At 45.5% G+C, this 288,358-nt stretch overlaps 1 protein-coding gene across 10 annotated transcripts; it reads left to right on the top strand.

The window, feature by feature from the left end:
* Positions 1–89,873: 89,873 nt before the first annotated feature.
* Positions 89,874–214,904, top strand: FGFR3 (fibroblast growth factor receptor 3). 10 transcript variants are annotated; one of them, XM_078678615.1, is made up of 18 exons: positions 89,875–90,054; positions 92,831–93,029; positions 139,502–139,765; positions 147,166–147,219; positions 164,029–164,198; positions 177,705–177,828; positions 178,114–178,304; positions 180,639–180,786; positions 182,492–182,679; positions 185,485–185,630; positions 188,533–188,654; positions 193,254–193,364; positions 194,545–194,735; positions 198,918–199,040; positions 201,837–201,907; positions 204,106–204,243; positions 209,571–209,676; positions 210,283–214,904. In XM_078678615.1, exons 1-18 carry the CDS (start codon positions 90,007–90,009, stop codon positions 210,442–210,444), a joined length of 2,556 nt encoding a protein of 851 aa, XP_078534741.1. In that variant the 5' UTR covers positions 89,875–90,006; the 3' UTR covers positions 210,445–214,904. The 10 variants fall into 10 exon arrangements, with proteins under 10 accessions (XP_078534744.1, XP_078534741.1, XP_078534740.1 ...); XM_078678614.1 differs by having other exon boundaries at positions 185,482–185,630; XM_078678613.1 differs by lacking the exon at positions 180,639–180,786 and adding an exon at positions 179,355–179,505 and having other exon boundaries at positions 89,876–90,054.
* Positions 214,905–288,358: the final 73,454 nt, after the last annotated feature.

Genomic DNA, 288,358 nt, shown 5'->3' with positions numbered 1-288,358 from the left:
GACATAGGCTATGCAGACGGCCACCATATACATTTAAAAGGTAAAAGAACTGTGCCAGCAAAGTAGTCCCTTGTGGGCGAGTCTGCGTTCTGCTGTGGGCGTGTGCTGGGGGTGTGACAAATGCTGGGGGCGTGTGGTACGTTCCGCCCCTTATGCCATGTGAGTCGTAATTGCGCCGCATCAAGGGGCACGCTGGGGGCGTGACAAGCTGGGGCCGTGACAAACGCTGTCAGCGTGTGTCCGCACTGTGGGCGTGTGTCCGCCCTTCATGCCATGTGAAGCGCCAATTACGCAATTGTGCCACATCAAGGGGTACGCTGGGGGTGTGACAAACGCTGGGGGCGTGTGTTAGGTTCCGCCCCTTATGCCATGTGAGTTGTAATTGCGCCGCATCAAGGGGCACGCTGGGGGCGTGACAAGCTGGGGCTGTGACAAACGCTGTCAGCGTGTGTCCGCGCTGTGGGCGTGTGTCCGCCCTTCATGCCATGTGAAGCGCCAATTACGCAATTGTGCCACATCAAGGGGTACGCTGGGGGTGTGACAAACGCTGGGGGCGTGTGTTACGTTCCGCCCCTTAATGCCATCTGGGTCGTACATTAATCAGATCGTCTGCTGTGGCCGTGTGCTAGGGGCGTCACAAAGGCGTTCACCTCGAAGCGTGGTAAGTAACCATTCGCAAGACTCCCTTGGGAGACTGCCCGTTGTCTCACACATACTGGGGGTGTCGAATGCAGTGTGTGCCTTGGCCTGGAAGCGTCTGAAAGGGCCGAACGCAGTGTGTGGCTTGGCCTGGGTGCGTCTAAAAAGCACTGGGGCCGAAGAGCGTCGGTGTGGGTCATAAAAAAATAAGAACAGCGGGAAACAATCATTCAAGACTCACACAACTCTAATTGTTAGACGGTCGCCGCTGGCCCTCAAGCGGGGGCACACGTGACTGAGCGTGTCTGCGGGGACAATTACTGCAGCCTCTCATGCACGCTGTTACTGAACTATCACATTAAACCAAATTACACGTGCCTGCTAACATCAGCCAGGGCTGTAGCCAGGCTCAGGCGGCGGATCACTACACTAATTACATGCGCCTGCTAACAGGAACCAGGGCTGCAGCTGGGCCTCAAGAGGGGGAACATGCGCCTGCTAACATCAACCAGGGCTGCAGCTGGGCCTCAAGCGGGGGAACACGCGAATGACCGTATCTTAATACACACAATACACACATTCTATTTCATACCCGGACAACGTCGGGACGGGCTGCTAGTTATATATATATGTATTTAATATACATATTAGGGCAAGATATAATCTAAGGTAATCATAAAAATAATATACTTTTACTTTTAATAAACTTATATTAGTTTTAAATGCAATTTCGCGAAGTCGCGTTGGGTGCGTGCTGCCTGTGCGCATGGTGCGGACCCTATGTGACCTGAAAAAAAAAGATTTGATTGGTTCATAACATTTCCTATTGTGACTATCAAAGAACCCCACCCATTTCAATCATTCTTCGTAGACCTTCTTTGGAGGAAGATCTCAGAGCTGAGAAGAACTTTTTTTTGCTGATTTCCACAGCTCCAATTCAATAGATAATAGCTTCTGGACAGCGGGCAACATCAGACTCGGAACACTCTTCGGATGATGGATTTGTTGCAGAACCTCCACGCCCTGAGAGATACACCTCAGTGGTGTGGAAGTTTTTTTCGATACCTGAGGGACAAAAAAAAAGTCATTGCAGTTAATTTCACCTGTAAAATCCGCAAAGGGTTCTGTCTTGAGGTGATCCAACTAAAAAGTACTCATGTGGGACCACCGTATGATGAAGCACCTGAAGACTCTGCACCCTGTGAACCTGGCGAAAGAGGAGTGCAGAAGGCTCCGTGTCAACCCTCCACCAGCAGTGGCAAGCTGAAGTTGACTGTTTTGTTCCTCCTGTATTCTTTTTTTTTTTTTTTAAATAACAAAATCGTTCCAAAAACCACCAAAAAAATATAAAACAAAATTAAGTTATTTTCAGAACTAACTTCTCTGGTTAAAAAAAGAGCTATATTTGTATGATAGTGCGTGCAAGTTTGGTTGAATGTACGCGTAGTGTATAATTGACTGAAAGAATGCATTAGTAGTGTATGGTGAATGTATAAGTGCAGAACTATAAGGAAGTGCTGCAGTATGACACTGGAACGTCTTTAGCTGCAGTGTGCTGTGGTACTTCCGAAACACAGGGATGCAACATATGTTCATAAATATGTTGCAAGTCTATGCTTCCCTCTGCACTGCTGCTTAAACTGCAGCCATGTGGTGACACAGGTACCCTTGCACCATGGTGCAAGGATATCTGTGTCGTGTGGAGTTTGTTTTTGTGCAGGAAGACACACCTTCATGCACAAAAACAATCAGAGAAGGCATTTTTCTCCTTCAATGTATGATGTGCAATGCAGCATATATTGAAAGAGAAAAAATAGGAGAAATGAAAACAATTCTCCTTGTTGAGCCTTGCTACACCAATTGGAGAATGGTGCAGCATTCACACACATGTCCAGATTTATGATGAATCTGGAGATGTGTGTTGTTCTATGAGTGTTCTGTGCAATCACACATAGTAACACCTATACAACGCCCCTTCAACACAAAGTTGTGTGTATGCTGAGGTCGTATTTACATGGAGAAGAAAAGGTACGCAGAGTGCCTTTTCCTTTTCCTCCCTTTGTAAATATGAAAGAGTGTCTTGCACTATCACTATGTTACAAAAAGTGGCATATTGTTGGCACAGGATGCTTCTAAATTTGCCCCATAAGTGCTTAGGTATTGGCAGACTGTTAAAATAAGAACATATTGCTAGTTCATTGTTTGAGAAATTGCATGAGAGTGACAGGAGGTAAGCACAGAGTTATCTCTCCAAAGATGCTCAAAGAAGAATGATTAAAATGATTGCTGTCCTTCATTAGGTACAATGGGAAATATTATGAACCAATCAAATCTTTTTTTTTCAGGTCACATGATATCCTATGACAGGGAGATTCCAAAACTACATAGGTATAAAGTGGGTGTTTTGAAGACTGTATTAATACCTTGTAGCTTCTTGCAGATGTGCTTGCATAGTATATAAACAAATTAACTTGCACTAGGGTTAATGACTAGGCTAATCCTTAACTATATGACTAATAAGTAGAGTCATTTCAGTACTGCAAAGAGAGAACTAGCTACATTTATAAATACTTAGGTTTTTGGCAAAGTGATAGAACATGTTTATAGAGTGGTGAAGAGAAGGGATGGAGCCTGATGTGACATGTGCAAACACACTCTGTGACGTGTTTTAAGTTGAGGAATTTAGTCTCTTTTAATCCTGAAAGTCCCTGGGTCCTACTAGCCCACCATGTCTCTCTATTGAACACCATACAGCTGCGTTGCAGAGAGGTGCTTCAAAGCCATGTCCCATTTTATACCTCTCTGCAATTCAACTCTCTGGCACTTTTTGCACATCTACGGTGGGTTAGTTGGCCCCCAGGGACAATCAGTATTCAAAGTAACTTTATCCCGTAACTTAAAACGCCCAGAGAGCATCTTTCCACACATATTTACTCCGTCCATCCTCCCTTTCTTCACCAATGTTGAAACACAGCCCATTGTGCATATTAATACTTAGTTCATCTTACCTTCACATATAAATAGAAATAAAAAACACTACACATTTTTTCAGTTGTTTTTTCTAATTTAAATTTCTGAAAATTTCATATGTTAGAATTAGGATCTGTGAAAGAGAAGAAAAAATACAGTTATAATATATCATATTATATTTTTTAAAACACAACATAATTTTAACATTTTACAAATTATTTTCTTTGCCTTTTTTGCTGTTCTCAGAATATACTGAATTTCACTACAAACAATGATTTCAATTGTACTCATCACATAACAAAAAAAACAATCAATAAGATTGTTTAAAAAAAACAAAAATACGTGTAACATATTTATAATATACCCAACTATTTCTGAACATTCCACAAAATCTACATCCTCAATAACAAACCATATAATACAAATCACACATATATAAAATGCTTTCTTCTAAGAGAAATGTCTTACTTAATTATGAAAGAACTCAAATAATAATACGATGAACAATTATTTTTAATTTTCATACACTGTAAATAATGTTCTTTAAAAATATATGCTGACAGAATTTGCAAGAAAAAGTCCTTAATTCAAATATATACTTTTCCTCTAGGCCAAATAGTATTCTTGAAATCCTTTATATTGAAATTGTCCCATAGTAATCGAATGAATAGATATTAATAAATTCCTCAGAGGCCAAATTATGTTCCTAAAACTTTGGCTTTAAAAATATTAGGTAGGAATTTGGTAATTCGCTAGGAAAACGTTGTTAAAAAACCAATTGAGCATCATTACAATATGTCCAGTGTAAAGGCAGTGTAAAATCCAGATGATGTAGAAGGACCATCTTGGAAAATTATTGCTACTGCTACAAAAGTTCTTCCTGATATTGATAGTTGACTTGCTACAAAATGTTTTATTAAAGTTTCCAATTTTCTTCCATCAGCTGTACAACATTGCATCAGTAATATTATATATTGTCCATGTTTTTGTAAAAATATTGTTGATAACATTTCTGATTTGCATTGGCTCCACTCCATGTTTTGATTTGCTGCTTTAACTAGTTTGTTGAACGACACTGATTTACAGTCTGGTAATGTCAAATATATAAATCTTTCAGTGTCTATGTTAGTGCTACATGTATACATACAATTTTCACATTGATTATCCCATTCATAACAAAGGCGTAAAAGATTTTCAATTTCTATGCCTTCATTTTCCAATCCGGTAAGCATATACATTAGAAATTCCTGAGCATCTTGTTGGATATTCTGCGTAAATTGTGTAGAATCAGAACATATATCCAAAAGATTACGAATATCAGAATCGGTTTGCATTTTACTTTTATCAGTTCTCAATTTTTCATAAACAGAATGCAACAAGGAACAAAATCTTTTTTCCGATTCTCCATAATTTGCTGTTGCAAACTTTCAAGAAAAAACACAACATTCACCATTACATTAGCATAGCAGTTGATACCTGAACTATTGTCAAACTGATACCCAACAATCTCTTCAACGAACAGTGTCCTTTTTCTTTTTGCTTGCAATCACTACATTATCTTGTTTTTTTCCTTCGCTATAACTTCACTACAGATATTCTCATATCTTCTTTTTCGACCTACCACACGCTTTTCAAATACAGGATATTTACCTAAATTGGGAGCATACACTATTCTTAACCGATTATACTCTTTTACAGAGTTTGCATCTGACCTAATCTTTCCCTCATCAAAATCAATCAAAAACAAACCAGATAAAGTTCTGACTCGGGACAAAGCAACATATGTCATACCCTCTTTAAACACGGTACTACCAATGTTCATCAGAGCACTGTCTACACTTAAACCTTGAGATTTATGAATAGTCATTGCATATGCCAGAGAAAGTGGATACTGTTTTCTACGGACATATAAATCTTTAACAAGCAAAAAACGAACTGAACAATGACCAATTTGTTTGACTTCTTTAATCTGATCAAATAAAATTTTTAAAAATGTAATTCCATCCTTATTCTGATAATTAACAAAATCCACAACTTTACCCATTTCTCCATTAACTAAACCTTTTTCTACATCCAAATTACTCCTTAAAATTACCCGACAGTTTATACATGCATATAGATTCTTTTCTAAACCAGCAGTTTTAGATATCGATTTTTCTAAAGAATCCAATTTTGTTTTCAATTTTTCTGTCAAAATAATAGTGATTCCTTCATGCTCCATTTTATCAATTTATTTATTTATTTATTTGCGGGTTTGTAACTTTGGATCTAGATCTGGTTTCTAAACAGCAGGGTTTTGAGCTGCCTTCTAAATTTTAGATGTTCTGAACATTGTCTGAGAGACAGAGGGAGCTTATTCCACAGTGATGGTCCGGTTACAGATAGAGCTTTACCTCCGTGTCTGGCCTTTCTTGCACGGGGCACCACCAAGAGAAGGTGGTTGCTGGATCTGAGAGATCGGATAGGGACATATGAAATGAGATAGGGACATATGGAATGAATGGCTTCCATTTGTATAATTTCTTCATTGTCTAGCTTCAAAAGTTGTTCATTGAATATAGAACATTCGCGCAGTGTTGGCATTAAGCAGATTATAGATTAATTTTCCGCAATTTTCATATATATTTTCTCAGGAACTATTTTTTTATTTGGAAACAAATTGGAAAGTAATCGACTTTGCAAAGCTTGTTTGCCATTTTCTGTCAGAATTCCAATTCTTATATCTTGAAGAATAGTTCCATAATCAACATTATTTGTCTGTCGCATATTTGTAATGAGTTCTTTGTATTCAAAATATGACCAAATGTTAACGTTTCCAACATTTCCCAAAGAATTTCTGGTGTCTTCATGAGCAAGTGTAATACTGGTTGTCCTTTTATGGGAGTAAGTTGCAGTAGATCTCCAAAAACTATGACATGTTTTCCTCCAAATAAGACATCGTACTCTGTTTTAAGAATTTGCTGCATTCTTAAATGCACAAAAGCAAGCATTAAGTTTGAGACCATGCTTACCGCATCAATAATCAGAAGTTTCATTTTCTTAAGCACTCTTGAAACTTCATAACAAGCTTCTCCAGATAGCTGGTGATATTCCAATTTGTTTTCATGCTCCACAGGTAGCATAAGTAAACAATGCAATTCCTTTAATGTTGTGTGCTGCCAACCCAGTTGGAGCAGTTACAACATAGGACAAATGTGAGTCAGTTGTTTTCTCTAGATAACTGGTGATTACTTTAATTAAGAAACTTTTTCCTGTTCCAGCTTGATCACTCACATACATTCGGATAGGTTAAATGATGTGCATGTGCATTCTTTCTTTTTATAAAGAAAGCCATGGTCAATCTGCTGTCTCACTTGCTGATTTATTTTTTTCTGTTCAACATTTAGTTTTTCTTCCAAATTTCCTAAGTCCATAATATCTTCTTGAGCTTAATGCATTGCTGTTTCCACCTCATTCATGGTGATTGCTGCTTCATTTTCAACAATTGGTTGTCCAAGTGGATCTTGACCCAGTGGAGCAGAACTTTGACTGTCTTGAGAACTGTCTCTAGCAATCTCAGCTGCAATAGTAGCTTCTTGATCAATTTCATCGTTCAACATTTTCACATAATTTGCAAAAACTGTAGATTCTATGGTATCTTTAAAGCATTGAAGGAATCTTCATAGCTCTGAAAATCTTCAAGTAATTCCAATTCTGAACGCCACGGTTTGAACAGTTGTAAAAGTGCTAAATAGTAAAATTCCCTTTTATCAGGAGTGTCGCAAGTCAGTTTTCTGTGATTAATCAAATTTCTTTTCCTTTGTTTCACCAAACATCCTTCGGAACCAATCACTGCATATTTTCCATCATTGATGTTTTCTGTAGTACTCCGTTTAAAAGTGTAGTTTTGCAGCACTTCATAAAGACATATGTGCCCGAAATGTTTGTTTTCACAATGTCTGTACTTTCCAGATCTTTTTCTGCTAAATATTCGATTTCTTGAACAGATTTAAGTACTCGATTTTGCGTTGCAGCAAGACCTAGACTCACCCAAATGATTCTTCTAGATTTTGAGTATAAACTTGCAGACGATAACCAATCTGGGCATTCATACGCTCTAATTTCTCGATGGGATACATCTTCAAACTGAAACTGTATCATTTCTTACTTAGACTCTTCTTGTGAGAAATTTCTTCCCACAATTCCGTCTTTTTTGATTTTGTAATATAGGATGTTACATACCGAGCTACAGCAATGGAATTATCCGCTACGTACTGAATATCCATGTTAGCATTCCACATAGAGAGAATAACCGGATTGTAATCATTTATGTATTTTGATTCTTCACTTCTTCTCAAATTGTAGGTATTTTTTGGAGACTTTCTAGCGATGGTATGTCTCATAGCTGACATAAAACTGTTTACTCTTCCTTTGGATATTCCAGGACGTGGAAATCCAAAACGACATTTGGTATAAAACTTTTCCTTAGACGTGTACTTTCGTCGACAGTATTTTCCACATCGATGGCTTTGGAATCGTAAGACTTGTTGTCTTAAGTTGTTTTCTTCTGTTCTTTTGGGTATAGCACATGTGGCATATTCTTCAATAAAAGACAAAATAGTATCATCGGAATTAGTTCAGAATTTGGGGGCATCCTTGATCCATATCAGCATTTGTATATGAGGAGCACCTCTAGCTTGATACTCCTTTCCCCAAAAGAAATCCACAACTTCTCCAAGAGGAGGATTCTTTTTATTGCAGATAAAACACATCATCGCTTCAAATCTATGATTGAAATACCTGCATACATTAACAGGATCCAAAGAGCACAATTCTCCAGGTGTCTTGTATTCAATATTTTTTATATTCGAATTTGCCTCTCGAAGAAATTCAAGTAAATCATCCCAAGCATATTCAGCACAGCTTAGGGTATGGAACCACGTAGGAGTTCCTAAGTTCCTTAGCATACATTTAAGTTCTCCATGACGACGGTACCAATACTCGTTAGTGCCACGCTGACATGCCATCAGATTAATCAGCTGAGATTCGAAATGATCATCTCTCTGATGTACTTTATCCATAAATTCCTTTGAAGAAACATTTTGAAGATGTACTCCTGTTTTCAATATAAGATTGACTGCATATGAAAGTCCAGACAGGTTACTCTCAAACAAAAGATGAAATATATATGGGATACATTTTCGAAATCTTGGATCTTCTGCATACAATCTTGTTGTCCGATATTCAAATGCAGGAATCTGCACAGGTCGTTCATCATATCGTCCACCTTTTCCTGTTGGAACAACTGCGGAAAACAACAAGCTTCCAAGCTTTTTCCCCCATACACTCATGGGACTTCCCTTTGCTTTTTTCATTTGGAATAACTCAATAGTATTCCCCATCACTTCTTTTGAATGAAGTGGATGTACGCTATAATGTTCATAGATTTCTTCACTTTTAGACATGTCCACCTTTTCAATTTGTCCACTTGATGTTTCAGTATCTTCTGCTAAAAGTATTTCTTCTTCTCCCACATACACATTTTTATAGTACTCATTGTTTTTTATCAGATACAATATTGCCTTTTGCACTTTCCTAACATCCACTAATTCTTGCCAGATTTTCTTACTCTTAGTAAGAACGCCATTAACTAGAATAACTAGTGGTTCATTTTCTACATTCTCTACACCAATAGTTTCAATATTTTTCTTTAAATCTAGAGGTAAATATACAACTCTTCCTTTTAATCCTCTCTGTAAATCTGAAGGAGGCAATTTACCTGTTTTAGGCTCCATACGAACAATAGCTTGAAATGGGTGCACACATTGGATGAGAATAGACTCATAGGTATTTAAATCTATCAGTACTGGAGGAATAGTTACCAACTCTAGATTATTATGGACAGCTCTAGCGGGCATTTTATTCTCATCTAATTTATTATAACAATATTTACAAATACGCTGACCAGAACCCAAATCAAAACAATCTCTACCAACAAATAAGTTGCAAATGCCTTCCACTTATCATTATTTTCTCTTTCACTTTTTAAATACAGATCAACACTCCTAGTCTGATTTTTATAGTGAGTTTGCCGGCAACAAATACAAGAATAATTTGGCCTTTCACCTGAAATCACCTTAAACTTTGTAATTTGTTCCTCAAATTTTTTTGTAGAAGTATGTTGCACATTCTCTTCAACATTTTCTTCTATTAATGTCTCAGTTTCTGCACTCTCTTGTTCAGGACCAAAGTAACAAAACTTAATTTCATCACAAACCTTCTTCACATCTGATACTGACCCACGCAAAAGAGCACTGTTCAACTCCTTTAATTTTAGTGCTGGGCTTTTTTCATAATACAATCTTCTGACTAACTTCCGCATTTGAGAATGATGTACTGCTAACATCCTGAAATGATGAAAAACACCTTGACATACTTTTCTAGAAAGACAAGCCAGAGAATGACCTTGCAAACGAGTATTTTTTCTCACTCTGCAAGGGTCTAGTCCTTGTAACATCTTAATCTTTTGTTTAACACTTTTTTTTACTGTATTGTCATAAGAAATTGCACAAAATATCAATAGACTCTTGTCGTACACTACAAATACTACTGCAATCCCAAGTGTACACTGGGGCTGTAGGACGTCTTCCTAGAACTTCATCAACTAACACTTCTTCTGCATTTCTGGGAACCATCTTCTCTTTCTCAATTGGACAACCATTTCTAACCTCATAAACTCGACCACTGGTATCAACTGCATGCATTAAATTATTGGTGTGAAAATAACTCTCTTCATTAAAGAAAGGCTCTCAACTTGAACTGTGTTTCCATTCTCCGGAAAAAATATCACAAAAATTAGTTCTGTTAATTACTCTTTTCCACTTACTTTTGGCCTTCATAAAATGGATTGGTTTATCTAGTGATCAGATTCTGTTTAAAAGTAAAATAAATAATTTCCTTTTTAATTCAAAAGCTTTTTGAACAATGAATTCAATATGCTTCTTCTTCTTTTTATAAAATAGTGCTCTTTTTAAAAATATTTTTTCACATCTTTGAGCAAGTTAAAAACCACTCTGTTATAAAAAATCTTTTTCCTGATTTCTATATATTAATTTTGCCTTCTTTTACCATTCATTGTGTCTTGTGAATGTAACTTTCCATTTCCTCCTTTCTTTTTACTCATACTCTTTTTGCTGGTCGAAGCATTATTTGTAGTTTGTATAATCTGCACACTATTTCTAGGCTTTGAAAGTTTTTAATGAATTCTTTAGTTGTCTTACCGGAAGACTTTCTCTTTTTACCCACATGATGTTGGCCAATACTTGTTCTGTAATTATATACATAATAATTGTCCTTTTGCTGTTATTTTCTCTTTCTTGATTTTTCAGGCATGATAACTTCATTTTAATGATGATAAACAATCACGATCTCTTTTTTTTTTTACATATTTTTATTATAATTTTTTGACAGCAATTTTACCCCTCCAAATTATTACAGTCATCAGCTTTACAACACAGAGCATGTATATTGTATATCCTAAAATAACTAAATAAGTATAACACAAATCTTGCAACAGTCCTCTTCATAAATTCATGAAAAAGGGTGGAGAGATTACAAAACTAATACAAGGGAAGTACAAAAAATAGTATTCAGAATAAAGGAGAGGGAAGACCTAAAAGTAAATACAAGTGTAAGCCTATTACCCGACTCCCACCCTGTTTTGTTTAGTCTTCCACTTCGTGATAGGTTGCCATATCTCCTCTCCCAGTTCTTTTGTTCTCCTGCCGTTCCTCTTATAAATAGCTTTCTCCAGATTGTATGAGGCTAGCAAACCTGCTAACCAAGTTTGAAATGTTGGTGGTGTCTTATCTAACCATGCCCTTGCTATACTAATTCGATAGACAGCGGTCACCATAAACAAAAACCCTGTGTGGCCATTTTCATACTCACTCTTCACAATAGCAGTTCATTATTTAATATAAACTTGATGTTTAGTGATTTCTCCAGAAAATCTTCTATGGCTCTTTTCAGGGTGTACAATTGGGGGCATTGTGCAAACATATGTACTATATCGGCTTCTATTGCATTACATCTGGGACAGGTTATGCCTTCCGTCCCTCCCCACTGTGCTATTTTTGCTGCCGTGTGGTAGAGACTGTATAATGTTTTATAATGCTGGGACTGCAGTGTTGCCGAACATAAAACTGATCTTCCTAGATCTAAAGACTTCTGAAATCCTTCCGGGGAGGTCTCCACCTTTTCTATCCATTTTTTTGAGAATTTCTCTCTATCATCTATTTTATATGCATACAATTCTGCATGTAGCTGCCGTATCTTACACTGTTTACTCTGTTCTATATAGTCCAGTAACCTGCAGTGTTTAAATCCTAGCCGACCACCCCTTTTGTACCTCAGATAACTCCTCACCTGTAGATATTTGAAAAAGGTGTTAGTGGGTATTTCAAATCTTTTTTGTAGCTCTTCAAATTGTATTATCCCGCCTTTTGTGTCCAGGAGATCTCCTATTTTCCTAATACCCCTATCATTCCATATCCTCATTATTCCAACCCGGAAGGGTTTCATTAGCCATCAATCTAGTATATCTGCTAAATCTACCTATTCCTAATTTTTTACCCACCCCCTTCCAGATTGTATACACAGCTTTTAAAGTTTTAAACATAGTGTTCTTAAAAAGTCCATAATTTATTGTATTCAGAAGTCCAGATGCAAAAATTAGCGCCACAGTCTTGGGATGATGCAAATATAATTGTGATACTAAAAAAAGACAAACCCCCATTAGACCCAGGGTCATATCGACCTATCACTCTCTTAAATGCGGATGCCAAAATGTATGCCAAAGCTCTTGCACAAAGGCTGAGCAGAGTTATTGAGAAATTGGTAAGCAAGACACAACATGGTTTTATTCCCGGGAAAGGGACCACTCAGCATACTAGACAGCTAATTACAATATTAGACGCGGCTGAAGTAGCAGGAGACCCTGTCGCAGCCATATTCCTTGATGCTGAAAAAGCTTTTGACAGGGTCTCCTGGCAATTTTTGTGGAAGGTAATGGAGTGGTTCGACATAGGTAAAGGATTTATTAGAGCTATACAGGTATTGTATATGCAACCAAAGGTCAGGGTGAAAATAAACAAGTCTTATACAAAAACGGTTAGGATTACACGCGGTACCAGACAGGGCTGCCCGGAATCACCCCTACTTTTTGCTTTATATTTGGATCCGCTACTTAGGAGATTGATAGGCAATATTAACATCTCGCCAGTTGTGATACAGGAGGTAGAGCACAAAGTATTCGCCTACGCAGACGACGTGGAGCTGATAACTACGGAACCAGGAAGGGCTTTAAGGGAAATAGAGCAAGAGGCAGCAGCTTTTGGGGAGTTAGCAGGATACTCAATTAATAAGGGGAAAACTCAGATCATTACGAATGAATTTATACTCTATTCAGATCCCAGAGTGGTTAAGGAGGCAGTGTACTTAGGAGTAAGGGTGTCAGCAGATTTAGCGGAGTTAGTGAAGCTAAATATGGAACCACTATTAGCTAAGGTTAAAAGCAACACAGAAAGAATTCACAACCTACACCTGACGTTAATGGGACGCATAAATGTAATTAAAATGGTTACATTGCCGAAACTGCTTTATTTGTTTAGGGCCATACCTCTTCTTTTCGAACAATTTTGGTTTGCTAAGTTAGAAACAATTCTTAATAGGTTAGTGTGGGCACAGGGGAAAACTAGAAGGGCTTACAGATATATGACACTCACACGCGAAAAAGGGGGCTGGGGTGCACCGGATTTTAAATTATACTATTGGGCCGCAGCCCTGCAGTACTCTCAAGGATTACTAGGGGGAGGACATGAATTCACAAATGTGTATAGAACTGTATTGGGGGAAGGCGCGGAGGATGGACTTCCAAACAATCACGATCTCGGTGTAACATGTCTACCCTATTAGCAAGAGCTTGAGTTTCTCTCTGGAGATTCCCTATCATGTTGGCTAGATCCGTAAGATTCAAATCCATGGCACTCAGGTGGCAAATATAATTTTATATTTTGGCTTTGCGTTCTGTCGTGCTCTCACCTGCGTTGCCTCAGGAGTGCCAAGGATACAAAGACAGGTCCGACTTCACCTTATCACCACCAAATGCCAGAGTATAAACTGGTTAACATCTACTGGTGATCAAGGGGAAGAAGGGAAAACAAAACAAGGAAAGGAGAGAAGGAACGGTCTTCTTCTGATAGGTCGTCAGGAGGCCTGTAAAGTCTCAGCATGCGTCAGCTATATAAAGAAAAAACACAGTGTTTAGTCTCTAATCCTGCCTACACTATGTCTCTATAATCTATGTGTATGCACTTACTGATATACCTCTATTCTCTTCCTTTGATCATATGAAGAATGGCAGCAGAGGAAAGAACAAAGGACTTCCTGGAACTATCTATATAAAGGAAAATGCTAGATGTCAGTGTTTATGTGTGTTTGGGGAGAGTATGAAATGATATTCCCTTCTTGTCCTTACGCTCACCGTAAGTGTAGACCAATAACTCATGTAGAGAAAACAAGTATCAAAATCACTGGTTGTAATATGCTTCTCTTCAGCATGGAAACAGCTAACCTATAAAGAACTCTCACGGTTCAGTATTGCTTAATCTTTAGCAAAAGACCATGGTCTAATAAACTATACACTCTCTATCTCTTTGCTTATAGCAAAAACCCTGACGCCCGTCGAGGACAATGTGGAAGGTAAGTATTATCGTAACAAAAATGTAACTGTCAATGTAACACTACATATATAACATTTCTTTCTTTGCTTATCTGATTTTAGGTTCAAAAGACGTCGCCCCGAACAACAAGGAGCCAAGGAGCCGGTTGTAGGACGCCGACTTCACCGGCGCGGTACACACAGGACGCCACCGGATTCACCGACAACGCTGGCAGGACGCCGACTTCCCTGACGCGGTACACAGGACGCCTTGACCCGGAAGTAGGACAGAAAGAAGACCTCGGAACTAGCGCGAACGCATAGCGCTTCCGATATGGAGAGGAGGGCTTAAGAACTGCCTCCTCTCCTCATGCGCATGCGCTAGAGACTGCACATGCAAATAGGTGGGCGGCCGCCATCTTGCCAACCATCCTGTCGTCGTGTTTTTGTCAACCACGACGGCAGTCACGACAAGTACTTGGGTACTGACTGGATGATTAGAGTACTGCAAGGAGAGTGCCTGGGTCAATTTATAAGTGGTTCAGTTTTGGCAAAGTCAATGGATTAGTACATACTGGTGAATGGGTCTCTACAACAGCGCAAAGGCAGTTACAGTATGTTTGCTGGAGTATATGGATACTGCCTGGGGGAAATGAAGGTGTGTAGGATAAGTGTGTAGGTGATCAAAGGACTGCATGCATATTTGATAAAGATTTGTAGCAGTTCATGTGCTGAAGCCTGGATAACTGCATGAGTACTTGCCTACTGATTAAATGATTAGAGTACTCAAACACAAGTGCATAGATGGCTACAGGAGGACATGCATAGTGGATAGGAGTTTGAAGCACTCTATGTGGTAAAGCTCTAAATCACTGAATTAGTATTTGAGTACTAACTGAATGATTAGAGTACTGTAAGGAGAGTGCCTAAGTGAATTTATAAATGTTTGGGTTTTAGCGCAGTAGATGGATTACTACATGCTGCTGAATGGGTCACTAAAGGAGTGCAAAGGGAGTAACGGTGTTTGCAGGAGTGTATGGATACTGACTGGGTAATTGAAGGTGTGCAAGGCAAGTGTGAAGGTGTTTAGAGGATTGCATGCATAGTGGATAGGTGTTTGAAGCAGTCCATGTAGTAAGGCATGAATCTCTCATAATGGTTGCCCAACTTGACAACATGACATCTTTTAAAGCAGTTATCTGTCTGCAAAGACATGAAGTAACCAAATGCTTCTCTCACATTGGTTGCCCAAATGCACACAGACTCACAGTGTGATACTAGACAAACAACACTGTTCCTTGGACTTTACCAAAACACATTCACTAGTCTGGAAGGGGTAAGGTGACTGCACACATTTTACATAATTCACTACTGCAGTCTAGTGTGAATGCCTGTCTCATTCTGCAAATGCATAAGCAGTGACTGGCTTCTAATACTACTAAAGCTTGACAACATGACAGGTTTTAAAGCAGTTGTCTGTCTGCAAAGACATGAAGTAACCAAATGCATCTATCTCTCACAATGGTTGCCCAAATGCACACAGGCTCACAGTGTCATTCTAGACAAGCAACACTGTTCCTTGGACTTTACCAAAACACATTCACTAGTCTGGAAGGGGTAAGGTGACTGCACACATTTTACATAATTCACTACTGCAGTCTAGTGTGAATGCCTGTCTCATTCTGCAAACGCATAAGCAGTGACTAGCTTCTAATACTACTAAAACTTGACAACATGACAGGTTTTAAAGCAGTTATTTGTCTGCAAAGTCATGAAGTACCCAAATGCTTCTCTCACAATGATTGCCCAAATGCACCCAGACCCACAGTGTGATTCTAGACAAACAACAGTGTTCTTTGGAATTTACTAAACCACATTCACTAGTGTGGAAAGGGTAAGGTGACTGCACACATTCTACATATTTCAGAACTACACTCTAGTGTGAAAGCGTGACTCATTTAGCGAATGCATAAGCAGTGACTGGCTTGAATACTACTAAAACTTGACAACATGACAGGTTTTAAAGCAGTTATCTGTCTGCAAAGACATGAAGTTACCAAATGCTTCTCTCACAATGGTTGCCCAAATGCAGACAGACTCACAATGTGATTCTAGACAAGCAACACTACTCCCTGGACTTTAGCAAGAGAAACACATTAGTCTTATTAAAAACAAAGTGTATCAAGGGAGCTAATTAAACAATTGAAACACAATTATTCAAAAGACAAATGTTTTCAGATCCGCACGGTTTAATTCACAGTGGGATATAGTATCATATACAAATAGTAGAATGCAATAAACTGTATTAACGTCATACAGTGCCCCAAGGTGGGAGAAGGAACGTGATCGTGAGGATAACGTGAAGTGAAGGGATTAGGTGACAGTAAAATCAGTTGTTTAAGCATATATACGTGACACCAATGCGGTGGCAACAACTTGTATATCACATAATAATAACTTGTTCAAACACAGGCATCCTACACCAGGTACAGCATATATACAATATTGGTGTGTAGTTGCCACAATAAAAACAAACAGTCGACGTTTCGACCCTCTTGAGGTTGCAGGATCGTTTTAACCTTGCCGTGGGGTCTTCATCAGGACCAGGGGGGTGGGGGCAAAGGACCTAATGGGGGTACAATAATTCCAGATTAGAGGGTAGTAATCAACCTCTGAATTTACACATAGGTAGAGACACAATTATGCTTGGGTCGAGACAAAAAATGACCGAGTTATGTCATTAGTTGAGAAATAATGATTACACATGCAGTTAAACCGGATGCATAAATGGGCCTGGAGATGGGGAACAGTGCGAGCCGCTACACAAGCATTTACCGACAGTAGCACCCCAAATGAGACGATCCAACATGTCTTAAGGACATGTATGTATGTACCCATGCAGTTAAACGGACTTAGTAATTGTGAAACAATGTGCGCCGCTACAAAGGCATTAGCAGACAGCGATGCCACAGGATTGAATGCAAAGGAGTTGGTTTGAGACAGTCAGACATGTCATAAGGACCTGTATGTATGGACGACGGTCGGCGTAAATCACTAACGTTTGGATTCAGCCACAAGGAATATGGCAAGGGGCAATGTGCATTATAGTGGCCTACTGTAGATGCCACGCGTGTTGGAGCTGTCGGGTTAATTTAACTGGGAACATAGTCTATATTTTAAACAGAGGAGAATAGCTAATGGCTGGACACAGCCCTCTCCAAAACGCTTACCGCAAGTCAGCGTGTTACTTGGCTCACAGGCGGCGGATCAAATGGTTTAAAAACAAGTAGATGAATCCCGCATCTGGAAAAAGAGCGAGCAATATAGTAATCATCACTAAACTAAGGTCCGACATCGGCTGGTTGGGAGAGCCAATGCAGCCACATTGCAAATACAGCCAACTGGTGAATAATTACATTAACGGTGGAAAGACCGGGCAGCTTACCAGTTAGCGGCGGTACACAAGTTGTCAATGAACGGAAAAGTACAATCGTCAATTGCAGGCTTAATGCTCTACGGGATGGGTCTGTGGGATATAAAAATATAGTAAACTAAATTAAATAATTAAGGCCGGTACCAGCTATCAGGGAGGAGCAGCGGGGCGGCTAGGCGGAAAGCGTCCCACGCGTAAATTAAATCGGGCGGCTTACCGATTTGGGCGGTAACTGAATATGTCAGTGATCGGTAATATCCAAAGTCGGCGATTTCAGGCTGATTAGTATGCGAGATGAGTCTGTGGGATATAAAAAGGGAAGAATGATAAATCATACTGGTATCAGAGGGGAACGGGAGCGGGCTTTCAGTGAAAAGTGACTTACTCGGTAAATTGTTCTCTGTGGCTCCGTGAGCGAGATGCGGTGCGAATGCCGCGTTTCCTGGTTAGATATGGGAGTCATGGAAACAGGTCATGTGGTGGCAGCTGGGGAGAGTAGAGCTAGTAAGAAGACTAGCCGGTCAGGCACGTTCGCGGTGACATAGGGCTAAAAGGCAGATGTTATCGAATGGTCAACATTGTAACAGATTACAAAATGAGAGGAAGAAAACCAATTGTAATTAATCAATTGCAGAGTATGCATATACACATATAAACGAAAGCTCAACATTTGACGTTATAACAGGAGGGCAACACGTAAATATCTTCAACGTCTAGTGTGAAGTAACCTCGTGACAGTTACTGTAATAAACGGAGCGTACCTCTCAGACATGAGGGTAAAGGCTCTGTTTGTACGTGAACAGATGTTGCATTTGATCAGCAATAAATGTCAATAAAATGGCTAAAGCGTGGACACAACATGGAAGGTAGAGCAAAACAGATAGCTTGTAGGAGGGAATCAGATTAATTAGGGTAATGTGGCCAATTGGGAGAATGAACTATCAGATTCATTAAGGCCAGTTTCAATGGAGTTGAAAAAGTACATCCACTTTATTTCTCGTATGTTGAGAATGTTAGAAATGTTGCCTCCACGTGGTCCCAGTGTAACTTTTTCAATGACCAGCCATCGTAGGCTTTCAGGTGGGTGGTTGCTCAATTTGAAGTGTTCCACCAGTGGTGCCCCTTCGACCTCACAACGAATGCGGCTCATGTGTTGCAGTATGCGTACCTTAATTTTCTGTTGGGTCTGCCCAATGTAGATCTTCTGGCATGGACATAGAATGGCATAAATGACGTTGCTGGAGTTGCAATTGCTGAAGCATTTCAATTTCACAGTTAGATGAAGATAAGTGAAGTCTTTGGTCTGTATCGTCAAATCACAGGCCTTGCAGTGGCCGCATTTGGAGTGACCTATTACAGGTGGTAAGTTCCACAGAGTGTTGATCGTGGGCTGACTTTCAGGGGATAGGAATGAATTTACGACATGATCCCTGATGCATTTGGCTTTCTTGAATGCATGAAGTGGAGTAAGGGGTTGTTTAATGTCATCGGAAACCAAATGCCAGTGTTTGTTGATAATTTTTTTGATGCTGTTGCTCTTGGTGCTGAACGTCGTGACACAGACAATGCGGTTTTCTTGCTGTTCCATTCTGTTTTTGGGTACAAGTAGTTCCTCTCGGGGGTAGAACCAAGCCCGTTTGCGAGCCTTTTTAATCAAACGTCTAGGATAGCCACGGCTTAGTAGACGGTTGGATAGATCCTGAGACTCAGAGAAATAGTCATCCTTGGTGGAGCAGTTGCGGCGTATCCTGAGGAATTGCCCGAAGGGCAGGTTATCCCTAAGGGCACGTGGATGATGGCTGGTGTAGGCCAATAAGGAGTTCCTCTCAGCTTGTTTACGAAACAATTTGGTGCAGAGTCTACCAGATTCATGATATATTGTGACATCCAAAAAGTCGATAGAGTTGCTGTCTGATGAGATGGTGAATTTGACATGCTGGGATTGCTCATTGAGCCATGTGAAGAAAATGTTCAATTGGTCTTGGTTACCATTCCATATCAACAGGATGTCGTCGATATACCTTACCCAAAGGCCGACTTGGTCTCTGAATGGGTTATGTTGGCTGAGAACCGTGTCCGCTTCGAATGCTGCCATATATAGTATAGCTACGTCAGGTGCAAATGGAGCCCCCATCGCCACTCCAGAGGTTTGCAGGTAGAAGTTGGTATCAAATAGAAAAAAGTTCCGGGTCATCGCGATTTTGAGTAGGGCTACAATGAACTCAGATGGCACTTGAACAGGTGCTGGACGTGTCTGAAGGCAGCGGTCAATGACCGTCAAGGCTTCCTCTTGGGGGATGCAGGTATAGAGGGAGACGACGTCACAGGTGGCTAGTATTTGCTGAGATGGATCATATGGTATACTTTCAGTTATATTGATGGTGTGCATCGTATCTCTGAGGTAGGATGGAGTGGCCTCTGCTAGTGGTTTAATGAAAAAGTCAATATACTTTCCCAATGGTTCCAAGATGGATCCGCAACCTGACACGATGGGCCGACCCGGTGGATTAGTCATGCTTTTGTGGAGTTTGGGTAGGGTATAAATGGTTGCCAGGCGTGGGTGTTTATTGTTGAGAAAAAGGAATTCATTCTCCGACAGGAAACCAAGATCCAATCCCTCTTGTGTAATCTCTAGGATCTCAGTAGCAATGGATCTGGTAGGGTCCGATCTTAGTACTTGGTAACAACTGGTGTCTTGTAATTGGCGTAGAATTTCAGTTTTATACGCAGATTGATCCTGGATCACAATCGCCCCGCCCTTGTCGGCCGGCTTGATGACGACTTGGGTATTCTTAGCCAGTGTCTGTAGTGCAGTTCTCTGGGATCTGCTGATGTTGTATCGAACAAAGGTTTTGTCTTGTAGGGCCCGTTGTACATCACGCCAGACCACCGTTTCATAGGCTAGGATTTGGTTGGACGTCGTGCTGGCATAAGGGACAAATGTGGAAGGCGGTCGTAGGCCTGTTACAGATGTTTTTGACTGTGTGTCGGAGTTGCGAAAAAAGTACTTTAATCGGATTTTCCGAAAGAATTTGATTAGTTCCGTTCTTACCAAGAAGTGGTCAGGGTTGTATGTAGGGACATATGATAGTCCCTTACTGAGTACTTGAACTTCTGTGTCACTAAGTTGTTGCTTCGAGATATTGACAATGGGATTCAATATTCCTTCCGGCTCGAATGGGTCTACCAACGGTACGTCTTGTTGCGAGTTGTCCTCTCGCCGTGAGGTTCTGGTTGAAATTGAACTTGTTTGGACGGTTGTCCTTGGCCTCCACTCCAGTTGGTTTGTTGCTGCTGGGAGCCACGTTGGTTCTGACCTCGGGCCATGAATTGCCTCTTCCTCGTGGGGGTCGCCAAGATCCACGGCCTTGTCCTAAAAAAGGAGGGAATAACTGAGGAGGATAATTGTAGTCAAAATACGGGTATTGGTGACTTGGGCCTGCAGAGTCCGGCTCTCCCTCAGAGCTATAAGAGGAATCCGAAAAGGTAGGGTAATTCCGTCTGCCTCTGAAATTGCCCCGACCTCTGGTGGTGAAACGGCCTTGTGTGTCTTGTCGGTAATAGTCGTCTTGCAGGTATGGGTATGTCTTTTTTTTATCGTAGAGACGAATGTCTCGTGCCAATTTTTCAAGTTTTCGGTTTTGGGTTGTTAGATCAAAGTCTTTGAGTGTGGCTTGTAGGTTAGTTAGGGTGTCCTTTGCGTTTGCAAAGTTGGAGTCAGCAGATATTTCTGCTTTCAAGGCAGCGATTTCGGCGGAAAGTTGTACTACCTGGTCTTTGGCAGTTTCAACGCCCAACACCATCCAGTGGCGAGAGCAATTATTGGATATGTGGCTGAAGCCTTCTCTGAATTTCGGAACTTCAATGAAAATAGCCGGTTCTATCTTGATTTGCAATCCAACTGGAATTATGTTCTCTTTAAGGTACTTAGTGAGCAAATGACCATGCCAGCGGGTACGCACCAGTTTCTTCTCCAGGCGTTCAAGACGTGAGATTTTATCTTTTAATGAGAAGTCAATTGTTGGAACATCAGATTGAAAGAAAATATTATCAGGGTTTTCAAGCAATTTGTCAATGTAGTCCTCGGAGTAGGACAGGAGTTCTCTTTCTACCATATTGTGATGCTAAAGTTAGGAATCAAGAGCAATGGGGTGGGGAGAGGAAACCTCGCAGACCAGCGTCTGCTCGAAGTAGAGTATGCACAAGGGGGTATACCCATGTATAGTCACTGGGACCTGGGTTGTAAGTATGCTAGAAGGAAGGGGTCCCAGTGTATCAAGGGAGCTAATTAAACAATTGAAACACAATTATTCAAAAGACAAATGTTTTCAGATCCGCACGGTTTAATTCACAGTGGGATATAGTATCATATACAAATAGTAGAATGCAATAAACTGTATTAACGTCATACAGTGCCCCAAGGTGGGAGAAGGAACGTGATCGTGAGGATAACGTGAAGTGAAGGGATTCCTAACTTTAGCATCACAATATGGTAGAAAGAGAACTCCTGTCCTACTCCGAGGACTACATTGACAAATTGCTTGAAAACCCTGATAATATTTTCTTTCAATCTGATGTTCCAACAATTGACTTCTCATTAAAAGATAAAATCTCACGTCTTGAACGCCTGGAGAAGAAACTGGTGCGTACCCGCTGGCATGGTCATTTGCTCACTAAGTACCTTAAAGAGAACATAATTCCAGTTGGATTGCAAATCAAGATAGAACCGGCTATTTTCATTGAAGTTCCGAAATTCAGAGAAGGCTTCAGCCACATATCCAATAATTGCTCTCGCCACTGGATGGTGTTGGGCGTTGAAACTGCCAAAGACCAGGTAGTACAACTTTCCGCCGAAATCGCTGCCTTGAAAGCAGAAATATCTGCTGACTCCAACTTTGCAAACGCAAAGGACACCCTAACTAACCTACAAGCCACACTCAAAGACTTTGATCTAACAACCCAAAACCGAAAACTTGAAAAATTGGCACGAGACATTCGTCTCTACGATAAAAAAAAGACATACCCATACCTGCAAGACGACTATTACCGACAAGACACACAAGGCCGTTTCACCACCAGAGGTCGGGGCAATTTCAGAGGCAGACGGAATTACCCTACCTTTTCGGATTCCTCTTATAGCTCTGAGGGAGAGCCGGACTCTGCAGGCCCAAGTCACCAATACCCGTATTTTGACTACAATTATCCTCCTCAGTTATTCCCTCCTTTTTTAGGACAAGGCCGTGGATCTTGGCGACCCCCACGAGGAAGAGGCAATTCATGGCCCCGAGGTCAGAACCAACGTGGCTCCCAGCAGCAACAAACCAACTGGAGTGGAGGCCAAGGACAACCGTCCAAACAAGTTCAATTTCAACCAGAACCTCACGGCGAGAGGACAACTCGCAACAAGACGTACCGTTGGTAGACCCATTCGAGCCGGAAGGAATATTGAATCCCATTGTCAATATCTCGAAGCAACAACTTAGTGACACAGAAGTTCAAGTACTCAGTAAGGGACTATCATATGTCCCTACATACAACCCTGACCACTTCTTGGTAAGAACGGAACTAATCAAATTCTTTCGGAAAATCCGATTAAAGTACTTTTTTCGCAACTCCGACACACAGTCAAAAACATCTGTAACAGGCCTACGACCGCCTTCCACATTTGTCCCTTATGCCAGCACGATGTCCAACCAAATCCTAGCCTATGAAACGGTGGTCTGGCGTGATGTACAACGGGCCCTACAAGACAAAACCTTTGTTCGATACAACATCAGCAGATCCCAGAGAACTGCACTACAGACACTGGCTAAGAATACCCAAGTCGTCATCAAGCCGGCCGACAAGGGCGGGGCGATTGTGATCCAGGATCAATCTGCGTATAAAACTGAAATTCTACGCCAATTACAAGACACCAGTTGTTACCAAGTACTAAGATCGGACCCTACCAGATCCATTGCTACTGAGATCCTAGAGATTACACAAGAGGGATTGGATCTTGGTTTCCTGTCGGAGAATGAATTCCTTTTTCTCAACAATAAACACCCACGCCTGGCAACCATTTATACCCTACCCAAACTCCACAAAAGCATGACTAATCCACCGGGTCGGCCCATCGTGTCAGGTTGCGGATCCATCTTGGAACCATTGGGAAAGTATATTGACTTTTTCATTAAACCACTAGCAGAGGCCACTCCATCCTACCTCAGAGATACGATGCACACCATCAATATAACTGAAAGTATACCATATGATCCATCTCAGCAAATACTAGCCACCTGTGACGTCGTCTCCCTCTATACCTGCATCCCCCAAGAGGAAGCCTTGACGGTCATTGACCGCTGCCTTCAGACACGTCCAGCACCTGTTCAAGTGCCATCTGAGTTCATTGTAGCCCTACTCAAAATCGCGATGACCCGGAACTTTTTTCTATTTGATACCAACTTCTACCTGCAAACCTCTGGAGTGGCGATGGGGGCTCCATTTGCACCTGACGTAGCTATACTATATATGGCAGCATTCGAAGCGGACACGGTTCTCAGCCAACATAACCCATTCAGAGACCAAGTCGGCCTTTGGGTAAGGTATATCGACGACATCCTGTTGATATGGAATGGTAACCAAGACCAATTGAACATTTTCTTCACATGGCTCAATGAGCAATCCCAGCATGTCAAATTCACCATCTCATCAGACAGCAACTCTATCGACTTTTTGGATGTCACAATATATCATGAATCTGGTAGACTCTGCACCAAATTGTTTCGTAAACAAGCTGAGAGGAACTCCTTATTGGCCTACACCAGCCATCATCCACGTGCCCTTAGGGATAACCTGCCCTTCGGGCAATTCCTCAGGATACGCCGCAACTGCTCCACCAAGGATGACTATTTCTCTGAGTCTCAGGATCTATCCAACCGTCTACTAAGCCGTGGCTATCCTAGACGTTTGATTAAAAAGGCTCGCAAACGGGCTTGGTTCTACCCCCGAGAGGAACTACTTGTACCCAAAAACAGAATGGAACAGCAAGAAAACCGCATTGTCTGTGTCACGACGTTCAGCACCAAGAGCAACAGCATCAAAAAAATTATCAACAAACACTGGCATTTGGTTTCCGATGACATTAAACAACCCCTTACTCCACTTCATGCATTCAAGAAAGCCAAATGCATCAGGGATCATGTCGTAAATTCATTCCTATCCCCTGAAAGTCAGCCCACGATCAACACTCTGTGGAACTTACCACCTGTAATAGGTCACTCCAAATGCGGCCACTGCAAGGCCTGTGATTTGACGATACAGACCAAAGACTTCACTTATCTTCATCTAACTGTGAAATTGAAATGCTTCAGCAATTGCAACTCCAGCAACGTCATTTATGCCATTCTATGTCCATGCCAGAAGATCTACATTGGGCAGACCCAACAGAAAATTAAGGTACGCATACTGCAACACATGAGCCGCATTCGTTGTGAGGTCGAAGGGGCACCACTGGTGGAACACTTCAAATTGAGCAACCACCCACCTGAAAGCCTACGATGGCTGGTCATTGAAAAAGTTACACTGGGACCACGTGGAGGCAACATTTCTAACATTCTCAACATACGAGAAATAAAGTGGATGTACTTTTTCAACTCCATTGAAACTGGCCTTAATGAATCTGATAGTTCATTCTCCCAATTGGCCACATTACCCTAATTAATCTGATTCCCTCCTACAAGCTATCTGTTTTGCTCTACCTTCCATGTTGTGTCCACGCTTTAGCCATTTTATTGACATTTATTGCTGATCAAATGCAACATCTGTTCACGTACAAACAGAGCCTTTACCCTCATGTCTGAGAGGTACGCTCCGTTTATTACAGTAACTGTCACGAGGTTACTTCACACTAGACGTTGAAGATATTTACGTGTTGCCCTCCTGTTATAACGTCAAATGTTGAGCTTTCGTTTATATGTGTATATGCATACTCTGCAATTGATTAATTACAATTGGTTTTCTTCCTCTCATTTTGTAATCTGTTACAATGTTGACCATTCGATAACATCTGCCTTTTAGCCCTATGTCACCGCGAACGTGCCTGACCGGCTAGTCTTCTTACTAGCTCTACTCTCCCCAGCTGCCACCACATGACCTGTTTCCATGACTCCCATATCTAACCAGGAAACGCGGCATTCGCACCGCATCTCGCTCACGGAGCCACAGAGAACAATTTACCGAGTAAGTCACTTTTCACTGAAAGCCCGCTCCCGTTCCCCTCTGATACCAGTATGATTTATCATTCTTCCCTTTTTATATCCCACAGACTCATCTCGCATACTAATCAGCCTGAAATCGCCGACTTTGGATATTACCGATCACTGACATATTCAGTTACCGCCCAAATCGGTAAGCCGCCCGATTTAATTTACGCGTGGGACGCTTTCCGCCTAGCCGCCCCGCTGCTCCTCCCTGATAGCTGGTACCGGCCTTAATTATTTAATTTAGTTTACTATATTTTTATATCCCACAGACCCATCCCGTAGAGCATTAAGCCTGCAATTGACGATTGTACTTTTCCGTTCATTGACAACTTGTGTACCGCCGCTAACTGGTAAGCTGCCCGGTCTTTCCACCGTTAATGTAATTATTCACCAGTTGGCTGTATTTGCAATGTGGCTGCATTGGCTCTCCCAACCAGCCGATGTCGGACCTTAGTTTAGTGATGATTACTATATTGCTCGCTCTTTTTCCAGATGCGGGATTCATCTACTTGTTTTTAAACCATTTGATCCGCCGCCTGTGAGCCAAGTAACACGCTGACTTGCGGTAAGCGTTTTGGAGAGGGCTGTGTCCAGCCATTAGCTATTCTCCTCTGTTTAAAATATAGACTATGTTCCCAGTTAAATTAACCCGACAGCTCCAACACGCGTGGCATCTACAGTAGGCCACTATAATGCACATTGCCCCTTGCCATATTCCTTGTGGCTGAATCCAAACGTTAGTGATTTACGCCGACCGTCGTCCATACATACAGGTCCTTATGACATGTCTGACTGTCTCAAACCAACTCCTTTGCATTCAATCCTGTGGCATCGCTGTCTGCTAATGCCTTTGTAGCGGCGCACATTGTTTCACAATTACTAAGTCCGTTTAACTGCATGGGTACATACATACATGTCCTTAAGACATGTTGGATCGTCTCATTTGGGGTGCTACTGTCGGTAAATGCTTGTGTAGCGGCTCGCACTGTTCCCCATCTCCAGGCCCATTTATGCATCCGGTTTAACTGCATGTGTAATCATTATTTCTCAACTAATGACATAACTCGGTCATTTTTTGTCTCGACCCAAGCATAATTGTGTCTCTACCTATGTGTAAATTCAGAGGTTGATTACTACCCTCTAATCTGGAATTATTGTACCCCCATTAGGTCCTTTGCCCCCACCCCCCTGGTCCTGATGAAGACCCCACGGCAAGGTTAAAACGATCCTGCAACCTCAAGAGGGTCGAAACGTCGACTGTTTGTTTTTATTGTGGCAACTACACACCAATATTGTATATATGCTGTACCTGGTGTAGGATGCCTGTGTTTGAACAAGTTATTATTATGTGATATACAAGTTGTTGCCACCGCATTGGTGTCACGTATATATGCTTAAACAACTGATTTTACTGTCACCTAATCCCTTCACTTCACGTTATCCTCACGATCACGTTCCTTCTCCCACCTTGGGGCACTGTATGACGTTAATACAGTTTATTGCATTCTACTATTTGTATATGATACTATATCCCACTGTGAATTAAACCGTGCGGATCTGAAAACATTTGTCTTTTGAATAATTGTGTTTCAATTGTTTAATTAGCTCCCTTGATACACTGGGACCCCTTCCTTCTAGCATACTTACAACCCAGGTCCCAGTGACTATACATGGGTATACCCCCTTGTGCATACTTTATTAAAAACAAAGGCACCACATACAACCCCTCACAAATGAATAACTTGTTATGTTATGTTATGTTAATTGGTGATTTATATAGCGCGCGGCTACTCGGGCAGAGTGTCCCGGCGCTGTACAGATCTGTAGAGAGAAGCAGAGCAAAGAACGAGCGCACTAGAGGCTGAAAAGCCAGGTCTTAAGGCTTTTCCTGAAGGACAGGAGATTCTCAGCTTTTCTCAGAGAGAGGGGGAGCTTATTCCAAAGCTGCGGGGCACAGGCTCTGTAGGAGCGACCTCCAATGCGCGAGTGCTTTACAGATGGAACAACAGCAAGAGCTTGAGTGGCTGACCGTAACGATCTGGTAGGATGATAAAACTGAACGTGTTTCCTGAGGTAGACTGCACCAGTACCGTGCAAGGACTTAAAGGTCAAGGTCAAAGTCTTGAAGATGCTACGTTTCCTTATCAGGAGCCAGTGAAGTGCCTCAAGGAGGGACGAGGTGTGAGATCTGCGGCTTAGGCCGAAAATGGCCCTTGCGGCAGAATTTTGGACAGTCTGTAAGCGAGATAGGAGGTACTCTAGGAGACCCAAATAGAGCACATTGGCGTAGTCGAGCCTGGATCCAATCATTGCTTGTACAGTGATTCTCCTATGAACCTGAGACAGTAGAGGTAGGAATCTCCTAAGTGTACGTAGCAAGCCAAAGCATTGGCCGACTAGGGCAAGAATCTGGGGTTTTAAGGTAAGACCATTGTCAAATTTGACACCCAGATTCTTAGCGATCGCAGTGGGGGAGGAAGGAGGATGCATATCTGCCGGCCACCAGGATTTCCATTGGGTGTCAGGAGAGCAGCCAAAAAATATGATTTCAGACTTGTTTGAATTACATTTGAGCTGATTCAACTGAAACCAGGAGAAGACTGCCTCTAAACAGCTTTTGATAGAGTCACCTGCGAAATCAGAGTTCTTATCGCAGGTAAAAAGCAGCTGCGTATCGTCCGCATAGGACACGATACGCGCGCCAAAGGTCTCCACTAGTTCAGCCAAGGGGGAGAGATAGACGTTAAATAAAGTGGGACTAAGAACTGATCCCTGTGGCACTCCCACATCAAGAGATAGAACTGTCGCTGAAAAAGGTGGTGACCAGATAATTTGTTGGCGTTCGGAGAGGAAGGACTTAAGCCAATTGAACATCGTCCCTCTAATTCCGAACTCATGGAGTCTAAAGAGGAGCCGGTTGTGAGGGACGGTGTCAAAGGCAGCTGAGAGATCGAGTAATACCAGCATTGCCTTCCCTCCGCGATCAGTCACTTCCTTTATAGTCTCAGTTACCTCCAATAGTGCTGTTTCTGTACTGAGGTTGGAGCGAAAGCCTGACTGCGTCTGATGTAGAATGTCATGGGCTTCTAAAAATTTTGACAAGATGGAATGTACATGTTTTTCAGCAAGTTTGGCAAGGGCAGGAAGCAGAGATATTGGCCTATAGTTAGAGTGTTCTAAAGGGTTCAGATTAGATTTTTTTATAAGAGGGATGACATGAGCCTTTTTCCAGGCCTTAGGGACCTCGCCCGAAGTGAAGGAGGCATTGAGGAGAGGATTAATCAGAGGATTGAGAACGGGGGCCATTTTTGAGAGGATTTTGGCGGGGCAAGGGTCAGAGGGAGAGCCAGATTACAGTTTTTGCAGCAAATCAAACGAGGCCTCCAACGACAGAGGAGGAAAATAACTCACCTTTCAAATTGATTTGTAGATTAAGAAGTATGTCGGTCACACACCAGATTTTCTCATACAGAATGTCTGCTCTTAGCAAAACCAAAAAAAATGTGGCAAAGTTTCCCTCTCATTCTGCACACATATACATGTAAATATCAAATCACAATGCTTTCCACATTAATTCAAAAATTAACACACAATTCTATTGGTTAAACATTTCAACCCTTTTCAATTGACATAACTTTGAACTCTACCCCCAATCTGCTTACTGCCTGTTACCATAGTAACAGTTCATGGAACACTCAACTGAACTCACAGGTCACAAATTCAAAACACAATGTTGCTAATCCAAACTGCAAGTGTGATTGACTTTTCAAAATATCAGTTTATCCTATGTAATGTTCCTTTCAAACAGTTTTCATTAACCAATAAGAAACATGCTTTTAAAACAGAAACATGTAAACTACTTTTCAGTCAAACGGCCAATCATTTCTTATTTTTTTTCAAAACTGCATCTTATCCACCATTTTAGAAAAACCTTAGTTGTCAAACTGCCATTTCACCTACAGACACCTTCTGAGTGCATCCAGACCTCCTTTCAATATGCTTAGAGTGTGGATTGTGGGACACAGCTATATTTTCTGGAGCCAAAGGTATGCAGAAAACAGTGGCATTGACAAAGACCTAGCTTTGCCAAATGGATTGGACAGAGAGGATTAAAGTGGCACCAATTGATGCCATTGGTTAAATCCTTTTTGCATCTCCAACACCCTGACCTCATAATTGTGCACTCTGGTGGCAATGACCTAGGCACTTTGACTGGGGTAGGTCTGGAAATGCTTATGAAGGACACATTTGGAGAGTTGATGTCACTTTTCCCCCAAACTGCTTTTGTCTATTCTAACATATGCCAAAGACAGAAATGGAACTGGTCCAATCAATTTTGTCCACAGATTGAGAAAGCTAGGAAACACGTCAATAAAGCTGTTTCTGCTTATCTCAGAGATTATAGAATGGGGTCAATTTACAACAACAATCGGTGTTTTAATATGGACCCCATCTCAAGGAGAGATGGTGTACATTTTACAGATAAGGGTAACAGAGTCTTCCTCAACAACTTTAGACTCTGCATCGGTACTCACTTGTAGGTACCAAAATCTCCCAATAAACACAACGGCTCTTTTTAGAGCCACCCAAGATCTGAACACATAAGCTTGATATATATCTGAAAAAGATTACTTTTTTTTGCTTGGAGTCGCGCACCCAACGCGTTAGGAGTCGCACACCCAACGCGATGCGCAACTCCTAATTTTACCGTAAAAAAAAATAGCACCTACCACTAATTTTTATTCTCCTCGAGGACCCCATCCCCAGGGGCCTATATACAACGTTGGGGGCCGTGGCGGGATCCCCAATGCCCCCATGGTCCCAGCCGGTTCGCCTTTTCCTTCGGGAGCCGGCATTGCTTTTCCACATGGTGAGCTGCTAACATGCAGCTCCCCATGTGGAAAAGGAATCTGGTTTGGATTTTGAAAGAGAGAGAAGGTTTCCCTAGTTTGCTATGACAGGGCAGGAACCTCAGCTCCCACCCTGCCATAACAAACAGCAGTGTCCCGGGGGTGGGCACCCCCAGACCTGTTCCCCCTGAAGACAGAATGTGCTCCGTGTATAACTAGATATAGAATAGCCGAAATGCAGCGGCAATGGGGCAGTCCCCAGTAAGTTTGGTGCCATCTGCGGCTAGAAGGGAGTGCACGCCAGATGCTTGTCTTTGTGCCCGTAGTCTATTTTCCATGAGGCGGCCACATTTGTTACCCCCCATATAAAAGGAATGTTGGAGTCTAAGGGCAGTGTATTCTGCCCTAAGTCAAGACTCGCTAGTTGCTAGTGTGCCGCTTCTAATCGCTGCCAAATTCTCAGGGCTCCAGTGCGCTTTTGTAGGCTTTCAAGTTCCCACACCTGTTGGGTCAGTCTCTCACTTTTCCCCTGGCAGTGTTTGTTATCCGCTGCCGAGACAGCGATCAGCTCCCTCCTGACTTCTGCTTTCTGAGTGTCCCAGAGTGTGGAGATAGAAGTGTCAGTTGTATCCTTCAGTGCCAGGAAGTCTACGAGTGCCTTAGTGATCTGCTTTACTACTACAGGCCTATTTAGGAGTCTTTCCCACATCTGCCAAGGTCTGGGGGGGTGTCTTATCATTGGTAGGGTTATGGTGAGAGAGCTAGCCACATGGTTAGATAGGGCATGAGGTTCTATCTCAGACGCAGTAATACTGGAGTTCCCTCGTACCCAGGAAATGATCTATGTGTGTGTATGTTTTGTGTGTGTGTGAATAAAATGTGTAGTCCTGGGTGTGCAGAAGCAGTCCACGTCAGAGGTACTCCAGACCCATCTCCTGTAGTCACAGTGCTCCCTCCCGGGTGAAGGCCCCTGTGTGTCCGTATCGCTGCACGGATCACTCTAGGTCATTGTTAAACACTAAAATGAGATCAGCCCCCAGAAGCACTATTCCGTCCTGTGTGGACATCATTTGCGCCACTGCACGGCATAAGAAGTGCTCCTGGGCCTTGTTAGGGGAGTATATGGGCCCTATGGTGAAGGTGTGAGCACCAAAGGTCACTGAAAGGGCCAACAGTCAGCCTTTGATTTCTGTCAGTTTGGGGCCTCTCTTGCAGCGGAAGGAGTGGGATGCTAGTATAGCCACTCCTGTGGTTTTGGAGGGGGGTAGATTAAAAGAATTGGTGCAGGAAGACACGTGAGTGCATTCTCTTACAGTCGTTGGCGACTAAATGTGTTTACTGAAGGAGACATGCCTGCCCTGGAATGCTTCAAATATGACAATAAGGCACAGTGCTTGAGGGGATTATAAGTCCCTTCACATTGAGGGAGATCATTTTTATGGTGTTATGCATAGCAAGGGTGTAGTGGCCATGCTGTGGAGTGTCCTATGGGCGAGGATCTAGGGCATTCTTCACCGTGGCCAATGCCAGTTGAGGGTGGGCAAGCATAAAGGCAGATGAGATAAACAGTGTAACGCTACCATCTGTGATTTCCCTCCAAAATTCCCAGAAAAAGGAAATAACAAGAACAACATAGTCTGTAAGGGAGTAACCCCCATAAAGGAGAAAGTTCAAAGGGAATAAGGTGATAAGATGTCTGTGGTGGCCCAAGGTATCCGTCCCCCGTCCCACCCATCTCAACCTCCTACCTCAAGCAGCAAAGTCAAGGCCAGGAGTCACAGCTAACTTCACATGTGGTCTGGTCCCCCGGAATCACCGGACACCATCTCCAGCACGCCCTCCTGTCCGTGGTCGTGGTTTCTAGGTCTGGTCGAAGCCCTGTGGGCGAAGCCCTGGCACTATGCCGTCGCAGCATCTGCAAGTCCCTCATTTGTGCTGATCAGCCTGGGACTCAGCAAAAAGAGAACTCGTGGATGTCAAGTAGTTGGGAGGCATCCTTGAACGAACGTGCTGATGAAGTTTGACAATCAGGCGGATGGGTATCCCCAGGAATACAGGATGCCCTTACTCTGAAGGGGAGCAGTGATAGGTGGAAGTCTCTGTGATTCTGTAGCGTAGAGGTTGCTAGATCCTGGTATAGCATCAGTATGTGACCCTTAAACTGCATTGGTTAATGGTCCCTGGCCACACGAAGAATGGGCTCTTTAATTTGAAAGTCATGTACGCACACTATTATGTCTGCTGGGGGCGCAGGGGTTGATCTTGTAGGGCCCACCCACTCTGTGTGCTCTGTCAATCTGAATGTTCTGATCTGGTGGTAATTCTAAGATGGATGTAAAAAGGTCCTTTACGAATGTTCCTATGTTTTAGCCCACTGTGTTTGTGGGCACGCCTTTGATGCATATGTTATTACGCCTGTTTTCCAAATGTTCGGCATGACCCTGCAAGTCAAGCTGTTGATCCCTGAGCTTAATAATCTCCTGTTGGAGCTGCACAATTTCTTCATCCCAGCTTATTTCGTGGTCTACTACAGTGGAGTCCCTGTTGCCCAGAAAATCGAGATCCCAGTGGACCTCTCTTAGGTCATTTGTCAAGTCTGTCTTGGCTGTCGTCTCATAGGGAAGCAAAGTTAGCCTCTAAGAAAGAGCAGGTCACCGGGCTTTCCACATCCTCGTTGTCAGTAGTAAACAAGGGAAACCAAGGATATGCCAGGACACGTTATTATCTATAGAAAACAAAATAATTTCTATAGCAACTTAGTATGGGGTCACATACCTAGTAATTTTAATAAATATTTCGAAAGAAGACAGCTGTAAAAAGAACGCACAGGAAGAACTGTACAAATTATATGCATATAATACTCAGACATTTGTGGGAAGGTGCCCTAATTATTAAATTACCACCAAATAATGTTCGATATTGCCCATGCTATTTATATCTCAATTAAAGATTTGTTATAGTCATGGTGCTTTGCGGTTGACGACGTTTCGATCCCTCATTGAAATATGGGGATCATCATAAGGACTTAGAATATATGCCTGAGGAAAGAAATGCATGTCACAAGGGAGAGAGAGCAACAAGGGAAGTGGGAGAAGGGTAAAGAAAAAAGGAAGATGGAAAAAGAAGAAGAGGAAAGGGAGTAGGAAAAAATGGATGACAGAAAACTGAAAAATAGAGGCAATAAATTGCTGGCTATAACGATTGTCTTGCAAACCATGCAAATGCGTGAATGGCGAACATGCAGCGGATGATAGTAAAAATGAAGTAACTGACAGTATGACGCATGCCCTAGGTGAGTGCTTAACTGTATGCGTAGTAGTCTAGCCGGTAGTGCGAGGGCTATGAGATTGCCCAAATTATTAACACAGTCCAGCTCCTTACTCCATGACTATAACAAATGTTTTATTGAGATACAAATAGCATGGGCATCATTGAGCATTATTTGGTGCTAATTTAATATTTATGGCACCTTCCTGCAAATGTCTGAGTTTTATATGTATATCATTTGTACAGTTCTTCCTGTTCCTATTTTATCAGCTGTCTTCTTACGAAACATTTATTAGAATTACTATGTATGTGACCCCATTCTAGGTTGCTATAGAACTGATTTTGTTTTCTACAGATAATAACGTGCCCATTTCTCTGATAAGGGACCTCTTGTTCCTGTTCTATGGCGACTCAAGGCCTGGGGCCTATTCTAGGGGTAGTATAGCCCTGAAGTCTCTTAATGCACATGGCCTTTTAGCCAGTTATTACCATGCCTTGTGAGACATGGCCCAGATCTTCTTGCCACATGCGCAAGCCGACATGAAAGACTATTTTCAGCAGCTCATTGCAGATGGTCAGAACGCCTCCCACAATATAGCCAAATCAGGACTTGACACAAAAGATTCGGTGGCCAGATCCATGGGTACTTCCATCACCATCCGGAGTCATGCTTAGCTTTGCACTTCCAACTTCTAATTGGATGGTAAGGCTAACCTTATGGACTTTACCTTTGATAGGGGTTGGCTTTTTGGTGACAAGGCTGGCTCAGCCCTAGAGCGATTTAAGACCTGCAAAGCCAATGCACGTTCCCCCAGACTGCAGCTTCCGTCTCTGACCAAGGACTACCATCCGTTTTGTCACTTTTGCGGCCCCAAAAGGGATCTAACTTTCATTCGCGACAATATCAGGGGACACTCCAACAGAAGCCTAATCCCTTAGTCAGGCAATACAGAGGAAAAAGCCAAGGAAAAGACAGAGGATCCACCTTGCAACTCTCCTCCTCATCTGCAATGCCAGAAAAGTTTGCTTCCCCAACCCCACACGGAGCCTGTGCGAAGGCATGTGTCTCGTTTTTTTCTGGCCAAGTAAGCCATTACTTCAGACCAGTGGGTCCTTCAAATCATAGAAAAGGGCTACATCCTTGCCTTCTTTAAAGCTCCCCCCCATCCCACCTGCTCCCTCCTCAACACCCTCAGAATATTTAGTCATTCTTCAGCAGGAGGTGGCAGCTGTTCTCTTCCATGCAGAAGTGGAGTTAGTGCCAGAGCATGAAAGGGTCCAGGGATGTTACGCACATAACTTCCTGGATGGAGGAGGTGGTGTTGGACGTCTGAGGTGCTACCGTGCCATCTACAGTTCACAGCATCCATGTTGGTTGACCTGGGCTTTTCGATCAACGAGCCGAGATCTCACCTGTGACCCTCCCAACGACTACATTTCATAGGGTCGGTACTGAACACCACCCGTCTCCGTGCCTTTCCTTCTATGCAAAGGATTATAGACATCCAGGAAATTGTTCTATCTTTCCAGCAAGGGCTGATGGTCCTAAGATTCATACGTCTTCTGGCTTCCTGCATTCTCCTAGCCATGCACAGACGTTGGCACATGAGGTCCCCGCCGTGGTGTCTCTGCAGGCAGGGGCTCCAATACAGGTGAGACCTTTTGGGTTCCATTATAGTCTCCCCCAAAGATGCGGTGGAAGTGGTTTGGTGGGGGAACAAGGCAACCCTGACTTGCTGGATCGCCTTCACTCCCCCTCCGACCGTGACTACAGTAGTGATGGATGCCTTCACCCTAGGTTGGGAATGTTATATGGAGGATCTGGAGATTAAAGGTCTCTGGTGTCCAGAAGTAAGGGGCATATTACCAAGGGGGGCGATAGGCAATTATCGCCGATTTAGCATCCGTTTTCGGCCGCTACGCGGTGATAATTCTATCACCCCATTAGCAAGCTGTCGCTAACTAATGTTAGCGACAGCTTTTAGGCGATAGCGAGTGGTTTGGGGCCCGCTTTGCATGTCAGCGATGTTTATCACTAATGACATGCAAAGTGGGCGTACCCAACCAGTTAGCAACTGAAAGCAGTCGCTAACGTCGCTATCGCCTAGTAGCAAGGCAGGCGTAGGCCTTGGAAATATTCGCGCTAAGCGCGAATATCTCCAAATACGAACACCTGCCCAGACCAGTTCTTAGCCATGTTATCCAATGGGAGGTGGATAACATGGCTAAGAGCATTTCGTCGCTAATGCGTGAATATCGCTGTATTCTCAGCGATATTCACGCATTTCGCCGCTATCGCTGGATATTTTAGCACAATGGAGAAAAACGTTGCTAATAGCATATTTTCTCCATTAACATATCCAGCGATCCAGCGATAGGCAGCGATAAAAAAATTGTCGCTAAGCCTATTTAGCGATAAATATCGCTACTTGTTGGTAATATGCCCCTTTTTTTATTATTTGCCTGTCGCTTAAGGTCTTCCTCCAATCCATCATAGGTCAATCCGTCCAGATCTTGATGGACAACCCGAATGCAATGTGGTATCTGAACAAGCAAGGGGAGGGTCTCACCTCCGTTGCCTACAAGCATTGAGACTGTGGTCTTGGGCATGCAGCCAAGGGATCTGGCTCACTGCCAATCACATAGCTGGGTTTCTGAATTTCTGAGCTGACAGCCTGAGCTGACGTCACCTTGCCAATCACCAGTGCCGTCCTCTGCTGGAGGTAGTCCAAGACATCTTCACCCAGTGGGGCACTCCTTAGAGGACTTATTAGCCTCCTTGGAAAGAGCTCAATGTTGCAGTTCTGTACCCTACAGTATCCGTTGTTTGGGTGCCTTTTCAGTTGAGTTGGATCTTTCAGCTGCATTACGTGTTTCCCACATACCCATGATTCTTCGAGTTCTGAAGAAGATTCGCCAAGACTGGGCCCAAGTCATTCTAATTGCCCCAGATTAACTGAGAAGGGTATGGTATGTGGACCTTCTGTGTCTCTCCACATGTCGCCTGCTCTGGTCTGACCTTCTCTCTCAGTCGGAGGGCGCAGTTCTGCACGCCAGTCTCTGAAACCTTCATCTTCATACTTGGAGATTAACTAGAGAGAGATAACTGAGATCCTTTCAGATGCCACCGGATATAATCTTGTCAGCACGTAACCCCTTCACTAAGTCAGCGTACTCCAGCAGATGTGGCAACTTTGTTGGATAGTGTGAGGACAATGATGTGGACTCTTTTCAGCCCAGGTTGTTGCAGGTGCTAAAATTAGCAATTTCCCTTGCTCAGAGGGGTTGTGCTATTGGCACTTTGAAGGGGTATTTAGCTGTCTTGTCTGCATTCCTCTATCTGCCAAACCAGTTGTCACTTTTTAAGTCACCTATTGTTATGCGCTTCCTCAAAGGTTTGACAAATGTTTCTTCCAACGCCCTTTGTGTGTACCCAGCGAGATTTGAATCTAGTTCCTACCTTTTTGATGGGGACTTCGTTTGAGCCCCTTCACAATTGTACCCTGTGCTATCACTTCTGTTAGAAGGGTTACTGAGCTTCAGTCCCTTAGCTGTCACCCTCCCTTCACATCTCTTTCCAGATAAATTGGTGTTACAAACCAGGGCTACTTCCCTTCCATCTTGGTGAATCCATCACACTTCCAACTTTCTATCCACCCCCCATCCTACAAAAGAGGAGAAACAGTTGCATTGATTGAATCCTACGGGGGGAAGGTAATTACTACCTGGACCGCTCCGAGTATTTCCGATCAGACACCCAGCTCTTCAGGTCCTCTGGGGCCAAAAAAAAGTAAAGGGGTGCAAAAGAGGACTGTCTGCTTTGGATCATCCTTTACATTAAGATTTGTTAAGGCTTAGTAAAAAAAAACCTCCTGAACGGAGCAGAGCCCATTCCACAAAGGCTACGTCTACACCATCAGCGGTTGCCAGAGGGGCCCCTATTGCAGAAATCTGCAAACGGGCAATGTGAGCTTAGTGGCACACCTTTGCTAAGCACCACTGCTTGGATTCTGAGGTGCACAGGGGTGGACACTTTGCAAGGGCCATTTTGCAAGATTTCCTTATCTAACCATCCATCACCCTCTTCCTGGGCAGCGTATTACTATGAAATTTGTTCTACAGATGAGGATTCTATGGGTAAAATTATCCATCAGAAGAAAATATTTTGCAAGCTTTCAACCGCATTTTGCAGCATTTAAAGGCAATTGTTAACTCAGATGATAGTTATCCGGTAGCCCGTCACTTCAAATTGGTACATAACTAAAATTTAAAGGACTTAAGGTATTTTGTAATTGATTCGGTGCCCAAAAGTGTGAGGGGAAGCAACAGGGAAAAACAACTAAGACAATTAGAAACCAAGTACATTCTATTATTAGACACTCACTATGATTCCTAATGGGCTAAATACAGGGAAAGATCTTCACAATTTCCTATAAACAGCAGTAGGAAACTAAATTAATCCCCTTGTCATAGTTGTATCAAATAATGTATGAGTTCAGTCAGTAATTTGCACAATAATGGATGTATTTCTCTGTAACCTTTGTGATTAGACGTCAGCTTTTTAGCTATCCTACCACCATGATTAATTTCCTCACATTACATTTTAGGTATCTGTAAAAATTTCCCTCAGTCATTTATGCAAATTAATAATGCTATATAAAAGTAGGAGGTTATTTCAGAGCAGTATCTTGAATAATATAAAATATATACTTTTTGTAGTGACCACCTCTGTGATTTAGAAAGAAAAGAGGTTTAAGGTTTTTATGCACTTGCACTTAAATGTTGGGGTTGAGTTATGATTCAAGCACTTTCAGTCTAATATCGCAAAGCTTCCCCTATTTAACGTTTTATTGACTATTTTATCCTGGAATTTTTTATATGAAATTTTAATATCAAGTACTCCGTGATATTTTACACTTTGCACTATTTTGCACATTAGGTTATTTTTTTGCACAAGCACTTTATGATTCTGTTCCGATTACAAGGCGGTTTTGAATGTACTTATGAGAGCTTAGGATCTGTTATATGATGGATAGGCATGGCAGTGGTCCACTTGGCCAACATGTTATCAGAAGTATTTGGTTGATCCTGTATTTTAAACAGTTTTAACAACTCCTATTTTTTCTGCTGCTTTGCAAATCATATATATATTTTTTGCAGTTTTTATGTACTGTATGTATATTTATAAGATTTTTATTTTTATATACAATTTACTGAGTTTTGTATGATCCTTCAAAGTGTACTGACATCTGAAGTATTTTGTTTAGCTCTACATTACACGCCGCGCAATCTGTTCAGCCAGGAAGTCACTATTAAAGCACTAACTTGAATCTGGGGGGTCATGTGATCAAGGCTGCAGTTAAGCAGTCGAAACGCGTTGTGCTGATTGGCGGAGAAATAAAGCACCAATAATTCAAATCATCGCGCTTCTGTGGTCTGTACCTGATTGTCTACCGGATATACTCTGTGGCTCAGGACTGTTGGTGATATATATATATATATATATATATATATATCTATATATATATATATATAGATATATATATATATATATATATATATATATATATATATATATATAGATATGTATGTGTGTGTAAGACCTTTTCCAGGCGCACCCTGCGTGACAGGGAGAAGATTCGGCTCCAAGGGTTGGAGCAGAGAAAAATCTGGGCAAGGAGAGGGACAGTCCTCTACCACAACACATGCTTCGACCTCTGGGGGCTCCCCAGTTGAAAAACGGCAACAAAACGACGCCGGTCCCGATCGACGTAGAGGACGGCGACGACGACGTCGAGAGCAGGTATGACGACTATATGCTCTGTCGACTCAGGGATCTGGGTCGAAGCGGCGCCGACTATCAACATAAAGGAGAAGAATGGCGAGGTCACGGACGAGATCGCCGTCGCAGGTTTCCCCATATTCGAAGTCGACTCAACAAAGATAGCCATCGAGACATCATCATCGTCGTCGATTGGAGTCACACAGGCAACGCTGGTCACTGTGGATGCGTCACTGCTGATTGCCATCGACGTCTACGAGAATGTCGACGTCGATGAGAAGGTCGAAGTCGATGAGAAGGTCGACGTCGAGGGGTGAACACCGACCTTCGATGTCGAGGTACCGTTCTGGGACTCGCTCCATAGTGAGCCTATCGTCGTCGACAGGAAGTTCCCATTCCAGGCGACATTGACGCTCGCTGACGAGCCATGGATCGAAGTCGAGGGGGAGGCCTGATGTTGAGTTCAGGGCCCCTTTTCCGCGGCCAGCCCGAAAACGGAGGTTGGTCTCTTCTTCAGGTTCGGAGTACTCGTGTACCTATTTACCATCCAGGATGCCTCCTGCTCCTCGTCAACCGGTGGCCCTGCCAGTGACACCTCCATCACTGCCAGGTCCTCGTTCTCCTCAGCCTCCTCCTCCACCACCTCCTCCACCGCCGCCTCCTTCTCCGCCTGGGCCCGCAGCTCCTCAGCCCACACGTCCTGTAGTACCTGGAAGATGTAGAACATGGTCTCGCTCGGGATATCGTTCCCATAGACACCACTGGTCTTCCGCATGATCCCGTTGTCACTGATTTGAGAGATCTTGCTCCCGGCATACCAGGGATACATCTTCCATGAGTACGGGGAGGTACTCGCCTACTCTAACGGATTCTCCCCCTCAGAGGGTGTCTCCTGTGGACGATATCTCCACCTTCCAGGAGGTTCTGGTAAGAGGGGCTTCAAAGCTGAACATTTCCCTATCTACTACTCTGCCGTTGACATCGATGATATTTGAAACTTTCCAGCAGGGACAAACATCACGTCCATTGCTCCCATTGGTGCCTAATTTGGAGGAGCCGGCTATGGAGCTGTTCTTGAAGCCATCTTCTATAAAATCTGCGCCTTCCAGGTTACATAGAAATATCGCCCACCTGAGTCGGATCCTGCCTTCCTCCGACTGGACCTTACCCCAGACTCAGTTATACAGCATGCTATGGCTCCGACTTCCACTGTGCCACCGGATAAGGAAAGCCATAAGCTGGATTCGGTGGGGAGAAAAGCTTGCTACACTGAAGCTACATCCATGAAGGCTGCCAGCTCTACTGCTTTGCTGGGCCGTTATGACAGATCCCTATGGGAGTCTCATCAACAATTTGTGGATCTACTACCCAGAGACAAACTGGAAGATTTTCTGGAGATAGTGACTGAGGGCCTGATGGTTTCGAATCAAGTCATCAGCGCTGCAGTGGATACTTCACTCCTGGCAGCCCACAGGTATTGCCACAGAATTGCTCTACGGAGACAGGCTTTCTATTGGAAGGAGGGACAAGAGCTTCCTGTGCCATTGGTTGCTTGGACTTGGGGTGGGACTACTGGTAGGGCTATGGCCTCTATTGTACGTAGAGATTACGGTTTTTGAACTGATTGGGTGCTTGGACTAGGGCTAAGATTGGCTGTATGGTCCTGGTCTCCTATTGGTTCTAGATTTTTAGGGCTAGTGTTGTGATTGGCTGACGGGGTCAGCTGATTACTAGGGCTATAAAAGGCCAGGCTTAGGGCGTCTCAGCCCGGGCGTCGAGGCTAAGGGCTGAGAGGACAAGGGCAGTGGCCTATTTGAGCCTGTTAAGGGCGGAGAGGACAAGGGCAATTGCCTGTTCGAGCCTGTTTGAGACTGACCAGGGCCAGGGCCAGAAATGCTGCCCAATTTACATACCTCCTTTATGCATCTTTATACTTTCAATGTACTTATGGATCTATATATTTATCACTTTCTTCTAATTTAACATTTCCAATGCACTTCCCTATTTCTCAGCCTATACTTCACTCAATATATCCTCTACAACCACTACTTTGATCCCCAAAATAACCATTTCTAGACTCTCTCCTACTCTACCCCTCCTTGCATCATCTTACACCTCTTTTACTATACCGATCCCTTAAAACAAACCTTTCTAAACTCTTCCCTCTTTTCTACCCCTCCCCAACCCTTCTCAATCCAAATAACTGACTAACATATCCACCACTAAAATTACTTTCATGTTTCACCATAGTAATTCACCACTAATCCTTTATATGTTTCCTGAATAGCATGTTTCAACATCCCATCAGGGGTAACAAGCGCTATATAAATACAAACCTTTTTTCCTCTTCTATCCTTCTGCTATCATTCCAAATCCAAATAACTGACTAAACTATCTACCACTTAAAATGTACTTGCATGTTTCACTATACTAATTCAACACTAATCCTCTATGGATCCCGGAGTAGCGTGCTACCCGCCGAAAAAGTGCTTCGACACCTCATCAGGGGTAGTAAGCGCTATATAAATGCAATACAATAATATATATATATATATATATATATATATATATATATATATATATATATATATATACAATAATCTTCTCCCCGAAAGAAGGAAGCAGAGGCCAAGTAGGGGACGTCAGGAGCAGCTTTAATGAAGTCCAAAACTCAAAATTACGGCGGATGCATTTCGGCTATGTAGCCTCGTCAGCGCCTGGAGTTAGATGAAAGGGGTGTGGGCGAAAGGAGGTAAAAACAATGTCCTGCCGCACACCGATTGGGTCGCATCTGGCTCCGCCTCCACAATAGTTCATCAGACACACCTGAAGATTCGGGGAAACTGCAGAGACTGCAGATCCCAGAATGCTGTTCTTCTTGAAGGTGAGTGGTGCGGGGGGAAGAGTCCGATGCAAGTGCGGGATTCAGGGCTGTTTGCAGTCGCTTGCACAGGTGTCCCACTTCAAAGAAGGCGCTCCCTCGGGTCCCCTGGACCGCAAAACCCCCGGAATGCAGGAAGAGAAAATGACGGGGGCTCGTCAGGAAGTCCTGCTTGCCCAGAGTTGTGCGTGAATGCAGCAACACCGCTAACACTGCTTCCCGCTCCGTGGGTGGACCTGGTTCTTTTCAGTAGCCTGAAGAGTAAATGTGCCGGAGCAGTTTCCAGTAATTCCCAGGCCAACTTGGATGCGGAGGCCTCTGTGGCGCGAAACTGGCATTCGCGCTAAAGTTGCAAGAATCTCCTCCCTGAAAGAAGGAAGCAGAGGCCAAGTAGGGGACGTCAGGAGCAGCTTTAATGAAGTCCAAAACTCAAAATTACGGCGGATGCATTTCGGCTATGTAGCCTCGTCAGCGCCTGGAGTTAGATGAAAGGGGTGTGGGCGAAAGGAGGTAAAAACAATGTCCTGCCGCACACCGATTGGGTCGCATCTGGCTCCGCCTCCACAATAGTTCATCAGACACACCTGAAGATTCGGGGAAACTGCAGAGACTGCAGATCCCAGAATGCTGTTCTTCTTGAAGGTGAGTGGTGCGGGGGGAAGAGTCCGATGCAAGTGCGGGATTCAGGGCTGTTTGCAGTCGCTTGCACAGGTGTCCCACTTCAAAGAAGTTGTCCCTCGGGTCCCCTGGACCGCAAAACCCCCAGAATGCAGGAAGCGAAAATGACGGGGGCTCGTCAGGAAGTCCTGCTTGCCCAGAGTTGTGTATATATATATATATATATATATATATATATAATAGCTCCAACAACACCAAAGTGGGGCACTCTCAGACGGGTGCTTCAAATGCGGGGGTGCACCCGCATATCAATTGCCGCTTCGCTCTCTTTAATGTCCAGGATTTCCATCTCACAAAGAAGAAAAAGCACTCGCGGGGGCCGTTCTAGTGTTTTATTGACTGCAAACTCGCACAACAGCAACAACAGACGCGTTTCGGTAGACACCTCCTTCCATAACATGGAAGAAGGTGTCTACAGAAACACTTCTTGATCTTCCTGAGAGTAGAGCGATGTTTTGTTGATAACGGTACCACTCCCAGTCAGGTGGTCTCTCGCCCCTCCTCCACTTAACAATTGTAATATGCCTTGCGCTCGCCCGTCTTGCCGGTGCATGCTGGTTGAGGGAGTCCGTTAAGGAGGCCATATACAGGGATAGGCATTCCTGACACCATGTGATGCCCCAATTTGCACTGGATACAGTTCCCAAAAGCAGCCACCATTGCTTGGAAATTTTCAGCCTTCTCTTTTGTCCCCTTATCAGGAAATCAGTGTTGCCTACTCTCTCCCCATCAGTCCGTAGTTCACGAGAACCGAAGGGGGGGGCGACGCGTTTGCAGTTTAAAGCACAGTCATCAGTGATGTCATTTGAGATGTCATCAGTGATGTCATCAGGGATGTCACTGACCATGTCATGATGTAATATGTGTTTTCATGAAGCCCTCACCCACCAACCTAGTTGGTGGCATGCTTCATCATCGGGCCCACCCAGTGACACCTAATGTGTCCCGGGTGTGCTTCGACGCCTGATTACAGCGGAGCAGGTATTTTACTGAGCGTGCAGTGTGGTGAGTGATAAAGTGAAGGTTAAAACGGCTTCGCGGTGGTCCCAGTACCCGAGGGTAAATTACATTTTAATAACTGGGCCTCGGTGAGCGGTTAAAAACAAGGCAGGTGGATGTTGTGGTGGTAGGGTTAAGACCATCTACATCCGATGGTGGTTGACATGTTTCAGCCAGTGCCTTTCGTAATGCTGGCTTTCCTCAGGACCATAAATAGTGTGGGTGCAAGTTAAAAAACAAATAAGTGAGTGTTTTACAGACTATGTGTCGCACTCACTAAGGTGCTCTAAGTGTGCGAGGGGGATTCCCTCACCAAGCATACGCTAGCGAATTGCTTCGTATGCTCCCTGGAGTGATTCGGCAAGGGGATTGACCAAGAATGTCGGTCAAAGCCTGCTGGGTACCTGTTGTGCCGCCATCAACCTCCGGAGTCCCCCTCGCACACTTAGAGCACCTTAGTGAGTGCGACACATAGTCTGTAAAACACTCACATATTGGTTTTTTAACTTGCACCCACACTATTCATGGTCCTGAGGAAAGCCAGCATTACGAAAGGCACTGGCTGAAACATGTCGACCACCATCAATCAATCAATCAATCACATTTATAAAGCGCGGTCTTGAGGAGCTTCCTGAAGGAGAGATGGTCCTGGGTGAGTTGCAGGTGGGTGGGGAGGGTGTTCCAAGTCGTTTCCGCCAGGTAGGAGAATGATCTTCCTCCGGTGGTGGCTCTGCGGATCCGAGGGACGGTGCCGAGGGCGAGGCTGGCGGATCGGAGCTGGCGGGTTGGCGTGTAGAACGTGAGGCTTTTGTTGAGGTACTCGGGGCCTAAGTCGTGGAGAGCCTTGTGTGCGTGGGTGAGGAGTCTGAACGTGATCCTCTTGCTGACTGGGAGCCAGTGCAGGTCCCTCAGGTTGGCGGAGATGTGGCTGTGTCGGGGGATGTCCAGGACGAGTCGAGCTGAAGCGCTCTGGATGCGCTGGAGTCTTTTCTGAAGTTTGGCCGTGGTTCCCGCATAGAGGGCGTTCCCGTAGTCCAGACGGCTGGTGACGAGGGCCTGGGTGACCGTTTTCCTGGTTCCAGTGGGGATCCAGCGGAAGATCTTACGGAGCATGCGGAGGGTGTTGAAGCAGGAGGAGGTAACAGCGTTGATTTGTCAGGCCATCGTGAGGGAGGAGTCAAGGATGAAGCTCAGGTTGCGTGCGTGGTACGTGGGCTTGGGTGGGGAGCCCAGGGCAGGGGGCCACCAGGAGTCATCCCAGGCGGAGGTGGACGGGCCGAGGATGAGGACTTCCGTCTTGGCTGAGTTCAGTTTCAGACGGTTGAGCTTCATCCAGTTCGCGATGTCTTTCATGCCGTCCTGAAAGCTGGCTTTGGCGGAGGCGGGGTCGTTGGTGAGGGAGAGGATCAGCTGGGTATCATCGGCGTAGGAGATGATGTTAAGGTTGTGCTTGCGTGCGATGGCTGCGAGGGGGCTCATGTAGACATTGAAGAGGGTGGGGCGGAGCGAGGAGCCTTGCGGTACGCCGCAGATGATCTTGATGGCTTCTGCGAGGTAGGGCGGGAGACGGACTCTTTGGGTTCTGTCGGCGAGGAAGGAGGTGATCCATTCCAGGGCCTTTCCTTGGATCCCGGCATGGTGGAGGCGGGTAGATAGGGTGCGGTGGCAGACCGTGTCGAAAGCAGCCGAGAGGTCGAGGAGGATGAGGGCGGCAGTTTCTCCGTTGTCAAGCAGGGTCCTGATGTTGTTGGTGGCTGCGATGAGGGCGGTCTCGGTGCTGTGGTTCTCTCAGAATCCGGATTGCGATGGGTCGAGGGAGCTGGTCGTCTCGAGGAAGGCTGTCAGCTGTGTGTTGACGGTTTTCTCGATTACTTTAGCGGGGAAGGGGAGAAGAGAGATGGGGCGGAAGTTCTTGAGGTCTGTGGGGTCTGCGGTGGGTTTCTTCAGGAGGGCGCGGATCTCTGCATGCTTCCAGCTCTCCGGGAAGGTGGCGGATGCGAAGGAGTTGTTGATGATGTCCCGGAGTTTGGGTGTGATGATGGAGTCGGCCTTGTTGAAGATGTGGTGTGGGCAGTTCATCGTGTGGGTGGTGTCTTCCATGCTGACCTGGGTCCAGGCGCAAAGGGTAGTGGTGGGGGGCGTAGGTTTGGTGGCAGGGTGAGGGTTCTGGGCGCCGAAGCTGTCGTGTATGTCGATGATCTTATGGTGGAAAAACGTGGCGAGAGAGTTGCAGAGGTCTTGTGAATGCGTGATGTCGTTGTTGCTGGCGTTGGGGTTGGAGAGCTCTTTCACGATGTTGAAGAGTTCCTTGCTGTTGTGGGTGTTGTTGTCCAGTCGGTCTCTGAATGCTGTCCTTTTGGTGGTGCGGATCAGCTGGTGGTGTTTGCAGGTGGCGATCTTGAGGGCCTTCATGTTTTCCGATGACTGGTTGTGGCGCCAGGCTTTCTCGAGGGCACAGCAGGATTTCTTGGAGTCTTTGAGATCGTTGGTGAACCATGCGACTTTCTTGCTGTCAGGATTGCTTGGAGGGTTCTTCAGTGGAGCAAGGGCATCCGCGCAGTCGGTGATCCATTGTGTGAGGTTGCGGGCTGCTTCGTTGGGGTCCGTGGTGTTGGAGCGCGGGTTTTGGCTCAAGGAGGTGGTGAGTTGGTTGGTGGTGATCTTGCTCCAGTATCTTCGGGGGGTTTGTTGCGGGCGGTGGTGGGTCGTTGTTTTTCTGAAGTTGAAATATACGCAGCTGTGATCGGTCCAGTGGAGCTCGGTGTTGTGGCTGAAGGAGATGTGGTTGCTGGAGGAGAAGACGGGGTCGAGTGTGTGGCCGGCGTAGTGGGTCGGGGTGTTCACCAGTTGCTTGAGTCCGAGGTTGGCGAGGTTGTCTAGTAGGGTGGTGGTGTTGTTGTCCTTGTCGTTCTCCAGGTGGAAGTTGAGGTCTCTTAGGAGGATGTAGTCGGGGAGGAGAGGGCGAGCGGGCTGATGAAGTCTGCGATGGCTTCGCTGAAATGTGGGCGTGGTCCCGGGGGTCTGTAGATGAGGGTCCCTCTGAGGGTGGTCGATGTGTATCTGGAAGTGAAGGTGCTCTGCGGCGGTGAGGGTGTCGTTGGTGATGGTCGTGATGCGGATGGTGTTTCTGTGGACAATGGCGATGCCGCCTCCGGTTTGGTTGACGCGGTCCCTCCGGGTGATCTTGTAGCTGTCCAGGATAGCTATGGCGATGTCGGGGGCTGAGGTGGCGTTCATCCAGGTTTCTGTGAGGAGGCGACGTCCGGTGCTGTTTTGTCCAGGAGGCCCCAGAGTTCGACGGCGTGTTTGTGGACGGAGCGGGTGTTGAGCAGGATGCATTTGAGGTGGTTGTTGCTGGAGGTTGTTCTGGCTAGCGTGGTGCAGGATCGAGTGCAGGTGAAGTTGCAGGCATGGCAGGTGAAGGCTCCGTGGGTGCGTTTCGGGGTGGCTTGGTAGCAGGCTGGCTGTCGGCCGGTGCTGAGTGCGTGGAGGGTGGCGGCGTCCTATTTTGGTCGGGTTGGCTGGCTCCGGCGAGGTCCAGGGTTTCTGGCGCTGGGCGCGGTCCAGGCGCGGACGTGCTTAGACGGGCTTGCCTTTCGCACGCCTTCGGCGCGCATTTGGCGCACTCGCTGCGCGTATGTGCGGTCCCAGCCATATATGGCGAAGTGGGAAGGGGGCGGGGCCGCAGGGGAGCAGCGGCGGGGAGCGGGGGGGAGACAAGGGCGGGAGAACCAGACGCGGGGGAAGCGGCGAGGGGGCAAGCCTGAGGGCAGGGGCCCAAGCAGCACCTGCAGCCCACAGGGGGGAAAGGCAGCAGGAGAGGCGGCAGAAGGCAGCAGCGGTGACCAGGGCACACGGGGGCCGTGCGGGGAGTGGAGTGACCGGGTCAAGGGTCACAACTCACTGCCGCGCGGTTCCGGCAATATATGGCCAAGTGGGAAGGGGCGGGGCCGCAGGGGAGCAGCGGCAGGGAGCGGGGGGGAGACAAGGGCGGGAAAACCAGACGCGGGGGAAGCGGCGAGGGGGCAAGCCTGAGGGCAGAGGCTCAAGCAGCACCTGCAGCCCATAGGGGGGAAAAGGCAGCAGGAGAGGCGGCAGAAGGCAGCAGCGGTGACCAGGGCACACCGGGGGCGTGCGGTGAGTGGAGTGACCGGGCCATCGGATGTAGGTGGTCTTAACCCTGCCACCACAACATCCACCTGCCTTGTTTTTAACCGCTCACGGAGGCCCAGTTATTCAAATGTAATTTACCCTCGGGTACTGGGACCACCGTGAAGCCGTTTTAACCTTCACTTTATCACTCACCACACTGCACTCTCAGTAAAATACCTGCTCCGCTGTAATCAGGCGTCGAAGCACACCCGGGACACATTAGGTGTCACTGGGTGAGCCCGATGATGAAGCATGCCACCAACTAGGTTGGTGGGTGAGGGCTTCATGAAAACACCTACTAGGTGCCTGCTGATAATACAGTTCAGAGTCCTACTATGGTCACACATGGCGAGTCCCTGTCGATAATATATATAAACCCCTGGGGATTCGGACTAGCTATCTAGTCCTCTCTCTCACTTGATACGGTAATGATGTAATATGTGACATCATCAGCAGTGGATTGCGGCGCGCGAGTTATAGTTTTTTAGAATTTCAATTAGTATTAGTGAAATGTCTAGCTAACTATAACACCCCTGAAACCTATGGTTTTTTCAGTGAATTTCTAACTTTTTTTAAATGCTAATTCCTAACTATAATACGTCTGAAACCTATGTTTTTTTCAGTGAATTTCAAAGGTTTTTTAAATGACAATTTTTAAATGTATTAATTGTTATATTTATTTTTTTAATACTGATTTACTACATTTTTTAAAACTATTTATTTTTAGATATTTTATTTTTTAAATTACATTATAATTACATTATACATTACATTACAAAATATACTTTCTCAGATTGAATTACTTTAGTTTAAATACTTTGGAAATAGGCAATAGACTTTTAAGTACAATAGTTACAGTTGTTGCAATGGGCAACACAATTTCAAACACAATGCAACATTGAGCTAAATAGGAATTTCTAGTTAAATGCAATTAGTTACTTTATGAATTACTTTTCTAACCACAGTACTGGATCCTAGATTCAGTCCTGGGACATCTCCTGTAAACAGTTGAGTAAAAGCGTTTTGGTTACAGTAGTGATTTTTAAGGAAAATTATTGTATTTTAAATATTTTCACATAGAATCATCAATGTTATCCTATGGGACTAAATTCACTTAGCAGGTAAGTAGTGTTATAGTTACTTTTTCTTACTCAGTGGTGGATCCTGACTCCAGTACTGGTGCATCTCCTGTAAACAATTGAAAGAATGTGTTTAAGTCATACAGGCGATTTTTAAGAAATATTTGTAGTTTGTGAAAATAGACACTTTGCTGGTCAAAATCACACAATGGATTCCTATGGAAGGAAATACAAGTTACTAGTAAGTACAGTTAGAATTACTTTTCACGGTCAGTGCTGGGCTAAAAGATGCAGCACTGGGTTCTCTCCTGAAAATAGGTGAGTAAATCGGAATTCGTTGTTCGGATGATTTTAGGTGAATATTTTAAAGTTCCAAAACTCCACACTTTAAAAGAATTTCCAAGTGAAACCAGTCAATGTTAGCCTATGGAAGCAAATTCAAGTTACTGGTAAGTATGTTTATAATTACTTTTCAGGATCAGTACTGGGCTCAAAGATGCAGCACTGAGGTCTCTTCTGATAACAGGTGAGTACATCGGAATTTGTAGTTCGGCTGATTTTAGATGAATATTTTAAAGTTCCAAAACTCCACACTTTAAAAGAATTTCCAAGTGAAACCAGTCAATGTTAGCATATGGAAGCAAATTCAAGTTACTGGTAAGTATGGTTATAACTACTTTTCAGGATCAGTACTGGGCTCAAAGATGCAGCACTGAGGTCTCTTCTGATAACAGGTGAGTACATCGGAATTCGTAGTTCGGCTGATTTTAGATGAATATTTTAAAGTTCCAAAACTCCACACTTAAAAGAATTTCCGAGTGAAACCAGTCATTGTTAGCCTATGGATGTAAATTCAAGTTACTGGTAAGTACGGTTAGAATTACTTTTCAGGGTCAGTACTGGGCTCAAAGATGCAGCACTGAGGTCTCTCCAGATAACAGGTGAGTAAATCAGAATTCGTACTTCGGCTGATTTTACTTCGGTCCAGTATATATAGAGCCACTTTCCTACACCATCCCCTCCCTTCACCACTGTGCAAACACGCCCTGTGGTGCGTTTTAAGTTGTGGAAATAATTCCCCTTCAATCTTGAGGGTCCGTAGAGTCCAACTAGCCCGCTAGGTACATTAAGTAAGCGCCACAGAGCTGCGTAGCAGAAAGATGTAAAAAAGGGCACGGCCTGCACCACCTCTCTGCAACGCAGCACAGTGGCGCTTCCTGGAAGCACCTGGTGGGCTACTTGGCCCCCTGGGTCCTTCAGGATTGAAGAGGAATTTTTTCCCCAACTTAAAACGCGCCACAGGGCGTGTTTGCACATGTCACCTCAGGCCCCGCCCCTTCCCTTCACCTGTGTGTAAACGCGCCCCATGGTGCGTTTTAAGTTGGGAGATTAAGTCCCCTTGAATCCTGTGGGTCCCTAGGGTCAAACTAGCCCACTAGGTACTTTCAGTAAGCGTCACAGATCTGTGTTGCAGACAGGTGTAAAAAGGGGCGTGGCCTCTGAACACCTCTCTGCAACGCAGCTCCCTGGCGCATACTGGAGGTACCTGGTGGGCTAGTTGCCCCCCCCTCCGCACAATTTATAATAAAGCCCTAGGGGTGGCGGTCCCCGGGGCTGGGGGACCCCTTTGGGCCCCCCACCTAAAGTAAGTCATTGCCCCCGAGATTTTGCCCCCCTGGGGGCTAATACCTAATAAAGCACGGGAGCCTGTGTTTCTTTTTTTTTCCCATCGGCAAGATCCGCGCATCCTGCCCGGATTTTGCCGATTTTTAAAAAAATATATATATTTTTGGCTCTGGGGGTCCTTGTGGGACCCCCTGAGCAGACCTAGGGGGTCAGGGTGTTTCTACCCTGCCCCCTTTTTGCGTTTTCAGAGTTTTTTTTATAGGTTTATTTTGCCTCGGTTCTACCGAGGCACAAGATGCCTGCCAACACTTCCTGATTTGGAGTGTTGACAGCCAATTAGAATAGAAGCTTGTGCACGGCAGGGTGCGCTTAGGATGCGCCGATCCTGCGCGGCCATAGATATATATGACCTTTTAAATGTGATTTTCTCAGGAACTACTGAACGGATTTACACCATTTAAGCAAAGGGCACGAGTCTGAACTGAGGACTACCTCTTTGCCAAATTTGGTGTAATTCCGTTCAGCAGTTCGGGCTGTAGCTGCTGCTAAAGGTCCCTATGGAAAATTGCATGGCGAAAACACGTTTTGGGACCCCCTCTTTTCTTGGCCCCCGCTTGACGAATCACCCCGAGACTTTCAGGATAGGAGTGGAACAGAGCGCCCCACCAGTTTTGAAAATTTCGCGAAGATTCGTCAACCTACGCCAAAGTTATTCCAAATAGAATGTTGCGTATTTCCTATATATATATATATATATATATATATATATATATATATATATATATATATATATATATATATATATATTCACTGAAAAAACCATAGGTTATAAACCATATATAGTTGGGAATTAGCATTTAAAAAACCTTACTTTACTCACACAAAACCATTGAAATTCCATATATAGTTAGTTGTACTAACTATATATCGCGCACCCGCAATCCACTGCTGATCATGTCACATATTACATCATTCATGACATGGTCAGTGACATCACTGATGACATCACTGATGACATCTCAAATGACATCACTGATGACATCACTGATGACATCTCAAATGACATCACTGATGACATCACTGATGACATCTCATTTGACATTACTGATCACATCACTGATGACATCATTCATGTGATAATACGATGAACCTCTTCAGACTCTAATATAACCTTAGATACACTCAGTGTAAACACAGACTCACAGATTGTCACTCATCCATGAAGTTACACACACACCTAGTCAGTCATGCAAACAATCAATCACACCTCCATTTCCTTAACTATACAGTTAAACACACCTTACTTATTCAAACATATACTAAAACATATTTACTCACTTATACAATCCTGGATACAAGTTCACAATGATCCATACAGCCACTCACACATTCACTGGCTCTTATGCACAGTTATTTATATATGTCAACTCTCACATGTACTGTATTTTACATATGTACTTACTTTGACATGTAGCACTGAGATATCTATTCACTCACCAATACAGTCATGCACACAGTCAACCGCCCATACAGCTGTTTCCACATGCACTTTTGAACCCATACATCTATGCAGAGAGTCATACACCTCCCAGCCACCCATACACACTCTCAGTCTCCCATACAAATACTTGGGCAACCAATCAATAACCCATATAGTTAATCATATAGCTAATGATCAACACATGCAGCAGTTTACAGAACAACAGACATAATGATGCACAAATTAAGACAGTTTAGTCACTAACCCATGCACTCAGTGAGACACATTTAATCACTCACTCATACAGTCAGTCATGCACCTACTAAATCCTTTGTTCAGACACTTCTACATCCACTCATTCTTCAATATGTAAGACATATTTTAACTTTACAGAAACATACAGTCACTGGATGTTGTCATCAGTGATGTCATTTGAGATGTCATCAGTGATGTCATCAGTGATGTCATTTGAGATGTCATCAGTGATGTCATCAGTGATGTCACTGACCATGTCATGAATGATGTAATATGTGACATGATCAGCAGTGGATTGCGGGTGCGCGATATATAGTTAGTACAACTAACTATATATGGAATTTCAATGGTTTTGTGTGAGTAAAGTAAGGTTTTTTAAATGCTAATTCCTAACTATATATGGTTTATAACCTTTGGTTTTTTCAGTGAATTTTCAAGGTTTTGTAAATGCTAATTCCTAACTATATATGGTCTATAACCTATGGTTTTTTCAGTAATATATATATATATATTATATATATATATATATATAAAGCATTTCTATGGCAAAATGAAACCCCTTATTTTGTTCCTTTTCAAATTAAATGTATTAAGTGTTACCACTTTATTCCAATCAAGATGACTTCAGGTGTGCCATACTTTTGTCATAAGTAAGACTGTTAGCGTTCTAGTTGTTCTTTAAAACACTCTGGGACATTCGGTCACTGGGCTATAGTTGGGCTACATCTGGCTGATATTTGGGCTACATTTGTTTTTTTTTGTCTCTGGCGGCCATCTTTGGGCTACATTGGGCTTCATTGGGCTTCATTGGGCTACATTGGGCTACATTTGGGCTCCAACATATATATAGCCCAATGTAGCCCAATATATATTTTTCAAAGTTAATTTTCGTAAAAACCACTGGAGCATATATCTTGAGACATAGCAAAGGCACATCGGGCTACCAGTCCCTACAATTTTGCCAAGTTTCGTGGAAATCCATTCAGCCGTTCGAGCTAAAAGTGAGTCCAACCGCCCTATGGAAAACTCAATGTTAAAAACACATTTTGGGACCCCCCTTTTTTCTCGGCCCCCGCTTGACGAAACCCCCCCAAATTTTCAGGGGCTGCTCAGAAACAAAATGTTCCATTTTCCAGAAAATTTCAGCCAATTCCGTCCTCAAACGCCAAAGTTATTCAACATAGAATTTTCAAAAATCCCATAGGAAAAAAATCCTAACTATATATACCTACTGGCGACCGCCAGTAGGTAATATATATATATATATATATATATATATATATATATATATATATATAGTCACACACACATACATACATACACATAAACAAAATTACTGAGTGTTTACCAACAAAACACATTACACATTCTTGTGATGGTTTCTTTTGTCATTGTTTATTCATATTCTCTCGAAGTGTCATATTTATACAGCATTACAGACTACAGCCATCATCTGTTTGGCGCACACTCGCACTTCTTCAGGGCTTAAGCTTTGTGGTCCTTATTTTTTATATAAATTTAAATCTCAGTCTCCAATTCCAATAAATCTACCTTTATGTCGTCCTTTTTTCAAGAAGGTGGTTTCCTCTGCCCTTCTCCCCTTTATTCTTCGTATTTTCTTAATCTGCACCTTCCATTTGCTTCTCATGGTATCCATTGTTTAGTTTCCATAGTATAGCAAGCGATTGCCTGTATCAAGTTTCTTTACAGTCAATTTCCAGCGTAGATCTAGTCAGATTACTGTAGAAGATATGCACTTCCATCTTTACTTTTCTTCCGACACGTTTGCTCTCCAGTCCAGTCAATGCACTGACTGGACTGGAGAGCGAACGTGTCGGAAGAAAAGCTGCATATTCCGGATCAAGGGGAGTGCATATCCTAAAACAGCAATCATGATGACACAGTATCTACATTTGGGTGAGTAAACCCTATGAGTGCATGTAAACTTTTTGTTGCCTGTTATTTTTGTCCCTTCTAAATAGAAAGATAGACATAAAACAGAATCTGGAGCATTTTTCTTGTCCTGAACACCAGACTTTCAGTGGTATCTTTAGGGCTGAGGATACTCCTTAATGTGACAGTATGTGAATAGGGAGAGGGTATCCTGTCTCCACGGAAAAGTTCTCTTTTCCCTCCCTTTAGGAGTATCTACTGCTTAGCTTCGGGGCTATTGGACTACAGCCTAATAGAATAACCATGAAAGATGATAAGAGCACAAAATACATTTTGGAAAAAATAATCTTTAGGGTGTGATTCACAAAGATTTTCCCTAACCACAGAAAAAATGTTTGTGAGTCAGGCCCATTATTATTTGAAACCAGACTGTTTTAGAAATCTCTTCATCGTCATCCATAATCCAAGGCTTCAGGTCCATTAGCAAGGAGAAATATTTTTAGCAAAAGCGATGCTCCTAATATATGTTCCTAAATTTAACCTCAAATGTTTGATTCACATGTCAAAATCCTTAGCCGTTGTTTCTGTATGGCTCCAATTTTAAGATATATGCGTCCAAATTTAGGGCCCGATTACGATGACGGTGAGACCGCTACCGACAGCCTGTCAGTGCATCGGAGGCAGCCATAATCCCTGCAATGGTGGCGGCGCCTGCCAGGCACCGCCGCGTGGATTATGATGTCCCTCCCAGCCAACTATTTCTTGGCGGTTTACCTGCCATGAAAAGGCAGGCAGAAAGGGACATTGGGGGGCAGTAGTGGGCCCCTCTCACCCCCTGGACCTTAGTTATGGGTGTTGGGGGCACCTATGGTGCACCCCTACATATCCGTGCACCATGTGGCAGGCACCGCTTTGTACCAGCCAGGTAGTGTAGGGATATATGTTATGTCTATTTTTTGTACTGCGCCATGTACTTCAGCCCACAGCACCCACCTCAATACAAAACATAGACATTGCGACCGCAGCCACATTGTAAGTTCATTGGCGGGACAGCCAACAGCAATTCGGGTGGTCCCGTCTCATATGTGATGGCGTTCAGAAGCAAGTCCAACAGCCATCATAATGAGGACCTTTGTGTGCTTTTGAATTCATGTCTTCATTCTATAATCCTTATAAGGGCAACATTTTTGGAACTTTGACTATCACTCTTAATCACAGCCATTGGAGCAGGAGAGATCTCCCTGGACCACAAGTATTTTTTCAATAGGTGAATAAGTGTTACAACTATTTTCGAAGCAGGTTTATATTTATTTATTTATTTATTTCACTTCTAAAGCGCACTATCACCTAAGAAAGGCATCCTGGCGCTGGCAGACTCATATCGGAGGGGGGCCAAACTGATGGTGAGCTAGGGATTCGGGAAAAGCCATGTTTTTAAACTCCTCCTGAACAAGAGGAGATCGGAGGTGTGTCTAAGCTCAGCCGGAAGGGCATTCCACAGTTTCGCCGCGGCCACGCCGAACGATCTTCCTCCGGCTTTGGATTTCTTGAACCTAGGTATTGTCACCAACCTACCCGAGGAGGATCGTAGGTTACGTGCCGGCGCATGCCACATAAACTTCCTTTGTAAACAAGCAGGGCCCAACCCATGGAGGGCTTTAAAAGCCAAACAGAGAGACTTGAATTGAACCCTCTGTCTCACCGGGAGCCAGTGCAGCTGAGCCAGAGCCCTTGAAGAGGAGGATCTTGTTGGCCACCCCAGGGCTAATTTTGCCGCCGCAGACTGAATTCCCTGGAGTCTATCCATAAGATAATTTGGAGACTCCAACAACAGAGAATTACAGTAGTCTAACCTACTGAGCATGGTGCAACGCACAACCTCTACCCGGGCGAGAGGCGGTAACAGTGGAAGGATTTTCCTCAAGTGTCTAATAATGGCCAGACAGCCAGCAACTATCTTCGAACCCTGCGCCTCCAGGGTAAGATCGCTGTTAAACATGACACCCAGGTTCCGCACTACCTTCACTGGCTGCACCAATGTGGAAAAATCCGCAGGCCAGATATTGCAGGGTATAAGAGATTGCACCCTAGGCCTTGGGCAGTATAGCACCTCCGTTTTTCCTGTGTTGAATTGCAGGGAATTGGCCTTTAACCAACCAGCCTAGTCTCGCAGGCAGTTGTGGAATACTTCCAAAGAAGTTGAATGATCCCTCTCCAAGGAGAGAATCAACTGCGTGTCATCAGCATAGTTAACAATTTCAATGTTGTATTGTTTGATGACCGCGACTAAAAGCTTCATATAGATGTTAAATAATATCGGGCTAACTGCCGAGCCTTGCGGATCGCCATGTGAGATGGTAGAAAAGGCGGATTGGAAGGGAGGGAGGGACACAGCTTGTTCTCTGTCCTGAAGAGAGGACTCAAACCACCCAAGGGCACTACCTGCAACCCCCACCTCTCTCAGCCTGTCCAGAAGAATTCCATGGTTCACCCTATCGAAGGCGGCAGACAGGTCAAGCAGGATCAAAACACCTGCCTGATCCCTGTCTGCCCGCCAACGAAGCTCATCCAGCACGGTCACCAAGGCCGTCTAGGTGCCATGGGATGGCCGAAAGCCATACTGGACTTCCTCCAGGAGCTTATGCTGTTCTAGGTGTCTAGAAAGAGTGCCTGCCACCACCCGCTCTACAATTTTAGCTGGATAAGGTAGAAGCGAGATGGGCCTGAAGTTCTTCAAGCACTCAGGATCAAGGGTGGGCTTTTTCAATAAAGGGGTCACCACCGCTTGTTTCCACCGAGGTGGAACCACTCCAGTAGTGAGCGACTGGTTACAAACCAGCCGAAGCGTGGGAAAGAGCTCAGCCTCGAACTCCTTCCAGATTTTTAGGGGAATCGGATCAAGCGGAGACCCAGATGTAATGCCAAAGGCCACTCCCCTGAACTCGTCTGCAGTCAACTGCGCAAATTCCAAGAGGGACTTATCTCCTCCCTGTTCAGGAACGGCCCCGAAATTCATCGGGACCTGCTTCAGCGGACTGCCACAATCAGCCAATGCTAAAGGGTCGATTCCGGTTTGTTGCTGCTCCACCCCCAAATCATCAATGATCGTTTTTATCCTGAAAGAACCTAGCTAGGTTTTCACAGAGTTCCTGGGAGGGGGGGAACTCATTCTTGGCACAGTCTGGACTAATAAGGCTATTAAAAATATTAAAAATACTGCGGGAGCTATTCGGGGCATCGAGAATCGCCTTAGAAAAGTGCGATGCCTTAACTCTATGGATCTCCTTCTTATAATCCATCCGCTTGGCTTTCCAAGCAAGCCTATCCCTGTCCAGGTATGCGTGTCTCCTCCTCCTCTCCGCTTGTTTGCATTCAAGCCTCAAATTTTTTAGGCTGTCCGTGAACCAGGGAGCTGAGGGTCTCCCCCTACTCCTATGATGTTTTAAAGGAGCAGAGGTATCCAAGAGCGAAGTAATCTTCAAGCAGAGGGAGGCGTAGTTCACCTCCATCTGCATATCAGGGGAGAAACACTCCTCAACCCTGAACACGGGTGACACGCCTTTTTTCCGAGCGAGAGACTTCCAATCCCTGCTAACATACTCCCTCACTTGACTAGATGTCCTTGCAGTATATGTGCCTGACTTCACAAAAAAATGTAATCAAAGAATGGTCAGTCCAGGCCATGGGTAAGACGTCCCCCACAGTGAGAAGGTTGGTCTCAGAGAAAATCAGGTCCAACCGATGACCCCCTGTAAGGGTGCCCTGAGAGACTCGCTGAGAGAGGCCAAGGCCCTCACATGAATAGATCACGTTGAGAAGGCCTGTGTTCATAGTGCCATTCAACCATAGATTGAAGTCTCCAAGGATCACTAATTGGCTGTGAATAGCAGCCATATTGGTGAACAATTCTTATAACGACTGCTGCTGGGCTAAGGTGAAGACCCCAGGGGGTCTATAACAGATAATACCTGTTAAAAGATGCCTCTGTGCATTCTTGATAGAGAACCCAAATAGTTCACAACCATCATATCTCTATGATATTCAGGTCCAGCGTATCTCTAAAGATCACACCCACCCCACCCCCCCTCCCACTAGATCTAGGCCTGTGACGGATTTTAAACCCTGGCGGACAGGCATTCCCAACGCCGACGTCAGGCACAGTCCACGTTTCGGTCATACACAAAATGTCCAGCTCATGAGCCTCCAGCACCAGTTGTTTCTCCACGCTGTGTTTGGGTAGGGATCTCACATTCAGAAGCCCGCCGGCTGTAGTGTCACTCCTCAAAAAGTCTGACACAGGAAAAGCAGTGTCGGACAGCAGAAGAGTCCCCATATCACTACCCCACTCACCAATGTTGTTCAGTTCTTTACTGGTGGAGCATCTAAGACCACACCCAACAACTGGTCCCAGTCCCATCCCAAAAGGGGCAGCGTAACTGGCGCTAGGCACGTCCTTGGCACGGACGGGCGCAGACGGGCTTGCCTTTGGCGCGCCCGCGCCAGTGTCAGCTTTTGTGTCCGCGAGTCCTGGGAGGTCATAGGAGACTAGACCGCCAATCCGCTACTCCCAAGATGGCGGTTCCGCTCGCACGGACGGACCCCCAAGTCGGGAGAGCAGGGGAAGAATAGGCGCGTTAGACCGGTCCCACTATGCCCGCAGGTAAGTGCACAGAGGATTTATAGAATTTAAAAGTGACTTTCTTATAACTTAAGTTAGAAGCAGATGAATGAGGGGGATATGAACAAATTGCCAAACGGGGTCATTCCTTTCACAATTCATAGTTTTTTCTGTTTTGGAACACAGGCTTTATTTGAAACGCAAAATGTTAAAGAAATTAAATTATAGGCCCCAAAATTGTACTTTGCATAGGTCCCAAGCGAATGTTCTGCATATCTTCTGTTGAGATGTTTAACTTGTAGTTTACTGGCTTCTCGCATATCTTTGAAATTAGCTGCCATTAAAACTATAAACATGCAAGTCTGATATTTGTCAATATTGCTTTGGAAAAAACTCATCGGTGCTAAAAACAAGATGCTCATGCATATTCTCCATCTGTATGTTTTATAGTCCACACCTCTGTAACATTTTATGACCGTATGAAACAAGGTGTTGTATTCTCAGTACCTATAACATCAAAATAATTAGATCACATGAAACAACATCTATATTTTCCTGATTTTGTTAGGAAAACGTTAACATTGCTTCAACATTTTTCAGCTGTTGAATAAGTACTTCTGTAAAGCCTTCTAAAACTTTTCTCAGCTACTTTGTTTTATTTTGCAAAAACAGGCAGTACTTTCGGTCTTTAGGGCTAATTCCTTTAACTGCTGGGCCATTCTTCACTGATTGTACGCTGTTTACCAAAGTGACAAAACATTAATCAATTACTAAATACAATATCAGCGTCTGCTGTCTGTTTAGATAGTGGGAACATACCCGCGCCTGATATCTTGGAAGGACACACTATTCAACTCCGACTGGCCCTCGTGTTAACTTAAAGCAAATGGCCAGATTTGAGCGAATTGCCACCCCCTGCACGTCCCTCTTCTCTCCCACATTTGCTGAAACAACACAAGTCATGACACTAGGCAGAAGACATGACTGTAAACAGAACAGAAATTCTTTGAGGTAACAGAAACCAGGTTTTTAAACAGATAATCGAATCGGCCATTTTGAAAACAAAGCCGTTGCATGCTTTACTTTTTTGTCATGTTTGTAACAAGTAAAAGGGAAAGTGAAGAAATAAATAATGTTATCCCTCGTGGGTTTGCATGTTTTAACTGCACACCAAATGTTTTCAAAAAGTACATTGAAGCAGAAGTCTGTAGTCTTCCAGACGGGTCTTGAAGTTATTGTTAATTTATCACGTGCATTGTGCAGCCTCATTATTGTGGCATCACAGCAGCTTGCATTAATGTGGGGCATGACGTTCCTAATGTTTCCATCACAGACCTGGATCTCATTCAGTGTTGTAGATGTGTGAAGCCAGTAGCGTGCGTATCTCGATTAAATAGGTGTTTTTGGTGGTTGAGACCCGAGGGTTGTACCAAGTTGCTGAGTTATTTCCTCTTGGTATAGACGCTCATCGTCCAGCAAAGGTGTATGCCTACTAAGCAGATGATCATAGCAGTCTGAAGCCCTAATAGGCAGTTCATTACGTATTGCGGCTATGGTTGGTGTATGGTCGTAATGTGTAATGTTGTATGGTGCTGCGTAGGGGTCTTACCGCTATATGTATCAACAAACCATTTTGCATTTCCTAAATAGCGAATTTTAAGGAATCGCTATTTAGGAAATGCAAAACGGTATGTATGTACAAAATCGCTTTCCAATAGCGATTCCTTAGCATTCCTAATTTGAGATTAGCAAATTGTCGTTCGCAAATTACCCCTTCATTTCCATGGGCCAGGAGGCCCATAGGAATGAAAGTGCAATTTGCAATTAGCAATTTGCTGATCGCAAATTAGGGATTTTTCCAAGGGTGCAGGGGTGTCTCAAGAACACCCTGCTGCACCCCTGAAAAAGACATTTGGGGGCATATGGCGCACATACATGCCCTAAGGGCATGTATGGGCGTCATATGGCACCTTTGGTTTTTTTCAAAAAAGCTTTTTGATAAGAATTCGCAAATTACCACCAACTAGAAGTTGGTGGTAATTTGCTAATCCTTAATGGCATTTTTTCCATAATATTTGTTTGATACATTGCATTTAAGGAATCGCAAAATTTGCAATTCCTTAAGTGCAATCGCAAAATAAGGATTAGCAAATTTTGCTAATCCTTATTTTGCATCAAACTTGTTTGATACATTCCATTTGTCTATTTAGCATTCGCAAAGGCCGAAATTCGCAGAATTTCGGCCTTTGCGAATGCTAAATAGCTTGATACATATAGCGGATAGTCAATAGTGGTACTTTTTCCTGTTCTGTTGAATGTTACTTTGCCGGGCGTGTCTGTGAGGAATCTTCTGTTGCAGGCTCTGAGGGAGTGTGAGATAGTTCATCTATTTAATTGTAAGACAAGCGGGTCCAACTCTTAGTTGGATACATGGAGCAATCAGGTATGGACCAGGCTGAATCCTCCTCCTGGGTAACAGATGTAGTGCCTCCTAAGGGTTCAAAGTGACAATTAAAGTCACCCCCTATGATTTTGTGAATCGAGGCTGGCAACGATAAAAGGAGTTCTTCCAGCTGGTTTAAGGTTGTTGCGGCCTCTGTTGATGGTGAGGAGTGAAGAAAGACGTTAACCACTGCCACCTTTAAGCCATCTGGGAAATTGAGATGGATGGAAAGGATATCAGAGGAGTAGGTGTCTAACACTTTCACTGTACAACCCAAGTAGGTAGCCACCCAGATGCAAAGTCCACCATAGGGTCTGCCCCTAGTCCCCCGGAGAGAAGTAGTACAAAAAGTTGCGAAACCCACTCTATGGGGAACAGTCAGGGCCCAAGATTCTTGAAATAGACAAAGATCGTACTGGTCTATTAGGTCCCCCCACTCAGGGTGGTCCAGTTTTGAATTGATCTCGGCTAAATTCCAAGAAATTAGCTTGAGGGTAGGGGTCTCCTCTTGTGGTGAAGTGGGAGCAGGAAAGGGACGTCTCACAGGGTTTGTACTCGCCAACTGGGTTTGGTTACTATCTGAAAGTACAGTGGGACTAAGTACAGGGCGAGATGGTGTAATTACTTTCCTCACTGCTTGAACACTATTCCTATTAGGGGAGGGCCGCCTATAGACTCCCGGGTGGTACCTTGACCGGTTATAGTCAGGTCAGTTTCTGGGGTGGATGATGGAGATAGTCAGATATATATATATATATATATATATATATATATATATATATATATATATATATATATATATATATGTGTGTGTGTGTAATGGCTGAGGTGTTTTAGGATTTAGGGTGGGTGCGGATTTATGGCTAGCAAGGGTATTATTAGGGATTATGATGGGTATGTGTAGTAATCGGGTACACAAATGTAGGTTTCTTCAAGGATCTTCTTTATTAATTATGCATCTTCACACCTTCATAACCTCCAGCATAATGAAACACCAACAGCATTTCATAGAACATAGGTAAACCTCCCATGGCATCACAAAGCCCAGCTACCATCCTACTCCACCTCACAATCACACAGAATGGGTTTTTGGGTGGCAAGGGTATTTTAAGGGATTAGGGTGGTTATGGGTTTTTGGGTGTGTTGCAAATGGGAAGGAATTTGAAATTGAAGGCCAAAAATTAAATTAGTGTCCTCCAACTGATTCATGGGAGCAGTGGAAGTGCATCTAACAGAATATAGTAAGGACGATGAGTGACCTCAATTTAATTTAGAAAAGCTCCAAGATTCCTATTAAAATTACTTTTTTTAATTTTTATATTTCTGTTTGCAAACTAAATGAAATGTTTCATAATGTGTTTGATTAATGTTTGTTTTTGTATTTGTTGTGTATTGTTTTACAGTTCAAAAGATCAAAAATGTGTAGGCCGGTATTCCGGCTTCCAGTAAATGACTCAGTGGGGGTCCCCAGGTGCCAGTTATGCTTAAGTTGAGGTCCACAGAGGTTAAAAGATGAATAACCACTGGTCTAGGCCAATCCAGTCAACATGACAAAACAGGTGCTGGTATAGAGTTGAGTTGGGGTCTTATGAGTGTCGTGTGATTTGTGGCCATGAAATGACCAATTAACCCGTTGGGTGCTGGTGACGGAGCCACTCCGTCACCAGCCTCGGACCGGCTGTGCTAATGACGGAGTGGTTCGGTCACGGCCCGACCGCCACGCCTGCGCGGCAGCGATTTCGCGCCTGCGCTGAGCGTTCCATTGAGCGGGCGGGGCCGTGACGGAGTGGTTCCGTCACGAGCATAGCGGCGCAGCGCGGCCTTCCCTCCCCCCTAGCGCTGCCGCGGAATTACCACCGCAGCCAAGGGGTTAAGCACAGTTGGTATACCCCCAGGGAGAAATTAGCACCCCCCCCTCCCCAGTTGGAGTTGTGAATAACATGCCTTTTTCTGCTGTTCTGAGCTGGGAATCGTGCAAATGTTTTTACCTGGCGATGCTAGTGTAGGGGAGGTGGGGAGCGCAGAGTGGTGATGGAGGGCCACAAGGCAATAGGCCGACGAATCGGAAGCGCTGGGGCTCTCACAAAGAGGGGTTGCTTTATGTTCCGCACAATCATAAGCGGATCTCGGAACAGTGGGGCACATGCATCATTGAGACATTTTGCACTTCTTAATTTGCGAAAAATACCGAATTGCAAATTAAGAAATGCAAAATGCTATGCATCATTTTTTTTCGGTATTTATTTGTGATTCGGTAAAAATCGCTATTTTTACCGAATCCCAAATAAATACAGAATTCTTAAGTGCATTTTCGCTATTCCCATTGGTTCCTATGGGCCAAAAGGCCCATAGGATGCAATGGGAAGGCATTAGCAAATTGCGAGTGTCACTTTGAAAATTTCATGGGTGTAGGGGGGTCCAAAGGACCCCCCCATGCACCCATGAAATGTATTTATCGCATCATGTTTCACACACACATGTCCTAAGGACATGTGTGTCCGTAACATGAATGTTGAAAAAAATGCATTTTCAGCGTTTTAAACACTTTTTGCAAATTTACCGAGTGGTTCAATTACTCGGTAAATTTGACCCCCTAATTGCGATTTAGCAACTTTAAAAAGTAATCATGCATTGCTTTTAAGAAATCGCATATTTGCGACTTCTTAAAAGCAAACGCAATTTTAGAAATCCCAAAAATGTTACAATTTCTAAAATATCATGATGCATCCCAAAAAGCACTTTTGGAATCGCAAACGGCCGATTTTAAGGAATCGCACCGTTTGCGACTCCAAAAATGCTTGATGCATGTGGGCCTTAGTGAGCACAGTGGTGCCAGACCACACAGCACCTTTGTGCTGTTTGTACAAAGTTAGCGCTATCTAATGTGTTCTGGAGGATGGTGTGGTATTGTTGTGTACTGTTTTTGTTTAATTTATTTTATTTAATGCAATTTTATATAGTGCGAACATTACCCGAAGGGGGAGAGGTGTGGCGCCGCGGCCAGGGCGACTGACGCTGGAATCTGGGGATCAGGGTTCGATCCCCGGCTCCGGCGGCAGGTTAGCCCAGCACCATGTGACTCTGGGCAATAGCTCGCTTAATCTTCCCGACGGCCCCCAGCGCCTAGAGACCCTTACGGGTGATTGTGCGCTTTACAAATGTGGATTTCAAGGTGTCAGAGCGCTTTACAAAAGAACCAGTTGCATTACATAAGGATTTTGGATAACATGAGTTACAAAAGAGATACAAACAGAAAAAATTGCAAATGTACAAGTTGTAAAGTCACTCAAGGAAGAGAAACAAACAGATAAACTAAAATAACATAGGAATGGCAGTAAGGTCAAAGGTCTACTACATATAGTAGTGGTTAGAGTTATACAAATTGCAAATTCACTCAGGATTACATTTTAACAGCGATTCGGCTTGGACAATTATATATTACATATTTACAGAGCAGGAAATTCTTGCCATCCTTCAGCCAGGTGTTCAAGTGGTGTTGCGCTCAAGAGTGGTGGTTTTGGGTCTGGAGGGATCCCCGACTTGGAGATGTCCATAGGGGTAGAAGGCCGGATGGTGGTGGGGGAAGCAGCATGCTGGATCCCCGGGCTGATCTTGAGATCATGCTGAGCTCCATCTTGTGGATAGAGGAGGGCCCTCAAGGGTAGGCGGAACTGTGCCACGAAGTCAGGTCTCCCACCTGGCTCAAGCACCCGCTGTGAGGCCCCGGCAGGCCCAGCGTGCCAAAACCGTGTATAGGCATAATAAGCAGCGGGCGCAATGTTTAAGTCACGGGTCCTGCACAGGTCTTCAGGCGCAGTGAGGGCTTTTGCGCAGCCACTACTCTGGGCCGTGTCTTTCTGTGTGTCAGGGCCCTTGCTTCATTCCCTCCTGTGCATCCCTAGCAGTGCGACGAGTCTCTGGTCTCCTGTTGTGCTCCCCTCATCCATGCTTATTTCCCATGCACTGCCTGGTCGCGACGGCCGCCATCTTAAGATCAAGCAGCTAGGATCAAGTCGGCCCACGCTGCCTCTCCCATAATCAGGGTATCTCGAGGGGCACACACTCTCAATATCAAGGGGTGGCTCAGCGTCAATGGGGATCCACAATCGCCAACCTCAGCCGTCTCCTACCGGTGCACCCCTCTAGGCGGATAACATAGCTGTCCTCTGGCTCGAAGCTGGGGGCCTTGTCTCGTCCTCAGGTTACCCTCCGGCCTACACTCCTCACATATTGCCGCCGCAGCCTCGAAGTCCCATTAGCGTATGCTGCTGCCCTCCTCCGTCACCTGATTTGGCCCCGTTAGTGCGTGATTTGTATCCGTGCTCAGATTTCGCGGTATGCCGCCATCTTAAGTCCGGGCCGCTATTGATGCACTATGATGCCCATTTAAGGCATATTTGGCATGTATTGGGTGTGTCTGTATGTTCTAGTCTAAGTGTACTGAAAAAAAAATAAGCCATTGAAAATCCATTGAAAATATGGGGAGGGCAGATATCTTAATTCCAGAGCAGTAGTGGGCCAATCATAACATCCACTTTCACACAGACGTGTCCTAGAAAACTAATAATACGTGAGGCTGCAGAAACCATATATATTTGAGGGAAATCTTTCTCTGAATAGTCCAACAACGGTGCTTATATTTGGAGCTTCATTCTCAATTGACACTTATATGTAATTCTATCACCACGTTACGCTACTGGTGGTTAAATGATATCTTCTTTTTTTATTCTTGTATTTGGCCACTTTCTAAGGCCAGTGGGAAAATATGTGAATTACATACAGCACAGTAAATGACATCCAGACCATGCCATGTCCCACGCAGGATCTTAACTTTTAAGCCTGCTCATAGTAATACACAAGGATTACTAAGCAGCATTGTTCACTCTCTGTGTCCTTTGCATTTTGCTGAAACATGATGAATTTACAATTATTTGCAATGATCTGTTGATCCTCAAACCCCTTACCGCATCCTATGTGTTAAAGTTTACTGTTGTGAAATACAGAAATGTTTACCTGGTGGCGAGTAGAAGTACAGAAACACCAGTAAGAGGGCACTTCTTTATCTTTTTCTTTCAGAACACAGAAACCTATAAGAAAGCAAATTACTCACAGTTAATCTTCTTTACTCCAAGCCCTGTTCTATCATGTTACAGTTCTTACAATATGAGGGTTAATCTCTCTCTGGTTGCCACTGGAAGTTATAGTTAGTATAATGTTTCCATAGGAAAAGCAGTGTTTGTTTTGCTTATATTTCTGGTGCAGTTTGCCACCTTGGCTTCTAACTGGAACGTGTTGGGGTGGATCCGTCAAGCATGGCTTGGAAAAAGAGGGGGTCCCAAAACGCTTTTTTTCTATTCATTTTTCCATAAGCTTTAGACACAACTACATCCTAAACCGCTTTATAGATTGAAACCAAATTTGGCAGAAAGCTAGATCTTAGTCCAGAAAGGGTGCTTTTGTTATATGGTGTATACAGTTCAGTAGTTTTTAAGCAATTAATGCTAATAAACTTTATAACTATGGCACCACAGAGGATCCGTGGTGCCAACACATCTCACATCTACCGCCAATTCTTTGTTGATGCTGTGACAGGAGTGAGCCCCCCCTTTAAGTTAAGAGAGACCCTGAGGGATATGGTCCCCAGAACTTATTTAGGCTCAGGAAAGGGGGCTGCGCAGCTCAGCCCTTTTCTAAGGAGTTGGACCCGAAATGGGGTCCTAAGTAGACCTGAGTCTGCCCCTGGGAATGCGCAGTAGGGAGAAAAAGAGAAAAGACCATCACAGTGATACAACTGAACCGTCAGAGTGGGAGTCAACCACAGTTAGGGTGACCACCTCCTTCCAGGTCATGGGACACTGTTTCCAATCCTGCCTGAAGTTTCATGTGATCAGCTAATACATTCTTGGTGTTGTAGTCTTTTTTTGCTTCCACTGAACTAAGTAGACCCCCACACCTCAAAACAATGATTTGTTGGCGAAAAGCTCAGAACTGGAGACAATGTCCGTAATGATGTGGAGTAAGATTGTCATCCTCGCCACATTAACCACAAAGCCAAGAGTGAACTAGAGGGGAGGGACACCCTGAGATAGAGGGGAGGGACAGAAGAAAGCAACACAAAAGATGTTAGTCAAAAATTTGGAGAGCCCTATTTAAATAGGATCATCAGCAAATAGGTATAGTTCTGCCAAATGGACAGTGTTGCAGTACTGGCCCTCAATGAGCACCAAGCGGGCTACCGGATGACGCAATGCACCGAAGACAAGCACCAGTACAAGGAGACACCACCTCTAAGCGAGTAAAGTCAGGTATGGCAGGCAAACTGACATTGGCGACAAGGCAGCACCCTGCAGAATGATACCTACCTGTACCAGGGCCAGTCCATAAGCCACAGGCTCCCAGTGAGACCATCAGAAGGTACCACCCCTATCGACCCCACACATGAAAGGAGAAGCATCAAGCGCTGAAGCAGACAGGATAAGGTTTAGCTAAGAACAACTAGCATCAGGAAGGTCCAAACACAACAGAGCCCCAGCGCCTTCACACCCACTGAAAAACACCGAGGAGGGCAAGCCTACCGGAAGTGAAGTGGTGAGAGAGGGACGTGCCATGTAGACTGGGGGAAGGGTCAGACACGTGTACAGAAAGAGCCTGAATATGTCAGAATGAGAGACAGAGAATAAAATAACTAGGCTACCAGGCACTCTGTGCTTAAAAACCGCCCTGAAGCATACAAATGGAAACCTTCATTTTGTGAACGGAGCCATAGCAGAGGGACACAGCCGGCCTGCCACAAACCAAAAACAGCAGCAGGCGCCCCCGCCAAGGTAAGGATGTACATGCACCAAGGAGAGACAGATGAAGGGACAGAGGCCCAGTCGAGAATCACACACTTGTTTTGGAGAGTTCTGCAGATGGAAAAGGAAGCTAGAATTCATACATTTTACCACAACCCCAAGCAGCAACTCCTCCATACCTCCATGAATCCACAGAATCAGGCCCCTCAGAAGGGGTCACAGGCAAAAGCCCCGAGAGCTTAACGAGAGGCAGGAATCCGATGTAAGAGGATAGATACACAGCTATTAAATCAGAGGATGAGTCCCAGTAAGGAGTCTGCTCAAGGAAATGCAATAATTCAGCAAGCTTGGTGAGCACACCCAAGCCAGCAGAAGCACGCACAGAGGTGAAAGTGTCCACATCTGCCCTAAATACAACCAATCGAAGTCTTCCACACATACATGTAGACAATCGGCAGAAACAGAATGTGAACTACCCAGCTGCAGCCACTAGCGACCCAGGCGGCACACATGGCGCCACAACCGTTCAAGATGAAACAATGCGCGCTTAACTTCTGGTTCAATTTGTATTTTCTTTTAATTCTGATAATGAGGCAGCACAAATATTTGTCTTTCGTCACTCCCGACCCATGGCCCATTATTAAAGCTTGGGAAAAGTCCTCCTGGGACAGAAGATAAGCCGGTCAAGTCATCATAACAACTCGTCCACTACCAACAGCCTTGGTGTTAAAGATTGTAATTTTGCTGACCTTAAAACAATGTTATTTTAAGAATAATCTGCTAATTAAGGCGAGTGCTGAGAAAACGAACTGGGGGCAACATGTGAATACACTATTCTGGTTTAATACAGTCGTTTTATTCTTCGATCTCCAAAAAGTAAAGAGATAATTGAAGGAGAATTCCAAGAAGAAGACACAAAGCTAAATAAATGAGAGTAATTTCTGGAGATTTGCACTAACTGTAGGATAGCCGATAAAACGAGCATTTTAAAAAAGGTTCAGTGAAATCTTCAAGTTAGTTTTGGGAGTCCCTCCTTTACGGATGAACCGCTTGGAGGATGCTATGTGCTGTAATACTAGGGGAACTCAGTTCAGTTATTTATACAATAATGTAAATTCCTCACTTAAATCACTTAACGAAATACACAGTGGTACCCGATCAGTCGCCAATGACACAGAAAGAAGAGACAGCCCGCATCATGGAGCACGCCCTATACTGCAGAATACATTCTATCGCAAGACAGAATGACCTTTATAGTACAGTATAGTATAGTATAGTGCAGTATAGTACAGTAAGGCCTTTAACTTCCATCCCGCAGAACCTTTACCAAATAGTGTCGCTCCCATCTTTGCCAAGCACAGCGCTAGGCAGCCGTTTTGACAAATCAGGCAAAAGACGTTAATTACAGACTTCCAAGAAGTTTCCGAAACAGGCAGGAAAAATAGACATGTGGAAATTGTATTCCCCACAGACCTTTACCTTTTGAGGTCACTCCTTGTGGCCACTGTATTGAACCCACATACAAATCTACATACATTCCAATGGATCGGAGAGAATGTGACCCAAAGTGCATGTTGCACTACCCCAAGGACTTCCCACATTCAGAACTTGGAGAAGCCCAAGAAGACTGTGACACAATCTCTGTAAGGACAATCACCAGAGATTACATTCCTTGCTTCATTTGGATGGGTGTGGGATCTCATGACTTTGCTCAGTCACTGAACTCAGTTGAATAGCATGTTCTCTGTCTTTCTGGGATGCACCTTTTCGCTATGCTGACTTTGAGCATTTAGGTCTGTCCAGCTTTACATTGAATGTATCAGCTGGGGAACTGATACTACCAGATAATAGATTTTGGTAGTTCCAGGTATTCGTTTTCAACTGCGTTTCAGTCCACCACAGGAGAGCCAAATATACATTGTACTCAATGAAAAATTATCTTTTTTCTGGGAGACAAGGTTTTAATAAGCTACCATCTTTTGTCCATCACTGATGATGATGATGATGATGTTGATTTTTTAGATTTACAGTACCCACTTTAGTCCCCAATTTAAAGTGGTAACTGAACGCTGAAAACTGGCTGCTGTGGACAGCCTTAGAAAGGTGGTGGATCCTACCCTTATTTAGTTAATTCTGTCAAGACTACTTGACACCGTCGACCATCGTTTCCTGCCTGACCAGCTCTTGCCCGCCAAGTTGACTGATTACTGAACTCTGAAATTCCCTCCCAAAACTCTCAGAACGGTCCCTTTCCTTATGATCTCCCACTGAGATTTCAAAACTCAGCTTTTTGCGCGATCTGCCTAATCAGCTATATTAGGATTCTGGTCCCTCTAGATGCATAAGGTGCTATATGGTCCCTGAATATCTATTCCAAAACATAATTGGACAATAATATTGTAGTTAAAATATTATGAGTGCCAAAATATCATAGGACACAATATCAGACGTAAGCATATTTTTTTTGTGTTTGACAATAACGTAATTAAAAATGTTGTTTACTAAAATATAGTAGTTTATAATAGAGCTTCTGAAAGAGACTTCTAGCTGCAGATTCCTCATCCCTTAACATTCCCTAGGCGTCAGACTTGATCCAGAAGGTTTTCAGTAGTACCTCGGAACTGACATCGTACGGCTCCAGAAATTATGTGTGGGGCTTTTATAGGCACCACTCATGCACACTACCAGTTCTTTTCTTTCCGCCCCACCAGACGCAGATCCAAAGCTCCTTTTTCTCATCTCTCAGAGACATCTTAGAAATTTATTCTAAATTTCACAGTGTGCAAGGAAATGTCACCCCTAAAAACAACAGGTTTTAAGCCCTTGTAAGGGCTGGCAGGAACAAATATCTGTGACAGGTACACAGCCTCTGGTTCAATTCTGGACCATTTGCATAACAGGGGCATTTTTACAAAAAACGCAAATGTTGATTTGCGGGCTAATGTTCAGATATTTTTAGACTGGTTACGTATAGGAGCTCAATTCCTTGACACAGAGGTACAGGACTGACATCAATTATCTTTTGCAATCTGGACAAAAGACAGCATTATTACTTCTGACATTGAATTTGAAACTACAATAATAATGAAATAGGCTGCGGATAAAAGAAGTAGAAGGATTCCAAGCATTTGAGATGGAAGAACTTGAGAATGCTATGCAGGGGGAGGACACCAACCTAAAAACAACCCTAAATCATAAATTAAACCAACTGGAGAAACCTCCGGGTAGCTGCGCGCTTAATAAATGTAATAATAATAATAATAAGTACATAAAAGAAAACTCAATAAATGGTGGGTAGCAACCACGCTTCAGAAATATCTGGCTGTTGGCAGAATCCCAAGGGGAAACCGCATACATGCTGTGCCCTCCATGATCCATCCTAGTCTCAGAATGTTGGATAAATGGTCTGTGAATTCCAATGAATGCGCCAAAGGGATGTTAAGGATTTTTATAAAGGATTTAATAAAATATGTTTGAGAATAACATGAATGATTACCAAGGAGACAAAATCAACAGAATTTGAATTGGATAAAGAGAATCCTCAGGAACAAGACATAATTAAAGCATTTAAAACAAAGATGGGACATCAAATAGAGAAGCTGGAGACTGAGATAAAGGTACGCAAAGAACAAAAAATTCCTGAGTTAAAAAGCACAGTGAAATTGGAAGAATACTAACATTCGCCAAATGCTTTGATCCCATCATGTACTCCATCAGAAAGGATAACATCATGAAAATCAAAGATAAAACTATCTCTGATATTGCGTACTTGTCCCGCCCCAGTAACACTAACAGAACCAATCATATTTTATAGGGATACATACTTTTGAGGCAGGGAAAGGAAAACACAAAGAGACAACAAAAAATCAGACACAAGAGGATGAAGAGGGAAAGGGAAAAAAGTAGGCGAAACAAGGATATAAAATGTAATCAATAGGTTCAAGCATTAGATGATATAAGAGTAATACATTTATCCAATAGAGAACTGACCAGTTAGGAAGAACTATGCTTAGGATTATCCTGTTGCCCCAGTAACAATTTCATTTATGTTGACTCAAGAATAGAGCTCTTCCAATTCGTATGCAGATTGAAACTTTAAAATATATAGCAGTAAACGGGTGCAATAGATTACTATAGCTTCAACCAACAATAGAAATGAGGTCTAGACAATAGGTTTAAGGGTTATGTAATGCCTGTGATTTGAACGAAATGGGTGGTACACTAGATACTTAGTGGGTGATTACAATGTCGGGCACCGACTGACCTGAGGTTGAAACTCCCTACTGCCTAACCACACAGCCCCAAACGTACCATCAGAACGTATTGACATATTCCATAAATGGATGACTAATTCTTTGAAACATCTTAGGGGGAGAAAATTTGGTAAAATGAAAAGGAACATGACTTGGTCCCAATATGAGGTCTTGAGGAGTCTGAGTAGAGATCGAGAACTGGTTGTAAAACTATTTGACAAAGGGGGCAGTTTTCCAGTAAAATTGACTAGGAGAACCCTGGAACACTGATGAATACGTATACAGACACGTTGAATACATATAGAGACTAGGGCATTTAACAGTATGCAGAATATGTGTAACTGAATAAAGATAGCCACTGTGTACCTACTACCAAAATACAAAATATTCCTGAAAGACCATCAGGCAGACCCATAGTTTTGTCAATTGGCAGTTTACTGGAGAAAACATCTATATATATATATATTGATCATTTATTTTCTGCTTTAGTATAGGTATTGCCAAGAAAACATTTTAAATATCAAACTGCATATAGAATACAGCCAGGTCAGCATTCATTTCTTTGACCTAAATGTAGATATTGTTGACAACAGACTGAACACCTCACCATATAGAAAATCTACCTCTGGTAATAATGTCTTAAACACTTTCAGCTGTCTACCTAACATGTGAAATGGATTATGCCACTGGAAAATTGGTTAGATTGAAAAGGACCTCCAGTACTGTTCAAGTATCTGAAACCGTAAAATAGGAACTTTACCAAAGTTTAAGGCAAGCTGGTGTTCCTCTAAAACACTGGATGTTGCTGAGAGAAGAGCTTAAAGTCTAAAAAGATAAACTTTGATTAGGTGGCAAATGAATGTCACATTTAACCCCTTCAATGCTTGTGACGGAACCGTTCCGTCATCAGTCACGGCTGAGCTGTGCCGATGACGGAACGGTTCCGTCACGACCGCACCCTGTTCTGGAATGTCCAGCACAGGGGCGGAATCGGCGCCGCACGGAAGCGGTTAATACACAATCTGGACTGAGGTCATTAGGTTCATTACTCCTTTACCCGAGATATCGAGTTTGATACACAGAAAGATGGCCAAACATTGGGACATTCGTCTAAATGACAATACTCTATTTTCCCATTTGAAACATAAACTACAAATTACCTATTGTAAGTCTAAGTCTATTAGAGAAATCATTGTAAACAGTCACATACAGGAGTCTAGCACACCTTCTGAGAAAAGTGAATTTTGGGGATTCTTTCCCCAGCACAAACTGTGAAGCCTGCAAATACAATAGGAAAGTATCAGAGTCTGAGGTCCCTTGCAGTAAAAGAAAACACAACAAGGAAACATGAGAGGGACCCTGAGAAACTAGTTCTAGGGGAACATCCAAACCAGGGAAAATACAAAAAGAGAACACGTACGGATACCCCCATTGAGCTAAATAAAATGGGCAGTAACTCCAAGTGTAAAAATTATCACCCACAGAACAATTCAAACCACAGTTATTTATTCATCATCATTACTTTTTTGGGTAGACATTTTTTTGTGCATAAATATTTAAAAATACATAAAAGTGAACACATAATAAATAACAACAATAATGTGTACAATAAACTAATAATCACAGGACAGAAAAAGCCCAAAAGAGAAGGACAATCTAACCACACTATACAAGGGACCAACTGACTAACAAATAGACCATGACCAAGTAACATTAATGCATCAATATAAAACTAAGAAAACACATAACACAATGAAAAACAATAAACAGTAAAATACATGAACAATGCACACATCACAAATATGACAACAAGGGTGAAAAGCGCCAACGCGCGTTTCGGAAATGCCACAGCTTGAGACTTCCTTCATCAGGGTGCAGACTTCATAATTTTAGTTATTAGTGGTCAGGAGGCAGCCAACAACCATAAAATACACAATGTATAGTGTAAGGGCAGGGCTATACGAACTGTCTTAGAACCAATATGAGGTGAAGAATAAATAGAGAATACAAAATATAACTACAATGAATCGGCACCTGGGGCTGAGTTATGATTGAAAAAAAGTCCAAAAGGCCTAAAGATGGAGACACATTGCAAATACAAGAGACCGAGGAATATGTGTCCAGGCAGGAACAAATATAGTAATAAAGAATCCAATAAAGATTACTCTGGCAATCAAGCATTTAATATTGCTGAGCAGGGACTATCTCAAAAGTATAACTGGGGGCCAGGGAATCTGTAAGGGAATATATCAAGAAGACATCCCAGAGGTCCTCAGGCCAGACAGTAAATAACCGAAATTTCAAAGGCCGATAGCGATGTGCCGCCAACAAAACAACCCCATGGATCCTGCCGATGAATAAATAACTGTGATTTAAATTGTTCTGTGGGTGATAATTTTTACACTTGGAGTTGCTGCTTATTTTATTTAGCTCAGTGGGGGTATCCGTACATGTTCTCTTTTAGTAAAAGAAAACACTACATTGATGAACACATTACATGTAAAACCGATTTTACATCTATATTATTACCCGCCCCTGCAATAAGAGATACTGGGGGATACCATCTTCCCCATAAAGAAAAATATTTTAAAACACCGACGGGTAATAACCAAGAAAGACCCACAAATACACAGATGTGAATTATTTTGAACAGTTCGGTCATTCAGACTGTTGTCAAACTTTTTTGCAAGGTCTTTGATTCACGGTACAAGGACATTGGAATGGACACTTCAACAAGAACCTATTTGACTTTAGGTTCGCACACTTGGGTCTAACTAATCAAAACTGAACTGTTTCAAAGACTGGCGATCCATATTGGCCCACTTGGGTGATTACAATGAAATTTCAATCCCGGAAAAATGATGTAAAATGAAGAACTTCGTTTTTTAATGATTACATTGTTGATGGATTTTTATGGATATTATCAACCAGATGTCAACAGTGAATAAGTAGCGTATAAAGGACTTGAACAGGTTTGCCCCCAACCACTGAGTAATTTTAAATGAAATTGATCATTATTATAGATTTAAAGAAATCTGTAATGAGATCTTTCCATAGGACTATGTATATAAATAGTAATCGATTTGTAGTGAAATGTTGCCATACTGGAGAAACCATCTGAATTTGGAGCTGGACTTTACCAAACCCAACTGGGAAACTGAAATGAAACTGACAAAATACTATCAAAAAGTTAAAAGGAGACTTAAGTAGACATATTGTGGATGTTTAATGATCACCATTAGTTTATATATGTAGCATGTTTTCACTTTCTATGAACTTGGTAAAAACATACATAAATATGTGTGGAATTCAAGATGGTGACCGCCGTAATAAAGACCCCTTGGGAAGTTGAAACACATTGGTTTCGCTGTGCCAATAAAATAATATTCTGCGTATCCATTAACGTCTTGGTGAATGTGTCCATGCTGTTGAGTTATAGCTGTTGGAACAATTAACTGGAGAACTCAACTGTAGAACTTGCACTGCCTCGTAAGAGCCTGGGGATAGGCAGCATGAGAATAAAAAAAAGGATAGATATAGATAGGTATAATTATATTCATTAGAATTCTATTTTATTTTAAACACATTAATCATAAGGTTTAATGTAGGTTTTTAATTATATAATGATGTGAATTTAAAACGATGATGTCATTTATATTGTCAAATTAAATAAACTTGCATTAAAAACTTTTTTTTAGTGAATGTAATTTTTTTAATTATCCTTTTAAAATGTAAAATGTGTTTTTATTACACATAAGTATTTTTAATGGCTCTGTAGTAAAACGTTTTAAGATTTTACATATTTGTAACTATGATAAAACTTACAACTTACTTTTAGTAGTTATTAAATTATATTTAATTGCATTGTATCTTGTTTAGTTCTGTATCAGGTTGTGGGTTTTATAGGGGTATAGGGTGGGAAGACATGTAATTATAATACATTTATGATTTTTAAAATTATTTATTTTATTGATATTTAATTATGTTCATTGTGTTATTATATGTTTTTAAGTACATTTTATACATGGGTTGTTCGGGCTTATAGGGGTGAAGGATAGGAAGTAATGTATGTGTTATTCATGATTAATTAATATTAATTAATTGGATGAAAATTAACTATGTTAATTGTGTAATTTATTGGTTGTGGGGTTATAGGGTTAACGGGTGGGAAGTAATTTATTTTTAGTTAATTAATAATCATTTACTAATTAAAAGTAATTCATTCATTGATAATCATGTTTACGGTGTGGGTTGAGGAGTTTATAGGGTTAACCTTTTTGCTGCAGCGGACATTCGGCCGCGGTGCGGCCGCAAGCGACGTGTGCGCAGTTTGGACGGCCCCCGGGCGTCTGACGCACACACCCACCCCCGGGTGGGAAGTTATTTAATGTTAATGAATTTATATTCCGTTTTTAATAAATATTTGTTTCACTGATTATTCATTATGTTAATTGTGTTATTAAATTATTTGTTTTAGAGTGTATATGTGGGTTGTGGGTTTTGAGGGGGTATGGGGCGGTACGTAAATTAATTTTAACTAATTAATAATTATTTTTTAATGATTAATTTAAAATGTGATAATTATGTTAATTGTGTAAATCATTTTTGATCAATTTTATGAGTGTGTTTTGTGGGAGTATATTGTGGGAAGTACATTAATAATAGTTCATTAATATATAATATTTAATTAATGATAATTGGTTTGTCATTAAATATTTATATTTTATTTCTATTAATAGTGTAAATAGTGTAAAAAGGTTGAGAGTTGTGTTAAGTTTTAAAGTGATAAGTAAGTAAAATAAATGTATGTAATCATTATTTTGTTATAACAATTAGTTGAATGTAGAAAAATTAATTTTGAATTGTTTTATATAATATTTGTAGGTATTTGTGTTATGTATTTCACATTGTAATGTTTTTTTACATTTATTTAATTGGTTTATTATTCAATATATATATATATTTTTATTTGTTTTTGAAGTAATTTACTTTTTTGTAGTACTAATTGGAGCCGTAATAGTAGATTTTACTCCTTCGCAATCCAACAATTTTGCTACTGTTGTACTGACTAGAGTAGGAATTATACATTTAACCCCTCCACTCTCCAACACTTTCCCTACTGTTGTACTGAATGGAGTGGGAATATTAAATGTTATTCCTCAGCAATCCAACACTTTCCCTATTGTTGTACTGACTGGAATGGGAATAGTAAATTTAACGCCTCCGCAATTCAACACTTTCCCTACTGTTGTACTTGCCGGAGTGGGAAAGTAAATTTTACCCCTTTGCTATCCAACAATTTGCCTACTGTTGCATTTATTAGTGTGGGAATACAATATTTTACTGCTTTGCAATCCAACACTTTCCCTACTGTTGTACTTGCTGGAGTGGGTATAGTAAATATTACTCCCAGGTTATCCAACACTTTACCTACTGTTGTACTGACTAGAATGGGAATAGTAAATTTAACCCCTCCGCAATTCAACACTTTCCCTACTGTTGTACTTGCTGGAGTGGGAATAGAACATTTTACACCTCAGCTATCCAACAATGTGCCTACTGTTGCACTTATTGGTGTGGGAATAGTACATTTTACTGCTCCGTAATCCAACACTTTCCCTACTGTAGTACTTGCTGGTGTGGGGATAGTAATGTTACCCCAGGTTATCCAACACTTTCCCTTCTGTTGTACTACAGGGCTCGAAAATTTCACTCGACCGCTCGCATAGTCGAGCTAAATTTAACAAGGTCGAGCTGTTTTTAAGTCCTACTCGCCCTTTCTGGCGAGTAGGAAAACAAACCAACATTTGTCCTCTGTCTGTGAAAACGGAGCAAATGTGACAAGATAACAAGATTTAAAGGCATTTTCATTGCTCTCAAAGTTAATGAGCAATAAAGATGCCTTTAAATCTTGTTATCTTGTCACATTTGCTCCGCTTTCAAAGACGGAGGTCAAGTAGGTTGCAGTTAGGTCGAGGACATTTTTTAAGGTACTAATCCTGCAGGACTAGTACCATTTTTTGGATTTTTCGAGCCCTGTACTGACTAGAGTGGGAATAGTAAATTTAACCACTCTGCAATCCAACACCTTCCCTACTGTTGTAGTGGCTGGAATGGGAAAAGTAAATGTTACCCATTCGCTATCCAACACTTTTTCTACTGTTGTACTTAGTGGAGTGGAAATATTATATTTTACTCCTCCAAAATCCAACACTTTCCCAAATATTAGTTTAAGTGGAGGGGGAGTAGTCAATTTTAGCCTTTTGTACTGCAACAGTTTTCCTTTTGTTGTAGTGGCTCAAAAGCTTACAGTAAATAAAACCTTTCTGTAATTAAATATTTTTACTACTATTGTATTTATTGGAGAGAGATTTGTAAATTTTAGCAAGTTTTTTTTATTTTTGCGTTACGTGAAGTGGCAATTGCACGTTTTTTCATATATTTATCATTATAGTTTGCGCTGTTTTTAAATAAATTGCAGTGGGGGTATTAAATGTATCAACATTTATAATATATTTTTATTGTTATAATTTATATTATTGTTTATTTAAAAATATAATCATTTTAATTATTGATGTTTTTCATGGGTGAAATATTTTTAACTAATTTTTGAGAATTTTGAGTTGTTTCGGTTTTTTATTTAATTAGAATGATTTGTTTAAAAAAAAAACATAATTTTATTAGTATATGTGACTATGTATTTTTTAATATTATTACATTATTTAACAATTTTGAAATTATATTAATTAAAATGAATAGTTGACAAATTGTTTAAAAGTAGATATATGTAAATATATGTATTAATTATTATATGTGTGTTTTACTTTTTTAATGAGTTAATTTGTTATATTTGTTCAAATATATATTAAATGTATTATATATTTTAAAATTGCTGTTATTATTCAATATTTGTTAATTTAATTTATTTTATATGTATTTAATAACGATATTAAGTACGATATTAATGACCGATATTTTTTTCAGTATTTTTGTACTTACCATTATAAAGATATGATGACGATATTTTGTCATTGATATTTTCTTTGCGATATTTTTGTATCGCAGTATTTTGAGGGTCGATATTCTGTCAGTGAACCAACATTAACATCAAAATAAATTATAGTTATGGTGATGTACAAACTAAAATAACACACAATGCTAACGAGTGGTTGGTAAATACCTAAAAATCCTCTCATTTTTTAGGCAAGATTAACACATTTCCTAAACCAGGCTCAAAGTGTGAGATTTGTGGCGACATAGGTTAGCCATGGAACAAGAATGTGGTGATAGGAGCTGGATGCTACAGTGGGACCTCTCACGTTATAGCTTACAACCTGAAGATAATCAGGTAGCAGGAGAGTCCATGCCATTTCTTATGGTAGGAAGACCAGTTTCAAATGCCTTTTCTTGGGGAGATTGACAGTAATTTTGAAGCTTACTTCATCAGCACCAGCACACTTTGAGAAGAGTCTGGGCATGCACTGGGCAAAAAGGATCTAGAAACCTCAACTCCAGACATCAAGGCACATATTCCAAAGATATGCTTCTATTCTGACTATACAATAAACCAAGAAAAGGGTTCGGGCTCTTAAGCAGTAAGGTCAAGCCTCACTCAAGTTCAAAACAAAACAACAATACCAGTACTGCAATGTTAGTCCTGAAACAATTGCACAGATATAGTGACTCAAAACACTATATAGACAAGACTACTTGTTCTGTCTGAAATAAATCTTTTTTTATATAAACATTTTATGGAACCAAACACATTTTACATTTTTTGTTGGCACTTGAACACAAAAGACACAGATTACAATATTGATTCTTTACATCACAAATATAAGACACAACTTAACTTAGCAACTCTCACCATTCCCAATCATACCATTCAAAATCACATTCACCCACTTAGAAAATACACTACTATTTACACAATATACATTATACAACTGTTATTACAGTATCAATAAGTCAGAGTTCAAAACAGAATTCGAAAAACGACCTTGGAGCGAGTTTCACTTCAGAGGGCTTGGTGGACACCAAGAGAAGAACTTCTAAGAAAAAAAGACAAAAAGCCAATGGAAAGGATTGTATGTGTATCAACCTTTTGTCCTAACTCAAATAACCTCAAAAAAGTGATAAATCAAAATTGGCATTTAATTCAAAATCTGGATGAGTCATTCAAAGAAAAACCTTTGTTTGCTTTTAAAAAAGATCAGAACATTGCCAATCATTTGGTTCGTGCAACTCTACCACAAAAGAAACAACCATGCATAAGAACAATGTTGAGCTTACCTCCAGTACAAGGCCACCATAAATGTGGCACCTGTGTATGTTGTCCAACGACCGAAGAAGGAACGCTGTTCAAACATAAGCAAACTTTCTGGAAACACGACACATTTACTAATTGTAAATCGCGTTATGTCATTTATGGAATACGCTGTCCTTGTGACATGCTTTATATTGGCAAGACCAATCAAGAGATCAGGTGTAGAATTACACAACATAAATCCAGAATTAGAAACAACGTGCAGACAGCACCTTTAGTTAATCACTGGAAGTCACACAATCACTGTGAATCTGATATCAAATGGACAGTGCTATCAAAAATTGAGACTGATCCAAGAGGTGGAGACATAGAGGAAAAGCTGTCGAGAAGAGAAGCTATGCTTATCATAAAATTCAATACAGCGATTGACGGCCTCAATGAAATCTCGGAAATTTATAAATTGTCATAATTATATGACATCCCATTATAAAGTCCTTCTAATCTGCATGATTCTGATCCAACTAAAGACCACATCAACACCATCGCGCATAATTACTGATACTCGCAACATAGGCTTCACCAACTCCACACTAAATTTGCCGTCTTTCTAGAAATCAATAAAAACCACTATAAGTTCACAGGAAGGGGTTACATGTGACAATATTACTAACATTCAATCGCGACTCTTTCACTGCATAGAATCCATCCCACTTGCTTCAAGTACCGTAATAATCACTTCAAAAAACTCGAAGCAAGAATAAAATACAACCTCCAGAAGCCCGTGGGGCATCACGTGCGTTTTAAAGGTCCACAGCACGTCAATCGCTGCAAGTCACGTGACTACGCTTTGGAAGCAACCAGAAGTGAACCACGGAACAAGTCGACTGTGAGACGGTGCATGAATAACGGTAAGATCCCGTAGGTTCATAGTACCCAGACACGGAGATTGAGTAGTCATTTTTCCGCATTCTAAATAAATCACCCGTTATTCTTTTTAGAGTGCACGAACAAACACTGGCGGCCGGACGCCATTAAACCTGAGTCCGACACGCAAGTAAGTCTTTTCACGTACAACTCTCTGGTAACAGTCAGAACGAAGCAGCTAAACATGCAAAACCTTGCTTTATGACAACGGACAGAAACTAATGCGCGTCCCCTAATTTCCTATACAGAATTTAAAAAACGAGTAGCCCATCAAGACAACACACACAAGTTGTGAATGTAAGTATAAATGTGAGGCATAGTAATAAGTGACGATCTTGTTGTTGGTTGATTTGTGGCAAATCGGGTCTCTCATATGATACTGAACAATCAAATCTTGATTATTTGCAGAAATTACAACTCCCTTTTCTCTCACCCTGCGCCATTAAACGGCAAAGGTAAGACTTAAGTTGAGGCTACCCATGCTCATTCAGGATGGTGCCACTATTAGTGATTCTAATAAACACCTCCTTATATCTTTCAGATATGTGGTCCTGACGAGAACACCCCTTATTAAGGGTGTTCGAAACGCGTAGACCTATCAATGCGACCTTAGGTTGTTCTAAGTAATTAAAAAATATAGAGTGAAGTGAAACTCGCTCCAAGGTCGTTTTTCGAATTCTGTTTTGAACTCTGACTTATTGATACTGTAATAACAGTTGTATAATGTATATTGTGTAAATAGTAGTGTATTTTCTAAGTGGGTGAATGTGATTTTGAATGGTATGATTGGGAATGGTGAGAGTTGCTACGTCAAGTTGTGTCTTATATTTGTGATGTAAAGAATCAATATTGTAATCTGTGTCTTTTGTGTTCAAGTCCCAACAAAAAATGTAAAATGTGTTTGGTTCCATAAAATGTTTATATAAAAAAAGATTTATTTCAGACAGAACAAGTAGTCTTGTCTATATAGTGTTTTGAGTCACTATATCTGTGCAATTGTTTCAGGCCTAACATTGCAGTACTGGTATTGTTGTTCTATTCTGACTAGACAGTACTTTTAAATATTTTTCATACTAGTAATTAAAATAAGAGTGGTGGATTTAAGCTATACCAAGAATAGTCTAAACTGCTACGAATCTTTGACTGCCTGACACCCATTAATCGCACCATATCAGCCCACCTTGCTAAAGATTCGCAATTTCGCCTGGTACCTTACTGTGTGATTCTGAACAACCTTCCCTGTCCCATGGGTGTTTCCTGACTGTCTAAAGCGGGTTCAGGTCACTGCTATGCTAAAAAATACACAGCTGACCCTGTCGACCCCAACAACTGTATCTGGCCTACCCTTCCTTGCCAAAATGTTAAAAGTTGTGTGAATTATCCAATGAATTACTTTGTTAGTGTGAGCAAGCTCTTGGATTAATACCAATCTGAATCTTGTCTGGTTGTAGTATTGCTGTCCTGCAAATTATTGACAATGCTTAGCGCATCACTGACAACGGGGACTATTACCTCCTAATATTAGTTGAACTCTCCACAGATGTGACACTCAATCAATCAATCAATGACACTTATATAGCGCGCTACCTACCCGTAGGGTCTCAAGGCGCTTGGGGGAGGGGGGAGTGCCGCTACTGCTCGAACAGCCAGGTCTTCAGCTTCTTCCTGAAGGAGAGGTGGTCTTGGGTCTGGCGCAGGTCGGTCGGGAGGGAGTTCCAGGTCTTGGCGGCCAGGTAGGAGAAGGACCTTCCTCCTGTTGTCGCTCTTCGGATGCGGGGGACGGCGGCGAGGGCGTGACTGGTCGATCGGAGATGGCGTTTGGGAGCGTAGAAGTTGAGGCGGCTGTTGAGGTAGCTCGGGCCTTGGTTGTGTAGGGCTTTGTGTGCGTGGGTGAGGAGCCGGAAGGTAATTTTCTTGTTGACCGGGAGCCAGTGCAGGTCTTTCAGGTGTCTGGAGATGTGGCTGTGACACTTAACCATGATATCTTCATCTTCACTTTAATGCTTAGTACTAAAGTTATTGACTAGTTTACTTCTTACTTAACAAACTGATTACAATTGACAACTCTTTTTCCTGGTCCATGCCAATATCCGAAGGTGTGTCTCAGGGTCTAGTTTTTTCTCCAGCACTCTACAACCTTTATCTGGAACTCTTAGTGGGAATCATCAGACAACTTGCAATCTCTTACCATCAAAACACGGATGACACTCAGCTCTACACAGAGGTGGGCGAGCTACTTAATTTTCGAGCCAGGATCGAGCTAGAGGCCAGGCTGTGGCTCAGCTAGCTGTCCTTTTGGAACCTCGAGCCCAAAATGAGCCAAACTTCCACAGGCGATGATGTGGCCTAGTGTCTACAGCTGCCAACCATGTAACATGGGGAACCAGGTTTGAGTCCCGGTCTTCGGTCAGCATCCTGTGAGTCCCAGACAAATCTCCTTATGATGAAAAACAAAAGTGCAATGTTGTCTCTGCCTGTTATGAAGCACTATGTACCTTGGGCAACGTTTGCGCTATGTAAAACTGCCAAAATAAAATGTGGATTATGCTTATCACCCACACTCTAATCTTACCATCCACTTTTCAAGGACAAAGCATTAACAATTTATGTCAAAAAGAGCCAATGGTCTTTTGGCTGAGCACTACAATGTGAAACTGGAAAATCCAGGAACAACCCCAGCTTCCTGGCCAAATGGGAAATATTTGAACAACCATAAGTCATATAAACATTAATTGATCCCATTACATGCATGTACATGTCTAATTCAGAGTTAGTAAAGAAGGAAGTGGATAATTCTGTTGGGGAGGGGTAAAGTTATTAAACAAATTTCCACATCAGTTAGAGTTCATGGGCACAAGATATCCAGACTGTACCCCTCACCTGACAAAATGATCTGCATTCTTCTTTGTCATCTCTGAATTGGGCATGTACGTGCATATGATAGGTTCAATTAATGTTTTATAGTTGTTCTAATACTACCCATTGCAGATTATATTGTACGTATCCTGTTATCACTACATTTTATATTCCAATATGCTACTGCTCCACATGTTGTCTATGTGAAGTGTTCTGATGCTCCTGTGCCTTGTGTGTGCTATATAAAGATGCTAAATTATTAAGTAAATAAATAACATTCCTTAAGGGCAGGATGTGCAAGGCAAACGTGGAGTGAGTTTGAGCGCCTATATCTATATGTTTTTTTTCCACTTCAGTGAATTTTTTTAGATCTATATCTACTTTTGTTCGATTTGGTGAGTAGTAAAGTGGTGGATCACTAGAATAGCGGTTAGCAATATTGGAGTGACTTATAGTCCCTAGATACAGATTGTTTCTTTCACGTCGATCATTTCTTAGAGTTGTATATCTAGTTATTTGCCATTTGTTAAGTACTGATGTGAAGCGGAGCATTAGCCGCAATTTATTTAGCCTGCTCTGTGTTGCATAAAGTAGTTGAAAGTTGCTTTTGTTCAAGTATATTTAGCAATGCTTTGATTAATGTGAAATTAAATGCAATGTAATTGAACCAACGGCCAGTATTTGTAATTAGGGACGGTACCAGCTTACAATAAAACAACATGCAAAGGTAGACATCAGTTACAGGAAAAGGATAGACACTTTTGGTCAGCAGGATAATTGTACTTTTATATTTGGTTAGTTTCCGGTGCAGGTACTATTATTCATTGAGCTCCATGAACACTGATATTTCCAATCCTGCTTTCAGGCAGGACAATAATGCCCCTCTGCCCCTTAAATAGCACCTTGCACACTTCCAAATTCTCTGCACAAATTCTTGAGTTATTTTCTGAACTGTGAGCATTCAGATATTAGTCTTGTGTATAAAATCAATATTTAGTAATGTTTTCATTTGTTCGGAATGGAGTTGGCATCAAATGGATTGATTTGTTATAGGATGACGTGTAAAATGACATGCCCCAATAACGTAAAAGGCTGGTCATTGTAGGTTAGCCTGGAGTGTGGGAACGCAATTCTAACAGGTATTCCTAAATCACACCTGGCACCGATCAAAAGAACATTACATGCGGCAGCCAGAATGATCACCGGCATCAAAAAATCTGATCACATCTCCCCGGCACTCAAAGAACTCAAATGGCTACCAGTAGAAATGCGAAGTAGCTTTAGGACGGCCTGCCTCACCCACAAAGCCCTCCATACCGGCAAACCCGAATACCTGGCAAAAAAACTCAAAAAAGCTGGTCAAGCCAGGAATCTGAGAAGCTCTAACTCCCTACTGCTCATCATACCTAAAACCAAAAAGAAAAGAACAGCGGACTGCTCTTTCACGGGAAACGCCCCTAAAATTTGGAACTCCATCCCCAAGCACATCAGAACCATCCCGTCCTTTGTGGAATTTAAAACACAACTCAAGTCCCTGCTCCTCATCCGTTCTCTTGGCTGTGGATAAGATGTAACGGACTGCAACACCAAAACCTTGTGCCCGCATGGAACCCTGATACCAAAGAAGTTCTGCAGTTCATTTATACAGCTCCTACTTTTTCTCGTAGACTGTCATTACCTTTCCTATGTCATACCTTTGGGGATTACATGCGATTCTGTAAAGTGTATTGAACCCTTGATACCAAAGTAGCTCTGCAGTACACTTATGCAGCTCTCAATGTGACACTCATATATTGTCGAAAACCCTTCATATGTCATGCTTTTGCTGCTTTTGTTGATTATATGCTATTCTCTACTGTGAAGCGCTCTGTTACCTCTGGGTCTTGACAGTGCTATAGAAAACTTCATAAATAAATAAAATAAAATAATAGTTCTTTTGTTGGATAGTTTTGAGAATACTTTGTAATATTCATGGACCCACATTGATGGTAGCTTTCTAATGATGTTATAAGGCTGACACCACCAAAGTGAGCTTGAGACATTAACAGGCATTTTTCCAAATCCTCTGACAAAACTCTGAGCAGCCCTATTTGCACTATGAACATATGGATACTTACATTCTTTGATACCATTTTAGAACTCCAAACAGAGTTAGATTTAACAAGACACCCACCTTCTAACCACCTGTTGACATACATTGGGACAACATCATTTTCATCACAGTGGAAATAAAAAAAATGCAAATGTTTAAAGAGACTCACTCCTTTATAACACCGGAGCACAGAAAAACATGCAAGTTGTAAATTAAATTAAATCACTTATAAAGGGATGTCTTTAGCGAACCACTGCTCCGTAATTAGGTGTGAATTGTAATTGCCACAAAAGTGTGTCAACTGCATCATCCTAAAGAGCACCAAACAGGGTTAATGAATCCAGGATTGTTGAATATACTTGAAACATTGGTTGAAAAAATATTTTAAAAGTGGCACAATTTTTGGATGATGACATGTATAGCTTGTACTTGTGACTGTTGTTGCAATATAGTGTAGAAATGTGCATTCCAATCACTGTGGGTGTTCTGAAAACATGTTATTGATCTTTGAAAAGTTAACATTTTAAACAACATGAACAATGAGCCTTCAGTTTTCCAAATTTGTTAGATTAGTTTTCCCCAAAAACATTGTCAATATTCAAGAGCAATTGTGTGAGATCTAAGAAGATAAATTGGCTATTTTGAGAAAAATATTTAATACACAAGTGTATGGTCAAGAAGGAAACAAATCCTGGACACCAAACAAAACAGTAATATACCTTTTGTATCCAAAAACAGAGACATACATTAACATGCTCACAGAAATGTTTCAATTAATTGCATTGGTTGGAAACAAAAAGTATTTTGAAGAGAAATAAATTTGGCAAGGTGCATCAGAATGTATGTTTTCTTTGCTTCCACATTTTTAATGTATATGTTCTTCCAGAATTACATATAAATGAGTAGCATTTAAGAGCCTTTACGAATGTACACACTAAACAACATTTCAAACAATAATTTAGTGTTGTTTCTACTTATGCATATTTTAAAGCGAGAATCTAAACTGAATTTTCTCAAAAAGAATTTGGTTAAAAGGGAGGGGCACAATTTAGATTTCACATTCTTTTGAGGGACAGGAACATATAACATATTGGATGAATATGCAGCCAGCGTGAGCATATTATATTTAGTAAAAAGAAAAGTCCAGCGGTTAAGGAATCATGCCCAAAATACTTTTTAATACTAAACTGGCAGTTTGGTTCGAACCCGAAATTTGAAAATTGGTAGATTATTTCTTAATTTTATGTCGGCTGCGGGTGTATTATGAAAGCCGTTTACTTACGAGGCAGAAGTCAATACATGTATATGCTCATAAACACTTGGAATGTGTGCATTCTATAAAATTATATTTTCGTGCACGACTTTACGCCCGACATCTGCAATAATTAATTATAGGAAAAGCATGGCTGTGAGTAAACTGATGTTTATGCTTTCGTTTAACAGTAGACCAAAAAATCAAATGCAAATAACTTTTCGGAACGAAATTCGGCGCATTTAATATTTAGAAGTAAAATTAAAACAAATGCAAAACGTTAACGTTACTAAGGAAACAAATGTATTAAGTAAAATTGGTACACTAATAATGTTCTCGTTCAGTTAATTATCCAGTCTGAAACATATTTTTATTACATACTACGTATTAAGAACGAAAAGTGAAGGTCCCCCGAACACAGAGCATCAGTCCGACGAGTATGCTACGTATATTCAAGCAAGGCACGCAGACCACAACTGCGTGGACACTGAACCAGTCACGGCGTGTGGCGCACTTTACCACAAAGTATTGCCCGCCCCTTGCGTAGTAACCGCCTTTTGTCAACACCTGGAGTCACTTGCGATTGGTTGTATTTCGGGACGTGCCTTCATACGCAGCTCCCGCCAGCAAAAGGAGGAGGGTCGTGGGCGGGGCCAACAGGCTGGCGCCACGCCCCGAAGTAACGGAATTATGCTTTCGCCACTAGCATCCATGCCAAGATTTTGGAAGAGGGAAGTAGGAAATACATTTTTAAAAATCGGAAGAATGTACTTTTCCTAGTGACTTTTGTTGAGGGAGAGGTCATTTCACGTGGAAATGAGCCAACATAAAGACATTTGTTATTCTAAAATTGGGAGATTCCTGCCTGGATCGGGTCTAGCATGTATGGACCGTTCCGTGGGGTCGCTGTCCAGAGGTTCAGTAAAGCTATAGTATTTATTGACTAGCTCCGTAGGTGTGAGAGTAGGAATTGGAGCAGGGTGGTCTGTGACCGTGAAGTGGACCAGTAGTTACCAGGCGTGCCATACTTCGCCGTCTCCTCAGGGGTAATAACTAATAAGCGCTATATAAATGCAATTAGAATACACTGAATGGGGCGTGTCTTGGAGAGCGGTTATGAGAGTGGGCGGGGCGTGGTGGAGAAGGCGTGCGTTGGTGTCTGGTAGATGCTGAAGAAAACAGGGTAAGAACCTGTGGATTTACGTTCCTGTCAGTTGATTCATCTTTCTAGGGCGGGGCCTGTTTGGCTTTCCTAATCCCGGGGTGGGACACTTTCTTTAGGGAGGAGCTTCGTGAAGCGTACCGGGCGAGGCTCGCGGCGTGCTCAGAAGGGGGCGTGTTAGAAGGCGGAGCTTGCTGTGCGTTCTTTGACGTTCCTTGTAATGATTCGCTGAGCTCCGGAAACTCTGCGCAGGTGGGCGGGGCTTGTGGGCCGAGGGTAGATGGGCGGAGTTTGCGGGTAGTGGGCGGAGTCCTCCTTGCCTTTCTGAGTCCCGGGCCAGATTCGGAGCTCAACACACTCGTAAGGGACGTGAGGAGCGAGGCAGCGCGCGGAGCGGAGGTCGGGCAGAGAGCGCCTTCCATGAGCCGCCTGCAGCGGGAGCAGCAGCAGGATGCGCAGCACGCCCAGGTACCTGCCTAGCTGGACCTTGCACGCGCATTAACCGGGATTGTTCACGTGCACCCCTTGGACTGTGGGACCCATCCTCCGTGCTCTGCCGGGACCCTTGCAGATCTGGTGAGGGCAGTCGTGCAGGAGCACCCCTGGCTGCAAGCTCGCGCCTTGGAATGGATTGTTGACCCGTGCACCTCTCCGGATGTGGCACAGTTTAGAGGAGCTGGAGGTGCACGGTGTGATGTGATGGTCTGTGCGGGAGGGACCCGTGCGAGCTGCCCCCACTGCCTCTGGAGCGGAACACGAGTTTCGTGCACCACCTGCGGGGCTCGTGCACACGGCGCCTGCTGTGCACCGGGCGACTGGTCGGGTTCAGTGTGCACACACAGGGTGTTACATAGGTGCATGGCTTCGCACCCGGCTATTCCTCCGCATCGAGAGCAATCCATGAGTGCAGACGCACTTGCGGGGCTCTCCCGTAAAGTTTGCATTTTCAGTTGGCAGTTCATTAGGTTCCTACTGGATGAAAGATCTTAGGAAAGTAGCGCAGTCCTGTGGGGTTTTGGAAAGTCTGATCTGCCTGTCCCGTAGCATGAATATATTCTGTGTAACTCGATGGCCTGCAGCGTGCAGGTGCTGTGTTCATGCGTTTCACTGGGTGCAACGATGCCGGTGCAGTGCTATGGGTGAGATGTGGAATGTGACGGTGGGCGCCCTCAGCCAGTGAAATGTGTGGATCGGTGTGTGGGGGGGGGGGGGAGCTCGATACATGGCATATAATGGGTGAAATCCAAGCTGGCGGTGGTTTGCATGGGCACTGTGCGGTACGGTGCGTGGCACGTTTAGTGTAGTGGGCGCAGTGATGTGTGGATTTCAAGTTACCAGTGGTCCCCACGGGCAGTATTCGGTAGTGTGTGAAAGGATTCTAGTGTCGGCTCGTGCAGTGGACTGGGCTTAGTTTTGGTGTGAAATCCAAGCCACCAGCGGTCTGTCATAGGTACGGTTCGTGAAAGGATTCTAGTGTCGGCCCATGCAGTGTAGTGGGCGAAGTTCGGTGCTCTGTGTATACATTGTGCGTGCGGGGGGTGCACGTGGAGTATCTGCCAGCGTAATATTTTGCGGGGCGTCAACCAGTGCTCCGTGCGTGTGAAGTCGCGTGCCTCGGTGAGTGTGGGTGCAGCATATTGAGTTACAGGCGAAGTAAAACTGCCGGGGTGTTGCATATGTAACAATGTGGGTAAAAGGCGAATGCTGGTATTTCATGTAGCATATTGGATGAAGATGTATGCTAAGAACTGCCAGTGCATGTAACGTCGGGGGTTTGAGGGAAGATACATGTTGGCGGGGCAAGTACGCAATGAATGGGTCATGGCGGCAATTCGTGCAACATGGAGTGTGAAAGCCCTGGTAAAAGCAGGCAGTGTATGCAACATTGGATAAAGGGCACGACAAAAGCTGGCAGTCCGTGCAACCAGGCGAGTGACGGGCATGGTAAAAGCTGGCAGTTCGTGCACCGTAGCTGCTGACATGTTAAAACATGGAGTGTGAAAGCCCTGGTAAAAGCAGGCAGTGTATGCACTATTGGATAAAGGGCACGACAAAAGCTGGCAGTCCATGCAACCAGGCGAGTGACGGGCATGGTAAAAGCTGGCAGTTCATGCACCGTAGCTGCTGACATGTTAAAACATGGAGTGTGAAAGCCCTGGTAAAAGCAGGCAGTGTATGCAGCATTGGATAAAGGGCACGACAAAAGCTGGCAGTCCGTGCAACCAGGCGAGTGACGGGCATGGTAAAAGCTGGCAGTTCGTGCACCGTAGCTGGTGACATGGTAAAAGCTGGCAGTTCATGCGCCGTAGCTGGTGACATGCAAGGTAAAAGCTGGAAGTCCAGACGAGTGAAGGGCATATTAAAAGCTGGCAGTTCATGTAACGTGATGGGTGACATGCCTGTGAAAAGCAGGCAGTTCATGCACCGTAGCTGTCAGTGCATGTAATGTGTGACACATGCTTAAAGATAGCAGTTCATGTAGCGTAGAAGGTGACATGCATGTTTAAACCACTGCAGGCAGTTTATGCACCGTAGTGGGTGACATGCCTGTTTAAAGCAGGCAGTTTATGCACCGTAACTGGGATCTTATTTCATAAGCGGTCGCTGCATGTAATGCGCTGTGTAACACATGGCTAAAGAAAGCAGTTCATGCAGCGTAGCATGTGACATGCCTGTTTAAAGCAGGCAGTTCATGCAACGTGGTGGGTGACATGCCAGTTCATGCTACGTGGTGGTGCTCCGGGCTTGTAATGGATTCTGTGTCTTTGCAATGGGTGCAGTTGCCGGTGTGTTAACAAATTGACCAGTAGAAGCGCTGAGGTGTTCTGCAAATGTAGTATAGCGGTTTAAAGACATGAGGATGACTGTCAGTGGTCAGCGCGGTTATGACATATTGAGTGAAGGACGCGGCCTGTGTGAAGCGTGACTATTCTGTGTAGCGTGCACCTGGCGAAAGTCGTGAACAGTGCACCAGGGATTCTAGACTGTGGCCTTGTGCTTGTCCTTGGGTAGAGTTTGCGTCCTCGGGCTTGGCTTGCCCGTGTGGATCGAGGTGTCGCCCTGACGTGGACACTGGAAGTCGCTTTACTTGTGCGGGGACCCCGCGTCCCGAGAGGAGCGGCCTGTCCCGGTGTCGCCGACCGCACGCACCACCCGCCCATCCCTCGGCGTGCGGCTCGGGTGGGCCATGGGGGCTTCGACGCTCAGCCCCGCAGTGTCTGACTCTCCCCTCTTTCCCTTGCAGCGGCTGAGCAGCAGTGCCCGTGGGTCGGAGCTGGCATCGGGAGCAGCATGCGGGGGGCACAGCATGTCTGAGGACGGAGCCCGGCCTCGCAGGCTCTGCGCGGGGATGCTCGCCTGGCTCTGCGGCTTGTGCCTGGTGACTCTGGCGGGCGGAGCTCCGGCGGCCAGGCTGCCCCTCACCGACGGCCGGACCTCTGCAGGTAAGAAGGGACTCCATTGTAGCAATGTGTCCGTGACGTACTGTCATGTAAAACACCCAAGTGTCAGTTAATATAGCGCTTTATGTGAATCTGTGTGCATGATTTAATGATTATAGGATGCTGCGCGGTTTCGCATTCGATGAATAGGGTAATACGAACTGTAAAAATGCTACAATACAATCGCCAGGTGCCTGTGTTTATGAATTGGGAACACGGATATGGGCACTTTTTGGTATCTGTGTTACTGTACTGTGCATGGGACTGCAGAATTCTATACTACATGTACAGGACCAGCCCTGGTACAAAGGGGCTCCAGGCACAGTGCTGCTGTGTGATGCATGCACAGGTCCAGGCCTGGTGCCACAAAGGAGCTTACGGTACAGTGCTGATGTGTGATGCATGTATAGGACCAGCCTGGTGCAAGGGGGCATCAGGCACAGTGCTGATGTGTGTTGCATGCACAGGACCAGCCTGGTGCAAAGGGGCTTCAGGCACAGTGCTGATGTGTGATGCATGCACAGGTCCAGGCCTGGTGCCACAAAGGAGCTTACGGTACAGTGCTGATGTGTGATGCATGTATAGGACCAGCCTGGTGCAAGGGGGCTTCAGGCACAGTGCTGATGTGTGATGCATGCACAGGTCCAGGCCAGGTGCAAAGGGGCTTAATGCACCGTGCTGATGTGTGATGCATGCACAGGTCCAGGCCAGGTGCAAAGGGGCTTAATGCACCGTGCTGATGTGTGATGCATGCACAGGTCAAGGCCAGATGCAAAGGGGCTTAATGCACCGTGCTGATGTGTGATGCATGCACAGGTCAAGGCCAGATGCAAAGGGGCTTCAGGTACAGTGCTGATGTGTGATGCATGCACAGGTCAAGGCCAGATGCAAAGGGGCTTAATGCACCGTGCTGATGTGTGATGCATGCACAGGTCCAGGCCAGGTGCAAAGGGGCTTAATGCACCGTGCTGATGTGTGATGCATGCACAGGTCAAGGCCAGATGCAAAGGGGCTTAATGCACCGTGCTGATGTGTGATGCATGCACAGGTCAAGGCCAGATGCAATGGGGCTTCAGGTACAGTGCTGATGTGTGATGCATGCACAGGTCAAGGCCAGATGCAAAGGGGCTTAATGCACCGTGCTGATGTGTGATGCATGCACAGGTCCAGGCCAGGTGCAAAGGGGCTTAATGCACCGTGCTGATGTGTGATGCATGCACAGGTCAAGGCCAGATGCAAAGGGGCTTAATGCACCGTGCTGATGTGTGATGCATGCACAGGTCAAGGCCAGATGCAAAGGGGCTTCAGGTACAGTGCTGATGTGTGATGCATGCACAGGTCAAGGCCAGATGCAAAGGGGCTTCAGGTACAGTGCTGATGTGTGATGCATGCACAGGTCAAGGCCTGGTGCAAGGGGTCTTCAGGCACAGTGCTGATGTGTGATGCATGCACAGGTCAAGGCCAGATGCAAAGGGGCTTAATGCACCGTGCTGATGTGTGATGCATGCACAGGCCAAGGCCAGATGCAAAGGGGCTTCAGGTACAGTGCTGATGTGTGATGCATGCACAGGTCAAGGCCAGATGCAAAGGGGCTTCAGGTACAGTGCTGATGTGTGATGCATGCACAGGTCAAGGCCTGGTGCAAGGGGTCTTCAGGTACAGTGCTGATGTGTGATGCATGCACAGGTCAAGGCCAGATGCAAAGGGGCTTAATGCACCGTGCTGATGTGTGATGCACGCACAGGTCAAGGCCAGATGCAAAGGGGCTTAATGCACCGTGCTGATGTGTGATGCATGCACAGGTCAAGGCCTGGTGCAAGGGGTCTTCAGGCACCGTGCTGATGTGTGATGCATGCACAGGTCAAGGCCAGATGCAAAGGGGCTTCAGGTACAGTGCTGATGTGTGATGCATGCACAGGTCAAGGCCTGGTGCAAGGGGTCTTCAGGTACAGTGCTGATGTGTGATGCATGCACAGGTCAAGGCCAGATGCAAAGGGGCTTCAGGTACAGTGCTGATGTGTGATGCATGCACAGGTCCAGGCCAGGTGCAAAGGGGCTTAATGCACCGTGCTGATGTGTGATGCATGCACAGGTCAAGGCCAGATGCAAAGGGGCTTCAGGTACAGTGCTGATGTGTGATGCATGCACAGGTCAAGGCCAGGTGCAAAGGGGCTTAATGCACCGTGCTGATGTGTGATGCATGCACAGGTCAAGGCCAGATGCAAAGGGGCTTCAGGTACAGTGCTGATGTGTGATGCATGCACAGGTCCAGGCCAGGTGCAAAGGGGCTTAATGCACCGTGCTGATGTGTGATGCATGCACAGGTCAAGGCCAGATGCAAAGGGGTCTTCAGGCACAGTGCTGATGTGTGATGCATGCACAGGTCAAGGCCAGATGCAAAGGGGCTTCAGGTACAGTGCTGATGTGTGATGCATGCACAGGTCCAGGCCAGGTGCAAAGGGGCTTAATGCACCGTGCTGATGTGTGATGCATGCACAGGTCAAGGCCAGGTGCAAAGGGGCTTAATGCACCGTGCTGATGTGTGATGCATGCACAGGTCAAGGCCAGATGCAAAGGGGCTTCAGGTACAGTGCTGATGTGTGATGCATGCACAGGTCCAGGCCAGGTGCAAAGGGGCTTAATGCACCGTGCTGATGTGTGATGCATGCACAGGTCAAGGCCAGATGCAAAGGGGTCTTCAGGCACAGTGCTGATGTGTGATGCATGCACAGGTCAAGGCCAGATGCAAAGGGGTCTTCAGGCACAGTGCTGATGTGTGATGCATGCACAGGTCAAGGCCAGATGCAAAGGGGCTTCAGGTACAGTGCTGATGTGTGATGCATGCACAGGTCAAGGCCTGGTGCAAGGGGTCTTCAGGCACAGTGCTGATGTGTGATGCATGCACAGGTCAAGGCCAGATGCAAAGGGGCTTAATGCACCGTGCTGATGTGTGATGCATGCACAGGTCAAGGCCTGGTGCAATGGGGCTTAATGCACCGTGCTGATGTGTGATGCATGCACAGGTCAAGGCCTGGTGCAAGGGGTCTTCAGGCACAGTGCTGATGTGTGATGCATGCGGTCGTGTGATATAGTATGTAATGGATGCTCCTTATAGCACATCGGATTTTCTAGATTATTTGACAACAATGCATCAGAAGCTCCCGTGGCCCAGTAGTTACTCATGATGTGTGATGCCCCGACGCATTAGATGTTCCCTTGGTAGGGTAGCTGCACATGATTATGGGATGTCACTGTGCATTCGTGGTTACTCTTGTAAGGCAGATGTCCATGAGTGTATGGTCTCATAGTACATTGATAGGGCTGCTGCCCATGATTGTCTGATGACCTCGTGCATTACAGGTTCATTTGGTACAGTAGTGCACCTGAATGTGTGATGTCACAATGCATTAAATGTTCCTGTGGTACACAGCTGCCCATCATGCAGTAGAAGTTCCTTTGGTGCGCAGCTGTCCTTGATTGTGCGATGGCATCAGGCATTAGAGGTTCCCTTGAAAGTACTGCTGCCCATGATTGTGTGACGGCATCGGGCATTACATGTTAATTTGGTACAGTAGTTGCTCATGGTTGTAGGATGTCACAATGCATTAAATGTTCCTGTGGTGCGCAGGTGCCCTTGATTGTGCGAGGTCACAATGCGTCCATGTTTCTTAGTAGAGTGACGCTTTTGGTTCTGTGGCGTCATAATGCATGAATAGTGTCTGTCGGCTCAGCAGTTATATTTGTGTTTGTTGGAGTGAACTAAAGGCCTCTGTGAGTGTTTTTTTTTGGTATGGCCACTGTCCTCGGTTGTGAGATGCCACAACACAATAGAAAGTGCATTTATGTGGCCTAAAATATCACCAGGGTTACACCTTCGCAATACATGAAGTGCCTATCTCATACACCTGCCTCGGTCACGTTATTTGTCACCTCGTCATCGTCTTGTGGATTGATAGTGCTTCATTGCTTGCAGTTTATAGGTGCTGTTGTGTTCAGTGTGTTTCCGTGACATTGCACAGAGTGTGCCAGCAGGGACTGGTAGCAGTGCCAGCCATGACAACTAGGGCAGAGACTTCATTGACCTCTACTCTCACAGATGGAGCCAATTACGAAGGGGCAACTCAACACTGTACTGAGGCCGAGGAGCGAGTGGAGATCAAACTGTGCTCGAAATGAGCCCTGGGATGATATTGATCACAGTCCTCGATCGTGTTTGTTTTCTTAACACATGTCATTGCTTGATTTGTGCTGTAAGGTGTCAGTGTCGTAGCTGTCTTAAAGAGACAGAAGGGTTTCTTTTTGGCTGGGTTTATTATTTCTAGTTAGTGACTCCCCTCACACCAGAGCCCATTTAATACAGTGCTAATGCTTTAGGCAGAATCAGTTGGTGATCGACGAGACATTCTTCTTAATGCAGATTTAAATGCAAGCTGGGTTCAGTGTCTAAGAAATGAGTTGGAGGAATCTTCAGCACAACCACTTAACTTTTGGAATACTTCCTTGTTTATTCTGGGGCTCGACCCTTGGGCCTCATCTGCTGCTCGGTCTATTTAATGTTCGATTCCCTGTAATGGAAGGTTTTGTATTTTTAAGGCTACTAGAACTAGTCAAAACTGTCTAATGTCCAAGAGACTTGTCAAGGGGTCACAAAATGAGTTCTTTGTGACAATGGGGTGGGCCGGTGGGCCTGTGCACCAACCAAATGTATTATCTTTTGCCATGCATCAGACTCTTTTCATCTGACATTAGGCCAAATCCTTACTGGAAGGTCGCCTGGCCTCGATGGTGCTAAAGCTCGAGAATAAAATGCACTATTAGGCCTCTCTTCTCACTGTTCATTGGCAGATCTATACTAGTTCGTATATCAAATACTATAATAGCTAACTTTACAGGTCCATAGATTAATTAAAACAACCAAATAATAGGTAAAGCTGTTAGTGTACTTAGTGGTCATTTTGCATCGACTTTTAAAGGATGAAATGTCAAATCTGCGTTGTGGGAATTCAACCCTGAAGCCTCGAGTTTGAAATTAGACCTCTGCAGCTGGCATATTAACCGGCTCGTGACAAGGCACATTCTCTGCTCATGATGGGAGTTTGTGCTGAGGTTTCTTGCCCTGGTCCATCCATGCTCTACAGATCATGTATTCTCTGCGCGTCATGGGGGTATACGGTGGGTTTGTGCTGAGGTTTCTTGCCCTGGTCCATCCATGCTCTACAGATCATGTATTCTCTGCGCGTCATGGGGGTATACGGTGGGTTTGTGCTGAGGTTTCTTGCCCTGGTCCATCCATGCTCTACAGATCATGTATTCTCTGCGCGTCATGGGGGGTATACGGTGGGTTTGTGCTGAGGTTTCTTGCCCTGGTCCATCCATGCTCTACAGATCATGTGTTCTCTGCGCGTCATGGGGGTATACGGTGGGTTTGTGCTGAGGTTTCTTGCCCTGGTCCATCCATGCTCTACAGATCATGTATTCTCTGCGCGTCATGGGGGGTATACGGTGGGTTTGTGCTGAGGTTTCTTGCCCTGGTCCATCCATGCTCTACAGATCATGTATTCTCTGCGCGTCATGGGGGTATACGGTGGGTTTGTGCTGAGGTTTCTTGCCCTGGTCCATCCATGCTCTACAGATCATGTATTCTCTGCGCGTCATGGGGGGTATACGGTGGGTTTGTGCTGAGGTGTCTTGCCCTGGTCCATCCATGCTCTACAGATCATGTATTCTCTGCGCGTCATGGGGGTATAAGGTGGAGTTTGTGCTGAGGTTTCTTGCCCTGGTCCATCCATGCTCTACAGATCATGTATTCTCTGCGCGTCAAGGGGGTATACGGTGGGTTTGTGCTGAGGTTTCTTGCCCTGGTCCATCCATGCTCTACAGATCATGTATTCTCTGCGCGTCATGGGGGTATACGGTGGGTTTGTGCTGAGGTTTCTTGCCCTGGTCCATCCATGCTCTACAGATCATGTATTCTCAGTGCGTCATGGGGGTATACGGTGGGTTTGTGCTGAGGTTTCTTGCCCTGGTCCATCCATGCTCTACAGATCATGTATTCTCTGCGCGCCATGGGGGTATACGGTGGGTTTGTGCTGAGGTTTCTTGCCCTGGTCCATCCATGTTCTACAGATCATGTATTCTCTGCGCGTCATGGGGGTATACGGTGGGTTTGTGCTGAGGTTTCTTGCCCTGGTCCATCCATGCTCTACAGATCATGTATTCTCTGCGCGTCATGGGGGTATACGGTGGGTTTGTGCTGAGGTTTTCTGCCCTGGTCCATCCATGCTCTACAGATCATGTATTCTCTGCGCGTCATGGGGGGTATACGGTGGGTTTGTGCTGAGGTTTCTTGCCCTGGTCCATCCATGCTCTACAGATCATGTATTCTCTGCGCGTCATGGGGGTATACGGTGGGTTTGTGCTGAGGTGTCTTGCCCTGGTCCATCCATGCTCTACAGATCATGTATTCTCTGCGCGTCATGGGGGTATACGGTGGGTTTGTGCTGAGGTTTCTTGCCTTGATCCTGCCATGGTCTGTAGCTCATGCCTTCTCTGCACATGATGCTACTTGAATCTGGCACAGTGCTAAATGGAAGGAAGTTCTGTCTTGCATTTACAATTGTCATGTTTGCAGACACAATGTTCTGCTAAATGCAGTGTACACACTCCACACTTCCGTGATGTTCTGGGAGCGCTTCCATCCTTTGATTGTTTTTGTGAGGCTGAGGCAGAAGTATAGCAGCGTGTGCCTCGTTGTGCCTAAAAGCCCAATACAGGGACAGTGCAAATGTAAAGGTGGTTGTTCTCTTTCTTTGACAGCTGTTATTGATTGTTGTGTGCTTTACAAACATTCGCATGATTATAGTTTGCATTTCCATGGCCTATATTTTTAAAGAAATATTCGTGCTTAACAAAAAGAAGAGGTTGGGTTGAATGGGCGTGGTGCTGTTGGCACTAAATATATGTCAGAAAATTGAGTTTTAAATGCTTGCGGTTCAGGTTGGTCAAGTTAATTGCAGGTCGTGTGGGGCCTCAAGACACTATCTTTGTAAGTCTTTCCACGTAAGTTTGTTAGTACAGCAGAACTAGGGAAGTAATATTTTAAAAGAAGACCCGGGGAGAAGTCTTAACTGCAGTACGATGGTGAAATGTTGGTGACATCCACTTCATAGCCCCTCACTCATGGCGTGGTACTTGTTAGGTGTAACATGGCATAGGAGATGGTAGCGCATGGTATTCCACCCTCGCTCACATCCCACCAACCGGCATGAGACCTACCTGCTCAGGACATATGTGTTACCCCATAAGCCGGCCACCCACATATTCCCAGCTCCAGATGGGTGTTCCAGCCTTGGGCATGTTGTTTATTGATAGCTTTGTCATTATGTTATTTATATTCATATGGTAGGTATTCTACCTTTATGAGGATAACACATCACCAACTGCATTTGGTACTCTTGTGGCCTGCTTTTGATGATTTCATCACAGAAGGGAGTCTATAGTTACTGAGTTTTAATTGGTGGAAGGTACAATTATTTAGCTTTTGTTAATTAGATGTAGCTTGTGGTGGTGTGTGCCAGCCGGGTTCATTTGGCGTGAGCATTGCCTCTATCTGTTTATCTTACCTGTATTCTGTGGCGCTGCAGAGCCTCTATAACTGTGTTGGTTGTTTGAGCTTTGTTGGCAAACGTACTGCAGTGCCACCCTGTCGTTGGATTGCTCCATGCAGGAGACGAGCCATAATCTGCAAAGGCTGAAGGCCTGTACACAGGCATGTTCTCATTACTGGGGGTGGTTGTTCGCCAGCTCGCGCGTACAGTGGAAGGCCTCATTTTCCAGAAAAGGCCTTGGAAGGCTTTTTCCCCTGTGATCTAATGCTCCACACGGGGCTCGTGAAGCCTGCAACAGCTCCGGCTTTGTGCCCAGGCCAGGCTGCATAAAACACACTTTGAGGGGAGCCTTTCTGGAGGTATGTGTGTGTTTGCTAATATGAATGTGCCCCATTGGAGGGGCTGCAGGTCTCCATGTCTCCGCGGGGAGCTGCGCTCCCTGCTGCTGGCAGGAAGGAGGCAGATGGTGCGGCTGCTGCTTGAATGGGAGCCAAGGCTGGAGTACGCTGTAGGCCTCCTCCACGACGTGGTCCCCTCCTCGGCTGTGCCTGAGGGAGGGGGGACAATGTCAAGTTTTTTATGAATGGAAGTGGGAAGGCGCAGGCAGGGCCTGTGAATGTGTGTGTCATTCACAGGCTATGGCAGAGACGATTAAGGGGGTCAGCGAACACTTTTTCTGCTCCGAGCATGCGGTCACTCCATTCAGCAGCAAGAGAATGGGCCTTCCGACCAGCATTAGTATTCCGATGAAGATATCCCAGCACACAATTTGGGAATGTCACGTCCCTCGGTGGCGGGGATGGGTGGAAGGCGCCCCAGTGAATGTTTGCCTGTTGGGCACGTATGGTGTAATTTATTCACTCTCCTGACGGACGGCTAATCTCCAGCGGCCTTTCAATTCTCCACCAGGCTTGGCTCATGTTGTCCTCTTAGTATTCAGTGGCGCCGCTTGAATATTAAGGGGACTGTCAGAATTAGCAAATGAATGTTTATGGCGAAGGAGTTCTGTTCAGAGATGGCGCCATCTTTCACGTTCTCTTAATGTTGACCCTACATAATCTGGTAAAACTCTGCATTACATGTATGCAAGGATGATGCCAAAACATCGGCAGACATTTGAAATGCCATCCTAGGCAGTCTACGAAGTAAAATAGTTTTGCTTTTGTTTGTTGATGGCATAATTTGTGGGGCTGCGGAAGTCGCTTCTTTCCTCCCTTAGCCGGTTTCGCAGCAGTTGGGAGGAAAGTGAAAGTGTTCCGAAGTCTCTCCCTCGTCGGAGTGGAAGCTTAAGTAAATATTGGCAAGGACATTAAATTGTTGTGTTCACAGTAGCTTTTTTTTAAGTTAAGGTAGCTTGGTTGAGATCTGCTGCATATAATGTGTGCAGCTAATATGAGGTGTGTTCAGTTTCTGGAGGGGCGTGTTGCATTGTTGAGGGGGTATGCAAAAAGAGTGCCCTTCAGTGAGTTAGTGTTACTTATCAAAATGTCATTTTAAAGACGTTTGCTTGTTTTGCATGTGCTGTATCAAGAACGACGGATCTCCATATAGCGGCAAACTGGTTTCTGCCCGAAAAGTAGGGTCGTTCCCAAATCCCCCCGTCTGATGTGTCTACTCAACACCTAGTGGCTGTGGTGTTTACTGTGTGGGTGTCTGTTGGTAAAGGGCTTCTAGCTGCACCTGTTCGTCGGCTGGGAGACCTGCAGCAGGCAAACCTTATTCCTATACCATAAACTCCCATCCCTCTTCTCCCTGGGCCCCACGGTGCCACAGTGTCTGCAGCAGTCAGACATGTACGTCTATACCATAAACTTCCATACCCCTCCTCCCTGGGACCCGCTGTGTGTCCCAGTGCTGTTGTGGTCTATAGTGCTGATGATGCAGTGTCTGCTGCTGTCAGACCTTCTTATACTATAAACTTCCATGCATCTCCTCCCGTGGCCCCACTGTGTGTCGCCCGGTGCTGTATCTTGCTGATGCAGTGTCTGCAGCGGTCAGACCGTCGTCCTATACGTCCGTACCTCGTCCTATACGTCCATACCCCGCTCTTGGCGGCCTGCTTTGCACCCAGTGTGTGTGCTTCGTCCTATACGTCCATACCCCGCTCTTGGCGGCCTGCTTTGCACCCAGTGTGTGTGTCCACACGTGGACGTGTTGCGCACCCTGCTGTGGCAGCGCTAGGGAGGGCGCCGAGTGCAGCCTGCAGGTCCGGGCCCGCGCCTTCCTCTGAATCATAAATCAGCAGGGCGTGGGAAGCAGCACTCTGACAGAGGCTGGGGATCGAGGCACTCGTCTGCTGCTGGGAGCTGCTGAGACTCGAAGTAATGCGGACCTCGGGGGTCTCGGCGGCAGCACGCCCGCGTTGTGTGCCTGTAGACGTGTACACCCTTTCCTTGTGCAGCCGCAGTGTGCAGAACAGCAGCCGCCCGGGAGAGCAGAAACGAGAGACATGTCTTCGTTCACCGAAACGTGCTCCAATTGAGTTAAACTTGCAGGTTCTTCAAATATGCTGTATTGAAAACAGCCCATTTCCTGTTTGACAAACACACACATGCCTTCCCTGTGACTATAGGACCGGCCTGTGTAACTTTGTCAAGCTTGCTGCCGTGTACTAACTATGCTGTCCTCCAGACAAAATGTTCAGAAAGTCTGCGGCTCCAGTGTTTGCATCAGGCCTCCACTAGGCCTGCTCTCCGCCTCCACCTTGTGGCGCTGTCAGTGAAGTGCACTCTCCTGTCAAACAAAACAAAACATGAAGTATATGTGAACTCTGCACTCGTCGGTCCTAAAAATAGAGCTCGCGGTTGTGAGACATTTCATTTGGACCCTCTGCAGAAGGAGGTGGGTGACATTCTAAAAAAGCCCCCAGTAAAAATAAAAATAGCGGCTTTAAAACAGAGGTGGCAGTCAGAAATATTCTTAAGTATGCATCGAAGCAACTGCGCGCCAGCCCTTTGACACCAAGTGCTCGCCCACGTCAAGCAGTGCGCGCAAAGATGTTTAAACGTGAAACTTGAGAGCTGCTATCTCTGCTACAATATCAGTCCACGGCGTACGCCCAGCTCGAAGATCCAGTCTTCAGGGCGCGTTTCATATTGTTGCAGAACTGCACAGCCCATAGTCTGATACGTCGAGGGATGTTTTCCCATAGACATAAAATGGAGAAACCCTTTACACTTAGTACGGGATTTTTCTTCAGACAGATACATCCTGCCTGAGCTTTGAAGATTCTTTGCTTGGAGAACTTTTTAACCCACTACCCCTTCACTAGTGTGGTTCAGCATAAGAAGACGCAACTTACCTCTATTTTTACAAGGAAGAAACGAAGAATGCTAATGGCATCTTGCCTTTCAAAATCTCCAGTAATGTTTGTTGGACAACTGTCCAGCACTTTTTAAATGTTCTGTACTTAACTTGCACCCTTATAATCTTGCAAGCGTGCAGGCAACCCTGTGTCACAAAGCCCCGCGCTTCAAGCTGGTCGAACACTGGTAAGGGTGTGTATTGCTCCCTCAGTAGTTTGTTCACTGAAAGAGAGCAGGTCTTCGGAACTGGTGCTGGAAACAGAGCTCCACACGTAAATAAGTCATAGATGCTATATGCTCTGACCACGCTGTATCTACAATTCCATACCACATAGTGGTGCTTTAGTATCTGGCATGCGAGCCTTTCCTGGCCCAAGAAAAATAGAAGTTCAAATATATTCCTCTCTTCATCAACTTGCAGCCTTTATTTAAAAGACTGAATGTAAAACCTAGTGCCTGGGTCAATGAGGAGTCCTGGGTGATGGCGTGCTTCTGGCTGTGAACTGGTTCGGTTGAGCAATTGTCTTTTTAAAAAAAAATGTTTAACTATCTTGGCAAAAGACCCTACATAAGCACATTTCTGCTTTTGTGGTAAGTGTGGCATTCTTGCCGTACTGCTTACGTTTAATTAAAATTAGGATTCCCATGTGATTTCAAATGATTAGACTTATTAAAAGCATTCCTTCCATCACCATGTGTGATTCGAGGAATGCTAAGTGTGACATTATAGCCGTTTTGCTTATGTTTAATTAGACACAGGGTGCTTGTGCATACATACACATATGTCATATTTAGAAAGATGACTGTTTCCATTGTTTGAAAGGCTATTAGGAGGTGCTGCAAAGGGCCACGGTCCTAAACTGACATTTTTGTTGTTAATAGCTACGTTAGCCTACATTTATTGCGTCTCGTTAACATCTTGTTGAAGGTGCCCTTGGCTTTCACAAGGCTCTAAACGCATTTGAGAGAATGTTTCAGACGTTTGTGTCAGCATTCTGTATGCCCAGTCTGTGTGGGGGTTTGTTACAAGGCGTGGCCATCTGAATATATGTATTCACCTACCTTCTGGAAATCTGGGTGCCACATTCCGATCTCTGCATTGGATGTGTAAGTAGTCATAAACTTCAGATTTGTATTAAGCTGTCTCTGTAACCTAGTGATGTACCACACACACACTGGCGCTGCAATGTAACTGTTTACTGTCGCTTTAATTTGAAAGCAGTATGAAAGAGTACCATTTGACAGTACATTGTAGAGAAGTCCTTGTCTGTGGGTGGTCTGAGCAAATTTTCTGTGTTTTAAAAGAAAAGGTTGGCTCGACAGGGCATTGTCGGAGATTCTTTCTCTATTACGTTTTGTAAGTGCCCTGTGATATATATTGTGCTCATCACTGAATAGACTTTATTCACAAGTTAAGTTGGTCAGTGGTAGCTTACCACCCCCTGTCTGTTGTCCTGTCTGAGCCAGTGAGAAGTGGTCTGCTACACTTTTCAGGTTGCTGTTTTTGGGTCCTATGTCTCTTTCTGAAAGATGTACACTTGGCATGTGGTCGGAGCTGATTGAGTACCCTCAGGCGTACCCCACTTCTGTGTTGTAGGCGTCATGTGGTACATGATGTCGTAGGACAGTCGTACAACAAAAGGTGTGCTCTAAATGAATCTTGAGTGCCTTTGTCAGCTGGACGAAGTGCTGTACTACTTAACATAGACTTCAGAGTGGAATGAATATTTTGATTTTTGGAATGGAAAATGTTAAATCTGCTATATTTACTTGCTTTTAAAGGATCACGGGCTACTGGACTGGAGCCCTAAAGTAAGTTCTAAAACATCAGAGCTCTGTTAAAAATGATGCCAGCCCACTCCTAAAAGTATAGGGATCTGTGTCTTTGCTGACGATCATGGTTTCATGGTGCCCTCTTAGGTGGGGCGTTCTGCCTCCTGTTCCTATTCTGTCACAACACAGATTGCATGAAGCCCCTGGTGGGACAGCAAGGAAGCGAATGGCGGGTTGGAGAAGTGGACTTGGTTATAAATTGTTACATGGATGAAAACTGCTAGTGTATAATATTGGGGTTTAGTCTATTCATCAGCTATCCCCTTATCCCATTAATTAGAGATGAAAGCATAGAGAAATAGAAGGATTTGGGCAGGACCTTCGAATTGGCCCAGATGGGGTTCCCTGGACATTGAGGTTTCCTGCTTCATTAGAAACAAACCACTAGACCATATGTGTAGGTTAAGTTTAATACATTATATCCTGAGCATTGCACCCAGCTGTCTTAAAAGGAGCACTGAGGACTCTCTAGACCTCTGTTTTGGGGTTGAAGAGGCGAGTTCACACGAAGCAGCACGGCCCAATAGCTCCCCCGCGTAAATGTATAAGCCGCAATCACCACCTAATGTCTTAAAAGCGTGTGTGCTGAGCAGCCACATATGCAGTGAAGGATACATCCGCGAGGCAGGCACTATCTGTATGATTAATGGGGTCTTATTTGGGAAGCTTTGGGCCCTCCACTGCTTTCTGGGAAGGCTGCCCCAGCCAAATTGGGTTTCACCTCCACTTGAAATCTGTGCCTCTCCACAAGCCCCAGATCAGCTTTGTTGTATTTTATCGCTGGATGAGGACATTGGAGTGGGCCCTTTCTAAACACAGCAGCATCCTACTTCGTATATAAAGCCCTGATGTGTTTTCCTTGTTGACTCCATGCTGTATTGGTGTTGTCAAATGTGTTTATCCCTGTTTAGTGCAGTGTTGTGTTTTTCTCTCCGGTTTGAATAATGTGACCACTTTTAACACTCATAAAGTTTCACAATGACTACTTTGTTGAGTAGATGGATGAAACAGCCAGTGGCATTCAATGAAGCGCGCCTCGAAGTGTGCATCCGCTCACCCTAGACCGGCTCTCCTGTGTCATTCATACCAAGCCATTTTTAGGTCTGGCGTTAGCTAACGCCTTTTCATTTTCCTAAACTTATATATTACAAAGTGTCAGTGTGGTTATAGTAAGGACTAGGTTTCCATTGGCAATAGATCTTGTTGCTTTTTAATAGCTTTGGCACCGTTTGACAAATCTTCACAAAACTTTTTTTTAAAAACTTCATATACCTCAGACCGTTCCAGGAAAGTTATGGGGTGATCTGTCAAGTCGGTGAAAAGAAAAAAGTCCATGGCACCGAGGTTGGTGCATCATTGTCTTTAGGATTGCCGTGCTGTATGTAGTAGTGCTGCAGTAAAAATAATAAACGGAGCAGGGCCGCCCATTTCAATTAAAATCCCCCTAGGTGGTCCCGGCCCTAGGGGTCGGTGCATCATTCTTTTTAGGAGAGGGGTCATCCCCGTGGCCTGATATTTAATTAGGATGGGGACGTGAGGCCCGCTCCCTATGCAATATAATAACCTCTGAGACCCCATTCCCCGGGGCCCAATATATCTATATATATTATTGGGACAAGAGGTGTGGGACCCCCATCTTGAGCTGTATCTTTGCCCTGTGGCCCGATATATTATTAATTTGGGGAGGAGGGCATAGAGTCGCCTCCCCAAACCATATAATGCCCCCCTATAATGCCCACCCCCATTCTAAATTCCCCAGGGTCTGATGTCCGGCATTGTCGCTGGGGACCTCAGTTAGAAGTGTAACTCTGCCTGGGCTCTCCGGGGTATGGAATATAGATTTGCTCCTAAACGGCGAGAGCAGAAACAAAAGCTTGTAGCCTCCATCATCCATTGGGCAGTTGTGTTGTTCACAATTTTCTTCCGCCTACTTCAGCATACCATATGGGAAAGTGGGTCTACCCACTCCAGCCATTGGCTGATTTCACTGTGAGTGAGTAAATCCTGTCTCTTCACAAGGAACACATCTTCACACAAAGTAGTTCCCTTCAGTGCCAGGGACCACTATATTAATGTATATTTTTAGGCCATTTTTTATTTTTACTTTATATTTTTTTCTTTTGTAATATTCACCAGTAACGTTTAAATGAACCTCCTTCTAATTTCCTGAGCCAACCAAATCTGATGACTTGTGGTTAATTTCATGCAACACACCTTTGATTGGACAAGTTATTCCTGTATGCATTTCTTTTTTGTAAGTACTGGAATAAAATTAAAAAGTATTACCGTTGGATCCAGAACTTTCACTATTATGCATGGAAAGACTCCATAATGTGTGAGGTAGTCATTTTGCAGCAACTCTGCCGGCTGCAGTTCACCACACCAATGCGGATACAAACCTTTAAACCATTTGATTTCCAGACTGATCCTCGTCTCTGTCATTAGGGAGAGTGCTTTGATTTCATCATTTGGACCTGCGGCATATTGTGTCCTGCAAAGTTCCTTCTCTGTGACAACCAAAGCACCTGCTTTTAAAAAGTGAAAATTGAACACATGGTTCACTGAATACTCTTGTAGTACCTTAGTTCCAAGAAATGGTTGGTGAACTAGAGTTTTTCAAGGGGCCACAACATAAAAGAACACTTTTTGAATGTATATATAGTGTTAAAAGTGTTGAAGCCTATTTAGACTTTAACAAGCTGTTATGGCCCGGCACATTGGGCTTCTTTCTCTATAGACTGTTAAACGTGACTACAATAAGTCTGTTCTATACAGAGCAGAATCCATGTACAAGAGTCCTCGTTTGCTCTATAAAAGTTTCTGTGTATTGAATTTACACTGAACTTTTTACGTAATCTGTAAATATCCTGAAAATGATGCATGGATCAGGCCTTCTGGGAGATACATTACTTATGCCTGCTCTAGTGTATGGGTCAATAGGACCATGCCTTACTAAGCTTTGTTCGAGGCAGGCCCTGTCCTTTTATACTGGTATTGAGCGTACTTGCCGTATACTGGGGAGGAGAACATCCAGATTACAAGGCTGGATCTAATATACTTGGACCCTTATTGTGGGGTTCCTTTTCGAATTGCTACCAGTTTTCTCTTTGCTATACTAAGGAAAGTGTTGGATATTCCACTTGTTATACAAAGCCCTGATGAAGTTCCTTCATAGGAACGAAACGCATTGGCTGATGCCCGTTTTTACTACTATGAAAAATAAAGAAACGTGATGGACTCTTTTATATGATTTTGACTCCATTCCTGGTGCACCTTCCATCTTCTAAGAATAGGCCTTGTTCTAGCAGATTGCTATAGACTATTAAGACCCTTGCACAACTGGCCTGTTTCTTATAACTTCATGTTGTGAGCTTACTGTGGCCTCTGACTTGCGGAGTCTGAGGCCCAGGTGCAGCAGGCCTTTACTTTATTATTTATTTATTTATTTATTCAAAGTTTTATATAGCGCGAACAGGATCCTTACAGATATCAGAGCGCTTCACACAGACAGGGAAGGGGCAGTAGGAGTCAACAGAGATAATGGGAACAGTATAATAGTCAATAACATGGTAATAACATGGATAATAAAAACATACATAAAACCAATCCAAATACAATCAGGTAAGGAAGTAATATAGGACAGCACAAATCATTGATCCCACTACAGAGGTGTACAGGTGGATCAGTAAACCAACGTGTATCATATCTTGGTCGGTAGTAAGAGAGTAGCGTAGTAGTGCCCCCAACAAGTAGAGTATAGTGCCAGGGGATAGGGTGAGCAGTGATACAAAGCAATGCAGAGTCTCTGAACCAACATCTATAACGATCAGGAGATCTTGGCCAGAAGGATGGTTTTCACCTCTTTCTTGAAGAGTGCAGTGGAGGAGATCAGCCAGGTTTCAGGAGGGAGCGCATTCCAGATCCTGGGTGCCATTCCTGAGAAGGAGCGCTTGCAAGTTTTCACTTTCCGGAATCTACGAGGTTTCAGGAGTAGATTTTTTGTGCTCCTATTGGATCTCGAACCTCCTGATATAGACCGCTTTTGAGCGAGGTAGTTGCGTGCCTTGTGGTGCACGGCCGCGTGTGTCATAACTGCAATTTTTAGCTGTATTCTGGCTTCAAAAGGCAGCCATTTTAGAGACTTTAAGTCTGGGGATATGTGCGAATGCTTTCTAGAGCCAGTAATGAGTCTCGCGGCAGCGTTCAGGGAGGCTCTTAAGGGTGCTGTTGTGGATAGCGGGAGACCGCTGAGGGTCGCAATTCCGTAGTCTATTCGAGGGATGACTAAAGCTTGTACAGCAGTTTGGAAGTCTTTGGCCGGGAGGAAGGGTTTAATTTTCCTCAGCGTGTTGATTTGGAAATTAGCTGCTTTTGTGGCTTTGCTGACGTGCTGCTGCATGTTGAGCTTGGCGTCGAGTGTGATGCCTAGGGATTTCGCCGAGTCCACGATGGTAGGTTGGACATTGAGTGCTGTTAGGTTGTTGAGCCAGGTTTGGGTCGTGGAGATTTTCGCCGGGGGTGAGATGAGTAGGAACTCAGTTTTCAGAGCATTTAGTTTGAGGTGATTATCGGCCAGCCAAGATTGGGTGTTAATAAGCGTGGAATTCAGATGTTTGATATCTTCCGGGGATTGTAACTTTAGATAGAGTTGTGTGTCATCGGCGTACATATGGAATTGAACATTGGATGCTTGAAGCAAGGTGGCGAGCGGTTCCATAACGAGGTTGAACAGTGTAGGGGAGAGGGTGGATCCTCGTGGAACACCTAGATCTGCAGGTACAGGTGTAGATAGCACATTGTCGATCTTGAACCTCTGAGACCGGTTGTGAAGGAAGGACGAAAACCACTTGAGAACAGTTCCCGATAGCCCCATTCTAGTACTTAGCAGCTCCAGCAAGTTCTCATGTTTGACCGTGTCAAATGCAGACGAGAGGTCAAGAAGGATGAGGAGGCAGGACTCATTGCGATCCAGAATTTGGAGGGCGTCATCAATTATGTGTGTCATAGCTGTTTCAGTGCTATGTTTCGCTCTGAAGCCTGATTGATGAGGGTTGAGGAGGTCAAATTGATCAATGTGTTTTGTTAGTTGGAGTTGGACACATTTCTCCAGCAGTTTGGCCAGGGTGGGGATATTGGTGATGGGCCGATAGTTGTTTAGGTCAGACGGATCAGCTGTAGGTTTCTTGAGTATAGGCGTGACTTGCCCCACCTTAAGGGAGTCTGGAATGTGGCCTTGTTGCAAAGAGCTGTTGATGATCTTGGTCCAGAGAGGGAGGAGCAAGGGGATAAAGTCTTTTACAGCATTAGCAGGTAGAGGGTCTGTGAGGTGATTAGAGGGCTTCAAGGTGCAGAGCAGTTTGTGTATTGCTTCTTCCGAATAGGTATCGAAGTACTGCCAGGATGCCTTGTTTTTAGGTTGAGTGTCTGCCATTCTGGTGTGGTTGGGGTATCGACTTACATCCATGATGAGGTCATTTCTTATGTTGTCAGTCTTTAGTTTAAAGAAAGCAGAGAAGGCTTCACAGTGTGGGGTGTCATTTGTTGAGCTGTTTGATTGTGTGGGTTGTGCCTTTGTTTGGGTCTTGATTAGCTCGAACAGCTTTCTTGGCCTGTTCTTCGCTTGGTCCAACTGGCGGCTGAAGAAGTCCGACTTTGTGCGCTTTATTTTCCTAAAATAGGCATTTCTCTTGTTCTTAAGCTTTTTGAGGTGCAGTGCTGAAGGGTCCGATCTCCAGGTGCGCTCTGCCATTCGCATATTACGCCTTTCGTCATTGAGTCTGTCATCATACTAGGGGTTAGAAATTTTGGTGGAGACTCTCTTCAGTTGCAGAGGGGCGACTTCATTGACTATTGTATTCATAGAGTCAAGGTAGTGGTCAGTCAGTGATTGAACATCTGAGGCACTTGAAGGGGGAAGTAGGAGGTTGCCGATGTGGGGAGGTAGGGTGGAGGGGTTAAGATTCTTCAAATCCCTTTTCCATGTTTTGGATTTGATTGGTTGAGTAGGGTTAGGTTTAACTTTTTCGTTGATAAAGAAGGTGATAATGTGGTGATCTGACCAATCGCAGGGTAGAATTGCCTCCAGTTGAATAGCGTTCTCTTTGGCAATGATGAGATCGAGTATCGCGCCTTTGTCGTGTGTTGGTTTATCGCATAGTTGGGTGAGGTCAAGCGCACTGAGGAAAGTTTTGAGACTATTCACCACGGTGTCTTTCTGATCGTTCAAGTGGAGATTGAAGTCACCCAGGTAGACTTGAGTGGTCTGCCGACCGGCATTGGAAGTGATCAGGTCCATGAATTGTTGGGTGAATATGAGATTGTCTCCAGGCGGGTGATAGATGAGATGTAAAGCACAGACTTGTTTGCCCTCACTGGTGATGTCGAGGCAGAGGAGTTCACAGGAGGAAAGGGAGGGGGAGGTGACTTGAGTAACGGAGAGGTTGCTCCTAAAAATGCATGCAATTCCCCCGCCCGTCTTGCCAGGAGACCTGTCCAGCCTAATGATGTGATAATTGGGGGGGACTAGTATGTCAATAATCGGGGTAGAGGCTTCAGTGAGCCACGTTTCCGTTAGAATGGCTAGGTCCAGCTCCCTATCTGAGACGAGATCCGCGATGTCGGAGGAATGTCTCTGGGCCGATCTGCAGTTTAGTAGGATGCATTTGAGTTTGGGAGAGAGAAGGGTGGTCGAGCTTTCTAGTGTGAGGGGAACTTTTCTGAGGTTGTTAGGGACGGAGCCTCTGTTGTTGTGTGTTGGGAGCCTCAGAGGGTTTGTAAGAATTGTGGGTATGGGGATGTGTGAGTTGGAAAAGTCTTTTACCGGACCTGGGCCATAAGAGCGTAGGAGAGAGCATAGGTCGCGGTCCGACAAGGGGTTGAGAACACGACGGGGGCGGTGGGAATTATTGCGAACGGGGATAGTAGGCCATTGCTGGTGTCGTCGGGGGCGAGGGTATGTAGGGAGGGTGCGTCGTTTGTAGGGTAGTGGGATGGTGGGAGGTAGACTGGGCTGTGAGGAGAGAAGGTCTTTGATTGCGTGGACGTCTTTTTTGATTTGATTATATTGGGTGATGTTGCTCTTACAATGGTGTATGGGTCAGGCAGAACTGGTGGCTACTTTGCTTGACAGTATGTGTGAGGCCCAGGCGGGGCAGACCTCTGCTTTGCTTTCTTGTGCGAGCCCTAGGTGCGACAGGCCTCTGCCTTGCTTTCCTGTGTGAGGCTCAGGTGAGGCAGCCCTCTGCCTTGCTTTCCTGTGTGAGGCCCAGGTGCGACAGGGCTCTGCCTTGCTTTCCTGTGTGAGGCCTAGGTGTGACAGGCTCTGCCTTGCTTTCTTGTGTGGTGCCTAGTTGTGTCAGGCCTCTGCCTTGCTTTTCTGTGTGATGCAAAGTGTTGACCGGCCTCTGCTTTGTTTTCTTGTGTGGTGCCTAGTTGTGTCAAGCCTCTGCCTTGCTTTCCTGTGTGAGACCTAGGTGTGACATGCCTCTGCTTTGTTTTCTTGTGTGGTGCCTAGTTGTGTCAGGCCTCTGCCTTGCTTTCCTGTGTGAGGCCTAGGTGTGACAGGCCTCTGCTTTGTTTTCTTGTGTGGTGCCTAATTGTGTCAGGCCTCTGCCTTGCTTTCCTGTGTGAGGCCCAGGTGTGGCAGCCCTCTGCCTTGCTTTCCTGTGTGAGGCCTAGTTGTGGCAGGCATATCCCTTGCTTTCTTGTGTGAGGCCCAGGTGCGACAGGTCTCGGCCTTGCTTTCCTCTGTGAGCCCCAGGTGTTGCAGGCCTCTGCCTTGCTTTCCTGTGTGAGGCCCAGGTGTGGCAGGCCTCTGCCTTGCCTTCCTGTGTGAGGCCTAGGTGTGACAGGCCTCTGCCTTGTGTGGTGCCTTGTTGTGTCAGGCCTCTGCCTTGCTTTCCTGTGTAACCTCGATCTTGCTTAACAGTGTTAGGCTAAAAAAAGCAGGCCTTTTCTCACCTTGCTCAGCCAAGCCCCTGTTACCGGCCTCTCATTCGGGGCATAGTGTGACGATTTGCAGGAGCCCTGCGCTGTGAAGTGCTTGCCATCTGTGCCTCCCCCGGGTCTGCTGCGCCCCGATTGCACGGACTTGTGGTCTCAGTGAAGGAGATGGCTGGGTGGGGACTTGCCCAAGAAGAGACCCGAGCCACTACAGGCGATTGTTACTTTCATTTATCTTTCGCGGGTTGAACCCACTCTGCCAGATAAGGTTACACGAAGCTGGAACTGTTGCTGCCGGTGATAACGCGGGACGGTTGAGGCCGGGGCTCCTTTCTCCCAAGGGGCTCTTGAGGCAGGGCGGGGCTTTATTTGACTTAAAGTGGACAACTTTGTGAAGGCACTGAAGGGGTGTTAATTGTTTACGGCATGCCGTGGGACGCGTGCCAGGAAAGTAACTGCACGGTTTCATCATTTATTTGATTATTTTATGCAGTGATTAAAGGCATTTTTCAAAACTCCTTGTCTGGAGAGTAAAACTAGATGGTATTCATTTTAATGCCCGTTTTGGGATACTTTTTCTGGTATCTAGTATAGCTCTCTCCGTGGGTGTCCTTAAAAACTAGAACCCAGAGAGTTTGATGGAGGAAGCACCTGAAATAATTGATCCTAGTTTTGGTGAATCGCAATCCCTGCTCAGGAGTCCTTGGAAATTCGCTTTGATTCTTATTCTTAGCCAATAGGTGCTTATGTCAGCACACTTTTGTTGGAGAACTGTCTGCCCTTTTACATGAATAAATACTGCACACGGATATTTCCTTACAGATCGACAGCATAAGATTGATTTAATAATAGCCACGGACCATAAAATAATCCTACTTACATTCTCACATGATCACAGCCTTGAGAAAGCCATAGGCCACACATTCTACTGTGAGCAAAACGTGTCTGCAAACCAGAGTGTTACGAACACCCGATTGTTCCTAACAAAGATTGAAATGAGTTTCTGAAAAATCATAAATGCAACTCTTGATTCAGTTTCTGCATAATAATTTTTACCAAAACTAGGGTATTGGATCTGTTATTTCTTTTTACCTGTTTTCAAATCTATAGGTATCAAAATACAGTATCTAGCTTACAGGCCTTGAAAAATCATTAAAATGTTACTAGACCCCCAGGTCTAGTAACTTGATTAATCAACTCGACCTAACTTTATGTACTTGACCGGTAAACTGGTCTGATTGTGTGATCCTAGGTAAATCATTTATTTTACAGAGCTGCCTTTCTCTTCATTATATCATTTAGGAGCACCTTCAAATATGGGAGTTCAGAATTTCTGCTGTACGAAAAAACCTCTTTTGTTTGAATAAATAGACTAAAAGTTTGCTCCTGTATACGAATCTAGCCCACTTTTATAGGGTACACATGATCCCTGACTTGCCCTTTAGTTCACTAATAGCATTGCCTTCAGGGCAGGAGTGTTTCTCAGTTAATGTTTAAAAACTCCTTTTTAGTAAATGTGGGGCCATATGAAGAGAATTTAGGGATTGCAATTTCCTAGTTACAATCCTTTGCGCATTGCAATTAGGAAATTGCAAGTCCTAATGTACAAAAATATAGAAGTTGGAAATAGCAATTCCTAATGGGGTCGCAATAGACCTATTGCATGACTATTAATGAGGTGGGTCGCAGTTTGCAACCCATTAGATATTGCAGCCTTCATAGGGATGGTGGCCTGCTGGGGTGAGCAGACCACCATGTCTGTCATTCGTTTTTAATGAAACTTTTTTTTGTTTTTATTATTGCAGCCTGTTTTCGTTAAAGGAAAACAGGATGTGTTTAAATAAAAGAAAATGAGACTTTTAAGTTTCATTTTTTACAGGGGACCCTTGCTACTTGCTGTTTTGCTCTCAGGATCCACGTCGTGCACCCTGCTCTGGTGTGTCTGCTGGGCGGAGGCGGCTTCCGTGAACAACTCGCCGGACCCGCTCCGCGGGTCCCGCAGCGCGCCTGAGGCAGAGGAGGCGGTTGGGCACAGGCTGCTGAGAGTGCTGGGAGGAGCGCGAGAGAGGCGTTGGGACCAGCGGGGTTGCGAGTGCCAAGCAGGGACTCCAGTATCCAGGAGCCCCTGCGCGCCCAATCAGTGACACCTGGGCTGCTCTCCCCGCTGGCCACGCCCCCCCGCCGAGGAAGTGAAAATCGGCATCCTCCCTCACCCACCTGGGACCCTTGCTACTTGCTGTTTTGCTCTCAGGATCCACGTCGTGCACCCTGCTCTGGTGTGTCTGCTGGGCGGAGGCGGCTTCCGTGAACAACTCGCCGGACCCGCTCCGCGGGTCCCGCAGCGCGCCTGAGGCAGAGGAGGCGGTTGGGCACAGGCTGCTGAGAGTGCTGGGAGGAGCGCGAGAGAGGCGTTGGGACCAGCGGGGTTGCGAGTGCCAAGCAGGGACTCCAGTATCCAGGAGCCCCTGCGCGCCCAATCAGTGACACCTGGGCTGCTCTCCCCGCTGGCCACGCCCCCCCGCCGAGGAAGTGAAAATCGGCATCCTCCCTCACCCACCTGGGACCCTTGCTACTTGCTGTTTTGCTCTCAGGATCCACGTCGTGCACCCTGCTCTGGTGTGTCTGCTGGGCGGAGGCGGCTTCCGTGAACAACTCGCCGGACCCGCTCCGCGGGTCCCGCAGCGCGCCTGAGGCAGAGGAGGCGGTTGGGCACAGGCTGCTGAGAGTGCTGGGAGGAGCGCGAGAGAGGCGTTGGGACCAGCGGGGTTGCGAGTGCCAAGCAGGGACTCCAGTATCCAGGAGCCCCTGCGCGCCCAATCAGTGACACCTGGGCTGCTCTCCCCGCTGGCCACGCCCCCCCGCCGAGGAAGTGAAAATCGGCATCCTCCCTCACCCACCTGGGACCCTTGCTACTTGCTGTTTTGCTCTCAGGATCCACGTCGTGCACCCTGCTCTGGTGTGTCTGCTGGGCGGAGGCGGCTTCCGTGAACAACTCGCCGGACCCGCTCCGCGGGTCCCGCAGCGCGCCTGAGGCAGAGGAGGCGGTTGGGCACAGGCTGCTGAGAGTGCTGGGAGGAGCGCGAGAGAGGCGTTGGGACCAGCGGGGTTGCGAGTGCCAAGCAGGGACTCCAGTATCCAGGAGCCCCTGCGCGCCCAATCAGTGACACCTGGGCTGCTCTCCCCGCTGGCCACGCCCCCCCGCCGAGGAAGTGAAAATCGGCATCCTCCCTCACCCACCTGGGACCCTTGCTACTTGCTGTTTTGCTCTCAGGATCCACGTCGTGCACCCTGCTCTGGTGTGTCTGCTGGGCGGAGGCGGCTTCCGTGAACAACTCGCCGGACCCGCTCCGCGGGTCCCGCAGCGCGCCTGAGGCAGAGGAGGCGGTTGGGCACAGGCTGCTGAGAGTGCTGGGAGGAGCGCGAGAGAGGCGTTGGGACCAGCGGGGTTGCGAGTGCCAAGCAGGGACTCCAGTATCCAGGAGCCCCTGCGCGCCCAATCAGTGACACCTGGGCTGCTCTCCCCGCTGGCCACGCCCCCCCGCCGAGGAAGTGAAAATCGGCATCCTCCCTCACCCACCTGGGACCCTTGCTACTTGCTGTTTTGCTCTCAGGATCCACGTCGTGCACCCTGCTCTGGTGTGTCTGCTGGGCGGAGGCGGCTTCCGTGAACAACTCGCCGGACCCGCTCCGCGGGTCCCGCAGCGCGCCTGAGGCAGAGGAGGCGGTTGGGCACAGGCTGCTGAGAGTGCTGGGAGGAGCGCGAGAGAGGCGTTGGGACCAGCGGGGTTGCGAGTGCCAAGCAGGGACTCCAGTATCCAGGAGCCCCTGCGCGCCCAATCAGTGACACCTGGGCTGCTCTCCCCGCTGGCCACGCCCCCCCGCCGAGGAAGTGAAAATCGGCATCCTCCCTCACCCACCTGGGACCCTTGCTACTTGCTGTTTTGCTCTCAGGATCCACGTCGTGCACCCTGCTCTGGTGTGTCTGCTGGGCGGAGGCGGCTTCCGTGAACAACTCGCCGGACCCGCTCCGCGGGTCCCGCAGCGCGCCTGAGGCAGAGGAGGCGGTTGGGCACAGGCTGCTGAGAGTGCTGGGAGGAGCGCGAGAGAGGCGTTGGGACCAGCGGGGTTGCGAGTGCCAAGCAGGGACTCCAGTATCCAGGAGCCCCTGCGCGCCCAATCAGTGACACCTGGGCTGCTCTCCCCGCTGGCCACGCCCCCCTGCCTATCAGCCAACCAACAAACAGGCCCTGTGTACTTTGGCCTGCGTAGTAGCCGCTACGCGGGAGCGTGCGGGAGCGCGCCGGGAGAAGCCCGGGACAAGGGCGGGACCGTCTGTGGCCGTCCGGGGCCGTAGGAGGCCGGGCTGGGCCACGTCCCTTGCCCCTCAAAGGCGGTGCATCACACGGCCTGGGTGAGGCCCTGTACCGATCCTCAAACCATGTCTACCCGCTCTGGCAAACTCATCAGGAGTGAAGGCGAGAGAGGATCTACTGCTGGGAGCCCTGTGATTGGAACAATGGACCGCTTCATTACCAGGGTAGCAGCGGTGATAGAAAAGGAGATAGCGATGTCCGAGCGGCGCCTATCTGAGATCTATCTCCCCTCAAGACGATCATCATTGGGGGCTGCTGCCCAGTCGCTCACACCGACTAGTGAGAAGGCTCACTCTGTTCCCCTACCCGGTGCTTCAGGTGTTACTATAGACACTATAGATACGCCCCAGTTGGAGGAAATAGGGCAAAATATAACTAGGTTGGAAAATCTGGCTACGTCCATCCCCTCTGTTTCTGTAGAAGATGGTGACCTTAATTCCCTGTATCCAACTGTAATATTTAAATCCTTTAGTGATGCTATTAGTGTCCCTTCTTCACCAGAATCTCCTACCCCCACACTAGTCTCATTAGACGGGGTCCCAGAAGGTGCTTCTGTCAACATCCAATCTCCCGAAACTAGGCAGGACAATAGTCCTAAAAGTAAAAAGGCAAGAAAACGTAAAAAGGGTAGGCTTGTTAGGCAGGCCGCACTTTACCAAAGAGTAAGAAGGCATACTGGACAAGGTATGAGAATCACAAAGGCTGGGCTGTTAGAGAGTGAGGGCGGCATAGAAGGGCCTGCTGTGGACTCCCCTACGGGGACTTGCACAGATGTCAATATTACTAACGTTCCTGCCCTTGCTGACCCTGTAACGCTTGAAAATATCCTAGAGAAGGTAAATAGTCTCCTGAGGCCTCTTTTAGCCCAGGTTAAGGGCCTGGGGGTGAGGATTGACAAATTAGAGCAATCAACCCTTGACGGACTCCACTCACTCAAAACTACAATTAAGCAAATAGTTAGAGTGGGTGAAAACCGGGACATTGGTGCAAAGGGGAAGGAACCACCTCCTCAGAGAGACCCAAAGCCCCTAAACTGTTCAAAGAAGGTTGATCCTAATAATATAATAACTTCATCTTCTAAAACTTCTCCTCCTCCCAAAGTAGGGCTAAACCGTAAGGACTCTCCAGCATGCCCTGTGCATGTCGCAAGTAAACCCAACCCTATCCCACAAAAGCAGCCACTGACAACCAGAGGCAAAGTGGAAGATCCACAAGTGGCTGGTACATGTAATAAAACTCAAGGCCCAGTGATAGGGAAAACTCCCAGATCTAGGGTTAAGTCTACAGTCCCGGCTCCCACTCCATTGGTCCCCAGAAATCCTGTGCGTCGGATCCCGCCTGTAAACCTCCCGCCAGACTGTCAACCTTTTGTTGCTGTGATGGTAAATGTCCCCCCTCTAAAGGAAGGCCAGATGGAAAATCACCAATCACTTAAGAACAAGTGTATCCACTGGCTGAAGGCATATAAGCCTATTCCCTTGGACGTAGATGGGATTATTTTAAGCGTTCGTAGAGTTGGGTGGGTAGGGCAGGGGAGAAAAACACAGGAAGGGGACTGTATAATTATAAATTTTCAAGACCCTAGAGTAGTGCCCTCCATTTGTTCTCCTATTAAAAACATGGGGGCTCCAGGGATTAAAGTGGTAGACTTATCTTATTTTTACCCTAGGCAAGTTGTAAAACTAACTGGAGAAAGCCAAATCTCCCCTGGGCTGGGACACATTGGGGAGGTTTCCTGGGCAGGGAAAATGGGAGGCACGAGGGCTAATCACGTGTGGGCGCCAAGCTCGAACTGACTGGAACTTGGGAGTAGAGCGTACCCAACAGGAGAATTGCCCTCTCAAATCCTTTTGACTAGCGGGACGCTAGCCACTAAAACTAGCATCCATGGCCCCTGCTCCCCTAAGATATCCATGGCGAGGCCCATAGACGAGAATACTCTTGCACCCAGAGACATTCCAGCTGTGACGGACCTGGCTTTTAAGGTTTTCAGCTGGAATGTCGCAGGGATTGCAAGAAAGTTGGCCCAACCGGATTTTGCTGCTTGGGTTGATGAGCACTCTGTGTGTATTTTTCAAGAGACATGGAGTTTGGCCCCGGCCCATAGGGTGGGATTCTCCTCCCATTCTGTCCCCGCTCAAACCTCGGAAACAGGGAGAGGGCGTCCCTTGGGTGGCCTCCTTATCTGGGTTGCTGCCTCTCTAGATTGTAGAGTAGAGGAGTTCCCCACAGGCTGCCCGGATATTCAAAACATCACCTTAACAGACCAAAGGGGGAGACTGGTCCTAAATATTTATAATGTTTATGCTCGTGGGACCAAGGGTGGACGGAAGTCTCCTGTAATATCTCTTCTTGAGACCATCCTAAAAAATACTCCTCACAAGATGCGTACTTTGGTTGCAGGAGATATGAATTGTACTTTCGAGCCCTTGGGCTCGGACGTAGCCCTTGACCAAGATGAGGAGGATGCTAGAAGGGGGATTCCTGTATTGGAAATTTCTCCGATCAGGAGGTGGTCAGAAGTGGCGCTCCAGCTATATTCCTTGTGTCTCGAATTAAACTTACGGGCAGCAAATGGGAGGACAAATTCGGACAGGGTGGGGGCCCACACTTATAATAGACCAGGGCACACCTCGAGGATCGATTATTTGTTGATAGACGTACACCTATGGCCCCATGTAAGGGACATGCTGGTGGTCCCTGCGACTGAAAGCGATCATAATTCGCTTTCCCTAAAAATGGACCAGTGGTGGCGCCCTAGAGAAAAGGGATATATTACCCCGGTACCTGCTCCTCCCGACGAGTCTGAAGTCTCCCCTTGTGGGAGAAGAATAAAATGGGCGAAATTGGTCCTCTCTGAGGCAAGGGTAGGGGAAATTTCATCTCTCCTAAACCTCGCAGTGGCAACCCTTGGGTCCCCTATTGAAGGAGTGGGCAGAGCGAGTGGGCTGTTTGTCGCCCTGATAGAGGCGTTGACTAATGTGTTTACCCCATACTCTAGTAAGCCGGGCAATAAAAGATCTATAAAGCCCGCTGATGGATGGTATACCCAATCATGTAGGGCGTATAAGTCAAAATTAGTGGAGGCTGTAAAGTTTAAATCCCCCAGTGAGATTCAGGTCGCAAGGAAGACCTATAATAAAGCCCTTAAAAATGCTAGGAGGGAGTGGGAAGATAAGTTCTGGGAAGACCTGCTCTTAGCGAGTAAAAGTAGGGACACAAGGGCTTTCTGGAATCTTATAGCTTCACGGAATAAACCCGCTGAAACTATGAGACCCTGTAATATTCCGCCCCAAAATTGGGTAAATCATTTTGGGGCGTTATACCTCCCTCCAGACGGGGACATGAACATGGGGGTAAACTTCTCACTAGTAATTGAACCTCAGTCCTATGATTTCTTCACCCCTGTAGAAATTGAGGGGGTCATAGGGTGGGTAGCTCCCCGCAAGGCAGCGGGCCCAGATGGCCTCCCGGGGGACTTAATGAAGGCTTATCCCGTAGAATGGGGAAGGGTGATAGCTGCTCTCCTCAATGACATCATGATGGGAGGAGCAGTACCAGAATCTTGGAAAGGGGCAGTGGTGGTCCCAATTTACAAAAAAGGCTGTAGGGAAACCCCGGGGAACTACCGCCCAATAAGTTTGATAGACTCCACCCAAAAGATAGCTGGTAAAGCTATTCTCGGAAGGATCCTCCACTGGGTGGAGGAAAATAAAATCCTATCAGACTTCCAGGCAGGCTTCCGGGCAGGAATGGGGACAATAGAGCAGGTGTTTAGGTTGGCACTATTGGGATGGAAGGTGGTGGATCTAGGTAGGGGTAGTCTTTACTTGGCCTTTATAGACCTGAAGACTGCCTTTGACCTGGTCCCCCGGGAAGAACTATGGAGGGTACTTTACAAACTGGGATTGCCCGATTATATCTTGTCCCTCCTCATTAGCCTCCATGCCAATACCTATGCACAGGTTCGTTGGGGTAAAAACGGAGAGGTCACTGAAAAAATACCGGTGTCTAGGGGAGTAAGACAGGGTTGCGTCTTGGCGCCCACCCTATTCTCACTTTATCTAAATGGGGTGGTGGAATATCTCCAACAAGAACCAGCCGACGCCCCCTGTCTTGGAGGAGTCCGGATCCCCACCCTGCTTTTTGCGGATGACACGCTTTTGATCTCGAAGACTCCCCAAGGCCTCCAGAAACTCCTAACGCGCTTCCAGGAGTTTTGTGCTGCAAAAGGGCTAATAATAAACGTGGACAAAACTAAATACTTAGTCCTAAACCCCCCACGGAAATTGGGCCGCCCACCTATGCTTAACTCTGTTGCCCTAGAAAAAGTATCCGAATTCGATTATCTCGGAATTCGGATCACGGATAGAATGTCCTGGGGAAATCACATAGATAAAATGGTCCTTAACCATAAGAGAGTAGGAGGAGCTCTTATGAGGGAGTACCGAGCCTCACCGAGGAGATCGCTTACCCCGGTAATTGAAATTTACAAGACCAAGGTAGTGACATCAGCCTTGTACGGGGCTGAATTGTGGGGCCACTCCCGATTGGACACTCTGGTAACAGCTGAGACCAAGCTTCTGAAATCAATCATTGCCATCCCCCTGAGCACCCCATCTGTACCTGTGCTGTTGGACACAGGCTGCAGAAGCATTAAGGATCAAGCTCTGCTTCGCCCTCTTCTTTTATGGACCCGAATCTGGAGGGGCGAGGAGTTAAAATCCTATGCTGACGGCCTGAGGGAAATTATGAGCCTGGGGGGTTGGGCAAAGATAAGATGGCTAAGGGATACCAAAAACCTGATGGAGAAAATTGGTTTGGGAGACTACTGGTCATCGCGTTCAGCTCCGCCGAAAGATGTTGTAAAGGCCCTTTTCTGGAAATGGGTCGCGGAGCAACTCATTACAAACTCGAACCATTGTAAATCTACTGCCGCCTTTTTACTTGTTAAAGACATCGTGGCATTTGAACCCTATTTGGATTTAATTACTCTTCCCCTTGATCGTGCCCTTTATTTTAAATTTAGAGTTGGTTCTCTACCTCTTGGTGCTCTGGTATCTAACTGGAGCTCCACGGCCCGTAAGTCCCCGAATTGTGCCTGTTGCCCAAGTAAGATAGAGTCCGTTGCGCATGTACTGTTTGAATGCCCGGATTATGCAAGGCCTAGGGGCACTTGGTTGAAGCCCCTTTGCCGAAATATGGGCACACGTAGCCACTTAACAGCTCTACGTATCCTAACCACGGACACATCCCCCCTGATTGTATGTGGAACTGCAAAATTTTTAAAACAGTTTTGGCTTATTCGTTGCAAGAGATTGTCAGTAGCGATTTAATTCTGTTTAGCTAATTTATCAGCGGACAATCTATGTCCTTTTATCCCTTTTAAATGTGCTTTTTATACTGACTTCTTTAAGTGATGCTTTTTGTATAATTGAAAATGTTTGTATTGCATGTGTGCTTATAAGATATCTTGCATATCGAATAAAAGCTTTTTGACTGACTGACTATAGTGGACAGTGTTCATTGAGACCACTGCCTGCTCTTAAAAAATATTTGTATTAACATTCATGGAGGGGTTCCCATGGAGACCCCTTCCTGTTTGCGAATGGTTACCATCTCCCTTGAGGTGTCGGTAAAAAATAATGTTTTTTCGACTGTAATTTGGTTGCAAAACATTCATACATGCTACGGCAAATCGGTGTTAAGAATTGACACCCTAAACATGTCTCTTCCAAGTGCCGATTTGCATATCCAAATTGGAATTCGAAAACCGGTCACCAAATCGAAATTAGGCTTTTATACATTTTAAAAACCTTTTTTGCTGATTGGGCTATTTGTAACCTCAAAAAATGATTTGTACATATTGCCCTATATTACTAGAGCATGATGTGGTAGTTCACTGTCATTTACATGCAGGAAATTTCCCATTTAAATGGCCTAAAACGTTTCCACTAACATACAAGTTTACTGATAAAACTATGTTGTGTATAAACAATAGTCTGTGAAAATTGGGTTTCCGCAAACATGTTTATTATTTGCAAATCACCAAGTAAAGTGTACCTATTTGTTTTCATCATTTTAAAATATTTTTTCATCACACAGAATTTCATAATGTAGGCTTTCATAACTACTCGAATATATTTTGAAATGTTTGAACAGTTCACCTATTAGCTATTTAAATGTGTGTAAGAAAAATCTGACCCTCTAGAGCATTTCATTTCACACTGTACAGCACATCAACAGTTCACTTTACGTAATATTGGAACAGCAGTCAGATAAAGAAAAGTAGTTGTAAGAAGATGTAAACTGACTTCTGACTCTAAACACAGAGCAAATGTGACGAGATAGAAACAAGCTTTAAAGGCATCTTTATTGCTCCTTCACTTTCTAAGTGACCAGAACACCTGTTCTTTATCAGTTCAAATAGGCGAGTGGGCCCTAAATATAGGACGTCCTGATAAATTCTGCCTTGGTGCATGTAGGATTTGTGCCTGCAGGAGCTTGGCTGGTTGTCCCGAGGTGCCTGCAGGGATGGGGTCGGTTGTCCCGAGGTGCCTGTAGGAGAAGTGCCTGCAGGAGCTGGGTTGGTTGTCCCGAGGTGCCTGTAGGAGAAGTGCCTGCAGGAGTTTCACGAGTTGTCCTGAGGTACTCGCTGGAGCTGGGTCAGTTGTCCTAAGGTGTTTACAGGGGCTTGGTCGGTTGCCCTGAGGTGCGTACAGGGCCTCAGTCGGTTTCCCCTGGGTGCTCACAGGGGCTTGGTCGGTGGTACGGAGGTGCTAGCTGGAGCTGGGCTGGTTGCCCCGAGGTATCTGCAGGAGGGTGAACAGCGTTTACAATGCAACTTTTACCACGCACTACCTTTACCACGCACATTTTACAACACAAATCGTTACGATTTGCGCTGGGGGGCGCTGTAGGATAGGGAATAGTTTAATTTACTATCCAAAACCTTCCCTACTATCCACGGGGACTGGAGTTGGAATAGTAAATTAAACTATTCACTATCCAGCGCCCCCCAACGCAAGTTGTTGTAACGACTTGCGTTGTAAAAGTTGCATGGTATAGGCATGCGTTGTAAAAGCATGCATAGTAACGACATACATCCCTGCAGGAGCTGTGTAGATTGTGCCGAGGAACCTGCAGTAGCTGGTTCGATTGTCCCGAGGCTGGGCCAGTTGTCCCGAGGTAAATGCAGGGCTGGCCAGTTGTCCCGAGATACCTGTAGGAGAAGTGCCTGTAGCAGCTGGGTCGGTCCTGGGGTTCCTGCAGGAGTAGGTCCGATTGTCCCGAGATGCATGTAGGAGTTGTGCCTGCTGGAGTTGGGTCAGTTTTCCCAGGGTGCCTGCTGGAGTTGGGTCAGTTTTACCAGGGTGCAGGAGCTGGGTGGGTTGTCCCGAGGTGCCTCTGGGAGCTGTGCCGGTTGTCCCAAAGTGCTCGCAGGTGCTGTGTCGGTTGTTCTGAGCTAACTCCAGGAGCTGTGTCATTTATCCTGAGGTGCCTGTAGGAGCTGCATTAGTTGTCCCGATGTGCGTGCAGGGGCTGGGTCTGTTGTCCCAGGGTGTGTGTGTGCAATTGCTGGTTGGGTTGTACTGAGAGGCGTGCTGGAGCTGGGTCAGTTCTCCCGAGGTGCCTGTAGGAGCTGCATCAGTTGTTTAAAGGTGCTCACAGGAGCCAGGCCGGTTTTCCCGAGGTGCCTGAAAGAACTGCTGGGTTGGTTGTCCCGAGGTGCCCGCAGGAGTCAACCTTGGTGTCCTAAGGTGCCTACAGGAGCTGCTAGGTTGGTTGTCCCGAGGTGCCTGCAGCAGCTGTGGGTGGTGGTCTTGAGGTGCCTGCAGGAGCTGCTGGTTTGGTTGTCACAAGGTGCCTACAGGAGCTGCTGGGTTGGTTGTCCCGGGATGCCTGTAGGAGTCGGCCAGTTGCCCCGGGGTACCTGTAGGAGCCGGACGGTTGTCTCGAGGTGCCTGTAGGAGCTGGGGTAGGTTGTCCCTGGTGCCTGCAGGAGCTGGAGTTGGTTACCCTTGGGTGCCTGCAGGAGCTGGGGTCGGTTACTGTTAGGTGTCTGCAGGAGCTGTGTCGGTTGTCCCGGGGTGCCTACAGGAGCCGGGTAGGTTGTCCCGGGTGACTGCAGGAGCTGGGTTCGGTCGCCCTTGGGTGCCTGCAGGAGCTGTGTCGGTTGTCCCGGGGTGCCTACAGGAGCCGGGTAGGTTGTCCCGGGTGACTGCAGGAGCTGGGTTCGGTCGCCCTTGGGTGCCTGCAGGAGCTGGGTCGGTTGTCCCGGGGTGCCTGCAGGAGCCGGGCCGGTTACCCTTGGGTGCCTGCAGGAGCTGGGTCGGTTACTGTTGGGTGTCTGCAGGAGCTGTGTCGGTTGTCCCGGGGTGCCTACAGGAGCCGGGTAGGTTGTCCCGGGTGACTGCAGGAGCTGGGTTCGGTCGCCCTTGGGTGCCTGCAGGAGCTGTGTCGGTTGTCCCGGGGTGCCTACAGGAGCCGGGTAGGTTGTCCCGGGTGACTGCAGGAGCTGGGTTCGGTTACCCTTGGGTGCCTGCAGGAGCTGGGTCGGTTGTCCCGGGGTGCCTGCAGGAGCTGGGTCGGTTGTCCCGGGGTGCCTGCAGGAGCTGGGTTCGGTCGCCCTTGGGTGCCTGCAGGAGCCGGGCCGGTTGTCCCGAGGTGCCTGCAGGAGCCGGGCCGGTTGTCCTGACTGGGCAGTGGTGTAGGCCGCTCGCCGGCGGAATGACAGTCTTGGCAGCCTGCATGTGGGCACCCGTTGGGCGCCGGGGGTGAAAAGGCCGCAGCCTGCCCGGTGCAAACACTGGCCATGAGTGCTGCTGCTTCCGCTTTTAATGAACGGTTTGGGGCAAATGTAGCTCATTGTGCACCACCCGCTCCCGTTTCATTTCTCTGCCTCGTGATGAGATGTTTGGTAGCCGAGGTCTTCCAGGATGCTTAGGATTAGGCACATTGTTCCGGGCCTCTAAGAGCCAGCTGCCGGCATTAAATGAAGATTATGCGAGGCACGTTGTGGGCGCAGGGCGCCGAGCAGGGCTGTGAACGGCAGGGTAAAGATGGAGGGCTTTTCAGGCCAGGATTTCTAAGCACCGGACTCGTCCTCGGAGTCCGCAGGATGGACTCACACCATTGGCCCTTTCATGGATGTCTTTACCACATGACTCTCGTCCTCATCTTGAGGGAGCTGCATTGGAATCCTGAATCGGGCATTTGAAGAACCAATACCACCTGTTTTAATAGGATTATTTATTGATATGCCTCTTTGGCCACCCCAGTCAGTGCATGATGCAGAGTGTGCCTGTAGTTCTGTTGTCTGTGTGTGGGGGGGAAGGGGGGGCAGTTTGTGTAAGTAGAGTAGTGTGCTGTAGCTTGAGTACAGATGAGTATTTTGTGCTGTATTTCGAGTGGGGCATTCTGAGGTTTGAGTGCAGGATGTTGTAGATATTTGAGCTTCTATGCAAATGTTTCATTTAATTGATGCACTGTATGCACACGGCGTGGTGATATACGGATGACGTATTCTGTAGTGCTTTTATAGTTCCTGCCATATGCCCGGGAGGTTCCCAATCTGAATCCTGCCCCCTCCAACATAACCGAATCAATGACTATAGCAACGCCTACATTTTCGGATGTATGCAAGTCATTTATTTACATCATACCAAGAGAACAGTGAGCCAAAATCACATCCATGCAAACGTCAAAATTGATAATCCTTTCAAAACCTTGACACGTGGTGCATCCCTAACCGCTACTATCTTCCTAAAATGAGCCAAAATATAGACACTTCTTGCCAGTTCTTTTCATGATGACAACGCCTCGCTGAGGTCTAGCATTCATTTTCGTTTTACCTGGCCCACCCAGCTGAAACCACCTGCGTCCCAGGGGGACAGTCCCTGACCTCTGGAGAACCGGACACATGCCATGGTCCTCCCAACCGCAAGGTCATAGGGGTCTACCCCACCCCAAGAGCTGCAGCCCCATGCCCTACCTGCTGTCTGAACTGTGGCTCTACTCCTCCTGGTGCGCATGTCTTTACAGAATGGGAAATTACTGTTTGCAACCTCAGTGGTAATGGTGATGAGGGCACTGTCCTTAAAAAAATGTATGCTGCCCCTTTGACCCACGCGAGGTGGCGTGGAGGGTATAAGGCAAGCAAAAACAGACCTCTATGTGTGGCAAGGAGTCCTCCTCCAAAGGTCTGGTCCGGGAGTAGTGGGAGCTTAGAGGGTCAGCACAAAGTGGGTTAGCCCTTAATACTTCTACGCGCTTGTGATGCCTGGGTCAGGAGTGACGTGGGCTGCGGAGGTCACTTCACCAATTTATGTTGTGGAGCTGAAGGCAAGTAGTACCTCCACCTCCTCATCCCCAGTCTCGGACCCAAAGCGTGCCTTGATCAGAGGAAGGGTGGGATCCACTGGATCCCTGGGCCTAACATTGCACCCTCCTCACAGGGGCGTTTTACATCTCCCTGGCCCCCTTACCCAGGAATAAAACACTGCGTGGAGCTGGGGGAAGGCTTCTGTTTCTAAGCGATGCATACGTGTTGTGGAATGATTGTTATGGGTGAGCATAAGGCTGGTTACTGGAGAGCCCCGTTGAAAGGATGGCTGGAGGCAGCGTGAAAAGTTAATATCGCGCCTTGAATGCCATTTAATCTGTGAAACCTCTCATGCTGATGGAAATTAGAGTTTGCACAGCACAAAGTCAACAATTTTCTCCTGCAGACTGGGCCGATTTATTAACCCCCATCAAAGTGGCATCTGGCTTGCCTTCCCAGAAGCCCATCCAAGTCTGTAGTGCTGTACAAACAGCCCTGTGCTCAAAGAACTGCCCCCAAGTAAAGCAAAGGATGGATTTGTGTATGAGAACCGTACACTACCGAAAGCCATCTCGCTTCTCGTAATTCGTTCTATTATGTGTTCTCAAAAGAAGTGGGTGGCAGAATGTTTATGGTAACGGAAAAGCACCCTTCTCTCGAAGGCTTTCTCTGCAGACTGCCTTTTTAAATGCAGGAAGTGACCTGTTGGTTAGGGTTTGGAAGTAACACCTCATTTTAGGCAATTGTGGAAGATCTAAATAAACCTTTTAGTTTGCGGAGTACAGAGGTGTGAACTTCAAAGTGTGAGTTCTTCCAGCTTTCACATCAGATGATAAAAGTTGAGTTTCTAATTCCGAAGTGTTTTTCTGATGCTTTTAGACCCCACTGGTGCATTTCTTTGCCGTTAGCAGTGTTTCTTCCGGTGAAGCCCACTCCTTGGCGATAGCTGGTCCCTCGCTGTCCTGTGTCTTCATTTCAAAGAATAGCTTGCTGCGAGACTCCTTCCTACGCACCAGAATTTCCCCAGACGGGGCTTTGATGTGAAGAGGAAGAAACTGCCGGGGCTTTCTTCCGCAGCCAGCGCTGCTGGTCCTGTACACTGTGAAGGGGTCCATGTCTCATGTTTTTAATCCCACTCACAACCGGATCTGACTCCATCTTTCTTTGAAAGCAGCGATGACAAACGTTTAATCGAGCCTCGTTTGATGTAGGATTGCTTAGGATTCTTAGACCTACAGAAGAGCTGCTCCGTTTGGGGTCCCCAGTGTGCACCAGGGCTGCAGTGTTAGTCGGTCTTCTCTTACTTTTAATTCTGACAGATCGGTAGGATTGGTTAGTTCAAGGGGCACTTTACCCAAGTCTGCCCTTTCTTGATTGATTTGTGTGCTAACTAGGATTGCTACAGCCTGCGTGGTGCAAGGGAAATTTGCTTGTTTTCCTGTGCTAGACTAAGGGTGTCCAGTGCAGATCTAAGAGGTCGTAGTCAGGCCAGGTTTTTAGTATAGTCACATAACTGTGCATACAGTGAGTCTAAATGGAACTTACAGAGACAGTGGTTAGCCTGGGATCAAGCCCTCTTGCACCCACTGTGGACACTCCCTACAGTTGATATCCTAGGAGGTGGAGGATGGTGTTACACGATGGTCAACAGGTCTATAGCTTGGACAAGCATAAAACTTGCCATTAAAACAAATGTACCTTAGCAGAACATTCAGCAACCTCCTGTTTTTGTAAAGTGTCAGAAAGCCTTTTAATACAGGCATAAATGACATGCAGTGTATGGACAGCTTGGTCCAGTTGTACTGGATGTGGCCATGGCTAATGGCGCAAAGCAGTTTGTCCATGATGGCAGCTCCCTCTTCTAACCATTGTTCATGCAACAGCTGTTTCTGAGTGCGTTCAAGTGCTTCTGTGAACTTGTGTGTTTCAGAGTCCAAGCAGTCTGAAGGTGAAACAAGGCTTCTGCGCCGTTTGCACCGAAAGCTGAAAACGTAGATACTCCTCCTAGGTAACTGTGTCCATCCCTGATGGCTGCTTCTTCCAAGCGCGGGGCTCGAGGAGCGCGCCAATAGGGCCCGGCCCCTCGCCGCGCCCCAGCAATGTGAGGCGGCCAGGCTAGCCCAATGGGCGACCGGCCGCCCGAAATCCTTCCGGGTCACGGTGACGCACGTCCGGTGCAGGTGGGGCGGAGACTCAGGCCTATTTAGGCGACTGGAACCCAGGTTCAGTCTCTCTTTCCCGCCTGCACTGGACTGCGCCCCGTGGACGCAAACTCCCACCCACCCGTCCCTTAGGATTAATAGTTTGAGGGGGACCTTTGGCGGAAAAGAGGCCACAGAACATTGACATTGATTTACAGGGTTAACGGGAGTCCTCCTTGCGTACTCCCTAGGCCAGCACTGAGGGGAGAGACGATAAGCTCTCCGCAGGGAGAATGGGGCCACCAGCTGGGGCCCCATTAGGGCCCCAGCCCTAATGGGGCAGGGGGCAGCGGTCCCATGGTATTCCCTACGAGCCTCCTGGGCAGCCTGGTGGTAGAGGGGTGGGCCCCGAATATGGCGGACAAGGACCGGAGGGCTGGGGCCCACCACTCAAGGACGCAGGTGGGTTGTGCCTTGAGTGGGTCTCAGATTTGGAGATGCGAGCCAGAGGGCCCCTTAGTGCTGGGGAGAAAGTAATTAGTCTTAATAGATAGTTATGATAAATTTGAATGTCAATATTAAAAGTGTGATATGAAGTTAATACATTTTAATATGTACTGTTTTTAGTCATGTTTATGAATGTTGAAAATTAAACATGGCCGTTTTACACCCACTTTCTGGTAGTACTGAAGTTGATTGTGGTATGTATCACTTGACGTGGCAGGCGGGGCGAGGGAGCACGATGGGGGGTCCGGGCCCTATTGCTCCTCTTCGTCTGCGGAGAGCGTCCCGCAGATGCAGAGCTATAAAGGATGGGTGCTTGGTCTGTTTAAAGACTTGGAAATGGAGACCAATACCTCCAAAGTCTAATTATATTCAATCAGTTATTCTGAGTCACAACCTCGTGTCTTCTATCATCAGTTCTAGCTTTAGAACATTCAATGAATTTCAAGGACCTCGAAATGTAAAAGGCACCAATAAGACCAATTTCTTAGCACTGAGTTATTGTAATCTCAATTCAGGTCAGGTGGAGGGAATCTCTGTGTAACCTAAAAAAATGTGCAGCGTGAAAGTTAACCACCTCCCTTTTGTGGTATCTGTCATGGTACAGTGTTGGGGTACAGTTCAATAAAATTGGTATTAATAATGTTCATAAAATGGTACACAAATATAATTAAATCATTCAAGGTGGTCAGTCTATTTGCCAACGCACTAGCTCTTTTATGTTCCTTCTTTATAGAACAGTTGCTCTAGTGTTAGAACATTTACCGGGCAATCATTGTAAATTCCTTTGCATGGCACATGGTGGTGCTAATTTGTTGCGACCACTTGTCACTATGGTAATGATCTCATGGAAATAATTGTAACTGTTCTTTACAGGATATTCTTATTTTTGGCAGTCGTTGTTCTGATAAGCCCCTTTGAAAAGATTATTGGGTGGAAACATGTTGACAGTTTCCCAAGTGGGAAAAATGCATCAGAAAATATGGAAAACTATCTCTGAGGTGTACTAAATGAACAACAAAGGAATTCACGATGATTGATCTTAAGCATCCCAACAGTGGTTACCTTGTTTACCTAAGGCGCAAACGAGATGGTAAGGACGGGAGGAGGAAATTATCCCATTGTCAAAGGCCACCAACCTGGTATCCATTGCGAAGGATTATTAACACATACCAGGAACTTCAGGGGGAAAGTGCACAATTAGCAGCATTCTCCGTGTGTGATTGGGACTGTACCAGTGTGAGGAGTTTGCCCTATATTTCATTATTGAACCAGGAGAACACTGCAGCGGTAACGCAGTCTTCAAGGGGGCTGGCATGGGTTTGTACACCCCCCTTGAAAGGGTATGCTTAGCAGAGGGCCTTGTCTCTAAACATTCCTTGGGTGGAGGAATACATGAGGGAAAAAAGGCTGTTAATAAAGAGTTGGGGGGGGGCTGGTCGTACTGCCTCGGCTAGGACTGCTCCTGCTAATAGTGACTGGGGACCCCCAGCTTGGCCCACGGTCCCCTCCAACTCGACCAAATCAATGACAAGACACTTCTGCATGGCCGCGGGTAAAAGGTGATCTCGCACAAACATGACGATCATAAAATCCAGGCAGTAAAATGTAAACAATTTGAGAGTTCTAGTAATAGTTGATGAGCATACAAGGAACATTTTCAAACAACAATTCTAAGAAAAATTATGCAAACAATAGCAATGACTGTACCAAGCATCTGTTTACATATGAGCCATCCGCTGAGCTGTCCCAGCACTGAGGGCCGAACATCCCATACTCCTGAGCTTTATCTGCCAGGCTAATGTAGGAGGCTCTCCAAGTGGGCCCCACTGTTCTGTACACAGACTGCTGCCACTGGGCTCTGCAGCCAAACGGTGGCGACTCTGCAGGCGTCGTAGACAGATGCCAGAGGGCCTCTGTCCCGTCTTTAAGGAAGGAAGACTTCGATAGCAGTATAAACAATACATATAGCATTAGAGGCCTTCTCGGCTGCCCTCTTGTTAACAGTGATCCGCTTTAATCTTCAAAAAGACTGGCAGAGTCTTGTGCTACTTTCTCTCGAACCACACCACCAACATTTTCAGTAAATGCAAACTGTTCAGCTTTTTTTACGCATTCGCTTATATGATGTGCCCCGCTGCATTTCTAATTAGATGTGGAAAGAGTTGGTTTATGTGCCAATTAAAATGTCCTGGACATGTACCAACAATGCCTGCGCCGTCGGTGTGATTGCATGGGCAGGGTTGGAGAGTGGGTTTTTGGAGCTCCAGTGCTGTGTGTGCCAGCCTCCGCGTCGTCCTCGGACCGGTTCTACGGCTTGTGTGTTCTTCGGAGTCAGACGACGCTACTGTATCAGACTTCGCAGCGCCTCGCCTCCTCTGCGCAGAGGCCCGAGTGAATGGTTGCATTGCACAGGCCCTGTGGCTGATGGTCAACGTGTGCGCCCGATAGTGAGCAAGTAAGAGGCGCGCTGCAGGTCTGGTGGCACCAGCTTATTTCGCAGCGGGTTCTGGTGGCCTTGGCATGGGGTGGCACCAGCTTCTAGCTGGACGGGTGCTGGTGGCCTTGGCATGTGGTGGCACCAGCTTCTGGCGCGGCAGGTTCTGGTGGCCTTGGCATGTGGTGGCACCAGCTTCTAGCTGGACGGGTGATGGTGGCCTTGGCATGTGGTGGCACCAGCTTCTGGCGTGACGGGTGCTGGTGGCCTTGCCATGTGGTGGCACCAGCTTCTGGCGCTGCAGGTTCTGGTGGCCTTGGCATGTGGTGGCACCAGCTTCTAGCTGGACGGGTGATGGTGGCCTTGCCATGTGGTGGCACCAGCTTCTGGCGTGACGGGTGCTGGTGGCCTTGGCATGTGGTGGCACCAGCTTCTGGCGCGACGGATGCTGGTGCCCTTGCCATGTGGTGGCACCAGCTTCTGGCGCTGCAGGTTCTGGTGGCCTTGGCATGTGGTGGCACCAGCTTCTGGCGTGAAGGGTGCTGGTGGCCTTGCCATGTGGTGGCACCAGCTTCTGGCGTGACGGGTGCTGGTGGCCTTGCCATGTGGTGGCACCAGCTTCTGGTGCGACGGATGCTGGTGCCCTTGCCATGTGGGGGCACTAGCGTCTGGCGCGGCGGGTTCTGGTGGCCTTGGCATGTGGGGGCACCAGCTTCTGGCGCGACGTGTTCTGGTGGCCTGGGCATGTGTCGCCAGCTCCTGGCCACGCCATGCCTTGTGCACAGCCTCTGTACACAATGGTAGACACCCGTGCAGTCTTCGTGAATCGCAGCGGCTTTGGCCTGGTACCGCAGGGCCCTCGAAATAGGTGGACTCCTGTGGCATCACCTGAGATGCCTGTTTTCATTCTGAAATGTACACACTAGCGCCGCGACCCCCTCTCTGTGAATAGGCTACGAACCACGGCTAAAAATACCCCCACAAAACTCGCTTCTGAGGCGACTGGGTGACCACAGGCTATGTAGATCCTTTCAGGGGTGTTTGAGCGCATGCTGGGGTTGGGAGGGGGATGCTCGCCCATGCGGGGTTTGTTCACTTACTAAATGCACACAGGGCCCCCTTCACATGAACAGGACGCTCCACAGTATAGAGCGGCGCTTTCTCCAAAAGTTCCTGGTGCTTACGGGGTGCTCTGCAGTTCGGTGTGGCCGGGGGCTTCTGAGCTCTGTGCTTTCACCAAGCTTTAAAGTTCCTGGTGCTTACGGGGTGCTTTGCACTTCGGTGTGGCCGGGGGCTTGTGAGCTCCATGCTTGCACCAAGCTTTAAAGTTCCTGGTGCTTACGGGGTGCTCTGCACTTCGGTGTGGCCGGGGGCTTGTGAGCTCCATGCTTGTACCAAGTTTTAAAGTTCCTGGTGCTTAACGTGTGCTCTGCACTTCGGTGTGGCCGGGGGCTTGTGAGCTCTGTGCTTTCACCAAGCAAGTTCCTGGTGCTTACTGTGTGCTCTGCACTTCAGTGTGGCCGGGGACTTGTGAACTCTGTGCTTTCACCAAGCTTTAAAGTTCCTGGTGCTTACCGTGTGCTCTGCACTTCGGTGTGGCCGGAGGCTTGTGAGCTCCGTGCTTACCAAGCTTTAAAGTTCCTGGTGCTTACCGTGTGCTCTGCACTTCGGTGTGGCCGGGGGCTTGTGAGCTGCGTGCTTGCACCAAGCTTTAAAGGTCCTGGTGCTTACCGTGTGCTCTGCACTTCGGTGTGGCCAGGGGCTTGCTTGCACCAAGCTTTTAAGTTCCTGGTGCTTACGGGGTGCTCTGCACTTCGGTGTGGCCGGGGACTTCTGAGCTCCGTGCTTTCACCAAGCTTTAAAGTTCCTGGTGCTTAACGTGTGCTCTGCACTTCGGTGTGGCCAGGGGCTTGTGAGCTCTGTGCTTTCACCAAGCTTTAAAGTTCCTGGTGCTTACCGTGTGCTCTGCACTTCGGTGTGGCCGGGGGCTTGTGAGCTCCGTGCTTGCACCAAGCTTTAAAGTTCCTGGTGCTTACTGTGTGCTCTGCACTTCGGTGTGGCCGGGGGCTTGTGAGCTCCGTGCTTGCACCAAGCTTTAAATGTCCTGGTGCTTACCGTGTGCTCTGCACTTCGGTGTGGCCAGGGGCTTGTAAGCCTTGTGCTTGCACCAAGCTTTAAAGTTCCTGGTGCTTACGGGGTGCTCTGCACTTTGGTGTGGCCGGGGGCTTGTGAGCTCTGTGCTTGCACCAAGCTTTAAAGTTCCTGGTGCTTAACGTGTGCTCTGCACTTCGGTGTGGCCGGGGACTTGTGAGCTCCGTGCTTGCACCAAGCTTTAAAGTTCCTGGTGCTTACGGGGTGCTCTGCACTTCGGTGTGGCCGGGGGCTTGTGAGCTCCGTGGTGGCACCAAGCTTTAAAGTTCTTGGTGCTTACGGGGTGCTCTGCACTTCGGTGTGGCCGGGGGCTTGTGAGCTCTGTGCTTGCACCAAGCTTTGAAGTTCCTGGTGCTTACGGGGTGCTCTGCACTTCGGTGTGGCCGGGGGCTTGTGAGCTCTGTGCTTGCACCAAGCTTTAACGTTCTTGGTGCTTACAGGGTGCTTTGCACTTCGGTGTGGCCGGGGGCTTGTGAGCTCTGTGCTTGCACCAAGCTTTAACGTTCTTGGTGCTTACAGGGTGCTTTGCACTTCGGTGTGGCCAGGGGCTTGTGAGCTCTGTGCTTGCACCAAGCTTTAAAGGTCTTGGTGCTTATGGGGTGCTTTGCACTTCGGTGTGGCCAGGGGCTTGTAAGCCTTGTGCTTGCACCAAGCTTTAAAGTTCCTGGTGCTTACTGTGTGCTCTGCACATCGGTGTGGCCGGGGGCTTGTGAGCTCCATGCTTGCACCAAGCTTTAAAGTTCCTGGTGCTTACTGTGTGCTCTGCACTTCGGTGTGGCCAGGGTCTTCTGAGCTCCGTGCTTGCACCAAGCTTTAAAGTTCCTGGTGCTTACGGGGTGCTCTGCACTTCGGTGTGGCCGGGGGCTTGTGAGCTCAGTGCTTGCACCAAGCTTTAAAGTTCCTGGTGCTTACTGTGTGCTCTGCACTTCGGTGTGGCCAGGGTCTTCTGAGCTCCGTGCTTGCACCAAGCTTTAAAGTTCCTGGTGCTTACTGTGTGCTCTGCACTTCGGTGTGGCCAGGGTCTTCTGAGCTCTGTGCTTGCACCAAGCCTTAAAGTTCCTGGTGCTTACGGGGTGCTCTGCACTTCGGTGTGGCCGGGGGCTTGTGAGCACCGTGCTTGCACCAAGCTTTAAAGTTCCTGGTGCTTACGGGGTGCTCTGCACTTCGGTGTGGCCCGTACTTGTGAGCCTCGTGCTTTCACCAAGCTTTAAAGTTCCTGGTGCTTACGGGGTGCTTTGCACTTCGGTGTGGCCGGGGGCTTGTGAGCTCCGTGCTTGCACCAAGCTTTAACGGTCTTGGTGCTTACGGGGTGCTCTGCATTTCGGTGTGGCCGGGGGCATGTGAGCTCCGTGCTTGCACCAAGCTTTAAAGTTCCTGGTGCTTACGGGGTGCTCTGCACTTCGGTGTGGCCGGGGGCTTGTGAGCTCCGTGCTTGCACCAAGCTTTAAAGTTCTTGGTGCTTACAGGGTGCTTTGCACTTCGGTGTGGCCAGGGGTTTGTGAGCTCTGTGCTTGCACCAAGCTTTAAAGGTCTTGGTGCTTACAGGGTGCTTTGCACTTCGGTGTGGCCGGGGGCTTGTGAGCTCCGTGCTTGCACCAAGCTTTAAAGTTCCTGGTGCTTACGGGGTGCTCTGCATTTCGGTGTGGCCGGGGGCTTGTGAGCTCCGTGCTTGCACCAAGCTTTAAAGGTCTTGGTGCTTACGGGGTGCTCTGCAATTCGGTGTGGCCGGGGGCTTGTGAGCTCTGTGCTTGCACCAAGCTTTAAAGTTCCTGGTGCTTAACGTGTGCTCTGCACTTCGGTGTGGCCGGGGACTTGTGAGCTCTGTGCTTGCACTAAGCTTTAAAGTTCCTGGTGCTTACGGGCTGCTCTCCACTTCGGTGTGGCTGGGGACTTGTGAGCTCCATGGTTAAACCAAGCTTTAAAGTTCCTGGTGCTTATGGGGTGCTCTGCACTTCGGTGTGGCCCGTACTTGTGAGCCTCGTGCTTTCACCAAGCTTTAAAGTTCCTGGTGCTTACGGGTGCTCTGCACTTCGATGTGGCCGGGGCTTGTGATCCCCTTGCTTTCACCAAGCTTTAAAGTTACTGGTGCTTACTGTGTGCTCTGCACTTCGGTGTGGCCCGTACTTGTGAGCCTCGTGCTTTCACCAAGCTTTAAAGTTCCTGGTGCTTACGGGTGCTCTGCACTTCGATGTGGCCGGGGCTTGTGATCCCCTTGCTTTCACCAAGCTTTAAAGTTACTGGTGCTTACGGGGTGCTCTGCACTTCGGTGTGGCCGGGGGCTTGTGAGCTCCGTGCTTGCACCAAGCTTTAAAGTTCCTGGTGCTTACTGTGTGCTCTGCACTTCGGTGTGGCCCGTACTTGTGAGCTTCGTGCTTGCACCAAGCTTTAACTTTAAGTGTTCCTCAACCTGCGCATTACGTTCTGACTGTCATAAATACACAAGAGCTTATTGAAGGCCTGTTACTGCTGTTTTCTACCTGCTGGCGGGGAGTGTTGCTTCTGAGGTGCCTGGGAATAGTTCAGTTGGACAGATTGAGTGCAGCTGATAGTCGTGCATAGTTCATAAAAGGCTGTGAGTTTTTGTGCCTCGTGTTTATTTGTACTAACCTGTGTGGATGGGCCTCGGAGCCTGCAAGGTCAGCGGTACATACCACACGTCTGTGCACACAGCGCCTTCTTCACGGCCCACTCCGGGGCCCGGCGGGGCGCTGCTCGCCGTCTGCCTCGGAGCCGCCATGGAACATGACAAATGGGTTTAATAACACTCGGTGAGAGTGCGCGCGCTTTTAAGGTCCAAGGCTTATCGAAAACGGCGAATAATTTCTTGTGTCCGTTTGGGCAGCCTGCTGTATGTCTGTCTTGTAACTTATGAGCTTCGGCAACTCACGGTTGAAGCACAACAGTGCAAACTCGGACCTGCACAGGTCAATGAAGAATTACGACCGTCAGTAGTAAGGGTGTCCGATAAACTCTGGTTCAATAATGTGATTGATGTCCCGATAGCTGGTTCAGCGATGTCCCGATAGCTGGTTCAGCGATGTCCCGATAGCTAGTTCAGCGATAGCTGGTTCAGCAATGTCCTGATAGTGATGTCCCGATAGCTGGTTCAGTGATGTCCCGATAGCTGGTTCAGTGATGTCCCGATAGCTGGCTCAGTGATGTCCCAGTAGCTGGTTCAGTAATCTCCCGATAGCTGGTTCAGTAATCTCCCGATAGCTGGTTCAGTAATCTCCCGATAGCTGGTTCAGTAATCTCCCGATAGCTGGTTCAGTGATGTCCCGATAGCTGGTTCAGTGATGTCCCGATAGCTGGTTCAGTGATGTCCCGATAGCTGGTTCAGTGATGTCCCTATAGCTGGTTCAGTGATGTCCCTATAGCTGGTTCAGTGATGTCCCTATAGCTGGTTCAGTGATGTCCCGATAGCTGGCTCAGTGATGTCCCAGTAGCTGGTTCAGTAATCTCCCGATAGCTTGTTCAGTAATGTCCTGATAGTGATGTCCCGATAGCTGATTCAGTGATGTCCCGATAGCTGGTTCAGTGATGTCCCAGTAGCTGGTTCAGTAATCTCCCGATAGCTGGTTCAGTAATCTCCCGATAGCTGGTTCAGTAATCTCCCGATAGCTGGTTCAGTAATGTCCTGATAGTGATGTCCCGATAGCTGGTTCAGTAATGTCCTGATAGTGATGTCCCGATAGCTGGTTCAGTGATGTCCCGATAGCTGGTTCAGTGATGTCCCGATAGCTGGCTCAGTGATGTCCCGATAGCTGGCTCAGTGATGTCCCGATAGCTGGTTCAGTAATGCCCTGATAGCTGTGCTGCATCGCTGCTGCTCTGTTAACGCGCCCTCTTCTCCCCGCAGACCCCCTCCCCGGCGGCGGCGCCCTGGTGGAAGAGCTCCTGCTGGGCACGGGGGAGACCATCGAGCTGGCCTGCAGCAGCCCGGGCGCCTCGATGTCCGTGCTCTGGTTCAAGGACGGGATCTCAGTAGCGCCCACCAACCGGACCCACACCGGCCAGAAACTGCTCAAGATCATCAACGTGTCCTACGACGACTCGGGAGTGTACAGCTGCAAGGCCTGGCAGTCCAGCGAGGTGCTCCGCAACGTGACCGTCAGGGTGACCGGTGAGTGGGGAGCGGGAGGGGACATGGAGAGCAGCCTGGCAGGGGGCATTGGGAGGAGCCTGGCAGGGGGCATTGAGAGGAGCCTGGCAGGGGGCATTGAAAGGAGCCTGGCAGGCAGCATTGAGAGGAGCCTGGCAGGGGCATTGAGAGGAGCCTGGCAGGCGGCATTGAGAGGAGCCTGGCAGGGGGCGTTAAGAGGAGCCTGGCAGGCAGCATTGAGAGGAGCCTGGCAGGGGCATTGAGAGGAGCCTGGCAGGCGGCATGGAGAGCAGCCTGGCAGGGGCCATTGGGAGGAGCCTGGCAGGGGGCATTGAGAGGAGCCTGGCAGGGGGCATTGAGAGGAGCCTGGCAGGGGGCATTGAGAGGAGCCTGGCAGGGGCATTGAGAGGAGCCTGGCAGGCGGCATTGAGAGGAGCCTGGCAGGCGGCATTGAGAGGAGTCTGGCAGGCGGCATTGAGAGGAGTCTGGCAGGGGCCATTGAGAGGAGCCTGGCAGGGGGCATTGAGAGGAGCCTGGCAGGGGGCATTGGGAGGAGCCTGGATAGGGGGCATTGAGCGGAGCCTGGTAAGGGGGCATTGAGAGGGGGCATGGAGAGCAGCCTGGCAGGGGGCATTGAGAGGAGCCTGGCAGGGGGCATTGAGAGGAGTCTGGCAGAGGGCATTGAGAGGAGTCTGGCAGGGGGCATTGAGAGGAGTCTGGCAGGCGGCATTGGGAGGAGCCTGGCAGGCGGCATTGGGAGGAGCCTGGTAAGGGGGCATTGAGCGGAGCCTGGCAGGGGGCATGGAGAGCAGCCTGGCAGGGGGCATTAAGAGGAGTCTGGCAGGCGGCATTGAGAGGAGCCTGGCAGGGGGCATTGAAAGGGGGCATTGAGAAGGGGCATGGAGAGCAGCCTGGCAGGCGGCATGGAGAGCAGCCTGGCAGGGGGCATTGGGAGGAGCCTGGCAGGGGGCATTGAGAGGAGCCTGGCAGGGGGCATTGAGAGGAGCCTGGCAGGGGGCATTGAGAGGAGCCTGGCAGGGGGCATTGAGAGGAGCCTGGCAGGCGGCATTGAGAGGAGTCTGGCAGGGGCCATTGAGAGGAGCCTGGCAGGGGGCATTGAGAGGAGCCTGGCAGGGGGCATTGAGAGGAGCCTGGCAGGGGGCATTGAGAGGAGCCTGGCAGGCAACATTGGGAAGAGCCTGGCAGGCGGCATTGGGAGGAGCCTGGTAAGGGGGCATTGAGCGGAGCCTGGCAGGGGGCATTGAGAGGGGGCATGGAGAGCAGCCTGGCAGGGGGCATTGAGAGGAGCCTGGCAGGGGGCATTAAGAGGAGTCTGGCAGGCGACATTGAGAGGAGCCTGGCAGGGGGCATTGAGAAGGGGGCATTGAGAAGGGGCATGGAGAGCAGCCTGGCAGGGGGCATTGAGAGGGGGCATTGAGAGGAGCCTGGCAGGCGGCATTGAGAGGAGTCTGGCAGGGGCCATTGAGAGGAGCCTGGCAGGGGGCACTGAGAGGAGCCTGGCAGGGGGCATTGAGAGGAGCCTGGCAGAGGGCATTGAGAGGAGACTGGCAGGGGGCATTGAGAGGAGCCTGGCAGGCGGCATTGAGAGGAGCCTGGCATGGAGAAGAGCCTGGCAGGCGGCATTGAGAGGAGCCTGGCAGGCGGCATTGGGAGGAGCCTGGCAGGCGGCATTGGGAGGAGCCTGGTAAGGGGGCATTGAGCGGAGCCTGGCAGGGGGCATTGAGAGGGGGCATGGAGAGCAGCCTGGCAGGGGGCATTGAGAGGAGCCTGGCAGGGGGCATTAAGAGGAGTCTGGCAGGCGGCATTGAGAGGAGCCTGGCAGGGGGCATTGAAAGAGGGCATTGAGAAGGGGCATGGAGAGCAGCCTGGCAGGGGGTATTGAGAGGGGGCATGGAGAGGAGCCTGGCAGGCGGCATTGAGAGGAGTCTGGCAGGGGCCATTGAGAGGAGCCTGGCAGGGGGCATTGAGAGGAGCCTGGCAGGGGGCATTGAGAGGAGCCTGGCAGGGGGCATTGAGAGGAGCCTGGCAGGGGGCATTGGGCAGAGCCTGGCAGGGGGCATTGAGAGGAGACTGGCAGGGGGCATTGAGAGGAGCCTGGCAGGGGGCATTGAGAGGAGTCTGGCAGGGGGCATTGAGAGGAGTCTGGCAGGGGGCATTGAGAGGAGCCTGGCAGGCGGCATTGAGAGGAGCCTGACATGGTGCATGGAGAGGAGCCTGGCAGGTGGCATTGAGAGGAGCCTGGCAGGCGGCATTGGGAGGAGCCTGGCAGGCGGCATTGGGAGGAGCCTGGTAAGGGGGCATTGAGCGGAGCCTGAGAGGGGGCATGGAGAGCAGCCTGGCAGGGGGCATTGAGAGGAGCCTGGCAGGGGGCATTAAGAGGAGTCTGGCAGGCGGCATTGAGAGGAGCCTGGCAGGGGGCATTGAAAGGGGGCATTGAGAAGGGGCATGGAGAGCAGCCTGGCAGGGGGCATTGAGAGGGGGCATGGAGAGGAGCCTGGCAGGCGGCATTGAGAGGAGTCTGGCAGGGGCCATTGAGAGGAGCCTGGCAGGGGGCATTGAGAGGAGCCTGGCAGGGGGCATTGAGAGGAGCCTGGCAGGGGGCATTGAGAGGAGCCTGGCAGGGGGCATTGGGCAGAGCCTGGCAGGGGGCATTGAGAGGAGACTGGCAGGGGGCATTGAGAGGAGCCTGGCAGGGGGCATTGAGAGGAGCCTGGCATGGTGCATGGAGAGGAGCCTGGCAGGCGGCATTGGGAGGAGCCTGGTAAGGGGGCATTGAGCGGAGCCTGGCAGGGGGCATTGAGAGGGGGCATGGAGAGCAGCCTGGCAGGGGGCATTGAGAGGAGCCTGGCAGGGGGCATTAAGAGGAGTCTGGCAGGCGGCATTGAGAGGAGCCTGGCAGGGGGCATTGAGAGGGGGCATGGAGAGGAGCCTGGCAGGGGGCATTGGGAGGAGCCTGGCAGGGGGCATTGAGAGGAGCCTGGCAGGGGGCATTGAGAGGGGGCATGGAGAGGAGCCTGGCAGGGGGCTTTGGGAGGAGCCTGGCAGGGGGTATAGGGAGGAGCCTGGCAGGCGGCATTGGGAGGAGCCTGGCAGGGGGCATTGAGAGGAGCCTGGCATGGGGCATTGAGAGGGGGCATGGAGAGGAGCCTGGCAGGCGGCTTTGGGAGGAGCCTGGCAGGCGGCATTGAGAGGAGCCTGGCAGGGGGCATTGAGAGGAGCCTGGCAGGGGGCATTGGGAGGAGCCTGGCAGGCGGCATTGAGAGGAGCCTGGCAGGGGTAATTGAAAGGAGCCTGGCATGGGGCATTGGGAGGAGCCTGGCAGGGGGCATTGGAAGGAGCCTGGCAGGGGGCATTGAGAGGGGGCATGGAGAGCAGCCTGGCAGGGGGCATTGAGAGGAGCCTGGCAGGGGGCATTGGAAGGAGCCTGGCTGGAAGACGAAGAGCCCCATTGACTCTGAAAGTGGCATGTCTGAAGCCCACGAGGCCTTGTCAGGGTTATCACCACCCTTATGCCCGAACCCCCAGTTTATTGCAGAGCCGCGCGTGCTTTGCCAGAGTTTTCCTGTTGCATCCTAGGTGAATTGCTGCCCCTGGCTTTACTCACACGAGAGCTAAAGCAAATGCGCAAACAGTCCTTTTCACATACGCATTCCATAGAATTAGGCGTGGGGCTGTGTCGCCGCAGACTGCTGTTTGCACAACAGGGGCGGAATGGTTCTCTTGTTGACTGGTCATTACAACGCAATTAGCTCTAAGTGAACCTCATTATTCAACCCAGCTGGAGAGGGCGCTACAAAAACAGTTTTGTTGTGCCTTGGTTGATACTTTTTTTTTAGTTTATCAAATTCACCATCAACAAAAACAAAGTGAGATTCTCCAACAACAGTGATAACAAAATGGCCGCCCTTCCCCGGGCGCGGTGTCCACCAGGACGATAAAGCAAAAAACGTCTGGTTCCGAGCGGTCCCTCCTCTTTCCTACAGTATTAACAAATGTCTGCTTTGATGCAGTAAACGCCGACATTTCAAGGTCAGCCGAATTTAACAACCACTGAAGCACTTGACCCTTTTAAAGTCATTTTCGTCCCTTTCACCATCGTGCACTTTATGTTGTCAGTTGTGGCTAATGGATAGCTTAAATAGTCCTGCCAGTTTATAAACATATTTGGCTGTCTGTACAATTGCATTTAAATGCTCCTGGGGTCAAGGGTCAATATTGAGTAGATAGGCAGCTGGGCGCACGGGTGGAGCCGTTCAGCTGTGTGGCTGGGAGGTGGTGAAAACAAGGAACTGTTCCCCATCAGCTCGGCATTTAACACCCTGACCGTCTTCGTTTCAATATTTCCTAATAATAGTTCTTTAGAACAGCCCTAGAGGCACCGGTCCAAACAGGTGTCCAGTGGAGACTTGTCTGTTTTTTAGCTTGACTGCAGGAGGGCAGTATAGCTCAGCGTGTTCATGCACATCGTGTAGAGACGTTTGAGTAGGCCATAGGCTTGATATTTAGATAGCGCCACAGCCTACTCTCTTTTATCCCGCTGACTGGTGACATGCTTTTGACACAGGCCTGTTGGAAATTAAAGTTGAACGTTTACAGGGTAGAACAGAATTTAGATCAAAATCTTACATGTGATGCTTGACTCCAGTAATCTGCCCTCTGCCCTCTGTGTAAGTGTCTCTCTTCCTTCTTCCTCTCTCCCTCTATTGCTCCCTCTTTCATTTTTCCACTTTTATTATCTGTTTTATCAGCCTCTTTGTATTTGCCTCAGTATTTCACCCTCAAGCAGTACTGAACGGATAGATCCACCGCCACCTGAAGCAGAAAGAACCTTTGACTTCGCACATGGACGTGTCATGAATTTTAGATAAACAGTAATTTGCCCCACAGTAACTAGACATCAGTATTAAGACTAAAAGAAAGAAGCGCCTTGCACAGTAAATGGAAATGCCGCATTCAGCCATGAGAGTGGTGGTGATAGTCGGTTCTTGCTGCATCTGGCACCTTTCGAAGAGCATCATTTTTGAGTACTTCGGGCCACTCCGCTTCTTAATGGAGTTCATTGCTCGAACGAGAGTAGTAAAATGAGATCCACACTTTTGTTTGAATCTGGAATCGATTTGTGTCTGAGGGGCTCATTGGAAAATAATCCATAGTAAATGGAGATTAGAGGACATTAACCCCTTCGACGCTCATCACGAGCTCAGCTCGTCATGAGGTACACCTCACATACGCTCATGATGAGCTGAGCTCGTCATGAACCGCGGGTTTTTTAAAAGTTCAGCGCACAGCGGGAAAATGCGCAGCACGGATGGTGTTAAGAACAGAAGGCTCCCAAGGGCCCTAGCTGTGTTACGAGGATGCACGAGACGCATCGTGGTGATGCGAGTAAGACTGGTGTATCTGCTGCCTTATGCAACCTGTGCAAAGCAACACCTGCCCATTTTAAGCAGCGGAACAAGCCTCGCTAGGCTGCTCATATATTCAACAGTGTATTTCTATCTCTGTCACGACAGGCCCCTTTCTCGTGATGCTTCTTGCTTCCATCTTGAAACGCGTAGGCCAGGATACAGCCTGTGAATATTCTGTAATTGTTACATTGCTGAGCAGCACCGAGCTTAATTTAACAACCTTTGGCCAACCAGGTAACTGAACAGAAAGGGACCAGGGTCTCTGAGGTAATGTGGGGGGCAGCTGTGGTTCCCCTTTAACCGCAGCTCCTTGTATGCAGACGGGCTCGAGGCTGAGACCTACATTCACAACTCGGACCTTCTTAACCCATTGCTCAGTATTTCTGGCTCCAATGCTCTGAAAGTGGGAGCATTGTTCCCCTGAATGTGACGAGTTATACTTTGCAGCGCTGTTTCTTAACTCAGTGTGGCTCTTAACCTGTGGTCGAAACCAGCATTGTGCTCAAGTCGTCTGCAGGCTGCTAGGCCACAGAGCACTTCTTTCGAAGTACACTCGGAGGGTTGGGTGCCTGCCTCTCCATGCTCTGTCCCTACTTCTTGAAATGCTGCTTTCACCACTCCTCTGGCCCTTCTCAGATATCTCCTTCACTACGCTGTTACCACATCCAAATATCTCCTTTTATCCCATCTTTTCTTCTGTTCAGACTTCTGCTTACCAGTCGCTCTTTTACTTTCCTTCTCTAAGTGGAAGAGACCCTGATTTTTGCAGTTTGTCTGGCAACAGTAGCTTTCCCCAAAGGGTGGGAAGTATGGTTTCTATATCACCAAATGTAGGTATCTGCAGCACCTGTTCACTGATGTCCTCATTCCTCACCCAGAAGTAGGATCCCTGTGTGTTATCTGTGCACCGTTTCTCTGACCTTATTCCATGCTTTCTTAAACAACAGCGCCTCTCACCCCTTATTTTTTTCCTCCATTGTTCTTCTCTATTTTCCCTGCATCTGCTCTCTCTTTGTCTCCGGTCTGGTACATTCTTTCCCAATCTGTGCTCTGATCCTTCCATTTCTTCCCTTTTTTACATCTGGGTCATGCTTGATCACTCTTTGCTCTTCCTAACTCCCTGATTTGCTTCTCTTTCCCTATTGAGTGGGAAGTATAGTGTATATATCACCAAACTCAGAAACAATCTCCATGCCAAGTTTTTATTCTTGTTGAAGAAAGGGAGGAGAACCGTAATAACAAGCCTGGCAGTGACATTACACTGACGAGTCCCAAATAGACAACAGGATGTCGCTGATTCTTGAACATCTTTAACATACGTCTGAATAGCCTGATAGTCTCTTGGAGTGACACTTAATTTAGAGTGTGAGTTTAGTGCGAGTTTTCTCTTGAAATCCAGAATTGCGAATGAGGGTGATCCTCTGATAATTTGCACTCCCCCATCTTGTACCGGGAACATCCTTTACGACGCAACTATTACCCCACACTGCCATTACAATGCGGGGATTACAACGAAAGTCGTTACAATGACTTTCTCTGGAGGGCGCTATCCAACACCTTCCCTACTATCCACGGGGACTGGAGTTGGAATAGAAAATTAAACTATTCCACTATCCAGCGCCCCCAACGCAAGTCGTTGTAACGACTTGCGCTGTAATCCCCGCATTGTAATGGCATGTGGGGTAAAAGCATGCGTTGTAATGACATACAACCTCTTGTACAGCATCCTTTGGTGTAAACCCTTAGTACAAATCTGTGGAGCATGTTTAAGGGGGTCCTTTTCAATGCAGATGTAAACAAATTTGTATCATCCTAGCTCTGGAAAGTTTTTGGGGCTCTTAAAGATTTGCTGAAGATTAAATAATGTCTAGAAATGAAGGAACAGAAGTTTACCCTGCTTTATTTCATCTGTCACTTTTTTAAATGGAGAGGTATACTGTGAAATGCATCAAGGTTTTCCGTTTAAAAACCTTGTGTTGTTTCCTCCTCCAGATTCTCCGTCATCCGGTGATGACGAAGATGATGATGAGGAATCTGAAAGTGGAAGTAAGTGTCCAGCCATGAACTGCTAAACTGTGCAATGTCTGTTTCTGAAGTCTTAAGCGAGTAGAAATGCTTGTGTAGCGCCAATACGCTGTTTCTTCTCTGTCCAACTCCAGCATTTGTTGACATCACTGATGTCCTCATGCCTCGCCCAGCTTTAGGATCACTGTTTGTTATTCGTGCACTTCTTCAGAGTACCTGCCAACTTACAAATGAATGCCACTGTATGAGTAGGGCCTCATGCTGAAATCTACAGGCACTCTGCCCTGCACCAAGCACCCAGGCCCCTCGCCCAAAAATTAAAACAAAGGGTCATTGAGGCTATCAACAATGACTTGCGGTGTTTTCACACCACCTAATGGACTTCGGCTGGTTACTGCCTCCGAAAACGACCTGAAAATCCACTGTTTGTGGTGGTTTTCAGCTCGTTTTCCCTGCCACTGTGTGATTTCGGCTCCTCGCAGTGTGACCGCGTGAAGGGAGCCGGAAAAGTGTGACACACAGTTTCACCGTGTGAGTTGGCAGGTCTGCTTCAGGCTTATTACATGCTTTTTTAAATGACGGCACCTCGGAGTCTTTTTTCTCCTATTTTTTTCTGTTTTCCCTGGATCTTCTCTCTCTTTTGGTATCCCCTTATTTACTATTTTCTCTTTCTCTCTGGTCTGGTCCATTGTTTCCCACTCTGTATGCTCTGATCCTTCTCTTTGTTCCATTATTTCCACATCTCGGTCATACTTGCTCACTCTCCACTCTTCCTAACTCCCTGATCTATTTCTTTTTCTCGTTCTCTTTGCTCTTTAGTCAAGCCTATCCTTCAATGTTTTCTGATGGCTTCTATCTTCTCGTTCTCTTCTCTCTCTAGTCAAACCGATCCCTGCATGATTTCTGATGGCATCTGACATCTCTGTCCTCTTCTTAATCAGCTCCCTCTGTTCATTCTGGTCTACCTTCCATTTATTCTCTTCCTAGTCCAGCTCATTTTTGCCTGCTACGATCCTCCCCAATTTCATCCCATTTTTCCTACTTTTCCTGTCCGGTCCAACCCATTCCAGATTGCTCATCTTTCATGATCTCGTTATATTTTCTCTTCTCTTCCTCTGTTGTATGGCCCATACCTGTCCTGTCTAATTTATTTTCTTTCTAAGGTTTGTCTGTAACCCCTCCCACCACCCTGCCAGCACCACTCTTCCATTCTCCTCTTTCTTCTATCTGCCCTATTGCATACTATACCCTTGGTATCCTCGCAATATCTGCTTCTGCTTTGCCTTCTTTTCCTCCTTCTTGTAGCGCCAAGTGAGCCAGAATACATTATATTTACACCCTGTTTGGAAAATTACACTATGGGTGTATTTGATTAGCTGTCAGAATAGCTTGTTGAGAGCTGAGTGTGAGCTTTTGTTGGATATTTTGTGAAACAAGCTGTATATGATTTACTAAAAATGAAGAAATATGTTTTGTTTTGCTAATTACTGTTTCATTTTTTTTATTGATGGTTATCTGTGGAATTACTTTTATTGCACTAGCTATTGGAATAACTGTATCTTACTGTTGGACCAGCACTGATTCATTGTATAAAGTGTGTGAAACGTAGTGTATGGAGAGCTTGTATCTCGCAGGAGGTGATGGGTCGCCTTCCGCCAAATTGGGCATCTTAAATTGATTCAGTATCCTGTGGTAGAGAGGTGGGTGGTGAAGCGAGCACACAGCAGGTTTGCCAGAGGAAGGCCAGAGATGGCTCAGAGGTGTGCTTTAAGCACTGGTGAAGCAGGAATTAATCTGGTATTTAGGAACCTTTTCTTACAACCTTATCTTGTCCTAAGAATGGTCAAAGAATGTTCCCAAGAAAGGTCTTTGCGAAGGTCTGCATTTTTAAGAAGCCGCCACTTTTAACACGGCAGAGTTAACTATTGTTGTTCTTATCTGCTAACCGATGGTGATGAGAGTATTGCAGCTTTATTGCTCTTTCATAATATTCAGGAGATAGAAACATGGTACGGGAGGTGTCTGTCTCATCCCTTGCTTCTCTTAATCTCAGTGTGTGTGAAATTTGTATAATTTGCTTTCGCTAAATTACATGAAATTTGGGCAAAATTTTGCGAAATGCAGATCTGTCATTAAACTGAACAGAGATCCGCTCCTCAGACGAGCATGGCGTTAGGACCCGGGGCCCCAAGGACTGCGCAACCTCCTGCACACAAGTCTCTATGGCTCCTTCTGAGTCATGTTGGGGGACTTGCTTCACAGGTCGCGAAGCTGGTGATAGGAAGTGGAAGTGACTTGCGCGGTTTGCTTGTCACCTCCACCCCTGCCAAGGCCTATTTAGGCCAGGCGGACTCTCGCCACCTCCTTTTCTGCAGTGGCCATCGCGGAGGGAGATTCTTGTGTGCTTGGACAGGTCGACTTACCCACCCATCACTCTTCTATTTAAAGACTGGGTGAAAGAGTTACCTCAAAGATTGCTTCTCGTCACCAGGGGGGGTCTTCATCTCACACTTCTTAGAGCAGCACTGGGGGTGGGGACAGAAATCCAGATTCCGATAAAGGATGTTTGGCTTGCACTGTAATTAACTTGGCCCATTTACTGGCACTGAACTGGTGACTTGTCATTGACTCGTTTGGGTCTGCGGGTGTGTGGTCCAGACTGGGGTCTCCGAGACCTATATCTTGAGCTCCACAACGTGGTAGAGCCCATCCAAACACAAGAATGCATCTTGATTGTTGGAAAAGCCCAATGTTGAAGCATGCCAGAAGTTGTGGGTTAGGGCTATTCTTTCCCCTCACAGAGGGATCTTTATTCAATTAGCTCACTATACCATTTGGGTATTATATACTTTGCTAGTGAAGAAGGATTAGTGAGCTTTGTTGCTTCTCTCCCCACTATTGTGATACACATTTTATTAAACCGATTTGAAGGGAATGCACATTCAAAACTCATAAAAAAGCTTTTGTAAAAATAAAAAAGTACATAAATTGTAAGATACACATGCCATGGTTTAATGTCTCGTTTAGAGTCAGCACAACATAATAATTCCTGTCCTTCCTCCATCCTCATTCAGTTATGTGAGCCCATCGTCAGACTCCTCCCCAGATCCTCACTGCACCTGAAAAAAAATAAAACCTGGGCCCGACTTGTGACTGTGAAGGTCCTCCAGAATTTTGATTACTCCTCTCCCCCGAAAGCAGGAGCAAAGGCCACTCGGATGCAAACCTAAGAATTACCATGCCAGAATCATCACCTGGATGACCCAATGGCACCCGACAGAGAGCAGTCTTGTCAGCTGTGCCATAACTGGGTCCTCTGTTGCTGACCACATCTCTCTTCATCCCAAGGGCCCAAGAATGGAGCCCCTATCCACAGAGAGGACCAGAAGCAGGCGTGGAAGGGCCCACCCCAGCCATCTGTAATTAATTGAGGCTCCAAACCACCGCCTTAATGTCCATATAGTCAATTGTATGAACATATTTTATGTGAGTTGTCAAGGTGACCAGAAGTCTCACTGCCAACAATGAGCCCACCCTGCCCAAATATACAGCCAAGAGGACCAAGCAATGTGCCACCAAGACCATGACGCTAAGAACAAGCAAACAGTGAAACAGTAATTGAACACCTGCTCCGAACCTAAAGTCAAAGGTCAGAGTGGGTGAGAAAAATCCAAGCTCACCAGCAGCTTCCAGCCAAAAAAACACCTGGAACGAAGGGCCTACAGAGAGGAGCAGCTGTTCTGGGTTCCCAGCAAAAGATGCTGTCTGACTCTTGGCCCCAACCTTTTAAAGGTTGTCTAGGCTTGTCCACAAACCCTTCTGGCCGACCCAGCACCCTTTCGACCCAGTGACTTTCCCCAGAAGCCACGTTTTTTACTGTCTGGCATCCTTAAACAAAGGAGTGACTTTTCACCCCGCCTACGGCCCCAATGCCATACAAACCCCAATGCCATACAAACCCCCGTGTTGAGATCATTCCTATTTTGCTGCACCCACCCCATCGAGGTACAACTTCAAGAATTTCACCTACCACTTTTGACAAAAATTGCTTAATCCTTGTCTGGTGAATCTATCAAATCTACTTTTGTTCTGCTACCTCCGAAAAACGGGCAGACTTACAAACGAAATTTAAATTTAGCCCTTTTGTAGTTAAAATTCCTACACATAATATTAATGGAAACACGTAGGTTTAAATGTTTAAAGCTGTTAAGACTTAGAGATGTCATTGTTACTTATGGGTCATGTTTTATGCCTTAGAACATTACCGCCTCTACTAGCTGAGTTTTAAGTTAAAGACTGCTAGATATCAACAGCTTGTTCGTATACAGTTTGTACATAAAAATTGATGGTGTTCAGATGATCCTTAAATTGCATCATTGATTCTTCCTCCAACATTTGCTTCTGTGATCTTTATGGTCTGTTTGCGTCTCTTGTAAATTCCCACCCAGGACTTCCGTTATAATGGCCCTGGTACTTTTGGGGCTTACACGCTTCTTGTCCAGTCATTGGCAGTCATTGGGTCTTCTGCTTTGAATCTTTGATGGATTCACTTGCATTTGAGTAATCTCTGCTTGTCGGAATTGTGGCAGCACTTGACCCTCCTCCATCCTCCACATTGTAGCATGAGTGCTACTTTTAGGCTCGACAAGCGGGAGAGAGAGTGAATTCTCTTACGTCACTGGATGCTGGTCTTGGCAAGGTGAACAGACGACATGGTGGCTCTTCTGGCTTTCCCTTCTCCCTATCTAATTAGGATTCCTCATAGCATCTGTGATTGGAGCATTGGAAGCCAAATGTGCGTCATCTGGATGTGGCGGGGTTGGCCAGGGGATGCGGCCAGTGGCTAGTAAACTTTGAGAGTTTGGGAGCGCTTCTTTTATGTTCCAAAAATGTGATTGGCCCATCTACCACCTGCCTGGGCGTATTGCATTGTTTCTGGTTGCATTTATACCATACAGGATAATCACATTGCAAATTAGGCAAAGTAAGATTTGGCAGGTTTCTCTATATGTAAAAATAGTGGTGGATTTTGTCGCAGATTGTGCTGTTTTTATGGTCTGTCTGGGCTGCGAAGCTGTCGCCAGACAATTATGTGTTACCAGAGAGGGACTTTGGCTACCGCCCACATGTTGGGAGCCAGGAGTACATATTTTGTTTGGGTAGGAGTTGGGTGCTTTCACAAAAAAAAGTGCTTGCCCTACACACAGCTGTGATCATTTTGTTTATTTGTCCAGCTGCCTGTGCTTTAATTTTCAGGAGCACACATATGCCATTGTAATGCTATTAAAGTGTCTTAGATAGCTAGATAATTCATGGCATTTTGCTCTGGCAGCAGCACAGATGGAAGGAGGGCAGTCATTAATGTGCGTGGATTTTAAAGTCACTCACAAGTCGGTCTTGTTGCCAATTCTGATTGATAAAGGGTTAATTAGTATTTGAGATCACGTCTTGAGAAGGAGAATCTCAGTCGCCCATTTTGTGCTGCGGTTTGGCAGAAAAAAAGTGGCATAAAATTTACACTGGATACCTCCAACGACGCTGGCATTTCTGCAGCCGAGGAATCCCCTACAGAATGTCTTTTCATAACCAGCCTCCAGCCTGGAGACTACATCTTTCTTCTGAAGAGGGCTAACGTTGCAGCAAAGTCTGCCAGTGTGTCTTAGCACTGCCGCCTAGTGGCCTTCCACAAAAAAAACTAGCAGAATTGGACCCTTTCACATTGAAACCAGAGGTGAGAATCCCAAGAGATTATACCTTCGGATCAAAAACACCACCTTGATGGAGGCGGCCAATTCAAATGGCTGCCAGCCCTCCCGGCATCTCATCTATTTGCTGTTCTGTTATTACTGGCTCTGAAGCAGAACCAGGATGCTGCATTTTGTATGTTTCTTGTGTTAGTGTGAAGCCCCTGCTGGCTAGTCCGGAGTGCCCTTCAAAGAGACTGCTTTTAAATGGGCCTCTGTGCCTGGTGTCTACCCACAGCAGCACCCATGGTCTAAATGGTCTTGATTGTCCCAGCAAAACAAGGCCTGTGACTGGGCCATCGTGCCGGCGGTCTGCTGATGGCCAACCCAGAATATAGAGTGTTCCTTATCTGGCAAACGCCCTCTCCTAGTCCAAAGCCCCCTCAAAGGCATGAATTGGAGGGGTGTCATTGGCAAGCTGGTGGCTCAAAGGTCTGTTGATCTCACATCAGGACTTGCCCAACATGTTACCAGATAACTTCGTGCTAACCTTTTCCATGCGTCGGACGGCCGCCTCTTGCGTCCCATTTTAGCGCCTGGACGCCTGAGGGCAGCTGTAGCGCTTTATAAATTTTATTTTCATTTCATCGTTTCGAGCAGCTATAGAGGCGGATGTCGGAGGCATTAATTGCTGATGTAAAATTTTAACTTGTGGCAGGGTTGTTGAATGCTAATGGTATCTCTCTTGAGTGGAAAATTTCCAGTTCAGTGTTCTTCATTATTTACAGTTGTTATTAAATAGTGAAGTCAAAAATGTGGCCAATAGTTTCATGAGTAGATGGACTATTGTCAGGGAGGCTAGAAGTCCTGTCCGAGCTTCCTTTCTTCAGTTCAGTTTTTTTTAAATGCATCTAGCTGTATGGGATGGCCCTACCATTGTGTGATTTAGAGTTGTGTTTTGTATTGTAGAATTTATTTCACCAGAAAACATCGAACAGGTTCCTACCTCACGGATTGAACTCCAGCGACCCATGCATTTAGCCAAAGCCATACCCAAGACTTGATTAGACAAAAGGAGACGCACTGCGTTTTATAAAGCTCCTAATTAAATATACCGCTGCACAATTCTTTCAAGGCCAGAGCGTGTTCACATTTACTGCAGATAACCATCAGTTGAGTAGGGCTCTGCCAAAAAGTGCATCTCTCTTCACATTCTTCATGAAGGCAAAAAAGGGGGAAAGTTAAACTGAAAAAAATAAACCAACAAAAGCAATGACCCCTGCCCTTGTGTGTACTCATGGATTGAGATAAATGTAAAATGTGTAGCTGCGTTGACCAGTTACAGAGCCAACGCTGAATGTAAAATATGTGCGCTTTTTGATCTGGGCCCTAGGAAAAACGTCCTTTTTAGGCCCAGGCAAATAATTTGTTCTTTTTCATTATCCACAAGAGGCCACAGAAACACTGTGCTGTTTGAAGTGTTTGAAATCTCCACTTAAACTCTTGGCATGAAGAGAGAATTTTGTCGCATTTGTTTGCAATTTTTTTTTTCCTTGGAAATGACATTAACGTTTAGTTGTCCCCCTCGAGCATTGTAACTCTCAAAGCTGGTCCGTTCTTTCGCAGTTTGCTTGAATTTCTCTTAGAGTTGTTGACAAAAAAAGATGTGTGCCCTTAACGGCATCTTAAAAGAAGATGATTTTTGGGTTGAATCTGTGTACAAATCTCTAAGGAATAGGTTAAGTCTAGCCCCTGGTGATACTCCTCCTGCCAGAGCAGAAGCTCTGACAATATGAAATGATATATCAGAAAGAAACTCAATTTGCGTTTCCATAACCTCCAGGAGAGCGGAAAATTCTGTACTCTCCTCTAATGCTTCTTGAAATCTGAAAGAGGGGATCAGAAAGCGTATGGTGTGCTCCGCAGACTCCGGCCATCAAAGCCAAATGAAAACTTAAATAGGCCTTCCTCAGGGCATAGTCAATTCTTTTTTTCTGTGGCATCTTTCAAAATTGTGTCCTCTGTCATTGATATTCCCCTCACCAAACTTCCCACTATAGAATTCACTGATAATGCACCAGGAAGCTTAGTGACCATTTCATTTGGGTATAGTGTTTGCATGAACTTGAACAACAGTCTTAACTGGGTCCTGCCATTCATGGAGAACCACCTCCATAGCTCGTGGATGAATCGGAAGATCCATCTGAGGATCATGAAGAAACTTCCTTAGAAGAGTCTCTGTGTAAGTCACGGCTTCCTATATGTACGGGAAGGAATGCAGGGTAATAAGTCCTTTCCTAAATATTTGCTCATTTGTTACTCACGGGAGATCTCCCATTCCCCACTGTCAGCATCAGAAGATTCTGATTGAGATTCCGCTTCAGACTTATTACTTGTTGCTTTTTTTGCCATTTCAGCCAAGGTTTCTAATATCAATTTTTTAATCTTGGCCTCAGCTGAAAATTCTGAAGATTTCCCCATATTGTAGGAGAAGGATATCGAGCAAGAAACAAAGTGGAGGGAGTGTGAGATCTACGATTCTTCTCCTTATCGTGTTTCCCCATGGCACAGAAAATGAAGCAAGAGAATGGTATAGCAAGTTCACAGCTTAAATTGAAAATGCTTACCTGTTCCTGCCGAGGCGCGATATCTGGGGGATTTGCCTCGCTCTTCTGCCTAAACGCAGAAAATAAAAATCCACATTTACACGAACCATCCACTTTGCTACACTTGCGCATTCATCAGCTCTGCTAGTGTCCCTTCTTTGGCAGGCTGACCGGAGGCATCTCCATTGGGATTCTTCCACGTAGGATTCTTTTCAACTCCTTTAGTTGTACAATTAAACTAATTCTCCCCAAGGCCCAGTTTGGAGAGAAACTTTGCCATGTTAGTAGCTAAAGTTCCAAGCGTTGCAAGGGCCCTTAAAAGCCCTCATGACTCCAAAGAGCGGCAAAGAGAGAGGTATTGGAAAAAGAGAAATACACAATGTGGCCCAAACCTAGACAGGACCTGCGTTTTTGATCCTAAAGTCCTCATCTCAGAAAGAGACAGAAAAAAACTGGAGGATGGTGAGAATGTATTTATTTTTATTTAGAAGTTTTCTATAGCGCTAACAAGACCCGAAGGTATCAGAGCGCTTCACAGTAGTGGGCATGAAAAAGAGAACAACATGAAACAAACCCAATAAAAGCAATCGGCGAGAGACAATTTGGAAAGAAGAAAAGTTCGGACAGCAGGGCTTCTCGGTACTGGATTCAACAATACCGCATGGATTCTGAGACATTTGCAGCTCCAAGTTATCCATAACCAAGGGAGCGGATAAGGCACAAGGATTTAAGTTGGCTCTTGAATTCTACATAGGACGGTAGAGTTCTGATGTGCGGGGGGATGGCGTTCCATATTTTGGGGGCATTTCCTGAGAAAGAGCAGTCCGCAGTTCTCTTCCTTCTGGCTTTTGGTAGGATGAGCAGCAGGGAATTAGAGCTTCTCAAATTTCTGGCTTGGCCTGCTTTTTTGAGCTTGTTAGCCAGGTATTCCGGTTTGCCGGTGTGGAGGGCCTTGTGGGTTAGGCAGGCCGTTCTGAAGGTACTTCGCATTTCCACAGGGAGCCATTCGAGTTCTTTGAGAGCCGGGGAGATGTGATCATATTTTTTGCAGCCTTTGATCATTCTTGCTGCCGCGTGAAGTGTTGTTTTTAGTGGAGCCAGGTGCGATTTGGGGATGCCTGTTAGGATTGAGTTCCCATAGTCCAGTCTTAATAGAACTAGAGATTGCGTGGCTAGTTTGAGGTCCTTGTTGGGAATGTAAGGTTTAATTTTGTTCAAAAGTCTGAGGTTGGAGAATGCGCTTTTCGCCGAGTTCTTAATGTGGTTTGTCAGGGTTAGTTTGGGGTCTAAGGTGAAGCCCAGGGATTTAACGGAGTCGGCTGGCGTGAGGTTACCCTTGAGAGCATGGATCGACTTTAGCCACTCGGTGATTTGAGGGTTATCTTCTTTGTTTGAGATGAGGAGTGTTTCTGTCTTATCGTGGTTGAGTTTCAGGTGATTCTTTGTCAGCCAGTCTTGAACTTCATTTAGGACATCGTTGAGTCTCTGGATGTCTTTAAGAGAGGAGGTTTCCAGGTAAATCTGCGTGTCATCCGCGTAGAGGTGGAAGTGGATGTTGGCGTTCCTGAGTAACTTAGCGAGTGGTTCCATGTAGATGTTAAAGAGCTGGGGGGAGAGCACTGATCCTTGAGGGACACCCTTGTTGACTTGCTGGGTATCGGAGGTGAAGTTCTTGATTTTTATTAGTAGCGAACGGTTGTGTAAAAAGGAGTAAAACCACTTGAGAACTACCTCGCCAAGGCCGGCTCTTTCTTGAAGAGTCATGATGAGGAGCTTGTGGTCCACCGTGTCGAACGCTGCTGAGAGATCAAGGAGTATGAGGAGGCAGCACTTGTCAGCGTCAAGAGATCCATGGATGTCGTCTATGATGTTCAGCATCGCGGTTTCAGTGCTGCGGCCTTGTCTGAAGCCAGATTGGAGGGGGTCCAGGAGATTGATGTTGTCCAGATGTTGCGTCAGTTGCAGGAGTACACAGCGTTCAAGTGTTTTCGAGAGTAAAGGGAGGTTGGATATTGGTCTGAAATTGTTCAAGTCAGTTGAGTCGAGACCGGGTTTTTTCAGAAGAGGAGTGACTTGTCCCATTTTTAGACAATCGGGGACCACACCGCTTTGTAAGGAGCTGTTTATGATTCTTCCCCAGATGGGCGCTAAGGTAAGCTTCATTTGTTTGATTAAAGATGGGAGGATGGGGTCTGAGATGTGTGCTGAAGGTTTGGAGGTCGAGATCAGCGCGATTATCTCAGTTTCCTGGACGGGGCGAAAGCTTAGCCAGGGGGAGGGAAAGGAGTCGGATGGGAGTGCCACTGGGGAGGCCGAGTAGCTCTTCTGGAGGTGTGGGTTGTTGATGTCTAGAGATAGTTCGATTTTTAGGACTTTGTCGTTGAAGAAGTTGGCAAAGTTGTCACAGAGTTCTTTGGAAGCCTGTAGGGTTGAGGGCAGGGGCTTTGTTGTTTGTTGTCTGATTATGTTGTAGAGTTCTTTGGGTCTGTTTTTGGATTTGACCAATGCCTCGCTGAAGAAGCTGGATTTCTTGTTTTTGATATGGTTGTTGTACTTCCTACGGGCTGATTTTAGTTGAAGGCGGAGAATGGCGGTTGGGTTGTTTCTCCACTTTCTTTCTTTGGTTCTCAGGTTTCTTCTTTCTGCGTTGAGGTCCGCAGTGAACCAGGTTCTGGATGGAGTGGCTCGGCTTCTTTTGAGCTTTAGAGGGGCTAGATTGTCAAGTATGGAGACTACCCCCGAGTTATAGTGGTCGACGAGGTCGTTGGTCGAGAGGTGCATTGTGTTATTTGGAAGAAGAGCGCTTAGTTGACCTTCCAAGATGTCTTGGGGTACTTGGGAGAGGTTTCTCGACCATTTAGGCGGGTCTTGCGGAGGTTTAAGCGAGATGATGGGGTGATTGATGTGGAATAAGATCATGTGGTGATCTGACCAGTCAACTGGTAGTATGTGGTTGACCGTGATAGAATTCTTTTGGGCAATGATGGCATCCAGTGTGGCTCCTTTGTAATGAGTCTCCTCAGTACAGTGTTGGGTGAGGTTGTTCTCATCAAGGAGGCAAGATAGCGATTTGATTAGAGGGTTGTGGGTCTCATTCCACCGGATGTTCAGGTCACCAAGAATTAAGTTTTTGGAGTCGCCAAGTGTGTCTTGTGCAATCAGGTTTGAAAGTTGTTCTCCAAACTCGTTGTTTCTGCCCGGGGGGTGATAGAGTAGGTGGCACAGTAGAGAGTCGTTGTCTTTTGTCTTGATGACGGTGGATAGGCATTCAAAGGAGTCATACTCGAAGGAGGAGGTTTCTGTGATGCTCCAGCTGTCCTTGTGGATGATAGCGACCCCACCTCCTCGTTGTTTAATCCTATCTTTGGAGATGAGGGAGAAGCCGGGTGGAACCAGCATGTCTAGGCAGGGAGGGGATGTCTTATTAAGCCAGGTCTCCGTGAGGAACGCAACGTCAATGTCATGTGTGAGGATGGCTTCGGCTAGGTCCGTTGCGTGTAGTGAGGCCGATCTGCAGTTGATTAGGAGGCAGTTGGTGAATTTCTCCTGATTACTGGTGGTTCCCTCTTTAGTCTCTCTAGGTATAGCGGTGAGGACTGGTAATCTCTGTGTTTTGACGATGGGTCGGTCTTTCCGGTGACCTGTGATGACTTGAATTTTGGATTTGGGTGACTCCGTAGGGGAGGAGTCATAGGTGGCGGCTAGTAAGGCTGCTTCCCTGTCTGACATAGGAGCTTCTGGTCTAGGCGGCCTGGCGGTCGGGTGATTTGAGCCCACTGGAGTGGGAGAAGGAAAGCCTACTTGTTTCACTCAATGAGTGGGCTTTCTTTCTCTTCAGAATGTCTTGTTTCCCGTCTCATGGAGGTGGGGTCACATCATTAGTAATGACTGGGGCGAGGGCTGTAGGGTAACGTTTAGTTATTACTGTTTTTCCAAGCTGGATTTGCGGATAAGGGACACATTTTCTCGTTCGTTATTTTTGGCCTTCGTTCCACAGTGCTGTTGTGGGTAAAGGTTCATATCACTTGAAAGCAGCCGCTATCAAACACTGCCCCCTAGAGGAAAGAAAGGGTACATTCCACACCATTAACATCTGCCGTGTAAGATTAACTCTTTGCTAAGTAAGATAAACATTCTGGCAGCCCATTCCTCCCAGTGGGTTCCATTAAAGTCATGGTTTTCATTTAAAGAAGTGGATTTGGGGCGCAGTAGAGCACTGTCTTAAGCATGCCTTTATTAGTGGCCTCGAAGATTTGCAAAGGAGGACGCTGTTAGTGGGGTCTAAATCTACAATGAATTGTCTGCAACGTGTTCCTGTGTTCAGGACATGGTTTTCTTTTTCGGAGAATCAGACCGATATTAAGTAATGCAGGCTTTTGTTTTGTCCTTCACATGTTTGTACAACAGGCTCAAAGAGGGTGGTGTATGGGGGAGTCAGAGTGGAAAGGACATGACTGGGGCAAGAGATTGAAGAATGAGCACTGGTTTTTACACCCCCACACACATTTCAATACAGAATAAAATGCATAGCAAATCTCAACACAACCAAGTACTGTGAGCACGTGGGTGCACACTGGTGTACGCATACGGGAGCACGAACATACACACAATTACTAGAGCATTGCCACAGAAGGCCCTGAGGCACACCCACACAGACTCGCACCTCCCTGCACACTGCACCGCAAGCACAATCTCAGACATGTAATGTAGTTCCTCTGGTCTGTCTGCAAAAAGACCATTTTGTAGCTGTTGTGTAAGTAGGTATGTCAGCTCTGCTTGCCGGGTAGTCCTTTCTGATACCAGGCCTGTTGTGCTAGGGTGACCGGAGTTTTAAAACCCAAAAACCGAGACTTTCTTCAAACTAGAAATAGGACTATAATGTTCAATCGACGTGACTAACGTGACAGCGGTCACCAAAATAGACAACAGAAATTCAGGCAGTGAGGGGAATTAAATGGCAGTTTTGCAAACAGTATCAGAGGTGCTAGCTAAATTGCGTTCTGCCAGGGGCAGTTAGTTAATCCAGCGCTGGAACACATGTAAATCTGCCTCTTTGGAGATAAATCGACCCTCTCTAAAGATGCATTTGTAAAGCCGGTAAGTCCCAACTTTGTGACCTATTGGCTTTGCTAATGGTTTTTAGCCCCCTGCACACCATCCGCGATACTATGCAACATTGTTTAAATACATTAAAAAAAAAGTGTACGCGACTCCTACCTCAGTTTGTACGCATGTGCGTACCTTCAAAAATGCTGTGGCCGCGTTTTTTCTTTTTTTTTTTACTTTTAGTTACCGATTTGAATCAGGTCTGTAACTAAAAACAAAGTAAAACACACACACACATTATTTTTTATCATTTTTTTTTAAGTGGGGTAAAGTATTGTGAAAACCGTGACTGTAATGCTCACTGTGTGTGGGACCCCTGGCCACCGTGCCGTGTGCACGATTATTACTTTAGAAGACCCTCGTAATAAACGGAGTCCATACAATGTAGTGGTGTCGCGCGCCAAGCACTGCTAGATCTGTGCCATTTATCGCTGTAAAGTTCCACCCCAAATGAAATGCAAATTAATTTCTTTAATTGCAGCCGGCTGGTAATTCATAGCTTGGCGGCTGTTCTTGCGGTGAGTGTTGCAGGAGCGAGCGAGACGCACACGGGTTTGAGATGATTCGCGTCGCCCTCCGAAAGCTGTGTTTGTTTTGCCCGGAGCCTGGGCTGGCAGCAGCGGCCCCGTGGGGCGCCGAGGGCTCTCTGTGGAGCCTTTGAAAGCGCCCGGTGCCAGGGCCTCTGTCTGCCGAGCTGGGCCCTCGTGCTGGGCGGGGATTGACGGGCCCTTTCACCGTCTCGGGCGCCTAATCTGCGGCCCCAGAGGCGGTAATCTCCCCTCGTCCTCTCCAGTACCCGGAGACCACGCGGGAGGAATGTGGATATAGTGTCAACGCTGGTCACGGCCCGGTTCATCTTTTTTTTTTTTTTTTTTTTTTTAGTGTTGCGTGCATGAACCCGCTATGCTTACGTTGTTCGTTTCCAACGGTCATAGAGTTCTTTATCAGGTTCATATTTGAATAATTTTTTGGGGGAGGGGGCGCTAACGGCCGAGCTGTTGGCATTGTAACTGGGGACCAGGTTCGAGTCCCGACTTCCTCGTAATATCCTGTGATTCTGGACAACCCCCTTGGGAGTGAACATGTGCTCTACAAATGTGCCTGTTCTGTTATCTGTACATACACCAGTATAAAGGTTGAACACCATACAGCTGCTGTGTTTATTTCCATCTCTGCTTCTTCTGCCCCATTCAGGACCCCTAACATAGCCCCTCCCGTGACAAACAGACTCAACTATTTAGGCCCCCTTTTTTAAATGAGATTTTCTTTAAATGTGGGCGCTATGAGCTGATTCTGCTATATCACTTGGTTGGAAGTGCACCTTTCTATGACAGTACAGGTAGACGTCAGTGATAGAATAGATGCAAAAACATTTCATTCTGTTCCCAGGAGCCAGTAGTTCGTTAGTTGGTTAATAGCACTGAACCCATCCATATATGATAAAAGGGTCACATTTGGGTTCTAGACAAACAGATGCTTCCTTGAGTGCTTGCAGCAATAACTAGCCGTTCAACAAAGCTTAACTAGCTTTGTTGAACGGCTAGATATTGCTGCAAGCACTGAAAGAAGCATCTGTGCAGTACGGTACTCGGCTTGCAAAGTTTCACTAGCTGTAACCTTCCACTACTGGCGGTGCACATTGAACCTTTCCCATGGCCGCTTTCCTTTTGAGTTATATCTTTTTGAAATTAAGGGCCAGATGTAGGACACCAAATACCGGTCGACCGGTATTTGTTTTTTCAGATGTAGGGGGCCCACATTTTAACGATTCATTAAATTTACCGATTTGGTAAAATACCGAATCGGTAAATTTACAGAATCGGTAAATCTAGATGTAGGTGGCACCTAAAATAGTGCCACAGGCCCTTAAAAATTCGTTATTTTTCATGGTCAATAACGAATTCCTGTGTACATGCACACCTGTGCCATGTGACACACATACATGCCCTTAGTGTCACATGGCACACAAATGTAATGTAATGTAATGATGTCTTGTAAAGCGCATGAATCACCCCACATGGGGTATCTCCGCGCTGTAGACCGCTGGGGAACCCGTCCTGGCTTTCCCTGTGAGATGGTCCCTACTGGGTATCTCCAAGGTGAAACCAGGCATCCCCGGCGTATGTGGGGGGCCGTTGTGGAAATGAGGCAAGCTAATGCCCAGAGTTGCCGAGTGTGATCCCTGGTTAGAGTAGGCACCGAAGCGAGAATTATCGAGTCCACTGACCCTGGTCCACGACCCTGCCGCGTCGGGAATTGAACCCTGGTCCCGGGCCGTCCTCTGCTTCCGGGTCTGCCGCCTCTAACCGGTGAGCCACACCATTCCACTAACCACAAACCAGAATCATGGGTGCAACAGGGTGTCAAAGTGACACCCTGTCCCCCTTGACAATTCGGTAATTTTACCGAATCGGTATTGACATTGATTCCTATGGGCCTCAAGGCCCATAGGAATCAATGGCAATTACCGATTCGGTAAATACCGAATCTTACCGATTCGGTATTTTTTACAGATTTTTTTTACCTACATTGGATTTACTGAATCCTAAATACCGAATCGGTAAAATTCAGTATTTATGAATCGGTAAATCCAATTTACCTACATCTAGCCCTATGTTCTGTTTTGAATTGACCTCCCGTTAGAACAGTTGTTTGCACGGCTTCCTTGCAGTGTACGCAGTGCAGATGATGGAGTGCCTGCTGCTGGGGTGGGTGCACTTGTGTCTGTCTGCATTTGTGTGAACTAGTAGTTGCAGGTTTTTGTTCTCCGTCACCCTTCCTGTGAATATACTGTTGTATAATTATTATTAAGCGTGAATAAATATAAATCTGTGTATGTTCGTCCATAGAAATATTCTAACCCCTGCTCTGACATCTTATTCTGAGGAGCTTCGTAGGCGCCTATGCATATATAGCTCCATGGCATGGTTTTGATGCAGTTGCCTGGGTTTACTGTCCAGTATGTTCATCAATAGATGCAGTCTGGCTTTGGTCAACTCAAAATCATTGTTTCCTTTTCTGATTTATCCTGCTTTCTATCGTGTTCACTTTTGAGAACCGAAGACACCTGTATTGATTGGGTGGAGTGGCTGAGTTGTTAACTTTGGAAAGTGGAGACCTGGGTTCGAGACCTGCCGCTGGCACTTGAGCCACAATTTTGACGCTGGGCAAGTCGCTTAATCGCATTGGAAATTTGTGTGACGGAATGTAAAATCTCATGCATATATGGAAAATCACACTCGACGTACACTTAAATTATTTCCTAGTGCTCCACAGCTAATTTGCAATATATATTTTTACATTCACACACCGTACCAATACAAACATAAAATGTTTTTAGTGAAAGCAAAAGCTAAAAAAAAGCCAATCTTTAATACTCAAAGCCTGACCAAAGGCCAGATCCATATCAACACTGAAAACATGGTTCTCTTTAGGTGCACCACAATTCACTCGACCAGAATGGATGGAGAAGAAACTGCTCGCAGTGCCTGCAGCCAATACGGTGCGCTTCCGATGCCCAGCTGAGGGAAAGCCAACGCCATCCATCACCTGGCTGAAAAACGGCAAGGAGTTCAAAGGCGAGCATCGGATTGGGGGCATTAAGGTAAGAGTCACTCACATGATTCCTTTTCCACCATCTTAGCTGTTCTTGTTGCTGATTTACCAGCAGTGTAGTTGCTTCTAACACGTTTTTGTATATATTATATATATAGTTATATAAGTGACTTATGCTGATGAGCGACCTTTTGAAGATGTTTTTCTCACTCATACTGGTTTCTGCTTTTCGTGGGCTCTAACAACCTGTTGTATCTAAAGGTGATTTCTCTTAATTACACAAAATGAAGGACTCTTTTTGCCAGCAGTTGTAATTTCAGGTGTCGTTTCTAAAGGTACTTGCAACTTCGTGTTGCCAATACTTTGATTAGGTGAGTGTGCGAGGGAAGGCCACGGAAAGTGTATAAATGTGTAGATTAATGGTGTAAATAAGGAATAGTAGCGATGAGTGTTCGACTTGGTAGATATGATCTGTGGGTGGGTTGAGTGCACACAAATTCGGAGGAGGGATAGGCTTTTTTTTTTTTTAGATTAGTGAATAGATGGATTTATAAGGAGATGTATTGGTGCCCAACAGGATGAGTAGTGGCTTCATTTATGATGAGTAGGATAGATGGTTGAATAGGTTCAAGAACGTATGGATGGACGTATATATATACTGATCTTAGTTTAAAAGTTATTGTTTTCATTTGTTTGGTTTTTATGATATTTTAATTACAGATTTTAGTCTTGGCAAAGGTTGAAGTAGAAAGAAATGTTGCCAATGTGGTCTTGTGACCTGGGAGTACTACATGGTTCGAGTTGGTACTTGCTATGTTGCAGGATGGGAAAGGACAACGCTATTGCCCAGACAAACCAAGTTGGAGAAATCCTGTGTGGAATTTTTTATGGCAGCATCATCTTGCTTGGTATTTGATGTAGATGTATGTGTTATCTTTGTTTCTCACTTCTCAAGTGTATGTGGGTGTGTGTATAGGAAACAAAGTCAAGTCCGATCGGACTTGAATTTTTTCACACACATATATAAATATATATGCAAAAAGAAGCAGAGAACTCTGGGCAGTTCTCAAGTTTAGGTGGAAAGCAGCTCCTGTTCAGAGCACTCTCGAAACCAGCGACACTCTAGATCTGCTTACCTCAAATGTCTTCTGTAAAATGACAAAAGTCATAGGACCCGGACCCCCCAGCAATGTCCCCGCCTCCCCCTGACTAACATGCACACCCACATAGGAATCACCAAAGAGATTTTGCGTGGGTATAAAACGGCCATGTTTAATCACAAACAATCCATAAACATGACAGGCAAATAACATGCATACGTGATAATTACAATTCACACTTTTAATAATAACATTTGTGATTTATTTATTTTATTTTATTTTGAAAGTTTTATATAGCGCGAACAAGATCTTTGCAGATATCAGAGCGCTTTACATAGAGGGGTACATTAGGGAACATAGTCAAACCAGTAAAAACAGAGGAGCTTACAGTACAAATAAATGAGGGCAAAGACAATCATGTAAATCAGTAAATCAATAATACAAGTAATGCACATATGCAGCGGTATCAAACAAGTAATACAGTTCTGTGCATAATCTTAAGGAGACCGAATTAATAGTTCAGGTGTATTTTGCCATGAGGATAGCTATCACTTCTTTCTTAAAGAGTGTAGTGGAAGAGATGAGCCTAGTTTCGGGGGGGGGGAGTGAGTTCCAGATTCTGGGTGCCATTCCTGAGAAGGAGCGTTTATATGTTTTTTCCTTCCGGAATCTGCGGGGTTTCAGCAGAAGATTGTTTGTGCCTCTAGTGTTTCTAGCGCCGCCAGAGATTGTCAACTTCTGGGTCTGAGTGAGGTAGCCGGTAGATTTCAGGTGTACCGCCTTGTGGGTCATGCAGGCTATTTTCAGATGTATTCTGGCTTCAAAAGGCAGCCAGTTCAGGGATTTCAGGCCAGGGGAAACATGAGAGTGCTTTTTTGACCCAGTGATGAGCCTCGCTGCAGCATTTAGAGAGGCTCTTAGGGGTGCAGTGGTAGTTAGTGGGAGTCTGCAGAGGGCGGCGCTGCCATATTCTATTCGAGGGATGACTAGTGCTTGTACTGCGGTTTGGAAGTCATTGGCTGGTAGGAACGGTTTAAGTTTCCTCAGGGTATTTATTTGGAAATTCGCTCCCTTGGTTGCCTTGCTGATGTGTTGCTGCATGTTTAGATTGGTGTCGAGAGTTATGCCTAGAGATTTTGCTGAGTCCACTATGGTGGGTTGGACATTGAGTGCCGTTAGTTGTTTGAGCCAACTTTGAGTGGTGGAGATCTTCGCCGGAGGTGAGATCAGAAGGAACTCCGTTTTCAGAGCATTGAGTTTGAGATGGTTATCGGCAAGCCAAGATTGGGTGCTTCTGATCGTTGAGTTCAGGAGCAAAATGTCTTTGGGGGATTGTAGTTTGAGATATAGTTGGGTGTCATCTGCGTACATGTGAAAGTGTAAATTGGATTCTTGTAGCAAGGTGGTGAGAGGTTCCATAACTAGGTTGAACAGAGTTGGGGATAGGGAGGATCCTTGGGGGACGCCCAGTGTTACAGGTATTGGCAAGGACATCAGGTTGTTGCTCTTGAATTTCTGCGACCTGTTGTGTAGAAAGGAAGTGAACCACTTGAGAACAGTTCCAGATAAACCCATTCTTGTGCTTAGTAGTTTGAGTAGTTTTTCATGTTTAACGGTGTCGAAAGCTGAGGAGAGATCAAGAAGGATGAGGAGGCAGGTGTCGTTTTGGTCTAGCATTTGAAGTGCGTCGTCAATTATGTGGGTCATAGCAGTTTCTGTACTGTGTCCTGCTTGGAAGCCTGATTGATGAGGGTTGAGGAGATCAAAGTGTTCAATGTGTTTAGTCAGTTGTAGTTGTACTCATTTTTCCAGTAGTTTGGCGAGAGTGGGGATATTAGTGATGGGACAGTAATTGTTCAGATCAGAGGGGTCTGCCGTAGGTTTCTTTAGTAGAGGTGTGACTTGTCCAATTTTAAGAGAGTCAGGTATGGTTCCTTGTTGAAGGGAGCCGTTGATAATTTTAGTCCAGAGTGGGAGAAGCAAAGGGGCAAAGTCTTTTACAGCGTTAGCCGGAAGGGGGTCTGTGAGGTGATTGGATGGTTTCAAGGTGCTGAGCAGTTTACCAATTTCCTCTTCAGAGTATGTACCAAAGGATGACCATGTAGCATTGTTTTTAGGTTCACTGGGTGCTATGCAGTGGGGTTTGGAGTAGAGGCTTGCGTCAATGAGGAGATCGCTCTTTATGTTGTCAGTTTTTTGGATAAAGAAAGCGGAGAAGTCTTCACAGGAGGGAGCTTCGGGCACAGTGCCGAGTGGTTGGGGTTGTTCCTTGGATTGTGTTTTGATTAGCTCAAACAATTTTCTCGGACGGTTTTTTGCTTGGTCGAGCTGGAGGCTGAAGAAGTCTAGTTTTGAGCGTTTTATTTTCCTGAAATAAGCGTTTCTCTTTTTCTTCAGCGTTTTTAGGTGCAGTGCGGAGGGAGCTGATCTCCAGGTGCGTTCTGCCAGTCGCATATCTCGTCTATCCTCATTGAGACTTCCATCATACCATGGGTTGGAGATTTTAGTGGAGACTCTTTTTAACTGCAAAGGTGCAGCCTCATTTATTATTGAGGTAATAGCGTTGAGGTAGTGGTCAGTCAGTGATTGTACGTCCTGAGCGCCGGGCGGTGGTATTAGGAGATTGCAGCTGTTAGGAGGCAGAGAGCTTGGGTTGAGTTTTTTCATGTCTCTTTTCCAGACTTTGGGCTTGGACGTTTGAGCCGGGTTAGATTTAACTTTTATATTGATGAAGAATGTGACAGTATGATGATCTGACCAGTCACAGGGTTGGATAGACTCGAGTTGGATAGAGTCCTCTTTGGAGATGATAAGGTCGAGGATAGAGCCTTTCTCGTGGGTCGGGCTGTTGCATATTTGGGTGAGGTCAAGGGCATTGAGGAAACTTTTAAGACTATTTACCACCGCGTCATTGCGATCATTCCAGTGGAGGTTGAAGTCGCCAAGGTAAATTTGGGTGAGCTGCCGTCCGGAGTTGGTTGAGATCATATCCATGATTTGTTGGGCAAAGATGAGGTTGTCTCTGGGTGGGTGGTAAATGCTGTGTAGAGAGCATATCGGTTTACCCTCACTGATAATGTCGAGGCAAATGTATTCACAGGATGTTGGGGATGCTATGGTGGTGGATATGCCTTTCAGAACGGATAGGTTGTTCCTATAGATGCATGCGATTCCACCACCTATTTTGCCTGGCCTGTCAAGTCTAATTATGTGATAATTGGGTGGGACCAGAATGTCCATTATAGGTGACGAGGCTTCAGTTAGCCATGTTTCAGTCAGAATGATTAGGTCAAGGTCCAGCGATAAGAGGAGAGCAGCGATGGCAGCGGAATGTTTCGAGGCCGATCTGCAGTTGAGGAGAGTGCATTTGAGACGGGGTGCGTTGAGACGGGGTGCGTTGAGGGCGGTAGAGGGTTCTAGGGAGAGAGGGACTTTTCTAAGGTTGTTGGGGTTGGAGATTCTGCTGTTTAGTGTGGGGTGTCTAAGGGAGTTTGAGTGTATCGTGGGAATGGTGAGGTGTGTGGTGGATGAGTCATTTTGGGGGGTTGGGTCATACGCACGGAGGAGAGTGAGTGTGTCGAGGTCAGAAAGAGGGTTGCAGGGGCGACGAGGGCGGTTGTTACGATTGCTAGCAGGGATTGAAGTCCAGTGTGGGGTGGGGGACATGTTGGGAGGGGAGGTGGAGGTGGGGGTGGGGGTGATTGATCTGTTCCTCATGCCCCCCAGCACCAAGGGGGGCCCTCGGGCTCGCATCTCGCAACTGAGCATCCTACGCTAGGTGCCGTGCACCTGCCCCTTAGAGTGGTGGGCCCCAACCTCTGATCCTTGTCCGCCATTACCAGGGCCCACCCTCGACCACCAGGCTGCCCAGGGACCAAGGAGGCTCGAAATCTGTCGCCCTAGCCTCCCCAGCCGGTGGTCACTTCTTCCCAGCGGAGAGCTTACCGTCTCCCCCCTCAGTGCTGGCCTATGGAGTGCGCAAGGCGGACTCCTGTCCATTGTGTTAGTCACTATTCACTGATCGCAGGTCTCATTACCGCAACACGCCCCCTTCAAGCCACTAAACTAAGGGACGGGTGGGTGGGAGTTGAAAGTAAGGCAAAAACCAGTCCTCGGGGGGTCAGGAGCGTCGGCACGAAGGTCCAGGCGAACGAAGGGGCAGCAGGAACAGAGACCGAGGCCACAGGGACTCGTCCCTAAATAGGCCAAAGGTCTCCGCCCTCTCACCCCTCCGGAAGCGCCGCCTGAACCCCTTGACCCGAAAGTGAAGCGGGTGGCCGGTCGCCCATTGGGCGAGCCGGCCACCCAATCCCGTGAGACCGGAGGCGGGAGCCGGGTCCTAAGGGCGCGCCTCATGAATGGCGCGCTTGGCATAGGACCCGGACCCCCCAGCAATGTCCCCACCTCCCCCTGACTAACATGCAAACCCACATAGGAATCACCAAAGAGATTTTGCGTGGGTATAAAACGGCCATGTTTAATTACAAACAATCCATAAACATGACAGTCAAATAACATGCATAAGTGATAATTACAATTCACACTTTTAATAATAACATCTTCTGTAAAATGACAAAAGTAATTTACCACTCCAGGCACATTATTATGGCGTTTGTCATTTTACAGCTCAGCATGGACAGCACTGTGTTTATCCTATGCTTAAAGACTTTGCTGTAGAAATGGTGAAACACTTTGTTTCTTTCTACCTCGGCGTGGATGGCACTATGCTAAAACTATGCTTAAAGACGACTTTAGTGTCACTGGTGTTGAGAGTGCTCTATACAAGAGCTGCTTTCCACCTAAACTTGAGAACTACCCAGAGTTCTCTGTTTTTTTTGTGTGCATAATTTATGCGTCACCCTATGCCTAAAAGGGTACGTCTTCGAGAGATATATGTATGTATATATATATATATATATATATGTGTGTGTAAATGTATATATATATTTGCACTGAGAAATTCTAATTACATAAACCATGAGTCAAAAGGATTCCCGAGAAGTCAGCAAAGGATCTTATCTCACATATTAGTCATTATGTATGTTTTGAACATAACCTGTTTATTTTGGGGTAGTTAGCTGGGAAAAAAACCTCTTTTCTTAAGAGAGCAACTAACCACTGTCACTGTTTAACTATTTTCCATAGTTCTCTGTGAAATTGGATTTTTAAACCACTGCATATCGTGCAATAAAAGCACCCAAACATGAGCTTTGTCAGTTTGTGAAAATGTGGTCCCTGCATGCCATATAATCCTCGTAGCCGTGACGAGTAAAGCTCGACCGAGTGTTTTGGGATTTGTCATTATGATGATAAATTCCCTGTTGGGCAGGGAACTGTGAAATATTTGTCATATTTCACTGTTCCCGGTGAGATAATGGGTTTCTATACCACTGCATTTTGTGTAGTAAAGGAACCCAAACATGTAAGGCTTGTAATTTTTTTCTCAGTCCCTGCTTGACGAATTACCCCAAAACTTTCTAGACAGCAGCTAAAGTGATTGGCACCGTTTGACAAATCTTTACGGAATTTTCAAAACTAGTTCTCTAAAGTTATTAGCAAAGCAAAAAACGCATAGTTTATGGGAAATAGGTCCTAAGTATAACTACCTACGGGTGACTGACTGCCAGTACGCAAAATATATATATATATATATAGGCTTCAGTAGTAGAATAAGTAGGTGTAAATATGGAGTGGTTGGGGTTGGAATAGGCTAGATGAGGCAAACCTTTCCGGTTTTGCGGTCCTTCGAATGCGGGGCATTCAAAGGAACTCCGGGACTGCAATACCAGAAATGTTTGTATTCCTCAAACCTAGATTTTGACTAGAGAATAAGATAAGAATTGAGACCAAACAAAACCAACCTCATCTTGATCCACACCTTGCAAAATCCCTGGGCTGTGTGCCATTAGGGGCAAAACACACATCAGCTGTGCCAGTCAGACGCGGCTGTACATCATGAAGCAGTAAGTGGAACGAGCAAAAAAGGAAACTAAAAAAAGCATCCTTCTTCCTCAAACATCGTGTAGGTGTTCTTATATGAATTTAAACAGCCAGCATAAATTGTATGTATATATTAAATGCGATCCTTTACAATAGCACCGTATGCAATATTCACCTTTACCTCTTTTATGGTCAATGGGTATCGACCCACAATATGGACATGGAGTAGAGTAACCTTTATAACCAGAGTAATGTACATAGCAAGGTACCCAGGTGACTGATGCTGCTGGGATGGGTAAACCTAACACAAAGTATACTGTGCATTGTATAGTGGGTGGACATAAGGACTATAATTGCTGACAAAAACGTGCAATTGTTCATTTATTTTTCTCTTAAACTTCCGAGCCATAAGGTTTTTAGGGATAAAAGATGACATTCCTCTGACTTCTCCAATAAACATAACCACAGCGAAAGTCTACCTCCAGGTTCTCATAGCCTAGAGTGTAGCTCTCAGCTGTGCGGCCCCTGTAAAGAAACACAAACCTAACGCCTCTTCAGATTCGCAGTGTCGAGAAGAGGCCGATTGTCTTGGGGGCCCAGCAGAAGGTGCTCACCGCAGCACAGCCAATTATCATTACAAAGGAAGGGACTTGTGTCCTCACTCCATGTTCAATGGTGAAAGCCACCCTTCTCAAAAGGCAGCCAAGTCATTAACATTCTTTACTTGCTAATTACTGACCTCTGGTCAGATGATGCCTGCCACTTTCCTTGCTTGGTACCAAGGTGACAGACATTACCAAGGATTTCCCCCCCCTTCTTAGTGCTTAAGAGGGATCAGAGCTTTGCATTCCCTGGGAGACACAGATGCACATATAATTAAGGCCTGCTGTTGCGCCATCACCGTTTTCAGCGTTCGCACAGTCCATAATCTCTTCTGGATTATTGGCATACACGAGATGAGTCTCGAGGGTGGTCAGCGATTCAGTATGCTCCAGTCTCAAGAAAAGATTTGCACCCGGCCTAGGCAGAGCGAGAAAGCCTTTGGAAAGGTTCAACACCGCAACAAGTGACTTGATGTGGCACGTGTACCGAGAGGGCTCACTACTGTTGGGTTCATTTTGTGGAACATGAATGGCCCATGGGGCAGCAAACGGGTTGTGGCATTTGTGATGCCTTCTGGTAAACCAGTAAGCAATCTGCAGTCCCTTATTTAAATTTCTTTTCATGTTTAAATATATTTTATTCGAGATGTTCATGCACAGTGAGATTGAATGAAAGCTTCAAATGCTGCATAGCAGCATGACCTAGTGCTGCAATTCATTGATCATGCAGTTTCGTCACTTCACACGCATTCACTACTACGTGTGTAGTGCAATCCTTGTTTCACCATACTTCCGTGTGAGGAGTGTTGCACATGCTGGTGACAGAGTGAAGCACTTCACACCCTATGCCCTTCAACTGAAGGATAACTTCTTCTGAGTAAAGGATAACTTGTTTCTGCATTGGGTAGGCCTGTCTCACACACACACACACACGCACGCGCACACAAGGATGCTCCTCTCTGAGCCGCCATTTTGTCGATCAGGAGGTGACTGCACACAGGGACTGGGGCATGCTCATATCCACGGATCTTCTATTGGATCGTCACCACCAGTCTTTTCCTGGCACTTTCTGACCTATGACCCCAGTTGCACCTGAAAGGAATGGGAAAGCCTTCTTTGGAAGATGTGGATTGGTGGTGGATTTATCAGCAGTGAACATAAGATCCAATGGCTGATGTACAAAGGGTTTTAGCTTACGTAAACACTCTTATTTCAATACTGAACTGTCATCACACAAAAAGTGTGAGCCTCACCAAATCACCCTAACTGCCAGTAGATACAGCCAAGTTATATTATCAGCAATAAAATTATTGAAAGAAAATAATTCTGTGACCCTCTGCCTGACTCATTTAAAAGCATCTCGAATTGGGCAATCCCAGGGCTGTAAGCACAATATAAAAAGCTGAATATTAGAATTCACCGAGCTTGCTGATGAGTCCAGCTCTGCATCGAGTTTCTTATCTTGATCACAAACGTTTGATGGTAAACGTGCTTTATTTATTGATCATCTTTTCGGGCTGGCTAATTGGATCAGTATGGTTTAGGAGCTCACTGTATTTTCTAAAGTGATACCTCCTTCTTTCCAGGTTGTACCCTTTCTTACTCAGTACGTGGTGAAAATGTCAAAGCAAATACAGGAGCGGGGGTGGAGAAGTTTAGCTTTTACATGCCTCCTTTTTACAGCCTCTTTTTATTCGAAGGATGTGAAAAAGAGTGTCTTCACAAGTTTGTCTATTTGTGCAATGGTGAGAGGTGGAGAGGTTTTTTTTTTTTTTTTAAGGCATAGAAAGCTTAAACTCTTCAAGTGCAGCTAATGGCAGCTTATCCTTTGCTCTCTTTTCCGTGGAATTCATTATGACATATCACATGAAATTTCACAAAGCATGGTGGTGTCCAAATCCTTGCTGGAATCTATAATATTGTAAGCATGGGTACATTAAGTGACCCTGAAAAGAGAAGAAATATGTGAGGATTATCTCTTCCCACACCGCTGTCTTAACTCACATGCCTTCAGGCGCACGCCCTCACTGGGTTTGTGAATGTGACTGTGGGTGCTAGTCTTTGCAGAAAGCCAAGAATGGCGAAAAATTAACAAATCCAAGTCACGCGTAGTTGTCAGATCTTTGTGCAGTGCTAATCGTGTGTTGTGGTGTTCTCACGCCCAGAACTTTTTTTATCTGATATTTGCTACTCGGGTGCAATGCCAAAGCGACATTCATGCTGCATGAAAGAGCTCAGTGTTCTTCTCAAACCATGGTCTTTGTCAATGCTTAAGCCACTCCATCTATGCAACATGCAACAGAAATTGCTGAAACCATTCTCTCCCACAACCTGGATGTAGCCTTCATCACTGAAACATGGCTAAACACTCTATCCACCCCCATCATGGACACGCTGGTGCCGCCCAGTTTCTCAATTATACACAAAGACAGGCCCGTACATAAAGGTGGCGGAATAGCTATTATCCACAAAAGTGACCTCTCCATCACTGAATCTCCCTCCGTCATATACAACTCCTTCGAATGCCTTTCGATCAACCTCAATTCACCTCACCACGCTCCACTTCAATGCCTTCTCCTCTACCATCCCCCGGGCAACTCCTCCGAATTTGGCGTTCGGCTGACGGATCTGATCACTCAAACCACTCTCAACAGCGACTTCAGAATAATTCTGGGCGACTTAAACCTAAGATGGAATGTAACAAAAAACCCACTCATCCAATCTCTCACCTCCCTTCTTCATGACCATGACATGACCCAGCACTGCACAGAGGAAACCCACCACAGAGGAGCAACCCTGGATGCAATCATCGCGGATAGAAAGACAATTTCAATTGACCACATCATCCCAGTGGACTGGTCAGACCATCACGCCATCCTCTTCATATCAATCATTCAGCGCTTTCTGTCCCTCCCACTCAGACCTCCCCCAAGTGGATCAGAAACTTATCGAGAGTCCCCCCTGACAAGCTAGAAAAGGGTCTTAGCTCACTCCTTCCGAACTCGACGGAACTCCTCTCAACCACGGAACTCACCTCGCTTTATCACTCCAACCTGGAGCTCGTCCTAGATCAGCTGGCACAGAGGAAACTAAAAAAACAAAGAAGTATCCCCTCCAGATCTTGGTTCTCCACTGACATTAACGAAGAAAGAAGACACCTAAGATCCCTGGAAAGAACCTGGAGGTCCAACCCCTCCTCCCCCAACCGGGACCAACTCAAGGCAGCCCGCAAAATCTACTATAACCATATCAAGAACAAAAAGTCGTCCTTCTGTTCGGCCCTTGACAATGCTAAAAACCGCCCCAAAGAACTCTTCAACATCATCAGGAACCAAATCTCAATTCCCGTGACTGACAACATGGTGGCGTCCAAATCCCAATGTGACGACTTTGCCAGCTTCTTCAACGAAAAAATTGCCAAAATTGATCGATCACTCTGCACTATGCCCTCCTCCCACCCCTCTGCAACTTCCCACTTCAGTCCAACAACCACAACCACTCGCTGGTCCTCCTTCCAACCTATCCAGGTTGAACTGATAAGCAAACTCATAGCCACCGCCAAACCCTCAACCCACTCCCTTGATCAGCTTCCCCCGAGATTGACCAAAGACTTGAAGCTCACTCTAGCCCCTATCTGGGCCAAGATCATCAACAGCTCTCTGAGCGAGGGCTCCATCCCTGACTGCCTTAAAATAGGTCAAGTCACGCCACTACTAAAAAAAACGGGCCTTGACCTCCAGGATATGAACAACTTCAGACCAGTCTCGAACCTGCCACTCTTACCTACAATTCTGGAAATATGTGTGCTGTCTCAGCTATCCCAGCACCTAGAGAACACGAATCTTCTCGACCCATACCAATCAGGGTTCAGAAAAGGCTGCAGTACTGAAACCGCAATCCTTAATGTCCTGGATGATCTACATATGTCGCTCGACTCCAACCAATGCAGCCTTCTCATCCTCTTAGACCTATCGACTGCATTTGACACAGTTGATCATGCCCTGCTACTCAAAGTCCTCCAAGAGAGAGCGGGCCTGGAAAAGACTGTCCTAAAATCGTTCTCCTCCTTTCTCAACAACCGCACACAAAGAATCAAAATTAAAAGCTGCGAATCGGACATTCTTCCCATCAGTAGAGGAGTACCACAAGGGTCAGTACTCTCTCCACAACTCTTCAACATCTACATGGAGCCCCTCACCTCAATTCTAAGGAAAGCCAACATCCCCTTCCACCTATATGCGGACGACACACAACTCTTACTGGAAACCACGTCAATCACAGACATCCACAGACTGAACCACACACTTACTGAAGTTCAACTCTGGCTCTCATCCAACCACCTCAAACTCAATGAAGAAAAAACAGAAGTGCTCCCCATCTCAAACAAAGAGGAAAATCCCCAAATTCTAGAATGGCTCAAAGCCTTAAATGCCCTGAATGTTCCTCTTGTTCCATCGAACTCCATAAAATCCCTAGGGATCACCCTTGACCCCAAACTGGATATGAAAGAACACATCTCAAAAACTGCCAAAAGCGCTTTCCTGAACCTGAAACTGCTCTACAAATTGAAAACATTCCTCCCCACGAAAGACCTGAAACAGGCCACGCAAGCTCTGGTACTCTCCAGAATTGACTACGGCATTGCTACTCTGACTGGAACAGCCAAATCGCACCTGCGACCTCTGACCTCTACCCTAAACGCCGCAGCAAGAATGGTTACGGGAACAAAGAAATATGAGCACATTACCCCAGCTCTTAAGGATCTGAAGTGGCTCCCTATTGACCAACGAGCCAGCTTCCGTACAGCCTGCCTCACACACAAAGCCCTGCATACAGGCAAACCTGAATACCTGGCCAACAAGCTCAAAAGGGCCGGTCAGTCTAGAAACCTTAGAAGCTCCAACACGCTCCTACTCATTCCTCTGAAATCCCAGAAACTCACAACAGCTAGCAAATCCTTTGTGGGTAATGCTCCCAAGATTTGGAACTCCATCCCCCCACACATCAGAATGACCGCATCCTTCCTGAAATTCAAGAAGTTACTCAAAGTCCTCTTCCTCGAGCGTTCTGGAGCATACTAGAACCCCACCTGGACTTTGAAGTTCCATGATCTCTGGGACCCCAGAGCGGATTGACTTGCTTATGACTTTCCGCCCTGTTTTACGCTTGGCTGCTATTGTACAGACTGCCCCTTGCCATGTTTTCCGTCCTCATTGTCTGTCTGATGCCTCTGTACTTGCTGTGAAGCGCTCCGTTACCCTCGGGTCCAGCTAGCGCTATACAAAACTTTAATAAAAAATTTAAAAAATCTAGGCTTTATAGTCCTCAGTCCATGTTGTGACCACCTTAAGTCTCTTTTCTCTGTAAATGCAGCCATAACTTGGTCTGTTCCTCAACCCCCTTGTTGTGTGCTTTAGCATTTCTAAGCTCATTGAAGTCTCGCATCTCCGTCCTTAAACCTCACCTGTGGGTTTGGTCACAAGACCCTATTTCTCACCCTCGGCCCTACCCCTAACCCACTGATAATTCTACAGACACCTCGTGCCATAGATCCTTGTTCTTGCAGCCATGTCCTCTGCCTATTTAGCTTGCCTCCTGCCTGCAAGGTCATGCTGCTAGTTCAGTTGTGTGCACTGTCATGGCCTGTCTCCACCCCTATGGAAATTATTCTGCCCCACATCGATCGTTTCTTTGAGGTTGAGAATTCAGAGGTAGACTTTATGGCTAAAAGCAGATGATTGTGAATGAGCAGTCAATCGCGGAACTACAATGGAGGATTCGTTCTAAATATGGCTATTACGTGCATTGCCTGTGTCTTTCAGATCAGAATGTGGCAAAGACATGATTTGAACTATTTTTGTTGTTCCTGTTTTCTTTGTGTTATTAACGGGTCTGTTCTTTTGGTCCCCTTAGCTAAGACACCAGCAGTGGAGTTTGGTGATGGAGAGTGTAGTCCCATCAGATCGGGGAAATTACACTTGTGTGGTGGCAAATAAGTACGGCACCATCCGACACACATACACGCTTGATGTCCTTGGTAAGTTTTATTCTTTCGTTTGTTTAATTAAGGCGTTTTCAAAAGAATTAACTTGTAGAACTCCTGCGAGCACAGCTATACTTGTAATTTGTATTGTGCCGAAGCCCTGGGGCATGGAAACATGTTCACTGGTTAACCACAAGAGAGACAGATTTGATGGAGCGTGTGTGCTTCAAGTGTCCAGAAGTTGTGCGCTTTTAGACAAAAAAAGCATCAGTACCATGTGTTTTTGCTTTGTATTGCTGTAATGACCTTTGGCCACAGAATTATCTTATTGTATTTTAGAGCGGTCTCCACACCGGCCCATCCTCCAAGCGGGATTGCCTTCCAACAAGACTGTGGTGGTAGGGAGCGATGTGGAGTTCCATTGCAAGGTATACAGCGATGCCCAGCCGCATATCCAGTGGCTGAAACACGTGGAAGTTAATGGCAGCAAGTTTGGACCTGATGGGAACCCATATGTCACTGTGCTTAAGGTCAGTCCATCTACTCTGATGTCTTTGGTTAGTTTGGGGAATTTCGGGATGGGGGGTGGAATGTAAACCATAGAGAAGAAAATCTCTTTAAAGCAAGAGTCTGAAAGCTTCACTGCTGTACTCCCCTTCACCCACCATGATGTATTTAAATGTAGCTGAAGGAGAATGCAATATGCATTCAAAAAGAGTTGGATAAAATACTAGCCCCTGTGTGAACAGTCCATCCCAGCCTCCCACACTCTCTTTCCATGCAGTAAGACAGTCTTAAGTCTGTTACTTGCATATACAGTATGACTATTACTGCAATGAACACCCTCTCTGCCTACCTTTTAGTGTTGGGGGTTTTGTGAGGGTCAGGTTTGTTGTAGCAATTGGAAGTCCCTGAAAAGTTGTGAAGTTACTAGAGCAATCACTGTGCGCCCAGAGAGAGTGGCTCCCCACATAGAATGACAACTGTAGTACAGAAGTGTGCCGTGTGGTTCTGACAGAGTCTATTTCGGGGACTTCAGAAGGTTACCAGAGAGAATAAAAGAGGGGTATGGTTTTGATGATCAGCTAAGTAGAGCTTGATGCTTAGGTGCGTACGAACGTGTTGGAATGATTGTTTACACCAGGCGAGGTTTGCACTCTAAACTGATTTGTTAGTGGAGTAATACCCCAGGTGTTCTATGGAGGCTCAGAATGGCCGCCCAGCTCGTCCCTTGCCTGACCTAGTTGTCCAGGAGCAGAACACTGAATCCCAGCCTCCTGTAGGAGAACCAAAGTCCACCGCAGTCTGTGGTGTTCCCTGCTTCTGCCTTGTCCCCAGTCCCAGGTAATACAAGAGCCAGGCTCCCTCGATAAGACAGTCCCTGAGCTGGCGTTAAAAACTGCATATCTGCAGCTCTGTAGTTAATGGCAGAACTTGATCACGCAGGCGCTGCTGGTGGGACATAAACCAATGTGTGGGGTCAGCCTGAGCTGGGATCGAATGTGTGTATTCAATGCAGGGAGTGGGTAGCGGTGTAAGTGTCATTTGGCTGTACTGAAGTCCAGGTTTTTGTCCCGCAGACCTTAATCAGTAAAAACGCTGAAGCCGATGTTAAGCTAACACTGTTAAATGTGACAGAGAAAGACGAAGGCGAATATCTGTGTAGAGCCAAAAATTTCGTAGGCACAGCTGAAACCCCCTATTGGCTCAACATTCACAGACCAACAGCAGGTAAAGCGCTCGACTCTGTCCTGGGGCGCACGCACTCGTAAGGGCTGTGCACCTGTCCAGCCCCCACCTCTCGGAGGACCTGTCCTGCTGTCCCTGGGTGCTTCTCCTCTCTGTGCTTTGCAATGGAAGACCTCCCCCAATCGTATGACTGTGACAAGGTCTGCTTGCTCCTCTTCTCCTTCTATCCTGCTACGCTGTAACGTCATCAGGCCTGCAAAACACACTCCAAGTTTCTTTAAGAATCTAGGCTTTTAAATAAACTTCAGATGGATTTTTAAATAATATTTTTATTTTACATAAATGGTGCAACATACAGCGCCAAGAACACTAATTTGTATTGTATCTTATACACATTTGATCAATTTTTTTCAGCAGTGCTACTTTCTTCACGAACAGTTATAAAATTGCATGGTCGCCATGAAAGTAATGCACAATTCTACATTAGAAGTAGCTGGCAGCCAGCCCCTCCCCGCCCTTCTTTTAAAAATAAACAAGTCGTTGGCACAGCTGATAACATCTCAGTTTATCTGTGGCTGCAGAAAATATTGTAGTCTCAAGGCGAGGGCACTTGTTTGGATTCTGGTCTAAATCGATTATTGGCGGTGGTTGTATTTCTAATCTTAAAAAAAAGTAAACTTACATTTATTAAATTAAATCAGGAATTAGGGACCACCATTTTTAGAAGACACTGCTAAAAAAAATCGATTTGCTGTGACATCCCTGTAGTTGGTAACCAGCACAGCCAACTATTTGTTCAATTACCAATTTTATTTTTGGTTCATGTAACCCCTTTTAGCTTTCTGCTCTTTCTAATTTTAATGGCACTTTTAGCACTTGTTTCCAGAATTTTCTCTCCACATTCCTCTACCTGCCGTTCCGTCATAACATTGTGGGAGCGTCTTCCATTTTGCCTCTTCCATGTGCATGCTTCCGTAGTGGGACAGAGTAAAAGGTCTGGTGATGGGTACTTTAGCTTGTTTCCTTTGCAGGTTGCAGAAATATCTACATAAAAATGCATTGTGGCCGGGCCACAGTGACCTTGATTTGCAGATGTGCCTTTGGTGTCTTTGCTGGGAATCTTGCTTGTCCTCCATTTCCGCCTTTCTGTATGTGTGTTTGTTTTTCTTTTCTAGACGGCAGGTGTTAATACCTCGGATAAGGAGCTAGAAATTCTGTTCTTGCGAAATGTAACTTTTGAGGATGCTGGGGAGTATACTTGTCTCGCTGGGAACTCTATTGGCTATTCCCATCATTCTGCTTGGCTCACGGTGCTGCCACCAGGTATTTCTTTGATACTGGCACCTTTGCTTTTATCGCCCTTCAGTGGTGCTTAGAAATGGAATTCAGAAATGCCACACTGACGGTTTTGTGTGCCCCGCTTGCCCCAGGCATTCTACCCTGGAAGTCATTTTCAGGCGCCTATGCTGCTGATTAGTTGCAACACAAGCTGTTTGAGAAGCCGCTGGTTTCCAACAAAGTTACTTTAGCATGGGAATAATTGGTGCCCTGACTCGGCTTCATGCAGTTGGAACTTCTGGCACAGTAGGACATACATTTACGCAACAGTAGCTCATCCATTTATACTGTTGTCCCAGCATAATGATTCCTGCAAGATGTCTTCTCAACAGCAGAGGGGTAATGGGGACGTAATTGGAGAAACACAATTTTAGGCAACTTCCCTGTGTCTGCTTATACCCGTTGATTGCTAGCAGAACCGGCTATCAGTGGGACATCAGACCAGTCTGGCTTAGTGGTAATTGCCCTGGGCACCACCAACTTGACACCACAACAAACTTGTGTCTTACTATGATGCAGCCTTTGCAAGCTGGATCGCTGCTCTGTGCCTCTGTTCCCCAATGGCCAGTCCATCTCTGCCCAACAGTAGCACAGCTCTACCGTGGCTGGGAGTCCATCTTCATTATTTTTGTCCATAGTCCAGTGCCACAAGTTCTCCGACAGCCTGAAGTCCTCACTATTGAATCAGAAATGAATTCTAAAAACATATTAATTAAACCATCACTGGCTGGCATTTCTGAATTCATGTTTTATTTTTTAGAAATACATTTATTGTTGTTTGATTCCTGTTTTAAATGTTTACTTCAGTCCGGGATTTATGCCAGTGACTTGTACACAGACCTTATTTGGAAATGTGTGGTGTGCTCACCTGTGTGTTTTTAAGTAGAGCAACAGGGCTGGATTGCTGCCTAAAATATTAATTTTTAATTGTTCCCGTCCCAGGTGGCATTTTTTACATGACCGGCTGCTTCTTGATTGCTTAGTACTGCGAACACCAATATTTTGTAGTTCTAACCTTTGAAACAACAAAAAAGCAGTCGTCATTTGAATTAATTATTTTTATAAAAGCCTTGCAGTTAAGTAAATAAGGTGACTGATTTGACAACATCTTAGCAACCTTTTTTGTTTGGCTGCACTAATATTTTGGTGTCGCGGTCTAATATCAAAATGCTGTTGTTACATTTCATTGATATACATTGCTACTGTAATCATTTTGACAAATGGATTTCTTTTGAATTCTCCTTTATTGTCATCAAGGATGAAATCATGGAATCCAGCAGCAAAATCTCTTCCATTGTGCTACTGTATGGAATATATATATATATGTGTGTGTGTGTGTGTGTGTGTTTGACGCTGGAGTACAATGCCGAGTGCTAGTTTTTCTTGGTCTACATGTGAGTGTTTCTGGCCTGTCTTGAACCCTCTGCATGCCGTTATGAATGGCGGATACGTCCAGAATGTGTTTTTCTTTTGCCAATATGTGCCAAGATCTCAGAACAGTCCTCGGTAAATCTCACTTTTGTTTTTAGCCTATTAACGTTATTAGTTAGAAAGTTGTTAGTCTTTTAAAAAGCAGCATAATGATGCTGACCGAAAACAAAAATCCCTTCTGGCTTAGACACTGTTTTATTGTTGTGCTGGTAATGTTAGGAAAGAAGCTTATTATTTTTTCGATGACTTTAATCTACAGCAGAGCCAGTCCCAGATGTCGATGCCTCTGTCGGCATTCTTTTCGCTGCAGGTTGTGTCGCTGCAGGTTGCGTTGCCGTTGTTATACTGGTAGTGATCATAATCTTTACGTACAAGATGAAGATGCCCTCCAAGACCATGAACACCGCCACTGTGCACAAAGTCTCCAAGTTCCCCCTCAAGAGACAGGTAACAGAAAGTAGATACAAGGTTCCTACCCTCTGCCTGTCTTCTCGCTTTCTGTGGCTTTTGTCTAAACTTTTCTCTGCTATTGAGTTAATTCCGTGATTAAGCCAGATCCTGGACTAGTAATGCAACACACCAGGCTCAAGAAATGGGGAATTACACATGAACAGGTTTAGGCATAGATCAAGTTCTATATTGAAGGGCATTTTTGCAATTGTCATTTTTTTCATCTATTTTAATGTCCCAGCTTCATTATGCTTAAATTGTGATGACATCCTACTTAATTCACCTCCTACATGGCAAAACACATTTGTGATTGTTTATCAGTTTTTGCAGGAGGAAGTCTCTTGACTTAACTTTGGAATCAGACATTCATTATTCAAAGATTTTTCTTGCCACCTTTGAAGCCAAGGAAGTGCCTGTTGCCTGTGCAGCTGGTTTCTTGTGCCATATTCATATGGAACTCTTGATAAAGGCCTGCTGCAGATCAGGGGAGGGTGGAACTGGTGGAGTTACATAAAAATTCAGCGAGCAGCGGAATTTGGCACGTCGCGCTGCTCGTTCTGATTTTTAACGCTGGGAGCTTGTTCTGCACTGTAAAATCGGTGCGCCAGAGAGCACTGCTTCTTTCTGCCCCTCGAGTGGATGTTCTTCTCAAAAGCTTTCTCAGCACAAACGGTAATGACCTGCTGCAGCAGCCCACACTGCGAAATCTCACTGGGAGACGTTCTAGCGCTCGATGCTCACCAACTTAACATTGGCGAGCCGCCCACGAGAAAAACCCTCCTCCATGCAGCAGTTGGAGGAGCTTTTCTGGAACTCCGCGCTCCAAGTGGAGCAAGGAGTGGGAAAAACCAAATGCGATGCAGTGTGCGCAATGAAATTCGTTTTATTTATTTATATATTTACTTACCTGTTAAAGTCCGTAATCCATACATTACAACCCCCCACCCTTCCCCTCCCTTCGTCACCGCCCTGCAGTTACACCTACCACCGGCCGTGGCTGCAGAGGGGAGTTTATCGCCCACCCCTACTGCAGAGTTGGCATCTAGAGTAGATAGTTCTTCTCAAAATGTATTTATCTCAATTAAGGCTCATGTACAGACGTTATTCTTTCAAACACAATTTGTCTTTCTTTTTTTTAAATTTTTTGCTACTCATAAACTTTTAGTCTTGATCTAACAACGCGTCTCACTTGGCGTTGATTTCACTTAACAGAGTTGCTGAATGACTGTAAAATAGTTCAACGTTAGCAAAAATAGTTACATATGTGCAGTGTGAGACCAAACCAGGGCACAAACGTATCTGCAGGCTCTTCATGCAGCCTCTCCACTGGCGGGAAAGTTTGTGTGTTAGATAGAGGAGTCATTGTTTGGGAGAACAGCATCCATGTGCTTTGTTTACTTGTATTCATTAATATAACTCTGAATAATGTGTGCTTATGTCCCTCTATTGCCGGCCCTGCCCGTCTGTGTATCAGATAAAGTGGAATGGATCTCTCGTAGTTGTGCACTGATTTACTGTTTTACTACACATCCTGCCACTCCAAGCTGTCTGGATCGCTGAGCCGGAATAAATCTGTCTCGGAGATGTGCTAAAATTCTTTTAACGATCTAAATTGTGCCCATCATTTGGCACCCAGAAATTCTATTCAGTGGCGTTGTATGATGGCTTCTGTGACCTCACTGGTCCCTTGAACTGGACCAGCAAGAGACATCCTTGTTTGTAAAGGCAAATGTACTATGCCAAGCTGACATTTTTTTATGCTGATTCTGTGAATGTTATAGCAAATATAATTATATCTTTCTTAGACCAAGGATATATTTAATCTTTTCAACGTGTGGTGTCTAGAAATGTTTGTCTCGGCCCATACTACTCTTCAAAGCCCATCTCCTCCATTCACACACACTCAACTTGGATAGTCTTTTTATATCATCTCATTCCTTCAATCTAAACTTAAACATCTATGCCAGTGGTGCACTCCTCTGAGAGAGATATCCATGAGAATTAACCTTCTCTTAAATCTGTTTCCTGTTGCTGCTAGGCCCACCTCATTTATGTCCCAACACAACAAAAGCTGGGGAGTAGACCACTTGAGATGCTTTCGGACTGGGAGATGCATCAAGTAGATGAGCAGTTCATAGCCCTTTAGATGCTTCTCCAGGTCTCCTTTGATCCAGGATCCAACACCGCTTCCCCTGCAGAGTAGAACGTCTTTGCCGTGCTTATTGAATGCAGCCCTAGACATGTAAAATGGCTTTTGTGGTAACGTCTCTGGGGTGGTTTTCTTTGACAGTTTTTAGGCCAGGCGATGGCCAAGAAAGTTTGATATTTAGTAAAATTTCACATTTGTTATACTTAATGATAAGGGTTTTCAGTCAACCCTTTTCTTTTATTGGTATGTCTTTCTGTAATTTCCCTTTTTTCTTCTACTCGCTACAGCATAGGACAGTGGGTTAGCCCACTTCAACAGTTGTCTAGTTTCACTGTAAGTGATGGCAGTCTGTTCTTTCACTTGAAACACATCCACATGCACATTGTTTCCCTTCAATGCCAGGGTCTACTGTGCTTCCTTTTTGAGACAAAAAAAATTGTTGCTTTTAACCAATTTGTTTTTATTTTGGTGAGTGCCCTAAGGCACCTCAACCTTTAATGTTTTACCAAACAAATGACATAGCAGAGCAAGCATTGACAAAGCCAAAAGTTTGGTAGCCAAGGCCAGAACTATTGACTTAACCAGTGCTTATTTTATTATGTACCTTGGTTTCAATAGTAGGCAATAACAGTTTGTTTGCTCAATTCAAGCAGGTTTCACTGGAGTCTAACTCTTCAATGAATTCCAACACCCCTCTGGTGCGGATCACTCGCCTGTCCTCAAGCGATGGGCCGATGTTGGCCAACGTGTCCGAGCTGGAGCTACCGGCTGATCCGAAGTGGGAATTGTCTCGTTCACGGTCAGTTTCCTTAATTTTTTGTTTGGAATTGTTAAACTGTTCTGTTTATTGTTCACGCTTTTACTGAAGGTAATATTAGGAGAGAGTGTGGTTGAGACATCATGTGTATTTAGACTGATTCTTGACACTGCTTGGTCTAACTATTAACCAAAAAAAGTGCAAGAATATTGTTTTAAATGTCGTGGATTGTTGCTTTTGTTTCCTCTGCTTTGCTTGCTACTAGAAGCCTGATCACTTCACGCAGTCTTTCACCAGTCTTCAGTAATCAAAGAATTCTCCCACCCGAGAGCCATAGAGAACACCATTCACCCCTCTTAAGATCTCTAAGACACCCTCTTGAACTACTTCCACAGTAAGATCACCTACATCTACAACAATTTGATCCTCCAATCCTCAATCCCAACGACCTCAACTAACGAGCGAAAATCAGCCAAACCATTTCTACCTGGTCACTGCCCTGACTACCTCATCATGTCTTCCATCCACTCCAAGGCACCCATCACCTCTACAACCTCGCAACAAACCCAGTCAGCATGCAACTCAGCGGCACCCTCAACATCTCCATCTCCAAAGCAACCTTCCCAAACAGATGAAAACACGCAGATGTCAGACCTCTTCTAATGAAAGCCTCCTCCGACCCCCAACGTTCTAAAACATCATCGTCCGATCTCCCTGCTCCTCTACCCAGTCAAAGTACTCGAGAAAGCCATCAGCCAGCAGCTCACCAAATTTCTGGAACAAAATTACCTATTGGACGCCTCGCAATCAGGACTCCGAAACAACCACAGCACTGAGACCGCACTGATTGCCACCACAGACGACATCAGAACTCTCCTCGACCATGAAGAAACTGTGGCCCTGAGCCTCCTCAACCTCTCTGCGGTGTTTGACACAGTCTCCCACAATACCCTGATCAACAGACTCCTTAACATAGGCATATGGCAAGACACTTTCAAGTGGATCGTCTCCTTCCTTACAGGACGCACACAGAGCATCCGACTGCCTCCCTTCACCTCTGCACCCAAAGACATCATATGAGGTGTACCACAAGGATCATACCTCAGCCCCACCCTGTCCAGCATCTACATGACCCCCTTTGCAGATGTTATCAGATCTCACGGACTCAACATAATCTCCTCTCGCTCACTGACGACCCCTCCAACGCCAAAACCAACTTCTGCAACGCCATGAGAAACTTAGCCAAATGGAGATAAAACTGCCCCCAACTCAACTCCGACAAACTGAAATGCTGATGTTCCGGAAGAACACCTCCACATGGAACCACAGCTGGTGGCCTACACAACTCTGACCCACACCGAACGACCATGCACGCATCATCCCCGACAGTCAACTGACCATTGACAAGTCAACCCAGTCACCTTCTCCTGCTTCCATGCACTTTGTATGCTCTGCAGACTCTTCAGAAGGATCCCAACCAATACCAGAAAGACCATTACTCAGGCCCTTGTGACCAGCCACCTCAACTACGGCAATGTCCTCTACATCGGCCTTCTCCACCCAGCTCCTCAGAAGGCTCCAGACCATATTGACAGGCTCATCCTGGACCTCCCGAAATGAACCCACATCACCCCCCACCTGAGAGACCTCCACTGGCTTCCCATCCAGAAGAGATGCCAGTTCAAGATCCTCACGGACACCTATAAAGCCCTCCACGACCTAGGACTGGTCTTACTCAACCATTGACTGTACTTCCACAAACCCTCCAGACACCTGCGCACCCCTACACTCGCACAAACACCCTGCACCCGTCGCCGCGGAGGCCGCTCCTTGCACATTGCTACTAAAACCTGGACCGACATTCCCCTCCATCTCCGTACTGCCCCCTCGCTGGCAGACTTCGGAAAGAGACTTGAGACCTGTCTCTTCGATGGAGGCATGGCGCCCAGATACCCCTAGGAGTGACTGTGTTGTGCTTTAAAAATGCAGATTGATTAATTCCTCTTGGAGTATATGTCAGCTAACGGACCCTTAGAATAACTAACAGCCACCTGCTAGCTTGATAAGCAGGCTCGGTTTCAGACGGATTCTGCAGCCCAGGGGAGTCCCTGTGTGTATGACCGATCAAGGAGAGCAGCCTAGATCAGGATCACTGGGCGTGTGCACCCAAACTAATGGAAGAGTCATTATGGGGAGTAAACTTGCAGTGTTACTTCTTCTGTCCCTGCACTCTCTTTCCCTCCAGGTTATCAATCCGCCAGGGTTCACCTTCTTGTCTTAAGGGAAAAATGCCTCTCCATGAGTTCGATAGGCCTTAGCTTGGCAGTCCATTTAAATCTAATACTGACAGACCAAATTATAATCATTGCTCTGTAGTATTAACTGTTAGATCTGGAAATTAGAGGTGTTTGTATTTTGATTAACCTCAAATGAGTCAACGTGTTAGGCACAGTTCTGTGACAGTTAACTGTGGCTTGTGGGTGGCACTCAAGGTGGCTAATAACCCAGCTGCCTACTGACTTTTGAGGAAAATAACCTTTTGCGTCCAGCATAATTTTATCAATACTTGAAACATTACCGTTTTAGTATTTCTTTCATTCTTTAGTATATTTCTTAATGTCTCCCAGGAAGTCACTTTATTTTGGTACATTCTTTACATTAGGCCACCATAATATTTTTGTGCAGCATGCAGCACAACCCTTTGAACTCTTAATTGCGCTGGTTGCTCACTTTCCATTTTAGTGTAAAATGTGTGTCTTTAAAATTGGCCTAAGTGGGGCATTGCATTGTTGTCGAATATGCAAAATAGGGAGCTACTGTTGAAAGCAATAATCAACTGCTGCATTGATATAATCTAAATATTAATATCAAACTAGAATGTATTATCTGTTCTGCTATCTTTTCGCCCAAAATGTTTATTGTCCTCTTTTTTGCTTTTCTTTAGATTGACTTTGGGCAAACCTCTTGGGGAAGGATGCTTCGGCCAAGTGGTGATGGCGGATGCGGTTGGCATTGAAAAGGAGAAGCCAAATAAGGCCTCCACAGTTGCTGTTAAGATGTTGAAAGGTGTGTTGCTGCCTCAGGGTATTTGGCAATAATGAAATATTGGAAGGGACAGTCAGTCGGGCAGTGTACCTTGGGTTATTTAAAGTTTCTTAGAGTTACAAAACTAAAGCCGTCAGTTCTTCCAGGTGTTGAGAAAATCCTGATAATTTGGGGTATTACCACAAATCTGAGTTCCACACCTCAGATTGGGTATAACACATTAAGTTGCAGTTATGTGCTGCACAAGTTTTGCCTTTTGGAAATCTGCTGGGGGTAAAAAGGGGGAATGCTAGGGTAGGGCCCTTTAGGATGCTGTACTTCTGCAGCATTTGATCTTTCTTAGATTAACATGCTTGAATCATTCCCGTTGTCAAAGTGATAGTCTTTCTGTAACTAACATAGCAGTACAAAGCACTGTCTGCTCGACAAGTTCTAAACAGGGCCATTTTATTACACATTCACCTCATTATAAATAGCACAAGGTGAGAAGACCCACACAAAGTGTACATTTATTGCTTATGTCCAAACCATAAGCCCAATAACTGCAAAATGTACAGAAGATTTTCGGCAAATAGAGAAGGAAGTCTGTTTAGATGGCTCCATAAGATCAACACTGTGTGACACCCCTATTCAGGGAATGAATCTAAGGCCAGCTCCTTTACATCCGAAGAGAAGCATAAAAAAAAGGAGCCAGAGGCAATCCCTAATTCGACAGCAAGGATAGCGCCATAAAGGCTTAACTTCTGTCAAGCCACATGAAAAGCGTAATAAAAAGGCACAGAAAAAGCCTGATGGCTCAACTTCTCATGAGAAACAACACAAAAAAGATCTTCTCCGATGTCCATTCCTCTTCTTTCCAATCATCTACAAAAAAAGTAGGCAGTTATGCCATTGACAGTCACTTCGTCTACTGCACTGCCTCCAACTGCAGCCAACATCACATTGTTGATGCTGCAAGCCAAGAGGAAAAAACACCTGATAAACCACATCTGCAAAAATGGAGATCACAGACGAGTCTGTTGATGCCACTGTAGAAGGCTCATCCATCGACAAGCCCTTCAGCTGACAACTGAAGCTGTCGATGACAGACACGTCCAACATGCCCATCGTTGGAAGAGTCGTCAAACCCTAACCTTTTGACGAGACCATTGGCAACTGACCCGCGACGAGCCATCATTGTCTGGTCCATCGATACCACCTTTGAGGAAAAAGACATTCCCTAAAGTTTTTGACTAAGGGTCCAGAAGTCAGTGCCTGAAGCACAACCACTCTTAGCAAAATCCAGTTTCTGCCATCATCTAAGCTGCTTCATAGTGAAGCGGAGGATTGATGCCGATCCGGATGTAGTTCAGAACAAATGAGAATCAAACGTCAGGACAAAGAAAGAGCATATGTCCTCTTTAAAGACAGTCAGAACCCTTACATTCTAATAACTCAACACAACTTTCGGAAGACCAAGAGAATCAAATTGTAGACATCATTACTCATATGAACCTTTCTCTGTGAATTATGAACTGCATCTAATGGTGCAAGTGCCACTAGACTTAATTACAGAAACCTATTGCCAGTATCATAGATGGTACACACCTGCAAACATGTTTGAACAATGACATTTTGTGTTCAAGGAAATAGGTCTGCTGTTCTCGTTTCACGAGGCCGCTGCACCGATAAATCAGTGTACAAAGGCTATGTGACTCCAATTCCGGAAGCCTTCAATAAGAATCAGAGATAGGATTCTGTATTGCCTGTTCCTGTGTCACCGGATGTGCAATCCGCTCTCCTTCACTTTCTGTGCAAGACTTTTATGCCATATTCTCGTTGCTAAGAACTCTTGGTGAAAACACCTGACAGTAGGTGGCCTGATACCCTTTGTTATTTTCATTCAGGATGCTAGACGTCATTGACAAAGGCGCACTGTCTACCATCCTCCAATCACGCAAAACTTCAGGCCCGGCACTGGACACAATCTCTGTGCTCTACAAGTGGGCAAAAATAACCACAGACAAGTGGGCATTAAATGTCTGCTAGTATGGCTTATGCTAGAATTCATCCAGGGTCCACCAACAATACCTCCACCAAGAGTCAAACTCAAACGCTTAAGTTTGTTGAAAGCAGAGATTTGCAGCAAACTACAAAATAGAGCCATGGAACTAGTCCTGAAATATCATCAAAACGTCAGGTTCTATTTAAGCTACATTCCCATAAGAAAGAAGACATCAAAAGAATGGAGGCCCATTCTAGATTTAAGACCGCTCTACCTGTTTCTAAGGAAACAATCGTTCAGAATTGTAACTTTTCAATAGATTCTATAGTTATTCATGAAAAACGAATGCAGTGCATTGTTATATCGCAAAGGTTCGTATTTACAGATACCCATCTACAGAAAATACAGCAAATTCCTAAGATTAGAGGTAAAGTTTGCATCAGTTTGTGTACTACGTTTTGCCCTTGGCACTTCTCCCAGAATAATTACTAAATACCTGACTCCAATAGTGGCCTGTCTACGACATTCAGGGCACCAGGTCTGCCCATACCAAGACAACTGGATTGTTAAAGGCATGTCACACCACCTACAAGACATTTCGTTACTCCTTGCTTCAAAGTCTTCAAAACTTGGGGACTCAAGCTAAACGAAAGCAAATTGTATTTGACACGGTCCAAAAAACAATATTCTTAGGAGCATAGCTATCCAACAGTAGAGACAATCTGCTATCAATGCCTTGACAAGCCAAATAGTGAAGCAATCAGAAGTCAAAGTTTGTTTCTTAAAGTACCCTCTAGGCATGATATCATCATGCATAGTCCTAATTCCTTTCTGCCGTCTTCACAAATAGCCCATTCAGGAAAAATTGGACAGCCAGCGGGCGGATCCTTCGACAACACTATAATTCTGCCAAACGCAATGAAATATGCACTCCCGTGGTGGACATCACCAAGGAATATAGGATCAGGGCTCATGTTTCTTTCGCAGCAATCCCACTTTGTCATCGCAACAAATGCATCAGTGGATGCCCAATAGTCCTTTCTGCCACTCATAGACATTCTTTGGTGTTGGTACAGACAGACAACACCATTACAGTGTTTAATGTCATTACAATATCTTATATATACAAACAGGAATGAACACACTTCCAGATAATGTTACTAGAGGCTTAGAAACTATGGCACTGGGCAATTCACCACCGCAGGGCCACAGAACTCCTCCTGGAGATACTGAATCACCAGACTAGCTATCTTTGCAGAACCCTGGAGATTTATCACAAGTGAGAGTTAAAGGGACAACATCTTGAACAAAGTCTTCAACATGTGGGGAAAATCAAATATAGATCTCTTCGGCATGCACAGCAACAGGAAATGCTTCTACGCAAGCAGTCATCTGCAACTACATTTATGGGTAATACCTTTTTGCTAGGATGGTGCAAAATGTTTGCCTATACTTTTCCAACAGTTTTCCTGCCACCCAAAATAATTGCCAAAATGAAGAGAGGACCCCACAGACTCATTGCCTGGCCGAGAAAGTACGTGTTTATGCACCTTCTACTTCTTACAGAAGTACCAACCTTTTCACTAGGCCCAATTGTAGACAGACATACAGCCGAGATGGCGGTGTCAAGTACACCACCACAACCCACAGTCTTGGAGACTGTGGGTGATAGCTTTCCTTCTGAATTCTCTAAGTTTCAGCACTTAGATATCCTGAGGGCACTTACTCACTGATGGGTAAGTGCCTTCTGTGAATACCAAAATGAGTAACTTACTCATTTTGAGTAACTTACTCATTTTGGTTTTCGCAGAAGGCACTTACTCATTGATGACTTAGTACCTTCTGTGAATACCAAATTGAGTAAGTGCCTTCTGTGAATACCAAAATGAGTAAGTGCCTTTTGTGAATACCAAAATGGTAGTAAGTTCAGGATTTTGTCTTTAGTCAGTTCTGTGAACCGGGGAATGATTTATACCTCTGAATCTGTGAATGATACCAAAGCTGGAGAACTACAATTGCAGGTAAGTACCATTTTTCTTATCACACATCTTGGAATCCTGGTTCGGGTGCAAACTCTTGTTTGTGCCCGAATCCATAAGTAGAATGGTAGTCTAAGAAACAACATACGGGAGGGCATTTGGCGTAATAGCTAGAGCTGCCGCCTTTGGAACTGGGGAACTAGGTTTGACACTTGCCTCAACATCCTGTGATTCTGGGCCAATCACTTAACCTCCTAGTGCCTACAAAATGCATGTGTCCTTGTGTAATGTAACTGGTGCTCATGTAAAGCGCTCCAATACCTTCGGGTCGAGCTCACGCAATGTAAAACAGCAACACAAAAAAGTCTAGTAGTACTTCCTGTGGGACCAAATTTCAGCACAGATGTAGTATCAAAACATCTAATAAAATAAGGATGTTTAGAAGAGGCTCATCAGTAAAATGCGTTGCATAAAAAGTGGTAAATGCACACAGTCGCCTCCCAGCAGAGTGGCGGCCGTGTTTCTGCAGTGGAATCTGCAATTACAGAGACCACTGCAAATTCTGTAACAAGACTACACCATCTGCAGTTCTATGCGCTCCACCAGATTAGCCATATTCCCCTCTCTCTGACGCTTTTATCTTTGTTTGGCTTGCAGATGATGCCACCGATAAAGACCTGTCCGACCTAGTCTCTGAAATGGAAATGATGAAGATGATTGGGAAGCACAAAAACATCATTAATCTCCTGGGAGCCTGCACGCAGGATGGTACTTTTCACATGGACAATTTATTTTACATTCTTTGAATTTCAATACAAAATTGAAAGACAGTTAATTAAATGTAAAATAGACAAAAACACTGCTAATTTCACCCTACACCCCTGTGACTTAATTAATTAACAATATATCAGAAAAATAAGTTAACAAAAATCCTGAAAGATTGGAAAGCACATTTGGATATTGGTCCCTAAAATGAAACCTAATTAATTTCGTTAAACCTTTTCCACAACCCGAGTGTATGTAGCAATAAGTATGTTTCATGTTAAACAGGTGGCCCTTTACCTTTTGTTTTCTATGACCACCAGAGAGGACAATGATGATTCACATGCTGGTTCATTCTCTCACCATTCTTCCATCAATATTCCCTTTCCAGCCCAATTTAGAGTACCTCCTGCACCACCCACAAACCTGTCTGACTTATCCATGCCAACTTCTTGACTGTGTCTTTTTCTGTCGTGCCTACGTAGCCACCCATTCAAATGACTTTCCTCTTTGCCCACAGTCTGGGTTGTGTCATTCAGAGTGTACTCCTCGAGCCAGAACACTGCCCTACCAATCTCCTGAACCTTTTTAAGTCCCTACTACCCATTCAACAGTCCAGCTGACATCCCAACCGCATTCAGAATCCATTGTGCCATGCCTGCTTTCTTGCGCGTTTTACTGATCCAGTTTCGGGTTCTTCTCTGCAGTGTGTGCAGGTCTGAAAAGCTCTTTGGTACGTCTGGTCCCTCCTGTGCCTCAGTAAATTCTGTACCACAAAATATCTGTAGATGCCACTTTCTGAACCCACAGTCTCATCCAGCAAACCTTCCCAGAACCTCTCTCAGCTTTCACCGAAAATGGTTTTACCAAAATCATGATCAAATGAATATGATGAAAGGGTTTAACTTATTTCACAGGCTACTGATAGCCTTTTTTTCATGCATATCATAACCGTATCCTTGCCCTGTTAATTGTATGTATTTTTGGAACCAATAATACTACCAACCTCTATCTTCATCATGTGAGGTGTGTGAAGAGATCCCATTAGTATAATGCAATAAAAGTATCTGAGCTGCAGGAGGGTCACCATGAAGCTCCCTGAGCATGCGTTGTAGTGTCGATCACATTTACCTCCCCGCGTGTCCAGCTTCCATAACCCGGTGCTTGGTTGCATGTCCCTCTGTAGGCCCGCTCTACGTGCTGGTGGAATATGCATCCAAAGGAAACCTGCGGGAGTACCTGAGGGCCCGGCGCCCTCCTGGCATGGATTACTCCTTTGACACCTGCAAACTTCCCGAAGAGCAGCTGACATTCAAGGACCTGGTGTCCTGTGCCTACCAGGTGGCCCGCGGCATGGAGTACCTGGCCTCTCAGAAGGTGAGCCAGTAACACGTGTTGCTCTCAGCTGGTGGGAAGTTTACCTATCTAATCAGTGGGAACGATGTACTTGTTGAGGGACAAGTGTGGTTTATGAATGGAATGAGTTTGAGTGGAAAAAAAAGATAGAAAGTGACCATGATCAGCCCTAGATGTACACGGAAAAGGTTACTGAAAAAAGTTTAATCCATGTTGTATTGAAAACAAAGCACGTGATTGGGCGTTTTTGTCGTAATTTGCGCTATTTTAATTTGAAAATATTTTTAAAGATGCCTTGCATATGTATTTCATGTAGAAGGAAACTAAGCTCTATATGAAGAAAACAGCCTAGTTAGAACATGTATTTAGGATTCGTATTTATTGATATGTTTTTTTACTTTCCCAAGTACATCATATGTTTTGGGTTACTTATATAGCACTCATAGCTGTCAACTAGCCTAATGTTGAGAAGGTGACTTTAGGACAGCCCTGTTTTTTTGTTATTGTTTTTTTCCGAGCAACAGCACTAAGCATTTATGAACTTGCGAGCCTGCACCTTTAAGCAGGATGGCAAAACTACACGTTTTAGCGACTTTACAAGTGGGCTCTAGAAGGGTCTGGTATTTTCTGTTCCTCGCCCCTTAGGATTGCCTTTAGAGTTCCCTGTCCCTATATCAGTTGTTTTGGTGGGAGAATACAGTGGGATTCTGAGTTGTACCCTAGGGGTACTCTCAGAAGTGAGAAACTACCAGTAAAACTGGAATGTCCACCAGATTCCCTCGGTTATTCCCCATTTTCACACTGGAGTTTTACCCAGACATATCAGTCCCCCAGATCTGCAAATTTACTGCAAATGTTGTAATCGCCATCGGGCTGATACCTTGTGGTACTGGACCGATCAGGATTAGCACAGGGCTTGTAACGAGGCCCTCGGGACTGTTAGTAGGGAAAGCTAGGCAGGCTGGAAGTCACTCTGGTGACATAGGGCTCACTGGTGACTGTTACAGTGTGGTTCCATTTATACCTTTATCAATGAGGAGGATGCGCTTCAGCATAGCATCACGGACTGGATGATGCACTATGCAAAGTGCTTGTGCGCTACTGTAGCACAACCAGTGTACTTAGATATGGTACTATTGGGTCTGTTTACTCATTCTGAATAGTGCACCAAATTTAAAGAAAGCGAAATAAGTACAGGTGCTCACAAGTAGACCACAACGATCCGTGAAACTCTTCCAGCGTCCAACAATTTCTGCAAGTTCAGCGGGTCTTGATTATGATACTGAATGCAGACGGTTTGGCTTTGCCAATGCTTGTTTTCGTTTCGCCATTGTTTATAATAAAAACGTTCCAAGTTGGGCACAGTGAAGGTGCATAAGTGTGCACACATGATAGGTATCTCTGAATGCTTTTTGAAAAAATATTGCAAGGTGGCGGCTGTGCATGGACGGGTTGCCATCTTAGAATGGTTTTATCGGAAATCATTCCTAGCTGGAGGAAGAGGAAGCACACCTCTGTATGCATGCCCACACAGGGAGCCATCTTGAAATGGTTTCAAAAGCATCAAGAGATGCTCACCTGCGGGTCTGTTTGCAACAAATGGAGCACTGGGGGGGGGCAAGCTGGTGCTCGGGGACAGCAGTATGAGAGCAAGAGAGAATATAGTCCCTCATGCATTGCAATGCAAGGCCCTGCGTCAGCAGTAGAATAGAAAAACACGTCCAGTCTAAACACAGTGAGCCTCAATGTGCCCTTATGTGGACAAGATAGCGAGGACAGCCGTTCTATCAGGAGCATCCGTAGAATCATGAGCAAAGTATGACCAAGAGCCCTCCAAGTAAATTACATCCAATAGATCTGATGCTAACAGACCGCTAAAGCGGTCTGTAGCTGAGATCTAAAAATACATTTTTAAAAAGTGCAAATAAATGCCTTGGGCTCATAGGTCTAGTGAAGAAAGCATCTAGGCCTCTCTACTTTGTTAGTCTTGGGTGACTGTCCCAGGATCAGGTGTTGCTGCTGTGCTTGTACCTACAAATGCTGGTGCTGACACCGTCCAGTTTAAGGGTCATCAAATCATTTCTGCCTGTTCGAAAAGCTGACAGGCCCGGAGGCTCCTTGGATCCGTTTGAGTCATAATTGCTGAGTTTGCGATGTATTTGCTGGGGGGCGGGCGGTGGTGTATGGATTGTGTTGTGTGAGAATGGATTGTGTTAAGGGCTTTGGCCACAAATCCTTCATAACAGAGTAAATGCATTCATAGTATGAACCATACACTCTTTAAATATGTTTATATAGTTTTCTTGTGGGTTTTTTTCTCCCTGTTTATGATAATAAAAAAAGGCAGTGTAATAGATGCAGTACTTGGACCCTGACAGCCATCCGTGCTTTCGGTATTTGCAGAAAAAAGAATGTCATCAGTTGTTCTTGCACTGTTTTAATAATGTGTCCTCAAGATCCCATGCATCCTAATGCAAGGAACTTATTCCTCATTCACCGTAAAAAGCAACATTCCCACATTTCTCCAGCTCTAGGGGAAGGGGCTGTTATGGTAGCTGAGATAGGCTTCGGGTAGTTTACTTAAGTCCCCCGTGTTGTAAAGCAAGCTGCCAGCTTATTTATCGTTATTTCGATCAGCGTTTCTTCACCTGTGGTTCAGGGACCTCTGGGGGTTCGCGACCCCTACTCAGGGGGACCGCGACTGCTTAGAATTGTTTTTAATAATATTAACAGATTAGTGAAGTGTTTATAAATTAATGAGCAAAAAAAATGATTCATTGGAGCAGTGCAAGTGCATCAAACAGCATATAGTATGGGTGATGAGTGGCCTTTGAATTTAGAAAAGCGCCAACCTCCCCTTTAAAATTTAGATTTTTATATTTGTGAATAAAAGAAAATACTTAATAATTAGTGAATTAGTTTATTAAAAGTGCATGTTTCTGTATTTTTGTGTATTATTTTGAGGTAGATATCACCAAAATTATTTAGCCAGGGCTCCCTGACTTACAGTAATGACTTATGTGGGGTCCCCGAATTCCAATAGTGATTTAGTTGGGGTATCCTTGTTCCAGTGAACATTAGTTAGGGTTCCACTGAGGTCAAAAGGGTTAAGAACCACTAATTTGGATGACTGACTGAAGACATCATATGTCCCCTACAGAGCAGAGGATTGCTTTTGTCTCTAAATAAATACACTCAGATCGTTTTCAGCTAAAGAATTGATAACATGTAAACAACAGGCAACACAGACATGGTTGCAAGCTTCAAGGGTGGATACTGAATGGTCCCTAACCCTCTCCAGTTCAGTGGTCAGGCGGTTAGCAGCCTCTCCATGAACAAGGATGAAGACCACACAATAAACATATTGAGAGGCACACTAGCAGATGATCTGATCTGAGAGCAACAAACAGGAGCCAGCTTCATCAGAACCTACTGACCAGCAGCCGCGGTCGGTAGTGGGAGTACCTGCGGGGCCGTGACGTGGGGAGGGGCAGGGTAGGGGGTAGTAAACTATGGATTACGGAAGTTTACAGGTAAGGAAACATATAAATAAATAAACCGAGTTTTGTTGTGCGCACTGCATCGCATTTGGGGATGCAGTGCACGCAACGAAATTTGTTTTATTTATTTATATGTTTACTTACCTGTTAACCTCTGTAATCCATAGTTTACTACCCCCCACGCCCCACCCTGGCACTCTCCACGTCACGGCCCGGCAGGTACCCCCACTACCGACCGCGGCTGCTGACTAGGATTAGAGAATGGTGGGACAGAGGCATCTTCGAGTGAAAATACAGTGCGTTTCAATTAAGAACTGCCCTGCATTAGGAAGGGTTGTACAGAATAGAACAGAGTATGCACGAAGAGTGTCGGGAGTTACCTCTTACGTCATATGGCTTATAAAGAGGCTACTAACCATGTATGAGCACAGATTAAAAGATCTTTAAGCACTTTCACATTATGTATTTTCTTCTTGATTTGGGAGTGATCATCGTGCTCCCCTTATAAAATATTGAAAGTTGATTCCATTGTGCTGGCATTTTAACCTGTGATCCACACATCTTTGCCGCAGACCCGCTGCACAGATAACTGAGTGCATGCCGTTGTTGCCAGTACACCACAATATTCTGGAGCTCTGTTTGCTTCCCTTTTTGGAAAACACTACTCGGGGGTTGAGGTTCACCAGTTGCTTGTCCCTTGCAGTGCATACACCGAGACCTGGCAGCCCGGAACGTGCTGGTGACGGATGACAACGTTATGAAGATTGCTGACTTTGGCCTGGCGAGAGATGTGCACAACATCGACTACTACAAGAAGACCACGAACGTGAGTATATTCAGCATGGCTACTGATGAGACTGAAACCAGGGCTCACACCTGGGACATATGGCACAGATCAGCCATGGGCAGCGGGGTTAGACACCCGTAGATTGGCCATGGGAAGTAGGGCTAGACACCTGGGACGCATTCCCCCAGATATGCCATAGGCAGCAGGGCTAGACACCTGAGATACTGGCTACTCACCTGGGAAACATGGGAAGCAGGGCTAGAAACCTGGGACATATGGCCGTAGATCTGCCATGGGCAGCGGGACTAGTCACCTGGGACGCATGGCCACAGATCTGCCATGGGCAGCGGGACTAGTCACCTGGGATGCATGTTTGCAGATCTGCCATGGGCAGCGGGGTTAGTCACCTGGGACGCATGGTTGCAGACCTGCCATGGGCAGCGGGACTAGTCACCTGGGACACATGGCCACAGATCTGCCATGGGCAGCAGGGTTAGTCACCTGGGACGCATAGCTGCAGATCTGCCATGGGCAGCAGAGCTACGCACCTGGGACACATGGCCGCAGATCTGCCATGGGCAGCGGGACTAGTCACCTGGGATGCATGTTTGCAGATCTGCCATGGGCAGCGGGGTTAGTCACCTGGGACGCATGGTTGCAGACCTGCCATGGGCAGCGGGACTAGTCACCTGGGACACATGGCCACAGATCTGCCATGGGCAGCGGCGTTAGTCACCTGGGATGCATGTTTGCAGATCTGCCATGGGCAGCGGGACTAGTCACCTGGGATGCATGTTTGCAGATCTGCCATGGGCAGCGGGACTAGTCACCTGGGATGCATGTTTGCAGATCTGCCATGGGCAGCGGGGTTAGTCACCTGGGACGCATGGCTGCAGATCTGCCATGGGCAGCGGGACTAGTCACCTGGGACACATGGCCACAGATCTGCCATGGGCAGCAGGGTTAGTCACCTGGGACGCATGGTTGCAGACCTGCCATGGGCAGCGGGACTAGTCACCTGGGACACATGGCCACAGATCTGCCATGGGCAGCGGCGTTAGTCACCTGGGATGCATGTTTGCAGATCTGCCATGGGCAGCGGGACTAGTCACCTGGGATGCATGTTTGCAGATCTGCCATGGGCAGCGGGACTAGTCACCTGGGACACATGGCCACAGATCTGCCATGGGCAGCAGGGTTAGTCACCTGGGACGCATAGCTGCAGATCTGCCATGGGCAGCAGAGCTACGCACCTGGGACACATGGCCGCAGATCTGCCATGGGCAGCGGGACTAGTCACCTGGGACACATGGAAGAGGTTGAAGAGGTGGAAGAGGTGTGGCGCCGCGGCCAGGGCGACTGACGCTGGAATCTGGGGACCACGGTTCGATCCCCGGCTACGGCGGCAGGTCAGCCCAGCACCATGTGACTCTGGGCAATAGCTCGCTTAATCTTCCCGACGGCCCCCCAGCGCCTAGAGACCCTTACGGGTGATTGTGCGCTTTACAAATGTGGACTTTATGGCCACAGGTCTGCCATGGGCAGCGGCGTTAGTCACCTGGGACGCATGGCTGCAGATCTGCCATGGGCAGCAGAGCTACGCACCTGGGACACATGGCCGCAGATCTGCCATGGGCAGCGGGACTAGTCACCTGGGATGCATGTTTGCAGAACTGCCATGGGCAGCGGGGTTAGTCACCTGGGACACATGGCCGCAGATCTGCCATGGGCAGCGGGACTAGTCACCTGGGATGCATGTTTGCAGATCTGCCATGGGCAGCGGGGTTAGTCACCTGGGACGCATGGTTGCAGACCTGCCATGGGCAGCGGGACTAGTCACCTGGGACACATGGCCACAGATCTGCCATGGGCAGCAGGGTTAGTCACCTGGGACGCATAGCTGCAGATCTGCCATGGGCAGCAGAGCTACGCACCTGGGACACATGGCCGCAGATCTGCCATAGGCAGCGTGACTAGTCTGGGATGCATGTTTGCAGATCTGCCATGGGCAGCGTGACTAGTCTGGGATGCATGTTTGCAGATCTGCCATGGGCAGCGTGACTAGTCTGGGATGCATGTTTGCAGATCTGCCATGGGTAGCAGGGAAGCTTGGCCATTGATTGGCTAGGGAGAGCAGAGTTTGACAGCTCTGAGGCATGGCCACAGATGGGTTCAGGAAAGGAAGGGGTTACATCTGGTTGTCTCCTGGCCTGGTCCTCAATAGGTAGCTGCTGAAAACGCCAATGCCCCCACATTTCTCCATCGAATCTGAAGTGAAAAACGTTATTGGTGGGAACGGAGTAAGATTATTTGATTACAGATTTATGTCTGCATGATAGAAAGAGAGGAGACTGAACGGTAACAGGCTTACAACTGTAGTGCTTTTTGTTGATGTGTACGTAAGAAATGATTTGAAACGTGGGATTGACCTGCTATTTATTGTGTGCCTTCTAAAGATCTGCCAAGCTTGCGGCATCCAGATGGAACTTTTCACTGCTGGTTCACCTTTAGTCAATGTGGTGATTTTACGTTTTGATAATGAAATGAATTGCTGAGGTTTTGTTCATCATTTTGTTGTTTCTGTAAAGCCATTAGGCTGCTTCCTGTTGCTACTGCTGTCCTGGCGGGTGGAGGATTTGGGGGAGCAGGAGGGCAGTGTTTGTGGATATTGTTCGAGTTTTGAGACCTGCCGCTGCCGTGCACGCTGAGCCGGGTCCCTGAGGCGGGGGTGCCATGGACATGTTTCAGACTGGATTAGGTGTCGGATTGATCTGGTGCCTTTGCGGCTGAGCGAATGTGCTGACGGGACGCTCCCCTTTGTCTCCCTCATTACAGGGTCGGCTGCCTGTGAAGTGGATGGCTCCAGAGGCTTTGTTCGACCGGGTCTACACTCACCAAAGCGATGTGTAAGCATAACCCCTCTACTCACACAGCAAATGTTCAACTGTGATTAACAAAACACACTGTCGTGTTCAGCACAATCATTGCTGCAGCATGCTTATGCTTTTGTGAGCACCGCATCAGGCTACTAACTGGCCAAAGAGATTATCGGTAACAGATCATTTGTTTTTATGTTCAGAAAAAGTTTATTAGGACAAAAGAATTACAACAACGTGCAGAATATAAAAACAATGAAGGCAGTAGGTTCATATACAATGTAACAAGTGGGTTTAGAAAATAAAGAGAGTATAAACATAACAAATAAGAAATGCAAATACAGTCAAAATATTGATAACATAAGCAATATTGTACAAAAGAAGGTATAAATAGAAATATAAATTAACACAGAGGAAGTCATGGAGGTTTAGTAACTTCTTGCTGCAGAGGTCTAGGGGTAGTAGAGCATTTAGCATGAGCGTCCATGAATAAAATGACCAGAGACCATAAATCAGAGCGCTTGGATGCCAAATGTGATGGATATACAAATGTAGTGTCTAGCCGGTGATTGTAACAGACCGCATACCACCAAGCCTGATAAACAGATCATTTGTTAAATGTTCATATAAACAAGTTTGCTGAAATATTCTATACGTGTAGCTGGCTACACCGACTCAAGAAAGTGATATGTTGGCAGTTGAAGTGAGGGAGTGTAGGATCCGTGGGCTTAAGAAAGGCATTCTGTGGTCTTCGTCGCTGGGGCCTCTCGCCATCGCTTCACAAGTGAATGCTTGTGAGGTGCGATGGTTGGGTAACTAGCAACCAGCCCAGGCGCTGGCAGAGAGCAAGGCTACAGTTCTGAACAGAGCTCTGCTTTAAGATGCATTGGACCCATATCAAGTGATGCCCTTTCTTCCTCCAATAGTAATGAAGCGGGAGTGCAGGTTTCTGAGTTTTGTGAGTTTCAACGAGTGATCAGTTTTTCCCAGTAATACCTATGCACTAACATGCCACAACTTGTCATGACTGCCACGGACAAAAGATGCCATTCTCCAGCGAGGAGTGCCACAACAAATGGTGCCAATGATTACCCATCACAAGTGGCAGGTTCATCTAGGGAGAGGATTGACGCATCTCCACAGCTGTGCCCATTCTGGGATACTCTGTCTACCAGAGGGGGCTGACTCCCAAAATTACCTTCCAACCTGCGCTATAACAAGGTGCTGTTCAAGTCTCCCTAAGGCGTGCGTAGGGTCCTCCAGCCTGTCTTGAAACCCCATAATGTGGACTTCCTATGCACACAAAATCACCCTCCTATAGATAGAACATCTAAACTTCTCCATCCCCCAAAGATATGTCTTTTCTTGAAGCAAGTGTTGTTTAGACTTCTGGTGGTAGCGCCAGCAGCATGATGCCTGCTGCCCATGTCTGCAATGTACATGTCCCCAAGAAACCTTTCAGTTAATAAATACTTGTAGCGTTCGTGAAGTAGAGTGCAGTGTGGCTATCATACTAAAAGAGCCACTCTGGGCTTTGCATCAACAACTGACACCTCATTAAGGCAAGTGGTAGCAAAGGAAAATGGTTTTATTTCTTTATAAAATAAAACAAGTATTGTATAATTCTTCAGTGGACAGCACACATCCAATACATGGGTTCCTAGACATAGAAGTGTGTACTGGAAGAGTACACGTCCAGTATAAATCTTGTGTTAGACTGCATGTGTGTACCAGCGCAACGAATGACGGCTTTGACGCAAAGCAGCACGGAGGGGTTTTTGCACTGATAAAAATGTACTTTTACAGCGTAAGACACCTTATGCGTGATTCGTGTTGCTTTGCACAGGTACAACGTTTTAATAAATCTCGACCTTAGTCCTTAACTTGCTCTCAGCTGAAACTTTCCATGAATATTGACTTTTTTTTCTGTGCACAAGACATGGTTGAATATTAGCAACGTCCATGGCAGGGGCCGTAGAGGAGCTGCCATCCATGTGATTAAATGCTCATTTCAATTTTAAACTCGTAGGCTGTTTTTGTTTGCTGCTCTGAGAGGGGTGGGTGGGGGGGGCGTGGGGGAGGAAGGGAGGGATCCGAGTACTGACCAGAAACTGCCTGGGCAATTAGTCATGCTAATGATGGTTGTGTTAGTTCTGCCTGGCCGCTCGCTCACGCGAGAATGAGCGAGGAAAGCATCAGGAGTGCTAACAGTCTTTCTTGATTTGCAGCTGGTCGTTCGGAGTGCTGCTCTGGGAGATCTTCACGCTGGGAGGCTCCCCGTACCCTGGAATCCCGGTGGAGGAACTCTTCAAGCTGCTGAAAGAAGGCCACCGAATGGACAAACCAGCAAACTGCACGCATGAGCTGTGAGTGCTACTCTGCCTTTCTTTTACAGATGTACTACCTTTTTTTTCCTTTTCGTTTTGCTCCTTACAAGAAAAAAACAAATGACCCCATCCTTCAGGTGTTTGCTTCTTACATGGATCCGATGGGAGGGTGCAGACCTTGCTGGGCTGCTGTAGAGTCCTTTTAATGCTATGAAACTGAAGGCTTTCAGAATTGCTGACTCCTGAACCGGAAGCAGTACAGGGCTTCAGGATCAGCTGCCGTTGGAGCTGGAAGGCTTCATGATTGGTTTTTACATGAACCTGCAGTGCCACAGGAATTCCCGTCCTTTTCTTATAAGAAGCCAGGTGCACTAGAATCCGCCATTTGGTGAACCTGCAGGCCTTCAGAATCTGTTGTCGTATGAACCCGCAGTGTTGTAGGGCTTCAGTATGTACCATTACTTAAACCCGCTAAGATGCCGGTCAGATACTGCCTTCACAGGCTGCAGAATCTGCTATTGGGCTGCATGGCTGCACAAACTGCTTTCACCTGAAGCTGCTCTACTGCAGAGCTTTAGAATCTGTCTTCATGTAGGCCTACTGTAGTACATGTCTTAAGAATCCGCCATTAACAGAACCTGCAGTAGTGCAGGGCTACTGAAGATGCTGTTACATAAGCTAGCTGGTTTAAAAAAAAATTTGACCACCTGAACCGTCAGTGCTGTAACACCTCAGATTGTCTTCAACCTTGGGTTTGCAGCGTACATTCATCCTGCTGCGCTGCAAGAGCCAAGAAACTGACCTCACACATGCACCTCCTCCAGGATTCCAGAATCTGCTGAAGCCAGAAACCAACATAAATGCATGTCTAGAGAATCTACTATAGCCTTATAACACGCCATTGCGGGCTATACCGGCTATTAAAGGCCCACTCTGGAGTTCGGCTCGGGCCTTTAACAAGGGAGCGGGACTTTAATATCCAGTATAGCCCAGCTACGAAGGGCTTAGAACATTCTGCCACTAGAGAGCAGAAAGTTCCAACAAATAAAACAAAGGCCTCTCGGAGTTCGAGGGATTTAAATTCCTTTGGGCTCCGAGAGACCGTTGAAAACAACATTGGAATGTTGCTTTGCGGGCCTTTACCGCCCGTAAAAGCATGGAGCACTCTATTGTCTTCATTGGAGCTCCCAACATTCCAATGTTCTAATAAAGCATATGAACCAGAGTTCCTTAGTGCTGCAGAATCTGCTAAGACGCATGACCACACAATGCAGTATCCGATGTACCCATGGCGTTCACTTTACACATCAGCCTGCAGTGTTGTAGGAATTAAGAATCCTCGGTCTCCCATGAACCCACACCATGAGGGCCTTGATTGTCTGTCACGAGACTCAAAATCACATTGCTGTTGGTCCTCAAAATATGCCATCTTCTTTGAACAGCGCTGAGTCATTTGTACATCTCCCCATTCACCTTTCTCTTAAATGCCTGTCTCTTCGTCATGTAACAGAGAGCAAAGAAACTTCAAAGGAGTGCGTTTTTGGTTCACTGTCCCTTCTAATTTTGGAATGTGTTGGATTACACGAAACAAACCACCCTAATCCTTCCTGTCTCCTGTCTGTTGAACCATACACAATTCAGATAGGGAGGGAGAGCTGCAGGGTGGTACAAAATGACTCGATTTAGCCTGGTGAGAAGTGCTTTGACTCTCTAGAAAAAGATTCTGTACAATACAGGCAATAAAGTGCATTCATTGAAATACAGTTGGAACTATTCTAAAAGGTAAGTTACACTTGTGAGTAATTTACACATGTAAATTTACTCTTAACTTTACTACTTTTGACTATTCCCAAAATTCCTGTGTAGTTACACAGAAGTGTAGACTTACATGTCTCCATTCCTTGAAAAAGGGGTAGAGCCTTACTTACAAGTGTAAGTTACTTAAAAAAATCACGAGCAAATCTAGCACCACACATGGGCATACCCGCATACCCTGGTAATGCAACATCCGCTTACAGAAAATAATGGAGGTAGGAATTCAAAATTAAACTCAATGGGAAATTATTTTAAAATAAATAAAAAATTCAAAAATATATAGACAAATATCATTTATTGTTAAAGGTAATTTATACAAAATAGTACATAGTTTATTCAATTATAAAAATAAATCAGTAACTTTTTTCATTTAAAAATTAATGTAACATTACATTATATTAAATTGCTCATATACATTACTTAATTACTAGTTCATTACTTTTTTTATTCTAGATGGAAACGTATTTTTAAAATTAAATGTTGGAGAAGAATTTTAATTTATTATGTTTAAGTTGCTTACATATTTAATTCAAATTAAGTTAATAGCGCTCTAGTGTTTTTATTTAGTTCTATATTTAAATTAACAATATTACGTTAATATTTATCATAAAAATATTTTAAATATTTTTTCAAATTGAATAAACTTTCAAGTAATTATATTTTAATAAAATGTATGGTTGCATTACATTTTGAAAATGGAAAAAATATTATTAATATACTGTCTAATTAAATTAAACATATGAACTATTTTTACAAATTGTTACCATTGAATTGTATTTATTTATATTTGTAACTATTTTAAATAATTTAATTTACTTTAATTTAACATTATTTCTAATGGTGTTTTATTTTTATTCCCTAATGCCATTATTTTCAATGGACGGGGTTGCAATACTAATGGTTGACCAAGTGTGATGCTACAATTCATCTGTGAGCTGGGGTACTTTACTAATATTTTGTGCCCTTTTTTGGCTGTAGTAACTATAGAGGTACAGTTTGTCAATAGCAATGGGTTTACTCTTTTTGTGGGTGGGTGGTGTTCCTCCCTAAAGCCCTCTCTGACTCTCCTTAGCCCCTTCTTACTCCTTACATAACCCTCCCCTTTATTTGTAAGTAATCCCCATTTTCGACCACACCCCTGTTCCTTTCTTAGATTTACTACTAAAACATATACCTACATGTGAGGAGACTCCCAATTTGGGGTGGAGATCTCCGCATATAAAAATGCAGTTTGTGAATAGGCCCCAATGTGTTCTTTTTTTCTTCAGAACTGGATCTTTCGTAGATTTACATGCTTCAGATTACCCCACGCCATCTGACTGGGAATCCTGGTAAAATGCAACACATAGCAGTATTAAAAACATTTGTTTATGTGAAACATACCCTATTGCTGCATTGCAGGCAGCAATAACATGTGCTCTTTTTTTCAAGATTCAAGTACTTTTACTGATGAATGCTGCTGACAGATTTTGGATTACTAGGTAGCAGCACCATAATACCCTTTTTTCTTTAATGATATATATTTTTTAATCGCAGTTCTGCTGTTTAGGAGTGCATTAAATGAAATGTGCTGTTATTAAACGGTGTAACAGTGCTTGCGTCCCATAAACAAGTGTTCCTCAGTTCTGTGCAATAACCCATAAGACGTGCTCTTCCAGCTTTTCTGTCAACAAGTCTCAAAACAAATGCAAAGCCCTTGAAATCATATTTATTTATGGTAATCCGGTTTAAAGGTACTGATCTGATTCGGAGATAAGGCTCTCTGGATTTGCCTGTTAAAATGGTGCCAGAATCTCCTGTATTTTTTTTAAAACTCCCTGTTTCCTCGTCGATTATCCCCAAGTCAACAGTGCCTCAATAGCCATCTCGTTGACCGGAACCTAAGTCCATCAACTGTAAGTCCTTCGATGATAAGAGCGTTAATAATCTTCATGACCATGAGACCCTCATCGAAGATGTGCACACCAATGAGGCCTTTCATCTCTGACCAAGATACTTCCTTCCTCTCCAACTTGTTTCATCTGCCTTATCCACGTCAATGTCTTCTGAGCTGGCTTGTGATCTGTGAGCACCTACAAAGCTGCCTCAGCAGCGTTGGAGGACTCAAATAAAGAACACGGAGCAGAATATTCCAAAAATAATAATGCCAGACCACCTGCATTGATTGAGAGCGTATTACCTGGTTGTTCACCTCTTTAAGGCTATGATGTTCATTGTTTCTTAGCTAATGGTGTTTTTTTTGTGGCTGTGACTTAAAGTCCACCATCTTAGAGGAAGAGTGAAATCACTGTGCTGATTGCTACCAGTAGGCAAGAACAGACAAGATGGTATTCCTTTAAATGATTCCCTTATTAATCTACTAACACCCATCTCTGCTCTGTATAACTAGAAAAGGTCGCTGTCTGCTGATCTCTGATAGAAACCGATGAAAATTCAGAAAATCTGTACATTTCTTGTAGGTGAAATCTGCTGGAAGCATCTTTATTCTCTGCCACCTCACAATGGCAGTCACAGTGCTCCCTCCCATGTAATGACACAAAGCACTTTCAAACTAGAAGTAGATAGCTGATGCACCGGTTAAAACTGGTTAGTGGTTGTCTTGGCGAGCACCCCCACATCTCACCTAGCTTTTGCTTCTCATCTTTGATTGAAGTAGTCTGACATCAGAAACTAAGGAGAGGGTCTATATGTAATTGAAGTGACATGTTATCAAATGAATACAGTGCTGTCTGTCCTTAAGTATACTCCTTCTAGCTGTAAAAAAGGGAAGAAAGCTCAGTAGAGGTATTCATGGTCTAGATTTATGTGCACCACTTTAAAATATGCCACACGATTTAAGCAATTTCATCCTTAAGACTGTAGGTGAGGCGAATAAAATGGCAAGTTTTTAAATCTTTTGTCCTTATAGGGCTAAGTAGAAGTTTTCAACCTCAGCAAACCGGTTCCGTTGTAGTATGTTTCCTCGCTTTAATTTCTCAGACATTTCCATGTAAAATGCACCTTTATTTAACTTTAAACTCATTATAAATATGCTTTCAACAGTCAAGCCCAGTGAACCTGTATTAGCAGGTCATCCGGGGTGAAGAATAAATATACCAGCCTGAATTAACATACACCACTGCCAAAATCACAGTTCAGTATAATATCTCTAATTCCTCAGTTTTGACATTTATTTTTAAGCTCTGTAAGTAACAGGTGTTCAATTACTTAAGTTATTGATGCTCTGTTTATCGACCAGCAGAGAGTGCTTAACTTGCCAAGTCGTCTAGCTGGCAATGTGGCATATACAATAAAATATTAACCATGTCACAATGTTACCATTACCATGTTATTGACTTGGAGCTGTCCAGTACCTAGGGACCCGTTAAACCTGTTGTATAAAGTGAATAGATTCTAAGACTAGCCACCATCTAGGTTAACCGGAATTTTACACCTGTTTTTAAATCGGAATTTTATTTGGTAATGTGACATTTTCAGGTACTCTGTTTAATCACGTGATCTGACCTTTAACACCAACTGCCCAGATTCTTAACGGCATGTCCTTGTTTCAGGTATATGATCATGCGAGAGTGTTGGCATGCAGTGCCATCCCAGCGGCCAACCTTCAAACAGCTAGTAGAAGACTTGGACCGGGTCCTTACGGTGACGTCCACTGATGTACGTATCATTCGCGGGGTATTTTCATGGGTTTGAAGGACCTTTGGTGCCGCCAACAGTAGAATGAGTACCCCGTAATCATTCAGTGAATCTGACTAGGGTCTCTAATTTGTTCATGCGCTGTTGCTTTCTGCTCTCAACAGTGGGTTGCCCAAGGAACTTGAGGGAACTTGTTCTATGAACCCTTCATTTTTCCATCGGTGCAGGTCGAAAAAGTCTAGTTGGGTAAGTGGGTGGTGAAAGTCTGGGCATATATGTCTGAAATACGATTCAGCATTATGGACTTAGAGCAGTACACCTACATGTCTACACTTTCACCACTCTCTTACCCATCGGTACTCTATAGAGTTGCACCAATGGAAAACACCCTTGGCTTAAAGAGCAGGCTTATCCTACCCGAATTCGGCTGCTCTGATGGGGATTGGAATAATTGCCCTCTCCCTGTTCGAGCTTCAGATGTTCATTTGGTCTGTGGTTTGCAAGGAAATTCAAGAAACGCAATGGTGGAATAACCACTTAAATGGCAGTCTCCCCTTGCCACTTGCTGCTGTGCTTTCTTGATAAACTCTGTTACTAAAACTTCTCTTGCTTTGCTGCTTCTTGCAGGAGTACCTCGACCTCTCGGTGCCCTTTGAGCAGTATTCGCCAGCCTGCCCCGACAGCCACAGCAGCTGCTCTTCTGGGGACGATTCAGTCTTTGCACACGACCTGCCCGAGGAGCCCTGCCTTCCCAAGCACCAGCAATACAATGGAGGCATCCGAACATGAGTGTTCAGGGACAAAGATCCAAACCAACCCAAGCATGTAGGCTTCGAGGCGCATGGACAGACCATCGCGAAGGGCGGTTTCGCTGGACGGAGCCCATGAGTGAAAGAAACCTTTTTTTTCTTTCTTTGAGCCGTAGTTTTTTTACATGCTGTACAAGAAGTCGTGAAGCACTGTTTGGCCTGAAGGACCTAATCTCTTGCCAAGATATAAATATATATATATATTTTTGAAAGCAGAATGTTTCATCTAGAGGTATGGACTGCTTGACCTCTAGTGATGAAATATAGTGTGCCAGAGTTGCCAATCTGTGCCTGTGAACGCCAAGAGAAGCAAAGTTTAAAGAGGAAGAAACTATAAAGGAAAAAAGAAACTATAGTGAAGAATGTAAACCTGTTAACTTTATGCAATCTGCACATTAACCTTTTTGGAGAAGCCAAGAGGGGAGTGGCCTACGGATGTTATAATGCTTTTTCCAGTTGAGGTAGTTTGGTACATTTTCGTTCTTTTGTTGCCTTGAACTATTAAGTTTTTTCTATGGAAAACATTGCCTTGAAAATTTCTGAGGCCCCTATCATTTGGTCTTTTGAGACAGAAAGATTGCAGTGGATTATTAGGCATGTTAAAGTCAAGATTTTCAAGGCTGATGGAGGTAGCAGACACATAAGGAATAACAGGGCCTCCTTTTGGATATTTGTATGTTTTCTCAGTAGCCTCTGTAAACCCAAGACCTCCTATTTTACAAGTTAGTGGTTAACCTGTTGATGCCGCAACAGTGCTCTCCAAATCAAATTCTTTAAAGATACTATACTGTGTCGATTACTGACCTACAAGTCACACCGTACACAGTAAAAGCATGTAGGCTGAGCTGAAGAGTGTGCTGCTAAAAGGCCTGTAACTTCAATATGATTCGCTTGTCTTTGAAAGATACAGCAACATGTTTGGGTACCCAACAGTATTATGCAGGAAAATAGAAACACTGACCACACCTCCTTAGTCCTACAATTGTGAGAGGGGTCCCGTCCCGTCCTGTTCAGTACATAGGAATCATTTTCTAATCCCAGCTATCCATCTTCTCTAACCTTTTATGGTAGGTTTGCGTCAGTTTGGGGGAATAAACGTTAGCAGAGACCATATAATAACAGAAATGACCCATCTGGCAAAATACTTCCTAATAAACAATGTGAATGTTAGCATAATGGGAGCAAGTCAAGGATTACTGAATCAGTGCTCTTCTGGTTTTGGAAACCGACTGTCCCATTATCCTTAGTTTTTGTAAATGGCTAGATCTAGGAACAAATATAATCCCTGCCCCCCATGCACCTCCTGTCGCCTCGCTTGCGCATGGTGTCTATATGTGCCCCTGAAACCTTTCACCAGGTGTTTTACAAAAGAGGGCTCATGTAGAGTGTCTTTGTTTATGTTTATTTATGTGTATGTATATTAAATGGTGTGTGCGTGTGTGTGTGCATCATCAGACTATTATTGAAGCTATTGGAAAATACAAGCAACCACATTCCATTGCAAAGTGTCTATTTTCATAGATGTAGGCATACAATTCTCCTAAAAGACCCTGTTGAAGTATTGGCCAGTAAAAGTTAAAAATTCTCTTCTGACCCAGGTCCCATCTCGACCTTTACCAGCACAATGACCGCATCCATCACCTATCAGTATGTACCCATGATACATACTTTGTCTTCTTATGTAAAAATCTATTACAATTTGGTTTAGTAGGAGAAACTTGACATATTCCTTAACGTTTTGTACTGAAGAAAAGTACAACAAATTTGTTTTAGTCGCTGTTGCTGCTTACTGTGAAAGAAAGAAACAACAAATTTGCTCCACTTTTCAAATGAAAAGAAGGTCCTTGGTTTGGGGCTATGTCTGGTCCCTTCTGTCCTTAATTGATATGCAGCAAAAGTGGTGCAAAATAAAATAAACCTTTCCAAAAGAAGTGGCAGTGAACTGAAGACCGAAAGTACGGGTACCTGCAGGCAAAAAAGTCTTTAATTTATTTTAAAGAAAGGTTTATCCCAGAATAAGCATGTACATAATGTATGTAAATAAAATATGTAAAATATTACTAGGATGTCTTAAAAGCAGTTCTCCGAAAGAGGGCAGTCTTACAAGTCTAGCATTGCAGTCTAGGATAATACAGATCAAGAACATTTAAAAGAAATGTTTTTTATATTCACAGTTTTGTTTTAAAAATTGTATTTTGGTACTATTGTATATTTGTAAAGTTATTTATAGACTTCAACATTTATGTTTGTTGCATTAGGCTAGACAGCATATTAATGTTACAGACTGTAAGTTTTAAGTTATTAACATTTGAGAGTTAATCTATATTAATCCGCTTGTGTTTACAGAAGTATTGAGAGCATGTTCGGAGTTGGTCCCCTTCACACCTGGACCTTAAATAAATGTTTGTTTCCGTTGCAAAACGTGGTTTTTCAAAGGTTATGCGCATTGATATTGGTTAAGCAGAGGGATGTATGTATGTGTAATACGTCCTCTCTTTAACTGGCCTAGGCCACTTGCTTCAACCTCCAAATATGGTAAATTAACAAAATACTTCACTTACATTATGTGTTCTTTCCCCACACTCACCTTTTCTGCAAACCTGCAACAGAATCCTTGATTAGGAGATTACAGTTTTTTACTGAGGATCGTTGACTAGTCGTTTGCCATTCAGAACAAGGGATATATTTACGCAAGCCTCCACTTTGCACTACAAATATTGCAATGCAGAAAAACAACTTATTTTCACTTTAAAGAAAATTGGAAGAATTCTTATTGGAGAAAAATGTCTTTCTGAAAAGTGTGATTTTAGGCAAATAGACATAAAAGTGGGTTAACTAATGAGTGTATGCAGCTTCCTTATCCAAGAACAACAATATCTTGATCTTTTGTTACAGACAGGTGTCTGGAAGCTTAGTGAATGTTTTCAGTGTGACTGCACCGCACATGAATGTATGATGTCCTTCAGCCCAGCTCCCAACTGTCCTGAAACAGCAGTTTGTTTGTGTCCTATCTCATTGCAATTTCACTTATACTCATCGTTCATTCAGTTCTGTTACACTTTTTCTGCAGAACATTTATATTGGATTGCAGTGTGGAATCTTTTGGGTTTTTTCAATAAATAAACATTGGTTAAAATAACAGATTGATTTACAGTTTTAAGTTGCACATAGGGTGCATGAAAACCAATGAAGCCTCACTGCATTAGTATCATCTATTTCCCGTTTTATAATGAATGTACTTCGGTCAGTATATCAAGTGCACAACCAAGCTAAACATGGTTTGCTGAGAGGTGTACACTGATAGCTTTTATTATGAAACACCAATAGCCACTTGATCTGTAATTTGCAGACGGGATAACAAAAAAGAATAACACTGCAGTGGGCGCACTGAAGACGGGTTTGTTGTTCTAAAGAATGGAGATAGTACATAATTAATAAAATTGCCTTAAATGTGTCTTTGCACCAAAAAAATATATTGGAAGGCACGCCTTAAACGTGCATAGAGGGAGTTGTTAGCAGTCAAAGTTTACTAGCAGAAGCGGGTCAGTGGCAGGATGGTCACACAGAATGTCTGTATATCGCTTTCATTAGCACAACAAATCGGACATGAAATGTTTGCATCCACGTCATTCATTCTAGGAAGTTCTGTAGCAGGGCACATGTGAGAATTGATTGTGAGAAATTTGGGTTTCACTTCAGATTACAGCACCTGGAGATCCAGACCAGTGTGCAAAAACGTGTTAGCCCCACAGCCTTATCACTAGAATGATCATGGTGCTCCTATATGTGTGTGTAAAAATAATCTATAGTACTGGTTCAAATTTACTCTACAGTGACTTATTTACGGTTTATGTCTTTTATGTCCTAACAGCACCACAAAGCTCTTATTCTAAAATAAAAGAAGTAATTTATAGTTTAAGGTTATTACAGTGAAAGATTTTAGACTGTAGATTTCTAGTGTTCTTTTTTTGAAACTAAAAAGATTATTTTCTTACAAGCATCTGCTAATTGTGTACATTCCAAGTACCTAAGGCATTATTTTTTTCAATGCAGAAAAAATTGTAAAAATTTGCGCATGATTTCAAATGTTATTAGATATTATAAATCTATATATATAATTTATTGAGTTTTTACACAATGTACCTGTTGTAGACTTGTCAACTTAACATTTCTTATTTCATGCAGATATAGTTTTGTAGCCTGAACTGTTATCTTCAAAGGAAATAAACCTCTGACTTTGTTACACTTTCCACCACGGATGTTGCATTCCAGATTTGCATCCAATAGATGTGATTTTGTTGAGAAAATTATTCAGTTTAATATGATGCCTTTTTTGTTTTTTTGAACAAGTGTGAAATAAACATTGAGCAAATCTGTTTTGATTTTGATAATGTGGCAAACTTACTATTACCAAACAATAAAGGCAACAGTTGAGTTGTGGGACTGTACTACTTTTTTTATTTCATGACCAACTGTGGTGTTACTCGTGCTTAAGGGCAAAACACCAAATTCATTTTGTGTCGGTTTGTTCTTTCTATTTATATTTTTGGGTTAGTCTTGTACGTTATTTTTTAGTGGTAATTGTCCTTGTAGACTGCCCTTTTAACATTGGTATGGCGTTGACCTCTAAGGGTTGTTTTAAATGTCCATGTGTGGCACTTCTCTAAGATTGAATGCTGACTGGATTCTAAAAGGTTTGAGGTTGCACTTTGTATGATGTGTCTATTTGAGAGTCACATGATATGCGGGTACGAAATGGCACAAAGGGTTGATTTCAGACTTCCGGTTCGAATTCATACATTATCCAGTATTTGGGTGTCTTTCATAGATTCACATGCCTGAATCATTCCCCGTCGTCGAGACGGGAGCCTCCGGTATATAAAAAGTAATGTCCTAAAGACATACATAGAAAAGAATAGGCCCAAAGGTCTCACCTTAGTAGCCTATCCACGTCCTTTTGTAGGAAGGACCAAACAGAGCAGGCCCCAAGGGTCCCACCTTGGTGGCCTATCTGTGTCCTTTTGTAAAAAGGACCAAATAAAGTACAACAGCCAATCAGCTACCACCTCCTTCTAGAACCTTCCTGCCAGGAGCCCAAGTCTCTCAGATTTTCTACCGCACGTTGTGCTAGGGAGTCTCCACCTGAGTTCTCCTCAGGAATTTCTCTTTTTCTTCAAAAGCAACTTTAATTATTCTCTAAAGTTATGTCTGATAGTCAGAAGAAAGGTCTTTTCCGGGCTTGTTCCTCCTGCAGCAAGAAAAGACTTCACATTGAGGATAAACATGATAAATGTTTATATTGCCTCTACCCTCACCACCAGGCAAAGGACTGCAAAATATGTCGGACCTTCTCCAACAAGACCCTCAAGGACCGAGAAGGTCGACTTCTGTTGTGGCTCAACAGGCTCAAGACCAAGACTGATGACTTGGTATCCGAAGGTGAGAGTGTGTCTGGAGTGTCGCAATTTTCCTTGAAGAGGCCAAGGGTTTCTTCCCCTAGCCCCACAGACACCCCTCCTATGAAGACTTCTAAAAAGTCCTCAGAGGGCAAGCCATCTGTGTCTGGCAAGGACCTGCCTGTCCCCGGGAAGCAGCCACTGGTCCCGACGACGACGGCGTCGATGGTGCATTCGGCACAGAAAACCGTCTCGACGTCGACGACGACAGTGTCGACGACGACGGCCTCATCGGCTTCCTCCTCGTCGACGAGGACTACGCCTTCATCGTCGGCGAGTAGACCTATGCCGTCGACCATCCCGGTCACTCCATCGACGACGAAGATCTCGTCGTCGACGATGAGACCCTCGTCGAAGGCGTCGACGACGACGACACCGTCGACGAGAACAACGCCGTCGACGAAGTCTACCTCGTCGACGAGGATCATCCCGTCGACGGTGGGAAAGCCGTCGACGACGAGTACACCGTCGACGGTGGGGACTTTACCGTCGACGAAACTGACGTCGAAGAAGACATCGTCGTCGCAACCACCGCCGACGACGACTAAATTACCGTCGACGACCATATCTACCATGGCACCGTCACTTTCGACGTCGACAGGACCCTGGAAGGAGTCTGCACTCCTCTCCCACGCCATGGATGCCTTTCCACCACAAGTGAGCCATGTCACTGTGAAAATTACTAAACGGCCTATTACGCCGCAACGGATCTCGCCCGGTAGGATACAACAACTTCCTCCGGCCTGTCTACTACAAGGTCAGGAGTCGGACGAGGACTCCTTTACGCAGGCTACTAGTCCATCGGACCTAGTCCTGAAATGTCAAACCACAGACGAGGAGCCTGAAGAGGAGGAAGTCCTTCCACAACAACAGGACCAGCCTCCGCCCCAGACACAGGTTACTCCTATGGTGTGTCTCCCCGCATCCATTGTCTCGGACCTAGAATTCCTCATACAGGATTATAAGGAACGGTTCCCGGAGAAACATTCTGCGTCAGCACCTCCAGCTGCACAGACGCCAGCTCCTTCGTCTCGCCACAGACCAACTCCCCTGGTCATTGAGAAGACACAGGTTCCGATTCAGGACGCTCCCTCATCTGACGATGAGGAGAGGGAACAGGAGGAAGGTGAAGTCGATGACGACCAGTCGGACCCGGATGCAGATCAAGATTATGTGGCACATTCTCCAGCCTCTCCGGATCCGCAGACCTCGGAGTCTCCACCTGCAGACATCGGTGGATTCCACAACATCATCGAGCGGGCGGCCAAGAGGTTCCATATGTCCATGGAAACTCAGGAAACGGAATGCTTCCTTTATGACTTCAAGGAGCCCACTAGGAAGACTTCAAGATCAATCCCCATAATTGAATACATTTGGAAGCAGGGCAAACAAATCATGCAAGCGCCTGCCTCTATACAGGTGGTGGTGCCCAGGCTTGATAAGAAATACAAGGCCACCTCCACGGCACCGGCATGCCTGACAGGTCACCCCAAACCAGATTCCGTGGTGACTCAAGCGGCGCAGAAGAACTCTCGAAATCCATCCTCGCCTCTATCGACGCCACCTGATAAGGAGGGCAGGAAACTGGATGCCGTTGGCAAACGCTTTACTACCACTTCAGCCATGACGGTCAAAGTGGCTAATTCGATAGCCCTCCTGGGCCGTTACAATCGCCAACTCTGGGCGGACATTGCACCATATCTTTCAGATCTGCCGGAGGATGTCAGAGAGGAGGCACATTCACTTCTATTGGAAGGACAGACCTCTGCCTCAGAGATCATCGATTGTGCCATTGATGCCGCCATGACTGGTTTCCGGCAACTGGCAGGAGCTGCAGTCCTGAGGCGACAGGGCTGGCTCAAGGCCACCACTTTCCGCCAGGAGGTGCAAACCAGGATCTTAGATATGCCTTACGATGGCCAGCATCTCTTTGGGGAACAGATTGACGCAGCCCTTACAACCATAAAAAAGGACACGGATACTGCCAAGGCTCTGGGTACTTTACAATTCCGGACCCAGTCCTTTCGTGGCAACCGGGGAAGAGGTCAGCCTGCATACAAAGGTTCCTATCAGAATAGGTCTTCGTACACATATTCGCAGTCCAAGCCGCAGTTTCAGTAGCGACAACCTCAACAAGGCCGACAGTCTTCCTACGGCAAGTCCAATTACCGAGGAAGAGGCCAAAAACGACCTACTGGCAACAGACAATAACTTGTCTCCCTCGCTAGCCCCTCCACCACTACTTTCTTTAAAACTTGGAGGGAAACTGAAATACTTCCATCGCAATTGGCAAACTATAACAACGGATCGGTGGGTACTCCAACTCATTCGATTTGGACATTCCCTAGAATTTACCTCTATCCCCCCAACTACGCCACCGTGCCAGCGATCACACAGGCACCTACGATTGCTTCTTCAGGAAATAGCTTCCATGCTGCAGAAGGGAGCGATAGAGAGAGTTCCACGGGCCCACAAGAATCAGGGTTTCTACTCTCACTTCTTCCTAATCCACCAAAAAGGAAAGAAATGGCGCCCAATCCTGGATCTCAGGGCACTCAACGTGTTCCTAAAGAAACAATCGTTTCATATGGTGACTCTGCAAGAAATCCTTGGTCTGCTGGAAAAAGGGGACTACATGACGTCCTTAGACCTCCAGGACGCCTACTATCATATCCCTATTCTCAAAGGGCACAGGAAGTTCCTCAGGTTTGCGGTGGCAGGACAGCACTACCAATTTCGGGTCCTTCCATTTGGCCTCAAATCGGCCCCGAGGATCTTTACCAAATGCCTATCACCAGTAGCAGCATTTCTTCGTCAACAAGGCCACCAGGTATTTCCATACCTGGACGACTGGCTGGTGAAGGCACCGACGGCAGCCGCCGCAGCCTCGTCCTCCAGCGCCTGTCTGGATATTTTCCACCGCCTAGGACTGACCCTCAACACTGCCAAGTCAACTCTGGAACCCACCAAGGTCATCACATTCCTTGGAGCGACTCTGGACACGGACCGTGTCAAGGCTTTCCCCTCTCAGGAGAGAAAAATCAAGCTCATCTCCTTGGCCAAGGCAGTGGCTTCGCGGAAGACTCTTCCGGTCCGCACGTTCAAGTCTCTCCTAGGCATGATGTCCTCATGCATACTGCTCATTCCACACTGCCGCCTAAAAATGCGTCCACTCCAGGAGGCACTGACAAAGCAATGGACTCAAGCCACAGGTTCTTTCGAGGACCGCATACGAGTCACTCGACCCATTATCAATCATTTGCAATGGTGGACATCTCTCCACCATCTCTCAAAGGGTCTGCCGTTCCTGCTCCCAGCAGAGCCACACGTCATAACTACGGATGCGTCCCTGGAAGGCTGGGGAGCTGTCCTCCAGGACCTCCAGATCAACGGCAAATGGACAACACAGGAAACCAGGCTCCATATCAATCTGTTGGAGTTACGGGCGGTTTTCCTGGCTCTACAGGCGTTTCTTCCACGCATTCGTCACTCCCCAGTGCTCGTCAGGACGGACAACACCACGACGATGCACTACCTGAACAAACCGGGGGGGACGCGTTCCATCTCGTTATCTCGAGAATCGCAAAGAATCTGGAACTGGCTTCTAACACATGGCATAGTGTTGAAAGCGGAGTACGTCCCGGGCAAGGACAATGTCTTGGCGGACGCACTGAGCAGGGAGAAGTCTCCTTCCCACGAATGGGAACTGGACAGGGAGGTGCTGGACCATATCTTCCAGGAGTGGGGCACCCCGAACATAGACCTCTTTGCCACCAGAGAGAACGCCAAATGCCCAAGCTTCGCAAGCAGGCATCACCACTCAGGAACCCTCGGGAATGCATTTTCCATCGCATGGCGCAACGTCTTTGCTTACGCCTTTCCGCCATTCCCACTGATACCCAGGGTTCTCAGGAAGATGAAATCGGAACCCTGCACTCTGATCCTCATTGCTCCGTCCTGGCCGAGGCAGCACTGGTTCACGGAGCTTCATCGCCTCTCTGCCCGGCCCCCTCTTCGCCTGCAGCAGTTTCCGGCCCTGATCACGATGTCTCAAGGGCAGGTTCTCCACCCGAACCTGAGCTCTCTGAAGTTATCAGCCTGGCTCCTGAATACCGCGAATTCAGCCATCTGAACATCCCGCAGGATTGCAGAGATGTCCTTGCGAACGCTAGAGCGGTCAGCACTAACAAAACCTACTCACTAAAATGGAAGCGATTCTGTTCCTGGTGTGTGGATCAAGGCTTGCACCCCTTCCATGCCACTCTACAGCAGCTGCTACCATACCTGTTACACCTTGCGCAGTCAGGCCTTGCGCATACATCCATCAAAGTGCATCTAGCGGCGATTTCAAGGTTCACAAGAAAGGCTACAGGCCCATCTTTGTGGGCGGACAGGCTCATCAAACAATTCCTAAAAGGTCTATTCAGGTCCTTTCCACGACCACGGCCTATTCCTCCATCGTGGCACCTCTGTTGTATAGCTCCTATATATCCTTATATCGTGTTAAGTTAGCATAGGTACATTTGAGATTTAAACGCCATTTTTCCTTTCTTGCAACTTCTGCACACGACCCTTAATTGTTGACTTAGCTTTCAACCTAGTGGTTTGCCGTGGTGTATGTGAGAATAATATGTTATTGCTCTGATATCAGTTTTGTTTGTTAAACCATGTCTGCACGGAGAGTGCTGAAGTTTCAGGAGCAACACGATATGGAATTGTTATGAGGTCTGATCTCCACGCCTTCATAGTCATAACACAAGTGCAGCCTTTGCCAACTTGGGGTTGAGGCGGGATTGATATTGCTTTGCACGAGAATTGTTAACACACTTGATGCGGTGCACATGCAGAGAGAGCTGGTGTATGCTGATGTGATTCCTTCATGCTAGGACACTAAGGTATGGGCCCGCCCTAAAACAACCCAAAGAGACCTTCTTAGCTAATAATATAATATATGTGTTAGGGAGGGTGAGATATAAGTGTTGTTAACTCTTATTCATTACAGCATGTTAACATGCTGTCACCATTCGCTTTTTATGTCTTAGTAACTATGCTGGTAATTTTGATACTGATAATAAGTATACTTGTATTATCTAAGATACTGCGCCTGAGAAGACGGCATTAGTAAATAAACATTTCAAATGCACATGTGTCTTCTTTACTCCATGTTCTGGTTTGTAATGATAATATAACGAAAGAGTGTTCATGAGTCCCACGTACCCTGAGGTACTGTAAGTTCATGTTCTGGTTTGTCTAAACATTGGGAGTTTGATATGTCCAATGAGACACTGTAGCTAGCTCGGTAAGGGGTGAGTTGGTTGCTAAGGTAAGTTTTGGGACACCCTAATTTGCCGAGGTTCCACTCCTCTGTGCACAGTTCTGTGTGAGTACAGAAACCCTGCGACATGGCGCCCAACGGTTTCGGTGGTCTTATATCATGACACTCGAGTAGTTTATCGTTCATGCCTTAACCCCTTCACATCCGTTTCCGGAAAACGGGGTGTCGGTGAAACCTACCTATTTTTTGAAATAGGTCTTTATTCAAGCTTGATTCTTTCTTAAACGGTTTCTTTGAATTACTACCCAGTTGTGCTACAAAGTATTCTTTGTGTTTTCTTGTTTCCAGTGTTGTCATGGCGGCGGTGGCTATTGCGCAGCATAGTCGCGTAGCGGTACGCAACCATCTTCAGACGTACCAAGTCCCAGTAGATGGGATGGCTGTGATTTTCGTGGTATGTGCAGATCCGGCGTTTCCTTACGAGTTGTTTTACTCTTGGGTTACGTTTCCGGCTGTGGACGCTAATTCTGGTTTGTTCCACTCCTACACCGCCTCGGATGTCCCGGCTGAATATACGCCGTACAGGGCATTGGAAATACCTATTGATCATTGGCAGCATCGGGTTTGGTTTGATGGCGCCCTTCCCCACTCTTTGTCCGCTGCGAGGTTAGGTCCACTCTCAATTCCAGGTACAAATTGGCCTGCGTTGGGTGGCTTTACCCCGCACCCGAATCACGGGGCTTGTACCCTAGCAGAAATACGCAGGCTGCATGTTGTTTCCATTTCCGTGATTCGTGCTTTAGTGCAATACATCGGTCGACATCTTCCTGGTGGTCCCCAGGGGGGTGCGGCCGCTCCCATGGAACGAGGCGGAATGCGTCTCAATCCAGTGATGGTTAATTCGGTTTTTGGTGCGCGTCCAGTTGACAACGATGACTTCCCATTCTGGCTAGCAGAGAAGTTTGATCAACTGGAGGCGGTTTTTCCGAATTCTACTCCTGCTGATAAACATCGAATGTTAACGATTACTCTACCGAAGGATATAACTCCTGAACTTGTTGACTGTGAAAGCTGGGGAAAAACTTTTGCGGCAGTTTATACGAGGTGCTTCGGCACCCCGTCTATGAATGCCCTGCCTGAAATCATTAGACGTGTTCAGAATGATCACGGTCCGGAGGCAGCGGTTGAATTGGGTATGCGCCTGTGTGGTTCATTTGAGATTGTAAGTGATCTCATTCTCTCCAATGTTAAAGGAGATGCAGTTAACTTTCAGCTGTCGAATGCTTTGGCTGCTCTGCCCGATGCCGACAAACCCCGCCAGTTAGCAAAGATTGTGGTGGCCGCATATAAGACAATTGGCCGCACAAGTAGAGGTCTGAAATATTTTCCAGTGAAGGATAAAAAACAACCTCAGGGACAATCTGCAGTGACAGATGTCCAGCCCAAGTCCAAAAAACAGAATTGGCCTAAAAAACAGACACAGGGGAAGCAGACTAGGCAAACTCAGGATTCTGTTCCTGCTATACAAGCTCCTGCGCCGGCAGACAGAGTTTATGATTTGCGCGATCGCGCGATGATTAAATCACCTGATCGTTTTCAGGGTTCTGATCAACGCTCTCCTCGTTCCTTTCAGGAAACATCGGCCCAGAAGACCGGTGGTGGAGGAGGGGGTGGACGTGGACGTGGTGGCCAGCAAGGACGTGGTCAGTCCCGCCAGACGGACGGCGCAGTGAAGCAGGAGGATTCTACGCCTAAGCGTCCGCAGTTTGCGAAGAAGAAAGTCGCGGCCTTAACAGCGCATAGATATGCCACAGATAGTGAGAACGCGGCTTCGGAATCTGACGTGGGCTCTGACCTTGCTGGACAGCGCGGCGGAGATTACCATAGTCAGAGAGGCGCTCCGTCCACTACTGAGGGTGACAGCGACTGAAGTGTTTGTTGTAATAGAAACAGCTGATACGAGATTAGCTCCCCCTGAAAGACTTTTTGAAATTGTCCTGTTAATTGAAGGTGACATACAGCGTACTGTCAGAGGGGTATTTTGGGAGAACCTTTCGTCTACGTACGACATTTTGCTTTCCGAGGCTGACTGGCCCCCACCTTTTGTGCTCGCAGCGCCGCGAGGGGAGGAGGTAATCCTTCCCAGTTTCGCGCACACTGTCTCGACTGAGCATGCGCAGCATTTTGCAGAAGAGTGGGCTCGGGCTCTTGCACCGGCTCTCTACCGCAACCAATGTGGTTGGGACAAATTGTCGCCATGCCACGAAATTCCTTTGCGGTCTGATCAATATCCCATACGGCGTGAAGCTAAAGCGGCCGTCGCAGAAATCCTTGAACAATTGGAATATCAGGGAGTTATTGAAACGTGTGTGTCACCAATGAATAATCCCCTTTTTACTGTGACCAAACCTGACGGATCATATCGTTTGGTATTGGATTACCGGCATTTGAACTCGCATTGCCGTAACTGTGCAGTACAGAATACTCACGGCTCTGCCCTAGTGGATAGTCTAGTGCGTAAGCGTTTCAAGACAACGCTTGACATTTCCAATGGTTTTTATGCCCACAGACTGGATGGCTTTAGCTCCCAATGGACAAGTTTTACGTCCGCTGGGGTGCAAAAATGCTTCCGGCGACTCCCAATGGGCTACAAAAATAGTCCTGGGGTCTTCACCTCCAGAATAGTCACACTATTGGAGGGAATCGATCCGGATGCATGTTCTTATGTGGATGATATTTATCTCACAGACGACGAAATTTGGATGCATCTGTGTCGAGTGAATTCCATAATTTGTACCTTTGCAGACATGGGTTACAAATTTAATTTTGCAAAATCGCACATTGCAGAACACACAGTGTTGTTTCTGGGCTATGAGCTCAACAATGAAGGTAGAGGTTTGGCTCCTCACTTCTTGGAGAAGTGCGCACAATTGCGCGCTCCAACAACTCTGAAAAAATTACAGTCTTTGCTGGGCTTTTTGAATTTCGGCAGAACTTACATTCCGGATTATGCCCAGCGTATCAAGCCTCTGTATGCTTTGATACAACCAACATTCTCAAAATCATGCTGGCTGCCTGAGCATTCAGCCATTTTGCAATCCTTGCAGGCTGATCTGCTCGCTTCTAAATATTTACTGACTCGTGATAACCACACCAACCTGGTAATAAGAATAATTCCTGGGACGGTGGGTTTCACATACCTCACTTTTAATGAAGGTGACACAGTACCTATTGCTTACAAGTCACACTTGTACACTTCGGCTGAGATGCGGTTTCCCACAGTAGAAAAGGTTTTAACTGCTGTACAGATGGCTATTCTAAAGGAACGAGCACTGTCTCAGGGGAAACGCATGCTAGTGGTAACACCCTGTCCTCACTTGGAGGCAGTCACGAAAGCCAGTGTACCGAATTCAAAGGCTTTGCACCCTCGGTGGATTCAGTGGGCAGCGTCATTGTCATCCACGGATGTCATGTTTATTTTTGACGCTTCCTTACGGTCGCAGGAGTACTTGCAGTATGAATTCGTTCATCCTGCTCCTCTGGCTATGCGACCTTTGGAGGACTTCCATTGCATCATTTACACTGATGGGTCGGCGCAGGTTGCGCATGGCTCTAAACATGCCTACGTTTCCGCATGCGCCATTGTGGTCGGTGCTATGTTGAATGATGAGTTCATTTCCAGGGAGGTACACACGTTGCCCCTGGGCGATTGCACCGCACAATTGGCAGAGCTTCGTGCTCTCTTACTAGCTTTGGAGTACGCAGATCCAAGTGTTACTACTCTAATTGTAAGTGATTCTTACTACTGTGTCCAATCTTACAATGAAAACTTGTTCTTTTGGATTCAAAATGATTTTCATGATTCCAAGGGTAGCGCAATAAAACATAAATTGATCTGGGTTCGAGTGGCAGAGCTTAAGGCTATGTTGCCACTCGTTTATGTGATTCATACTCTCGGTCATCAGCGCGTGGGAGTTCACGCTGTTGGCAACTCGCTTGCTGATGAAGCGGCGAAATCAGCAGTATCTACATACTTAGTTGCAGCAGTTACTAGGTCTAAAACCAAGATTGATAGCGACATCTTGGCAGCGATTGCTGCCTCTGAGAAGGGAAGTAAACATCCTGCGGGATTCCCTTCGAAGTATAAATACCACTTAAGTCCCGAAAAGGTTCCTTTTGTGACAATTCCTGATGTTGGGGAACGGCTGATTCCCAACTCGGATCGCAGAACAGACTTGATTACAGCGGCTCATGAAGGTGTGGCGTCTGCGCATGCGGGCGTCTCAGCCACTGTAACGCAACTACAACAACGTTTCTGGTGGCGGGGACTGTACAAACAGACGCGTGATTATGTCCTTCTTTGTGACATATGCCAGCAGATTAAACCTTCAACTGCTACGCGTCCGCCACAGACTCAGTTGTACATTTCTAATAAACCACTAGGCTGTGTTTATTTAGATCACTGCGGTCCTTTTTCATCTGATACTGCGTATAAGTACATCTTAGTAGCAGTTGACTCATGCACACGCTTTGTGTGGGTATGGCCACATCGCAGCGCTGATTCACGGACTGTCATTAGAGATTTGCGTATCTTTATAGGGATTTTTGCCTGTGGTACCTTCCATTCGGATCAGGGTCCGGCTTTCGCCTCTAAGGCGTATAAGGATGCCATGACTTCGATGGGGGTCCAAGTCAAGTTTTCGTCACCCTACAGACCTGAGGGTAATAGTGTAGTTGAACGAATGAACCGTGATTTAAAGCAATCTTTGACAGCCCGAGTTATAGGCACTGGCAGAAACTGGCTGGCTCACCTCTATGGCGTGCAGCGTGCTCTTAATAATCTCCCTAGAAGGTCTCTGGGTGGGCGGACCCCATACGAAATGCTCTTTGGCATCAAGATGTACGTCCCTGACCTTGACGGTCTAGACTCTGTGGTTCGCGCCACTTCCTTTGACGCAGATGAACATTGCAATGTTTTACAGAATCTACAAAAGACCAGAGACAGTCTTGCAAAGGAACATTTGCCCTCCACATCGGATGATGCGTTGCAGATCCCGGTAGTTGGCTGGCTACCCCAAGTTGGAGAACTGGTTCGGGAGAAGATCGACAACAAGAAAGAGTTTGGTCCCTCCTATCGAGCTCCAGTCCCAGTGCTTGGAGTGAAGGGCACAAGAACAGTCATTTTACCACCACTTCCAGGTCGTAAGGAAAACAGGTTTATTTCTATTGACAATGTCAAGATACACAGAGTGGCCGATTCTTCTTAGCATGACACCAGCTGTTTCCTGTCCTTCCATTGTGAGAAATTCAATTATGCCCACTGCTTCTAATAATGAACCTGAGGTGGCCATCAAATTACCTGCTGTTTCCAGTCCATTATTGAATAATTTACCAGGAACTAACCTTGATGAGACAGACTATACATACCCCACTGATTTGTCCATGCCTGACCTGCAAGCTCGTTTAGCCACGGAATCCAGATTTTCATTTGACTCTGCTTCCCTTGCCTCGAAAAAACCCTCTCAAATTGCTGTATATGCCAGCCTGTTTAAAAAACATTTTTTGATACCTCCTTGGATATACATTTGGCTGGTCCTCTTTTCGGTTTACCTTTTTATGTCAATTGGTTTTGTGTTTTATTTTTTTCGAATTATGAATGGGCACTATGTCGAGGAGAGAACTTGCATTACTCATTTAAATGGAACATTGGCACCACTTTCCTCTTCACATTCTACACACAGATTAAAAAGAGACTTGACTTTGGTTAACATCACAGCATGGCCTGTTCTGGATGGAATCGCGTGGGATGCAGTTCGTTTTCAGATTCATGGCCCAACGGAAGTCGTTAATGTTCCTAATGTACTAAGAGTTAATATGGGGGATGTGGTGAAACAAAACATTCGTTCTGATGATTGGGATGTTAATGCTGTGGAAAGTTTGTTTTCTGATTTGAAATACTATGCTGCTTTTGATGCTGAGGATTTGTACTTGGAATCTGCTAATTATGGTGAATTGTTCTGTTACCAACATTATGGCAATCACTTCTTACACAAAACATCTTCCCGAAGGGATGCTGTTAATTTTACTCAGTGGGAACATTGCCCGGCACCTACACAAGGGAGTTCAGAAACGTTTCTTAAAAAGTATACTTATTTCACTGACTTTAATCAGTCCAATCCCGAGTCCTTTTATTTTAAATTTCACAAACAGCCACTGTCCAAGGTTAGACTTACCGATACAAAATTGTTGTACTCGAAGGCCTTCCTAGATCAATTGGTTACTGGGGGCTATGAGTTATGGAAGGAAACCATAGACCTTAAATCGGTTTGGGGTTCAAGGGCCTGGCAGGTACAAGGCACTGAGGCTTTGCACCGTGCATGTCTCATCCCGAATCATATGTTGTTTTTAAATGAAACCATTTCCCAGACCACATGCTTTGGATTGGCTACATCTAAAAGGTTAAACACCCCGTCTTTCCCGGAGTTGGAGGAATATGAGGATTGGAGTAATTTTACTCAATTGTCTATTAAAGATATACAGGCTCTGCTTCTTAATTCCTCCTTTAACATTTCCAGTATGAATCCCAAGGGTTGGCTGCTTTGGCACCGTAGTGCTGATTCTTGCCAAAAAAGGTTTTTAAATATAACTGACGGTTTTAAGACTGTTAGATCTGATCCCCGGTTTGATTTGAGTCATACTGTCACCTCTTACTCTGTGGGCAAGTTGTGTCAAGCTTGGCTGAAACATTCAACTTTACCTGCGGTTAAGTATCACCTTTCCAAACTGAATGCAGACGTGGATTTGAATGATTTCATTAAAGGCCCAGCTAGTGGCAGGTCGAAAAGGTGGTTATACGGGGTTTACAATGAAATTTGGAAACTCTCACAGATTGAGGCTGCTTCACGCCTTAGGGCTATTGATCAGGCGAATCTTGAGAAAGTGCTTGCAGTTGTTGACAATAGCATTAACGTGCTTTCCTCTAGAATTTACACATTAGATAATATTGTGTCGTCTGTTGTTGATATTGTGCATGATGAAGTGTCTGTTTTATACCATGGTCAAAATCAATTACGTTCAATCATGCAGTTTGCATGGACACTTCAGACTCTGAAAATGGGTAAAGTTCCCTGGGGATACATGAACGTTTCCTCTTTATTTGCACCGTTTAATTTGACTGACAAACAACGCTTGCTTTCAATGCGTGATGCTTCCTTTTCTATGCTACATATTGAAAGGTTGGAATCTTTACCTTTTTCTGTGGCAGAATCCACTGCTGCTACGTGGCTTATCCACGGTTTAATAACGCTGCCTTTTGCTTTATATAAGTTTTCAAATTGTATGAAATATGTGCCAATAGGTCGTTTTGAACCCTTAGGTAGCGGTTTTCTTCATGAGGTCTGGTCACTCCCATACACATACAGATGTTTCAAGGATGAACAAGAAGTTTATCTAACAGGGGATGAGTGTACTGAGACACCAGATCATTCTTTAATGTGCAGACACATACAGTTACACGGTTCATGTAACAAGGACCGACCGAATATGGCTTGCGTTTTACAAGGCACGCCAGTTCCTGCTATCATCCCTACGTTTAAATTGTTAGAGAATGGTAGTTATTTAATGCTCAATAATGAAAACTGTTGTGGTTTAATTAAAGGTATAGCTTTCATAGTAACAGTAAGTGAGCGAGTTATTTGCTGCAGAAATGTTCTTTATCCTCCCACACGTGAACATAGGGAGTCTTCCATTTGGCCACAGATACCGACCTTGGGAGCAGAATTCAGCGGCATGGCTAGAATAAGAGCTCTATTGTCCCAGAAAGAGGTGGCCTTGAGCTCGGCCCGTGAAACTTTCGTGCTTCACATTGCTAACACCCGTACGGAGGTTCAGGCTCTTTTAAACACTGATTTGCCTTTGCATTTCGGAGCCATGGTCCGTTCTATCTTTAACGCATCCTCCACAACGGGCCTAGCGCATTTTTTTAAAGTTGTTAGCGGTGGTCTCGTGACTTCCTTTGAGAAGATTTTTGGAGTCATCCCTGCCTTCTTCCATTCTATTTTTTCATCCTTATTTGGAGGGTTCCCGTTTTTACTTGCATTAGCGGCTGGCGCATTGGTGGTTTTCTGCCTTTTTAAATATGGATGCCCTTCCTGTGCAAGACCACGCTCAGCTGCTACTGACGCGGTTTCGCAACCGCATGCTTGATTATTATGGCACACTGCCGTTGGCGACTCTAAGCACGGCGTTTGGATTATCTTTTCGGTTCTCCTATTTCACCTGTGTCCAGCCTGTATTTCGCTGCCTGACCTGTGATTTCCTTTGGGCCATTGATTTGTGTCTCTGCGGACCAATATCTTCTGACGTCGATTTTGATCAACTGATGAGTCCTATCATTGCTCACGAGTTGGTTTGTTCTGACGAAAGGATTATGGCCTTGGCGGTGGCACATGGACTAATGGGTCCCTGGGATGTGTTGTCGGCAGCGCAAAATTTCTTGGAACAAAGTTTTCTTGAAAACCCACCGAGCTGTCCTCTGATGGTTATAGAGGATCCGGTGCTGGAAGATCACGTATGTTCCTTTCATCTTTTAAATTGGATGGCTGAACTGTTTTCGGATGAGGACAGTGACTTCCTCCTGGAGGCTGTTGCAGCTTACTTTTCATATACAGTCTTATCATAGACACTGCCTCAAATGGACATGCTGATTGATAGCATTTTCTTGATTTTATTGACTTTTAGTCAAGACATTTTTTTTTCTTGCCTATTGGCTTGAGCCACATTATACTTGTGGGCTATTTTTTAGCGTTACTTTTTATAATTGATTTTTATTCATGCTCGTTTATAATTGGATTCTGCTCTCATGTGATGGCACTTCTGTTATCTTATTTAGTCCGTTCTCGGATCATGGGGGGGTGTTGTATAGCTCCTATATATCCTTATATCGTGTTAAGTTAGCATAGGTACATTTGAGATTTAAACGCCATTTTTCCTTTCTTGCAACTTCTGCACACGACCCTTAATTGTTGACTTAGCTTTCAACCTAGTGGTTTGCCGTGGTGTATGTGAGAATAATATGTTATTGCTCTGATATCAGTTTTGTTTGTTAAACCATGTCTGCACGGAGAGTGCTGAAGTTTCAGGAGCAACACGATATGGAATTGTTATGAGGTCTGATCTCCACGCCTTCATAGTCATAACACAAGTGCAGCCTTTGCCAACTTGGGGTTGAGGCGGGATTGATATTGCTTTGCACGAGAATTGTTAACACACTTGATGCGGTGCACATGCAGAGAGAGCTGGTGTATGCTGATGTGATTCCTTCATGCTAGGACACTAAGGTATGGGCCCGCCCTAAAACAACCCAAAGAGACCTTCTTAGCTAATAATATAATATATGTGTTAGGGAGGGTGAGATATAAGTGTTGTTAACTCTTATTCATTACAGCATGTTAACATGCTGTCACCATTCGCTTTTTATGTCTTAGTAACTATGCTGGTAATTTTGATACTGATAATAAGTATACTTGTATTATCTAAGATACTGCGCCTGAGAAGACGGCATTAGTAAATAAACATTTCAAATGCACATGTGTCTTCTTTACTCCATGTTCTGGTTTGTAATGATAATATAACGAAAGAGTGTTCATGAGTCCCACGTACCCTGAGGTACTGTAAGTTCATGTTCTGGTTTGTCTAAACATTGGGAGTTTGATATGTCCAATGAGACACTGTAGCTAGCTCGGTAAGGGGTGAGTTGGTTGCTAAGGTAAGTTTTGGGACACCCTAATTTGCCGAGGTTCCACTCCTCTGTGCACAGTTCTGTGTGAGTACAGAAACCCTGCGACACCTCAATGTGGTTCTTCATCAACTAATGAAGCATCCCTTCGAACCCATCCATAAGGCTGAGATCAAGTTCCTCTCTTGGAAAACGGCCCTCCTCCTGGCACTAACTTCTGCCAGGAGGGTCAGTGAATTGCAGGCTCTATCCATCCAGGATCCTTTTCTTCAATTCAGAGAGGACAGAGTCATTCTGAGGACTAACCCTCGCTTCATTCCAAAAGTCCCTTCGGACTTCCATCTTAATGAACCAGTGGTGCTTAGATCGTTCTTTCCGAATCCTACCACGGCAGCTGAAAGAACTCTACATTCTCTAGATCTAAAGAGATGTCTTAAATTCTACATCGATAAGACACGACACTTTCGAAAGTCATCCCAGCTCTTCATTGCCTTTAGTAGACCAAGACTGGGCATGCCCCTGACAAAGCAGAGCATCTCAAGATGGATCTCTTCTGCGATCACCTTTTGTCATGACAAGGCCGGACGGCCTTTAGACTCACGAGTCAAAGCTCATTCGACTAGAGCCATGTCCACGTCCGCGGCGCTGTTCGCTGGAGTGCCGATATTGGACATCTGCAGAGCGGCGACATGGAAGTCCCCGCACACCTTCACCAGGCACTACTGCCTGGATACTGAGCTGATGAAGGATGCAGCAGTGGGCCGAGCAGTGCTTCGCCATCTATTCCAGTGAGGTGAGCCCTACTACATCCCTCCATCCTTTACGGGTATGCACATTCTCTTACTGTATTTATATGCCATTGCATTTTGTGATTTGTAGTCATGTGATATGTTTTATCCACATGTTCATACCTGATCTTCATACAGAATGTGCATAATGTATTGCTCGCTACTCTGATTCAGGCATGTGAATCTATGAAAGACACCCAAATACTGGATAAGAAATGCGTTACTTACCTGTAACTGCAGTTATCCAGTATTAGTGTCTTTCATAGATTCACATGCACCCTCCCGCCTCCCCTGGCAAGGCTCACCTTTCTCTCTAATGAGTTTACGCCTAACTAGCTTGGTGCGTACGAAAATCTGAGAGACTTGGGCTCCTGGCAGGAAGGTTCTAGAAGGAGGTGGTAGCTGATTGGCTGTTGTACTTTATTTGGTCCTTTTTACAAAAGGACACAGATAGGCCACCAAGGTGGGACCCTTGGGGCCTGCTCTGTTTGGTCCTTCCTACAAAAGGACGTGGATAGGCTACTAAGGTGAGACCTTTGGGCCTATTCTTTTCTATGTATGTCTTTAGGACATTACTTTTTATATACCGGAGGCTCCCGTCTCGACGACGGGGAATGATTCAGGCATGTGAATCTATGAAAGACACTACTACTGGATAACTGCAGTTACAGGTAAGTAACGCATTTCTACTCCAATGAGTGGCAACTGGACCTGGACACTGACTCCAATTTGTGTTTATTTTTTCTTCAACATTGTGTCTGCTCCAGTGTTATATGGCATGCAACTGTTCATTTCAGAACAGACAACATGAAAGCAGCATTCCAACCTTGTGGTTGTAAGGACAGACGTCGATAGAACAGAATGAGATCATAGAATGAATCCACAGACGGTGATTATTTGGATAGAATTTGCTTTTTATATTTTGACCGCCTTGTAAGACCAATACCTGGTATGATTTGCATGTGATCTGTAGCTAGAATTCCCTGGCAAATCCGGTGCAAACTGTGTTTCTATTAATCTTTAAATGTCAAATCGGGCACAAAGTGTGCATTGGGCCAGTGTTTTCCCATATAATTTCCTCTAGGTTTAACCTGCAGAATATTGTTGTTTACGAAACATGTTGGAAGAGGAAACACAGTTTTTTCAGTCAGTAAGAGCTAGTCCTCATATTATCCTTCCATATCATCATGCAGATCTCAAAATTGTCCTGTGAAATCGTCCTGGGGTAACTCACATTTAAGTTTATTTCTCCTGGCGATTGTACTGATCGTTGTATTGTCCAGCTCAAAATAAGGGACAAATTATCAGCCTTGCCAAGCAGTTTGGTGTAAGAATTGTTTTGGGGGAAAGCTAAAATACAATTGAGAAAACAGCCCTCCGCGTATTCGGCCATGATGACATGAAAAGACTGGACCAAATTGTCCTAAGAAACCTTAGAAGAAGAGTTCGAAGAAGATGCAGAAGTGGTTGAAGAAAATATTTACGTAGAGCTAATCATGATTATTGATCTGGAAGAAGGGTTCTGGAGTCTTTCAACATGAAATCTCTTTCAGTTACCTGGTCCCTTCGATGGAATACACACATCAAACACTATAAAACAGACTCTACCTTAAAAGGGACTCAAACATTACTGACACCGATATCTGTATCATTCATATAGATTTTTCAGCAGCTACTTATGTCAGCACCATCAGCATTGAAAAGCAGAATCACAAATTTAAGGATACACACACTTGACCCAACAGTTGACTCTGAATCAAATTAATCTCAAAATGAGAATCCACCTCCCAAAGAGGATCACCTTAGAAAGGAGCATGGTCATCAACGTGAAAGAGACCTTTATTGAGATACTACCCTCAAAGCTAATCCGGCCCTTGTAGGAAGTGAAAGCTAGCCCATCTCGAACAGTGATCCTGAAGGCAATGTGGGCATGCTATGTGTAATTGTCCTTATGTGAAGGTCGCCGAAGTCGTTACCATGTTGTTTGTCCCACAGAATCATGGTTACCCCGTCAGGGCATCCAACCCTGAGCTAGGCACAATGTCAGTGTCCCCATTAGAGTTTTGTTGGGAAATGGAACAAGTACTGTTCAGAAGGTTTACACTTAACTGTTTGAACAAAGCTAAACTTTGTAAATGTGTTCAGGGTTCCCTCAGCACCCTCTTGGTACTGATCTGCTGCAGATACAGGTGACCCTGCAGAGTAGAGTGTGTTCTCTAACTTTGTTCATGAGAGCCGATGCGAAAGAAAATTGGCCGAAGTGGTATGAGCGCAGTAACCTTCCTGCGGAATGAAAGCGATTCTGTATATGCTAAGTAATGTGCAGTAAAAACGAGATTAAGTCGGCAATATCCTGCTATGTTTCCATCCTGGTGTTTGAAAGCTGCTTTAAAAGGATTTTTTCAATTTCTCTTAATTTGATATAGGACCTCCTCTTATCAGAATGCACTTGTTCACTATGTCGATTAAGGATTTACAGTCTTATCAAAAGGACTAACAGCATGGACACTTTCGTAAACCCCCCTCTGCTGCCAAATGTACCTTGGAATGCCACTGAACATACTATAGATAACATGCACTGGCAAAGCTAATGGGTTTTGCATATGCTTGAGCTATTGCTTTCTCAATCTTTTTTAAGGCATGTTGCATAGCAGCAAGGGCTGGTGTGCAATATGGCTGTGTCCGCCCGGCGCTTGTCACTGCGTCCTGTCCTGCCAGTTCGGGTGAAAGGGAGCGGGAAAAGGAGGGTGGAGGGGATGTGAGTTGGTCCCTTGGGTCCCATGTCCTCTCTCGTTCATGCTTGCTGAAGGAAATCCGTGACTTCGAGCATTTCTTACCTACTCTTTCCTCCCCTTCATTTGTCCCGCTGTGAAATGTATTCAAAAGAGAAAGAAGCACTTTTGTTAAAATGCCGTCTTTCTCTGCCATTTTTGTTCCAAATTGCAGCCTCAGGACGGGAGGAGTAAATACATTTAAAAAACGGTTCTAAATATGGGAAAATAACTCAATAAAGCAAAATATAGTGGCTGCAAATTGATCAGTATGGTTACAGTCTCTTGCACACAGATTAGCGCCACTTTACAGAGTGGGCCAGTTAAAGCTCTACTTTCATTTTCTCTTTCTTGTAACAGCATCTTTCAAAGTGAAAGCGCGCATTGTAACAGCATCTTTCAAAGTGAAAGCGCGCATGACGCGCTGCAAATAAGGAAAGCATGTTGTGCCTGCAGTAGCGAAAAACCCATAGAAGAAAATAGTGCTTTCAGACTAATTCAAACATACCCTGCTGCAACAGAGGTAAAAGGGCCAGTCGCCATGGGAGGATTCCAAAGAAGACAAGGTGGGACTAACGAGGCAAAGAAGGAATCAGAAGGCGGCATTTACGAAGTACAACAACACATGCCAATTAAAAAATATAGGCGGAGAGTGGTCGGAGCTTCACATTCCTAACTCTATACTACATGCCTCACAGAGCAGCAGATGTGTGCAGCCCAGGCTCGGCCAAAAAAGCGCTATGAATTAGTCAGTGTTGACTGAGTCATAGTTCTTTTTTTTCTTTCTTTAAGCCTATATTCAAACAAGCTTCGGCATAGCCAATAGGTCTCGCCTTTGGGATATTATAAGTGTTTTTAGCCATGCAACAGTTGCATGGCTATTTAATCATGCACAGAGGATATTGTGCTGCATGAATAAATACTTATAAAGTCCCAAAGGCGAGACCTATTGGCTATGCCAATGCTTGTTATCAATGTACCTTTCAACAAGGAACATCTCTTTGGGACAAAATAGATAAGATAGATGACAGAAGGGCCATCACAAATTGTTTTAGTGACAAGACTTACACCATTAAGTCATACAGATGACATTTCTGGTTGATTGGCTGGTACAAGGGGAAGGCTTCATAAACACCAATCAAGTGTTTCCTTTAATCCACTCCTTAATTGCAACCGAACACTTGGAGTTTTAGACAACAGAAAGTACGTTTTGTAGTAAAAAAACACATTTTATTTAGACTTCGCTTTCTTCTGAATGTCCATTTTAACTCCGTCAATGACTCAGAAGTCCCCGTTCTGATCTCTGTAGAGGTAATCTTTCCTTTGAACTTGCCTTTAAAAGAGTGTTCACTACAAAAACCCTTGGTAAGGCTATGAGTCATTTGAGTAAAATATTTCCTTTAAGACAAGCTCATCTGTTTTTTTGTTCACCCCAATTCTAACCATTGTAGAAAATCTTCCTACTTTTCGGTCATTGAGACACACCCACTTCCTATGCTGTTGATATGGCTAAAGAGACCGTTCACTCAGAGCGAAGTTTCCCAGTTGAGTCAGGTTTGTTTGACTAATTCATTGCCCATGGTTTTACACAAGGTCACCAAAACGTAATTGTATGCAAAATTTGCACTACAGGTATCTCCAGTCCCATTCCTGAGCAATTCATTATCAATAGATTAGTCAGGGATATTTGTGTACACTTTTTCTCCATTGCTCTTTCTATCACACGTTAGAGAAATGATTCAGGTGCTCACAAGAATGATTCTAATTGCACCAGTTTGAGTACCTTAACCATGGCTATCTCATTGAAATATTGGTACAAGGAACTTGCTCCACACTTCAACTTACTTGACCATCAAGAAGGGTTTTGCACACCAATCCCCCTCACTCAATTTAGCGACATGGCATCTAAATTCTTAGTTTGGTTACAGAACCTATTCAGAGTGTAAAACAATCTTGGTAGAGAAACATCACTGTACACAAGGCATGTGATGCAGCTAAATAGGAACACCATGCAATCTACTGTGTTTTGCTGAATGTGCCCTGGGCAAGAGATTAAGTATTTACAATACTTGAACCTTCTGTGTAGCATGTACATAATCTCTGTTCATTTGCCTGCTAAAATAGCATAACTATAGGATGTTGTACCTTTGTTCATAATTGCAGCTTCAGTGGGGACTTAAATACTTCATCCCACCACAGTCAGTCTTTGACCCCTGCGGAATTTAAATGGCATTTGTTTTACAAAATGTGGGGTCATATTTTGAACCAAAACATTACTGGGTTCTCAAGGAATTCCATTACATTTTGGTCTAGTTGCTATCACTTCTTCGTGAAGTCAGTGGGTTACAGGCCCTTGCAATAGATTAACCCGATCTGCAGATTCACAAGGATAGGGTAGTATTGCGTACATCCGGTACAAAGATGGGAACCAATAATGGACAATATTTAACGGGGTCCTGAGTATATGTCCAGTCAACTGTTAAGCAAAAAGAATACAAAGTTCCCCAGGGAAAGTTAAGGAAGTATGTGCAGGGTATGGAGGTAGAACGAAAGCAGGGAACGAGGTGTTCCCTTTTGGAACTAGAAGACCTCACACACCCAGAAACCTAGGTGTCATGCTTCATCATTGGTCTCCTGCTCCTCGTCAGACTAGCGCTGCAATGTCTGGCGGGCGCCGTAGGCGCTCTTAGATGGAGATCTTTTGTTCCAGCCAATGGTTTGAGTGCGTGTAAGGGGTCTGGTGAAGGTGTAGTCGTGAGGGGTAGGTGAGATTAAAAGAAGGTGAGTCAGTCCACAAGGGACTTTATTAACGTGGCTGACTCCCTCGGTTAAAAAGGTGGGAGGGGAGAAAGGAACTGTTTAGTCTACAGTGGGCTGACTCAACCCTCTAAAAAGGTCGACATGTTTCTTGCCTGACTGGCAATTCTTCAGGACCTCGGATATTAGGTACTACACAGTGAGATTAAAGTGAACAACAAAGAAAGAAAAAAGATACAACCTCACTGGGTCAATCAGGGAGCAGGCCAATAGGTCCTGCTCTGGGGGGGGGGGAAGGACCTAAGGAAAATGTGTAGAAATAATCCAGTTAGCATGGATGGTGGCATTATCTCACAGTACTCAGTTCCCTCATTGCTCCATACAATACACATACAAAAAACATAGTGAAAAGGATATTCTACAATTACACAATGGTGGGATTATGGAACACAAGAGCAACATTCGCTGCTCTAAAACCCACACCAGATTATATGAACACTATGCCCAACATGGACACCAAGCCGACAACATTAAATGGCTGGTCCTTGAGTCCCACACTGCCATCAGTCACCAAGCCCTGTTCAGAACCAAACAGCGATGGATACATCGCCTCCAGTTGGACACCCTGGGCCTCAACGACTCTGTGCCTTGGACACTACTAGCGAAATAACCATCCTTCCTGGCTTGTAGTGGTTGTTCATTGGCTGATAATTCCTTATCCAACACTGGGACCTTTGTCTAGTTAACCATGTATGGCTTACTGACACCGGCATACATCTTATACTGCTAGATAAGTTTATAGGCATACGATTCTGTTTCTGGTATCCCTTTCACGGGAAATTGTCAATACCCCCCCCTCCCTAACCTGTTCACCCCCCCCTCCTCGTTTGACCATAGTCCCCTTTGGCGAGACCAACACGCTTCTTACTTTACAGGCTTACCGTTTGCCTGCACACACCAATCAGGACACTGGCACCACCGCCCACTTAGCTGCCTCTGGATCTACCAGATTACACCTTATAAACGACATTGTGGGGTCCCGACGGTCCGGTTTTGCTTTCAATACTATCCGGACCCTTACAGTGGTTCAATATGCCCATTCTAGCGCATTCTTCTAACTACTTACTGAGGGGAGCATTATAGGGGCTATCTCCGTAAACAACATACAACACTATACCGATACGGCCATTGGTGCAATACTTATCGGTTTTTTAGGGTATTACCGTTTCCACACCAATTTACCCCATGTTAAGATGGCCGCCACATTGGGTTTTCATTAACAGCTCGAACGCAGTACACGCGTCTGCTCTCCCGCGCATGCGCAGACGAGGTTACTTTGACCCCGCCCTTTGACGGGGCGTCCCTATACGGAGGCGCGGTTTCACAGCATTTAATCCCGGTGGACACACGGACTCGGGACCAGCTGTTCCGCGCCACCGTCTGTGGCGCCTCGCGTGAGGGGTAGGTTTTACACCCTGGCTGCTCGCAACTTGACTTAACTTTGGAATCAGACATTAGTTATTCAAAGATTTTTCTTGCCACCTTTAAAACCAAGAGGGCCTGTTGCCTGTGCAGCTGGTTTCTTGTGCCATACTTATATGGAACTCTTGATAAAGGCCTGCTGCAGAGCAGGGGAGGGTGGAACTGGTGGATTTACATAAAATTCAGCGAGCAGCGGAATTTGGCACATCGCGCTGCTCGCTCTAATTTTTAACGCTGGGAGCTTGTTCTGCACTGTAAAATCGGCGCGCCAGAGAGCACTGCTTCTTTCTGCACCTCGAGTGGATGTTCTTCTCGAATGCTCAAACGGTAATGACCTGCTGCACCAGCCAACACTGAGAAATCTCACCGGGAGACGTTCTAGCGCTCGATGCTCACCAACTTAACATTGGCGAGCCGCCCACGAGAAAAACCCTCCTCCATGCAGCAGTTGGCGGAGCTTTTCTGGAACTCCGCGCTCCAAGCGGAGCGAGGAGTTGGAAAAACTCTGCAAACACCGTTGACAGAGGGGAGTTCATTGCCCACCCCTACTGCAGAGTTGGCATCTAGAGTAGATAGTTCTTCTCGAAATGTATTTATCTCAATTAAGGCTCATCTACAGACATTATTCTTTCAAACACAATTTGTCATTCCGTTTTTTTTTTATTTTTTGCTACTCATACATTTTTAGTATTGCATTGATAACCTGGCGTGAGGATCTAACAAAGGCGTCTCACTTGGCGTTGATGCCACTTACATAGTTGCTAAATGACTGTAAAATAGTTAAACGTTAGCAACAGTAGTTACATGTGTGCAGTGTGAGGCCAAACCAGGGCACAAACTTATCTGCAGGCCCTTCATGCAGCCTCTCCACTGGCGGGAACAATTGCGTGTTAGATAGAGGAGTAATTGTTTGGGAGAAAGGCATCCATGTGCTTTGTTTACTTGTATTCATTAATATAACTCTGAATAATGTGTGCTTATGTTACTCTATTGTCGGCCCTGCCCGTCTATGTATCACATAAGGTGGGATGGATCTCTCGTAGTTGTGCACTGATTTACTGTTTTAGTCCACATCCTGCCACTCCGAGCTGTCTGGATCGCTGAGCCGGAATAAATCTGACTCGGAGATCTGCAAAATTCTTTTAACGATCTAAATTGTGCCCATCATTTGGCACCCAGAAACTCTATTCAGTGGCGTTGTATGATGGCTTCTGTGACCTCACTGGTCCCTTGAACTGGACCAGCAAGAGACATCCTTGTTTGTAAAGGCAAATGTACTATGCCAAGCTGACATTTTTTTATGTTGATTCTGTGAATGTTATAGCAAATATAATTATATCTTTCTTAGACCAAGGATATATTTAATCTTTTCAACATGTGGTGTCTAGAAATGTTTGTCTCGGCCCATACTACTCATCAAAGCCCATCTCCTCCATTCACACACACTCAACTTGGATAGTCTTTTTATATCATCTTGAATTGCATGCATTTTTAGGAGCAACCTCTCCGTTACTAAATCCACCTCCCCCTCCCTCACTTCCTGTGAACTCCTCTGCCTCGATATCACCAGCGATGGCAAACAAGTTTGTGCTTTACATCTCATCTATCACCCGCCTGGTGACAACCTCATATTCACCCAACAACTCATGGACACGATCACATCCAATGCCGGTCGGCAGACCACCCAAGTCTACCTGGGTGACTTTAATCTCCACTGGAACGATCAGAAAGACACAGTGGTGAATAGTCTCAAAACTTTCCTTAATGCGCTCGACCTCACCCAAATATGCGATAGACCAACACACGACAAAGGCTCGATACTCGATTTCATCATCGCCAAAGAGGACTCCACCCAACTGGAGGCGATCCAACCCTGCGACTGGTCAGACCACCACATTATCACCTTCTTTATCAACGAAAAAGTTAAACCTAACCCGGCTCAACCCACCAAATCCAAAACCTGGAAAAGGGACATGAAGAATCTTAACCCCACTACCCTGCCTCCCCACATCGGCAGTCTCCTCCTTCCCCCTTCAGGTGCCTCGGATGTTCAATCACTGACCGATCACTACCTTGACTCTATGAATTCAATAGTCAATGAAGTCGCCCCATTGCAACTGAAGAGAGTCTCCACCAAAATTTCCAACCCCTGGTATGACGGCAGATTCAATGAGGACAGGCGTACTATGCGAATGGCAGAGCGTACCTGGAGATCTGACCCCTCATCACTGCATCTCAAAACGCTTAAGAACAAGAGAAATGCCTACTTTAGGAAAATAAAGCGCGCAAAGTCGGACTTCTTTAGCCGCCAGTTGGACCAAGCAAAAAACAGGCCAAGAAAGCTGTTCGAACTAATCAAGACTCAAACAAAGACACAACCCTTACAATCAAACAGCACAACAAGCGACACCCCACACTGTGAAGCCTTCTCTGCTTTTTTTAAGCTAAAGACCGACAACATAAGAAATGACCTCATCATGGATGTAAGCCGATTCCCCAACCACACCAGAATGTCTAACACTCAACCTAAAAACAAGGCATCATGGCTGTACTTCGACACCTACTCGGAAGAAGCAATACACAAACTGCTCTGCACCTTGAAGCCCTCTAATCACCTCATAGACCCCCTACCTGCTAATGCTGTACAAGACTTCATCCCCTTGCTCCTCCCACTTTGGACCAAAATCATCAACAGCTCCCTTCAACAAGGTCTCATTCCAGACTCCCTCAAGGTGGGGCAAGTCACGCCTATACTCAAGAAACCTACAGCTGACCCGTCTGACCTGAACAATTACCGTCCTATCACCAATATCCCCACCCTGGCCAAACTGCTGGAGAAATGTGTCCAACTCCAACTAACAAAACACATTGACCAATTTGACCTCCTCAACCCTCATCAATCAGGCTTCCGAGCGAAACATAGCACGGAAACAGCTATGACACACATAATTGATGACGCCCTCCAAATCCTTGATTGCAATGAGTCCTGCCTCCTCATCCTTCTTGACCTCTCTTCAGCATTTGACACGGTCAAACATGAGAACTTACTGGAGTTGCTAAGCACTACAATGGGTCTATCGGGAACTGTTCTCAAATGGTTTTCTTCCTTCCTTCATAACCGGTCTCAGAAGTTCAAGATCGACAATGTGCTATCTACACCTGTGCCTGCAGATCTAGGTGTTCCACAAGGATCCTCCCTCTCCCCCACACTGTTCAACCTCGTCATGGAACCACTCGCCACCTTGCTCCAAGCATCCAATGTTCAATTTCATATGTACGCCGATGACACACAACTTAACTAAAGCTACAATCCCCGGAAGATATCAAACTTCTGAATTACACACTTATTAACACTCAATCTTGGTTGGCCGATAATCACCTCAAACTAAATGCTCTGAAAACTGAGTTCCTACTCATCTCACCTCCGGCGAAAATTTCCACCACCCAAACCTGGCTCAATAACCTAACAGCACTCAATGTCCAACCTACCATCGTGGATTCTGCGAAATCCCTAGGAATCACACTCAACGCCAAGCTCAACATGCAACAGCACGTTAGCAAAGCCACAAAAGGAGCTAATTTCCAAATCAATACACTGAGGAAACTTAAACCCTTCCTCCCTGCCAAAGACTTCCAAACTGCTGTACAAGCTTTAGTCATCCCTCGCATAGACTACGGAATTGTGGCCATCAGCGGACTCCCGCTATCCACAACAGCACCCCTAAGAGCCTCCCTGAACGCTGCCGCGAGACTCATTACTGGCTCAAGAAAACATTCGCATATATCCCCAGACTTAAAGTCTCTAAAATGGCTGCCTTTTGAAGCCAGAATACAGCTAAAAATTGCAGTTATGACACACTCGGCCGTGCACCACAAGGCACCCAACTACCTCGCTCAAAAGTTGTCTATATCAGGAGGTTCGAGATCCAATAGAAGTACAAAAAATCTACTCCTGAAACCTCGTAGATTCCGGAAAGAAAAAACATACAAGCGCTCCTTCTCAGGAATGGCACCCAGGATCTGGAATGCGCTCGCTCCTGAAACCAGGCTTATCTCCTCCACTGCACTCTTCAAGAAAGAGGTGAAAACCATCCTTCTGGCCAAGATCTCCTGAACTTTATAGGTGCTGGATCAGAGACTCTGCATCGCTTTGTATCATTGATCACCTTCTCTTTTGGCGCTATACTCCTACTTGATGGTGACACTACTACGCTACTCTCATACTACCGACCAATATATGATACACTTTGGCTTATTGAATCACCCTCCCGATGCCCCCACCCCGTGTTCTCTCTATCCTAAGAAATTGGTATAAGCCATCCACACATCCAAGATTTACCTGAACCCTTCTATAGTGGGATCAATGACTTGTGCCGTCTTATATTACTTGTTTACCTGATTGTATATTGATATGTTTTCAGTACGTTATTGTTATCCTATTATGTTAGTGACTATTACACTGCTCCCATTATCTCTGTTCATTCCTGCTGCCCCTACCCCTGTCTCTGTGAAGTGCTCTGATATCTGTAAGGATCTTGTTCGTGCTATATAAAACTTTGAATAAATAAAACTGAGGTATGCGGCGATGCGGTGTTTTCGTCCTGTTTGCAGTCTTGTACTGCATTAGCGTTATTGGTTCCACCACGGCTAGCGGGTTATTGTATCCCTCGTCCCTGTACTTGGGGGAACGCTTTTAGCCATGGGATGCTCTGCTGAGTTGTTGGCATCTTGACTAGAGTTGTGTCTATGGGCCACACTGTGCTACCGGTGATTGGGCCGGGTTGGCTTGACCGTGAGTCTATAGTCTGGGTTCCTTACTCTGGCCGCCCTCCCTTGGACAGTCAAGATTCGTTTTCCCTTTGTGGGAGTTTGGTGCGCGCTGGCCCCGCCGACCCTCCCGATCTCTGGTCCAGTGGTGGGTTACTATGTGTACGCAGCCTTGGTGTAGATGACTGTACATCTGGCAGGGCCAGTTATTGGCTGGGCTGACCCACAGGGCAGAAGAGGGATCTATGATGAGCCGCTCTGGTCCTACCAATCGTTGATTCTCCTTTTTCCTCTTAGTCCGGCCTTGTGTCTTCACCCTACCACGGCCTTGCTTCCCTGGCATGTTTTATACTCAGCACACCATCTGGGTGCCTGTATCTGTTCCTCTTTTGCAGGTACCTTACCTTTCGAACAGCCCCATGGGAACAGACTGCGGGGCCCTGTACTGTTACTCTTAGGGTAAGCACTTATCCAGCCATTTACTGTTTGGTACAAACCTCTTCGTCCTATTTCCTGAATTGTTCTATATGCTTTTATCCACGATTACACTGCCATATTGTCAGGACTGGACGTACTACCTCCATTACGCCCACCATTGTGTAATTGTAGAATATCCTTTTCACTATGTTTTTTGTATGTGTATTGTATGGAGCACTGAGGGAACTGAGTACTGTGAGATAATGCCACCATCCATGCTAACTGGCTTATTTCTACACATTTTCCTTAGGTCCTTCCCCCCCCCAGAGCAGGACCTATTGGCCTGCTCCCTGATTGACCCAGTGAGGTTGTATCTTTTTTCTTTCTTTGTTGTTCACTTTAATCTCACTGTGTAGTACCTAATACCCGAGGTCCTGAAGAATTGCCAGTCAGGCAAGAAACATGTCGACCTTTTTAGAGGGTTGGGTCAGCCCACTGTAGACTAAACAGTTCCTTTCTCCCCTCCCACCTTTTTAACCGAGGGAGTCAGCCACGTTAATAAAGTCCCTTGTGGACTGACTCACCTTCTTTTAATCTCACCTACCCCTCACGACTACACCTTCACCAGACCCCTTACACGCACTCAAACCATTGGCTGGAACAAAAGATCTCCATCTAAGAGCACCTACGGCGCCTGTCAGACATTGCAGCGCCAGTCTGACGAGGAGCAGGAGACCAATGATGAAGCATGACACCTAGGTTTCTGGGTGTGTGAGGTCTTCTAGTTCCAAAAGGGAACACCTCGTTCCCTGCTTTCCTTCTACCTCCATACCCTGCACATAATTCCTTAACTTTCCCTGGGGAACTTTGTATTCTTTTTGCTTAATAGTATTGCGTACATAACAAAACTCTTAACTAGGTTTAGGTTTCCCTTCTATAGTAATTCAACATTTGAGCTTTCATCTATATTCGCTAACCCACAGCCGACCCCTTAATCTACTTATTAGAAGAGCTATGTTTCATAAACATTGATTATGCATGCCCCAGCCATACAGTTAGTTGTGCCCACATTCCACATTCAAAAAGGGCATAGCTGCCAACTGTCTAGTTTGGGCCGAAACAGTCCTGGCAAGTTGGAGACTGTCCCTGGTAATTAACTATCCCTAGACTGACCCGGCAATTGCACTTAAGCCCTGGCAAGTGTGACACATCTCGCGTTAGTAGCGCATTTTACGTCAGTGACATCAGTTTTTCCACAAGTCAGCACCCAGAGGCCTCGATTACTTCTTTGCTGGCAAAATAGGGTGTGACCGTCACTACGGCAGGCCGTTAGGCGCCTTTCCCCAGTGCTGGGCCATTTCCTTCACTGGTGGCGTGCTGCTGCAGAGAAGCGTAACAGGCCACGGTGACAACTCACTTTAGCGCAACCTCCTACATCAACAGCATGGCAATGACAGATACCATTGTCTCCCAGGGCAGATTTCAGCGCTCTCTATAGGCAGCACGACCTCCGCACCGCGATAGCAGGCAGACACGCGGGACCAGCAGCCACTGTTCTCACAGCTGGCCGATTCACAGCAGAGCGCAGCAGCTGCTCTGACCGAAGCAGAGGTGCTCTTGTGCCAGATGGGTCCCAACCACCTGCTTGCGCAGACTGCGTTGCAAAACTAGCACTGAATCAGAGTAAACCACACAAGTTACTGCAGTGCGGGCATAGACCACGTGCGGCCTAAGACCCTTTTATTTATAGCCTGTGACCGCGCCTGGTTAGAGGATGTATATAGTTGACAACATTTGAAAAGAATGCCTAGGGACAGTTTGCAGCACATTTATCAATTACTCCGCTATCTAGTCTGATGACTCAGGCAATAATATCAAACATCCTTGACTATGTCCACTAAGAGGGACAATATAGTGCCCCCCCCAGTTAGTTGATGTATCTCACTGTAGATATGTTGTCCATCCTGAGAAGAATGCAACAAGATATCAGCTTGGGGAAGAGGGTCCGGATCGTAAAGGACCCCGTCAACAGCTCTGCACAGTTGATATGAAGGAACAATTCTTAGAGAAACCACCTTCCGCTTGTGGAGATATCTCCGCAACGCTCTCCCTTGCTGGCATCTGACTCTATTATCACCTCCGCTTGGGATCCGAAGATGGCTTTGCCGTTACAGACATCCACGTGTCCCAACAACCAGCAGAGGTCTTCCTTCACTTCCTCTGTCAAGGGAATCTGATCTGTGTAAGACAGACCTTTCTGAAGATGTCAAATTCTTTACCTTTGGAGAGCCCGGTAATGCAGTGGACCGGGAAAATGGCTTGGATTGAAGACGCCAGCAGACCGACCAGGCAAGTGATCAATTGCAGGGAAACTACCTGGCGGCAAAGGACCGATTTCAGTTTCTCCTTCATGTCTCGCAATTTGGTTTTGGGAAGCTTCAGCTGTATCGACTGAGAATCGATCACAAACCCCAGAAATTCTATCATCTGAGAAGGGCAGAGAACCGACTTGGTTCCATTTATGACAAACCCCAAATCCTGTAAAAGAGATTTCATCTGTAAGAGAAGGGTGGCCAAAGTTTGGAACTGAGCCATAATGACAATTTAGTTCAAAAAAGCTATCATGCGGATTCCGTATTTTCTGAGACTGGCTATCACTGGCTTCAACACCTTGGTGAAACACCACAGCGCTAAAGAAAACCAGAAATATTCCAACCACCTGCCCTGCACCGGATTAGAAGAAATAGCCGGTGAGGAGGGAAGATGGGAATGGTCAGATATGCATCCTTGAGGTGTAGGTGTTCGGTAGCGGTGTGGGTGTCATCGGAATTGGTTGTGACGCTGATGGTGTTCCTGTAAATGATAGCGAGTCCTCCTCCGGTTTGGTTGCCACTGGATTCAAGCAAGCCTGGCTGAAGACGGCTGAAATGCCAGAAACTGGTCCTAGGAAGCTTGTTTCCGGCCCAGGGAAGGCATGGCTTGGTAGTTCGGGCTGGACTGTTCACATGAGGCACAAGGTCAGACTGATTTGCATATGGCCATTTCTGAACTGGGGTGGCAGAGTGGGCTAAAGAACGGTGATGGATTAAACCCAGATCTCTTGACTGGGTGTGAGTGTTTGGTTCAGATGCTTCGTCCATCACCACCCCCTTTTGTACCGCTTTGTTCGCCATAAGTTGGCAGGGTATGCTCAGACGTGAGTCCCTTGCTCACTTTGCCACTGGATTCAAGAAAGCCTTGCTGAAGACGGCTGAAATGCCAGAAACCGGTCCTAGGAAGCTTGTATCCGGTCCAGGGAAGGTATGGCTTGGTAGTTCGGGCTGGACTGTTCCCATGAGGCACAGGGTCAGACTGATTTGCATATGGCCATGTCTGAACTGGGGTGGCAGAGTGGGCTAAAGAACGGTGATGGATTAAACCCAGATCTCTTGACTGGGTATGAGTGTTTGATTGGTTCAGATGCTCCGTCCATCACCACCCCCTTTTGTACCGTAATGGGAACAACAGTCTTAATTGCCCTATTGACCAACTGCTGGACTCAGGCATTCCAAGCGCCAACCAAATTATCTTCCAGGTAGGGTCTCTGTGGTTGCTCTTGATAATAATCATACTCCTCCTCCTCAAAGTGGTCCCAAGCTTCCATTGCAAATGAATATCGCTAATATTTAACACTGTGCCAAGTCTTTCCCATAGGGACCAATGAAGAGGGAGTCAACCCCAAGCGCACCATGGAGGAAGTCACAGGCTCCTTAGACGAGCTGTTGTCAGATTATTATTATAGCCCCAGAGGAGATAGGGCACCCAGAGCCATATAATTTTAAGAACCTGCACACAGCTCACAGGGCAGCTCCAATTACTTCAGCCAGAGCAAGTGCCAACTCCACGCTGCAATGCTAATCAGTAGTGTGGAACTCGTCATTAAAAAAACGCTAAATGTCAAAGGTCTTAACCACCCAATTAAATGCCGGAAAATTCTGGATTATCTGGCCAAAACTAAAGGTGATGTCATTCTATTACAAGAGACAAAGCTGTCTTTGGACGATGCCAAACTCATTAGAGGTAACTGGATCTCACAAATGGCCTGCTCTCCTGCTGATAAAAAGAAACGGGGTTATTACACTGATATAAAAAAAAATCCAATATCTCGCTAGATTCCCAGTCTCACAATAACAAGGGCAGACTTTTGTTCACATCTGAGAAAGGGGGAGGTTCGAATTTACGTAGCAAACTTATACAGCCCCAACGCTGATGATCCAATTTTTTGGTCTGAGGTATCCAACACGCTGGAAGGTTTCCCCCAAGATTACCTCTTTGTGGTAGCAGGGGATTTTAACATTCCATTAGACCCTATATCAGATAGGCAATCCACCTGTCATTACCACCCTACGAACTCACATGCTGTACTCCAAAATATCTGCTCCAAATGTAACCTTAAGGACGCGTGACGCCTCCAACATCCAGACACTAGAGTTTACACCTTCTACTCTAATCCTCACAACTCATACACCAGGATAGATTATATTCTCATCTCCAGTTCTCACACACTTGTGTGTGAGATTGAGCATTCAGACATAGCCCCAAAAATTGGCTGGGTGACACAATGATTGTGCTCTTAAGAGATGGCGCTTTAACAACAATGTACTTTCGGATCCTGTAGATAAAAAGAAGATCGAGGATGCTATAATAGACTACCTTAAACACAATGACAATCCTGAGACCAGCACTGATACGCTCTGGGATGCGCTGAAAGCTACCGTTTGAGGCACAATAATTGAAATCAGGACAAAAATTAAAATGAGTACAAATCTGAGATTAACTCAGCTTGAACAGGAGATCAAAAACCTAGAACTGTCTCATGCTACGTCTTTATACGATAGTAAGATCCTCGCAATACTAACTCAAAAGAATTACGACTACAACAAAATCTTAAGTGAGAGGGCAGGGTTTTGGATTAATAAATATAAAGCCCTTAACCTATGTGAAGCTAATAAAGCAGGGAAACTTCTTGCCTCCTATCTTAAGTACAAACGGAACCAGTTTGTCATTTCATCCATTAAAGACTCTAACAAACAAACCCATACCAAACACAAAAACATCCTTAGGACCTTAAAAGACGTCTATCAGGAACTCTACAAAAATGATCAGACCCTCAACTTAGAGGAATGTACCAAATATCTCAACAGACTCAATTTACCACAACTAACTAGAGAAGATACAATTAGATTGGACAGGAAATTAATCTCACAGAAATTGAAAAGGCAGCTAAATCATTAAAGACAACAAAGCCCCTGGGCGGGATGGTTTTACAGCCTCTTTTTACAAGACATTCCTAAACCAGCTAAAACAAGTGTTTAACCACACAGCATCTAAAGGGACCACGTCAAACACTATGTCGGAAGCTAACATAATAGTCATTCCGAAGGAGGGGGAAGGATCACCTATCACCGAAAAATTATAGACCTATATCCCTTGTTAACGTAGACTGCAAAATATATGCTAAGATCCTAGCTGTCAGACTCAACTCTGCCCTTCCAAAGCTAATAAGTAACTCCCAGGTTGGTTTCCTACATGCACGTATGTCTAACGATAACACCCGTCTGTTGTGCCACATTTTAGAGTATGCTGCCATGAAACCGGAGCCAGAAGTAGCTATCACATTAGACACCGAGAAGGCCTTTGATAGGGTCTCCTGCGTTTTTTTGGAACGATGTATGCATTCTTTCAATTTAGGTGAGGATTATATCCATATGGTTATGGCCCTTAATGGGAAACCATCAGCCCTTATTGTTGTTAATGGTTCACTTTCTGAACCCTTCCCATTGCAACAGGGTACTAGACAGGGTTGCCCTCTATCTCCATCCTTATTCTTACTGGCATTGGAACCCCTGATCCAAGACATCAAATTAAATTTGAACATTGATTTGGTGGATATCAATGTGATCCAAATAAAATTAGCCGCATATGCAGACGATATATTAATAGTAACAGAACAACCGAAAACATCAATTGCAGCCTTGATGGATACAATCACGGAATATTCCGGCTAGTCAGGTTATAAACTTAACAGAGATAAATCGGAACACAAACCATTAAATATCCACTGTACGAGGGATATCTTGGGAGAGTCGGGGCTAACATGGCAAACAGGCTATATGAAAATACTTAGGTATCGAATGTGGTAGTAACTTAATAGATACTTGTTAGAAGGTGGTTCTGACACTAGGGGCAGCCTGGATTTTTCGCTTTTTGAGCACCTAATTGTTGAACTTTTACTGTGGGGGAGCCTCATAATCTGGGACTCAGCCACAGTGAACTCATAATGAAGGAGACTGCATGGAGATTTTACTGGTGTCCGCCTGGCTTGACTAGGCCGCTGCGCAGCAGCTGGAGTATGGGACACCGTGCTGGTTACATGCAGACACGGGTGTACATGCGTGTGCACACGTGTAGGAGCTGCACAAGGGAGATTCCGAGCGAGCGCAGTCCAGGAGCAGCTACAGAGTGAATGGTGTGGCAGGACTTATGCAGCATTGGGTGGTGACATGGAATAGGCTTTATACCCTGGGAAGGAACATGCCAGGGAAAGTCAGTGTGTTTTACTGTGTTTTCACTTCATTATTCCCCTATGGGGATGTGGGGCCCATGGCTAAAATGACTTCCACAAGGCCTACAGATTCCAGACACGCACTAAAGTCCATTGTAGAGTAGGTGAAAATAAGTATTCTGCAGAGTCCAAAGTCATATTTGTACTGCTTTTGGGTCATACAGAACTGTCATATTTCTCTGAGCCAGCCATGACCAGACCCAGGCTGAGGGTTGACCTCAGCTGGATGGATTGATAACCTTTCTTCCACAAGCTAGGGCCTCCTCTCCACAAAGAAGAAGATGGGTGGGGCTACAGGCTCATCCATTAGCAGCTGTCACTGGGTGCCAGGCATCAGGCTGCACCAAGAAGGAAAGAGTTGGGTTTCAGAGGCCATGTGGCCAGAGACACTGGATGACTCCATTTTGAACAAACCCAGAGGCTGGACAAGAAGGAGGGAGCAGAGGCAGGGAAGTGATGTGTCGCTGTTTGATAGGACCCACAGAGACTTTCTGCCAGCCCCTTACTCAACTTTTAAAAAGTACTTGTACAGGAAGAGAAGCTCTCTCTGGGGTGTGGTCTGCTGAGGTGGAAGGTGCTGGAGCCTGACAATGGGCAGTTGGAAGGAGAGACCCCCTGACTGTCACCCAGGCCCCTAACAGCACCAGAAGAAGCGCCCAGGATCGGTGCGCAGAAGCAGGGGTCTCTGCGCAGGGAGAAGAGAGGCGCCGGAGGAGAGCCAGGCGAAAGGCTGGCGCAGGGAGCCAGTGCAGACCGCTCCCTGCAGAGTGCACCCTCTTGGAGACCCGGAGAGTGAAGGGGAGTGCTCCCAGTGGCTGGGGGGCGCCGCCAGAAGCAAGAAGATGCAAAAATGGGGCAGATCGGACCTCCAGGGGCTGAGATTTGGCCCCCAGAAGGTAGGCGACCTTGGACCTGTGGCCCTCTGACGGCGAAGCGCGTGAGGCTCCGCCGCTGGTCCAGGAAAGGCCCCCGGGGTGGGTCAGGTCCCGGGGACTGCCCTCCAACGTGGAGAGCCTGCGCGGGTCCCGGGTGGGACCGGGGCCCCGAACAAGGAAGGAGGAGCCAGGGGCCCGGGTGGGACTGGGCCCCCGACCAAAGCGCGGACCGGCCGGGTGTGGGATCCCCGCGTCGCATGCCCTTACCCGGGGGTCCAGGTGGGACCGGGCCCCCCACCGCGGCCCCAGAAAGCGTCAGGAGCTTGAAGCGCCCCATGATGCCTTGCAAGGCATGAGGAATGGATTGTTTTTGGCGTTTTGGTGGCCCCCAGAGGAGAGGGGTCTCCCTTGAGTGTGAAAAGGTGCTGGGGGGAGCTGCTGGAGCAGCGCAGTCTCGCCCCCAGCACAAAGCTAAGTCCCACCCTAAGTTTCTTGAGGATTTAAAAGAATAACCCCTCAACTCAACTCAACAGTGTGGCTCACTGGTTAGAGGAGGCAGACCCTGAAGCAGAGGTCAGACCGGGACCAGGGTTCAATTCCCGACGCGGCAGGGTCTTGAGCCCAAATGTCCACGGACTCGATAATTCTCGCTTCGGTGCCTACTCGAATCACGGGTTCACACTGTGCAACTCTGGGCAATAGCTTGCTTAATCTCCACTACGGCCCCCCCCCCCGCGGCGGGATGCCTGGCTTTCACCTTGGGGATGCCAAGTAGGGGTTATCTCACAGGGAAAAAAACCAGGACAGGTTCCCAAAGCAAGCGCCTTGAGACCTTGCGGTGATAAGGCGCTATATAAGAACCTTTGGCATTGACATTTGACATGACAACTCTCAGCGAAGATTGCATCACCTCCTAGGCTGGAACTTTTGTTCTACAGCTGGGGGTACATTGAGAAGTGCATCAAAGATTGTAGGGCTGAGTTGGAGATGTCTCGAGAAGGGCATCCCCTGGAGGTGAAATGGCGTAATTGCACTGAAATGCATTTATTAATGGTTATTTCTTTTAGAGGGACTGATGTTCAATGTGAAGTACTGGTGTAAGTTAATGTCACAAGCAAAGTGGATTTAAGTGGCTAGACACTCCTGCTATGGTGTCTGACGGTATTTACAACTTAATCCTGTGATCATCTGTGATGCCTTTAGGGGCTGTAATTGCAATGCATTTTTAATGATATCCAAATGTGCTGAGTACTGTCATTCTAAAGTGTGCGTAAACATGTAGTCTTGCTGCTGCGCTTAGGTGAAGACCCCAGACTGTTAGCCCTTAAGATGTAGATGTGTATACTTTAGGGTCAGTAGGAGATGCTTGGTCAGGGTCATGTGTCACCTAGGCAGGTGTATCCCTGTTTAACCCCTTCGACGCTCATGACGAGCCCAGCTCGTCATGGAGTTTCCATTGACTTCAATGGAAATTACATGGGAAGCCATAAAACACCTTAGCATCCAAGTGGTTAATGCTTGTTGAGGTAATGGGAGGGGGACGCCACTGGGATGGTGCCAGTGCACAGAGCCCTCGCTCAAGGATAGGTTCAACTAATTGCATTGGGGGCAAGATGATGTGCATACATAGGAGTGGTGGTACTAGACCCCACCCCCCCCTCCCCTGCGGGAGGGGTGGAGATGTTATGCAATGTCACAAAGTAATTCCAACAGCTTATGTATATTTGTAAATTGGTGTATAGTATTGAGTGGTGTGTGTGTTTAATAAATGTACTCTTACTTTTATAAAGCAAAGTACAGACTGGACAATCAATTATTGAGTGTTATTTTTGCGCATCTGCAAATGGCGATTACTAGCCCACACCACCTCCCTTGAGTAAGCCTCAGACTGCTCTGCAACGCTACCCTCTGAGAGTCAGGCGCTGCCCTAGGGTGTTTGGTTCCCAGTGAAGGACAAATGTGTCATGTTATTTGTGCAGGCCTCACAGATGCTGCCTCGTTTTCCAACAATACTCTACACCAGAATGAGAAAACAATATTAGAAAAAATAAAGAAGCTTTTGGACTCTTGGTCACCAAAATTCATCACATGGTAGGGCAGAATCGAAACTATTAAAATGATGATCACCCCGATGGTTAATTATCTCATCAGTATGCTCCCGCTCCTCCTTACAGATGACTCCCATCACAAACTAGATATCCTTATCACTAAATTCCTCTGGCATGGGAAGAAAGCACGGATCAGTATAAAAAAATTGACTGGATAAAACTCTAAGCAGTGTAAATCTAGCAGATTTCAGAATATACCAGTTGGCTTTCCTTGCAAAGCAAGGTTCATATTGTATCTCACCACCTACCTGGCTAGAGGGGGAGAAGGCTATCCTCAATAACCTAAGCCCTCTTGTACTCTTACAATGAATAGGTTTTACCTACATACCTCCAAGTCCATTTTTAAAAATACAAAAATTGCACTCCTTAGGGTTGATAAGAATCTGGAGAATAGTATTAAAGGCTCTAAAATGGAATCACTCTAGTCCAATAGCAAAATATTGTATAAAGGCAAAGGCCTATCCCTTGACACATGGAGTAAAAAAGGTATCCTTTTCCCTTATCAAATAGAAAACGCCTCATACCCAGTTACATTCTCAGACCTCCAATCGAGATATAGCCGAGCTGACATTGAATTCTACAACTTCTTGAAAATCAGAACGGCCCTTTCAAGATCCAAATTATCCATTGTCCAACCATCAATCTCATTGTTTGTGACAAACATTAACAAACTGGGCCACCAGGTCTCCCAGATTTATAAACTCCTCCGTCTGAAGACCTCTAAACCTAAAGATAAGACTAAGACTATAGCCTTTTGGGGCCAACAATCTTCGGTTCCACCAAATGAACAGATATGGCCCACACTATGCAGTTCTGTCTCACGTAATAAGATCTCCCCGGTCCTCTCCCAAACCAAATACTGGCTACTACACAAAGCATTTTGGACTCCTGCCTGATTATTCCCATTAGGTCTCCGTAAGGACGCAACATGTTGGAACTGTAACTGGGAAACGGGAGATTTGGCCCATCTTATTTTTCAGTGTTCACTAGTAAAGTCGTTTTTGTATTTTCTTTTGCCTTTTTAACTGGTTTGTTTAATTGTACATTGGTCAAATAATTCTCCACCCTACCTAAGGCCTTCTTGAGCGCGAATTTAAGAAATTACTGATAAAGCTCTACCTGACCTTTTACTAACATCTGCGGTGTAAATGGTTCTTGCCAACGGAAGAACACGAGTAAGACATCTTATAAAGGCTGGATAAACTGGATCACCCACCTCAGAGGGGCAGATTACATCGCATTACAAAAGAACGCTAAGCAAGGAGGATAAAAATAGAAAGGGGCTAGTGCTTAGTCCAAAAAAAAAACATAGCCCAATTGCGCTACACGTGTCTCTAGCTCAATTGCAGGTGGGCCCAATTAGGGAAGGCACAGGCACAAAGACGCTGCACGAGCCGCGATATGGTCCGCTTCAATAGCGCAACCCAGGGAGCAAAACAGAATCCCGAACACGGGATGTCACAGCACGAAGCATGGGATATAAGTTATGAAGGATCATTGTCCTCCAACGCGTGAGGCGTGGACAAGTAACCTGAACATGTTCTAAACATTAATGAGTAAACATTTCAGCATTACATATAAACAACGTTAGATAAGTATAATGATTTGATTTGATCTTTAATTTTATATAGTTCTCGATTCCCCTGAGGCGTCTTGGCACTGCTGCCCTGCTACTCAAAAGTAGAAGTAATACAGACAAGGTTAAGTGATGACTGCCTATCAATTAAAGAGCCAAGGGCCAGATGTAGGTCGGTCGGTAACGGCCGAAAATCTGTATTTTCGGCCGTTACCGACCGGTATTTCAGAAATGGTATGTAGGGGCATTATTTTACAGAATCGGTAAATTTACCGATTCGGTAAATTTACCGATTCTGTAAAATACCGAATCGGTATTTTTACCGATTCGGTAAATCTGAGATGTAGGTGGGACTCTTCTGAGTCCCACAAGCCTTACCGAATCGGTATTTCACCATCAAATCCAATTTGATGGTAAAATACCGATTCCGGTGTGCATGCACATGTGTGCATGCACACCTATGCCATATGACAGGCAGACCTGCCCTTAGGGCATTTATGCCTGCCACATGGCACCCGAGCCTGTTTTGGGGGGGCCAGAGGGTGTCAAAGTGACACCCCCTGCACCCTTGTGAAAATCGGTATTTACCGATTCGGTAAATACCGAATCGGTAATGCCCATTCATTCCTATGGGCTTCAAAGCCCATAGGAATGAATGGGCATTACCGATTCGGTATTTACCGAATCGGTAAATACCGAATTCTTCAGAATCGGTATTCCAGCACATCTGGAATACCTACATATCCACCCCTTAGATTTACCGATTTTTAATTACCGAATCGGTAAAATTCGGTAATTAAAAATCGGTAAATCTATTTTACCTACATCTGGGCCCAAGTCTTTATTAATTTCGGAAATGCAACAAGATCTGAGTATTTTCTTATGTTGGCTGGAAGGACATTCTACAACTAGCAGTCCTAAAAATGAAACTCTTGCCTCCCCATGTTGCTCGCTTAGCGCCATATGTATCAAGCTAATTAGCATTCGCAAAGGCCGAAATTCTGCGAATTTCGGCCTTTGCAAATGCTAATTTGACAAATGGTATGTATCAAACATATTTGATGCAAAATAAGGAATAGCAAAATTTGCAATTCCTTATTTTGCGATTGCACTTAAGGAATCGCAAATTTTGCGATTCCTTAAATGCAATGTATCAAACAAAAAATTTTCAAAAAATGCCATTAAGGATTCGCAAATTACCACCAACTTCTAGTTGGTGGTAATTTGCAAATTCTTTTCAAAAATCATTTTTCCAAAAAACAAAAGGTGCCATATGACGCCCATACATGCCCTTAGGGCATGTATGTGCGCCATATGCACCCAAATGTCTTTTTCAGGGGTGCAGCAGGGTGTTCTTGAGACACCCCTGCACCCTTGAAAAAATTCCTAATTTGCGATTAGCTAATTGCTAATCGCAAATTGCCCCTTCATTCCTATGGGCCTCCTGGCCCATAGAAATGATTGGGTAATTTGCGATTAGCAATTTGCTAATCGCAAATTAGGAATGGTAAGAAATCGCTATTAAATAGCGATTTTGTACATACATACCGTTTTGCGAATTCCAAATCGCGATTCCTTAAAATTCGTTATTTGGAATTCGCAAAATGGAAGTATGATACATATGGCCCTTAATCCTTGCTAGTGTTAAAAGCATTGTGTCTGAAAATCTAAGCGTCCTATGGGGCTATACCTGACAAATTTTGAGCGAAAATAATAAGCTCCGTTATTGTGTAGTGCTTTAAATGCAATACAAAGAGCCTTAAAATCCAGACGTCTTGCTACTGGCAGCCAATCTAGTTTATTCAAGGCATGTGACGCTGATTGATGTTTTGGAATTCCTGTTAAAAGTCGAGCAGAAGCATTCTGCAGCATTTAACGTTTTTGAAGGATTTTTTTCCTGCATGCCAATGAAAAGGGCATTACCATAGTCTATTTTACCTAGAACTAAAGTGGAAACCACTGGTTTTTGAAGGTCTTGAGGAATATTGGGGCAGATTTTTCTGATTATTTTGAAAGTAAAAAACACAGATGAAGCAAGGGCATTAACTTGATCTTCAAAGTTACGTTTGTCATCAAAAGATGATTCCTAAATTCCTTTCCTTCCGTACTGGTGTAGGTAAATGCCACATGTCTTGTGGCCACCAACTTGGAGACCAAAAGGATTTATCTTTACCAAAAAGAAGAACCTCTGTTTTTCCTGCATTAAGCTTTAGGCAATTTGCTCTCATCCATTGTTCTATCTGGGACATACAGGAGTTAAACCTATGTCCAACTTCATTGTGGTCTTTAAATATTGACACCACAATCTGGGTGTCATCAGCATAGGACACCACTGAGAAACCCATTGCTTTTATGAATTTAGCCAGAGGGGCAACATAGAGATTAAAAAGGGTATGGCTTAACAAGGAGCCATGAGGTATCCCGCAAGGCAAACGAAATTGCTTAGAGGTAAACTCACTCATTGCTACATGATTAGTTTAATCGGTTAAAAAAGCGGTTAATAACTGCAATGCTCCACCTCTTATTCCTAGTTCAGCTAATCGGTTAAGATGGTATGGTTGACCATATCAAAAGCCGCAGAGAAATCCAGCAGTATCAGTAAGGCTTGAACTCCACTGTCCACGATAAATCTCAGTTCTTCTGATGTGGCTAGCAAAGCGGTTTCTGTGCTATGTGCCTTCCTAAATCCATATTGAGTGTAATCCAAGACATTGTTATTATCAATACATGTCATAAATTCCATATTCAAAGCCTTTCCTAGCAGCTTATCCGGAAAGGGTAGTCTGTATATAGGCCTATAGCTGCTAGGCTCCTGAGGGTCAAGATCATTCTTTTTTAACAGAGGTAGGATTAATGCCAACTTCCATCCAGAAGGAATGTGACCAGTGATGATAACTTTATTTAAGATCTTGGTCAACTTTGTTCCAAAAATCCTAGGGGCTAAATGAACAATTTTTGGAGGGCATGGATCAAGTGGGGATCCTGATTTAATTGATTCAATCAGTTTTGAAACTTGTTCTTCGTTTAGAAGTAGAAACCTGTCCAGAATTATTTTTGGCAGTAGTATTGTGATTCTCTGGGGTTTTTGTGCTCCTTAATTATTTAATGTAAAGGAATCAAAGACATCTATTACTTTTTTGTGAAAGAAATTCGCAAGATCGTCACATAAGGTACGGTTACAGTTACTACCATTGTTTGCGACCATTTTTGATAATTTTTTACTGTTTTAAAAAGTTTTTTACTTTTGTATGAGCTTTTTGTTATCTGCAATTGACTTTTTATAGACCTCTCTGTCATGAGGGTCATATTTGGATCTCCAAACTCGATCCAGTTTTCTACACAATTGTTTCTGAGTTCTCAGGCAGTCAGAGAACCGGGGTTCGGGGGGGTTCCTCAATGATTAACAAAAGCTTTTTCAGGTGCTAGTATGGAATCCTATAACCGAACTACGGAGAAACGCTAGAGTGCAGCAGAGAGCAGCAAACGAGAGACTGAGACTGTGAGCCCGGGAGTCACGAACCGCGAGAAGGAGAGAGGCGGCGGCTCCGGCAGCTCCGTGGTCCTGTGGGGTCCTGTGGAGGCTCTGTGGGGGCTCTGTGGCGGCGGCAGCCCTGTGGTGAGACTGTCAGCGGAACTGCGAGCGGGACTGTGAGCCCTGTGGCGAAACTGTAAGCGAGACGCCGTCTTCTCATCCAGCACAGACATCGACTTCAGCCACGCCACAGAGCTTCAATGGACGGACCACAGCTGCGTCCACTTCACCTTCAAGAGAACGACGACCCACCAACACCAGCAACAGACCGCCCGCAGAAGCTGGAACAAGATCACAGCAGACCAGCTCGCCACCTCCCTGAGCCAACACCCTCCTGCCAGCTCAGCGAACCCCAGCCAGGCCGCCGACAACCTCACGAAGTGGATCAGCAACTGCGCGGACGAACTCGCCCCGCTGAGGACCCCGCCTAGCAGACCCGGCAGCAAGAAGGCCCCATGGTTCACCGACGAACTCAAGAGCTCCAAGAAGAACTGCCGAGCCCTCGAGAAAGTCTGGAAAAGGGAACCAACACCGGACAACAGGACCTCCTACAAACTTGCCACCCGGAAACACCACCAGCTGATCCGCGCCGCCAAGAAAACAGCATTCAAGGACCGGTTGGACAACAACGCACACAACTGCAAGGAACTCTTCAACATCGTGAAATAGCTTTCCAACCCCAGCGCAGGAAACAACGACATCACCCCATCGCAAGACCTCTGCAACTCCCTCGCCTCTTACTTCCACAACAAGATCACGGACATACACAGCAGTTTCAACAACCAACCAACGCACACCACGACCGACCAGCCACCCCCCCCCACCACCACCCTCCACGCCTGGACCCCGATCAACACCGAAGACACCATCCGCACGATGAACTCCATCCACTCCGGATCACCGACCGACCCCTGCCCTCACCACGTCTTCAACAAGGCCGACGCTGTCATCGCACCCCACCTGCGAGACATCATCAACACCTCCTTCGACACCGCCATCTTCCCTGAAAGCTGGAAACACGCCGAACTCAGCGCTCTACTCAAGAAACCAACAGCGGACCCCACCGACCTCAAGAATTACCGCCCCATCTCGCTTCTCCCGTTTCCAGCCAAAGTCATCGAGAAGACCGTCAACAAGCAGATGGCCGCCTTCCTCGAGACGAACGGATCCCTCGACCCCTCACAGTCCGGCTTCCGAGCCAAACACAGCACCGAGACAGCCCTCATCGCCGCCACCGATGACATCCGAGCCCTGATGGACAATGGAGAAACAGCGGCCCTCATCCTCCTAGACCTCTCCGCGGCATTCGACACGGTCTGCCACCGCACCCTAGTACGGCGCCTCAGCAACATCGGAATCCAGGACAAGGCGCTGGAATGGATCATCTCCTTCCTCGACGGAAGAACACAGCGAGTCCGCCTACCACCGTACAAGTCAGAGGCCTCCGAAGTCATCTGCGGCGTCCCCCAAGGATCATCCCTGAGCCCCACCCTCTTCAACGTCTACATGAGCCCCCTCGCGGCCATCGTACGCAAACACCACCTCAACATAATCTCCTACGCCGACGACACCCAGCTGATCCTCTCCCTGACCAACGACCCCGCCGCCGCCAGAGCCAACCTGCACGAAGGGATGAAAGAGGTAGCCGAGTGGATGACGACCAGCCGCCTGAAATTGAACTCGGACAAGACGGAGGTCCTCATCCTGGGCTCCTCACCCTCCGCCTGGGACGACTCCTGGTGGCCTCCCGCCCTAGGCACCGCACCCAAACCGACAGACCATGCACGAAACCTGGGCTTCATCCTGGACTCCTCCCTCTCCATGACCAGGCAAGTCAACAGCGTCTCCTCGGCGTGCTTCAACATCCTACGCATGCTACGGAAGATCTTCTGGTGGATCCCCTCAGAGACCAGGAAGACCGTCACCCAGGCCCTCGTCACCAGCCGACTGGATTACGGCAACGCCCTCTACGCCGGGACCACCGCCAAGCTCCAGAAGAGACTCCAGCGGATCCAAAACGCCTCAGCCAGACTCATCCTCGACATCCCACGATCCAGCCACATCTCCGGACATCTGAGAGACCTTCACTGGCTCCCCGTCAACAAGAGAATCACCTTCCGCCTCCTCACCCACGCACACAAAGCCCTACACGACCAAGGCCCGAGCTACCTCAACAGCCGAGTCAACTTCTACGCTCCCAAACGCCACCTCCGATCAGCCAACCACGCCCTCGCCGCCGTCCCCCGCATCCGAAGAGCGACTACAGGAGGACGGTCCTTCTCCTACCTGGCCGCCAAGACCTGGAACTCCCTCCCGTCCGACCTGCGCCTGACCCAAGACCACCTCTCCTTCAGGAAGAAGCTGAAGACCTGGCTGTTCGAGCAGTAGCGGCACCCCCCCCCCCCCAGCGCCTTGAGACCCTACGGGTATGTAGCGCGCTTTATAAGTGTCACTGATTGATTGACTATCAGCGGGACTATTCAGCGGGATTGTGAGCCGATGGGAGGAGGTGAGAAGCGGCGGCTCCGGCAACGAGATTGAGCAGCTCTAAAGCTCCGCGAGTGCAGCGGGTACGGCACTGTGTGCACCGCGGGATAGCCAGGAGCCATAGAGCAGCTCTGCAAGCCCCGCAAGCATGAGTGATGGGCCGGGAGTCCTGCGGTGCGCCGTGGATGAAAGGTGTGTTTGGAGACTAGTGCAAGTTTGATCAAGTCTCTCACAAGTCTCCCACATGAATTGCCACTTCTGATCTGCGAGGTCCTCCCTGTTCTCCCACCCTGAGAAGAAACACAAAATACACAACTCGAGCATTTTAAAACCTAATTAGCCACCAAGCAGCGAAAATCAACAAGTAAATAACACTAAATAACAAACACACAAGAAGGTATATTTACACTAACACCTATGTATGGAGATTGACTACTGGTGCTGGTGCTGGGCTCAGGCTGGAGTTGGAGGTGGCAGCGTTCCCTGAAAAAGCAGCGGTGCAGAGGTGGTCAGTGGCTCAGCGAGGTCGTGGCAAGGAAGGGCTCAGCGGTGGCATTAGACCACAGTCCTTGATGGTCCCGCCTCCTCCCCTCTGCTTCTGCCTTTGCCTTCTAGTGCTTCTGGTGCTGTTGCAGCAGTTCTTGTCTTATTTGTGGCCGCCCCTGGGATGTGGAAGGAACAGAGGGAGCGGTAAGGGTGGGGCCGAGACGGAGGTGTTGTAGGTCCCTTGAGCCCCGAACCCTGAGCCCTGACTGCAGTATCCAAGTATCCGCAGTATTCAAGGCTTCGATTTTGCAAGGCCCCGTGGTGCAGAGGGGAGCAAGGAGAGTAACCTGGTTAGTGCCTTAAGACTCAATATACTTAAAAGGGCACTAGGATTTTTAAACATGTGCAGTTGGTGGTCAGCTAGAGTGTAAAGGCTGGTTCCAGCATGTGCATGACAGTTGGAGGAGTAACTGGAAGTCTCAGAGGACGGTATATGCCCACCCTGCTTTTCAAGTCATAGGATATCTAGAGCACCCTCTGGATCCTCAGAGCTGCACAAACATTCTACTTGGAACTTATCCAGTTGTCTTCACACATTTAATATACTTGACTCTGGTCTTCTTTCTCTATACCATCGCGCACACCGTGGCATATAAGGAAACCTGCAGTTCCTAGCGGACCAAGTGAGGCAGCCTCTAGATATGCGCTCAGGTAAAGAAAGAACTTTGGGTACTCCAAAAAAAAGCGCCTGAAAAAATCAAGCACCTAAAGTACTAAAAAAGGCTAGAGCCAAAGCTCGAACTAAGGGGGTAAACCAGACAATAATTTCACCAATAGCTATGAGGTTTGAAAGATCTTCAAAAAACCCTCAGAAATTCGATTTTATGAGAGATCCAAAAACTGCACTCATGTCAATGCAATCAGAACCAGAATTTAAAACTCTACAGACCCCAATTAAACCAATACACGAGTCGTAGGAGAATTTAGTCTCACTTGATGAAGTTAATGTAGATTGGGTTTCGGATCAGACTAAAGATCAGCAAGTGAAATATCGTGAAGGACAAAGTAATGAACACACAGAGGAAACAGATTCACTACACCTTGCAGATCCCTTGTATCAAATATTCTCACAAGGAACGACATCTAGAGCATTGGATAAAACAAGGATGGTAGATACAACAAGGAGAGCAGAAACAATAAAGGAATGTAATCAAATTGATACCAACAAGAATATATACAAAGGAGGAGTTCCGTTCCCACTTGAAGTTAAAGTTGATATTAGGAAAAAAAAGGACGATGCAGTTAACGAAGATTCACTGGCTACTAAAACAGTTCACCGAAAGGTCAATGAGGAAAAAACTAAACATATATCAGGAAATCAACAAAAAGGCCCTACTGGAACAATTAACTCGGAAGAGGGCCCAACTGTGCAAATAAAAGCTGGCGGTAAAAATAATATAGTACAAAGCTACGAAAACCGAAATCAACTAGAACCGGCCGCTACAAACCAACTAAACATATCAGTTAGTTCAAATAATTCTCTAGGAAGCAACAAACTACTCGTATCTGCAAATGAACTTATTATTAACAAAAATCTAGTGTTTTAACGTCAAAATATGTATCAGCATTTATAGACAAAGGAAGCGGTCATGATGATATTAAAATCCAATTGAGTTTTAAGGCAATAAACATGGACAAAATAACAGAAAAACAAGATAATCAGGATGCAGGATCTATATGGGATATATTCTACCAAACATCTGTACTAACTCTTGAAGCATTATCAGCACAATCGAATAAAAAATACGATATACTTGGAGTTATGGGCAACACAGTTGCCGGGATTGAGAACAAATTGGCTGAGCTGAGTAACCTCATAATAAAAGCTCAAAGGGAAGTTGCGCCAAGTTATATTGAGTGAATATGTGCGCCTATAATTGACAAATTGGTAACTATTCTAAAGGTCATGAATACAATCTTGGAGGGATGAATCCAACAAAAGCTACAAAAATTCCAAACGTAAAAGAAACATATAATGATATATTTGCTAAACCAATGAATTCACGTTGTAATCAAAAGCAGGACAGATTAAAAACAACTGCATTAGATGTAAGTTCCAATCAAACACCAATTGCTCCTGAAGCCAAATTACATAGGGTTTATGAAGAGGAAGCAAAACGTAAAATCAATGGAAAAGGTTGTGTAATAAAAGATCTCACTTTGTGCAATATCCAAAGTGATCAAACAAATTGTACGACCAAAGAAATTATACCCCGGAACATACCGGAATTTAGAACAACGGTGCATAACCGGAGGGATTCACAAAATTACATGGGTCTGCTAACCTGGAATTTATCTGAGCTAGACCAAAAAACTTCATCTACCCTAGTTAGGAAAACAACCCTAAATGAAGATAACTTGGCTAGGAACGAATTGGAGGTTGACAGAACATTGACTAATTGTTGGAAAATAAAAGAAATGACAGACGAAACAACGTATATAAAAACGCGAGACAATCTAGTAGTTGAAAGAAAGGGTTAGAATAGACTGATTACCTATGAGGAATTTGGAAGAACTGAGGACACAATAAGTGAAACAAGGCACCCAAAAAATAAACCTGCTCAAATTATCTTCAAACCACATTATGGTTCTATTGGAATGCGGCTAATGAAAACTATAACAACACTTGAAAGGATAACATCTGAGGATATCGAATGTGTAGGCTTTCAGCCTAATCCCGAAGGAAGACTTCCACTAAGACTGGTAACAGTGGTCACTGGGTTTATAGCAGACAAAATCATGAAAGAACACAAAATCTTTCATAATTGGGGGATATTAATCAGCCGGCCAATTCCAAAGTCCTATCCAACACCTTTCTTAATTAAAGGAAGCCCCTCAAAACAATTACAGCCTGATAAAATTGACTCTGTTTTCTCCATATTAAAAAATCCCCTTGGCAAAATAAATCTTGAAGATAAAAAATGTACCAATATATTAAAGAGAGTAAACATAAATGGAGTAAATGAAAAATGGATCATGACAGCCTTGCATGGTAATAAAGGCCTTTGACAAACCTCATCTTAGGCACCATTACAAGAACAGAGCATGGTCACTTCCACAATAAAGATTTGCTCATGTAACATAAATGGGATTTGTAAAAAATTAATTGATGCCCAAATACAAGGATTTTCAAACCATAGCCAAATAGTGCTACTGCAGGAAACATGGGCAATCGACCCATTCATGTTAAAACAGTACAAGGGATACTTCGAGCCGGCAATCAAATTTCAGAAATGTGGCCGTCCTTGTGGTGGCCTAGCAATATTCATATGAATTGATCTAGAAGCAAAGCACAAGCAAATACAGACGAGTAATTCAAATCTGTTGGCCATAAAACTACGATATAAAGCTTGTAAAAATAAGTCATACAATACTTTAATTTTAGTCAACACATACATACCTCCAAAACAGACCACCAGGAAACAGATGTGTGATGCTCTTAATAATTTTCTGATGGACCAAATCTTGGAAGAGCCCTTAGCTGATTATATCGTAACAGGGGACTTCAATATCAACTTGTTAATACCTTTGGTGCGGGATGACTTTGTTCAGTCCCAAAATCAACAATGGGAAATCCCGGAACCAACAATGGAACTCAGAACTACTAAAAAACAAAATAGAATGGGGAGAAATTTGTAATGGACATGGAGGTGCTGGGACTCAGAATACTAAACGGTAGATTTGCAATGACAGTCCACCTGCTTGTTCATTCCACTCATGCAACTGTAATTCACGCATTGATTATGCATTGACATCATTGTGTACTTTCAATAAAGTTACCTCCTACCGCTTGAATAAAGTCCCGGACAGTGATCATAGCCAACAAATCACTGAGATAAGGTTATCCTGTCCAAAATCTCAAAAGTATCTGACAATGTAAGGCCAGACCTGCACAATCAATTACAGGAAACATATATGGAAACCTCATAACGCGGACGAGACTATGGCAAAAGCAAAAAGTCTAGTTAGAGAATGTTTTGATGAAATAAGGACTAGATCAGTAATAGATCAATGGAAAGAATTTACACAGAAGGTAGTGAGTTATAACGAAAATACATCTTGTGCACAAAGAAGGAAAACGGCCCAGAGTGGAACAAGTAAATCTAATATCTATCTCCCGTATACTGTAAGAAAACTTAGACGTACGTGAAATAGACTTAGGAAACAGTTAATTAAGTTTCCGTTCAAAGAAGAAATACAGATATTATTAAAAATGCTAAATATAAACTGAGGAAATTAATCTGGAATGAAAAATATTTAGTCAGACAGGAGCTGTGGACAAAAATCTTTTACGCAAGTAGTTTAACAAATTCACAGGAGTTTTGGAGAATGATTAACGGTCTAGCTAGACCAAACAAACAAGCTGTAGGATCTGTTTTAACTGAGGAAGAATGGGTACGCTTCTAATAAAACATCTAAACCCAGAAATCTCAGCATATAATAAATGTACGAATCAGGAAATGAAGTCAAAGAAAGACCTGGGAGGCGACTGTGAAATTTATATAACCAAATCTCAAATGGCCAAGTTGATAAAGAGACAGAAGGATGGGGCCTCCGGTCCCGATGGTATTCCGTTTGCACTATATAAGGAAGCACCAGACTTTTGGTCCACCCACCTAGCTGATGTCTTTAATGAAGTGGTTCGGAGTGGAACAATCCCGAAAACGTGGAAAGGATCGCTAATAACACCTATCTTTAAGAAAGGAGATTGGCAATTGCCAGAAAACTATCGGCTAATTACCTTGTAGGATACGGATGCAAAATTGTTTGCTGGGATTCTATTGGTTATTTTAACTGATTGGGCAAAAGAGAGCCAGGTATTGCCCCCGAACCAAACAGGCTTTATTAAAGGCCTTGAAACATCTACAAATATACTAACACTATCGGTATTAATTGATAAGGCAATATTGGTAAAACAACCCTTATACCTGTGTTTCGTAGATTTTAAATCTGCCTTTGATCGTGTTGACAGAGAGCTTTTGTGGGCTAAACTTAAAAAACAAAGAATTCCGGACACTTTGTTAAAAATTATCAGGCTTCTTCACTCCGAAACCTGGGTTAGGGTGAGGATTGGTGATGAAAGCATATTAACCAATACAATCCCTACAACTAGTGGTCTTAAACAAGGGTGCGTCTTGGCCCCCTTACTTTTTAACTTATTTTAAGCTGATCTTTCAACTGTGTTAAACGAAATTAATGCACACCCACCAAGGTTAGCATACAAACAGATATCCAATCTGCTGTATGCAGATGATGTTATTCTCTTAAGTCATACCAAAATTGGAATGCAACGATTAATTGATGGCATTTCTAAGTACTCAAAAGCAAATGGCATGGTAATAAATGAAGCTAAGACCAAAGTAATGGTTATTACAAAAAAAGTGCTACTCAAATTCAAAAATAAATGGTACTTGGATGACAAAGAATTGGAACAAGTTGCTGTCTATAAATACCTGGGTGTTATTTTTAATGATAATGGTAATTTCCTGCCGCAAAAACTGGATATTACAAGGAAAGCAAACACTTTTGTTGCGGCGTTTAGAATAATTCAGATATCTATAGGAGACCTATCCTATCACCCATTTTTAAAAATAATTGCCGCAAAGCCGCTCCCTACTTTAACATATGGTAGTAAGGCAATAAATGGGAAGGATGCTGAGATTATTAACACTGCCGTTGCTAAAACGTACAGAATCTTATTCTCCCTACCAAAGAATGCCTCACAAGCTCAGGCGAGGTTGGAATTTGGGCTAAATAATCACCCATGTGCAAGGAAAGGGCAAATACTGAAAGTATGGAACAGAATAAAAAATGATCAGGACAATCAAATGTCTCGTTTACTGTGGCAAGAAGTAAAAAATAACAGAATTTTACATGTCTGCTCCGACCTAAACACGGCAATAGAAGAATTTGGTATAACATCGATTTGGAACACCGCTATCGCACAGGATAGCTTCAAAAAAACAATAAACAAACTTACCTCTCACCTCCCTCTGATAAAGGATAAAGATTCATTTGTAAAGAGAAACCATGCATGGTCAATCGTAAATGGGTTTAAGGGAAAAAAGGTGCAAAAATATCTGGTAACATCATGGTCCAAGAAAAATAGACAGATCTTCACCAATGCTAGATTTGGATGTTTGCCAGGACTATGTCATGTTCTACCATGGATGAGATCAGAAGAGGACAACCTATGGAGGCTTTTGTAAATCAGGACAAGAAAACATTACACATTTATTGTGTCTTTACCCAGATTTGGAAGGTGAAAGAAAAACTACACTTAAGAGACTGTTTAATGAACGAGGTGTAAGGACATGTAGGCAAGCCCTGAATGCATGTTTAAATTCTGAAGATTTAATAATGAATTCAGCATTTGTGAAATTCCTATGAGCTTTAAAATAAAGTTGGAGACTTTTACGTGATTTATTAAGGGATTGAGCTAACATGTATAATATATAATCAAGTCTTTGCACATAATCCTAAATGATTGATCGCTTTACAACTTAATCTGTATGATCTATAATCAAGTTTTTGGATACAAGTTGGAATGATGCATTGCTTTATATTTTTAAATTTTGTTTATATTATAGCTATTTTTGTAAGATTTTAATTAATCAAACAAATAAAATAAACTTAAACTTAAGGTGCTAGAATGTCCATTGCATTTTTTATCCAAGTTGTTTACATCTGTGTGGTTAGGTCTAAGTCTTGTATAAGATCGATAGTGGTTTCTGGTAAAGTGTTTTGTAAAGTTAGGGCAAGAGCTATGGTATCAATCTTTCCCCATGCTCTATTTTTTTGAATTAGCGAATTTGAGAATTAATTTGTTAGTGGCTGTGGCATGGTGATGAAATAGATCACAACGTTGTGATCTGACCACACCAGAGGTAGGATATTTATTATCTCCAAATAAGGATTATTAGTAAAAATCCCATCCATCTGATGTCCTGCCGAATGTGTAGATCCCTCGACTTTTTGATGCAACCCTAAGTTTTCACCCAGCACTGAGAAGTCTGACATTTTGACACTATGCTCTATCAATGAGCCTACGTTTGATAAGAAAGATCTCCTAGGCCCAGGGTGGCGGTAGGGTAATATCCCCCTTAGTGAGTAATTTTTTGCTAATTCAGTTTGGAAGGAGACTTTTCACCTGGTTTGTGCTTTGTGACAAACTCATCCCGAGTAATGATGGCCAGCCCTAATCCTCTCTTTAAATGTCTGTCTGTGAATTAGGTCCGGGCCAGATATTTTATCCGCCCATGTTTCTGTAATAAATATTATATCCACACTGTGAGTATCTACAAAATCTGCAAACTCCGTTTTATGTTTGACTAGTGACCTTGCATTTAGCAGTGCACATTTAAAAACATTGTCCTTCAATATGAGTTCAAGACATAGCTCAGTATTACTTCTTTGATTATTGTGAGCTGGTATTTTGGAAAAAGACAGCATATAATTAGGGCATGTCATCGTATTTAGCCCCAGATCTGGCTTTAATATAGCACAGCCTGGGGTCTTACCTTTTTGATCCAATGCATGAAGGTTTTGCCTGGAATATCGAACACTACACCTGTTTTCTAAGGAAAAATGGACTGGGGTTCTGGCCCTCGGTGTGATACGGGCGCTAACGGGCTTGCCTTAGGGGTGCTTTGCCAGCCGTGCACCAGCTATGCGGTCGTGCTGGCTGCTCATTTATAGCCCCCCCTTCGAAACAGCTATTCTGCTAACAAAAATGGCGGACCAGCTCTGACATACGGGTACAAAGCTGCAATCTTAAAACTCTAACAACATGAAAGTTAGCTCAAAAGTTAAAAATGTTCAGATATCAGCAGGTCAGCAATCAAATTCAATTTACTTGTACAGTCTCTCCTAGTATGTATGAAAGGCAGCGAGCAGTAAGAAAGAGGCTCATAAAATGGCGATAACTATATGGACTGCTGGACCATGATTGGTAGTTGTGAGCAGGGCAGGATGGGAAATGTAGTTTGTTATTTTTAAAAGTTTTTCATTGGTTGCTGTGTTTTTGCAGTAAAATAAAGAGAAGCAATAATTGGAGCCTCCTGTCCTGAAATAGAATTGCCAATGGCCTGCCTTAATATTAACACCGCTCCCACGCAGGCCACATGAGTAAGGAAACGGCATCTAGACAGGCGGCTCAGTATATTTTTTTACCCTTCACTGGTGCCTCACTGCCGGTGGGGATGGGGCTTTGGGGTTAAGCTGGGCGACACTCATGTGCCCCAAGGGAGGAGCCGCAGCTGCCTGTTAGTTTGCACAGAAAGGTTCATAGAATAGTGTCAATTTGTGTCAACACAACATGTCCTATGTTCTTCCTTAAAAAGACACAGGTAAGTTGTGTAAAGCAATTAAAACCTTGCTCTTCCCCAATCAAAACGAGTTTGTGTTTCAAAAGTTGTTTTTGATGATTTAATTACACAAAGAGGCCATTTGAATGGCCTCCATAGCTTCCTATAAAAGGCAATCTCCCTACCACATTATACCCATATATTTGTAATATGTACTCCGAAATTCATCACAGAAACCTCCACTAGACTACTTCACCCTCTCACTGAATGGTTTTGAGTCATTTGGATCACTTGCAGTATTAAAAATTACCTCTTTATAGTACAGCCTGTATGACTTTAGTAATGTGTTGTTAATTGTCAGCACCCCCGCTCTGAAAATTGATCCAGTAGTACTGAAGCCTTGAGAAAGAAATTAACATCGCGAAACACGGCACCTGGGGCACTTGTTTTAAATTAACATGTGCACTTTGTGAGCACATTAAAAACTTATTTTAATAAACAATTGAGACAATTGAATGCACTGATACAGTCCTAGCCTTTTGAGCCAAGAGAAGGTTAGGAGCAAAGAAAGGTCGACTAGAGAAATTGTGTTACTAATAAGAGAAAGAAAATGCCATTACTTTGTGGCCATGGAAGAAAATGACAGAGATTTGTGTTAATAACACTCACCTTAACGGAATGCTGAGCACCGAGCAGAAAGAGAGGGAGTAAGTCATGAGTGAGAAGGTTTACATGTAAGTTTAAGTAGGTGAGAAGGATAGAGATCATTTAAGTGCATGAAGAACTGCAGGTGAGAAAGTATCACATGTAGTATCACCAGTATAAGTAGCAAAGTTGGTGGGGAGGGGAAGTCTGATTATCAGACAAAATAATTACCACGTAAGAAATTAAAGGAAAAAATACAGAGGTACCTTTTATACATCCAACATGGCCAACGTGATAGTACCAAGATTGAGTTACCGTTCATATAGAGGGTTAGCAGTCTAGTTGTCACAATGAGCAGCGTAACACTTTGAGGCTTCAGAAACGAACAAAGGAAGCCCATAAAGGATTAGTGGTGAATTACTATGGTGAAATATGAAGTAATTTCAGTGGTGGATATTAGTCAGTTATTTGGAGTGAGAAGGATAGCGGAGGGATAAAAGGGGAAGAAAGGTTTGCATTCATATAGCACGTGTTACCCCTAATGGGGGTTGAAGAGCTTTTCTGGCGAGTAGCACGCCACTCCGGAACCCATAAAGGATTAGTGGTAAATTAGTATAGTTGAATATGGAATTTGAGAAGTGAAGATGTTAGTCTGTTAATTTTGATTGAAAAGTATAGTGGAGGGATAAAAGAGTGAAAGATGTTTTTCTTTTGTTTGTTTTGTTTTTTTCATTTTTAGCAGTAGGAGGAAGCTTTTGGATGAGTAAAAAGGAGTTTTGGAGGGGAGGAGTCAGAGGGAAGAGTTTAGAAAGGTTTATTTTAAGGGATCGGTATAGTACAAGAGGTGTCAGATAATGCAAGGAGGGGTAGAGTAGGAGAGAATCTAGAAAGGGTTATTTTGGGGAACATAGTAGGGGTATGGGGTTTGAGATAAATGAGAGAGTGGGTGTAGAGGATATAATGATATTTCCGACCCAAAGTACTTTAAAAAAGTAATATTAAAAGTCCTGAAGGATCTGGCGACGGTCTGGTATAGAATTAGGAGGGCCATAAGAATACCATATTTCAGTGCAAGAGCACCGATTTGGGAATCACCAGGTGCCCCGAGCTGGGCTGAGGATGCGCTGGCAAGGACACTAAAAGCAGAGGGACCTCAGAGATGGGGGGATCTGTTTATAGATGGTAGCTTATTGCCGTGGAGCTATTGTGAACAGGAGTGGGGACGTAAGTTTTCGAAGTTTAAATATCTCCAGATACAAAGCTGGGCCGCCGGGAAAGAACATTTAATTGGGCTATATAATGAGTATGAAGAGAAGCTGGCGTTGGAGGCTCCGATTAAAAAAGAAGTGGCGGCGTGGTACTGGGCAATAGTGGAAATGGAGGATGGACCGTTTACATTGCCGGAGAGCCTGTGGGGAGACTGCTTGCCAAGGATTGCTACAGAAGACCAATGGCAAGTAACTATGTTGATTCTTTATAAGGTGGTAAAACCTGCGAATTTAAGAAGGAACCACTTGTTCACTCTCCACAGGGTGTATTGGTCTCCAAAGAAACTGGCGAAATTCAAAGATGGTGGAATTGTGAGATGCCCCAAATGCAGCAGCCCAAATGAAGATGATATGCACGTGTTCGTTACATGCCCGGCGATAAAGGATTTCAGGGGTGATGTGAGTAAATGCTTGTCAGCTGCACTGGCCCAATGTATTGAGGTAAGCCCTGAACTTGTTATGACGGGAAGAGCGGACTTACAAGGTAAGGGCTTGGATGATAAAGCAAAGTTGGTGTTCTATGCTATACTGTTGGCCCGGAGGGAAATCTGCAGGATGTGGGTTTCTGCTGATCCTCCGTCAGATCTGACTTGGATACGAGCTATGAGAGCTATAGCAAAGCTGGATATGGTCGGTCAGCATAAGAAGAGATACAGATTTTGGACTCCGTTCTTAAATTGTTATGGGTGATGGGCAAGGGGGAAATTGCTGAAGGTAATGGTGGAAGAAAGTCCTATGATTAAGCCTCTCCAAAATCTCGGTGGAAACATGCTTTAAGTAAGGCCGGTCAAGGGGGTGCACTTCCTCCCAAGAGAGCATCATTTCTATCATATGAGATGAAATTGCCCTAGAGTGCTATCGCGAGAGAAAGGGGTGAGGAGTGGCGAATGAGGACAAAAAAAAAAAAGAGTGAAAGATGTTTTTGTTTTGTTTATTTTGTTTTTTCGTTTTTAGCAGTAGGGGGACGCTTTTGGATGAGTAAAAAGGAGTTTTGGAGGGATGGAGTCAGAGGGAAGAGTTTAAAAAGGTTTGTTTTAAGGGATCGGTATAGTAAAAGAGGTGTCAGATGATGCAAGGAGGGGTAGAGTAGGAGAGAATCTAGAAAGGGTTATTTTGGGGAACATAGTAGGGGTATGGGGTTTGGGATAAATGAGAGAGTGGGTATAGAGGAAATAATGATAGATGTATAGGGTGAGATATAGGGTAGTGCATTAGAAAGAGTAGTAGAAATAATTTTGAGATGAGTCAGAAAGTTGGGCTAGAAGGTATATTGAGAGAAGTATAGGCTGAGAAAAAGGGTAGTGCATTGGAAATGCTAAATTAGAGGAAAGTGATAAATATATAGATCCATAAGTACCATAAGTTTGTGGATGTGGATGGTGTGTGCTGGGTATTGCTAAATGGGTTAATGGGCAGTATTTCTGGCCCTGGCCAGTCTCGAACAGGCTCAAACAGGCAACTGCCCTTGTCCTCTCCGCCCTTAACAGGCTCAAACAGGCAACTGCCCTTGTCCTCTTCGCCCTTATCAGGCTCAAACAGGCAACTGCCCTTGTCCTCTCCGCCCTTAGCCTCAACGCCCGGGCTGAGACGCCCTAAACCTGGCCTTTTATAGCCCTAGTAATCAGGTGACGCCTTCAGCCAATGGGAACCCTAGCCCTAACACTATCCAATCACAACACTAGCCCTAAAACCTAGAACCAATAGTAGACCAGGACATTACAGCCTATCTTAGCCCTAGTCCAAGCACCCAATCAGTTAAAAAAAACCTGATCTCTACTTCCAATGGAGGCCCTAGCCCCACCAGTAGTCCCAACCCAAGTCCAAGCAACCAACGGCACAAGAAGCCCTAGTCCCTACTTCCAATAGAAAGTCTAACCCTACTCTTAGTCCCACAACTAGTCCAGCAACCAATCACACCAGAAGCCCTAATCGCCACTTCCAATTTAGTCCCAACTGTACATTAATTGAATCACAGACCCATAAACCAATCAGAACCCTCAAATACCCAACCAATGAGGACACTAACCCTAATCCAATGGAAACACCAGCTACAACCACCAATCAGTGTACACATGTGCCAACCACTAGCAGACCATATACGGTCCTAGCGACCTCAGACAAGGTTTGCTGGCCAGGGAGTTGGAAGCTGCTTCTCTTGTTCAGAATCTCCTAGGAGACCGACAGGCTCAATCCACACTTTGGACTTCTGCAGGTAAAGGCCTCACTAAATTGAAATCTAACAATACCGTTTGAATAAAACTGTACTCCCTCTCCTGGCCATAAAACGAAGTGCACAGTCCCTAGTAAACACAGTTTAAACAGCTCACAGAAGCACCTTCTGATGTAGAATATCCCTGTTGCTGGGGGCGAGGGGGGGAGCTGGTTTCACTGGCTTGTGAACACAAAAGGTGGCTCGGGGTGCACTGTTTTAACATACAGGTCTTACCACAGAGCAAAGGAGAAATTTGGAGGGGAAACTGAATTGTCACTAGGAATGAGAGGGATAAACTACAGATAGCAAGATCTCGACTCAACATCTCACCTCACTGACCAGGGTCGGTGCTCAAGCCCTCCAGCCATCGGCACACATACTGCTAATGAAGCTGTCAGCACCATGAACCATCCGAGAGTGCCCCTCTCCTCCAGATCCTCCTCATCCATGGTCGTACCCCTTCCAGATATGCTACGTTCCCTGTCCAGTGAATAGAGCTGAGAACCTCATGAAAGGAGAGAATAAATATAGCCAGAGTGTTAAACCTCTTTATTTGCCAATGGTATTAGGTTGATGGATCCTATTTTAGGATTTGGTGTAATCTGGTACTACATTCACAACTTTCTTTACAAGGTGTACGTTTTGATGAAACCCCTTGACCACCTGGACTCTTTTATGGCTTATAATACTCAACTAAGGTTGAAACATGCAATAACTGATTGACGTTGTAGTACAAAATGAAGGTTTTAAAGATTTTGTTCAGGGAAGGGAGTTAATGTAACCGAAGACACCGAATTAGAAATTAAGCTGATTTTTTGGTCGGAGCCTACCAGACAATCAGTTGCGGCTCGCATGTCTCGTGGGAGAGGGGGGGTCGATGAGGGGGCACTTGAGGGTGGGGGGGTGGCAGCGCCCTGCTGGGCATCTGTAGGGTGGCCTTTTTCTCTATGTAGGCAGCCTACATAGAGGAAATGCAGAGTGCACATGACTGGTTTGGTCGGACCTCAGTCAGGACCCACAGCATTGGGCAAGCTACTCCTTTCTGATCCACACACACCCCCAACCAGGCATACTATTCTGCTTTCTCACAGCGCGAGAAGCAGAAACATAAAATGGTAATTTTAAAAAACCATTTTATGTTTCTGCTTCTTCTCGCACTGCAAGAAAGCAGTGGGGGGTGACTCTCCTCCGCCCTAATGGAGGAGCAACCCGCAGCTGTCTGGTTGCAAAGGACTTCTTGGAGACATTCTGAAAACTTCTTACCATTGGCTTTGTGGTTTGCAACTTATATTTGCTTGCTTTCTATTTGCTTGCTTTATTTGTTTTAGGCCTCCCAATATGTATCTGTCCCTCCCATGGAGCATAGCCTGTTTATCATCTCTCTCACTGGCTTTTTGAATTTTTCCATGAGTGCTCACTTTCTAGGAACTCTTTTTTTTCTTTTTTTGAGGCACTCCTGAGGAGTGCAAATGTTTTCAGTTATCTCCCTTGTATGCTAGCATGGGAAGCAGTAAATATGCTGTATTTCTTTGAAAAGTTTTCCTGCCTCCTATCTTTCTACTTGACTGATTCTACTTATCTTTACCAGTACCAGTTCATCAATCCTGCATGCCTGTCAGAAACAATGTTCTGTCTACGAGCTTGTTTATTTTGGTCAGTGCTCTTTACTAATTGCATAACTTAAACAATCCTCTTCCTCAATAGGGGAATGAAGGGTGCTGAAACACCACCAAAATAAACATGCCGGATTCCAGAGGTGAATGAGCTATAAACAGGCCTTTATATTTTGTAACTGATAGAGACTACTAGCCGCAGATTCCTTCACATACAATTATCCCCAGGCGTGAGACTGGATCCGGAAACTTTTTGCCACAGCATCCTTGCGCGCCGGTGGCGGGTCAGCACCACGCGACTCCGCCCAGGCGTCACCCGCGTACGTGACGTCAGCGAGGTCACATAAGCCCCGCCCCGGCGCTCCCACGTTAGTTTTTTCCTTTTCCGCGTGCCATGCGGATCCCGTCCTTGCTACAGGCCTGTTTGGGGCCCTTTTTCTCCCCATTGTCTCTTCTTTTGGTGGAACAGTGTGTGAATGCCTTCGATCTTCAAGATTTGCATGTCGTGTGGGCGTTGTCAGACCTGGCACCATTGGCGAGGGTCTCCCTTCCATTTTTTGCTGTTGCCTCATGTGTTTTTCTGGTGTTAGATGCTTTGGGCACTGTGCCACTGCTGTCCAGTGCAACAGTGCGAGTGCTACCTACTGTAAATTGATGTATTGAATAGTGGTTCCATGATTGGATATTTGGTTTACTTGTCAGACCCTAGTACAGTGCACTGAGTGTGCCCAGGGCGTGTAAATCCAAATGCTGCTAGTGGGCTTGCAGCACTGGTTGTGCCACCCACAGAAGCGGCCTTGTAAAAAGTGTCTAAGGTCTGCCATTGCAGAGCCTGTGGGCAGTCTGGTACTGTCATGCTGACTGGGCAAGTGCACCCACTTGCCAGTCCCTAAACCTTCCCTTTTCTTCATATTAGTCACCCCTATGGTAGGCCCAAGGGCAGGGTGCATTGTAAGTATAAGGTAGGACAAGCCCTGATGTGTGTGTCATGTCCTAATAGTGAATTACAGCCATTTTCGTTTTTCACTATTGCAAGGCTACCTGTTCTCCATAGGCTAGAATGGGCTGCTGGATTATTACATGTTTATAATCCTAGCAGACTCAGAGAACATGGTAGAAATTCGAGTTTAGTATGCCTGGACTCAGAATAATAAAATACATCTTTTAGTAAAGTTTATTTTAATATTCTGTGTTTGCAAATACCACTTTTAGAAAGTAGGTTTTTTCTTGCCTAACCATTTGAGCCCGCCTCTGCTAGGTTGTGTATTCCTTGTCTGGGTTTGTGTGTGACAGGACTGGGGAATTCCAGGAGACAGGCTGGGGCAGCCCGTGGTGAATAGGGAGATCTGCAACCAGATGGGAGGGAGGAGTTGCACCTGGGACCTGAATAGGACTGTGCCCGCCCCCCACCGTGCTGGCTCTACCCCCTGTGGTGCGTCTGCTGTCTCTGCCCTGCACACTGAAAGAAGAGAAGGAAGACTGTCAACAAAGTGCTCCTGGGCTGTACTTGCCTTCCACAATTCTGGCTCCACCTCCTGTGGGGCGTCTGATGTGACTGCCCTGTGCTGTGAAAGGGAAGGAGAAGTCTGGTAAACAGAGTGCTTCAGAACTGGCTTGAACGGGGCACAGGCCCCTCTCCCCTCAGAGAACAAAGGATTTTAGGGTATAAGTATTGGGACCCTGATCCCATGAAATTAGATCACTCCAGGAGCTGACAAGAAGAAACCTTTGCTGAGGAGAAGGAACCTGAAGAAACTGAGGAGAGACTATTCCCAAGCTGAAGTGCTGTTTGGGGGATTAGCCTGCAGTGGTTACCTGGCTGCCTAGAGAGGAGAAAGGACTTTGTGGATTTTACCTTTGCTTTTCAACTTGTGCTAAAAAGATCTCCAAGGGCTTGGAAGAGAGCTTGCCCACTGACCGAAGTCCAAGGACCAGTGGACTTCACCAGTCTTTGTGAATTGCTACTGTTCCAGTGGCTACAGTGGCAGGGAGCTGTGACCGACTCTCACAACCGGCCCAGTGTCCTCTGGGCACCGCACTGAGCAACGTCCACCTCGAGCAATGCAAGCTCTGCGCTCACCGACTCCATCTCGACGCCATTGAGTCGTAGCCTGCACCGCGACTGGAAGGACACCGCAACGTGCAACGCCTCGCTACACCAAATCGAACGGGTCGGACTGACGCGGTCATTGCTGCTGACTTCGAGTCCTGTGACCGCACCGGAGTTGGGCACCGCCTCGCACACTTCGCGACGCACCGCCCGACTCGCACCGCTGTCCGGACTGACCGACGCCAGCTCCCGAACTCCGTCTCGAACGCCGGACCGTAAAGCTGGAAGCACCGCAACAAGCAACGTCCGCCCCGAACAATGCGATCTCTGAGCTCACCGACGCCATCAACGAGCTGTAGCCTGCACCGCGACAGAAGGGACACCAGGAGCTACAACGCTTTCTTTTTCTACACCGCGACGAACACCGGGACCGGCTCGCACATCCGTGCCGGCCGCCCCAAGGAAAAGGTACTCTTGAGTCTGTCGACATTTGAGTGAGCCCGGACCGCCGCTGTCCGCTGAATTTGTTAGACTCTGTGTTCTTTCAGCACGCCGAAGCCGGACAAGGCTACCGACTCACACAGAACTTTGATTTACACCTTTTTAACCAGAACTCTTGAAATTTAAAAGTATTGTGGATTCTTTTTGTCGTTTATTGGTCTTGTGATAATTCTATATAAAGTATACTTATTTTTTATATAAAACCTTGTGTGGTGTCCATTTGTAGTGTTGTCACTGGGTTACTGTATGTGGTCACAAATGCTTAACTTACATCGCCTCCGAACTAGCCTTGACTGCTCGCGCCACGCCGCCTAGAGGGTGAGCAGGGGTTATTTTAAGAGAGTAATTCCCTTGCCCTGACTGGAGGAGAGGGTCCCTGCTTGGCACAAGTACCTACCTGCGCCAACCAGAGACCCCCAATTCTAACAGGCATCTTATGTCGTCGACGGACCCTCACCTCATTTGTATGTGGTGTTTAGGGGAGGATCATAGCACCACTGATTATGAAGCTTGCCAACAGTTGAAGCCGAAGTCGCGGCGGGAGCGCCGGATGAAACTACTCTCTGCATGTCTCTCCAGGTCGGCATCCTCCCCTCGGTCAGCTTCGGTGGACAGCTTCAGATAGGCCGTGGTCGTCGTCCTCGCCCCATCTCAGATGTCACGTGAGCGTCGCTCCCTGGTGGCTAAATGTTGCAGTTTATCCCCGGGGGCTGTTGTCCGGTCTGCCGGGGGCGTGGGCTCTCCGTGGGTGATGTGGCCCTGCGTGTCGTCCTATCCACCGTTTCCCAGTGATGGGGCATCGAGAGTCCACATGGAGACATATGCGGGGCTTTGCAGTCCTTGCTGGTGTCTCCTCCTCCTTCCCTTCCTGGGGCATCAGCGGATCCCTTGCCTTGCACGAAGGCCCCAGCACCGACTGGCTCATATCCAGGCTTGGAAGATGTGGTACTGTTGGGGTGCGGCCCCTCGGGGGTCCCTCCTTCAGACCACGGCATCTCTGCCTCACTGCAAACTCCCGCGGGAGTCCCTGTGGTGTTGCTGGAGGTCGCCGGGGCTTGGGTCGCACCCCAGAGCCCCTCTCGGTCATTTGACAAGGTGGTCCTGTCTAAGGCCGAGGTGACGCCGCTACGGCGCCGGCAGCTGCTGGACCGGGCGGCACCACAGGGGCCGGTGGACCCTCCTTGTCCTGCTCTGGGTCGAGGCTGGGTGGGGATCCTCCGTCCCTCTCCGGGCCCCTCTCGTCCCTCCCCGCAGGCAGCTGCCTTGTCGGAGAGCGAGTCGGAAGTTGAATCATCCCTGGCACCGCCACATGGGTTGCCGGGCCACCTCTGCCACATTTTGGGCCGCGGCTGGTGGAGGGCTTCATGTCACTCTCCATGCCCTTCTCGGTCCTCCACACAGGCGGTTGACTCGGCGGCGGGTGAGTCGGCGTCGATCTGGTGCCGCACTTTGGCCAGTTCGGCTCCGGCTCCACTCCGGTCCCTGGAGTGGTGTGACTTGGAGGAGCCCTGTCCGGCGATGCCGGATGGTGTCGACGTCCTGTCTCTGGCGGGGGACTCTACGGCTCCGCGTAGGAGTCACGCCGTGGATTCGTCTTCGTACGCTCCTTCTTCTCTGGAGGCTGGCTGTATATTGGTGTCGTCCTCTCCAGAGGCTGGCCGCCGCATGGTGTCTTTTTCACAGTTGTCGTCGAAGGGTGGCTCCCCGCCATTTCTGAGGCAGAGGTGTTCGTCGAGGGGTGGCAGGTCCCCCATTCTTCGGTTCCTTCTGACTTCCAGGTCTGGCCTTTGCCCGTTCCTCTTGGCTTTGGGGACGGCCACCTTAGTTTGCAGCCATCATCCAAGGAGGAGCTGATTTCTCCACCGCGGGACCCTACGGAGGCGGGTGCGGCCTTCGCTCACGCAGTGTCCATGGCTGTGGGCATTCTGCGCATGGGTGACCCGGTTGCTCACCTTTCCGGTGGACCATCTCTTGGCGGTTTTCCACCAAGGCTCTGCTGGGAGGGAAATCTTGCATCCCTTTGAGGGTTCGCTCCTTTCTTCCCTGACGGGGGCTTGGAGGCGTCCTGCCTCAGGGTATCCGGTGCCTCAACATCTTCTGCACCGGCACCTTCTGGCGCCACGTGACCCGGCGTGACTTTCCCTCCACCCCTCTGCCGCCAGTCCACTTTTGCGGACTGCTTTTTCCTCCCTGCCGCCACTGTTGATTCCACAGTCCCGGGAGGCCCAGTGGCTGGACTCTTGGGGGTGCAACATGTTCGCCTTGACCAGCCCTGCCCTCCGGGCCCTTAACACCTTGTGTGTTCTGGCTAGGGCCTCCTCCTGTTTGTGGGACTCGGCAGAGTCTCTGGGTTCCGCAGCCTCCCAGGAGACTGTTCAGGTGGACTTACGGCATCATGCGTTGGATGGCCGGGAGCTAGCGTTCTTTATTCTCCGCTCCGCTCTGGACATCTCAGAGGTGCTGAGCTGGGCCATGGCTTCCTCAGTAGCTCTCCATCGCCATGCTTGGCTTTGGGATGGGGTATTTCCCGAGAATATTCGGGAGCGACTCATTGATCTTCTGTTTGATGGCAGCCTGTTCTTCCATGCCCCGGCTGACTCCGCCATCCAAAGGTTTTTGACTCCTCCTCCTCCTTCCCCTCCTCAGTGACTGCTGAGTTGAGCTGGTTCTGGACCTTCTTGGGACGGGTGCTCTGACTGTTGAGTGTATTTTTTGGCCATTGAGTCCTCCTAGCTGGGACTAGGAGGACTTTGTTCACTGTGTGTGTGTTTTTGCTGGAATTGTTACACAGACTTGGCCCTGAGATTAGGCCTTCTGTTTTTTTCAAATTCAGCTGCTTGTCAAGCCTTTCACGGGGATGTTTCCCTGTAGTCTTTTATTTTTTCCTCTGCTACGGAAGTTCTTCCAAAGAGGGTTCCCATGTCTTGATATTTAACGTACCCTATGTGGGGTAGTGGTAGCTGTTATATAGTTTGCGCTATGATGGGGAGTTCTGGTGGCCTTTGGGTGCCTGTAATACGTGTGTGTATGTTGCTTTGCTTCTTGAGGTTGTGTGTGCGGCCCCTCATGGTGGTGTGTCCGATCCTTTCCTCACGTCCCTGGTCCTGTCCTGTGGGCTGGGATGCTTCTGTGTTCTTTCTTGTCAGGTATCGTCTGCCCGGTCTTCCTGGGGTTCTGGGCTGTTTTTTCTTGCTTCTGGCGGCTTATGTCTGTTGTCGCAGCTCTGGCTGGCCTGTTGCCTTCGGTCTGGGGTGGACTTGCCTTCTTTTCCTTCATCTCCTTGGGCCCTCTGCCTTGAAGAACCGGGTTTTCTTAGAACCCAGCGGTGCCAGGGACACACCCGAAGTCTTCGGATTCTCCTGTCTTGGAATACAGAGACACGGAATACTTCTGGATGGCGTCAAAGATCAAATTTATTAGCTGCAGCTAGTAACAGTAAACCCAGCAATACAACACGGTGTACAACTCAGGAAACTGCTCAATTTCATAGAGCAAGAAATCACTTTTTATACACCATATTCTCATTATAAATTTACACCCACTGCGCAAAATTCTGACCAATAGGACACATTTTCTAACTGAGTATCACATTAACAAAAACCCAATTTACAGTAACCCAACCCAAAAGTTAATTATTAGGACTGTCCCAAATTCAATTTCCACAATTGAAAGCACTACCCATGAAATGAAATGAAAAGTCGTAAGGAAAGAAACAATTCAGATGTTGAGTAGGATAAGATATGTGCAAGAAACTAAAAGTTAACGATATCCTGAACATTGATTGGCAATTTTAGACAACGATCAGCTAGAGAAATTGGCTTCCTGAAAGGGTCAGTTTCAGGTGACGGGGTCAGCGTCCTGCAGTTCACTCACAAGTCAGAAAAGGCCTGTTAATGCATACATGAACAATGAGGCCCATGCAACTTTGTTTGTTCGGTTACCTCCACGGCCTACGTGAGGGCAACACAAAAATGGCGTCACAAACAACTCAAACAAAATGGAGTCTGGTTCAAAATCACGGAACCTCAGCCCCTCCTTTTGCCATTACGTAGGCAATGACCTAAACTCACGTCAATCTGAATCTAGGTCTATATCTATTCTCATCAGGTCATCAAGTTGTTGCTGTAACATCATCATATTATCCTTCACTTCTCTCTGGACTGGTCTTCTCACACAGATCGTAGCACAAAGACTACAAATGGCGGGACCACACTGGATGCATAAGCAACACGAGAAAAGGATTGCTAAAGCCATACCAAGAAACATCAGAATCTTCCATCCCCATTTGGACAGCAGTTCCCAAAACCATTCTATCAAGGACCAGTTCCCTTCGTCTACTTGTATAGACTCAGCGGACTTATGTAACCTCAAGATGGCTTGGTACACTGTCGGGGCGTTATCTCGAATGAAAACACAGCAACTAGACCCGATCAATTTACATACCCCACCTCTATCTGCAAGTATAATATCTAAAACAAAGCGGTTCTGTAATGTCATAAGGCGATCCGCTTGAAGCTCAGCTGTAATATTGCTACGGGCACCTGCAGTCTCATTTATAGTGGCCTCGACCAATCTCGTAAGCTGACGAGTATTTCTACCATTAGCCATAGGACCCCAAAAGGGTAGAAAACCCTTAAAGAAGTCCCCAACTTCTTGTGCGACAGTATCTTTCGCATCGATAACACCTCTACCATATCTTGTCTTATGGTAATTGAAAGCAGCTGTGTACGTAGGGGTAAGCAAAAATGCCACATAAGATGTGCCTGAAAAATCAGGAGGCAACCATGTATATGCTCTGTCGTGACAAACAAATACGTGCCTCTAGCTGGCACGAACGGTGGAGCTTTCTGGGACGTATAGACATATGTATGTATGAACACACACACTCTTACCAAGCTGAGCTCTCGGATTTTGACCATTACCTTGCAGACAAAAATGACCTCGGTGGGGTACAATCCAAATAGGAGGAGACCTTTTCTGTCTCTCCTTTTCTGTCAGACTAATGCTATATCCAGTCTTGTTCCAACTGATATATGCTCGTACCTCAGCCTTAGGGATAGCATTATACGCATCGATATCTCTGATCATATCTACTATTCCCTGTATCAAGGCATTATTACTCGCATTATCTTTAACGGAACGTACAGGAGATGCTTCATTCGCATAGATAAACATTGACTGGAGTGCCCATACTGACCCATTAGGCGAAAAAGGCAAAACTAAATATGGCATTCCCTTGTCTGTTGTATGCGGCATAAGACCACACACCCAGCAATTCGTAGTATTTACAACTAACTGATGCTGATGCAACATCTGTATAAATGAATTGTTAACAAATTCTGATCTTCGTGTCTGTTCATGTTCAGGCAACGTATGAAACTCATGTGGGGAAACAGTAGAAAAAGAAAGAGTAGGTTGGGAGGTAGATGCAAGCGTCTGTTGTATAACATAGACAATCCAACCCACACAAGCTAACGTAATATTCAAAAGCATTAGAAAACACAGTATTAAAAAACATTTGCTACGGATCAATGTACACATTTTCACTTTAAAATTGATTCTCTTAATACCCTTATCAGACTCAAAAGACTCCATCCTCTAACGTGCTGCTCACTGCTATTACCTTCTTCACTTAAGTGTGCGTCAAGATCGTACTAACGACCATGAACCACAGACCTTATGTCAATACGCGGCTCACCCCTTAAGGCTGTACCGCGACCCTGCAGCTGAGTCTGGATGGTGACTCGAAAAAGAAAAAAGTAAAAAAGTCTCTTGATCTGACAAGGTGTAATTCACTACATAAAAAAATTCAATCTTTATTTGTCCATTTATGTACCTTTTTTCGATCTCAGATTGTAGCGCTCTTTGCCAGGCACAGTTTGATCCTTAAAAAGTGTTTCTGGATTCGTGGTGTCAAGTTTCAAATGCGAAGGCACAGCAGCTTGCAGAATGTCATCATCCTCGCGTTCTGACTGAGTCCATGTCAAATGTGCATCACTAAAAGGTACGAATCTAGGAATCCTTTCACATTCAGAATCGGCTATTCCATCCCTCACCCACTTATCATACGGTAGGGGCAAAGGAACTCTTTTGCAATGGGTGGCATGCACCCAGTTTTTGTTTACCAGCTACTCTAACAGCAGTTATAGTGACCAAAAGGACCAAATGTGGTCCAGTCCATCTTGGTTCCAAGTTTTTGGTTCGTTGAAAATTCTTGATCAAGATGTACTCTCCAGGTTGGATCATATGGCCTGGATCTGCAGTAGCTGTCGGCAAACTGTCATAGACCTGTTGGTGGAGAACACGTAATTTAGCAGTCAAGTCATGTAAGTAATCCACCAACAGAGGGTACTCAATCTCGCTGTATTTCTTAGGACGAGGCACACCCCAAACATTCGCTGGACGACCAAAAACTATTTCGTATGGGCTAAGTCCCACACGAGAATGCACTGTCGTTCTTGTTGACAAAAGAGCCAACGGCAAGGCATCTGGCCATGTAAGACCAGTGCTCGCTTGTATCTTAGCTAGCTTCAGCTTCAAGGTGCCATTATAGCACTCAACAAGACCAGCAGACTGGGGGTGATTTGCAGCATGGAATTTCTGATTGATACCCAAACCAGCACACACTTTCTTCATGATCTGGCCCACAAATTCACTCCCATTGTCGCTCCATACAATTCTCGGCAAACCATACTCCTTGAGCAAAACCTTGGCTGTAGACAAGGCAGTATTATCCTTTAGGGGGTAGGCCTCTATCCATCTGGAAAAGGCGCAAACAACCACAAGGACATACTTCAAATTATTGCATATCTCCATGTGAATGTAATCTAACTGTATCACTTCAAATGGATACGACGGAGGAGCAAAATAACCAGCTGGAGTTGGAGTTCCCTTTCCAGGATTATACTTCAGACAAATCATGCAATGTTTCACCACATTCTCAGCACATTTCGGAATTCCAGCATTCTGCCATACTGGGGCCAACAACTTGCATATCCCTTTCGAACTGATATGAGCCATTCCATGAGCCATAGTAACCACTGGGAGCACAAACGCATCAGGCAACAACCATCGCTGGTGTTCTGACAACTCAACCCAACAACCCGTCGGATCCAATATACCCGTAGTTTCTCTCCACACACTCACTTCTTTTTCCGTAGCTTCAGCCTGAATCAACTTCACACTTTCTATTGTGTCTTCACACATTCCACCAGCCATAACCTAATTAGCAGGGCCCGCAACATACATTCGACTCGTCATGTCTTTTGCCGTTTCCTTCGCAACTGCATCCACAAACGCATTTCCTCGGCCCACATCATCCGCAACCTTCTTATGGGCACTACACTTCACAATTGCCATCTGCTTTGGAAGAGTAAGTGATTCCAAAAGTTCATTCACTAACTGCCCATGCTGAATTTTCGTGCCATGGGAAGTAAGAAATCCTCTTTCTCTCCACAAACGCCCAAAACTATGGGCAACACCAAACGCATACTGGCTATCAGTATAAACATTCACTCGCTTTCCCTCTGACAACACACACGCTCTAGTCAATGCAATCAACTCTGCTGCTTGCACAGAATTCTGTGCTATGCGTGCTGTTTCAACAACTGTATGTAAAGTTGTGACAGCATATGCCGCAGTCGTCTCACCATTCGGAAGCTTGAAACACGAACCATCTACCCATAAGATACCATCAACATTCTTAAGAGGAGTATCTTTTAGATCGACTCTACCCTTTGTTTCCTCTTCTGTCCGAAGATCACAATCATGCTGTTCCTGAACATCCGTCTCTACAGAAATCGGTAACAACGTAGCTGGATTCAACACATTACATCTTTTGATGTGTACATGACTAGCCAAAAGCGTCAACTCATAACCTGACAGACGTGCCCTAGTAAGGTGCTGTGTCTTGGTCCTGTTCAATAAGGTATCCACTGCATGTGGGACAATTACAATCAACGTATTATCCAATACCAAACTAGCAGACTGTCGGATAGAAACAGCCGCTGCCGCTGTAGCTCTCAGACAACTCGGCAACGCTTTAGCTACCGGATCTAACGTCGCTGAAAAATACGCACATGGGCGTTGCTTGTCTCCAAACTGTTGCGTCAATACTGACAATGCACAACCTTCTCTCTCGTGAACATACAACGTGAAAGGTTTACTGTAGTCCGGAATACCCGATACCGGAGCCGAACACAATGCATCACGTAATTCAGAAAAACTTTTCTGACAATCATCAGACCAAGAGAGAGGATACGGAGTATCTTTAAGAGTCAGTGCTAACAGAGGTTTCGCTAGTAGGGAAAAATTAGGGATCCATTGCCTACAATACGAGGTGATACCTAAGAAAGCACGCACTTCTCTCTGTGTGGATGGTACACTCATTTGCGCAATCGCTTGAATTCGTTCTGGGCGCAAGCTTCTTCCCTCCTTCAACAAGAGATGACCTAAGTAGGTTACTTCTTGTCGGCAATACTGTAACTTGGAAGGTGACACTTTATGATGAAGGTCAGACAAATGTCGTAACAAAGAAAGAGTAGCTTCTTTACAAATCTCTTCATCATCAGCAGCGACCAGCAGATCATCAACATACTGGATAAGAGTAGCACCAGTAGGCAACACAAAACCATCAAGCTGAGTTTTCAATGCCTGACTATAGAAGGAGGGACTTTCACAATAACCTTGAGGAGCGCTCTTAAACCGGAAGCTTCGACCTCCTAAACAGAAGCCAAAAATATCTCTACTCTCCTAGGCAATCTGAATACTGAAGAAAGCATTCTTCAAGTCGATAACAGAAAACCAGGCTGCCGAAGCAGGAATCAGAGTCAACAAAGCAGTGATATCAGGGACAACAGGAAACTGTGGCACCACAATCTTGTTGACCTCTTGACGGTCGATCACAAACCGATACACAGGTGGCTGAGAAGCATCAGTATGCTTAAGGAAAGGCAGAACAGGACTGTTACACACGTTACCTCTCGTTTCTTCAATTACACCGTTCTCAACCAAATCATAAATAATTGCTTATAGAGCTCTCTCGCCATCGCTCGAAATTTTATATTTGGGAGTACGAGGTAACCTAGCATTCGACTTAAGGTTAACAACATAGGGTGGAATCTGCAAGAGACCAACATCATTGGGATATGTAGCCCAAAGTGTATCAGGAAGAGAACGCAATTCCAGTGGAAGACAATCTTTAGACAAATGCATCGGGGAAATCACTTTCTTACCCAAGGTAAGATGTACTCACGAAGGAGAACAATGTAATGTCGCATGCAGTCTTTTCAGCAAATCCAAACCCAACAGATTCTCACCACAACCAGTCGTCAAAATAAGAGGAGCTTCCAATTCACAAGGACCAATAGAATGGGGCAAAGGACTAGAAACTGGATTACGAACTGAGGCGCCTGAAAATCCTACGGAAACATTGGTCAAGCCAGACAAAGGTGCACCAGGAAGTTTAGAGTGCATAATAGAACTCTTCGTCGCACCAGTATCCAAAAGAAAAGGTTCTGCCACACCTAATGTAATCCCTTCAACATAAGGTCCACTCTGGTCTACTGGAACTGACACTACTCCCTCTCTTTGCCCATGGCTGTCCTAACTATCATTATAACCAGCACTCTCGCTCTCGATATAATAATCATCGACATAGTACTGTGCAGACTGACCACTCAAAACATTCTGTCTGTCAAAATAATTCGCAGAATTCTGAAGGGAAGAGGAACGCTCATTTTGTGGTAACACACCACGTCCCCTACCCCTAGGAGCTTGCTGGAAACCACCACGACCTCTCTGACCAGATACGCCATTCGCACGCTGTAACAAAGCCGGGAACTATTCTTGAAATTACCTTCCTCTCTGCAATAAGCACACTGATTAGGACCAGGAAAGAATCGCGGAGCATAAGGTTCAGGCTTCTGTAACAATCTCTGAAACTGTGGAGGTTGCTGAAACTGAGGTTGATTCTAACAGGCGGATAAGCTTGCTGCAAAAGAACTTTCGTCTTTAGATCTTTAGTTTTCTTCTCTGCTTTATCCTTCTCATCTTTATCCCTATTCTCATAATATTGTGCAGTAGCCAATATCTGGGCCGATGAAGAAACAGCCCATGAACTCT

The sequence above is a fragment of the Lissotriton helveticus genome, chromosome 2_2 (assembly GCF_964261635.1).
Source record: "Lissotriton helveticus chromosome 2_2, aLisHel1.1, whole genome shotgun sequence".
In the NCBI taxonomy this organism is placed as follows: Eukaryota; Metazoa; Chordata; class Amphibia; order Caudata; family Salamandridae; genus Lissotriton; species Lissotriton helveticus.
This window is presented reverse-complemented; position numbering and strand designations above follow the sequence as displayed.

Bases quoted from the DNA above. Each gene is read 5' to 3' on its own strand.
- FGFR3 (XM_078678612.1), top strand. From the start codon at position 90,007: ATGAGCCGCCTGCAGCGGGAGCAGCAGCAGGATGCGCAGCACGCCCAG. The intron at 164,199-177,704 runs GTAAGAGTCACT...TGGTCCCCTTAG, and splicing joins ATCGGATTGGGGGCATTAAG to CTAAGACACCAGCAGTGGAG. The intron at 185,631-188,532 runs GTCAGTTTCCTT...GCTTTTCTTTAG, and splicing joins TGGGAATTGTCTCGTTCACG to ATTGACTTTGGGCAAACCTC.